This window comes from Oreochromis aureus, linkage group 12 (genome assembly GCF_013358895.1).
Source record: "Oreochromis aureus strain Israel breed Guangdong linkage group 12, ZZ_aureus, whole genome shotgun sequence".
NCBI lineage: Eukaryota > Metazoa > Chordata > Actinopteri > Cichliformes > Cichlidae > Oreochromis > Oreochromis aureus.
The window spans coordinates 22,447,063-22,711,107 of NC_052953.1; the positions used below are offsets into that span (position 1 = coordinate 22,447,063).

Here is a 264,045-nt window from a genome sequence, read left to right on the forward strand (position 1 = left end):
CTCCTGTCTTGGTGTATATGGAGGGTGCAGGGTGCTGCTACAGGGCATGGTATAATTGAAAGGCTGAACAAGAATACTGCTTGTTTAAACCAACCAGCAGGCAGCGAGGGCATGATGGGAAAACAAAGCCGGAGCCCCAGGAGTGGGTGACACGACATCAATAATGGCGAAGCAGAGAGGATCACTGCTTCTGTTGTGTTACCCTTAGTCCTCGTGACAACCAGCAGGTCTGAGATACGGCAATGAACAGTTCAAGAATTCAAACCTGAAGTTTGCATGGATGAACTGAGTCAGTCCACCAAGGGCTCACCAGGAAGCTGGCTTCAAAGTTCACTTATTGAACTTTTTATGGAAATGTATCATGACATATGTGCAATTTAAAGAAAAAACATAAATAAATTATTCATTCTTATTATGATGTTGTTTTTACTTTTAAAAGAGTTTTCAGGCAGCTGCAAGAAACCCAGAAGAAGTGCTCAGAAGAAGCACATGTAACCTAGAGCCTAGATTCCTACCTATACACTGTAAATACACATTTATAACCAGGAAGTTATAGGTGAATGCACAGAATGCAAATAAGTGAACTAGACCATATTGAAAATCTCTGATTATCCCATTCCCAATCTCTTTTATATATTTTTTTCTTTCAATATATGGGATCATGAGGTATATCTCTGCTATAGCAGTTGTGAATTCCCTCAAAGCAGCAGGCATGTGTGTCTCTTATTGACCCATATAAGGAATCCCTGCCTACCTCTCAGAAGACGGAGGACCATTTTAGGCAGCAATAAATATCAATGTTGGATATCAATAAATTCATCAGAGAGGAGGGTAAAAATAGCCAGGAGGAAAAGAGGTTAGATTGAGCAGGGAAAAGATGAGGAAGATGAGAGACGCGAATTGAGAGGAAAAAAAGGAGAGTGAGTGTGAGCTAGAAGAAAGACAGAAAGAGAAGAAACAGTTTCGGCCCTGTGGTTTCGTGCCTCCAGAGATGGCTGAACACTCTGTCAACATTCTACACTTCAAACCCAATCACTCTCAACTGGACAAAAAGAGAAAGACACACATGCAAGCTCATACACTCAAACATGCACATGTTCACACACCATATTACAGGCAATGATTTTTGCCCTTGTCCAGCTTCAACAGGGCAGACTTAGGATGTCGAGACAGCGTGTGACACCTGACAGTTATCATGTGATGTGATCACTGACACTCCCTAAACTTGTTAGTTGGCTTTATTATTTTTTCCATGACAGAGTGAAAGGCAGAGAAATTTTCCAACTTGCATCCCCTGTACTGGTGATAATCACAATTCTTTATCTCCAAGCAGTAGTGCTACAGTGCTGTGCAAAAATTTTGAGCCAGTCCTCATTTACAAGATTTACATTTTGCTTCCCTGTAATTTTTAAAGTGGGTGGTCTTCAGATAGTTCTTCAGACTTTTTTTCTCCAGCTGCCTTTTTTTTTACTCATTTACAGTCCAGTCTTTGTACCTGTCGATTTTCAGAGGTATGTATTTTTTTGTTAATGCTGAGTTAATGCTAACTCAAGCTATCATCCAGTGTTGTTTCTAGACATAACAGACAACTTATCAAAAATAATTTGTTCTCATTTCTTTAATTATGTCTACAGAAAACACAATGACAGACATAAAATAGTATATTTTGGATGGATGGTGACTTTCACCATGGATGGCATAAAATCAACTGAAGATCCAGAAGCATCTCTCAGATCTTTGATGGATTTTTTTTCCATTTCTTAAGAACCTGATTTTCAGATGCTGTCCATCTGCTGTAGATAGTTTTTTTCCCCAGTTGTCCAGTTTCTCCAATTTTTATTTATTTGTTTTTCTTTTACACAATCGGACTATAAGTCATGGATTGGCCTCCACAGAACCTGGACCTCAAGATAATTGAAGCAGTGTGCAATTGTCTTGGCAGACAATGGAACAAAAGGCAGCCAACATCCAAAGAAGAGCTTTAAGATATCATTCAAGAAGGCTGAAGAACCATTCCTGAAGACTACTTTAAGAAATTACTTTAAGAAATTAAAAGAAAGTTTACAAGAGAGTTCAGGCTCTGTTGAAGAGTGAAGGTGAGTAAACCAAATACTGACTTTGAAGCTTGTTAGAATTGTACAAACTCTGTTTTTGTCTTATATGCTGCATTTCCGTGTATGTTTGTACATATTTCAATTAATAGCTGAATCTACTTCCCATTTTCCTAGCAAATGATAAGGAAATGAGGGTTGACTTAAGACTTTTGCACAGTACTGTACATAAGCAAACATGACTAAACAGAACAATGATGAGAACTGATCACGTCTGTAAAATGATGATCAAATCAAGTCTATCACAACATTCTCATTTAAAAAAGCCTTTAAAAAGTAGGCTGTGTGACCTCCACAACCTTAAATAATGAGTCATCCTTTTTGCTCTTCCAGTCTACAGCTGTGATCTACCAAAAAAAAAAAAAAAAAGAAGGAATGAACACATAAGCAAAAACGGGTTTAAAATGCAAACAAACTATTTCATTGTATACTAAAACACCAGTAGATACTATGGTTTTGAGATCTTCAGCAGGAATTACCAGAGTTAAACACAAACCAAAGATAGTTTCAGTAAGACCTCATTTTTCTCTCTGTGAAGTTTCCAGACTTGGAGTTCTGTATCTTGTCGTCTGCTGGGATCATGCGGCGGATAGTACTTGTGAATCTTCCCCCAAACAAAATAAGATAACACAAAGTCCTGCTATTTGCAGATAAAAGTGAAATACTGTGCCGTCTAGTGGAAAAAAAAAAAACAGGAGGGAGACAAAGAACGGAGCCAAAAAGTTCTATCACATAATAGAGTTTAGAAGTTCTATTCTTTACTTTTCCTCACCAGTAGTTACCAAGGTCATGTTCATGGGCTAAAACACCCCCACCTAAATGTAGAAAGGCTTTTTTTCATTGCTTCATAGCTCTGCATCAATAGCAGAATTCTTCCTGAGTAAGTGCCAGTTAAAGTCATCTGAGGTCTTTGTGTTTCCCAAATTCTCCAGGTTCCATTCAACAATACTGAAAGATGTAGACAGGTGTCTTATGATTCTACAAAAACCGAGATTCACATCTTCACATGACTGAGTTTGTCTTCTTTGGAGTTCACATTCATTCATGAACTACTGCAGTACAGTATTATCTGTGTTCTCTTTCATGGATAGCACCAGGCTCTTGACAAAGTATTTGTTGTGATACAAACTCACCTTGTGTGTCTGTACACAATACACAGTACACATTGCATATAATTGAGGCACCAACCAAATGAGAAGGTTGCCTCAGTGATACAACCAAGCTACTGGACGTACTTTGTCATAACAGGAGAACAACGTAAAAATGGGCTTGTAACTCAGTTTCCATTAGTTTTAGTTTTTCAGAACATGACCTTCATATAATGTCTTCTACAAGAATAAGTAATGTACGTGTCGTTGTTTAAACTGACAAGAGCCATGGAATAAAGAGGTGTGTGTCCTTTTTGGGTCTCTGAGCAAACCCAGGTGCTTGTGTTTATCCACACACGTTGCACATGATTGCATCAATATCTACTGGAAGTTACCCATGTTAGTGAAATATGAGAGCCTATGACTTTGCAATGAGCTAGTGTGTGCAGTTTGTCTGTTTGTTTGGGGCTTTTTTACTTCTAAAGGTTAACCGACTCACCGTAAACCAAATTACTGCAAGTAAATTACATCCAATAGTTTAAATTTAATTTATTTTAATTCATTTTAAAATTCCATTAACAAATATTTTGAGTTTCCATGACATTTCCTTTCTATTTGATTCAATGAAACAGATCATTTTGGATTAATTTGAACCAGTTTTGCTTTTAATTAAGCTGTAAACAGAAGTATAAATACGCCATACCTTTTTTAACGAATAAAGCAACATTTTTCTTCTGAAGCGTTTATAGTGAAGCGTTCTGCCTTTGCAGGAGTCAGCTATGGAGTTCTTATATGTTTGTTTCATTATGTTTACAGTTGGAAATGTAAACGTAATGGAAATCAGTTGGAAATGTGAAGAGGAGGAAGAGTAAATGTGGTGCCACAAATAAGTATTTGCCCCCTTCCTAATTTCTTAGTTTTTAATGAAGTAAATGCAAAATGCAGTTTTTAAATAATGACCTCATTTATTAAAGGAAAAAGATACCAAACCTACATGCCCCTATGTGCAAAAGTATTTGCGCCCTACACCTAATAACTGGTTGTGCGATCCTTGGCAACAAGAACTGCAAACAAGTATTTTTGATAACTGGCGATGAGTCTTTTATTTCACTTTTCAGGAATTTTGGCCTGTTCCTTTTTTCAGAATTGTTTTAATTTAGCCACATTTAAAGGTTTTCCCACGTGAATGGTCTTTTTAAAGTCACGCCAAAACATCTCGCTCAGATTTAAGACCAGACTATGTCACTACAAAACCTTGTTTGTTTGTTTTTTAACCATTCAGAGGTGCACTTCCTGGTGTGTTTTGGATCACTCTCTTGCTCCTGAGCTTCAGGGCACAAACTGATGTCATTCTGCTTCAGAATTTCCTGGTAGAGAGCAGAATTCATAGTTCCATCAATTACTACAAGTCGTCCAGATCCTGAAGCAGCAAAGACACACACAACAACCACCATGTTTCACTGTGGGTATGTTTTTTTTTTTTTTTTTTAATGAAATGCTTTGTTAGTTTTATGGCAAATGTAACAAGACTCAAACCATCCAAAAAGTTCAACATGTTTGTTGACAAATGTGAGATGAGCCCTTGAGTCTTTTTTTGGTCAGCCATGGTTTTCGCCTTGAAACTCTTCCATGGATGCAGTTTTTGCCCAGTCCTTTTCTTATTGTTGAATCATGAACTCTGACCTTAACTGAGGCAAGTGAGGCCTGCTGTTCTTTAGATGTTATTCTGGGCTCTTTTGTGACCTCCTAGGTGAGTCGTCAATGTGCCCTTGCTACGACAGTCAGTCCCAGGAAGGTTCACCACTGTTTCAGGATTTTTTCCATTTGTGAATAATGGCTTTCAGCATCGTTCACTGGTTTCAAAGCCTTGGCCGTAGATTTATAATGCTTTGCAGACTGAAAGATGTCACTGACTTTGTTTCTAATCTGTTCTTTAAATTGTGTCATGCAGTGTCAGGTGTAATGCATTCCAAAGTAACACATAGCTTTAATTAAAATATATTTTCCATTAACACAGTAATGTAATTCGTTACATTCAGTAATCACATTGTCACTTGCATTGCAAATGCTCTTCAGTTATCTGCACACGATGCATAGCAAGAAAAAAAATCAAACAAATATACTTTCTTCCTGAACACTTGTGCTACAGTTAGCTGAATTCAGTTTGTGGGGGAGGAGGAAAATGATGGGGTGCTCTACAGTTTTTGAGTAGATCTTTTTTTCTTTTTTTTTTTTTAAATTGCACAACAAGACAAGAAGGTGCGATTGGTGAGATGCAGACCTCATACAACTTTGGCTCCCAACAAGCATGCTGACACAAAGTTAGCCAAGAATCCAGAGTGATGTTAAAGCTGAGGGGATCGTGACTGCAGCCCAGGAACCAGACCGTAAACTACAACAGGTAAAAAAGGCAGTGATGACCCCTCAGGCTTTCAACATTTTCAGCCTCCATTTTCACCTGTACATGTTTCTGCAGTAGAACCACTGTGGCCTTAAAGTCTCTTAAGGTTTGGTTTTCATCTTTCCTTTGTGTTGTTGGTTTTGTGTTCATACATTAAATCTAAACAATACTAAAAATAAACTTAAAAAAAATTTATATGTGTCAAAATTAGTATAGGGATTTGTGCTGATGTGTGGAACGCAGGTTTTTATTGTTAACTGGTATCAGTGGCTTCTGGTCAATTTACAGAGTAACGTGAAATTAATGTAACAAATGGTGTAAAAAGATTCCTCTGGTGAGGAATTAAGTAACGTATTGCACTTATTTTATGAAAAGTAATATGTAATACATTAATATTTTTGAGTAACACTTCCAACACTGGTGGCATGATTTGTTGCTTTTTGAGATAATTTAGCCTATTTTACTTGTCAGGTTCTATTTAAGTGATTTCTTATTTCAAATTGACCTGAGCTTGCCTTTTTGGAACGTGGAAAATTTGGAATGTAGTAAACAGCAGTAAACAGCTAATTAATGATTTAACTTAGGCTCAGGTACATTTTGGTATTTTTTTCTCCCCTTAATAAATTATGGTATAATTTATAACCCACATTTTTTATTTACTCTTTGTCTAATATTACCATTTGTTTGATGATCTGAAACATCGTCTGACAAATATACACCCAAACTAAGAAATCACGTGGAATGTAAGATAGGATCAAATGGAGGCAGATGTGGTGACCACTAAAAGTAGCAGTTGAAAAAAAAAGAAAAAGATAGTAGTTGATACTAAACATTTTTGGATTAGATATTCATTTGCAGTAGTATTGATGTCAACTTCACCTCCTCTAGCTAATACAGAACTTTACAGACAGACGCACAGCCCGTACACTCACTAGCTGCTCTAGCGCTAGCTGTGCTCACAATATTGAGGAACTCTTCCTGAGGACTTTGGAGAGGTCAGTACAGTTCCCATTTCAACATTTACATGTTAAAAAGTTATCATAAGTGTTAACATTGCTGGTGCAGATGTTTACATGAGACCTTTAACTGTTAGCAATTATCTCATAGTCACATTAGCTGTCTATTATCATTAAGGTAGCAGCTAGCGGCTATAGCTAACAACAACCCTGTTAATGTGGAACCTGAGCAACAAATGCTATGAGTGCTGCCTCTCTGTAATAATAATAGTATTACCTTTATGAACACCATGAGTTGGACTGTGTTATAACAGTGAATGCCCAATGCATGCAAAAGCTAACAAAGTTTGTCCAGTCTCAGTTCCCATTTTTTTCTTATTTATTACCATGGACCTAAATGGAGATATAATATGCTTATCAGTTAAGTCATAAACGTAATTATGGCTTAAATAAACTTAGTTCATGAATATGTTACCTTTGTTATCTGGAAGAACATAAAGTGAATGAGAAACTCATTATATAGTTAACGGCTACAGTGCTAAGTCGTTTTTACCAGCTGCAGGAATGACAGGGGAGCTTGCACAAGATTTCATGTTGCATCTTTCAAACTGACACCAAGACAAGTTTGAGCTATTTTAACACTCCTCTGACAGTTGTTGTTGATGCTTCCTTTATTTTGCCATAGTTACCTGCAGATGTGACACTGCTGGCTCCAGGGCATCCTTTGTCTCATCACAAAAGCCACTAGCAGTTGATACAAACATCATTGGACACTCGTGGAATACACACCATCTCACCTGTCACACTGTAACGATCACATCGACAATGTGCTGCAAACACGAGGAGCAAAAATTTACACAGACACAACCCTCAGCTTAGATTCATGTCCCATATGACCACTGACGTGCATCGGTTTGAGCGCGGCTGTGTGTAATGTGTATGTTTTTATGTGTGTCAGTCTGTCTGTGTGGGGATAGTTGGAGGCCATCTTTCATCTCTTGCTGTGATCAGGTATTCTACATGATATGATATGATGATACAGGCCCAATTAAGGGATGGGGCTGTGTAAAAAATGTGATGACAGGGCAAGCGGAAGACTAGACTGTGATCTGACATCTGAGAGGGAGAAAAATAGAAGAGAGAGAAAGGAAAGGAGAGAGAGAGGGAGGAAAAGAATGAGAGAGGCAGTAAAAGAATGGTTTAGTGTGGGAGAGGACAAGTGAGGACAGATGAGCCCAAAAGATGGGTGAAGGAAAGAAGGGAAGAATGATGCTGGTAAAGGAAATGAAAATGGGGTAAGTGTGAGAAAAATAGTGACAATGAATGTTAAGTAGGGAGAAGCAGAGAAAATTAATGTGATTAGAATAGGAGAGGGAAGAATGAAGAGTGTGGCACTTTGGATTTTCAGTGACACCAGATTCATATTAATGAATTGAACCAATTAAAATAAATGTATCAGTCTAATTCATAAGAAAAGCCTTAATTTTATTGACCTCCAATTCTGTGCAGAATCACAGAGACAATGATTTGGTCCGAATGGAATGTATTTATCTCACATATTACATAATAATCAGCAAATAATGAGTAGTCAGGGTGAAAAATAAATATTTAATTGTGGAGTAATTATTAAGTGATCCTCCCTTTTAGACATGAAGGACCAGAGTTACTATGCAGATCAAAGTAATGTGAGACTGGGCAGTGGGAAGTGTGCGAACAGTCTACTGAGCTCCTTAAAAAGATAGAGCTTTCACAGGCAGTTCCTTGTAATAGTGACCAACACAAGCAACCAGTAGTACTTTAAATTAGCGTCACTAATGAACTGACCTGATGAGGGAGCAGTTTCTTAAGATGTAAGGGCAAACTTTAAAGTTCTAAGAAATGAAATAGTGTGCTTTGGGGGAAACTATTTCACCGGTAAATCTTGTGTGACAGCTGTCCTGTAGGGTGTGTAGGGTAACACAGAAAATTACCTTAAGCATTTTGATTGAGTGATTATGCATAATTGTTTGTATTACTATTGTTTTTGCCATACAAGTATTTATTAAAGTTTATAGTGCATATTGTAAGAGTCAGGCACTAATCAAAAACACACTTTCGACCTGCCTAAATCACTGTAATCTCTGTAGTTTGACAAATCAAATATTGGGAGTGAGTAAAAAGCACTGCACTCATGACATTGAGCCATTCACCTGTGTCAGTATCTTGTGCTTAAAATATTCTCTTGGCATTCGACAAAAATTACCACTCCTAGCAGCAAATATCAGACCCAAATCAGGCCCAAAATATGATGTTTTTTTCAGTGTTGCAGTCAATGTACTTTGCAGTAGATTCCTGTGAAAACCTTTGTAAATCAAGTTTGTATGATTCATTTAAATAAGCTCCTCCCCAAATTTTGCACTCCTACAAATGCGTGTGCAGTGAATCCAGCTACAAACATAACTGTGTCCTCTCAGTCATTAAATAACATCAAATTTAACATTAAAAGAAGGTTTTGCACTGGCCTTTAGGCTTCTTTGATAAAATTATACAAAATTAGTTCCGAGGTTGCTTAGCTTCCGGCCCCTGCTGGGTGATGTCCCTTGTGAGTTAGCTGAATTTTATTCAATGGCTTTTCAAGGGAAAGTTTAGATACCAGAATTTTTATATGCTCCTTCTTCTGAAACAAAAACATTTCCAAAGAGGTGGAATTATGCTTGTGACTTCTATCTTTTGGTGTAACATCTTTTTGTACTGCAGTGCATTGCAGCTATATTGCTGATACTTGAAAGCGAGTGTGGCAGTTGTTGTACAGTTGATATCTTTGAGGGTTATAGAGGCGTGTATTCAGGCGGAGAACTTTTAAGCCTCAAATTTACTCAATTTCATTCTTTCTTTAAGAAAGAAAGACTACTGGGATATTTTGACGTTGAATTGTGGTTTATTTGGTGTTTATTCTGTGCTGTCTTTTAACTAGAGGCCCTTAAAACTATAAATGAAACCGAATATTAAACTAATTAAGATCTAGACTACGCTAAAATAGAATAATCGAGGAATATACGCAGGTTTCTATGTCATATTATTTTCTTTACGCAAATGCTACAAATGAACTCGAGCCATCACTTAATCACTTACAGTTTACAGCAGTTTCAATTGATGCTGCTAACTGGAAAGCCAGGAAAGCCCTTAAAATGATAACTTAATAGACTAGAGAGCTGCGCTGAAATGAAAAATAAAGTTGGTTTTTACACTTAGTGGTATTTTTAAATAGTACTTCACCATACGCTGGTATTTGGATACCGTGGAAAAACGCAGGACGTCAGTATGAGTTTGTCTGTATGTGTGTGTCCTTAACATGTCCAGTTTGCATTTTCCAGTTTCAAACATTAGCTTTCTAGTTACCTCATGTGTTATGATGTTATGGGTTCGTTGCCTGGTGTGCTGTATACTGGTAGTTGTGTAACAGGAAGGACATAAAAACTGAGTAATAAAAGATAAAAACAAATTGTTTTTATACCGCACAATATGTAAGACATCGTGATCCCAATTTGTCTTTGTAATTTAGTTTGTGGATATAATTATGTAGACACCTTGACAGCACAAACAGAAGTCAGACTGTACATTTTTCCCCCCAAAGGAGATATAGAAGTAAATAATAATTATTGTAATTCTTAATTATTGCACATGCACTTACACTTGATTTGACAGACAATGAGCAGCGCGCCAAAATGGTTCATACTGTCGAATGACACAGATTTTCAAGAGGAAAGCTTCTTGGCGCTGACTGAAATTTCTTTCCTCTACATTTCGTAAGTTTGTCTGGAAAAACTACAACTGTGTCAGGTGTGTGATTTGATCAGGACACATAGTGCTTTGATCACACTGCCAGCTTTTATCAGTGTGCGTGCTCTTTTCATAACCACATAGGACCCAATTATGTCAAGCACATTGTTCTTTACCTGGAGTGCCACAGCACTGAACAGAAAGGAAGAAATAACTCGCGCTTAAAACATCACTTATGGGGGAAAAAAGTCTTTATTTAGCTGTCAGAAAATATACTTGTTAAATTCAATCACTGACATGAAATAAATACATGTTTTAATGTGTAGAATATTTTCATCCTATTTTAAGAAGTGTTTTTCCATTAAAAAAAAGAAAAGAAAATATGATACCCATCAGAACAAAGGCACAGTAAGTACTATTTTCAGGCTGTTGTAAGGCTCTGGCTTGCTGAAAGTTTGGCTCCGTTCTTCTTAATCAGGATAACTTATTTACCTAAAAAAAGAGAAATACAAAGAAAAAGACGAGAAATATGAGTTTATCATTACAACAGTGTTAGATTTTATCACAGGAGTTTATTAATTACAGTTTTAAAGAAAAACATTGATGCTGCGTGGAAAAAAATGTACCGCACACAAGGTTTAGGAAATACTCTTTAGCTTTCAGTAAACACAATTTTTCCACCAAGATTGGGGAAAGAGTGAGTTACGCTTCATGCACAACAAACACATAACCTCCGTGTTTACAGTTTGCCATCAAGCGTGAGGGACAGCATTTGTTGTAGAGTTTCATCACATCCCAGAGCATGAGCCTTGAATGAAAGGAGCTCAGTGAGCTGCGAGTTCCCAGTGTACTTGAAGGCGACAAAGGCCTCAGCAATATCCGCTGACATTAGTCCCCCTCATATCACACTGCACTTTCCTCCTATTGTTCTCCCTGCACTTCTCACATGTATTGTCTTACATGATATCCTTAGAACCTGATAAGAAGCCCAGTGGAGGTTTTTGTAGCTGAGGACACAGGCCTGGGAGTGTCTCAGGGTTACAGCTGCTTATTATTCTCTAATAGAGAAGCCTAGAAGACTCTAAGGTCTGGGGAACGCCTTACCGGATCCCTGTACCCTCAGCCTAACCTGGGTTACCTGCATTTCCAGCCCTTCCTCCATTACTCCTGCCATACCCGACACTCCCTTCCTCCAAAAAGACATTATGGTATTAAATTTCCTCGAAACCATGGAGCTCGTTGACAAGCATGGAAGGTATTAAGGGGCCTAATACAAATGTATAGGCTGTACAGAACAGCTGGGGTCATTTGAGACAGTAAGGGTGGCTGAGTGTCTCGTCAGCTGCATCAGACTACAAAGACAACAAAGCATGTCATTTTACGAACCTGTGACTGCTGTTTGCTGATTTAACTGGCCACTTGAAATAGCTTGCACTACACCTTTACAGGCTGCAATAAATCAGTAACTCCCCAAAGTTTTTTTTCTTCAGAGAAAACAAGAATATATGGACGTAGTGTTTTGGCCAGACATGTTTCCTTGAACAAGTTTGTCTGATGTTTGGCTGACAGTACAAAATAGTTCAGGGCTGGCATGGGGTCCCTGGGCCATCAGCAGTCCAACTCAGCCTGACTCCAAAAGATGAAGGGAGGTGGATTCAGACAACTCAAACACACCACCCTGTCTGCTCACAGCTCCTCAAGGGCAAACACTGCCTGCCTGTCTATTTGTGGCAGCTGATCGTAGTCAAAACTACATGTGCCTTTCTATGCATCCTCCTGATGTCCTCTGCTGACACTGCAGTTTTATGCCTATAAGGATGATCCGCTGTATTTGCCTCTTTCAAAAACTTTCAGCCAAAGTGTAAAATATTTAAAGAAAAAAAGAAAGACACTGAGATGAAGCACACTGTGAAAACTCATGCTTCAAGATGAATACTTAAAGGGTAAAATGCTGTAATATGTTCTTATAACTTTATTATTTCAAATGTTCCAAAGAGAGTTTTGCATCTTTTACGAACTGGGGCATTTTTTAATAGTTTTAGCCTTCGTTTTCTTGGTTGTCATAACATTTCATTGACTGTAAAATTCAGAGAGAGACATTTTGAGAAAGCAGATCCAAGAGTTGTGAAATATGATCTTCCTATTCTTAGCTTTATGATACATGTGGCCTTATACTGGTTGATGGCCAAAGTCTCAAACAGTGTAAGTGCAAGTTTTGTTGCAGTCTTGGATCTATATAATGTCAAAGACAATGATATTATTCCTAACGCGGTCACCTCAATCAAACATCTCTGGCTGTTAGCACAGCAGCCTGGCCTGCTTTCTGCTTGTGAGGAGTAGCCAATCAGAAGACGGTTTATTTAAAAGGAGGTTGGCCTTAAAGGGTGAGGAGTTGAAAAAAATGTTTTTTATTATACAGAGGTTGAATTCAGGGACTGAACCAATATGTTTTAGCCATAAACACTAGTAGATTATAAAACTAAAATTAAAATATGAGCATAATAGTCCCCTTGTCACTATTTTCATCATTTATGTTATAAAATACACACACATGCACACATATATATTTTAGATTGCGGATATTGTTCAGTGACTTGGAATTTCCCTGAGCGGATCTGTAAACATGTATAGTCGTCGTGCTCTTCATCACAATGCGCATTTATGCAGAAAAACACTGGAATTTTGGGGAGTGCTCTCTCCTCATCCACAAGAAAATAAAAAGGATTTCATGTCAAAGTGTCCCCCAGGAAATTGACAAAGGCAGAAAGTAGTATCTGGTGTTGCCCCAAGTCTGGTAACAGGGTGGAAGGAGTTGTATGCCTTAGTCTCCTTCTGCTAACTACTCCCAGTAGACAACAGTCAGATGCTTCCAGTCTCCAGGAGGGAGAAAGTGATGCTGCTAATCTATAGAGAATAAGACCTGACTGAAGTCTATTAGAACTGGAAGAGACTAGTTATACAAAGTCAGCAGGAACATGATGTATGTATAGACAGGCACATGCACTAAATAAGACTATTTATTTTGCATTATGCAGTCTATGACTGGATAAGTTTTTCAACATATAAGTGCATGAGGAGATACCGAAAAACAAACTGGGGGGTAATAAACAGAGATACATATGCACAGATGCACAGACACAAAAACAAACATCCACAGAGATGTAACACACACACACAAACACATCTCTCCACCATCCCATTGCCTGCCTCTCCTCCGTTCTCTGTCTATCTCTGTCCAAGCTTCTGAACCTTTGGGAGACACATTCTTTTTCATCTGTCAGTATGGATGGAAACAGACATGTTCAAAACACACAACAATGGCCTCACCAGCACCAAGGAGGCTCTATGTTTTGTATGCTTGAAGCACTGCATTATCTCTTAAGTGTCTGGCAACCTCGGTATAGTAAATAATGGATGCTCCTCTTCCTTCTGAAAAACCCCCTCTTTCACTTCAGGGACCAGTCATGGTTTACCTGTATAAATGCCCTTTCTGTGTCTTTGGAGAAATGGATAGCACGAAAGGATGTGGGTCAGATGATTTCATTAGCACAGCATTTCTCTCTGTGTCTCCTTCAATCAGCCATTTGACAGAGGCAATGTCACTCAAAAGTGTCTTACAGACACCTCCATATCAAATGTTCTGAAAAAAAGGATGCACAGAGCAGGCCATGTAACAATGGAGAGAGTTCAGTTACCTCTGAGATCAGCAGAATGTATTCCACGTCCTTAGTCGTAGACTCCGGTCATTATTCCAGATGTTTGTGGATCATGATGGACTTCTGGTCTATCGAACCTGAAATAACAGGACAGGTATATTGTTTAGCACTGCATGTATACAGACATTTCACAGTTGTTCCATGTAACTAGACGTAATCAGAAGGTGAGGGGCCTTTCCACTTATTGACCTACTTGTTTCTTTTTACCGTTAAGTCAAAGCAGGATTTTGCAGGACTGTATTGTGCCACTACATAACTAAGTCTCTTTGGTATCCCTCCCCCGTTCATTCTGAGGTTACATCGAAAGAGTTTCAGCTATTGTGAATTATTTACTTGATTCTCCATTCGGCCCTTTAACCCCTCAGCAAAAGCACAGGCAGTTGGGGTTAAAAATACACTCCCGCAGGATCTGAGTTTGACTCTACATCTGTGAGTGTGTGCTTGTGTGCATTTGTGCTTGAGTATGGACAGAAAGGTGAATTTAAAATATAAAACAGTATATATTCCATGTCACAGAAAGCATCTTCCTCTGTCTCGCTCTTGTGCACTGTCTCCCTTGCGCTGTCTCTCTCTCTCTCTCACACACACACACACACTGAAACACATATATGTGCTACTTTATGAGGTACTTTCTGAGTGAGAATCCAGGCCATCCCAGATGGGATTATTATAACACAGCTTGAGCTATGCAAGACTCATGAGAGTGATTGTGTGACTTTGTGTCTGAGAATGTGCTAGTCTGTGTTTTAATGTTTGTTAGGCAGCGACCTGAGTGCACATGAGGGTGCACCTGTCTGTATCTGCGAAAGCATAAAACACACAGCACATAGGAGGAAATGCTGAACCATTAGCAAGAAGGCGCTTTCACTTACAACTGTGCCAAAGTAAAAAACTGGCTTACAAAAGAGCGCATCTATTTATGTTTAGCTTCTGAGTCAAAGGCTAAAGATATATGTCTATCAGCAAACTGAGGCTTCAGCAGGTTCCCGGTCTAACTGAGAGAATACTTTCTCTGAGATACAGTATGTGGACCTTAATGGATCTGCACCGACACATACACACATCTACTCTTAACTTTCCTTGGCTATGTTGCCGTGGTATATCCCTGCATGCAGTGAGGTTGTCATGGATACACCCAGACACATCCGCCATCCCATAAGCGGGGGGATGCTGAGCGCTTCAGAGGGGCTGGCGCCAAACCCTCAGTCCCCATTCTCTACCCCTTCCCCCAAAATGAATTCTGTCCCTATTCTCCCTGTAAACCGGCTCAACCTTAAGAAAGGCTCTCTGCTTGTCAAACGCGGAGGCCTGGAAGAAAGCAGGAGTTATTTTTTTGCTGTGGCCTCCTTTGCTCCTCACTGGAATGGATCATTATGGGCCTTTAAAGATGATAGAATGATGACGAGTAAGCTATAAACAGGGAAAAAAACACATTGGTACCGATTTGGCTCCAGTTGGAGAAAAGCTGAAATCGATGCTGCACCTGGAGAATCTGTGTATATGCATGTACTTGTGTGTGTGTGTGTGTGTGTGTTAGCCTCAGGGCTGTGGTTAAGCCTGTAGTTCATCCTGAACTGATCCTTTTCATTAGCCATTATCAATAATTCAACATTGCACTTGCTTTAATGGTTTAATGTGGGCAAACCCTCATTCTGCACACATCCACTCTGACACACACATACACACACGCTCATGTGTTCTGCCTAATAGCGCTCGCTCTCTTGGCCTGTACCCAGTGCCACCAAGGTGAATATAGATGTATTATCGTGCACATAACACAGTCAGTGCACCTAAGGCTTTCAAACGTAAAACACCTATCAATCAGATGCACCATTTTGCCCTACCAGAGTCTTACAGTATCCTCTGACTTAGAGGAGAAATCATTTTTTCCTCCTGCAAAAGTCTTTTTTCTTTTTTAAACTGCATATCAAGTTATATATGCAATAAAATGGCACACCAGCTCCTCCTGTCTGAGATGAGGAAGTGAAAGGGTTAATCTTTTATGACGTGCCCCCTCCCGTTCCTACACTCTTTGCCCTCCCTTTCATATTCTCCAGTATGGCAGTGCTCAGTAGCTGCACATATGCTGAAAAAATAATCCTCTTTGATTGGAAGGCTAATTTGAAGTGTCAATTATTCTTATGCAAATTAAGGTACAGTTTCTTACGTCTGAAACGGGTTTGGCGGCACAGATGCATGCGCCTGTGTGTGTGCATGTGTGTGTGTGCACAAATCTCCTTCCCAAAAAAAAAAACATACAGCACTATCAAACCCTTCCCCCCAACCAACTCTACATCTATACCTCTTAGGCAAGAAAGCTGACATACAAAGAGAGACAGTATAATGGGATGAGTATATTTGCATGCACATTGTCCACACTGAACGCTAAACAGATCATAAATTGAGAGTGCAATGTCAAAACAGTAACAAAGGCATAGAAGTGCAAGTCAGCTCCCAAAACAGTCGACAATACAGAGGCATGGTTCTATGCTGTAATGTAAATAATGAAATGATGTCGGGTAAACAGGAATACAACGAGAGCTTGGATGTATCACGGGAAGTATTGTGGTTTAACAAAACAATTTGCGAAAGCTTTTGTCATCTAAACACTTTCCAGTAACATTCTCCCTTCTGCCACTGCCACACCAGAGGTGCAAAGCGAGGAATATAATCCCAGTGTCTCCACAGTAGAGAGGGAGAGAGGCACAGGAAGATCCAGTTTAAAGAAAAGGGAATAAATGGAGACATTGAGAGCAGCACCATGCACCTAAAAGCACACATCTGTGTCTAAGTAGAGTATGTGAATGAGTGCATGCTCCTCTGCATTATAATTAAAACTTTGGACTCTAGCTTGAATCTGGATGAGGAAGTTGAGCTGACAAAGTGAGGATGAAAAAAGGACAAAAAACTCCCAAAAACCCAGAAGCGGACGGACTGAGGACTTTACAAATAGACTCTGTTGTCTGACCCTCTCAGCTGATCTGGCAGCTCAAGTAAGAAAAAAGCTTTTCAGGCCCAAAACAGGATCAAACAACCTGCTATAGAGTCCGGTTACACCACAACAATAGCTTACATTCACTCTCAGTTTCAACACACAAGCTTCTTCTTCTTCTTTTTTTTTTTTACCTCAAAGAGAGCAGAGGGAGAGAGTGCGTCTGGTTTAGAGGGTGGGTTCATGTGGGTATGGAAGGCAGTATACTGATATCTTAAACGATAATGGCGCTCAGCAGATTAGATGGTATCCGCCATACTGTGTTTGTTTTCAGTGGTCGACTCCTGCCTCTTCGACTGAGATGTATGGTCAACCCTGCAGGCACTCTCCCTCTCAAGGAAACCTTTAGATACTGTCAGGGAAAGTGAAGAACACTGACAGATAGCATTCAAAACTCTGAGATAGAGACAGCTGTGAAATGGTAGCAGGACGGATCATTAAATATATAATGTGAAATGCACTGACAGCTAAAAACCTGCGATTGTGAGAATAAGTAACCGTTAACTGGTCGCATTAAATATTTGAGGAATTCATTTTCAAGCCATTCGTACACTTTCCTTCATTAGCTCAGGATTTTATACTCAACACACACTGACAGAGTCCTAAAGATACAATATGCAGCTCATTAATCACACACCCAGAATAGACAGAATAATATCTGCTAACCTGCTAAGACCAAGCTGAATAGAAGCCCTGGCAGACTGTATTTGTTTTGCATTGGCTCAGTAGTTCGGAAGAAATTAGTATGCAGTTAGGGATGGGAGGGCTTGTCAAGATCAGGAAGAAATCTCTACCCACCCACCGGGTAGCTCTACATTCATGAACAAGGTTGACAAGAAAGCTGACTAGTGTAAAGACAAGGAGCAAATAAGATGGCGGCGAACGCGCTGAATATTCTTTTTCATACGAGTGCACTGAGAACACCTTCACAGACAAGCCTGTTCTCTGTCTGTCTTATATGTCTGCTCATCTGTCAAGACACTCACTCTCCCTTTTTCTTTCTCGCACCCTCTAGCCCCTCTTTTCTTTTCAAAAACTATGTGTCATGCACGTCAAAATGCGAAGGCCAGTCCTTTTGAGGGTGTTCTGCTGGACCATAGAGCGAATAAACATCCATGTCAGGAGAAAGCGATCTGGGGCCCTTCTCTAACTGAGCCCGAGCTCTCCTGGGAAACACACAGCTCATACAATGGATAGAGGAGGCCTTTTGTTGAGTCTCTGGGAGCTGCAGGGCTAGCTCTGGATCAAACAGGGGTGTATGTGTGTGTGTGTATCTGTGCATGCGTGTGTGTACATTTCTTCATTTTGTGCACACACACACACGCATTACACGAACAGCAGCAGCACACGCACACACCTTTGCCCACACACAGAATCACAGACTCTCCTCATCTCCCTAAACTCAGTGTGACTAAGTAAACTTCTTCACCCTTTTACAGCCGTTACCTGAAATCACCAGCAGGAGAGGAGAGGTGAGACAAAAGATGAGAGGTGTGACGCAAGCCAGTGTTGGACTGATTTAAACAGGTTTAGTGTCAGTCTAAAGGGGCTTTCTGATGTACTGTATTTAAATCACAGTTCAAAGCTTGCTGCTGTGCTGAACCCCCCGCGCGCGTGCGGATGCAAGGCAGGAAAAGTCTGCAAGGAAGTGTCTAATGCTAATGGATTACCTGTGTGTATATATGTGTGTGGCCCTGTTATGTATTATATATGCTTGAGAAATTTCTCAAATATGTGATCTAATATGAGTTAATGGGGAAGTGGATGTGCAGAATTTGACTACAAGAGAATAATAATGACCAGAATGTACCCTAAGTGCACATTTGTTAAACGTGCACCCCCATCAGCTGTTGTGCTGTTGTCTGAAAACTGTGTTTTTCGTGGCTGAACAGCATGATTATATGTGGTGACAAAACAAACACTGGAATACAAAAATAGTATAGTTCCTCCCCTTCTCCCAGAATACATTTTAATAAATTTCCATTCAAGCCTTGCTTCTGGCCGTCTGCCCCTCATGTAGGATCTATGAGAATTCTTCTCACTGAAATGAACTCACACCGTCTGACCTTATTCATCCCCAAGACTGCACTTTCTCTGGGACTCCCCCTTTTCCAGTCCCCCGTTTCCCACAGGCCCCCTCACTCTTCTCTCTCTCTCTCTCTCTTGCATGCTCTCTCTCTCTTTGCATCCTCCTCTTCTTTCTCACCACCTTCCCAAGCCTCCCCCTCCCATCCCTAGTCTTTGCCTTGCCTTCAACTCCAATTTTGGGCACAATGAAGTTGTTCTGGCTGACAGTTTGGCCAGTAGAATAAGTGTTGTTTGAGCCTGCTGTGTGGCCCTGTAGTGGGCCCATTCTCCCCCTCGCCGGCTCAGTTACCGAGAGCCTGGTTGGTGGGACACGGAAGACATCCGTCCCCACACTCCCACCCTGACCCAAACAATTAGGCTCAAACCACCACGCGGCTCACCTGCACCTCCTCCTTACATGTTCCTACACATGCATGGATAAACGCACATCTGTTATGGTGTAGCTGCTGCTACACAAAAGCCAGGTTGGCCTGATTTACTCAGTTACTCCATGGCTTGTAGGACGTGTCAGAAAGGATTCTGTATTGGGGTCAGCTGGAAAGACAAAGCCTGCAGCCCTCTCTCCTCTGTCGCTTTCAGTAAGCATCAACCAGCCTCTCTCTCCAGCACCCCCCTCTCTCTCTCTCACACACACACACACACACACACACACACACCCGTGCCCCTGAATCCCTCTGTTTCTTCTCTCCTGTTTCCCTTTTCTGATGAGTTACCAGTGAAATAACGCACACTATAAATGTTCTTCCTCACTCTGCATCCAACTCTGCGTGTACACACACAAAAGGACACAGTCATGCACAGAAGCCAGGACATGGGAAAGTGGCTGGGAGAGGCACTGATGGGGGGGTGGGGGGGACCATATGTCCAGACGTTGTATATCAGTCGGCTCACCCCACAGCGCTCTGCCAGACCACCATAACTTAGTTTGTCTTCAGCACAAAGTTTGGTCCAAGCTTGGCTGGGTTCATTAGGAACCTATTCTCTGGACCCAATGAAGCTCAACAGACCTCCAACAAAGGAGCTAATCACACCCACTGCTGCTCTCTCTCTCTTTTCCTTACCTTCAGTTTGATTCTATAAAAAATGCCTCTATCATTTCCAAGCAGTTCGACTCCTTTACTTAATAGAAAACCAAAAAATTTATAATCTGATGATGCCAAACAATGATTATTCCAAAGGCTAAATGATGCCAAAAACCAGCAATTGTCAGCCCAGCGATACCTTTTTATTCTTTTCTGCTACAGAAGCAAATGTGGATAATTGTGCCTTCACCAGAGAGTCACACATGCAGCTGCTTGTATATGTGAGTGGACTTACAAAGTGTCATGTTCACACCTGACAGACACTTTCCTCCCTCAGATGTTTGTGCATTTTTGAATAGCTGTGTGTAGAATGAATCCCTGCATACAATGTCTCGTATGTGAATCTGAGTGGATGCGTGAGCAAAAGGATGTGGTGCACTGACAATGGAGAGCCCTGGGGTGCAGAATACTTGAAATGACCTTGAACCTCGGTATTCTCCATTCCCATGGCTGCAGGGACGGTGAGTATGCCTATATGTGTGTGTGTGTGTGTGTTTGAGAAACAGAACAATGAGGCTTTGCACTTTCTTTTTTGAAACACATCAGCTCTTCCAAAATTCTTCATTCCAGAAAGTCAGGGATAAAAGAATTCCAAGTAATCTATGTATAGTTAAAAAAAAAAAGCAGAAGCATTTTTCCCTTTGATAATTGAATTTTTAGATATTTATTTTAATAAGAAAGACATATTTAGACATATTTTCAAGTTACTGTCACGGAAAAGACCTTGTGAGTTGAGCTTATCACATCATAGTGAGCTATCCACTGTAACATACTCCAGTACCCCCGCCAGCCCACAGCAACTGTATTTGCTCACCCTGTATCCAGCAGAGAAAGAGGCTTGCTCCATACCATGTTCCCTACTGTGCTCACAGGCTAAAGGCAAGCATGAACGTGGCTGATCTGGACATGGCTTAAACACACAGACACTGTACACAGAGGATGGTCCCAAAGCACACCAACACACACAAGAAAACACACACACTCATTGATGTGCACGCAGATGAAGAGGACTTGGTGGGTTAAGAATCACAGTAGGGGGTGCTGATGGTGAAGGGAGACCCAGCGAGGGGTGGTAAAGGCCATACCACTAGGCCCTGCTTGGACACAAATGTCAGCAGCATGATGACCTGTACACAGGAACCCACAATGAGAGAGTACAGGATATGATCAAGGAGGAGAAATAGATAAAAAGAGCTGGCAATGAAACCAAGGCAGAGGTATATATAAGGTAAAGAGAAGCTCTTAAAATGTATAAAGTAATTTGAGTTGGGGCTTTAGGAAAGAAGCTACAAGCCGTGTTATCTTTTTTATGTTTCATCTTTTGTGTGTTTTCAAATGACGGCAAAGGCAACCTCTTTCCATCTCTTTCTCTGCAAGTAGCAGAGCAAACCCCGAACGGCTCACTAGCAGTGGTGAACATTTCACCCTTTAAAGAAGTGCAGGAGGAACAAAATGCCCACTGAAGCCTTAAACACTGAATACAGTACACACATTTGAATATTCCAGGTGATTCAGTCATCTTCCATAGCACACAGAGTATGCTATGGAAGAGAGTATGAAAGGTCAAAACACTCAAAACTCAGAAGACAAGAAATATAAACACAAAGACACAAAAGCTGATCCAGTTACACACAAGCAAACAGATAAAAAACAAATATATCATAATTAATCAATAATTATTTGCATATACATAGTTCTATTGAGAAAGGATAAGATCTGGACTAATTGTGGTGTTGACTTAAGCTCCATTAGGTGTGGTGTCAAATTTCTCTCATAGCAAGCTCAATAAAACATACTGAATAGCCAGTAATAGCAGTTCACACACACACACAGGTATTCACTGATGCTTGAGTCCTGAAGATTAATTTAACAACCACCTGTATAAAACTAAGCAGTCAGGCACACAAAGCAGCCACCATGCATGCACGAGTTTCTTGGCAAGCGCATACACAACGTGGCAGGTGACTCTGCCTTCAAAGTGAAATTCTGCTGCTGCAAATCGACCTGCTTTTTGACCACTTTGGGGGCGGAACTGGCTCCTGTGATTGGCCTCTAATAGTGCAGTAACAAGCACACAGTTTCCTTGATTGGCTGATTCAGTTAACGTCCTTCCAGTAAGTTTGGCACAAACATGAGCAACATTTTAGTAACGCTTCAGAACTTATCTGATATGTAACTGTGTAGCTGTGCTGCCTTTCTGTTGACCTATGTAATCATGCACTTTCAGAAATCTACCAAATTAACTTCTCCTACTTGTATGGAAAGAACTATAATTTTTCATGTTACTCGTTCATTTTTCCACCATATGAGTCTGAAGTGGACTTAAGTGATAAGACATGAGTCTTGTATGTCTTTTTAAATAATTAATTAATTAAAAACAGTAAAGTGTTGCTTGTTCATAGGTAAGTAAGAAAAGAAAGTATCTGATATAGACTTATAAGTATGTATATGCATGTAAGTATGAAATAAGTATAGACTTTACTCACTAAGTATTGGTGTTACTTACTTTGTAAGTGAAGGTGAAAGCTTTGTAAGTGAAGCCCATACCGTTTATAGTTTACAGGCTTTGTATCTACTGTGTGTTGTGAAAAAATTGAAGTTGAAAATTGAAAATTGAAGGATTGTTACGTATTTTCGCTAATTTGACCTTTGAGACATTAATCCTTTTAAATGAGAAAATTAAAAATCATGTCAAGCATCAAAGTTCATTCTGAAGGACATTTGTACACAGTTTGTGTAAGAAATTGTATTCAGTATTAGAGAGTATTATGCCCCATGCCATAATGGGAAAGGTGACTGAAATACACACACACACGGGCACAATCTCTAGATGGCCATATTGAAAAGTGTGAATGCCCTGACAAAAACAGGAAAAGCTGATTCGCTGAACCCAAACCCGTGGCCATTTTTCTCTCTGTGAGCTCCGTCTTCAGGGGAAAAAAAAAAAAAAACAAGTCCTGAATCCTCACTCTTAATACAATTTTTCCTCTCTCTCATGTTCCTTCATTTCCTTTTGTTTCCTCTATTTCCAGCCTCTACCTCGAATCACAGCAAAGTTCCTCGGTGAAAGCAGTCTATTCTACTCATCACAGACACTTCTACAGATCCTCAGCCAGACAGTTGTGATTTGTGCCTGTGTTAAGGCAGAACTACTCCTTGCCTTTTTCACAATAAAGATTGCTGCCATTATCTGGAGCTATTCCTCTAGATGACACAAAAAAGAAGAAGAAAACATGGGGGTAAGAGGATGAAGGAATTTCATCCAACCACTGTATGAACTGCTGATGGAAACTTGACTGACAATTTCATATGCAATTGTCAGTGTCACTCAGGGATACGTTGTCATGTCTGATTCCCATCTTCTCAAGCTAAGCTTTAGTGGGTAGAGTGTGTCGTCAGTGGACAGCTTTCAAATGTCTAATAAACTTCGTATTGTTTTTATTAGTTTAGATAAATAGGACTAAATGGGGTTTGGGAACTTGTCTTCTAATTCTGATTTAATGAATGCTTTTGTTTCTGTTTATTCAATCACACACACGTGACCTTTGACTGCAGTAAAACCTGAGTAATAATTCAACCCATGTGGCGTGAATGTGGTGGACATGCAAATTCAAAACTGTCCCCTTTCACATTGATGTATCAAAGAAAATCTTTTGTGGCCACTGGGCATTGAGGGTGGGAAAAACAGAGATTCGAGGGGGTCCCTTCAGTCACTCTTTTTCGGCTTTGAATGAGCCAGTGCCCAGGCAGGAAAGATGGTGTGCCAGTGGTGTGTGCTCTCTGCTAATTGATTGCCTCTGCTAACAAGAGCATAATGTATTCTATTGTGATCATCCTTTGCCCATGTTCATTAAGCCAGGAAGCAGTGTGATCTTTTCTTTTTGTCTCGGTCCTGCCTCTTTTACTCTCTCCTGCTCCTCTCATCCACCTCCCCCCACTCCCGCTCCTCTTTTTCTTTTTCTCCCTCCTCTTCTCTCTGCCCCCCTCTCTCTCTTCCTCTTCGGCACAGGATGGGAAAGGTGATACAAAGGTGGTATGACAGGCAAAACATCCCTCACCATCCCAAATGCAAAAAAAAAAAAAAAAGGAACAAAGGGCAGGTGGAAGGAATAGAGTAGATGACTTTTAGAATGATGAAGGATGGAAGTATCGATGAAAAGCTGAGAGGGAAAGACGGGGAAGAGAGGTGTTGGAAGAGAGGAGGATATGGAAACAAGAGGAAGATGGTGAGAAAAAAGACACAATGATAGTGTCAAAAAAAAGACGAGGATCAGAGAAGGACCTCTCACTACCTTCCTCCATACCTCTCTTTTTCTTCACTTCCCCCGCCCGTCCCAGCTTCTGTTCCTGCCAGGTTCCCACCTGCTCCTGCTCTCTTCTCAACACCCCCACTCCCCCTTTCCCCCCCCTCTTGCCCCTTTTTTACCCACCTCTCATCCCCATTTCGCTCTCCCCCATCTTTGCTTCACTTCTTAATTAGAGCCGACTGGACAATAGTACCACTGTTGCCCATGTTTGGAATCCTGGACTGAAACAATCGCTGTTTACCCAAGCGGTGGCACAGCCTAGACTCTCTCCTTCATTATAGCTGGGCCAAGTCTGATTACTTCTGTTCTGCAAGTGCTAGAATACACCACTGAGCCCGCCACTACGACTCATCCACTTTCCCGTCTTTTCAGTCATAACTTCAGCTGCTCCCAGTTGCTAGCCTTAGTCTCCTTTTGATTTGCATATTCATTACCAATGACCAAGAGAACCGCATTTACTACAGGAGGAGGATAAAACGGATAAAGAAGCAAAGAAAGCAAAACAGAGACGAGATGGGTTATAAATGATAAAGTATTTCAAAAAATCATTTGTTGAATCTGATCTATTTTCAAAATGACCTTCATAAACTAGGACAAAGCTAATTTCTTTATTAAAAATTCCCACCGGGGTTGAACATGCTGCAGGCAGTGGCAGCATGACTGACTGCAAGAAATAAGAGAAAGCTCTCTTTCCATAATGGTCTGAGATAATAAAAAAATGGCATGGAGGTACTGTTATCAAGCTGATGCTTGTGGCGAAGACACGCTGAATCAGTGGATTGAAAGCCTTTTCACTCAGCCACATCCCTCAGCTCTGTGGCTTGTAACAGAAGTATGCTACCAGCACTATGCAAAACAGCATCATGAATATGCGTAATTAGGTGGGACTAGTGTAATTTTTCTGGGTTATGGGATGTGACATTTGTGGGGCAGGAGCATACATCAGTGTAAGCCCGACTGACAAATGCAAATCCCTTTCTCTGCAATAAGCCTTTTTACACTTTGCAATACAAAATATCCACTTTGCCTTTATACACCTAATAGCTGTATGCAAAAAACAAAAACAAAACATACACAGGTGCACGTTTACACTTTGCATACATAAACATAATAAAGACACTAAAAAAAATGCCTTGAGAACACAGCACAGTGTTCTCAAGGCAGAGCACTCTCAATCACACTCCATTTTAACAACACAGAGACAGCTAAGCACAGTACATTTGTGTTTAGACAAAAAAAAACCAGGAGCAATAAATGAAGGCCTAGTTGCTTTTAAAGGCAGTGGACATGAGGGCAGCACAATTACTTCATGATAATAAGGAAAAGCGCAAATCAATACAAAAAGTCAAATTAAATGTGTCTCAGAAGGACTTAAAGGATGCCAAGAGTCAAGCAGGAAGGTTAACAGAGGGCTGATACGTCAACGTGTTTAACAAAGCTACATATCCTTTGATAATGAGCTTTTAGCAGTATTGTTTAAACCACAAAAAAATCCTCTAATACAACCCCAGTCGAAACGATATTGTTAGGAAATGTATGCAAGCAAAGTAAGATTTTCTGCTTTTTTTCTAGATTTTTTTACAATGTCATTGAGTTATGCTGTTATGCCTGTTATTGTATACCTTGTGTTTTTTTCTCTCCTTTTTGCATTAGTATTCAATTCAGATGAAATTTCAAAAGACCGGAACATATGAATTCACAAAAAAAAAGAAAAAAGAAAATGACAGGTACATGGCCGGGGGTACATTGCCAAAAGTATCTATTAATAATTGGATCATATTCTTATACAACCAGGCACACTCGCATAGACACACAAGCATGCACACTTTCAACACACCTCTCTAGCTCTTCAGAGAGAACCAATTTATACATACTGTACTGAACCCCCCACCACCACCTCTCATCTCTCTCTTTGCCTTGCCATGCCCCTTTTCCTTTCCCCATTCACCCATATAGACACAAACACGCACACACACACAGAAACACGTACACATAAACACACCGGCACGCAAAGCACCCTGCCACAATCCACCACCCTGCCACACATACCGAAGGGGAGGACACATCCCTCATAGCGCCCAGGAAATTAACTTGACATTTGATGCAGACAGAAAAAAAATATATTTTGGTGGGGGAAGGAAAAAAAAAACAAAGTGTACCAAAGCAGGGATAGCATAAACCCAGCCCTTGTTCACCCTTCCCCACTCCACCCTCCTTAAGCCCAGGGACGCATTCGAGGGGGATTTTAGCGATCTGCAATGCAGACGCCACTGGGTGCCCATGGAAAAATGAGCTTCATCTTTTGCCTGTCCTTGCCAGTATATGCTGTCTGTCCCTCTTTGTTTCCATCTTTTATGATCTAGGCGCTCCATTTTCATATCCATATTCGTGCAGATTTTATTTGGAAGGAGCTTGAAAAATATGTGCCACACTTGATGTTGCTTGCATTTCAAATTAGCCACACCCTCTAAGATCTTCTTTGTGAATAAATACGTTTGTGATGAAGGATGATGATGTTTTAATTTGTTTCAACTTGGCTTTTTTTTTTTAAATTTAGCAGTTATCTGCTAAAACCCTGGACTGCTACACCCACTGCTATTCTTTTGTTTACATGCAATATTTAAATAACTGGTTAATCACTCCAAAATGAACAGGCATTTAAGAAAGCAGAAAGTAATAAACGGTCTATTGGTTGCAATTCTGTACAAAAACCAAAGTAAACACGGATGCTTCTTTAGCAGCGCACCTAAAATTTAATGCAGCAGACTAGAAAATAAAGCGCAGCGTGATCTTGCATAAGATTAACATAGTCTTGTAGTAACCTCAGCAAGGAGCCCAAACACTGAGAGCGAGAGCAAGCCACAGTTAATACATCATTATGCCCTGCTACCGTTTATACCCATGAACACACACAATGTGCAGCGAGACTGCAGACCAGCTAGTGTCTGTCTCAATATCCCCTGCATTAGACATGCAGGAATGTTAACATCATTATGCACAATTGTGAGTGTGTTTCTGTGTGTGCCCTCCCCCCTTTTTTTCCTCCCCTGCCATATTGTGTCTGCGGGTTGGTCCGTGTGTGTATGTGTGTATGTGTGCACGTGTGCGTCTGAAAGAGGGCGGTGTTATTTAAATATGATTGTTTGCAAGCGAGCAGAAGGCGTTACTGACTGTTGACTGTTGTCTTGATCAGCTTTGGTCATTGGGGTGAGATGCTACGGGAATTAATTTCACATAAATAAATATATTGTGCAAAATGCTCTGTTTTTGATAAGGATTTTATTGGGTAATTGCAGGATTTATATTCAAATAAGGTATGAAAATGAAATACATGCAGGAAAGCAGGAAATCTAAGCCCATAAACACATTTCAAGCAACAACAAAAAAACCAAAAAAAACCTTTCATCTGAAAAAAATGCTATGTAATTTAGGATGTAAGTAATGTGACTTTGAGTTTAGTAGACCACAAATTATTCTTTAAGGAATTCTATGCTGATGAAACCGTGATGATGCAGTAACCCTGTCATGGCTCTGAGTATCCACGTTAACTGCAAATTCTAATATCAAGAAATATAATGCAAGCATATTGCTTTTTAGAGGTAGAGGGAAAAGGGCCTAGCTGTCTTTACCTAATCCCCATAGTTTCTCTATCACGTAAGATAAAGTTTTCACTGTGATGGCAAGGAGGAGGGGTGTGACCGTTATTAGCATGGTGCCACTAATATCTGCTCTGCATTTCTCTGAGGTGGTGCTGCCAAAATATTGCATCATCCCAGCACGCACGCTCACACAGACACACGCATGCTTTTTGCAGCCAGTGAATCACATTTGCATTCACTGCATTTACAATAGCGTCCTCAATGAGCACTATACATTTTGTTGCATCATAAAAATGGAACGCGATTCTCCGCAAATAATACAAATCCATATATCGTTTATGCATTGTGGGTAAACAGAAATAAAGAGGAATTTATAAGGAGGAAGTCTTGAGAAGAGATTTACAATGAGATCCAAAAGCAGTATTCTTCAGTTATATGACACAACTTAAAGAAAGACTGTGTGCGTGAGTGTTGTATACAAAGTCCTTGGCATCCCTCTCTGCTTATACAAACTCCCCCCCCTCCTGCTACTACGCTTTCTCTTGCTGCCAGCAATTTGCATGTATTTGCATGATTTTTACGATGTGCATATCCTTTGTTCTGACTGTATGGTGATGCAGAAGAAAGCCTCCCTAAGCAGCGCTATTACACAGCCCACTGAAAGCTACTTAGATATTATATGAAAAGGGGGGAAAAAAGAACCGTAGCTTTATATGTTTTAATTATGAATTGATAAGATGAGATGTGCACAAATACCAAACTCATCCTCTGGTGCATCCGTGATTAGAATGAAGGGTGTTGGGGGTGGGAGTGGAAAAAAAAGAGATGAGGATGTTCTAGTTTTGTGGAATTTTTGAACAAGCATGGAAAAGACATATTATGCTATCGCTAAGAGGCATGAGCATCTGCAATATATAGCATGGGGAAAGGATTGCATCCAAGCATGAAATATGGAATTACTTGACAAATAGGAAATAGGAAAATTATAGATGGAAACTAAATCATTGAAGAGAAAGAGAGAGGGAGAAAAAAAACTTTCAGTATTTTACAGTGTGTTTTTTAAATAATTCACTTTTTCTCCCTTAATTTCCACTCTGATTTTACTCATCCTTTTATTTTTTTAAATTGTCTCTTCTTGTATAACCTGATCGTGAAGAATGAAGCCTTCATATTTACTGTGCTGTTATTACTGTGCAAAATTGTTATTTTGCTCTTTGGGATTGGACGAATGCGATACTTTCTTGTATGCTGGCATCTTTTGTTCTGTGCTGTTGTTTTATCTATGAAGACCAGACAACATGCACGCTCGCGCACGCACGCACTCGCACACACATACACACAATGACACTTTAGCGCTCCTTAATCATACAGACACATGCAGATGACTTCATTAATCGCTGTGGGATAGCACTGATGATACAGAAGCCGGCCTGCAAAGACTCGAGGGTTTCGCTGAATGCAGGCGGCACATTATAAATACTTACTCCCGCTGGCACCCTAATAGTAAGCAGCTGTACTTCAAATCTGCATGACTGATAGATGATTATGACTATAGCATAACAAATGAGGTGATGGAATATAAACAAACAATACTGTGTAGCAGACATCCTTTATTTTTTATTAGTGCTTGTTTTAATGGTCGACAGATATGACTAAAGGAAGATTTACACTGTAAATGTTTTTGTGTTGTCTAAGTTGTGAGAGAGAGGGAAAGAGAATGAGGGTGAAATTTAAGACTTCTACAGACTTTTGCAGTAACTGCTCCTACCAAGTGACTTGCCCTGACCTTCTAATTGGCTCTTCTGAGAAGTCCACCGAATGTGTACGAGTACTGGGAGTAATTAAGAACAGTAATGCCACAGTGCACTGTGACCTAAGGGTGATAATATGCCACCATCTCAGCCCTTCTTTTTTTTCAGCATCAGCAAGAATCAAACTAAGAACATATGAGAATATATTATGTATATATGGAATATTATCAGGAATATTTGCTCTTGCTGTCAGCTAATTTTGAAAGAATTTCATTCTTATGAGAACCATTCATTAAACTAATCATTAAAATATTTGTCTGCCTACGATTGCATAAAAATGTTGCATGTGATAACGGCGGGTAGTGCAGCAAGATGCCTTGCACGTAATTAGTGTTAATGTGCGGGTTCTGGTAGTTAGAGGAGATGTTTCTTTTGCAATCACTTCCTGGTTGTAGTTACTGTTTGTGTGTGCATTGTTGTGATGATGAATAGTGAGCAGTAACCTCTGTTTCCCCCGTGCTTGTTGTCTTTGGTATGGACCACAGGGCAAAGGATGGGTCATGGGATTTGATATTGCCCACGATCACGTTGCCTGAGCTCCCTTCAAACCCCTGTTATTCTGTTTACTGTGTCCTCTGGACCACTGCTAACATCTATGCCTTTATCCAACACACACGGGCTAACTTTGCTGCAGGCAAACACACACACACATACACACACACATCAGTGGAGATAGGCATAGAGGAAAAAAAAAATCAGTCAAAACAACTGGCAACAAAGAAATTTGGATGTTTAAACAAAATTCTTTATTATTTTGTATTCAAACCATCCAAATGAGTTTCAAATGCATAATAAGACCGCAACATATGTCTGGCAAATCAATAAATCAATTATGTTTTATAGAATAAAACAATTATTGATAAAAAGCGAAGCAAGAAATTGGTACCGAGTGTTTTACTGAAATGTTTTGTCCTTGAACTACCAGAGGTCACAGTAAACTCATGTTTCTGATAGATACACAAAATGCACAAAAACTAAATGTTCATGCACGTTCATCTCGAACAGTTTAGACCAACAACACACACACACACACACACACACACACACACACACACATACTTGGTTTATTAACCAAAGCTCACCTCGTGCGGGTCCATTAGAGAGCAAAACCCCCGAAATCTTGTGTTGACCTCTACTTCCTGCTGCAAGCAGTTCCTCTCTCAGCTCCCTTTCTCCAGCACTGTAGCAATGAAAGACATACACAACACAAGCAGGGAGTGTTTACCAAGCGGTAACCTTTACTTGTTGAACAACTCTTCCCGAGCAAATCACAATTAACGGGTTTTCACCAAAAAAACATCGGAATGACGGCAAACACACAGTTATATGGTTAAGGAGGGAAATAGCTACCATAGCTAAGTTTGCTTGGAGGAATTCAAATTGGCAATAACTTTGTGCAAATGTCTTCTCAACCTTTACTCTTTGCCACAAATAGTACGCCAAACCTGGGACCTTACAGAACATGAACGGCTGACTTGCGTATCACTTGAAGGTCATGGCAAGCAGTTTTGCATACTTCAAAATATCATTATAAATCTTTGCTCAAATGTTACAGTTTTTGCTGCGATGTTTAACGCTATCATATTAAAAGAGTCTGCTATTTCTTGTAAACTGCCTGATTATCTCTGATGTATGCCAACACAGTTTCTGCAGCCATGTTGTTTGAGTAGTGCATTTGAGGTCAGAGATGGTCATTAGAGACTGCAGCAGCCTATAAGGATAGTTTGAGACTTAATTTGTGACTTTATCCAGCGAGCCACCATGTGAACCTGAACACATCCTTAAACAATCAGGAGTATTTCATTTTAGCTTCTCATTTTCTGTCCTTTTGCCCCCTGTATATGAAATATGACTGGTGCACTCTCCTCACCTGGAGAGAGAAGTCAGTTAAAAAACTGGCCCGATGTCGGAAAGTTGAACATGGATGACAAAGCGTGCACTTTAGACATAACACTTCTTTACCTTTCGCCGCTCTCATGTGGTACTTATGACTCATTAGGAGGCTATGTACAGAAATATACTGTAGGCTACTATGCAGTCACTTTAGACTGGCTTTCTTTCCTCCTGTGTTCCCAAGTGATTGCGAGACTCTTTTAGCGAGTCAGTGTCAAACTGACAGGTGCCACATTTTATTAGAGCTCTGTATTAAAGCTCTCGCGCATGTGCAAAACAACACATTCACGCTTGCAGTGCGTGCTGTAAGAAGTAATTAATAATGCATCCATGACATCTTCTTATTTTTCCCATTTACTTGCCTTTTTATTTCATCAAATACAGGCTTCACAAGTGCATTGATATCAAGCACCCTAAAAGAAACGTGGATGTCCTGCATCTCTAAATTCAATCAAGACTTCAGGAATTAAAAAAAGAATAAAAAAAACAAAACAAAATAAATAAATAAATCACTGGGATATCGGTGCATATTCTCATACTCCCCACTGCAATGTTCCACATATTTCTGAGTGTGTCTTGCGGTTGTGTGGCAAACCAGTGTGTGTGTGTAAGTGTCTGCATTCGTGTGTTGCTGTGTCTATGTGTGTTTCTAGCCCTACGGCAGAGTTTAGGGTAACTATACAGCATTCCCCCTCCACCTTCACCCTGTTCCCTTTGCGGCTTGTGTGACTTGTCTCATCCCATCTCCCTCCTGCTCCTCTATCTCCCTGCCTCGCTCTGCTCCCCTTGCTCTCCCCACCACCACGCTTTGAGCCTACATGTGTGTTGGGTGGATGGGGGGGCTGGTAGAGGTGCTACACTGGTAACAACGCTGCCAAAAAAAAAAAAAAAAATCAAGCCGGCTTCCTTTTAAGTGGCACTGCGGTGATGCATAGGATGCTAAATATAATGCAAATTGCAGACGTATACATATCACAGGCAATCGCGCACCGAGGCAATAAAAGAGAACATAAAGGGAAATGTATACGAGCCATAAAATGATTATCTTGTGTGGAGAAACATTTTTTTAAAAAGCTGATTTAAGTGAGCTGCAGAGATTTGGAAGAGATTGTAAATTAAAATGGGGAAAAATTACATCTATTTTGACTGAAGTGACGCAGGATTGACGGTGTCTTTCCCACATTGTGCGACACCTTCCAATTGCCCCTGCCTATATGACAAAAGGGAGTAGTCGCAGAACAAAAGCATTTGCTTTATGAGAGGTGTGTCTTCTCTCCACCACCGTGGCTTACAGTGTTTCATTATCCAAAGTCAAGGTCTGCTTTGCCACCCAGCTCCCCCATGCTGCCTGTCTCATTTCCTCTCAGTAACAATCCATTAGCCAACGCAAGATTCAAACTCACAGCCTTTTAATTATTCTCACATCTTTGGCAAGGCGCCAGGGCAGACCACTCATCAGAGGAAACCGGGAGGTAGGGAAGGGGATCAGCTGATATTGTGTATATACTTTATGCATGGAAAAATGGGACAACAGGCAAGTGTGCAAGGACGCAGAATTCACACGGGAATAATTACACGTAATCTCTGAGGCAGTTTCAACGTATAAGGATGGCAACTCACAAATGAATAGACTAACAGCAATCCACATGCACGTACGGGAGTTAACGGCCATTTTAAACTGAATCTTGAAATTGTAGCACGAGCCGAATTTCCTTCGATAACATACTTTCCCCAGATTGGTGAGCCCCATATTTTCTGGTGTGTAAGCTGTGTGTGTGTGTGTATTTGTCATTGTATGTGTGTGTGTGTGTCTTTGCCTGAAACCTCGGGATGATGTGTGGCATAATTCATCTTGAATAATTTCCTGCACATTCTTTTTCATGCTCAGGAGCACTTCACGATGAAAGGGAATGCTAATGCTGCGTCTGTATCTGACTGAACAATGTGTGTTTGTGTGCTGGGGATATGGGTGCGTGTGTGTGCGTGCCCGTTTGTGCCCGTGTGTGCCAACTCACTAAGCACATTTATGATAATTAACAGATAGGAGAGGTCAGCTAAAGTGTGTGTATGTGACAGCGAGAGTGAGTAAGAGAGAAGGAGACAGAAAATGATAGGGAGAACAGTAAAGCGCTCATTTACATAAACTTACAATATTGTCAGTGCCTTTCTTACCCTGCTCTGTAGCGTTCGTATTGTCATTTTTGGCAAAGCTTCCTTAAAAAAGGTGTAATTGAAATTCTCAAAAAATTCTCTAAATTCTCACTTAAGGTAAAATGCTGCATTTTTTATCTATAATGTTTAAGTAAGCAAAGCCATGTATTTATATTATATACAAAAAGTACTTTTAAATTGGCAAGTGTTTGAAAATCAAAGCAATCAAACAACTTAAAGAACTGCTTGATGCTTTAAAAAGATGGCAAATGCACAAAACATATATAAAGAAATAGTTGCTTTCATCGGGGCCTTAACGAAGGCTCAACTGAAAATTGTTTCCAGGGATAAAAATACACTGACGTGCTAAATTGAAATTCCCAGAATATTAGCAAATGTGATAGCCGCAGTGCCGGTATTAGCGTTCGTACACAATAAGCGGCGAGCAACAGAAAGCTAAACACAGGTCGATCTGCTAAGTGACAGTAATCGAAGGAATTAATAGATGCAAATGAAATGCTCGGCATGCATAGCTGCCGACGACAGTATCTGAATAATTGACTCTCAGATCTCTGTGCTATCCACATGCTTCACGGAAATTTGTATGCATTAATGTGTATGCGTGCGTGTGTCTATGCCAGCGGACATTTTAGGTCTACCCTCCCCACAATCTCACTACCGCCAAACGCCTTAAGATGGTGGCACCTTGAGGCAGAGAGAGACACTCGTACAGAAAGCCAGTCTCCTCCTCCCTTTCCCCCTTTCTTTCTCCTCAGGTCCTCATGACAACACAGGACAGCCCCCCCCAACCCCCCCACCCCCCCTTCCTAACCCTTAGCCCCCCTAATAAATATTTAATTCATCCCTCTCTAATAAGGATATTAGGCGAGTACACCCCAGCCCTGGCGTATATGCATGAGTCCTTTCTCATCAAATTTACATAAAAGGGCCAGATGCTAATGCGAGCGTAGCAACTACTGCTCACTATTCTATATGCAGTGGTAGTGCTTCCTCATCCAAGTGCTCATATAATTTAATTGCCGAACAGCATATATTTTTCAAACGATTCTCCGTATTCAAATTTGTAGCCCGGCCTCAATACCACATGCCTTACAAAGCGCGCGAAGATGGGCATATTTTAATTGTACGGGATGCGCGTCTAAAATATTTGCGCTTATTTAATTTTTTTGCAAAGCCCCTCCTCTCATACATAATTACAGAGGCGCTTGATATGAAAAAGGGGAAAAAAAAAACAATGAAAAAGGGCGTTGTGTTTTACACAATCAGAGCCCGCTCAAAAATGAATTACTAATTCAACGATTAAGGCCAGTAGAGTTTTGGAAATTGCGTTAGGATGACAATGCAAAGATAGTTTTATAATAGGAAATGATTATGAAAACAATGAGAGGCAATTTGAATTAAAACTGCACTTTGGAAACAAGTGTCTAGATACTGACAGATTGCGGTTGTGTACACAGTGTATTCTATATTTAAGAAAACAATATCTGAGTGTGTGTTGCCCTAACACCACCTAAATGCAGAGTATAGCACGCAGTCTTGTGTATGTAATTAATAGAGAATGAATTATGCAGTGACACCAAATTTATTATTTACATGCTTTCATCTTCAAGAAAGCATGTTTCAGATGCAAGTGTACTAATTCATTTATAGTGCATAGTATTTGCATAATCAAAAGCCAGCAGAGCACAGATATAGACAGGCAGACAGCCAGATTCAGACTTTAGCAAAAATAGCACTTGTGCGTACAGCCTTAGTCTGCACTGCTGCTGCCACAATGCTGATATCTTATCGTACTGCCACGAAGCTGAAAGCATATTTTACTAGTAAGTTGTTGTAATGTTAGATTTTGGGAAATTACAAACATCTTATCAGCTTAAAAAACACTCCATTAAAAACTTCAACAGGGGGTGCAGAGAAATAGTAAGATAAGCTATATATCAACTTGGATTTCAATTATTTATTTATTTATTTTTAGACAATAAGGTGGGAAATTCTTTTTCTGTTTTTTTTTTGTTATGCATTAAAAAAGGCTGGTTTGTATTTCCTCAAAATTCCCTCCTATGTCTGTTTTTTTTTTAAAAATTGTCTCTAAATTGAGCTTTTTGTGGAATATTTTTACATTGTGATTAACTTTAAAGGTGATGCATAAAATATAGGGAAAGTGTAGGGTGCTTTGGAAGCATACTAGCATGCATACTGGCGATGTAGATTAATAAGATTTGGGTTTGGGTTAAGTGAGGGGGTTAGAAGTGTCAGTCTTGGAATTACCAAATTTTAGCTTCACTTTTGGCTTTCCTTAATGGTCAGTTTATGGAATAAAGTTCAGAGTTTTACGCATGCTCAGAACATTTTCAGGTTATCATAAGATAGTTTTAGATGATCTAAATGATGAATGTAAACTCATTTTGGTTCTAGTTTTTAAGTTTTGAAGATGAAATTTTTAAACATAGTCAAAAAAATGACAGTCTACTTACATTTTATTTCTAACATCATACTAAAAAAGAATAATGATAATATTAACAGAGCTCATAGTTGCTGACAAAGGCAGGATTACACCATACAAACAACAAAAATGTATTGCTTTCAAACTCAGTCCCATTATGTTGCATAACAGACATTTGATAGTTAAGTGAGGTGTCTGACTAACATGTCGGCCACGCATATCCACACAGTTAGTTGAAGGGGAAGGGGGGGTTGGGGGGGGGGGGGGCATACAGTGTGGCAGAGCACAGCATGCCCGCTGCTCCCCACAAGACATTCAAGTGGCCATGCATGATGTCATTAAAAAGGGCTGGGCCATGACATTCTTTAGTGGATTATTGGCAAGTTATGGTTGGCTGGTCTGTTATGGAGAGTGGCTGATTAGATCCCTGTTAATCAGCAGTGACACCCTTAGTGAAGTTTTAAGCGTGCATGTCTGTAAAACACGAATTTGCTATCTCAGACTCTGTTTTGTGTTATATATCGGGACGCTTACAAATTTTTCACGAGTTCGATTACCATAATGACTTCAGTTTATGCATTTAAAAAAAAGGAGAAAACAAGAAGAAACGTGAAGCTAATCAAATAACAAGTGTAAGGGATTTAAGCAAAAGATTTAACCTTACACAAAAAGCTGTGTATACGCTAAGCCACGGAGACAGGGGTGGGTGGCATTCTAGTTTCTTGCATAAAACACTCTGTATTCACCTGCGCACGCACACACACAGACACACACACAAGCACACACACTGAAACTAGGAACCTGTCCTGCATTGGCAGGGACTGATGCTGCCATGCGCAAGGTGATCTCACCTACCGTTGCCAAGGCGACACCAACCAGAGGGAAAAGCTTATTGTGTGTGCGCATGCGTCTGTGTGTATGTGTATGTGCTTGTGATTGTGACAGAAGCTTGAGCTGGAAGAAGAGAGGGAGGAGTAGGAGAAGGAGGGCCTGCAGGAATTCACATTGTGCCTGGCTTGTTTAAGGTTTATGCCTCATTCACTTACTACCCTTTATCAGGGGAAATACTGAACTGGCCCATTCAATTATCAAGGCAATAAATTCAGCACAGTCGTGTTGTTAAAATAGCAGGCCAGCGCTTTATTGGAGAAAAGACCAGCATATGGGGAGGAAAAGAAGTCCGTGTCAATTAATTTGCATATGCTATATGGAGAGACAAAGATAAACAGGAAAACATGGAGGCCTTCATGCATACATGCTCACACACTGACAGGCATGCAGACGCATACAAGGATGCACACTGCAGGCATACACGTAAGCTCCACCACACTTGCACAGCGCTACTCATTTAGGGAAACAGACAAAACAATCCCCCCTACTACCAGCTGGTAATGTTGAATTCTATTAGTGATGAAGAGCTAACTCAGACTATAGGAGTCATCTGCTCATCAATGGGTGGTGGTGGCCTAGGCTTGCTCCACAGCCATGAATGCACTGAATTCATTACCCCTGGTGCACAGATGGTGTCTGGCCGCCTGTCTCAAGTTCAAGTTCATGTCCAGGGGACACACACACACACACACACACACACACACACACACACACACACAGATACACACAAAAAGAGTGAGACATGGCCCAAGCCAGACAGACGTTGTTGACTGAGACACAGCTATTGTTCCCTTTCATCAACATGACTGTGGTATTCTCACTAGCTATCCACGATACATGGTATGGCATAAACATCACTATGTAGATGCACATGATGTCTTTTTTTTAACTAACTGGCTGTAACTAACTGAGTAATGTGTATAACTCTGTAGACCCACAATCTGCCAGCTTTTCTAACTGCACAGGAATATATGAGTATATATATATACATATATATATATATGTATATGTGTGTGTGTGTGTGTGTCACCTGTATGAGAACTATATACTATATTCACATCCTTTGTCTGGCGCACAAATTATCCAAGTCTGGTACATACTATAAACCTGCTATTGCACCTGCCTTACACAGCACAGAGGCACAGAGGAATCACATAAAGCGCCCAGACACACTCACATAAAATATGCTGATTGCACATCCAATGAATATGAAAACACCTTCTATGATGGTCGTCATGGTTATGTTACTCAACAAATCACGTGACAACATTGGTGTGGCAGCAGTGGACTGCATGTGTGAACATGGATGGAAGGCTAACCTAATATATATATATATATATATATATATATATATATATATATATATATATATATATATATATGTATATATATATAAATATATGAGAATGAGAGCCTTGTTTGTATACTAGGAACACCTCCGTGAATAATATAAAAGCATTCTTTTGGCTTCCTGACAGACTGGAGGATGCTTGATTAATTTAAGACATATTTTAGAGACCATGCACAACGGAAGATGCACATTTTCAGGATCAGCTAAGCGTAAGTTTCAGATAGGGCTAAGTAATCATCACATTTAAAGAATACTATTGATTATTTTTAGGACTTATGGCAGCAGTGGCTTCCACTTCATATAAAACCAGCATTTTGAACCATATTAGAATTTAAAAGCCCAAAAACTACACAAACACGGCTGCCAATCATACTGCATCTTCCCTGCATGCAGCAAAGGAGGTTATTAAGGAGGAGAGACATGCAAGTGTGATTTGCAACTGTTTGAGACCTGATGCTGCTCTCTCCTGGTAATAGCACAACCAAGCATTACATTTCAAATTCTATTCACAAGCCTTGAACTAAGGTCCATTAGTGACTACTAGGATAGATCAGCATACATAAATTCAGCATATATGCTTTTTCTTTCTTCTTCTTCTTCTTCTTTTTTTTTTTTTTAAAGAAAACCAAAACCAAAATATATATAGCGTAATTCGTAATAAGGACATGCTGAATATGCCACAGTAGAAAATCTGGCTAATGACAGGCTATGAGATGTTGCCTTAGTGACGGAGGCGGGGTTTTTTTTAGTTTTTTTTTTTTTTTTTATTCCTGACTCCGAGTTGACATTTGGTGTGCCCCCCAGACTTAAAAACAGTGTTCTCTTTCATAACGCTAGACAAGGATTTCAATCGACTTAACCGAGGACAATAAGACTTGTTTTATTCACCGCAGCTCGGCCCAAATTGTGTTCTCAAATTTCTTTCGGCCAAACGACCCGGTATTGTATGCCGTCTTTGACAGGGGTCGGGAACAAGAGACACTAGTTTTGTCTGACGGTGTGAGAAAGTCTGCAAGAGACCTTTTCAGCAAAGCCGGTGTTGAATTCAGCCACTGTGCCTCTGTTTAACACGGCACCTAAATAATCCTCTGTTGCAAAAGACTCTGAACATATGCTGAACTTGAAATAGGGCTTAATCAGATGTTTTTTTTAATCTGAATTTTTTTAAAAAGGAAGAAAAAAAGAAAGAAAAAACATACACTGTGAATGGGAGTACAAAGAATGAAAATGAAGTTAAATCTGTAAATATTCAAAATAAACAGGCAAGCTGGAAACACGTGGGTTGCAATGGAAACAACCTCTCATTTTTAAGATCAGGCAATCATCCGGACGGCTAGCAGGCATCTTCGCAAGCTTACAGGCGTTAAAAGCTCGAATCTACAGCACCATGAGTGATAAACTTCTTTTACTGGAGGAAATGTGTTTTATTCTTTTAAAGGTCCGTCTGAGGGAGGCAGTTAAATGTGCGTTACAACGCTTGGTCCCATGTGTCACCCCACAGTTTTATCTGTGCCAGCTAATTTTCTACCCCCGACATTGTTTTCTTAATCTCAATTAGGACGTTCACGGTCAAGTTCAAATACAAAGTGCTGAGCTGTGATCCATTCAGCTGTTCCAAGACTCATATGCAAAATTATTCTCTAGGAAAATGCCCGGATACGCGCGCACATGTAGGGCACATGCGGCCATAAACCCCATAGTTTTAAAATAATGACCCCCCTCCCCCAACAAGTCCTCATTATCACTTGCTACAATTGTGGAGACATTAACGCATTCAGGACCGTTACTACTCCAAGTTTAGGAGCGCCGCGTCGGCTGGGGCTGGGAAACGTCGCCTCTTTCTTTGGGGATGCAGATGAGTCTGGTGCACTTGACGTCTTTTCATGACCCCTGTCGTCCCCCATCCCCCCACCCAGCCCCTCCAGGTCCTCACGGCGCTGTCTGTCATACTGGGCCTGGGCATGGCATTGCCACTTGCCCCACCGAGCGTGGGAATGGGATCGTCCAGTCGTTCACATCTCCTGCACTGCGGTTAACGGAATCAATTAAGCGGGCCCGATCCCCCACCCCCGCCCACCCCAACATCTCCCCAATCCCCTCCCTCCCTCCTGTCCTCCCTCTTCTGCCACCTCCCTCCTGCTCCTACCCCTATTCCCCACCTCTCTCTCTCTCTCTCTCTCTCTCTCTCTCCATTTTTGTCACTCCAGTATATGTCCTAATTATTACTGTTTGGGATGCCAGCGCCGTTTCCTGGCCGGACTCGATCATGCTGGAATAAGAAGCATGGAGTCGCACACGTGGATCACTACAGAAGCTCTTAATGCCATTCTTTAATTCCCATTAAATGCTCCCCATAAGCTTAAAAACTACATTTAGATTAAAAACAATTTGTAGAAAGTATGAAACAATTTAACATAAAGTGTTTCAGTCTAAGGAAAAGTTCAGCGTGTGTGTGTGTGCGCGTGTGTGTGTGTGTGGTTAAATGTGGATAAGCTTGCACTTGTGTAAGGGGAGGGAGGGATACAAAAATAATAATAAATAAAAGAACAAAAATAACCCCATTTAGATGAATCACATCTACAGTCTCAGGTCCATGGGGAAACTGAGTAGGAATAGGTGGTCCAAAAGTCCTCGACGAGTCTGGAAGTAGTTTTTACTTTCGGTTATCTAGCTTTATGACGAGCAGAACACTCATACAGCTAGATAACCAAAGATAACAACCCACTTCCCAATCTTCAGCAATAATCCACATGTGTATTTCATCTTCTGGTCTCCAAGTTTCCATCTCTCAGAACTCAAATATACATAGCGGTGGGGAAAAAAGTCATCAGTGTCCTTTTTCAAGTCACATTGTGATTTATATCCCTTATATTCCCTTATTTTTGTCGTTGAGGGGACCATAGTACAGCCCGAACTGTTAGACACCTGGTGTAAAAGAAAAAAAAAAGATATATATTCCCAGTGTTAATGTCATATTCACTTGACATTAACCAGTATTACTGAGCTGAAGAGGGCCTTCAAAATCGCGGTAAGGTGTAGTCATCCTTGCACGGGGGCCATCATTTGCAATGCAAATAGCTTCAATCCCACAAAAGGCTCTTTCGCCTCTATTAAGTCGTTGTGGCAGTGGCAATAGATATCCTGCGAGGCCAGTGGAGAAGAAACGCGGCAGAGAAGGTGGGAAATCCTGTTTCCTGTGGAAAGTGCAATAACAGCAGAGGGAATTACGACGCAAATGTTTCGGATTATGAAGACAGGAGCTTGTTTTTTTTTTTCTTTCTTTTTTTGGCCAGAGTGTCAAGTTGTCCGCTCGCATCCAACGTGTACTTAAGGAAAGATAAAAAGCGATGACTCTGAGCCAAAGGGTCCGTTCTGCAGGCTGCATGGTCGATCAGTGTGAAAAGGGGTGGGGGGGGTGGGGGGATAAGGGCCATCCCCAAAGGACAGGGGGCTGGGGGTGGCCAAAATATGGACCAACCCCAGTGAGGTCAAAGGCCTCGGACCACGACAAAGTAACTCCGGTGATGTCATAAAAAAAATCGCAAATGCAGCCTCATATCAATGCTCAATCTTCATCCATTACACAGAGCGCGTTGGAGTAAGTCCGCCTTGCAGCGAGCAGTCTGCACACCCTCTCTCTCACACGGATGAAAATGGATGGCAGAGGAAACCATATGTTTTTTTTTACACAGAATGAGAGCGATTCTACTGCTTTTACTGGGAGACGCGAGCAAAAATTGCAGCTGTTAAACAATAAAAACGAAACAACTTTGTGAGGAGAGCATCGCTGCGCTGCTTGAGCGCCAGCGTCTTCCTGTCTAGGCTGTATTTTTCTATTCGCAATAACACGGTACCCGTTTGCTCACTGCTCTGCTCCTCACACGAGACACATCTGTACAACAGGAGTCAAATTGCTCTCACGTGCTCGATCTTTGCGTCGAAATCCTTAATAGCCGCTTGTGTGTTGTTGTTGTTGTTGTTTTTGTCTTTTTGCCATCGTCGCAATCAGATGGGCAGACTACAATGGCATTCAGGTAGGCTGCCGGTGTCGCCTCCCGCGGAATGAGACCTCAGCGCTTTTCCGCGAGGATGTTAACCCGCTCACTTTTTCCGTAGAAATGTAAGTAGTTAACTGATAGCTCGGCACAAATAGGTCAAAAATATAGGGGCTCTGTAAGTGTGTCAACAATAACACGCACATGGAACATGTGATGGATCATGCGCAGGAGCATGCAGCTGCAGGTTATCGAGTGCATTTCTTGTATCCTGTGCAGAACTTTGATTCTGTTCGGACTGCGAAAGGCTCTCAGCTCACAATAAAATAAAATTAAAAAGTCAACCTCACACCTTGGCTGACTCGGTTCATGCGTGCATATCTGTGATAAATTGACATCCAGTTATTTGTCAATGGCACATTAACTTTTTCCCCCCTCTTCTTCAGGTGTTCCATTCACTTGCTACAGTTTTAGACCTGGCCCTCAAGTGTACTCTCGTTTCGTGGATGGGAGGGGCAAAGCAGAGGTGTTTTAATGAGCAAATATGAGTCACAGGGCCTGTGGATTTCAATGGGGGATTACTCTACACACTTTGCTCCTTCAAACGTTCACATCTAGTGAATTCACATTTAGTGAATTCATATTTGCAAATCTCAGCTGTCCATTTCCAAACAACATATTCCACGTGATATATCCGAATTTGCCCAAATGCCATCTCCGCACAATTGAAAATGCCCCAAATTATATAACTTACGCACACATTGTTAATGTCTTTATTTCTTTTAATGCACCGTAAGCTTCACCACATCCAAAAATCATCCTGTCCTTCTGTTGATCTGTTGAGTGACCAACTTCACATATTTGCGGTTTTCATTATAAAGGACACCTGATTAAGGTAAAGAGGGGTTCAGAATGGGCCTCCACACAGAGACCACGCTCTAATTACAGCTCACCGTTTTTCAGAGGTAAGACCTGCTGATCCTTGTGCAATTACAAGAAGCTGCATTTCCGCGAAAGTTCAAGACACAATGCCGAGAAGCCAAAAATTTCAGAAGGGCGCAGTTCTCTTTGCAGTATTAGCTTTATTCGAGCATACGACGCATTCGTGCGTAATAGCACCTACATAAGTAAAACTGTACAACGAACGCTTTGTTTTTAAGACGGTGTGTGACGATTTTGGTGACGTTATTCATTCAAAGTAGTCAAACTTTTTTGTCTTTTTTTGTCTTTTGTACCAAGACATTTCAGGTCCTTCAACAAACATTAAAAAAAATATGCGATTGGATCTGTTTCTGTTCCTAAATGAGTCCGTCCTTGTTCTCCTTTCTTTTTCAAACACATCGCTCTCGAAATCACACTTCTCTCGCTGCATCCAGTCCACACAAACAAAACCCAAACACGGTGGATTCATTGCCGCTGAAGTATGCCTTATGTAGGTGTAATAATAATGTCAAATTTTGGACAGTACTTCTTTTTATGCTCGGCTGTTTTTCATAACCAAAGAGGACGAAAGAAGATTATCTCTGACGCATCTTTTACTCTAGTAACACTGCTGAAAATCTTTAAAGATGACTTAATTGCAGAAGGCTGAATTGAAAGAGTGAAGACGCTCTTAAAGTTAATAGCATTAAACTATTCTTTGTGAGAATAAAGCCTAACTTAGGATCTGAATGCATCTAAAGGGTGCCAATCAGTGTCTTATTTCCAAACTGTGCAAAAAAGGTTAAAAGCCACAAACTTCACATTTCTTTCCTGAAAGTGTAACGTAATTGCGAGACATCATTCGGCGACGAATTTTAAGAAAACAGCAGCTCACGTTTTTAAACGATATGCTAGATTCAACTTTTGCGCACAAGGAAATCTTTAAATCAGACACACAAGTTGCACTTACTTCCTAATGGCGAGTCACAATCAGACCAGAAGCCGTCCCAACCTGGTGAAGAACAACGGGGTCCGAGTGTACCGTGATATGGTGTATGTTCCCTTCAAATATCCCAGCCGTATTATTTGGTGGGTGGGGGGGCGGAAGGGAGGGGAGGGGGGGACTTTAAAATTGCCGCTAACACTCTAGCCTGTATTCGGCGTGCTACAGCTGCTCTGTGCAAAGCATGAGCATCCCACGCACATGACAGACGAAGAGAAGGGGAAAGAGGGAGGGATGGGGAGAGGGAGAGACACAACTTTCCCATAACGTCTACAAGCACCAAATAAAAAAAAAGTGCATGCACAGTTGAGCTTCTCAGAGTGTGCAAGTTTTTTTCCCCCCTGTTGATGGTGGGTTCGGATGAGGAGGGAGGGGGTGATGATGATGAGGAGGAGGGGTTCTGGGGTGGGGGGTGTAAAGTCCATCCTTCTGTGTGAGCAGAGGACGTGCTCTGAAATTCAAACAAGTTCCCTCGGTTCTTTTGTTGCACGCACGAACTAAGGCAGCATTGTTCGCGGTTTGGCGTGGACAACTCCCTCCTCTTGCCTGACCAGGTTGCGAAGTGAGCCTCGCAGTTGGGTGGTAATGAATTTGCTGCAGGCGCTTCGCTAACACGCTTTGACAAACGGAACGCATTTACCGGTTTCCAGACAGAGGGGAAATGATTTGCTACATGCAATTCCCAAACTAAGTCTAGAATGGGGTCAATAATGAAAAGAAAGGGGAGAAACACACTTTTAAACTTCACTCAGAATCTTTTGATTCAATCTCGGTGTACAGCACAGGCCCATACTAAGACTTATAAATCCACCTTGGTCCCAGTAGCCTAATAAGAGGTAGGCTAATCTCATAACACACACACCACCCCTCCCAAATTGGACACACACGCACGCACGCACGTATACACAGCTTGGAGAGAGAGTGAAAGGCAAAGAAAGATGAGAGATTTTTTTTTTTTACACCACAAAAAAAAAAAAAGTTAGAATGAAGTGACCCACTTGTCAGTAGCCTACAAGTAGCCTGTGTCTTTATATAATTCTCTTGGTGAAGACGTACTTTTTTCTTCTTTTGGGGGGGGGGGGTGAATATATTATACTGTTCGATATTTCCCAGTAAAACTAGTTAAAAGGCTTTTCTCCTGCCAGAACACCATTTCTTCCAGGCAAGCGCCTCGGGCTTCCCGCTCTGTTATTTCCACCGGCCACAGTTTCCACGTAGCCTATTTTTCATTTCTTTTAGCAAATCATCATGTGACCGAAACACGGAAAATGCAAAAAAAAAAAAAAAAAAAAAAAAAAAAAGAAAAAAGAAAAAAAAAGAAAAAAAGGTTTGGGGGCGCCAAGCATCCTCTCTCATTTACCCCCCTTACCCCAGCCCCATCCCTTGCCTAATTGCAGGCGTATCCATTAGATTCAACCGGATTCACGTTTTAGTTTAACAGCGAGGGCACGTTCAATGACGTAGACAAGCATATCAGCTACGTGCAGCCATATTTAAATACATCAAGGCAATTAGCGCATCAAAATATGCAAATCCCTCTTACTACATAGTCCGCCCGGCCGCAGTCGGAGTATTTCCCCTCAGCCTGTTCTTGGTGCTTTGCCGTATTGAAAGCCAACATAGCTTTGTTTTGTCTTCCAAAGAAGCTTCCCTAATGTGAGCAGGACAGAATTAAAGGGAAACATGAAGAGAAGGAGATCCGTGGCTCCTGCGTGGAAAACCGCCCATGCGTAATGAGACGACCCGCTCCGCCATTCTCAATTCTCCGACGCCGTTGGCTCTGGTGTGCGTATTATTTTTAATATTGATGCATATTCAGAGGGTATATTTGCATTACACACTTCTTGCTTGCTGTTTATTGCGACGCATTTCCTCATGTTTTGACCGCTTAGATCTGTGCAGAGCTCCTGTGCACCCTCGTAGCGATGATTTCCTTTTATTTTTCAAATGCAGTAATCAAATTATTTGACTAATGCTGGCTTATATTAAACCAACAGCGAAGATAGTGATGACACTGTGTGCTTAAGAATTAAATAAAACACTGGATCTTAATGTAAATCGGCGATGTCTTTTGAATACGTAAATGCAGCATGCATGAACAAAGAGCTCTCTGGTGGGCAAACAATGGGCACTCAGCATAGGTAATAGCTTAGAGGTGATACTGATACGACTGTCTCAGAGCAAGAAAATGACAGTGTCGAAAAGTAATAACTAAAAAGTCTGCTGTCCCATTTGTGAAAAAAAAAAAAAAAAAACAGTGACGCAGCGCTGACATTTAGGTTGCAATTGCTCAGCCTGTCTCCTTAGTGTCCGTGCACGCGCACAGAGATGATGCCAGGGACGAGAGCGCGAATGCAAGTGCTCTTGGAGAAAAATATCCACAAACGTGATCACATGTTTATATGAAACCAAGTAGAAATGCGTTAAAACATCGCAGTTTTCACCTTTTTTCTCCTCTCTCTCCCTCTTTTTCTGATTCCTTGTGTTTCCGCACGGGTCTTAAATGAAAAATCTGACCACTTACCTCCAAGTTATCATAATCCAGCGCTGCTGTTGCTGCTGCTGCTGTTAATTTGTGTTTGGTTATAGGTCACTTTTCGATCAAGTTGCTAGGACGTTTTCCGGGAGGTCAAACTTTCTTCTAGCAGCCACAGCAGATGCAGCCCCTATGGCTACTCCCCTTGTCATTGAACCTTATTCTTAAATTGCTCGTGACTCAACACCAGTGGTCAGGCTGGCTCACGTAAAGATATTCAAAGCCACAAGAGTCCGTTACCCCACCTATGTGTGGCTTCTAACTAGAAAGCAGCCTAACATTACTTGCTATAAAAAATATTAGAATATTTGGGGGTCCATTCATCATCCTTTGTTGCATCACACACGTATTCATCACCATAACCAAAAACCAAAATGTAACGCGTAGGCCTTTATCTTTGGAAATGATAAATAACTGAGCATATTGATTAGTGGTCAATTTTAAGAATGTTTAGTGTTCATTCTGGTGCTATAGCCTGAACAAAATGAACGATTCTTGCGGTAATAGTTATGTTGTGATTTAATGATGACGATGTGAAGAAAGGTTTTTATAGTAAAGGGTCTGAAAGGAGGCTTTCTCTTTTTATAAACAAATGTAACCTTTTATTATTTTACTTGTTATCCTTTTAATGTAACCAAAAAGGAAAAAGAAAAAAAAAAAGAAATGGATCTGCGCAATTCGACAAAGCAAAAGAAAGAGCTTATGATGTTATACGTTTTAATTGGGAGACCACTACGTTTCTGGGCACGAACTTACATTTTCACTTTCCAGTTCTGTAATCGGAGTTGGGGAGGAGATCAATTCGCTGTTCCGTCATCCTCATTTGAATTGTATATAGAAGAGACACCTTCATGGTGGATTCCCACTGTTCCTCATGGTAAAATCACTTGTTTGCGTGGATAATACAGCCTTTATCTCGGGTCTTATCAGGACAACAGATTCCCAGCAAATGAGACAATGTGATTTCAAATAGGGGCACAGAAAATCGAAAGGCATGTCGTTTTTAGGAATTAAAAAAATATATATATTATTGAGAGATGAAGCAGTGATTCGGTTCTCAACATACTGAATTTAATCATCGTTTAAAGGGGAGCAAAACAATAAGCGAAACCAGTTTGGATCAGATGGCATTAACTGATCTTCGATAAGACAAAAATAAATAAATAAATATAAAATAAAATAAAATAAAAATATTGCCTATTTTCCAATTTGAGGCCAGGGTAGACATCAGCCTACGATGCAGTTTGTAAGAGGACCCGGGGCGCTTTGTCTGGCACATGAAAACGGTATTCAGAAGCTGGCGTAATGAAACACCTCCAAGGTAAAGAACCAGCCAAGCTATTTTTACACTGAATACCTGAAACTGTAAAAGTGTGAGGTCTCTCTTGCAGCTGTGTGTAAAAATAAAAACTTTTGTCTCTTATAGTAACAAGAAAAAATGTATTATTATTATTATTGTTATTATTATTATTATCATTATCATTATTATGTCACAGTTGTTGGGTTTTTCTTTTCTTTGCAACACATTCCACATTATCATTGTTTTCACAATCGGATATTAAGCAGTAATTGTTAGAATTAAATGATAATAAATAGTGTATTATGTATTTACACTTACCTCAAAGAAAAATGGATGAAGCAGCTGGTGGAGTACACGGGACCATTCAGGGTCTGGTCTACAGCTTCTTTTGGAGAAAGACGGTGAGGAAGATCCAGGTTGTGGGGGCATCGACTAAACAGCTAAACGGTGACATCTAGTGGTGATTTCTAGTTTGAGTACTCACGGTGAACGAGTGGGCAGCCTACACGGGTGTACGAGTACCTGTTCCTACCAACGCCACACTGAACTTGCGCAATCCAACGTCATGCGTGCAATTTAATGTACATTTACGATCTTAAAATAAGCCTGATGCTGGAAACTCACATGCCCTCAGAACTCTTTCACTTTTAATGTTACAAAAGCAGCATCTGAAGCCCTAACTGAGCTTTAAGCTAAGAATGTATTTTAGATATTGTTTTTCCCCACCATGTAAATGTACACGTGCTGTCTTGATTTTGATTGATTTATTTTAATTTATTCACCCTGAAAGCGCTGATTTTTTTACAAATCGTTTTTTCCCTTTTCTATAGTTTTTATCAAAAAAGTGGCAGCCCGTTTGCAGATTCAGGTTTGTTGCATAAGGCTGGCCTTTGAAAAACTGTGAAAACTGTTGTCGCAGTATATTATTTTTGATAGATAATTCATTATGTTTGGTCTGCAGTGACCTTACAAACCTTCATTCACACGTTACTGGTAGAAAACTCTTCAAAATCACTTCAGTGTGTCTGGTATTAATGTAATTGCGAAAGAAAATGTGAAAATTTAGACAGTTCAGGAAACAGTGTCAATAAAGATGCTGTAAACATTAAATCTGTTACTTGCCAGCATCTGCAGACTCCTGCTCCAGTCTGCACAAGTGAAGCAGTCAGTACAACATATCGGAGCAGCCTGATTGTTATATAGAATTTTAAAAGAGTAAGTTGCTCACTTTTAGATTGTGAATAATTTGTTTAAAGCGTATTTAAAGCGATGCATGTAGACATGTTGCTGATGTAGCAATTACTTGTGAAATAAAACAATATCCAAAACGTGTTGAATCTGTTTCTTCGATTTGCCACCTTTAAAGACGTGCAATTAATAGATGACGTGTGACAAGTTTTTGTATCATTTCTTGTTACCTATTAAAGGAAAAAATGCACATTTCTCAGCGAAAAAAAAAACGACGGTCAAATCGTAGACTACAAACCGAATAGGGAGGAAAAACGGTAGAAAAGCAAACGAAATCTAAATGCAATTAGTTCCTCGATAATTCTGAAACCATCCTACAGGTAGGCCTATGGTCACAGCAACCCACTGCAACGTTTCTCTTCCTGGAAAATATATTTATTCATATCGATTCACAATTTTTCTGCATGTGCTAAGTAAATAAATAAATAACGCTAACGTTAAGAAGCGATAACTTCCTGTTAATATTCACTTCAAGGAACAATGACTTAAGACTAACAAGAAAAGATAGAAATGGGGCCTTTAGAAAATATAGACGGTAAACATATATTATATATAAAAATAGAGAGAGATTAATATAGAAGAAACACTGAAAAGAAAAACGCTATAAAAAGGATTTCTTTGGGATTACAAAATGTTCGAAATCTCGCGATGGATTTATTTTTTATTTTTGTAAAACTGTAATTCGTGTGTTTTTTCTGTATATGTGTGCCTGTTTATATGTGTATTCACTAATGTTATTACATTTCCATTCGAAAAAAGTGATTCTTTCAGGTAAGCTATACGGACCTGTGCTGCCTGCAGAAATACGCAGTCATCAAACCAATAATTGTTACAACAAAGTTAAGCTATATTTTGGGGGGTCAGTCACTGCGAAATAACTGTTATAAGAAAAGCTGAAAAAAATAAAGACTGTCATGGATTCTATAGAATAAGCTGTCCACTCTTTCTTTGATTCACACTTCTGAGTTGTTGTTTTTTTTTTCACTTTTTTTTTAATTGAAGAAAAAGCGAGTAGGACAGGAGTAGGCCTAAACCTTTACCTTGTTTCTTGTCGTGTGGGAACATACGACTGTGATTGTTTAGGATCTATGTGCTCTCATCTTCAAATGTAGTTTAATTTACTACTCAGAAAGACGATGCCACTGTAATTGTGAGGCCAACTGTTAAAAAACTGTTTAAAATATTAAATAAATGTTGTTGTTGCTGCTTTTTTTACAATTATTATTTATTTTTCATTATAAATATAAAGATGTATCTATTGAAAAAAATGTGGATGTCAAATTATCTGCAAGTGAAGTTGCTATGGCACCATGTCCCTTCTTCATTTCCTCATGGAATCCCTTTGTGTTGATATGTTTTTTGAGTCTGCATGGTATGAAAGCAATCGCTGTATGGGATGCATGTAGAAACAAGTCAAACACAATGAAATCACACCAAGTCACATCAGGATAACTAAGAAAGCCAGTAACTTTACTGAAATCTCTGCAAAATACAAATAGCCTTTCCCTCCTGCAGAGGAGACTTTTATTTCATCCCCATACGTTTTCACTACATACAGCTGAATCAAGTCCCTTGAGTTACAGAGATGTGATTTTAATTTAATACCATCTTAGTCTCAAGTGGCGACAAAGGCCAGCTTATGCCGCTGAAAGCCGCTCCTGCATTCCAAAAAACCTTAGTTACAAACGTCCCCCCCATCATCAGGTTTATACAAGCTACATTGATACTACAGACTGACTTTTTAAGTATTTTAACATATTACTCTTTTTTTTTTTTTAATTTCAGCTTTTGAGTACAACTTAAATAAACCACAAACACAGAGGAGCAACAAAGAATCCCGTAGCATGTGAATGTTGGGACCTTAAGCAATTGTTATTACACATGGCTGTACAGGTGAATGGTCTCCCCTTTGCACGTTAAGTGACTTATCAAAAAATCAGCTGAGGTACTGCTTGGGTCAATTTTGAGGTACCAACATTTAGTCTGATATAGTAATGACAAAGAACAACTGATCAACAGATGAAGAAAAAAATTGGCTTCAAATTGAACAAACGTAGAAAGAAGAAGAAGAAAAAACAACATCAAAGATATAAAGACAAGCTTTCTCCATGTCTTTGGTTAAAAATACTGTCAAAACTATAGCACTCTAATTAACTGTCAGGACATGTTGGCATTATTTTCTTCAGCGAGCAAGCAGTGTGTAATGTTGATTGATGAAGTGAAAAACAAGTAGTGCTTTCACACGGGCCTGAATGATTCCGAGTTAAGTAACAAATTGTAAATAGAAAATGCGTTTTTCCTTTTCTTTTTGTTTTTTTTTCCCATGTAACCTTTTTCGATACGCTGCACAGGGAGACAAATGAACAAGAAAACAGGTAAATTAATACGATTCCTATGGACAATGCAGTTTGATGGCTAAAGCTACAATAACTAACTGAAAGTGAAATGTGAAAACAGTTGTGAATTTAAGCAGAATCTTTTATTATCTTGTTTCAATGCTTGCAAAAGAAAAAAAAAACCCATAAATGAATGTGAAAATAAAAGCTGACTTTACAACACAGAAATGCCACTGGCTTTGGTTTCTCCACACTTACGCTGCCTGAAACATCATGTTTATTTTTTTCCCAACCTTTTTTTTTCTATTGAAGTTTAAAAAAAAGAAGAAGAAGAAAAACACTGTTATAGAGGCTCTGCCCCATTTGACTACACAGACTGTATACAGTAACAACCTAGTGAACCTGCATGAAATATGCACATAGAAATATCATAACACTTAAGTGACAGCAGATACGGGTGTGGGAGGCGGAGAGATATGTGGCTAGTTTCATTGTTTAAAAAAGAGAAAATCAAAGCTATTCATCAAGAATAAACAATTGTGCTTCTCCCATACCAGCATGATCAGTTTGTTCTGTTTTGTGTCTTACGCTGAACTGTCTGCGACAGTGTGGTAAAGGATGTGGAACCCTGTTTTCGAGACTGGAGCGACACAGAATTAAATTAGGTTTGAAAACAAGAGTACTTAATCACGATGCATAAATCGCATTACGTTAATGCGATTCAAAGGAAGATTTTACAGTTTGCGTCTGAGCGGCATCTCGAACACAAGGTAGACTGGGTTGAAAATTGAAGGTGGTATTCAAAATCGATGAGGTCAAATCTATGTTTTATGACTGTGACTATTAAATTATAATAATTTGGACTCCTAACGAAATATCGGGATGCATAAAAATGCATCCGGAGACTGCGGCTCTGTCATATTTCCTCATCAGTGTGACAATCGTGTACGTTACGTGTCAACATTTATTTCTGTGTCGTCTCCAGATTCAGCCTCGTGACATTTTCCACTAGAAATTAGGTTTTTCAGCATTCAGGCTTCAACCCTGGCAATGCTTTCCAGCTGGTTTTTAAGGTTAGTCTAAACACCCCGCCCAAACAGCCCTGTTCAGAGTTAAAATGAAACAAACCAGACAACATGTGCAACAGCACATAGAAACTTCACTAAGAAACCAACAAAAAATCATTATTATATATATTTATATATTAGAAAGCTATACACAAGCATGTTAATTTCACAGATTTTTTTTAAAAGATTCTTAATATTACCATTATTATATATAATAAGAAATACACGTTTAAAAACAAACCTCTACAAAGATTAAACAGTTCAGCAAAGCATTGGATCTCAGTCTGTTTTTCATGGCTTGGGGGCTTGAAGCCCTGTCATTTCCCCTCTGGGTGAACTATCCATCTCTTATTGGCAAAGCTATCAAAAAACACATTCTGGCTTATAGAAACTACAAAAAGCCACAAAAATGCTTTGCATTTTATTCCTTTCATATGAAAATATAAGCAAGTGTATTGTACAATTGTTTTTTTCTCTTTTTTTTGTTTATCAATACTGAATAGTTAATACTAGATCCAGAGATTTTCTTGATTACGCCGACATAGCTCTTAGATCAAAGAGTGGTCCTCACTCCGTTCTTTAAGGGGAGCACGAAAACGATCAAGGGTTCCACACATCTAGCATCGGGTTTTCTCGTTTACCTGTACAATCCTTCAAATGTTGCATAATAGCTTTTTCATTTAGTGAGTAAATAAATCTTGTAATGTCTGGCGACTTTTGACCCCAGGCCCTTTTACCCCCTTGACCCGCTATTTACATAAATACGTTGAACCTGCAACATGACATCATCTAATGTTAACACACATTTTTGCAAGGTAAAACTGCAGAGAAGGTCTATAGCAATGAAACTGATACTGTACACATGTATTGTTTGTCCAACTCAAGTGCTAAGGTGTTTTTCACTGGACACAATCACGCTCATCTTGTTTTTTTTGTTGTTTTTTTTGTTTTGTTTTTTTGTCTCTATTCACTGATATAGCACTGGGGCAAATTGTAAGTACGTTTTATGAAACAGAGTACCTGACCTTTTTTTTTTGTATTTGTTGATATGCACATCTGTACACACGTGTTGCACGTGTAAAGATATATGCATACATGATTCTTTTTTTTTTCCACAATACAATTTATGCATAGTTCCCCAACAAATATACCCCCAGATCCCATCCCAAACAACAACTACCCTCCCAAGCCCCCATTACAACACCCAACTGCTTTATATAATGTCAATATGTATAACACGCACACACACGCACACTCAGCAAAATCAAAACAAGGAACAAAAAATAAGGAAAAGAAATTACAAACAGATTTTTGGAAAGGGTTGTCCCTTTGCTTTCCTTCTGCAATAAAGAGAAAAAAGGAGAGAGGCCATGGGGTTGGGCGGTGAGTGACTCATGAGATCGAGTGCGAGGAGGAAGAGGAGGGAGCTGACTGTGGGGCATCGTAATGCTGCATTGTCGGGAGCTCGGGGCAACTTGGGGCACTGCAGAGGTGTGGACAGTGCAATCATGTCGCCCATCCTTCTGACAGGCGTACCCGTTTGATGGAGGGGCTCTCACGCTCATCCAGGGCGGGCCGGGCCAGTCCCAGAGGTGAGTGGAACTCATTCCTGTGCTCATCGCGGTCGCTGCCCTCATGGGAGCTGCTACAACTGCTCAGGCTATCAACAGGGGAGCGTCCCGAGTCCTGGCGGGACGAGGGGTTCTGGGGAGGTGGCACCCCGCCACCGTAGCCCCCCGGTGTGCTGCTGGTGCGATCTCTAGGAGGAGAAACAGGTTCGGACTTGATGTGGAGGCTTTGAGCAGAGGGCAGGGACAGATTTGAACCCTGACATAAGTGAGAGCTAGAACAATTTCTGTTGGAAGGAAAGGAAACGCAAAGGGGTTACAGAGTTACAGAGCAAGAAACAAAGTGATTTTAAAAGTCAGCTTGTCACACGCAAACATACACACATGCCGGCATGCATACATACACACTCGTGAAAAAAAAAAGTGAGGTGTCACTTGTGTTCGATCTTGCAAGTGAAGATTGAGAACAGTAAAGTAGATTTATGAGTGTGGCATTTCAAAAAATAAAAAATCTCTGGGAGTAATTCATGTGTTACTTCATGCACTTCCCAACAACACCTCAGAGTAAGCTCTGTGCACTCACCCTAGCTGGCCCAGCGCTGAATGCTGCATGTTCTGAAGGTGTTGCTGTTGCCACCCACTCATTGAACCAAGGTGTAGAGAGCTGCCACTGTTGAAGCCAGACAGGGAGGACAGGTCTGTGCTATTCAGGGAGTACTCTGTGTGCAAACACATACGAAAAAGAAGAGGAAGATTCACATTATAGTTGTTCAGTGAAGTGAAAAAAAAGACAAAGTTGGAGCTCTGGTAAATGCTGCTGTGACATGAACGTGTTCAAGTCACTGGGTGGGACAATATCACCCTCTGCTGTTGGATTGCTGTATAACACCCATTTGCACACAGAAAAGAAAAGCTTGGTATACACAATATAGAGTTTTAAAATAAATTTGGATTTGATGGGTCATTTTGCGTGTCATGCAAAATTATACAAACTGCACAAAATAACTCAATGTTTACAGACACACTGGGCAACGTACCGGTACCATAAGAAGTAGAAATGGCAGATGGATAACCGCCCATGCCTTGTCCTGGTAGAGTAGGAGTTGCTACTGATACCACTGGGGTGGCCAGTGACTGAGCAGACTGAGAGTTGTTTATTCTCTGGTTCTGTGGCAGAGGAAGAGAAGACAGAGAGAAAAAAGGGAAAGATGGGAGAGGCTTGAGAACATAAAATCTACTTCCAGACAAAACAAACAAAAAAAGTAATAAACCGACAAAGTTTTTTTTTCTTTCTTTCATTTCTTTCTTTCACTCAACAGATGCTGAAAGAATGAATGTGATGCCAACTTCTGGAGAAATTAATCACTTGACACGCGGCAAGGCTGAACCCTGCCAACCCTATCATTTACCACCCTTTTTCCAAGGGCCTACTGTCGCTATAGTAACACCGCCGGTTTCCACGGCAACGCAGGGTAGCAAAGGCAAAGGAAAGGCACTTTAGTGAGGCAGAGGGGAGGGTTTGTCAGAAAATCATGGAGGTTTGATGTAACATGAAAGTGTACTCTTTTGTTGCCTTTCATTTCTACACTGAGCGGTCCTGTGAGTTGCACATGTGCAACACACAATTCTCCATGCAGGTGAAAAAATATGAGGAAGAAAGGGAGGAAAGGATACACACACACACACACACACACGCACACACACAAAAATAAAAAGGCCAGGTTGCTTTTACTCTGGCACACCACTGGATGGCACCATGTGCCCTCAAAAAACATCGCACGAGGCGACACTGAGGCCTTCAGCAGAGTCAGCAACAAAAAAGGTGAAAGTTTCTCTGCAGTCAGGATGGGTTTTCTTAGAAAAAAAACAGTCTTGCAGTAATAAGCCCTTTAGTCAAAGCAAAACTGGATTCAAATTAAGAGGTTAGTATCAGGGGACTGCATCGCTCTAGGATCTAAAAGGCCCATTATGCTTCTTAGAGGTATTTTTTATTTTACTGGAAAACTCGACAGCTTCAGAATGTTTCGACTGTTTCAGGGTTTGTTTTTTTTTTCTTTTGTTTTTAATCTCTGATTTTGAGTTGCAGTCTGACTTACCAATAGCAGATCGACATCCTCAGACTGATGGCATTGAAAGGGGAGGGTAATACATTCAAATTAGTGAGTGTAGGTGAGCACACACAAGTGGTGGTGGTTAGGTGTGGATCTAGGAATGGAGCTGCATTGGAATTGAGCCAACGGAAGCAGAGCTAATGTGAAAAGAGGATGCTAACAGCTGTTGTAACTCTACTAACGTAACACACTCATTTATAGGAGGGGAAAAAAAGAAATAAGGGGGACCTTTGGAAGAAGCTTCAACATACGCAAACAGACACAGCAGAAGTGATACACTGTAACTGCCAGAATATCAGCCTTGGGCCAAAAGTACATTTTAAAGAAAGGCTTCGGTTTAACAAGCTGCCAAGACTAATCAGAGAAACGTGTACCTTAAGTCACACTTATCACAAGCATAACCTCATCAACCCAAGTCTGATATGATAGGATGAAAGCAGCAGAGAGGACATGAAAGGAAATAAACAATAACAGCCAAACCTGACAGGATACCCCCCCAACCCCTAGAAAGGTAGCAGGATATGCAGGAGGGAAAGTGGATGAGGAAAGGAAGCAGGTTGAGAGAGGGATGCAACCGCTACTCACAATGGACGGCATGTTGTTCTTGGCACCAGGGGGGATGAGCACACGTAGGTCAGGCTTGCGGTTGTTCATGCCCAGGTTCATGGGTGGGGGAGACTTAGTCTGCATGTTCTTGTTCATGCCACCTGGAGAAACCAGCAGACCAGGAGAGTTGCGGTGGTTCCCATATCCATTTCCTAAGAGAGAGCACGGGGAAAAAGGCAGAGAAACATTTAATACACCAGTGTTCTCCTTTGGTATTTCTAGGAAGGCGCACTTACATGTTATTAAACCTGTGTCAAAAGTTTAATGAATCTCAAAACTCCTGCTGTCCGTGACGGTGTGACCTAATTATGAACTACAGGAATCCATTTTCACCTTGTACTCCCTTTCAGTGTTTCTGCCTCATCTTCACTTCCTGTGGTAGGAAATTTATTAGCGCACCGTCCTGAAGAGAAGACTTGTAAATGGCGCTTCATGGAAGCGGTGCGCACTGCTGGCGGAGCAGATGTGCAGTTTTCGTCTTCATTACCAGTTTTTGAGTGCCCACACGGCAGCACCTCACCCTAAAACTCTGCTACCATCACTGAAGGCTACATTGTTCCCGTTTCAGCCAGCGAATCTTGCCGAAACATCTAATTTTGGGTAGCGAGACCACAGAGGGATTGGGTAAATCGTACTTAAACACAGTTCTGAGGTTCTTCTAGACAAAAGTCGTGCCTTTCTCTTGTCACTAGACCTGGATTCCTCTAAGCATGGAAGGTCAAGCATACAGCACCAGATTCTCCCTCAAAAAAAAAAAGAAGAAAAAAGGTAGTCCTAGCAACATCATTAAAAAATTGAAAGTGGAGACTTATTGCAAGCAACATGGTCTTTGTTTCTAACCCAATCCCACAGACTGCTTTTTTCCCCCTTCCTTCTCCTTCCCTCTTCCTAGGGGTAGAACACAGGGCACTGTGTGGACGTTCCCACTTGAAAGACGGGCAGGAATTATACGTTAGACATAAATGAATTTCCTAATCATATACTCCAGGGGAAAATGAGTCACAGATGTCTTCCTGGGCAATTTCCCCCGCTGATCTTTGTTTAATTTGAGAGCGAGGTTTTTGTTGTTTTGAAATGAAAAGTCTCAAAAGCTCAATTTGAACAATCTGAAGAGTAAACGACCGCTAGCAGTGAGAGAAAATGAGGCCGCCTGACAGAAAACGAGAAAAACAGTGTTGTGTTACTGTTGCCGCTGATGTGTGTGCCGACGCGTGATGCCTGATATTAGCGCAGACTTTGTGTGTCACTGTACGTTTTGCTCTATGCGATGTTTCACGCTATAGGCGCCGTATGACTTGGCTCTGTGAGAAATGCTGCTTCTGCACGAGCCATGCGTATATGGATGCACATGTGTGTTTTGTATTGGACCCTCTTAGTTCCAATGTCAGTCTCACATTAGCAAAGAGGCAGCTGCCTCTTCAGTTTTCCCGCTCTCTCATTCTCATGGCTGGCCCTTTGTGAGATCGAGTGGGTGCATGTGGAGACAGATGAATGAGATCTCACACACACATAACACACACCCTCCCAGCACACATACACATACTTTAGTAAATAACCCAGCAGGAAGTACATCACTGTTTCTGTACAGATGAATCAAAAAGACAGTGAGCAATGGAGAGACATTAATACACACTTTGGTCAAGATGACACGGACTTCATCTTGGTGACAGTCACTCTGACATCTGTGTATTGCTACCCTGTGGAGATGGCTGCAGTCCAGTCAATTATATGCTGGATGACTTTAATCATGAGTGGCACAGGCCAGTCCTTTAGCACTTCAAAAGTAGAATCACAAGCCAATTAAGCTAATGAAGCGAGAACTGTGACTCAAATCGGTCTATTCTGCAGCGTGATCAACCTGATTTTAGGGCGCACGCATTCAAAAGAGACAGATGATAACCAGAGTTCATTTCCACTCTCCTCCTCTATTACTATTTCGCGCAGTCGAAGTGCGGCGCAGGCTGGCGTCAACTGTTTAGAGGAAGTACCAAAATTAAACACGGCCCAGCAGGGAGTCTTTTTGGCTGTTGCGTTAAACTCGATATAGGGAGAACAATATCTGATCTCAGATTCAGATAAATAGGGTTTTTTTGCTATTGCTGAGTTGTGTGTGTGTGTGTGTGTGTGTGTGTGTGTGTGTGTGTGTGTGGTTGGGGGGGATAGCTAAGGTCAGAGCTGAATGATTACAATCTGGCTCCATGGTTAGCTAGGGCACTTCGAGATACATGTGTTAGACAAGACTCCCCCCCATCCACCCCCCCATCAGAGTGTTCTCTCTGTGTTTTTCCATCTTACACACACACAAAGCGCACACACAAAGGAGAGGTGTGGTTAAACTCATGTAGATTTTACTGTTACTGAACAAATTTCTGATGTCCTGTTGTGGTCTAACAGGCGCGCTCCATTCTATTCCCCATACACACACTCTTCCGTTGCGGTTTGGCCAAACGTGCATTCAACCCTGAATTCTCCAACTGAACAAAGGTGTCACACTTGTTCAGTTGGTGTAGGATGCTGCCAAAACTGAAGCAGACACTCATCAGCTTGACCTTTTGTCAGTTACTATATGTGAGCGTGTGTGTGTGTGTTCCCTTTTTTTAAAAACTTGAATGAATGCGATCAGAGATGTCCTCAAGATGTACCTTCTATGCAACTCATTTAAAGGAAGAATCTAGGCACGGGCAGAGTGAGAGGTGAGAGGAGATTCTTGTTAATTCCTCGCTGTGCTTTGGTGAGAAGCGTGTGGACAGATGACACTTGCTTAATTGCGCGCATTCAGGTGGAAAGGTTTTCACAAGCCGAGGCCTCCATCCGGACTTCTTTCCTGAGTGCTCTTTTTCTCTTTCAACTCACGTTCTGTCTCTCATCATGCAAATTGACGGAACAAAACATATACTTAGATGTAGGCATAAAAACTTTCCATAGGAAAGCTATGATGACTCAGCCCTTCAGTAACATGTCCTATTTACACTGGACTAGAATCACCAGGGGAACTTTTGTGATTTGAATATAACCCCCACATCTGGGTTTCATGTGGCTGATTTGCAGATCTGTTTCAGTTGAATATACAGGCATAATCCACTGGATTATGTACAGATATGACTCAACGCAGCATATCTTTGTGCAATGAGAGAAACAGTCGAGGTATTTATTTTATTTCTTTCACAGAAGCACAAAAGAAGTTGTGTGTTTCTGTGTGTCTTAAGGCTCTTCTTATGTTACTTAGGGCACATGACTGATGACACATACACGGGGCACACGGCCACTTTTACAATCATCTTATCAAAACTTACACTGGGGAGAAGAGGAGTGTTAAAACAGTCCTCGAGGTGCCACAGTGGCTGTGCCACTTCATACTGATGATTTTAGAGGAACATCATTAAAATGGCTGACCGAGTTCGCAGAACACTTCCATCTGTGTTCCCCCCTCTGTTTCTCCTTTGCACACATGCTTCCACCATTGGTGGATATTCATCACTGTGCCCCCCCCCCCCACCCCGCTCCACCCCAGATGAGATTTAAGAGAGCACTGAATGGAATCTTTCAGCTCCCACATGACTCTCTCTCCACGTTGTGTTTTTCGCCGCTGCTGAGCGACGCGCAGCGCTCACAGAGTGCCTCTGTTCCTTCAGCGCAGTGACACAAAGGCTACTTTTGAAGGATGCACTGCGAAACGCAGTCAATGGAACACACGCCACAACAAATGGGCCTGTTGTGCGCGCGTATGTGTTTGTGTGTGCGATGACTGTCCAGACAGAGAAACCAGGCACTGACCCCTTGTGATAGAGCCTCAGGGGCCAGACAAGGCTGCCCAGCTGTGCCCCACTGACGCCCCCAATTCTCTCTTTTTTACACTCAGCACCGTACGCTGAAGTCGTAAAAATTCAACCCTTTAAAAGGGAGTCTCTTTGTTATAAACGCGGGCCTCACATGTCCTCAGGGACAAACTCATGTACAAACAGAAGTTAACACATAAGATGCTTTACACGTGTTTCCCAAATGTGGGTTGCTGAGCTCCCGACAGGATCATTATCCCACCGTGAGACTCTCTAAACACTGAATTAATTTGGTTCTAGACAGAAATCCGAGAGGTGACAGAAACAACAAGACAAATTTGTATGCGTACATTAAAGAGTCTAGCAATATCTCTGCTCTATCTGCTGCCTCAGGATATAATGCCATTTTACTTCTCTTCCCCCCACTTGCTCTACCATTTTATAGATGAACACAGGCAGGATGTGTCACAGCCCAGGCACTGAGCAAACATTCCCAGATGAACTCCACGACCACTAACTTCAACACATCATGGACAAAATCTCCACTTGGGTTTGGGTTAGTGTTAGTCATGCATTTTATGGCCCCAAGTGGGTGAGTGGGTGCCATGTATGTGTGTGAGTGGGTGTATGTGTGTGTGCATGTTAGCAGACATCTGTGTGTGAGAAGAGGAGGGTCTTCTTACCAGCACTGGTGCCTGCGCCAGTGGTAAGGTCGGCACCCATGAGGCCACCTGTAAGATGAAATAGAGAGCGCAGCAAAACGAGAGAAACCCATTAGAGGATAGACACCCACACTGGCTCCACTGCACCTTCTGTCTCTCGCTCGGTTTAATCACAATGTGCTGCGCGTGTGTGTGCGCGTGTCAGGCCGTCATATGTGCACTGACACCAGAAGCAGCACAGCTTCCCACTCCAACTCGAACACGCTTAGCAACTGGACACTACGAGCGGATGCATTAAGCTGCCGTCCAAGAAAAATGACACATTATTATTTTTAAGGCATAAGAGGTGGATGAGTGGGAGGGTCCAGAGCGTGTGCGGTTTGGCATGGATGCTGCAAGCGCCAAAACTCATATTTAGTTTGCGCTGGCATTTCTAGCATCCAGTTGTAATGACAGGGTGAGGGTGTGGGCAGCAGCCTTCAGACCAAAGGGACAAAAAAAGGACTTTGGACAACAATAACAAACCAACAGGCCCAATTTGCTTATGTCACCAGCAACTCGGTGCCTATATATAAGGCCAGACGTCCTGTGTGTACAACAGAACACTAAATCAGCAGGCCTGTGGCTTGGGATTTTATATTGCATTAAATCATCAGCTCACTTTGAACAGAATACTGAGCAGGCAATATGTGAATATATGTGGGAGGGGAAGACTTAGGATTCATTAACTGCCTTTAGGTGGAAAATTGTGGGTAGCTGTCATAAAATAAATTGCACATTTCTATGCACACCTCTATTAACATGACAGACAGGTACACACAGTTGAGAAGATAGACAGATGGGATAACAGCATGTACATGGGTGCATGAGTGCGTGTGAGACCCTACCTGTATTACCTGCACTGGGGGGTCTGTGTGTAACTCCAGGAGACATGCTGTTTCTCTGTAGGCCGTGGTGTGCCAGTGGCAACAGATTGTGGTTGCCTAGGGATCCACCGGGATGGCTGTAAATGAGATTGTTCTGGTTGCTAACAGGAATGGACACGGGCATGTCGTAGTTCGATGGGGGCACGGCCTGCTGAGAAGATAGAGAGACATAAACATGGGTGTGATTAGACTAAAGGTTAAAATGATTCTGATGCTTGAATTGGTATAAAACAAGGTTTTCCAAGTATGAGACAAACAGAAAGAAAGAGAGAGGAAAAAAGCATGACAGGTCAGAAATAGTCCAGGAACACAAAGGAACTTAAAGAGTGAAGTTCAATAGGACAAATGGACAGATGAACTGTACAGAACTCCTTACAGCAAAGAATAAAAACACAAGATAGCAGAGTTGGGCAAAAGCAGCATTGCATGAAAGACAAAAGGAAAACTCCTTTCAGAGTTACTCAAATTGCCTCAGTGATTATATAAATGGACTGGCGGTGCTTTTTCATTTCACTGTGATCGAGTTACTTTGGAGGCTACTAATGTCTTTACGCAGGAGTCAAGTGCTGGCCCTGACATCTTGTAACATTTGCCATTGTAAAGTCAAAAGGCTGACCAAAGGAAATATCATGCTGAAGTCATTACAGTCATACATAAAAAAAATGGAAGGCTGTGGTTCACAGGGAACAAAGCCAATCGTTTTCCACTGTCCCAGTGCTTAAGATAATTCAGTCTATCTTCACCTCACTAACAAGCCTGCAGAACATCTTGCAAAAGTAACTTCAATACGGCACAAGAGAACACAACGGGGGATCACTTATTTTCAGATCATATGGAGCTTATGTAAAGTGTTTTAAGTGACGCACTCAGATCAGTCAATAGTCTCACCAGGAACATGAGAAGCGGTAGCCTGTCAGCCTCCAGCATCTAGTTTGTCATTTTTATTGTGTCACTTGGCATAAGGGTTTAACCTTGGGAGTGCCCTGGAAGTGGTTGATCCTGCATTGTTAGTTTTAGGAAGTAGAAAATAGCGCCCTAAATTACTGCCATGTGTCTCAGAGCCATGGAGGGAGTGCATCAGGGAGATCATCAGCCTGGCTCATGTGGAAGTGGGCGATGTGCCTCAGCTTCTTTAATTTTCTCCCCTCTGCTAATGTTCTGTTAGCAGGCCAAATATTATTTCAGTGTACAAAGATGATTACTCTAACCATATTTCATTATGGGCCTCTGCACGTTTCGCTTTAACTGCGACTTTGCACGGGAGTGGCTAGCCAAAACCTATATATGCTATTTTTTTTTTTTTTTGAGGGTCTGTCTCTGGTTTTGTTTTATTTATTCCCACCCACCCTATTATTTCTTCCATCTCTGACTCTTAGCTGGACTTTTTCGACCTAATTGGTCCCGGTGAACTATTATTTAAAAATGTGTGAGCTGTCGTCGTACATGCACATTTCTGCATGTGTACACACACACACACACACATACACACACACTCTGCTGCTGGGTATAAGGGCCCCGTTTCTGAGCTGTCCTTTAACTGGTGCCATCCTTCCTGTTTTCACTCATCTTCCTCCTTTGCCTCTCCCCGCAGTCCCCTCAACAGTCCCCTGCAATCCAGAGGCCCAGTGCTTGGCAGCCACTCTGACCACACACTGAACTGCCACTTGTTGTTTGCAGAACCCCACCCCACCCCCTCCATCTCCCCCACCACCACTCAACCCCACCCATTCTCCGATCCCAAACACACCCCACCTCACCCCGATGCACCACCCCAGCTCACCAACCACTGCCTTGCTTCTAACCACATCTCCTCCTACTCCACGCGGCTCAGACACTACTCTTCTTCTCTGAACGATCTACCGTGGAATTATCTCTTTGCTCCGTATGGCCAAAGCGCTAACCATTCTATAATGTGCTCTCTGAATGAGTGGCAAGCTCAGTTTACATAGAAAGAAGGCCTCAATTTTGTGGTTTCTGGCAACTAGCTATAGGTTAAAGCCTTCTGTAAAGTTGACACTACGTAATATAAATCCAGTAGATATCACATCTAGGCATATACAAAGCTACTAAGGCGTTTGCCTGAGGAGAGATAAGCAAGTTTTTTGAGTTAGGTAGACGTGCTTATTAAGAGTGTTCGAATGCCTGCAGCTGTTTCACTGCCAACACTGTCTGTCCCTGTTGTTGCAGGTCACAGACCACTGGGTTTTGGTGCAGGAAAAGGAAAAGCGCATGCAGACCACACCTCTCCTGAGAGCCAGGCAAGGCATTATGGGTAGAGCGGGTTCAAGGTGGGAACCGGGTGAGGTTAAAATTTGTCATAAAAGAAACTATGCTGTTAAATCAGCAAACGTGCCTACTAGTTATGGTTGCAGACATGTCAAATTAAAGGACCATTCCTCTACTGTAAACAGGAAAATTCAAAGATCTGTAATTTTGCAGAGTGCAATTTTACCCCGACCTTACTCTCACTCTCACTTTGTGTAATTAGTCTGCTTCCAAACAATGGTGGTTAGCTGGGTTAGCGCAACAGTTACTTGCCAGTCAGCATTTTGTCAGCCTGCTGAGTATAACCCAGTACTTACAGGTATCTTATGAGTTTTAATCATGTGATCAAACTCTTCGTTAATCTGTTTGTATTTCTCCTCAGTGCGCGGGGTGAGGATGAGAGCGGACTCGAGCTCCGGGCTCTCGCCACCTTTGTTCTCCTTCTTGCTCAATGCCTGCCAGGTCCCACAACCACAGAGAAGGATGGAGGGGAGACACACACATGAAGGAACGGAGAGATGGGCGGTAGGAACAGATGACGATGACAGGGATGAAGCAACAGAAAGCATGTGGGGGGGGAGAGAGGAAAGAAAAGGTGAGAAGAAGGCTCTGGGTTTAACAAGAAGTACTTACACACAGTCTCTGTCTGCTGATCATCAGATCAATGTCCTCGTTTATTTTCCTGTACTTGTCCTCAGACTCGGGGCTGTGGCCAACCGAGTCATCTGCGTCGGGATCTGGGCTGTCACAGCCGTTTAGGCCCTTCTTTCTCAATGTCTGCAAACAGAGCAGTTGCACAACATAGTTGAAGGGCTTTGGGGTAGGGAAGAGAAACCCAGGTGAACAGCTTCAGAGGGACATAATGGTAATGAAGTTTGAGGAGGTTCATTTTCGAATGCAAGTCCGATTAAAGGACATCTTGAAAAAAAAGAAACACTTTGGAAAAGTTCTTAAACTGATGTGGCTTTATATCAAATTAAAAAACAAAGAACCAATCCGGCTTACTGTGTAGGGTAATGAGATCTTTTGCTACAAATTATCTTAATTTTAAAAAAAGCTTTTAACAAAAATAAAAAACGCTCACAGTATGAACTCTAACAACACGGTATGGCGTGAGGACACACGGTCTATTTTTATGAACAAGTAAACATGCCGCTAAACACAGAAAAAAAAAAGGCACAAATGATTCAATCACATTCAATAACAAGACATAACTGAATGACAAATCGAGGGGGGACCTTAAAACCTCATAATTGCACAGAAAAGGGAACAGTCATAAAAGTAAAACATATTTTACAACCATAATTATCAGCGGGCCGTGAAATAGAATTAAAATACAGCCGAGGTGCACAAGTTTACGAGTGTGGTGTGTGTGCTATTAAATGTGGCAGTTTCTGTTCTGGCCACCTGATGGCCACCTGCCCCCATTAGAGTGGACAGAAAATAGCACGCTGAAAGAAGAAGAAGGGGAAAAAAAGCGCACACACACTCTCCACTCGATCACCACTCCCTCTCACTGGAGGAGAGAGACAGACAAAGAGAGCATTGGAATAAATAAGAAAACGAGAGGTGGTGGTTGGCGCGGGGGGGGGGGGCTGTATCTGTAGCTGTCTCTGTCCTTTTTTAGATATTGTTGACAACCTTAACAACAGGGATAAGTTTCAGAGCGCATTACTGTGTGTGATAGCACGAGGGTATGTTTGCTTGAGCAAGTGGGCATGTAACGATAGGTGCTGTGTTCATTTGCCTCGCAAAAGTGAGAGAGACAAAGACCGAGCGGCAGAGAAGAAAAGTACAGTAGCTGACAGTTAGAGAGATCTCATCAAAGACACCACCTCCTCCTCCTCCTCCTCCTCTCCACCACACGCCCCCCTCACTCCCCCTTGCCTCTCTCCTCCTGGCTTTAATAAAGGGAGATTAGTCTACAGGAGGAATATCACGGGCCTGCTCCTGTCTGTGCAGTCATCGCTTCACACTGCGCTCTCCTACTTTCATCTGAAGCTCCATATCAGACAGACGTAATTAAATTTACTTTAGCACACCCTGTATTTGATGCTGATCAAGTGTGTGAGAGTGTGCGCTTCTCCGTATATGTTGTATAGTGTGTGTGTGTGTATGTGTGGGTGGGGAAAGAGGGGAATGAGTCTGTGTTTGTGTGTGTGTGTGTGCATGTGTGGGTGTGTGAGAGTGGGTGTTAGAGTCAAGAAAAAAGAAAGAGCGACTGAGCAGGAGAAAGGAGGAAGATAGATGCTAAGATAAGTTAATCTCGGTGAACTTCTTCCTCTCATTTGTTTGTCTCTGTCAGTACTCACTCACAGAAGAGATACGAGTGCTAGCTACTCCATCACAACCAGCAGCAGAAGTGACAAGGAGCGATCTGCCTGCTTAGAAAACAAATAAAAATCCAGTCATCTCTCATGTCAGCACAACAAAGGCCTGTTTTGAGCGTGGTTTTAGTGAACTTAGAGGGCTTCTTTTGTGTGTTGTGTGATAACTGTTTGATTCCTGAGGCGTCTCGTGGCGAGGCAGCTACTGTAAGTGTGTCAACATTTGCTGGCTCTCCTTTTTCTCTCTCTGAATCCTCACTTGGCCCCTGGAGTGGAAATCTGGAATTCTGAATTTGAAAGCATCTCTCACATCTTTGACAGTCTTCAGGAAATCACACCAAACAAATCACGCTAGGCGATGCAGGAGATCTGACTTCCAATAGACCTACAGTGAATCAGGCACTCTTGCTCTATCTGAGGAGGATGAGTCAAGAGAACAAAAGGGGCGCAGAGGTTTAGCATGCTGTCTTTTTTGGCAAAGGCGTGAGATGTAAAACTTTGCTATTTCTTTTGCGTAGTTTCAATCTGGCCTTGGCGATGTATCATATCGAACTGACAAGAGCTGAACCACTGGCCTTTTTCTGCTCACATGAGAATGCATGCATAGGAAAAAAAAAACAACAAACAAAAAAAAAAAGAAGAAAAAACAAAACAACTTTTCTTCCTACTTGCATAGATTTTCACCTACTGCCACCAGCACATGAGTCCATGAGAGAGTTACTTCCATTCTTGGAAGAATAGCTGTGGAGCATTGCTGGGAGAGGAGAACGGGGGCTGAGTTAAAGGTGACACCCATATGGGGTAATTGAGCTGGCGGTGTAGCAGTAGTTGGGCAATAGTTGCTCTGTGTGTTTATGGAGGTGCATTTAGCCAGGGTGTGAGTATTGCATGACTGACCCAGGCTCAGCTTTCCAGCAGGCCTCGGTTTATTTAGGGTGCAGTACAAAGATGTTATGCCATTCATCTGAGTTATGCCCACCTGTTTAAAGGCATCACACCTGTTGCCAAAGGCCTAGCATACAACCCAGCAACCAATCAGAACTGCTGAAGAGCTCATGTAGCCTTAGAAGGACTTCTCCCTCTTGAGCCTTCCACCTCACCATCCCGCTGCCCTACTTTCAAGCCATCCTATGTGTTTTACCCTCCTCTAATAGCCCATTGCTTTATCTGCTGCTTGAATATGCCACTGAGTGCTGCTCCAAACTTTCATTCTGTTATACAGTAACATTACCATTATATAAGGCACATCCAAGACTTATATTTCAAAATAATGGGGAGAATAATGATCAGTGAAAAAAAGGGTTGCTGTTGTAATATTGAGAGAAACAGGAGTACAGGAATGAAGACTTGGCATGAAATAGAGTCTTTGGGGAATACGGTAATAGGATGAGGATTAAACAAAAACACTTTGGTGCAGTTCACTTGTGGCAATAATTTTATGCACAAAGAATTCCCCCACATTCTCATGCTTAAATTAAAATTATTCAATATTCTAAGTAACTTCATTTTCTTTCTGTATTGTTAAAAAAGAAGCTAATCTTTTGACTGCTGGCATAAACGAGCATTATTTAAGTTTATAGCGTTTTTATTACCCCCGTTTGCAATGACTGACATTTTTTTTTCACATTAAATATTACCCTCTGCTGCCGTGTTGTGAATCACAAGAAAAAAATGGCCGGACGGGGACACCAGATTATGAGGAGAAAGTGTGAGAGGAAGGAGGTTAGAAGACAGCAAAATGCTACGATAATGTAAAGAGTCACGCAGAATGCTATAGAGAGTTTGTGCTGTAAATGTGAGAAAGAGGAAGGTGGGAAAAAAAAGTATGGCGAGGAGCAAAGACAGCAAAAAAGCTGTGTCTTCTTGCTTGGCTCTGTGTTTCTCTCTCTGGCCCCTTTGGAGGCTTGCTCCTAATTAAACTCCTTCTTCATGATGCTCCCTCATGACTTGACTCACAGGGCCTGTGTGAGGCAGGCACAGCATAGACAAGGTGTCCTACATACTTGAGACGCCCGTCTCATTGGTACCCTTCAGTTTTTACACCCTCAGCTAAGCTGGCCTAGACTGGGGCTGGTGTAAGAGGAACGGCAGGACGGCGCTGTAAAAACCTAACGGAGGTAACCCGAGCTGAGACCGAGGCCGGCTTGAGCTACAAAGAAACCGATTCACATTCTAACACGCTTGCCGTTCCCTAATGTTTTAATTCTATATTCACTTCATAGGTTGGGGGTGTGAGCGATAACTTCATTTAGCTCTTGAGAAAAACAGTGGAGAGTATTTGGGTGTGAATCCCGGGTGGCCCCAGGGAGTCTGCTAGGGACAGCTGACGCCTGCCCAGAGCTCCTGCCATACCAGGATCCGTCTGCTCGGCATTCTGCCACCCTGCTCACCCTCTCTATCCCTCAATCCGTCTTTCTGCCCCCATATTTCTGTCTCAGTCTGTTGCTCAGTCTGTCTCTGTCTCACCACCTCTGCGCTAGTCCCCCAATTTTCTGCAAAACCACCACATCTCGACAGAAGCTCAGTCAAACACTGTTGACTTGACGGGTACATCTTTATTTCTGATAGACTCTGGGCAGTTGAGGATTTGTGTTTGGAAAGAGCTCCATTGTTGACCGTTTTCCCTCTGTAGTTATGCTGGCAGTGGCTGAAGGCTACGACACATTCAATATTGTGTTTATAGCTATTGGCGACGGTCAGGCTAGCGAATGTTCCTCAGTGTCTTCAACCCAATAACAGGCAGCATCAGCGCAAAGACGCTCCACCAAACAGCCAGTGTATTACAGGCCATTTATATCTCTGTCAACACTGTGTGATCTTCAGCGCACATGCACTACGGTAAGCTAAACCCAGATAGAAAATAATATATAATAGCGGGAATGTTTCCCACCGTAAATGGACCAGTTTATGGGGTTTGCGGCATATTTCAGCAGTGGGTGGGAAACAAGTCTGTGATAGACAAGCGCAATATAAAAACATCAGTAACAGCGCCACTTATGGTTAATCACGATTGCTGTGCTGTTAAACTAAAATAAAACGGCACTCAAATGAAATCTTTTGTCTAGAAGGCTCCAAGCTTGCCACTGTTGCACTATTAAAAATGACTTTACTTTATTCCAGCTATCAAACATTCTCAGTAAGCCGACTGTATATATCGTACTTTGCAAAGTGTGAGGAGTCAATGTAGGCTGGGGTGTGTATCTAGTTTAGAAAACCATCTCTTGTCACATTGGTGAGAAGCAAAGGGGTTTTGTGTCCATAGGGGTGCACCGAGAAATAGAAACATTGTCTTTCTTATCAAAAATAAGATGGAGGTAGTCATGAAGTGGACCTACTGTGGATTAAGACCTCCCAGCGCCACTTCACAATAAGCACCAGCAGGGTGGTCTTCCTGGCGGCAGGGAAGAGGTAATAGCATGTTTGAGATGTGATTTTATTCTCCTTATTTTGTTTCTTCTTCTAAGTTTTTTCCTCTTTCTTCCTTTTTTTTTCTTTTTTTGGGTTCGTTTGGCTCAATCTAACTTGCTCCCATTTTTGTCTTTCTTCCTCGCTCGCTGTCTCTCTCGCTCGCCCGTCCTTTCTGTCTGCCTTTCAGAGTGGAGGGAACATCAGAGGGATCAGGCTGGCTTAGTTTATTGGAAGCAGATGGCAGACCAAAGGCAAGAGGGCCACAGTTTCATGAAGCGTGGTTTGAACATGCCAGGACCATGTCGAGGGGCATGCCCATGGATGATGGCTACATGGAGTGTGTATGTGTGCGAGCGATTTGGGGGAGATGGTTTATTTTGTAGGTTACCAATCTGAGGAATAGGACCTCTAATCCCTAATGTCCCATCTAATGTCCCTGCCTGCTTCTTTTTTTAAGTCATTATCTCTGCATCCTTATTCACTGTTTAAGAAACTACCGCATCATTGGCTTTTCAGTGCTTTAGCAGCTTTGATGCCCCTTACTCCTGCTGCCCTGCTGCACTGTAATAAGTAACCAGACGTTGGCACCTGGGATCCATCATCCCTGGTGGTACATTCAGTAATAACACCGCCTAAACATGTGATTATTAGCTTTCTAGAGACTACAGAGTTTACTCGACATTACAAAAGGGAGTGAGATATATAGCAACAAACAGAGAGAAAGTGTTAAGGCAAGTGAGAGAGGCAGAAAACAAGACAGAGGGAAAGGGCACTGTGTGCAACAAGGTTCCTCCACATTTCTCCAAACTGTGCCACTTTGATGGTGCATGTGCTAAAATCACTATTAAGAAGAGCCCACTGCAGACGAGAGCCCACTCACAGACACACAATCTTAGCTAGCCAGTACACATCAGAATACCAGATGGTGCAGTGTTTCCCATATGGAAGAGACACACACTAAGCACATGTCAGAATCCAACACTGTTTGTTACAGCAGCATCCCGGCCCTGGGAACAAAGTGGTCATTCAGACTTGTCACCACACTGTATAATTAGCCAGATAGACATAATGAGACACAATGCCAGCTCAGTGAAACTGGATAAAGAGGGCACTTATGTCTGCGCCCTTAACCTAGCCATCTTTCATCCCCATCTACACTGCAGTTGAATAACGCTTCTCTATTCAAATGAGAGAAATGAGTGCGGGTCTATATGTATTTCTGGTGCGACATAAAAATCGATTCGCCAAGGTTAAATTGTGTGTTTTCCACACGTAATTTAGCTTTGCATACTTTGTACAGTGAAACTGCGCGTGGCCTGTTTATGCCACAGTCATCATGTGACTGTACTACACCATGAATCATATCAAAAATGTACATACTTTTAAATCACCATCAGTTAACAAACCTCAAGCCTCCTTCGACCAACCTCTTTTTCATTTCTTGAAACTCCACCTAACCCCCGACCCTTTAGCAACAACAACAACAACAAAAAAACCCCACTACAAATCGTCACTTATCGTCTTTTGTCTCTCTGTCTCTTATCGCGTGGTGCCAAAGCAGGAAAAGGGAGCCGGAGGGAGGCCTTCAGTAACAATGACCAGCCGGCTGACCTCTATACAGTGACCTTGAGTTTCCACACCCTGCCCAAAGCAGTAACCATGGTGGGGGTGGAGGAGGTAGGGCCAAGAGGAAGCTCTAGGCAGGGAAGGGAATGCCATATGTAAAAATAGATCTTTATTCTGAATTTTCCACAAATAGTTTCAAAGAACAAGGCATCATTTCATCCTAATGGCTGGCGTGAATTGTTTTGGGCTGTGTGTAGTGGAAAAGTCTTGCCTTTTGGCAGCGTGGCCTCAGAAGTGGCCTGCCTTTTTCACTGCTCCTCACCACGGGGACCACATATTGGCACATTTCAAACAGTCTATTTTTAAAAACCTTTTGTTGTTGTGTGAGTACTTCAGACTTCCGTTTCAGTATTGACCTTAAAAAACACCTCTGACAGCGATCTAAGAGGTATAGTTTCTTGCCTTAGCTTTTGCTTTTCTGGTCAGCGGGCATGTGATGTGGAACAAAGTGCCGCGCTGTGGATCACATATACTGTATTATCTGAAATCTTGTTCTTAACCACTCTTTCAAAAAAGGGCTGGGTGGGCATGAATTTGCTCTCTTTGTGCCTTGATGCAGGGTGGAAGCCACAGACATATGGGTCCTCCGGGCTGATCAATTGTATGTAAGGCAGACCTGCTGATCAAAACATACTCAGATCGGCCCAAACATATGATAGCAATTCAGAGAAATTAATTTCCTTCCTCGGTAATGAAAAAGTTTTTGAAAAGCAGACAGGAAGGCTCTGTTTAGTGGAATGAGGCGGGGGATCAACAAGAGAATTGCAACAAAAAAACAAAAAACAGACTATTTCATTCAAAGGACCAAATGTTTGTAGGCAGCTCAGGGTCTCACACCAGTGGTCTTATGAATGTGGTCGCTGAGGGCAAGTCTTCATAACTGATCAACAAGAACAGAGAGAGAGAGAGAGAGCAACTGGATGAACATCCTGACACTTTGCTTACTCACTCCTCTGTTTCAGAAACAACCCCCACCCAGCCTTGTTTAAAACACAAGGGGGGCGGGGGGGTGAAAGAGAGAGAGACAGAGACAGTCTTATTCTTCTATTCTTTCACAGCAAGAACCGCCAGCTAGACGTCTATATTTAGTTTCACCGTAGACTATTTTTAGAAAGCGACTACTTTTTGAGGAATTTATTAAGAAATGGGTATTTTAAAGAAAATGGTGGGTTGTTTTTAGGCTGTTGCTTTAAGTGGTGAGCTCGATACATTTTAGAAGAGTGAAGTAGCTGAAAGTACGTACATTTAATGATCAATATTTTTTTGTATCTCAAGCTTTGGGTTGAAAAAAACATCTTGCGTAACTGAATGAATAAAGAGGCAACGTGTTTTGTTGATTTCAAAGGAGGCCAGAGACATCTGGCAACAGACTATTGCACTAGTCCGGTATTCTTGTAAATTAATAGATGAATTGTTGCTAACACTGTAAATATGAATTATGCACTGATGATAGAGATGTGTGAGGCAGTATTGAAAGTGGTACAATTTCTCTTTCCTGTTTTTCACCGTTAATTAACATGCACTCAACCCCATATACTAGGAATTTTTGACAACCTGCTACAGCATGTAAACAGTCTGTCATCGGGAGCCTTTGTTTTAACAAACCGCTTTACTACGAGCTCGTCAGTGTCACGAGGTTAATTTACTTAGTCCCTCAAAGCAGTTTCAGAACCTAATCCTTAGCTCATCAGGACAAACAAGCCTTGTTGTCAATCGCTTCATCCCCGGTAAACACCGAGGCCTCGTGAATGTGCCGACAACCCCTTCCCATGTCATACCACATGCAACCTCTTCTAAAAAACAGAAAATGACTGCACACTCAATTACCGTGGACAACCAAAGCACAAGATATGATACGACTCCCTTATTTCTCTTGGAGGCGACCAACGCAAAAGCAATAGGGTATAAATTGCATTCTTGTTGGAGCAATTAATACAGTTTTAAGAGCTATGAGAAGAAGCCATTCAGTGAGCCGATCAGCACCGAAAAACCGCTCAAGGCTAATGTTCTCGTTGCTGTTTAGAAACCAAATAAGCACACAGAATAGCACAGATGCTGGAAAATATTTTTATAAGAGCGAGGCAGAACTCGAGCATACTAGCACTTCAGAGAGGGAGCTCAGGTCTGGTTGGCTTGGAGAACTTGAGAAAGTAAGGAAGAGGCGCGTAAATCGGAGATGGCGAAATCAGCTAAGCAGTGCTTAGAATGTATGGTAATGTGATGTTCTTTCCAAATGGCTGAGCGTTGAGCTGGTATGCATATACCTGCTTGATGTACTTTCTCTTTATGTTTCTTCATTTACACCCCTCCACCAGCACACACCACCCCCTCTCTCACACTCTCCCTCCCTCAAGTGTACTGTCACTGGGCTGAAATCACACCTGTGCTTCTCGCACATCTCAGCACACGGGTGAAACATACGCAGGGTGAAACATGGTGAGGGAGCTTTGCTGAATCTCATTAGCCAAGCAGGTAGTCATTAACAGAATGACCTTTGGAAATAATTACCAGCCTTCCTCCTGCCATCCCTCTTTCCCTCCCTCCTTCTCTTCTCACACTCATCCATCCCTCTGTCCCTCCCGTCCCCCTCTCATTCAATAGCTTTTTTTTTCTGGGTAAGGACAGAGGGAGAGAAAGTGAAAAAAAAGGAGTTGAGGATAGGCAGGGAGTCAGATCCCTGCTGCTGCTGTTTAAGATTACAGGGTGAGCTGAACTTTCAGATTAGGTTAATCTGCTGGAAATGGGATTGGCCAGTGGCCATCCTCTGGCAGGTAGGCAAGCAGGCAGGTCACTTCAGTACCAAGAGCCATGTGCTATTCCATGTGATACTTGAGCCAATGGCATCGGAGCGTGTGACCCTGGCTGAGGTCATCACAATGCCATTAGCGCTGCAGGGTTTGAGCCAATTGTCACTATGTATGTACACACACATACACCCATGCAGTGAGGCCACTGTGAGAGCACACCTACACAGCAAACACATTAGTGTATTTGTGTGTTTAAGCACATGTATGCTATAAGTGTGCATACAGGCACACAAACACTTTTTCATTTGCGGGTTTTTTTTGGGTTCTTTTTTTAGGTATTGAGGTGATATATCTTCAGATCACCACACACTCACTAACCCTTCGGTTGTTTCAAAAACCTGTGTTCTTTGTTTCAACAGCGGGGGAAAACAAGCACATTGTAGAAGAGGGATTTGGCAAAGCCGAAGTGCGTTGTTGGATTTGGGGCTGTTCGATCACAGCAAGACCCAGCCAATGCTTCTTAGGTTTGGGATAGATCTGCAATCATCAGGAGGGGAAGAAAGGACTCTTTCACGTGCTATTGCAATTAACAACCCCCATACCGGAATATAAATCACCAGTAACGGCTCAAAGTGATTGTTCTTAAGCATGAATAAAACCAGAGAAAAAGCGAGTGATGAATCTGTTCTATTGTCATTTCCCAACACAGCTTACCATTTCTCCTCTAATGCTGTTCACATGTACTGGAAACTGGCCTGGCAGACAGAGAGTATAGGAAATCTATCTGCATGTTTGACTGTTTTATCCGGAGCCAGACTCAGAGTGTGCTGTAGACCTGCCAGGACGGCACACTTGGAACCTGCACGGACATCAAATGATGGAGGGTCTGCCTCTGTGTTTGCTTTCATCAAGCTACTAGAGAGATCAGCTTGGATGTGTCTTTGAACACTTAGCATTAATTAAGTGGACTTCTCCGTATGTTTATGGAAGAGCTACATATTATGTTTTTATTTAATCCAGTCACTGGAGTCTGAGTGGGCTAACAGGTCCTACATGAAATAGGATTAAATTGAAGAGTGTATAAGACTAACAAAAAAAATCCTCAGTTTGATTCTAATTGCTGCTCCGTTGATTAGTATATGTCTTTCAGTTCATTTAATTTTATTTATATATTGCCAGTTGCCTCAAGTCGCCTTTATATTATAAGATAAAGACCCTACAATAATAGAAAGAAAGGCCCAAACAATCTAATGAACACTTTGAGCAAGCACTTGGTGACAGTGGGAAGGAAAAACTCCCTTTTAACAGGAAGAAACCTCTGTCAGAGACAGGGAGGGAGGAGCAGTCATGTGCTGTGACTGGTTGGGGGTGATGGGAGAAAGACAGAATAAAAGACAGTGCACTGTGAACATAATTTCCATTAGTGATGTCTCTTTTGTTTCACCACTTCTCTCACAGGAGGGTTAGCTTTGCTTTATTGTTCTTTTGCTTTCACATATATTTGAACAAGTGTCGTTCCTAGATGAAACGGTTTTGCAGTGAGTCATCAGACCTTTTTTACTACTCCTCTCTCTTTTTTTCTATTTCCTATTTCTGTCTTTCAAATAAATAAACCCATTGACCCATACATAAATTCTATATAATAATAATAATAATGAAAAAAAAAGCTTAGAGAATCCAATGAGAAAATAGATACAGAAGAGAAAGGCAGACTAGAGTGAGAGAGGTAGAGAGAAAAGCCCTCCAGCCTCTTGTAAACATGCTGTTGCTAGAGAGGCTGTGCAACGTACTCAGTGCCACTCTCTCAACAACGCTAATTATCAACCAAAGACATGCTAATTACATAGAGCTTTATTGCTAATGTAGCGGGCCTCTATGCCAGCCGCCCACACTCAGAGCTCCGCTCCCCTACCTCTGCCTCTCCTCCCACTACACCTTCAGGCACAGCAGCAACAGAGGAAGAGAGATGCATGCATTTGAGCATAGTGGCAAAGACAAGAGCTTTCTACAAATTTGAAATTAAATCTGACATATATAAGACTTCATATTTAAGATTTTTTCTTTTTTGCTTTGTTTTGTTACATTTTAAAATCAGCGCCTCATCTTGTTAAGAACCTCCTCCTTTTCCTTTTCATCATCCTGCCATCTCAAGAGGAAGTCTGCTCTGCTCCTTACTTAGCCAAAACTGAACACGCCACCCATGTTACTGCAGCTTTGACGTCGGCACACATGGCTTGTAGGAAAAGATCTGACCACGCTGTTCCCCTTTGCTCCCCCTCCCTCTCTGTACCCCCTCACCACCCAACCCCCCCCTCCCTCCCACCCACGCTAAACGTGCTAGTGTCAACCCTGTGGCCAATCCCTTTAGCACACCGCAGCTCAGGCTAAAGGCCTCTTCAGGTCGATTTCTCCCGCTGTGAGTCTCTCAGAGATGGCAGAGCTTCCGTTCTCCAGGGATCACATTATATGTAGTGCTTTATAGCACTCTCCCCCCACCAGGCTCTTTAGCATCTCCCCCTGACATGGCTGTTTACACGTTAGCTATCCTCTGCTCTCTAATGGAGACAGTTAGAGAAAGAGCTTCAAAGCAGCAAGCTCTTGTCACAAGCACTAGTTATACATCACTCTCTTCATGGGTTCAGCTGGGGAAGGATAATAAACTGACTACAGAGTGAGTGAAAGACTTGGTGAGCAAAGGACACCTGTGCTGAGAGGCAAAATGGTGATAAAAGTATGCAAAAATTACTAAAGGCATACAATTAAGGAGTATGAAACTCCGGCAATTGATAAGTATTTCTAGTAACATTAAAAAATAAGCTGTGGTTACACATAAATCTACACAGATCATCATTAGCTAATGCCTAATGCACTTAATGTACAACAGTAGTACAGCATTTCTTACCACATAATTTATTAAGGCTAACTCCAAACATGACATGTAGAAAACGTGGGCAATATGTACATGTAAGTGTGAACACCAGTTGATGTTAGATGGGCATGAAGCCCAGCAACAGCCATATGGAAAAAAAAGTCTCATACTGTTCTGTCCTGTGTTAGAGTGGCCAACCGCTTGATAATATTAATGTCTTTATTTATTTATTTTGTGTATCTTCCATGAACATAACCAGCTGACCTATCATTTGCAAGCAATATATGTTGCGAATCAGTTGTATTCTATGATAACAATTGATTTAAAAATAGGGGATTATATATGGACGCAGACTCGTTTCTTAACCTCAAAGTCCCAAACAGTATTTATGTAGTATTTACTGTCACAATAGATTGCTCTAAAATTAAAATGGGATACATATTGTTCTACTTGTGCTATTGTGTTGGTCGGTGGGTAGAATTGGAAACATCAAACATAAAGAGGATTTTAATTCTGGTTAACAGGCAAATGTGTGGAATTAGCAAATGTAGTAAATTGAGTCTAATTAAATCTGGATTTATATATTTAAGGATTCCGTGTAACAATAAAGACAAAGAGCAGGGATGCTAATGTTTATATATATACATATTTGTAATATCCATTCAGGATTACTTTGTGGGGCAGGCACATTTACATTTGCAAAGCACAGTGTGAGCGTAATTAAGAGAGAGAGCAGGGGAAAGGGATAAACTTCACATGACTGCATTCATGTTTGTGTGTGGTCCACGAGGTCAGAGCTCCAGAGTGAATGTTGCATAACAGGTTCATGTTGAAAGCTTAAGGATCCAGGAGGGTGCTAGCGTCATTTCCTGCTTTATCTACCTGCCTACTGGCTTGGCTGACAGCGCTGTTTAACATTGCCTTGAGCCACTCTAGCGACATGTGTCCAAAGCAAGTCCGATCAACATCCTCCTCTCACAGGTACATCAATGGTGACAAGACACCAAGGGCACAGCATGGTGATTACACACCGCAGGGGACAGTCTAAAAGGCCCAGATCAATGATAGGCTACTTCTTTTATGCTGCAAAGTGCAGGCGACACAAGAAGGCAATTTGAATAAACACGCTGTGTTGAAATTAATGACTTATTGTGAGTCTTAAAATAAGTTTTTCTAACAGTGATTGATAGTGGTACTGAACCCTTGGGGAAAAGTGACAAACTATGGGAGCAATTATTTCGTACACTATGTTAGGTGTGAAGACTAAAAGAGAGAAGTAAGGGTTGCTGAATGAGTCACAAATGCTGTAACCATCTGTCTACTTGTGCGTTTGCATGAGCGTCCATGTCTGCGCCCGAGCGTGTGCTCCTGTGTGGCTGTGCGCGTGCACGCGTGTGTGTGCCGTCTGTGTTTTCTCGTAGCTTACCTCCACGATATCAGAGTTGGTCCTGCTCTCATGGGGCTCATTGTACTCGGTGTATTTAAGCAGGACCTTGTCCATGTCTGTGCTGGCATACTGGAACAGCTTGTTGGTGCTGTTGAAGATGATCAGGGCAATCTCACAGTCACACAGCACGCTCAGCTCATACGCCTTCTTCATCAGGCCAAACTTTCTCTTTGTAAATGTCACCTAAGTGAAAGGAGAGAAGAAGGGAGAAGAGGGATTTATGTTTAGTTTACTTTTGCGGCACACTTACAATCAAACCAAGCTGTTTTATCTGACTTGTTATAAGAATTTGATGATGACAAAAAAAAAAATCCCCCACCCTCAACCACTTCGCTTGCAATGAGAGAATAAATAGGAATTTGACACCGCAACTTTCCTCTTTAAAAATTTTGAGTTTTCAGGGAAATGGCATTAAAGGAAAGTGAAGTCTGCTAATGGTTTAACACCCACTGACTGTAACAGTCTATCCACTATACCAGGAAAAAGGAAAAAAAGAAGCTGGGCTTGCATTTAAGGAACTGAAAATACTCTGTCTCAGTCAGATAACGGTAAAGAAGGTCAGTTATTGCTTGTACATCAAAGCACACAGAGGCTCATCCTGGAACATATGTCAAGTTAAATTGTCTTTTTTTCAGATGGTCCGAAAGTGTGCTTCTGCACAAAAGAAACACACACTATTTTCATCTAAAAATGAGCTGAGATTAACTGTTTTCTATTCAGCGACATTAACGCGAGCTCGGTTATTGTCTTGCCCAATTAACCGAGTCTCATAGCGAATAACAAGCAGTGATATAAATAACAGATAGCTTCCATACTTAAAGCTGTTAGTCAGCGCACAGATCGTGATAATGCGCTAAACTTAACCCACAAAAATTGTCCCTTTTCCCTCTCTCTTACTGTTCCTTCATATATATATATATGTATATATATCTGTGTGTGTATGTGTGTGAAGCCCAAGACAAGTACCTTTAATAATACAGGCACACAAGGACCAACACTGTCAAAATAGAACAGCCTTATTCCTCTATTGTTTGAATCAAAACTAGAACAGTGAAAGTGAGTTAATGCCAGTGAGCTGCACCTGGTTTCTTTTCCAAGCCATGTGTGCGCACTCTTTAGCTGAATGGGAAAAAAAGAGAAAATGCTCCACTGCCAGCTTGCCTCTCTTAACACAGCAGCATGTTTTTTCCCCCCCGTTTTTTTAATAGAACTGTCTCTTGTGTTCCTCTGTGACTGTGTGTATTATTTACATTGGAGACTTGTATTGACAAAGTTTTGTTTTTTTTGTTTTTTTTGTTTTAATAAAGAGGAAATTCTGCCAGAACTGTGCCCAGCTGGTAACTAACAATCTCAGTTTGTTGATTAACTGCATGTTTGCCCATTCTCCTCTAGCACTTAAGTGGGCCAAAGATACCAGATGAATGCAGAACAAATACAAGCTCCGAATACAGTTATAAAGATTGTGAGTTTAAGCATAAAGGCCCTTATAAAGAAAGCCTTGCTTGCGATAGATCTGGGTAATGCCTGAATAGATTTTTTGGCATTTACTTATCATGCCTTGCCCTTCACGTTTTCTTTTTACAACTGAAAGAGGAGATAGGCTTGAATAGATATTGATAGATAGTTTTGAATTTCTTGAAACAATATCTCCCAGGATGCACCAGGGGAACAGGACATCAAACCATCCCTAACCTCCACCCTGACTTTCTCTCGCTCTCCCTTTCTACCAGGAGTGGACCGTCTTATCCTGGGCCCTCTCGCTGCCACCCCATTACCTCACCCCACCCCATCTTAAAGTTTTCCACTGATGTCACCGCCTCATGCCAAACTATCTTGTCAGACAACAGATGCTGAAACCAAAGACACTTGATAATGGACATGTGGCGTGGACATGCAGTGTGCTACCTCCTGACAAAGCACTGTGTCAGGTTCTATACCTCGGTACATACACGTGTGACTCACTGATGACATGTGTAGAAAAACGCTCCCCTGGGCTCTAAATACCATGCTGACATTTATACAGGCATGCTGAAAAGTGACAAAAAAAAAAACAAGCCTCACTTTTATAGTCTAAGATCAAAAGGCATCTTGTGACAATAGGATTAATTGTCATATTCAAATCACTCTGAGCTCCTTATTCACAACTGAAAAGTGAGCACCCCAAAAGAGCGTCTGCAAGCCTTACAAGAGCGAGGCTGAAGTACAAGTTGTGCAGGTAAATAAGATGACAGGACTGCAGAACATAAGGTCAAGGCGTGCTTTTCAGGGACAGGACAAGCAGAGTGTTGTCTTCCCTTGGTGTTTTGATGCATGGGGCACCGGGGGCAGACGCAGGACACAGCTAGCTGGCGGCCAAGCTCCGTTATCAGCCACTCACTCAGTCACTCGCTCTGCTGGGGCCATTAATGTTTCAAAAAAAAAAAAAAAAAGTGTGCACATGGGACACACAGTTGGAAGGGGCGTGGGTCTCAGAGGTCCAGACTAGTCGGTCTCAAAGGTGAGGACTGCCGCAAGCTTCACCGCACGCATGCAAATGCTTCAATGTACTTTTGAGGGACACGCATTCTCGGCTTCTCAGCTCAGAATGCAGAAAACAAAGAGCGGAATTCAATCAAAGTTGTCTTTAGCCTCATGCTTTAAATGAGGAACTACGTGCAGAAGCATTTCGCACATATTATAATTTACACATAGTCTGGCTTCAACAGCACCACAGGGAAGAGAATGGGTGTGATTATGAAAAGTTTTAACTGACCAAACTATAACACCTACATAAATATCACATCACACCTCCCCGCGCCTTATCTCAACCTGACACGTACAACATGCTACCTCTAAAACACATACTACTACGCTGTGTGCATACATCCACGAATATAAGATGAATGCACGCAAGTAAACAGAGTGAATGCTTAAAGAGAATGCGCAAAGATCTTACGAGACATGGAGGACATGTTGATTTGCACCGCATCAATGCAGGTTTTGAAGCTCAATAGTTGACTTTTCAAGATAACTGTTGTGACTTCCTGGCATATGATGTCATCTTGCAATACTTTTAGCCCATCAACATCCAAGTTGCTGATGTCACCTCCAGCCTTTCCTGTGCAAGCTTCAAACATCTCACTCGGCCCAAACAGAAGCGGTTAACAGGTACTATGGACCTGTTTTCCAAGTACTTAAAACTAATTCCATGTGAGGTGTCATTGGTCTACAGTCTTTTGAAGAAACTTGATAAAAATGATGAAGTTTTGCAATATTAAAACACTTGCTATATTCATAACCAAAAATCAGGACAATAAGCTTAATTTGTAACCCAAGCACTAATGTACCTTACCTTGTGTTACTATTTCTAAGTTTGTATGGACTGAACAAATCATCACTTTAAAAAAAATCATAAACATTTACATTTGCTATACATGCAAATGGATGAATTTGAAATCTGATACATTTCTTTTACTGAATGAGTCCTCTGTCTTTGTTGTTAAAACACAAAACATTTTGTAAACCACCCATATGTCGGTGTGGGTGTAATCTTTGTTTCCTTGGTCAGTGGGTGCTGTTAGACACATCACTATGTTAATAACAGAGAGAATGACATTACAGTGCCGCGCATGCTGGTAAAAGGGAAAAATGCGAGTGTGTGAGTGTGAACCCAACTGTGTCTTTTCACAGTATATTGGTAACGAGGGTGTGAAACCTATCTTCACACACATAAAAGCACACATACAAGTACGCAGGAAAAATTCGTTGGCTATTTTTGGTCATCGTTAAAGGTAAAGACCTAAACTAATTGGAATGGGACACATGACTTTACAGATGTCTTGGCATGCTGGTCTGACCATATTTAAATTCTAACCCTGACGCATAAATTCTACCCATAAAATATGCAAAAATGGGTTTATCAGAATAACTCAAATCTCAGTGATGTCTCAACGTTATGCTTTCTGGCTTTAGATCTTCAATAAAGAAAAAGAAGAAGACAGAATTAGGAAGTTTGGCCTGAATGTTGCAAAGGTTGACTGAATGCATGTGCAGGGGAACCTCGCAAGTATGAGAATGTCCAAATGTTACTTCAACAAGCTTAAGCTCCTAAGAGATTACTCAATTATAGAAGAGATCTTGACAACGCCTACCTTCAAAAGACCCTGTGAAGGACACTAAATCATCCCCACACTTCCATAGCATCTACAAACAATTATCAAGTACTACTTTGGGCATTTATTTACATGAACTAAACTATTCGTAAACTGTACACTCACTGCAACACACATCTTATTCACTCACCCCTATCCTCCTCCACAAACCCCATCCCAGGAGAGCTTTAGACTAATGCACACACACAAACAGACAACTCTGCAACCACTCAGCTGCGTTACCATTAGCTGCCCTGTTAAAGTCTCTCTATTGTAAATTTTTATTGAACAAATTTGAGTCAATTTGCTTTTGTTTTTCTTTCTTTATTTCTGTCAGCTTGTGAGTTGGTGTGCTATCACCAGAAAATGACTGGTGAAAAAAACACAAAAAACTTAAAGTCAAATTAATAAATAAAAATTTAATAATTTCTTCTCCGCTTGCTGCATTTGATCTGGCGCACATGGAGAGAAACACCCAGGAAAAGCAGAGGGACACAGAGAAAGGAGGGGAGAGAGGCTGAATCTCTGCCACATGGGTGAGAGAAAGACGAGGGGAAAGACGGAGGAGAAAAGAGGGGGCGGACGCACAGGAAGCACATTTGTATGCATTTCCTCTCATAACAGGAAGAGGCCAGTGGCTTCCCCTTCACAATGGCTTCGCTTCTGCTTCCCACCTCCTGCCTGCTTCCCTGGGGGAGGAGGAGGTGAAGGAAGAGGAGGAGTGGGGAGACAGGCACCAAAAAACTGCTGGTTAGCAAACCAAACATGGCCATGTGAAGACACACACACACACACACACACATAGATGTCAGTCACCTATGGAGCAGCGAGATTTGACTTGAAACAAACACTTATCCCATTGTCAGGGGCTGAGCAGGAAGACACGAGCTTACGCAAAAGGAATAAGAGGAGCCGAAGACCTTGGCTTGAACTTTGCCTCACAGCCAAGACGCTGTTAAGAGAGGCATTACGAGAAAAGAGGCTTTGTCCCACCTCTAATATATGCCGTGCTCTTCTCTCTCCTCAAAAACCCCACTCATCATCCTATCACAGGGTGCACTGTACACCAAAGAGCGGGAGAGAGTATGGTCCAAACGTTTTGTATTGAATCCCACGTTAGTTAAAAACTTGCGTGTGAAAGTTAATCGTGATAGCTTAATTATGGCAGGTACAACCATAGATGTCTTCAAGTCCACGCCAGTTTAGATTGTTTTTCTTAGCCGAGCAAGTAATTACATCTCAGCATGTTCCTGTTTATGCTGAAAAACCGCAACTGGAAAAGGATATACCCGCTGACTAAAAAAAGGGGATGTCACATTTGCAAGGCCCAAGTTAGTGGTCAGAAAGACAAAAATAACTTTGCTGTCATCCATTTGAAGGGTATAAACTGTCAGTGTGGCACTGAGGCCGAGGCTGTATACTTTATGCAAGGGATGCTATTTTTACTTTTAGCCGATTTTCGCAATAGAAAAATAAGTAAAAACAGGGAACTAATTGGTTTAAACTCATTTCACTTTATCTACATGTGTGTCTGATTGTTCCGGTAATCAGTGCAGAAGAAAACCACATTACCCCATTTTTTATTTTTTTTATTAAGACATGAGAACATTTTGGTGATTGTGCAAATGATCCGCAGTTTACGAGCTCATCTGAAAGTTATAGATAAAAATAAATAAATAAAACCAAGGCCAAATAAAAAGGCTGGTGTCATTAGCAACAAACTTTTTATGGTATGCCTTCTATTTTTAATTTTTTTTTTACTTATCCAGCAAAATATGCTTTCATTAATACACAGATTTCTTTTTTATAGATCAAAAAAGGGATGAATTCCACAGCATACAAAGGAAAGGAACTATCGAAAGCTATAACATTGATGCTTTGTAGTGGGGAGTGTGGTTAGAGTGAAGTGACGAACTGGCGGATGAGACAAAAAAAAATGAGCGGAAAAAATGGGGGAAACAAAGTGAAGGTGAGAGCTTAGCGAGCCCACAGGTTAGCTGAGCATACGATAGAAAGGAGTGCCACTCGGTGTGGTAAATGAACGAGATGGTAGAAGGTGGGAAACAGGGAATTAGAGGAGGGGTGCAGGGGTGAGGAGCTACCCTGTGGGCCTCATTATTTTCCTGCTGTTAATTTCACTCGCACATTTTCTCACCCCGGTACTGTTGATTGGAGGGAAGAACGCTTTGTCGTAGAAACAAAAAGACCCTCTTACTACAGCGACAGCGCTGCAGTTAACGTGGCTCTCTTCACCAGAGAGAAATTTTTTTTAAAAAACACACACAAAAAACAAAGCCACAGCATTTGTAAAGCTTCTTTTGGCCGAGTGTGTGCTGGTGTGACTGTTGTTTGGGGGAGTTGGGAGATCCTCGTGTTTTACTTCCTGTCACTGATGACCTGATACATGTTTAACCTTTGGCCTCGGGTCCCTTCCCCCATGAAACCCATATGTCCGACACAAAGACGCACACACACAAACACAATGATTCACACAAACAAGTCATCCTAAATTAAGCCCACTGAGCAGACTGGCTGGAGAGGTAACACTAATTAGAGCCAATTGCAGCAAATTAGTCGATGCACAACACGGGCTCCAGAGAGATAGATGTGTTTTTAGATGTGTACATGTGCATACACATATGCGTTTGTCACTGCTGCGTTAACAAAGGCTCCAAATGAACCGTCTAAGGTGTGTGCTACGATCGGTCTACGCCCACGGTGTCGACGCGTGCAGGCGCGTGCGCACACCTGTACGTTTAACTTGTGTGCGCCTGCCCATCTGTGCACGTTTGCAAGCTGGCTCAAGAGTCTGCTCTTTGTGAACGGCCATGAGTTTATGGCACAGGGGGCTCTTTCATGTGCCCGAGGCTAGGAGAGGGTCTGAGTGGCCGGGCGGCTTGGAGCCAGGGCTCACACACTGCTGCCCACTGTCCAGCACTCCGGGCAGCCAGTCAACGCCAGGGAGGCCTGGCCCCTCTGCCACTGCTCTTGGGAAGTGTTTCGGGGCCTGGAGGTGGCAGCCCAAAGTGGCCGCCCAGAGAGAGCCAGGCCCTGTGCCCAATATGATGCTGCAGCTGCATGGAGGGCAGGGGTGAGGAGGCACTAAAGCCCTGTAGGTGGAAAGGTAGCGTTGACAGCTACACGGAGTGGTGCCACTCCAAAGAGGGCTGCGTTAGAAAGAGTGTCATAACCAAGGAAACGTTACAGTCGCCCGATATATTGTATTGATGGACAATGCAGGAATTGTGCCATATCCTATTTTGTTTTTTTATGCAACTCCTAAAACTTTTGGAAATGAATATTATGGAAAATAACAATATATTTTATAACAACATTCAAACAAGATCGTAACCTGCTAAAGCTGTAGAGAAGGGCTTTCAGAAACACGTAAAACACTGAAAGTATGTGAAGAATGTGAGGTCAAAAGCAACACTGCAAAAAGTCCTCTGGTGTTTATTTGGCTCAGGCTCTGGGACATTTCCTCAAAAAGGAAGTGAAAATATGTAAAGCTTGAGCTTCTGTTTTTTTTTTCTTTAAAAAAGAAAATTTAAGTTTCTGTGTCTGTCTCTGTCCCTGTCTTGTGATATCCGCCTCTTCAAAACACGGTGATGTCATTTTTTTTTTTTTAGGCTGTAGGTTTTATGACACTATGCTCCACAGAACATGTGGTGCTTTCCACATGACTCGATGATATAATATCAGGAGGAATAGCAATTGCTTAAAAGCAACAACGAGTACACAATATCAACGACCACTCTATGGTTTTAAGGATCAAAACAACAAAATCCTGCGATATATTGATTTTCTTTTCCCAATGAACCCTTTCTCTCTCCTCAGTCTCTTCTCCTGCCTCCTTCTCCTCTCCCTGTAAGCGAAGCCCGGATATCTCAGGCATCGATTTCCCTCAGGTGTCCTTCCTGTCTCCCTCTTTCTCTCCTTTTCCTCAGGAGTCGAAGAGCCCGGGCCCATTCTTAGGTGGGATAAGAGAGGAGGGCTGAGATAACAGCAAGGAGGAAGTGTGGGTGCTGCTGAAACACGATAGTTTTAGTCCTCATCTAAAACTCGGTGACCTCTTCCTTGCTCTTTCTTTGTTTCTCTGCCTCTCTGTCCGTCTGGCTCTCTCAATAACAAACAAAGATATACAGTCTCACATCCTCCATACTTTTCAAAAACTGTCTCTATACATGACTCTCGGTTACACTCTTTCTTTTTATGCTGCATCGGTGATTCTGAGAAACAACATTTCTGATGTGACCTTCTTCAAGTCCAGCACGCAAACTTTCTTACACACTTCCTATTATCTTCTTGTTTCTTGCAAACACACTTGAGCTTAGTCACGACAAGGGCCAACATCTACTTCAATTACTCCCCCGGCACACTCCAATCAATTCACCGAGCCTTTGCTCCGGCCACATATGACTGTGTTTGATAAAAGCACATTGTGAAATGGCTCAGAAATACTATTGAGAATGTCACGCGGTGTAGAAGTCTCAAGCAGCATTGAAACGGATTGTGTTCAGAACTGTGTGTGTGTGAGTGTGTGTGTGTGTGTTTGACCTGTGATCCAGGGGCCACATTAGCAGCGTATGGATCCAATTGGGCTGCCAGGAAGCTGACAAAGTGTCAGTGGTCAGCTATGCCACAGGAAGTGATCGATTGTGGGCCTCAAGGGCAGTGAGAGAGCTCTGTCTCCTGCCTGAGACAATAGTGTCCACAATTTATTATCTCAAGTCTCAAGTGATGCCAGCTGTCGTTAAGAGTGTCTTGCAAGGATTCTCTGACTCTTAAAATTGGTTGTTGACATTTTGTTTTAAATTAATGTGTATTATTCAAAGCAGAGGAAAGCTACAGCACTTCCACTGTTACTGATTTAGCTCGAGAAAAATAGCATTTCAGTGTTTGCATCCCAGTGTGTCATTTCAGACCATCCCGAACCCTCTGTTTGGTTGTTTGTTTATATTTTCCTCCACCCTGCCTCACTGGTGGTACCACCCTCTGCCCGGTAATATTCCACTGGCAGGGAGCTAAACAGGGTGGCATGGTGTGAGGGCTTGGGTGTGTGAAGGGTGCTTCAGTTGAGCGTAGGCTGCACCCCTCAGACTTCTCTGTGATATGCAGAATGTGCTTTAAAAATCACAACACTTTTAAAGCAAAGTCCATTTTAGGAAACACTGTACACTCCTCGTGTCCTCACACTGGATTGTTAGATTGAAGGGAAACAAACATTGCTATTCTAAGCCGATGGAACTCCTCCACCAAAAGCAATATCTGTACTTTCCCTGCAAGGACTGCTCTGTCTCCCAGCTCGCATATTGCCCAGACTCCCAGAAACCTTCATTGTTAAGAGCTATATGGGGTGTAGGGTGTTTCTCCTTCCTCCCTCCTCCACCCTTTTCTCCCCCATCCTCATACTCATCCATCCTCCCATCCCCCCGGGACTTACCTGTCTGTTGCGTTCATCCATAATCCGCGTGATCTGAATCTTTTTCCTCCCCATCGTCCCCGTCTCTTTCTTTCTCTCCTCTTTCTAAAGAACTTCAAGCTTTCTTCTCTCTTCTCTTTCTTCTTCTCTTCTCTCTCTCCCGTTTCTCTTCACGTTTCCGCTCTTCCTTTGCTTTGTCTTTTCTTCTTTTTTTTTCCTGCTTTCTATTTGTTTCAATCAACTCAAAGATTCCAGCATCTGTACCTGCAAGACAGAAGGGAGGGGTCGGGGAGAATAAGCATTAAATGAAATGAAATATGGCAAAATACTGAGAGGGGAAAAAAAAAATAATAAAAGTGGCATCGTGGCAGCCACAAGGGAGGGTGAAGAAAGACAAAGAATCTGTCAACAATGTTGTGAGAACCGCTGTGTTTTTCACTGTCGATATCATGCAAATCAGTTTTTGCATTTTTTTTTCTTCCTAGGCACCGACTATGAGAGGAGACAGCACTGTCAGGATCTCGCCTCGTTCACAGAGAGTTTGACAGTGTTTTGGAAGTGCCGCTAACTTAAACGCTCTAATCACCAACACTGTAACATTACCTCCAGACTGAGAAATACATTTTGTTTCTTCCCATGAAACTGCACTGTATTGACAGTGGAGCTGCCAGCCGCAACTTTTTTCTACTCTATCTGCAGCTCATCTCCAAAATGGCAGATGTGATCTGCTAAGATAGAATACAGATGTAAAAAAACGAGGAGCTAAGAGCGTTGCCGTGTTCTGGTAAAACAAAGCCTTTGTAAAAACAAGTAAAATGTGGCAACATAATAGTTTGATGCACGATGGTTTCTTGGAGAAAAAAACCTTGCATGTACAGAAGATATCTGAGTAGCCAATAAACGCGTGCGCAGTGTGTGTACCTGTGTTTCAGAGGTGCAGGCCAGCAGCTGAAGCGCTGGACTGAACGGGCGAAGAACAGAGTTGCGCTCCGAAAAGTTTGCATGACTGAGTGACTGTGTGTGTGTGTACACGTGTGGACGTACATCTGTGTGTGTGCGTGCGCATAACTGTGTGCTCTTGTGTGAGCTTGGCTAAGCCAGAGCTCCAGTGCATCTCTCCAGAGTGCTAAAGTAGGCCAACCCAATCTATCTCAGGGAGGAGCAGAAGAACTGTTGTTGTGTTTTCTTTTGACAGTAGAGGTGATAACGTCCCTCGTTATGCAAATGAGCATCCCATTATTTAAGCTCAGTGCAATGCAGGGGAGCTGTCAACGCCGTCACATGAAAAAAAAAAAAATCCTCCATCTACCCTGCCTTTTTTTCTCTACTTTCCCCTTCTTCTCTCTTCTCTCCTTTCTGAACCAGATTTCCGGCACCTGGCAGCACAAGCATCAGACATTGATGTGGAAGACGACACCGCTTCACCAAAAGACATGTCAGTCTCAGTCTCTCTCTCTATCATTCTCTCTCTCTCTCTCTCTCTCCTTTTTCTCAAACACCCTTGCTCTTTTCCTCACTCTCTCATATTCTCTCCTTTGCGCACTCCTGCACACATACCTGCACATTGTAATGCACTTCCTTTCCTTTCCTTTTTTTTACCTCCTGCTAACCTCAATCCATGTATTTATTGAGTAACATGCATGAGGAAGCACAAGAAAGATCTAAACCCCTCAGGTGAATGCAGCACATTGCTATGCACTTGACCTTTTTGTGCTAGAGAGTAGGACATTGATAATGAAAACTCATAATAGAGACATCCAGGGATGCTGTGGCTCTTAATGACAGACCAAGGCCTGTAGCGCAAGCAAGGCTGTAGCTATCTTTTCCATTTGCAGCATGAAATGCAGGCTCTGTGCTTTATTCACGACTCCTTCAAAATTTAGAATACTGCATTATAATTAAGGCTTTCTCAGTGTATGTATGCGAAACACGGATTTAGTAAGTATATTACATTGTATTAAAGAAACAGCATTGCATTGATTTTTATGGATTTTATAAGATTGCCTGCCAAAAATGTCCATCACACAAAAACTGAAAAAAGTGAGACAATACAGTCTCAACAATAATGAAATGCATGACAAAAAACTTCCTGAGATGATGGTTTGGAATACACCCACTCATGGAAGAACTGAGATACGAACATAAATGCGTCATTTGGCAGTTAGGACAACAGCCGGACTGCACCATCATAATAATAACAAGATCTAAAATAACTCTGTGGCAGCTCTGAAGAGGCTATCCAAAACATTTTAGCATTGCTCTGTGCAAACACACCCATCCGTAGACAGACACACAAAGAGCTGCCCTGTGGAAGAAAACAAAAAAGGATGTTGTCAGACAAACTAGGATTACAAGCCAACACTAAGGCGCTTGGCACAAGACAGCCAGACAAGGATATCAATCAAGCCAGCGTACCTCAATCACAGGCTGACAGCATCATCCCCTCCCAGTCTTTGTACTCAACACTACCCAGCCCGGGCATCGCTCCAAACAAGGAGGCGTTACCTTCATGATCCCTGCCTCCTGGCCTGCACCTCCTCCGCGTTCCTCCCACAGCACGTTCACAGAGTTGAACCTCTCAATGTCAACACCCGCTGGGGCAACACCTTAGGCCTTACGTAACATTAACACTAAGATTAAGCCCGTGTCCTGAACATTTAATCCCCGCTTTTGGCTCCGAGCACCAGCCAACGCTCCCTGAGGTGAAGCTCTGCTGCTGCTTACCCCCATGTTGGTGCCTCTTCACTTCACCCAGCCTCCTTCCCCATCCCATCTTTTTCCTGCTTCCTTTACCTCCTCCTACACAACAACAACAACTCAAGTTGCCCCCCCCACTTCCCCTCCCCACTCCTGCCACCACCCCTCACTTTTCCTCACACCCACCCCCGTCCCTTATGGGTGCCAGGCAGCTCCTGGGTAAAAAACCCAAAAACAACAAAAAAAAAGAGAACGAGTGCCCACTTCCCCATTGCGTTCCCTTCCCCAGCGCTGGAGAGATCATCGGTTAACTTAACAGATTAGCAGTGAATCACTAAATCCAATTTAGCCTCGTGACGCCAAGACAGTGAAGTGGAGGGAAAAGCAGGAAATAAGCAGTGCTTAGTGAACGTGGTCAAGTGGCACAGCACAGCTGTCCTTGGCAGGAATGTCTTGCAAGGCAGCGACACTGACATCTGACCTTGACAGGGCAAAGAGGATGAGAAAGTAGCAAAACAAAAAAATGAAGACACGTGGTACAAAAGAGCAGACAAAAAAACCCAGAGCAAACTTGCTCACATTAAGCCAATTTACTAATCCCGAAGCAGGCAAGGAGGGAATGAATCTGTGGGAAATGAAGAATAAACAAAAGAGCTCCGTTATACTCTGTAGACTTGTTGACTAGCGGTATGCCTGTATTCACACTAATGTGTGGTAACTGGAAGGAGGCCGGGGTGGGCAAATGCTAAGGTCAGAGGGCACGCCGGCACAGAGCGTGCTGAAGGACGACGGTTGTTCCTCCGCCGGTTTTATCGTATCTTCGAGCTTTAAAGGTGACAATAAAAAGAGAAGAAGAGCGCTGGGAGAAAAACAGAGAAATGGAGAGAAGACAGGGAAATGGAGAGAAGCATAAAGAGGGATCTTTTGAACAGGCACCAGGCCTCTCCAGGGGGAGGGGAAGAGCTGTGCCCACGACCCTCCCATCTGTTAAGCAGACGGATGGAGAGAGAGAGAAAGAGGGAGAGAGGGAGAGAGCCAGAGAGGGAGATATGAAGGTTGGGGGAGGATGGGAGAGATGGAGAGAGAGGAGCAATTCAGCACATAGATCTAATGAGCATTTTCTCTCTGTGTCTCAGAAGTGTAGCTGAGAGGACAATGAGAACATATACACTCAGTGCACCACAAGGCTTGATTCTAGGTCGCCTCTCCCAAGTGTTTAGTCACTAAAAACTAATATACAGCACATGGCACTTTTTCACATTCTAATAGACGTCTGTAGGGTGCTTGTTAATGTGGCTTTGTTATTGAGGACATACACTGAAGATGACTTCTTTGAATCAGGGGGCAACAAAAAACAGGAACTTTACTTTAACTCATGCTCAGGGCTAATTCATCATTTTGAAAGACAGTTTCAGTTTGTGTTTTTTTTTCCCCTTTTTCTGTGAATGAGGTGGATGGACGTGGCAATAAATAAGGAGAAATGAACACACGATGCACTTCCAAGAACTAAAGTTGTGCACAATAATCTGTTGAGATTGTTTCTGCATTCAGAGAATTTCTGTGGGGAAACGTAAAAACAAAACCGGGGCAACTGTAAATGAACTGTGTGCACAAGTGCAATGCCAGTGTCCTCCGTCCCTCATGGGAAATGTGGTTGTGAGAATTTGAAATAACATCTTACACTGCAGTAAGTAAACCTTTTAGGAGGTGTATGGTACATTTAAATAAACGCTCTCATTTTTAAATAAACTCCCATTTCCTGGAAGACGAGGATGGAAAAAAAATGTTTTAATACCATTTTACACAAAACAATCCCAACGTCAGTACACACTCGCGGTGCTCGATTTGTACGTGAGTTTTTCTGTTATGTAGGAAACTCTTTTTTTGGGCTCAGAAACAGTTTTTTATTCTTTCAGTGTAGATTTTTCGGAGGTTTCTTTCTTGTGTTTTTGCTGCAGCTATGTGCATGTTTGCATGTTAAATGTGCACTTTGTGCATTTGTACTTTTGATTTGGAAATAGCAGCAGACAACACTTTATCTTCTGTAAGGGGAGAAGAAGGCATAACAGCAGCAGAAATGAGAGGCGGGGAAGAATCAAGCAAAGGAGCAAGTTGATGGCTAGGCAGGACGGAAAAAAAATGTGTATCAGGTCTCATTGTGCCTCTAATGTCATTACAGGCAGTGACTCCTCTATGTGGCACGCCACACTCCCCATCTGTCAGAGCAAGATAGGCAGGGTGACGAATGGCTATCACTGCCACCCCCCCTCCCTCCCTCCAGAGTCTGTATCTTTTTTGAGTGAAGGGGGAGACGAGTGACCTAAACCTGGGCGGTAGCCCACACGTAGGTGGGCCTCTATGGTTTTGAATCTCAGCAGATATTAGGGCTAATTTAACATGTTAGCAGCTAAAGAGATTAGCAACATGTACATCTGGGGATTAGAGTGATAGCAGTGGATCATCTTATAATGTGTTCATTCCTTTTTTTTTCATTTTTTTCCCAGTGAGCATTCGAGCTAAACTTGAAACTGAGAGGCTGCTGTGTAAGTGTGCACGTATATGTGTGTTGGAGGATATGTCTTCACCTGTCTCTCTCTATTAGATCATGGTTTAGTTGTATCATTACCGAGACAGGGAAGGTTTCTCATGTATTCTATTTTCAATCTCTAGGTGCCTTAGAACTGAGACACCTGTCTATTGATGAGGAGCATTGGAGCATTGGATGAGGAGTTTTAGACACTCTCCCAGCAACTTATAGTGTGAGAGACATTATAGAACAAAGTAAATAAATATTTATAAATATATTTTAGGTGACGTCTCAATTCCTTACCGACCCTACTTTAATTTAAAACTTCATACCAGAATTTCAAACTTCAAACTGATTTTCACAACAGCAGCACTGCCTGATCTCGAACGACGGAAAGAGGGGAAGTAAACACAGATACGCGGGGAGGGGGAAGGATGTGACATCAGCAGACATAGACAATCAAAGGTGCTGAAGGTCTTTCCTTCCCCAAATCGCAGGGTAAGAATTAGGGTTCAAAACTCAACTGCTACGCTCCCCTCTCATTTCCAGAGGCCGACAATGAGGACAAATGAACAGAAACCATGTTTTTCTCAATACGAAATACTTCAGGCCTCAGTTACTTCTAGTTCCTCAAAATGTGTCTCTTGGTTTTGTAAGGCTATGACATATTTTGAAGGAGTGTGGGGGTGGGGTAGGGTGGGGGGTTATGCAGGAACTCATGAATCAAAGCAAAAGACAAAAAAACAAATGTTGAAATCACAACCTTTCTGTGACGCATCAGACGGAAACACTCACTGGTTTCAACATTTTTGAACAAAAATGTCAGGTTTGTTATGAGTGCATTTTTAGTTGTTCTTGGTTCCACACCCCCCTAAACTTTTATTTTTTAACTTTTGAACACATCTGAGCATCTTTTGTGGTAAATGCATACCTGTGAGGGGAGTGTCAAAATATCCCCATGAAGAAAAGTACCTTGATGCTGTTAACTTCATTCTTCTTCTTTATTCATTCTCTGTTTACTTTGCTGTGGCTTTCCTCACAGCAGCAAACTTTATCAAACATTTTCAAATTAAATTAAGGCATTAGGATTATAAAAGAAATTAGAGAGTAAATGCATAAATTATGATGTGTCTATTTTTCATGTAAACTACAATGTAAAGTTTTACAAAAAACAAGAAAGCTTACAGACATGTTAAATTGTGAAAGCGTTTATGGACGCTCCCACAAGTAATGTGTCTATATAATCACTTTTGCATTTTTCTAAAATTATAAAGTATCACATTGATATGATGAGGGAATAGAAATGGAGGCAACAGTGTACAGAGGTCTGCCCTTCGTTTGGGCAGCTGTACGTCTCACTCAGCACCAGGAAATGCAGGCCTTGGGCCATCAGAGCTGCAATGCAGATAGGTAGCCATCCGTCAGAGCCAGTACGGAGACAGGTGAGAGCCATCTTTCCATAACCTAATGCTGACTGCCCCAAGGACAAAATGATTTGACACGATGCGTCAACCCCTCTGTCTGAAAGGAGGCCAAGGGCTGTAAGCAGCAGCTGCTAGGCCAAAGGTAGATGAGCAAACATCCCCACGCTAAAGCTAGGTAAAGCTAGCTCGACAACAACAGGGAGAAGGACTGGCTGTTGTGGCTAAAAAGGAATTCCTTGTCAATTCTCAGCAGCTTTTTGTTTTTTGGGACTGTGACTTACGAACATGAGAGATATATAAATACATTTTGAGGACCGCAGCTCGCCACAAACATACTCTTGAACCATGCTGGAAAAAATGGTATCAGTGAAAAAAGGAGAAGAGAAGAAAAAGCAGAAGCATAGGCAAGCCACATTTTGGAGAGGCCCCGGAAAGACTGGAGTGAATCACCATTTCGTACATTCAGTCTTTCCATGGCCCGAGCATAAGAAGTGACAATGGCTGAATTAAAGCATAATCCATAGATAGAAGTTACATATTTTAAAAAAAGAAAGATTAGCTTAACAGAGGTGACAAAGTACCCGGCAGATCAGTGTACAGTGTGAGAGGCTGAAATTAGAGGTATCAAAATGGTTTTGAATATGGAAGTGGTGCTGATTGTGGCGATATACACATCTGATGTTTAAACACAAATAACTTCACTGGGTTTCACTTTATCATCACCACCACAGTTTCTTTCACTTCTTCTTCATCTCTCTCTCCCCTTCTCTCGCCCTTCAGTCAGCATTAACCACTGTCTCAACTTGCATGTTTCCACGTTCACCAAAGGACCCAGGTGCGACCAACTGCTGACACCAAAGGTACAGGAACAGAAAATTAATGCACACACGAGCTTAAATGACCACACTGTCACAAGACAAGGTCTGTGTGCACGGATCAGGAGTTACATGCTTATCTGGATTTAGAAGAATACAAGCAAAAACCATAATGAACAATAAGCCAAATGTAACAAAATTGCAGTAGAAACCCTTTGCTGAGCGCACCCAGCCCCCCACAGGAACAGCCGGGAGTCATGTCACTAAGAACACAAAGCACTGACATATTCACCCAATTATGTACTCTGCCGAGTATGACAATGTCTCGGGATGTTAGCAATGTTCTCCAGTCGGAGGGGAGGGGAGAAGGGCAGAAAGTGTGTGTATGTGTGTTTTGAGTCAAGAGGTTTCAAACTGAAGCTAAGGCCTCATTACTGTAGGGGCCATGCTTACTCCAACCCTGTCTCCTAGAGATGATGTTTATATATACAAGTAATTTCTAATAGTGAATACATTTTGAAGAAAATTTAGCCCCAATCATAAGAAAGAAATAGTGTCTGTTTGGCTGGACATGTCAGTAAAGATTTGAAAGTTAACCCGGTTGCTTTATTTACCTGAGCCGCAGAATGTAACAGGTCTTTGTCTGAAGCAGGCTTGTTATAGAGACAAACCTTCGTTTCCCTTGACTACGTTAAAGTTAATTCATCAGTCTGTTAGAGGACAGTGACTCATTCTGGATAAAACTCAGCAAAACAGTTGAGTACTTGGCACTCGCTTATCTCTACCAACACGGAGACGGTCATCAACCAAGGGACCTAAAACACTCATACAACAGCTGTAGCTGAACTGTATACGACACAGAGCAACCAGCTTAATTTTAAACACATCATGCAGCCATTTCAAATTAAAGTTGTATTAATAGAAACAACCTATTATTGATTTACTTTGTTTAATCAAGGCTTTTATTGTGAAAAACACGCAACAACATTAAGGTGAGAGACGGCTGGCCAGCATCCTGGGTTCGGCCTTTATTTCTGTCTACGACGGTGCCTGCTCAGCAGACACAGAGGCACGGCTTTAAATAGAGCATCCTCTTTTAATTGAGGAAATATTACATTAATCATTTTTTATGGGTATTTTTAGATACTAGCAAAACGTATCAATCTGGTTGAACAGAAAAAATGTCAGCGCAGGTTAGGAGCTCTTGCACCACTCATAAAAAAACCCAGCTCTTGAACAGCTAGATTTAATTCGCTCTACACTGAAAGCGGTAAAAGAATTTGCTCCAATAGGATGTCATTTCTAGGGCGACACGAGTTGCTGACTTATAAGATACAGACAACTTCCCATAGCAGTTGCGTGCCCCAACTCTTCACCCCGCACTGTATCAAAGCCACACATCACGGTGAAGACAATCCACTGATGATTTCATCACACCCCCCACCCTTTAGTCTTCCTCTATGCCACAGTATTCTAATCACCCTAATTAAAAGCTTTGTTCATTTAGAAATCTCTGATGACAATTTGTTTCACTCTACCCTACAGCAGTGGTGGCTGTGAAGAGAGGAGAATTAAATTTGATCTTGTGACAGCAATTATTAAATGCTCCCTCCTGGCCTCAATTAAGGCCTGCAGGCTAATGCTAACATGGCTAACCCTCACGCAACCGCAAGGTGCCTAGTGCAGTTTTTGTTCACCAACTTCATACTGTCACCCAGTTTGTTTGTGTATATATATATATATATATATATATATATGTGTGTGTGTGTGTGTGTGTGTGTGTGTGTGTGTGTGTGTGTGTGTGTGTGCTTCAGTTTGGTAGCTATGGAAATGAGCAGTCGCTTATGGGCTGTTATCTCTTTTGCATTTTGTTGATGGGAAGAGGTAAATAGAACAATTTCCCTTTTTGAGGTTGTTGGAACTAAGTCAGCATGTACAGACAGGCAGACCTATGAGGAAGTTGTGGAATTTACTATTTTTCCTTTTCTCGCTTTATCAGCAAATTTAGAGTCCACAACGATACCATTATATAAAACGATTATACTTTTGTCCTCCGCGACGAACGAGCGCCGGAGCTGACGGTACATCGGCACCTCTCCCGTAGCTGCGATGCTCCCAGCAGCGTTACATGCCATGGTCACAGCCTTGCGGAGCTGAAATGGGAGCCACAGCCCCGCTTTGACTCTATGCACAGTGTGTGGGTAATTTGCAGAGAAGTAGAAGGTTGCACACTTCAACAAGCATGTCCTTCATAGATTCGACCTTCTGTTTTTCTTTTTTCTTTTTCTCTTCCTCCGGTCCCTGTGCTCTGCTAGGAAACCAAGTAACCTAGATCATAAAGTAGGGAGAAAAAGAGTGAGACAGTAAGAATGAGAGACAGAGGTAGAAAAAGAGACGGAGAACACGAAACAGCATGACAGACTGGCAGGAGACAGCCACATTATTACACCCTACCACTAACAACACTTAAGAACACACACAAAAAAAGAATACAGAACACACTACTTGGATGATGTCATTTTTTTTTCTTTCTTTCTTTTTGTTACCGCAAGCTGATTGTGCTGATTATTGGTGAGCATTGTTTCCCTGTTGATGCTGAGCATCATTAAACAGAGATTGTTCCACTGTAAGTGTTTGTTTAAGCATGGCTGGTTTAATGTTTCCAGGCACTGCCTCTTCACCACAGACACACACACACACACACGCGCCGCTCAATGTAAACCTGAGACACAAGCTGTATGTGCCGCATCTATAATTTATGCTACTACTGGGCTTTTGTTTTAAGCCTCGAATGTAAAGAAAGCCGTAAACACGAAAGCGAAACAAAGCACTGAAAATGTGTCCAGTCTCACAAAGAAAAGAAAAACAATATATACATATATATAACGTGTAACGTGCACAACATGCATAACGTGAGTCTTTTCCACCACATAGCCTGAACTCTTCAGCTCTCACAGACCGTTACAGTTCCCAGGGGAAGGGTGGTGGCGGTGGGGTGCATGAGGCAAAAGGTTGTATGGAGTGTGGAGGGCGTGTGGCGGCATACGGTACCTACAGATCAGCCTCTGTTTAGGGGAGTGGCCCCACCAAGGCTCGAGCCAGGCCAGACCCAGTCCAAGCCTCTCATTAGTCATCGGCTGGGTGCCGCGCTCCTTTTTGGAGTGGTTAAGGGGGAACTGGTGAGGGTCTGGCTGTTCCACTGTACTCCACTCCCAGCACCATCACAAACCGACCTCATCAAAGTGAGCGCTCGTAATTTGTCACAGAAAGCAGCCAATTAACATATGTTAAGGGAGGAGGGAGGACTAGGAGAAGGGAGGAGAGGGTGAGTGAAAAAAGATAGCGTGTGATTAAAGAGTCTGCACAGCTGCACAACATCAAGATGGCAAAGTGAGGTTTGAAAGAGACCTCAGACCCAGTAATCTGATAAAGCATACTGTTACTTAACCCTCATAAGCAAGAGCGAGAGAGAGGGACAAGGAGAAAGGGGAAGAATGAAATAATAGAGACAAACAAATATTAAATTACTGCTGTGAATCTACAAGCTTTGGCAGAGTGCCTCTGCTCTCAATATGTGGCCGACAGCGAAGGCCGCTCTATCACACAAAGCTGACCACTCCCGCCAAAGCGCCACTGCCGTTTGACCACACTCTATTTTTAGCTCAGCGCTCACATTGTCTTTGACGTAGCTCACACTTACGCTAAATTCTGCCAGGAATTTTTTTTTTTTTTTGTCCTTTTTAACTCTTTGTCTTCCCATGAAACGAAAGCTGTTATTTCATTTTTCATTTATATTTTTTTCTTCTTTTTCTGTCACAAAGTCTCAGACAAGTTGCTTACATTCTGACTTGTTTGTTTGCTTTCAAATTCTTGTTCCTCATGGTTGGTTTTTAAACGTGCAGCGCGCCGTTATTTATGCATGTGTGAATGCCTGCGTGCGGCTGCATGACTGCGCCTCGGCGAGCGCGCGCGTTTATGCGTCTGTTGTTGTTGTTGTTGTGGGGACGTCTTGTGAAGTGAGCTGTGTGATATTCTGCCTTGTTGTTGGATACGGTGGCACGCTGAATGCATTAGCAGCGCGCGCTGATGCCATTCTGTGTTCTGTCGTCTTTCAGCCACCTCTGCCTTGTCTCGCTCTCTGCGGCGACTGATCACACGTCTTGACAAGCGAGTTTGGGTCGTCGGCTGCGTCGCCATCTTTTTCGCTACGTGGGCTTCAAGTTTTTTTTGTGTTTTTTGTCTTTTCGTTTTCCACCGGGGAAAGGAAGAGAAGTGTGGAGTTAGCTTTAAACAAATTTGAATGTTAAGTTGTTGGGGAAATCCCCTGAATAAAAAAAAGACAGAAAACAATTCTTTATTCCTTGTATAGTTACTTGAGAACATTTAATTATAAATGACTTTTTATCATCATCATCTTCATCATTATTAGCTCGTTTTTCAATTGAAAATCGGAAATGAAAACGCATAAACGGATGGCAGAAAAGCAGAAAAGGCATTCTATATAAATCGTGACTTGCTCCCCCCTCTCTTCTTTCTCTCTTTTGCACTCTTATCCTTGCCATCGACCATCAGTCGTTATTTATTTATTTTTCCTATTTGGGGAAATAATGGGCTAAAGCGGCGGAGCGGAGGAGCGGAGGAGTGTGGGATGGAGGGACAGTGAACAGAGGGGGCAGAGGCGGGTTTGTGTTTTGCTTCGCTGGGCTTGTTTCTTGGTTGAATTTTTCTCCTCTCCTCTCATCGGCTTCGCGAGCTGGTGGATCAGTGAAGGACCTGGCCGCCTGGAGAAACCACCACCCCCACCCCTCCACCCACTCCCCGCACTCAAATCCCTCTGCTGTGAGCACAGCTGCACCGTTCACATAACCTCGCATGTCCCCCTCCCACCCTACCCCTGCCCCTCACCCCCTCCGCTAATGATAGCAGAGCACGTCCCCTCCGCAAGGCAACAGCTTTTTCCACTTCACGTACATACACACATATTCTGCTGTGCACGCCCTCAAGAGCGCTGGACACATGCATGCACAGACCAGTGGGCACGACATGCCCCCTTTTTCCTTCTTAAGGTTTTTCCCTAGATTTTTTTTTTTCTCATATCATTCAATTCCCCCCACCCTCCACCCCTCCACTCCTTCTCTGCCCTGAGAAAAATCCCCCAGCCTTATGACCCAATGAAGGCCTGAGAACATGCACAAGAAAGCACACACAGATACACACACACACTTAGATGAACCCTTTAACTGCAACTGCCAATTTTTCTCCCTCTGTACAACTTGCCACAGCGAGTGACCTGCATCACAGCTGTGTGTGGGAATCTGAGTAGGAGGGTGTGTTTGTAGGAGGATTGAGTGTGTGAATGTATGTATGAGCACATACCTGGACACGTCAGTGTTCACACCACATATGCTGCGTCTATATTTCTGCATAACTGGCTGGGCTATATGTTCAATATATGTATGTATTATCTGCTGTGGGCGCGCGTGCGTGCACGTAAGCGGCGGAGGAGGGAGGCGAGGGCAGTTCTGGCCTTCTGCAGCACCTACTGTGCATTATCCCAAATAAACAACTCATTACACGTGTATTTAACCAAGTGGAACTGGCGAGTAGTGGAGGCTAATCCCCGTTATCGTTCCCAGCGTTCCTCTTCTGATTAGGCTACAGGGAAGTGGAGCCCAAGAAGGTAGGTTGCTTGCTCGGTGCAGAAGGAGGAAGAGCGAGAGGGGAAGAGAAGAAAGAAAATCATTTGAGTTAACTTCCCACAAGTGCCTTTCTTAGTTATAGTATCCTTCCTCTCTCTCTCTCTCTGTCTCCTGCTACCCTCTCGCCTTCTCTCCGTTCTTCTCCCTGTGGATTTTGCATTGCTCTTCCTTGTTTTCGACCATCTCTCAGAACTGGGTCATCGACAGATTGTGCGGCACCATTTTGAAGAACATGGGAGGGGAAAAAAAAAAAAAAACACGTTCTTGCTGTGAGAACAATCCAAGGTTTCTTTAACAAGTACCCCGCTTATCAAATTAAGCTGTCAAAAGCACATTAATAACAGGCAGCACAATTCTCTTCACAGAGAAAGGGGTGGGGGTGGGGGTGGGGGGGTGAAAGCGCATTCGGGAAAAAAAAAAGATTTCTCATTCGCTGTGTAAAGAGACAGTCAACCAAGGGCAGTGGAGCTTTTCAAAGATTTCTCCCTCTCTCTTTTTTTGTCCCACTTATAATATGATTATGGGGTCCCTATTATGAGGGGCCAAGATGCAGAGTGTCACTCATTTAAAGGGTGAACAATATCTTGGGTTAGAGTGTAGCAGTGATGACACTCGTGTTTAAAAGAATTACAGATGAAAGAGCATCTCGGGATAATAATGCCGTTTCAAAAGCAAACAATTAGATATGGGCTGGAGGAGTACGATGCCCTGTAAAGAATACCCGAATTAATCAAAAATAAATGTAGTCATCCACCCACAGAAGTGAGACATTCAAAATGAGTTTGACCCTGGAAAATGTGAATCTTTGAAAAAAAATAAATGAATGTCAAATGGTAAAATCTAAACCGGGTATAACATCCAGTTCTGCTCCTATAGCTAACCCTATTTATTAAATGCTCTCGTTGCCTTCGCAAATCTGCAGTTGAATCATTCCATAAGAAATGGAGAGTACAATGAGAGGGGAGTGAGGACTCAAAGTTAGGCCCCATAGGCAAGACATAGAAATGAAATCAACAAGACAACTCGGCATTCAGATGACAGATAAGAGAGCAAGCCAGCCCGTGCCCTTCCACACATGAACTAACTGTGGAAAAACCCTGTTCTCACACACTCCCCTTAAAATCTTTTACTCTGGACTACATTTGAAAAGAAAAAAAAGGGAATTAGCTTGTAGGGTTTCTAATCTGTACGTTACAAAATCTGACAGTGTCGGCTAAGACTTCTCGCACTGAACTGCGAGCCCTTTCTGCGCTTTACTCCAGAGGCTGATTTTCTCACACCCTCAATCTGAGTCCAATCCTGTTTGCACGGGCCCCAGAGGGGCTGCTCTGTCATAGCCTGGAGTGGGCCGGCGGTGGATGGATGTGACGTGGAGGAACTGGGACTCTGCTGTAGGGAGGCTGGAGCCACGGCAGGTATCCCCCGCACTTCCTCAGCTATTTTTAAAACCACGAGTCCGGAGCTGGGCCAAAAATAAGACAGAGGCCATTTTGGCCCATGACAATAAAAGCAAATAAAGATCCCTCACTCGCACAGTTTAACGCACACGCGCATACACCAGCGCCGAATATGAGGAACAGAAAAGTATCCACGCACACCGGCAACAAACAACAACAGATAAGAAGTGAAAAAGGTCTTCGCCCGACAATGAAACTGTATGTCCTGCTACTGAGCATACACAGATGTGCACATCCGCACATACACAACAGACAAAAGTCAATATCAAGGCTGAGCTATTTCTGTAGAGAGCACTATTTAGGAAGTGCGGGCAAAGTGCCAGTATTCTCCTCAGTATCGTCTGGCTGTCATTGCAGTTATACAAACTCACCTCTTTCCTCTCTCGCCCGCTCCTCATCCTTTCCACCCAACCCCTTGTTCCATTGTCACTGCTCTCTCGCTCTCTCTCTGTTGTTCTTATATACACACACACACACACACACACACACACACACACACCAAGGTTATTTGTTTTTCCACTGGGTCGAACCACAGTGCCAGGTGAAAGCATCTATTGGCAAGATAAAGAGAGTGGCTGGTGTGAGATCACAAGGCCTCACTCTGCCCAGCAAACCTTGAAGTGAAGCGGCGGGCTGGAGTTTCAAACAAAGTGCCCCCTCATTCATTATACATGCAACTGCACTGAAAATCTCCTTCCGCAATGCCATCTTCTTCTCATCTCTCTCTCTTCCTCTCTCTCTCACTTTGCCTCTCCAGGCCTCTCTCTCTCTCTCTTTCCCTCTATCTTCTTCCCTCTCTTCTCACATCGGCCCTCTTCGTTTTCTCTCATTTTTTCCAGACAGAGCATCCATAAAGTATGAATAAAATTAATGACATCACGAGCTGCACTTTGGAAGAGCCACTGTAGGAAAAAGCCATACATCACAGTGCAGAAGGAACTGGGCTGAAAAAAGAAGAAGACAGAGAAAGAGAGAGAGAGAAAAGGAGTGCGTGAGCTCTACGCTGTTTCACTCTTCACCGCCTTCAGGGCCCTTCCTACTGTGTGTTATAGTGTCTTACTAAGTTTGACTTCAGATGCACATTAGCTGAAAAAGTTTAAACACTTTTATTATTGTTCAGCTTTTTCTGCATTTCTTTGTCCCGCTTTCTCCTTAATTCTTTGGTCAGCTGAGTAAACTACGTTTTCGAAACAGTCCCGTGTTGCACATTATTTCATAGGCTGGCCTTTGGTGTGGGAATGGCACAGATGACAGTGGAAAGAAACACTGGTGTGGGCTTTGGCAGGACACCGGCTGGTTAAGCAGTGTGCTCTGCAGAAAAGGAGAGCACTGAGAGCATGGATTCTTTTTTTTTTTATTCCCCGACTTAGAAAGTGTTAACAGCATTTTCAACGACACAGAGGATCTCCTGATTTTACACACCTTGTCCAGATTTCTAAAGCTGTGGTGAAAAACAAACACAAAATTTGAAAAAAGTCTGCGATATTCTTCCTTGGAGCACAAAAAGAGAGACAGACGTATCAATCGTGCCATCTATTATTGGATATTTACTGTTGCGTTGCTGTATTAAAAAAAAAAAGCAACATCACATAAAAAGCCTGACGGGGTAGAATTCAAGTCCTAATTCCTCTGAATTTGGTGTGAACACAAGATCTGCTATAAATATCCGATCGCGACGTGACGCTCAGCGGCAGCGCGGATGGGGAGCGGTGGCGGCAGCGGCGCGGATTGTGGCAGCCGAGCGAGCAGGGGGTTTCAGATGGATGCGAGCTTGTGTGAGGCCAAGGCACAGAGCTACCTCTGTGCGTCTCACAGGGCTCTGTTGCACAATGACTCGGCTATGTTGCAGTTGTGACAAAGATAAATTACAGCGACTGGAAAACATTTCTACATTTTTTTCCCTCACTCTCCCCATCCCTACACCTTCTTTTTTTTTTCTTTTTTCTTTTTTTTCCTGGCATTGGGTGGATTCCAAATGCGTCCCACACCAAAGGAATATGGTGAAGGCGGGTGGGGGCATCTCTCTCTGAAATAATATTAGGGTGTAAGAAGTTGCTCCTAACTATTTACGGGTCAGGAGCAGGGTTTAATCAAAGAAAATGCCTTTGGCTGCTACATTTCCATAAACAGACAGGAAACACTTCTCTGACAAACTGGCTTCTAAAAAATCTGTCAGATAAATTCTGGTTTCGCCACGTAACGGTTCAAGTCAGCATTACAGATGTCATGTTTGCGTTACCTCTAAATCTGACTGCACTGTGCAGGAAAAGAAGAAGAAAAAATCTCTCAGGATTGAAAGTTGGGTAAGTTTTGGGAAGTTAATGTGCCAGTTTATAAGCCTGAAAACTCTCATTTAACTCTCATTTGAACATTTAAGTCTTGATGTTGGAGGCTTTCAACCTAATTGGAATGATCTCATGTTTGGACAAAGAAACCCAAACTCTGCTCTACTCTAAATGTTTCTCTTTGTCTTATCATTCAGACTCCTCTGCTCCTGCACTCCTCCAGCCTTCTCACCTCCCGGGCCTCTCTCTCTCTCTCCCTGTCCAAATATTTCAGACAGCAGGCCTCAAGTATGGTGAGGTGTTTTGGGTGTCTCTTTAGGTGGGCTGCAGCTGATGATATGATTGTGCGGTCAGCACTGCCGAGCACAGACCACCCAGCAGGCTGCTGCCGTAATAATGGCCAGCAGGCCAGGCAGGAAACAGGAAACAGGATGAAGAAGGGCAGGACATCCTGTTCATCTAGATCAGTGTGTTAAACATGACATCACGAACGCATCGAGATCTTAACGGAGGGTTACCTGAGCGGAGGCCGAACACTTTGTCGCCGTGCTCTTAACTAACCTCCGCTCAAATAAATTTCCATCTGCGTTCTCTCTGCGCGCGTCTCTCTCTCTGTTTTCATGTGCATCTGTCTTCTCAGTTTGCCTTTTCAGCCCTCACACTGACACTGTTTTCCAGACTGCTCCATCATCGCAGACATCAAATCCTACCCTCTTCAGTGTGAGAATAAAGGAGAAAAAGAAAAACAAGCATTTTCATTTGAATATACACCAGCAACAACCTCACAAAACTCAGACGAAGGAAAAAAAAAAAAAAAAAAAAACACATACGCACACAAAATCACAAACATTCCAGCGCACGAATACACAGAGACAAGACGCAAAGTTGAAAACGCACACACACCTCCCAGACACACAGCACACACTGACAGACAAACACACAAAAGAAACAGCAAACACAAAGCACAGCACAGCCAGAAGTCTACTTTATGCAGAAATATTCTAAAGTGTGTTTTACAATACAATTAAACATCAAAGGCTGATATATTCCTCTGTGATCTTTAACACCCCAGTGAACAAACCCCACACACCCCCATCCACTTACAGCATACAGAGAAAGTTGCTGAACGTCACTGCTAATTACTAGATAGAGACAGAAGAATACTTTGCATCATTATGCAAAAACCAGGACATATTCAAATATATGCATTCAATCCACCAAAAAACCATTCAAGGACTGCATTATTTACTTTTTGATTTTGTGTGTGTGTGTGTGTGTGCGCGCGTGTGTGGTAAGTTTTATGAGTAATTGCAGCTCTTATGAGAAGATACACAGACAGTGCTCCTAAGGCAAAGATGCATTTGGATAAACATTTCTAACACGCACAACAGTTAGGACAATGAAAGCGAGATCTGCTGAAGATGAGTAAATAAACACATGGTGAGGTTGAGCCCTGCGTATTTCACTGGTACTATAAAACGTATGAAAAGAGAAAAAAAAAGAAAGAACGAAAAGAGAAAAAAAGGAGACTATTCCTCCCATGCAGCAACTAGAGAACACCTGCCATGTGCAATAAACAGGAATGCAAGAAGCCTTTAAGTTATTATAAAACATAAGCATTTTCATCTGCTTATAAATTGGCAAGAAGAATTGTTTTCTCAACAAATGGCTTAATATTTCTGTTATTTATGCGAGGCAAATTTTACTACACACACAGCCTGCACTTTATTGCGTTACATATGCTGCTAAACCAATTAAACGTTTTCACATGCGGGATACACAAGGTCGTCTCTCAGCATTTTAAGACGTTTTCTTACGGTATGAAGCATTGCATATAAGGTAAATACAAATGTCTACATCTGAGTCTTATATCAGTCTCTCATTTGAGCCAAAGGGCATGAAGTCCACTTTAGAGTTCTTCGATATCTACCTCACGATCTTGCCAACCGGCAATCTGCAAATGAACGTTTTACTGATGTTTAACTGAGTAAACTCTGCAAACTTCTTCCAAAATATTTGAAGCCATTAGTGAAAAAAACAAAAACTTTAAAGCACAGCTAAAGGGGCTTTTAAACTGTTTGCTTAAACATAAATACATTGGTTGTCTCCATTAAGCAAAAATGTTTTTATAGATCTGGTTTTCCATAAGGTGGGGATCTTTGAAATGTGCCTCTTGTACAGTATTAAATGTCTATGTGAGCAAAGATCAGGGAGCACAGTGGTATAGTTTACACCTTTTTTCCCCCCCTGAAGATGGAAACTTGGTAGCAGGAATAGAAGTTACCTCCAGTAAAACTAATTTATGGGTGTTAAATTACACATTCATAAGCAATATATTAGGCATTTCAAATGACAAATATTTGCTAATTATGCTGATTTTGTTGCAGTGCCTTGAAAACACATGGCATTACCCTGACCGTGGCATACAATGTGTTCCCTTCCTTCACTTAACTAAAGCTTTACTGAGCCCCTGGCGTACAGCAAAGTGCCCTGACAATCGGCTCAATGCCCTGGCCAATCACAGAGACACGTGACCTTCTAATCCCTCTCTGTGAGAAGGGTAAGAGTGTGTTGTCACTGTTGGTTTTGTGAATCAGCGCCTAAAATCCCAAATGATTTGTCAAGATGGAGAGGTCTTAAGAGAATAAGAGAAACAAAAGCAGCGCAGGCCAAATAGTGTGGGTGTTGATGCATGCATGTGTGTAAAAGTGTGTGTGTGAGGAGGGAGAGAGAGAGCGAGAGAGAGAAAGGAGACAGAACATGCTTTTGTGCACCTGTGTGTGTTTGCGCACGACTGCATACAAGTGTCCGTGTGTGTGTGTGTGTGTGTGTGTGTGTGCGTGTGTCCGTGTGTGTAGAGGGTCTCTTAGATTACAGAGCTTGGCTGACAGACTTCTCAGTGTGTAATCGTGGGTCCACATGCAAGTGCTCACCTTCCTCTGAGCGGATTAACCTATCGCTAAATCCCAAGAGAGCAACAGGCCAGACAGGCCACACAGAACAACTTCATTGACGATAGTCAGAAAAGGAAAGCCACGCTTATGATGTTGTTTTCTAAAAAAAAATATAAATTAATGCACTCTGACTTTTTTAAGACTAAAAAGTTCACATAAAAGTTTAATAAAGGGTTACTGGACAACTGGACACCACGTTCCCTTCAGAAGTTCTTACAAATCTTAAAAATTACATATGCCTTAAAACACGGAGCATCTCTCTTTTCTTCTGAAAGTGAACTGAGAAATGCAGTCAAGCAGGACGCAGTGTGTTTTAAACGCACACATAAAATAAGCTGGTATACAGCTACACACAGAAACACTTTTACCATTCTGTAAGTGCCTTAAAATACCTCATTTACACAGCTGTTATTTTAAAATTAATTTAATAGTTTAAATGAATCTCAAAATATTCTCTAAAAGTTACATGAATTATATTTAATTTCAAGCAGTTATCACTATATTAAAGCCCTGTTCATTTCTTACTTTTTTATATAATTTATTTCACAGACAAAACTGTGTTTCAGCTTAAGAACTAATTCAACCCAATAAAAGTAAAGAGATAAATGTTTATCCTCACATTAAGCAAACGTTTTTTTTGTCCACAGCCAACTCAATCCCAAAATCTATCTAAATGAAAATGAAATGTATTATAGTAATTTTAAATGTCACTGCAAGCCCGAGTTTCTCTGCACATTACATGGTGGGCCTCGTGTCCGCACACTTTAAGTGTAAAACAAAGAATCCATTTTTAGCTCCAAAGCTGAAGCCTGAGAAAAGTTGCCACAAGTTAATTGTAGCCTCATGATTTTTCCTCTCATCGCAACAGGTTCAGTTGAGCAACGTGAGGCTTAACCAAACTCACAATATGAATTTAATCATACTTGCTCTCTTGTAATAAGTCAGTCTCAGTCACAAAGGCACAGGGAAGAAATTATAGTTGAGCCTGAACAGCCAAACCTCCTCTAAAACACTGATTTACAGCACAGTCCGCCGTGTCGCTCATCTACATAAATTTACATCCAAATAAGTCTAAAAAAATGTTTTCCCCTGTATTGCAGCGTGGATATGATTAGCTATTTATTTAATAATTATCAAAGCTTCCTACATAATATACCGGTTTAAAGTTTAGCACGGCATAATTGCCATCAGTTCACCTCAGTTTAGAACGTTTATTTCGTGCGCAAAGAATATCCACAAACTAGGATCACTGTTTCCCTAATCTGTTGCTTTGATGAAAATCTGAAATGTAAAAACTTGTGCATCTTCTTTTGCCTTTATAATTTTGTTTGAGGTAGACTGGACGCTACATTTTACAACCCAAATGTAACTTTTCATATGCCACCCTGCCCAAAGGCGCAAAAAGAGGGCATAAAGTATAGTGTTAAGGTGACCAGCCTGTTCATTGGCTTCGGGACTGTGCGCCTGCATGTGGACGCGAGAAAGCTGCACAAGGTCGACACAGCAGTGACACCTAAAATCACCACACGGATCTCCTAATACACCATAACCAGTGATTTGATGTCACTCGGTAACTATATTACATTGCTGTTAACGGCACGAGTCGAAAGGGGGTCACAACAAATCAATACACGCAGTTGCTGTACTTTGTCAGGGGAGACAGCGCGCATCAAACTAGACCCTCAAGTTTCCCCTTACGGAACATTTCAAATAAAATAAATAATATTTTTTTAAGAACCATACGATGGAGTGAGGTGTTTGCCAGTGAGTGCCAAGTGGTGCAAGTGCGGTACTTACTTTATCTGAAATCTTGTCCCGAGTGAAGCGAGAGAAGGCTACAACAAGCGGTCCGCCGGGTGTTTGGTCCGGCCGTTTGACAGGAAGGTTGGAGCCGCAGCTTGATGGGGGACGGAGTTCGCCGAGACGCACTTAAAATCCAGGAGCGCAACTAAGCAGGAGGACGGCGCCGAGAGGAAAAAAAAGTAACCTACAATACGTGGTATGAGTCCCTATAATGTCAGAGAAAACTACCCTCTCTCTCTCTCTCTCTCTCCTCTCTCTCTCTCCCTCTCTCTCTCTGATCCGACAGAGCTCGCTCAGGAGGCACTGAGGACGCACCGTCTGGTCTGCTAGTGCGTAGTGCCGGTGAGCGGCGAGGGACTCGGTGGAGCGGCTGTGTTGGAGGTGGTGCCGGTATTAGTACTGGACGTCTGAAGCTTGATATTGATGTTGCGAAGCTGTTTCTGTTCCTCACCACAATCCCGACCAAGTCTTTCCCTAAACCTTCTGCTCTCCTGCGTGGAGAAATAATCGATTTTTTTCTCTCTACCCCCTTTTCTTTTTTTTTAAACTCCTGAAAGGGGGCGGTCTCACATTTCCCAACTCCACTTTAATGAACGAGGCATGGCTCTTAATGCTTTATTATCGCGCCAGCCCCGACAGAGTGGACACAATTAAGTGCTGAGAGAGGACCGCTAGAGGAGGAGGAGGATGATGAAGATGGGGCATGTGTTCTTTAACTAATGATGTCACGGAGAGCACCCCGAGGTCTGCAGCCGACAGCATGTGGTGAAACCCGAAAGTTGTGTTTCGCTCAGGCAGGTTAAGTTTTCAGCCTCTTGTTTTATGCGAGTCACATCAGATGCCAAGTACACCAAAACTTAAGTCTGTCGTGGCAAGAAGCAAAACACTTCAGCGTGTTTGAGCATCTTTAGTTTTTTATTTTTTAGAAAATACTTAAAAAAAAGACTCATCAGTTTCTGCAAACACACACTCTCAGATGATCCAACATCACTCATTATTTTAACAATAAGAGTTTAAGATTAATTATCACATTAAATGACATGATTCTTCCCTCAATGCAATTTTGCTGGAAAAGTAGGAGCAACTTTAGCAACTCCCGAATAATGCCATTTTCTAATTCTCAACAATTCCTTGGATGTCTGCTCTGCCTCCTTTCTCAGACACTGCAACACTTTTGTACATCCTGCACCCTGCCAATCATTCTTAGGGACCCAGCTATCTCCTACAGATAAGCCCTGACAGAGACAGTAAGCATTGGGGAATTGCCAAGCCTTTATCCGTCCAACCAAATGATTTCAAAACATCCACTCTATTAGTGTGAAGATAACAATTAGAACAGCAAGTTTGCCACTTCAGATAAGACGCAGACAGGCAGTGCATTGGCTCTCTGTACAGAGATGTATCCCAGATAGGCCTCATAATACCAGAGTTCTATTATACTCACATTATATGGGTGCCGTATCGCGGTTTTAGGATTTTTAATGGCTGCCCTGAATGGAGCTTGTTACGCTACAATACACCGTTAGACCCTACTGTTGACTTTATATCAATTTAACATTGAAAAAAGGGAAAACATTATCACAGGCTTCCAAAAGTTTCTTCCATCCTGATATTTTAACAAAACAAAAAAAACAAAACAAAGAAAAACCCTTCTATATACAGTTAAACAGCAAACCCCTTTCTCTTTATTAGCTTTGCACTGTAAAAGCAATACAGACTGCGTGTTGTGTAAATAGACACCGAGTGACTCCATAATCTTCCCCTTCCCTTTTGAAGTTCACCTACGGCGCATAAGCTATGCAAGCAGTCAGCCACCCAGTCAATCAGTTATTCAGTCAGTGAGGGTAGGAAATGGTAAGACATCAGGTAATAAATAAATCAAGCTGGCTAATCTGCTTGACGGGTGAACATTACAGCCTGTAACCGAAGCCGCTGGTGTCTGATGACTCTGAATGCCACCTTCACATCACCTGACCCTTTAATCTTTAATAGCATTTCCTCTGGTCCCTTTACCTCCATAATAATCAATAAGGTGCTGTTGGACACAGCAGGTTCATAAACGCGACACGGCAGATATCAACGGCGTTACATGTCAGCATGTATGAGTTCACAGAGTAACAGTTTCAACAGACATGATTTCCTCCTTTCAGACTTGTTCTAGTGCTCGCACCTGACAGTTGCAGTAAGTCTCCAAAATATATGGATAGCTGTGGGTGCTTATGTGATTTTACATACCACATGCAATGTTCCTTCTTCTTCTTCTTCTGTTCGTGCCCTCCCTCTTGTAGCTTTCTATGCTGTTTGCGAGAAGTTCATTGAAGAGGTCCTTTCAGTGTTCCCAGTGCTTGAGGTCGTCATTTGGTTAGCACCTGAGAGGAGAAGCAAAGTAGGCAGGCACGGTGAGAAGAAGAGTGAACCTGCCAGTGAAGTGCTTACTGCTTCTGTGTAAGAGTAGGTACTTACACATAGTGTGCAAAGATCTATGTTAACATCTGTGTAATGTATGTGTGTGTGTGTATGATAGCCATGTGAAACATAGAGAAAAATGGGGGGATGTGGAATACATTTGAATGGTGAAAAATCATTAAATGAGGCAAACACTGGCTCATGCTTATTCATAAATGACTGACTTGTCTACGGGGATAAACCTATGGTGAAACCATACTAACAGCCTCCCTCAGTTCTCATACATTTAATGCTAAATAGGGAAGACCTGCTGTATATTTTGCTCTTGAGACTACTGAGCACAGGTCTAAGGCTAAATATCTATATCTATATGTATTATATACAGCATTATAACCAGGCTGATATTAATCCACATTGCAGAGCTGAAGGTGTGCCACATTATGCTATTAAAACTGATAAATTTAGAGTTAGTTACACAATGACTGTGTGCAAATAAGCAGAGCGCGTTGTAAGTTAAATATTATATGTTTTGGCATTTGTGTTATCTTAAGACAAACTATTTTCTCATTAATCAAAATGAGCGAAATTATTAGTTTCTTGCCATCTGAAACTTTCCCAGACCTACTCATTAGCCATTGTCCCTCCCTCCTACATGCAATCCTGAACTTGTGTTCTGAGGAGTGTGTTTGCGAGTGTGTTCGAGTGTGGGTTGACAGTCTCATCAAAGCCTGGTGGAGAAAAAAAATCAGTTTAAGAGTTTGCCAAACAATTATGTAATTTCAAAATATGTCACAGTGTGCATAAACACACACTTTAGGCTTTCGGGTAAATGCAGTTTCGTGAGGTTTGGCTTCGGCTGTGCATAAAAAGTGAAACAGGAGAAACTGCGACTGGATCTTAAGTCAAACATATAAGTGCGGTTTGCTGATATTGATCTTGGTTGGATTGTTTCTTAAGCCTCTCCTGGCAGCCACTTCACAGCATGTGTCACACGCACGCACCGAACGCACACGTGCAGAACAGCTTGCCTAAAAATGTATGTGTGCGCGCACGCGCGTTTGTTTTTGGTAACAGAGGGAGAAAGAAAGAAATGCCTCTCTCAAGCAAAAGATAAACACAAACACATTTCCAGGGCAAACAAGAACAGCCCGGGCTCACTGCAATCTGTTGTCGATCATGCTCACGTGAAAACACAATCTGCCTGTCACAGTAGATGATGTTGTCAAGCGCTCTGCCTCACTGCTCCTGAGAATTAGCCAGCGATTACAGAAGCACTACGAAACACGCAGAGTATTTGTTGTATGTCGGATATGTCTGAAGATGCTTGCAGCTTTATTTGGTATTTACCGCTTTCTCTTCCTGCACTTGTTCCCTAATGAATTTTAGACACGTTTGGTTTTTTGACAATAGATTGATGCTACATGATGTGACGACCAAAGGCTTCACAGAAAGCACAGAAAGACCTGCAGGCCAATTTAACTCGCATGCTCAGCTGGGAATCTATAGATCTCACTTTTGCAAGTGGAGATGTCTTATGGGTGTTTCAAGGGCAATCACAGCAATATTTTTTGACTCTGTATAGAATGCTAAAAATTCAATGCATATTTATTAAAAAAGATTTTTTTTTTTAATTATTCTTATTCAGCCTTATTGAAATGTATCACATATTATGTATCATTATAGTTAGGGTTAGGTCAAACCTAGATTGACTAAAGAAATTTTGAAAAAAAACTGTGTATAATAATTAAAACGTTATTCATAATTATGAATCATTTTCAAGTGCTATGTGTATGTAATGTGACAGTATACATTCAAGAGCACAAATATTTAGGAATCCACAACATGGTCTGTTATTTTATACAATTATTAAACTATAAGATCATTCATTCTTTGTTCATTTGAACTCATAGTGTCTAAGCCATACAGTTCTCACTCAGCCTCAACATCTGGGCTGTGTTCTCAGGAAAAACACACCTGCTTTAGAAAATGAGAGACATTCCCCCGCTGATCTGTGTTTGGTCTTTGGGTAAGTCATCTAAAGCGTGGTATTATACATAATTTGAAGCTCCTTATTAATAAGGATTATAATGAAACTCACAGGGCAATATCATCAGTAATTATAGTCGAAGGAATTGTACTACTGTACTTTATAATTAAGGGAGCAAAGGTTAGAAAATCAGGTTTAATTAAATGAAATCATATTTCTCCTTGTTATAATATATATAAAACAAAGAAAGTCATATAACCATGAGGAAGTATTTATTTGCACGTATGAATGGGTTTTTTTTTTATATGTGAACATGCAATTCAGCTTTTAGGCAGTATCTCCTTGTTAATTTTATTTCTGAAAGAAAGCAGCGACGCAGTTCTGCCTTTACTCGTGCCTCGAGGTATTTTGCCTCTGCAAGAATCAGTTGTATGCAAATGTAAAAAAACTTGATCATGATACATATATCATATATTCATTTAATCTACATCATAACTTTAGGTCATTATTGTATCACTTTACAAGAAAACTGATTTTTAAAAACTGTTGTGTCAAATATTCCTACATCCTGTAGTTTTACTTGTTATATCTTGAAATGTAATAAATAACAAGAGAAGTGACCTGCTATATTTCAGTGAAACTGTATACGGTTTTAATTTTAATAACACATTTTTTTTCTACCGTGTGGCTACATCTTTAATAATATCTATCATCCAAAACTGCAGTGGCTTTAAAACAAGCCCTTAACAAGCAGTGTCACTCAGAGACAGCTCGGGTGATTTGCATGTGTTGCGTTTAACCAACACTATTCTGTCTGTACACCTTTCCTGCATTATGGATGAGGCACAAGCTGAACAACAAATTCTCCCTTTGTTCTTCTTGATTCTCTGGTTACATCACAGGAAAAGCTCCATGGTCCTGTCTGTGACTGCACTGGCACGCTGAGACGCAGCGATGCTGGGTGAGCTGTTAATCAGACCTGTTGCTTCTTCGCTTTGTTATATCACGTCTACGTGGGCTTTTCGACACGCAGAGACACAGACCACGAAGCAAGCACGTCTTCCTCATATTTAATTCGAAGAACTAACCGTGCCACCTGTCGAATGGATGATAATAAACAATTTCAATAAGATGATCACATTGGGAAGAAAACAAAAATAGCTCACGTCGACTACAGAGGTGATTATTCAGCCTTGATACCTGCAAATTGACTGCCAGCTTATTTTATTTACAATCAAAATGCTTTAATGTCACATATGTCATTAATGTGACAGGTGCCATCAGTGTGTGCCATCTGCTATATATGAACAACACAGTGTACAGGCACTGCAATTAAGTGTGCTGCCTGCAGGGGAGGTCTGCACCCTTCTTAGGAGAATGGAGAGGTTTAGCACAGGGGTTAACTGGAGGTGTTCTCTGTGCCCCAAAGTTTAACCAACTTTTTACCCTAAACTACTTCAGCACGGTCGTATTTTTATAAAGTGACTGTTTAGGCATTTTAGCCAAGTAATTTTTTAAAAAACAAATATTAAATAACTCTAACCGCTATCCCACAAATATTTTAATTGTTTTTAATTTACTTCCTTCATTATTCTAATCCCTGATGGTTTTTTCTCTCCCACCTCCTCCTCTTCCCGTGTCTTCTTTGTGCTTAACTGCCACACTTACTGTCTGTATATCAAGGGCTCAAAGTTCTCTTTGTCTCCAGCAGATTGCTTCGCGAGAGGGAGGGAAAAGAAACTCACTTTCTGCTAATGATTTTTCCTCATTTTGAATGGTTGGAAAGTAATTCCCTATGAACTGCTCCAACAAAGGCACAGTTATTCCATTGTTCTTGCTGCCCTTTCTCTAATTGTGCCTATAAAAGAGAGATGCCAGTGATACTTTTTTTTTATGTCTCAGTTCAAGGGGTGCCCACCGGTGTTTCCTGAAGTGGTGCAAAAGCTGTTTCTGAAACAACATTATTAGTGTTAAATGTGCGGCAGTGGAACAGAGCCCACGTCTGAGCAAAGTGCCATGATCAACATGTCAAAGAAGAAATGCGGGCTTAAATTACAGCTGAAGTTTGGCTCTGTTATGTATTTGTAAATAATATTGAGCGTAACATGTGATGGGAGACAGCTGTTTCTTTCTTATTTAACCATCAACTATGGTTTCTTTAAACCACGTCCATGATCGCTCCCTCAACTTAAGCGCATTTTAGAGAGGAACTGGCAAAACTTGTTCTGCTGACAAAGGAGGCAAATCAGAAAGCATTAATATGGGTCACTGGCATTGGTGGTTTAATTAGAGGCAGCAGAAGCAATATAGTTCCATGCTGAGTAATAAAAGTAGTTTTTAATACTGAAGAAGATGTAAAGTTACATTATTTTTAACAGAATATTGTTATATAAAGAGTAATATAAAGATGATCCTTTGTAAAAAGTTGCACTTGCACTTCTTGAATAACCAAAACCAGCTGTAATGCATCCAACTATAGCACGAAAGTCTGCAGTTAGCTTTGTTTTGATTTCCCATAATAACTATTACACAGCAAAAGTCCCTCCTGCAGCTGTTGACCTCAGCCAATTCTCTTGACAATTAACAATCATTCAGCATGGCTCTGCAACTTCTCCCACACTCTCACCAAGCAGCTGATAGTGTTTCACTGCGAAGAGAAGCAACTAGAGTGGAATACGTTGTGTATCTAAATGAGGATTTCCCAGCTCAGATGTATGATAGCAAGGCCGACCATCGGCGCAGACCTGTGTTACACAGTAGAGCTTGGCAGACGAGCGGCGATGTCTAAAGCTCTTTGTGCCTCCAGGATCACCCCCAACTCATTCTTATTCAGACATGATCAGAGGGGAGGCAGGCAACTGAGATTAGCTGCAGATCAAAAGAGCTGCCTAGCGCCAGCGCTCGTGTTTTGTAGATTTAGGCGGCCCCGGCACACAAGCATTGTATCGTGGCGGCGGAGCGTCATACTGTTTTCTGGCCTCGACAGTGCTCAGGGGGTTAGAAGGAAACAGAGTTTTTAAACAGAAGGATGGACCGCTGCTGGAAGTCTTCCAAAATTAAATAATAAAGATAATAAAAAGGGGAATGAAAAGGAAAAAAAATAATAGCAGAATTACTACGCTGTTACTGTAAGCCATTACAGAACCAAGGTACTTCATGCCTCACAATTGAAATCACTCCCATATGTGTAATTGGTCTTGGTTCAGTTCTAATTTGTTTTAAAAATGAAATGCACTTTCTACAGTAACATAGGTTCAGTAACTCGGGAGCATCTGGATCAGTGGTGCCACAAAATAACCATGGAAACTAAATACTACCAATGCTTTCTGTCAGCAGCAGCTACACAGTAACAACAAATCAGCAAATTACTTCTACAGTGTATCTTAACGTTCCCTCTAATTTACACAAAGACACTGTGACACAGTGGAAACCACAAAATGCATATCTGCATTGAATTACCTTCCACTTAACGCCAGACAAAGTGAAACACTGAAACTCTTTAGAAAGCTACATTTTTAGGGAAATTTGTGCTCGTTTGTGACCAAACTTTGACATTCACCTTTGAGACATTACCACTCAAGTTAAAAACGTATTGTTATTATAATTTACTTACTATTAATACAGCATAAAAAAGAAACAAAACAAAACAAAAAACTGGAAGCAACAATGAAACCAATAGCTGACTTGGAAGGTGGAAAGACAGGATGAGGTGAGTTTCAAAGGCAGAGAGGCAACTGCACAAGAGCGCTCACCACCCTACGGAGAAAGAAAACAGTGCGTTTCCTCAACTCCGCTGACCATCAAAGCCATGGAATTCAGGGGCAGAGAAGCAGTAAAGTAAGGACTGCACTGTTCCTGTAAACTGGGTCAAAGTTTCTACTGTTCTGCTTTTTGGGTGAATAGTATGAGGACAGCAAGTTTACTTGGGTATCAAAAAAAGACATGAGTGCATGTGTACTTCTCAAGTTTAGATGTATATTAAAAATGAAAAATAAAACTGTTTTACTTTGAAAGTAGGAGTATAATAAAGTTTTATATCCACTGTCTGTGTCAACAGTTGACTTGGTAACGGTTTTAATAAATAGTCTAAAATACCCTGAACTTCAAATTTAAAGATATGAAATTCAGAAGCATCAACAAATTTAAATCTAATGTGGAAACAAACTTAAAAAATAAAACCCTTTTATGCGGTTTGGGACAAATGACCTACAGGAAGGACATATTCTTACGTCCCCTGGTGAAGAATAATCCCCTTTCTGTCAATCAAAAGTTTGTCCAGTATGTCTTCATTAGACACCAACATGTGAAACACACGTTTCATCTGAAGTATGTATTTGCATCTAGTGCAGCCACCTTGAGGGAATGAGTCATTTCTAAAGCAAACAGCACTTTAAGGCCACGCTCTTTCTTTCACTGATAATTCCAGATCGTGCAATGAGATGTTCTGAGCAATTACCCATAACGGTACAAGTAACCTAAACTGACTGTGAAGAATTAGAAACAGAGAAACAGCACAATATAAAGTTCCACTTTACTGACTTTAACCATTTGTCTTGCCTTGGAGACATAAAAATGTACACTCTTAAAACTAAACACACACACACGCACTTCCAGGAGCCTCAATCAGCTATTCCCCAAGTGCTCAACAGAGGTGATTGGCACCAGCTGGGACCTCGCTCCTCCTACGACACTGTTTGAGATTTTTTCTTTTCTTTTTTTTGGTGTCTTTCTACTTTTTCAGGAGCAGGAAAATCTAAATGTAAACAGCAGTTAAGTAGATATTCTATCCTTGTTCATACTGGTATAGGCACTTCTGTGTTGGGTTACATGACAAAGACATCATTCACTAAATCCTGCGAAGCTATAATGAAACAATTAGGAAATGCGGCTGCAAAATAAATTTCAGAATGGTTTAAATTGTGCAGCTCAGATATCCAAATTATGGCTTAATCTGTTAAACATGTCATGACCTGCTGTGCAAAGTGTTTGAAGTTCTGACAGAGACAGGTTTTCCACTAACCGAATGAGATTCAGACTAGAGGGTGGAAAAAAAGAGTGGAATAGGTGTATTTTATAAACTCACCCGTGCCTTTTCTCTGCTTCTCCAGGAAGCTACACCCTGCAGCACCAGCTGAGGCCCGACTCAATCAAACAAGTAAAAAAAAAGTTGAAAAAGAGAAAAAAACTAACGTGATAATGGATAAAAAGAAAACAAAAGGCCACAAATGACCTTAAATAGATGTCCTGCATGTAATAAAGCCAGACCAGCTGGCTTTGAATAGAACCCCCAATTTGGGTTGTCTGTTTGCCCCCGATCTCTGACTGAACTGAAACCAGGTCCGGTTCTTCCCAACCATCTCTACCACCCCTACCCTTCTATCCCAGCTGAATCCACCTGCCCCTATCACTCTTGGGTAAATATAGCCTTCTGAGGGATCAGTGTCACCCCCCACCCCCCATTTCCCTGATGCATACACATGCCCCAGACCTTTGTCAGCACTGGCATATAAGCCCTACCAAGAATGCTGCCACCTCCACAGTGGCAAAAAAAGACTCCCCTTTTTGCCCCTTCACATATCCACAGTTCTGCTGCACACAAACTTTCAATATCCTCTTTTAATCTGTCTTAAAAGTATACATATATATACATATACAGTATAACTTTATATAACAAATACTCCTACTCCTTGCATAACCAATCTGTGTAATTTGTGCAAATAAATGAGCCACTGGAAGAGATTTGTCAGCACTGATAGCATCTTGTCCAATGTCAAAATACCAGGTGCAGTGGTATACACCTATAATTTCGTAATTATAAGCTCATTTAGCTGAGTTTATCTATGACTAAAATCCACCTACAGTCCTGTTTTTTTTTAAAGAAACATATTACTCAGGAAATGTTTCTCCTTTTCATTGCTACCTGATAAAAATCATACATCTTCATCCAAAAGAAAACTTCTGAATTTCCCAAAGCTGCTGGCATCCAGACTGTAACCCATTTTCCCTTCTAAATGATACATTCAGTAGGGTGTAGGAATCAACAAGCTTAAATCATAACATCCTCTGTGACTGTTTGTACATTAGCAGAGTTTTGTGGGGGTGGCACAGGGGTAATTGTAATTTTATCACAAATTTTCCAGTCACGCTCTCATACCTGATGCCAAAATCTAATGTAGATAACGACAGAACAATACACCTAAATTAGTGTTTTATATATCCCTCTTAAGTCAACCAATTTGCTAATGTGGAGATTGATGGCACAAAGGAAAGATGAGTAGACTATAGATTGGTATTTTCCCAGAATACATCCAAAAGAGTGGATCCACTGAGACACGAGATAAAACAGTGGTGTTCCCTGGATGATAGGTGTTCACACTCCTGCCAGTCAAATATGGTTTGTATTGATCTAGTTGTATTGTTTTCATGTTTCTGGGCACAGATAATCAACTAATCTGTTTATCTGGGGAAGTTTTTCTGTCACCATGACTACCTGTACACCTATCCAATCCAGGGTACCTATACATCGGTACATTTGCAGTGACATCATGAGCAGGAATTCACTAATCTTTTTTGAAGGGAACTGGGTGGGGAGCGGGTTGTTGGGGGGAGCTCATTTAATTGTGACCTACCTCTATGAGGGATTCAGTGTCTTGATCAAAGATGATATGACCGTGCTGTATTGTGTTATTGTGTATTTTGGTTAAAGACTTCCCCTTAGTACACTTCTTTGCCAGTTGGAAAATAGTGGGTCTGCCCCCCACCCCACAATATCAATAGAGTGCACTACAGATGACCAAATCCTGGTTGTCTGATTATGAGTGTGGAGAAAAATGGTAAGAAAAGAGCACAAGTACCAGTAAAGCTGTAGCACAATCACAAAAACCTTACATGTGTATCTTGTCCTAATGAGACAGTTTTAATTTTAGAAATTGTTTTAATAATTCTTTAAAAAAATAAACATTTTGTACTTTCCTCTGAGCTTTGTGCTTTACCTTATTTAAAGTCATATCTGTGGGAGAGTAAAAACAAAAGTCACTTTATAAGCTATAATAAACTGTATGAGGACATGTCAGCTGCTCGGGCAGAGAGGAAGCTGTGTGTGATTGAATGAGGGTACCTCTCGGCACTGGTGGATATTTTGGAAAGATACTCTGCTAAATGTTTATTCTTGCTGAGTGAGTGTCAGGAGATATGTAAAGATTAAGCAGCTGATTAAAGTACCAAAAAAATCCCCCACAACAATTCAGTGAAGTCAAGGACAGTCGTCTTAGATTTGAACGGGTAAAATTAGCAATATCTCAGTCGTAGCAGTTATGCTAAGTGAACAAGATCATAATTCGTGAAGTCCAGCTGTTGCATGTCTGCTTTAGGTATCACAGTACTCTCTCCAGTAACTTCTACTTTCATTGGATGTTGCACCAACTCTACTGATTTTGACAAGCCCTCATCAATACCTTTGGAACAATCTAAGAAGCAAACTCCATGCTAGCTTTATCGGGAAACCTGAAAACCCCCACAGCATTGCACACTGCAGCTATATGACAATGTTCTGTCTTTGTTTTTTTTGCATGTGGATGCTTAAGTTTGAGTTTTATTATATTTTTCTGATTAATTCTCGTAAGGCTATAGGAAGGCGGTTTCATAATGTTATTTATAATTGCTAATCAGTTGTATGCACAGGCTGCAGATGTCTGTGCTGAGCTGGTATTCTTTGTTGGTCTGACTTAAGTATTCTCACCCAGGAACAAGTTGCTTTACTGATGTTTTTTTTTTTGTATTGATTTTATTTTTCTTTAAATTAACAGTAAAGTATGTTAATCCTAATTTGCATCACCGCTGGGTTGATGATGATGTTTTCATAGCTTTTTCATGCATGTGGACTGTTAAGCATATATTCTGTGTATATATTGTATATGCTTCTAACTGCGTGCCAGTGAGGGTGAAGGTGTTTCTTTGCTATTGCTCACAACACTGTGGGCTATGCCAGCAGTGAAACACAAAGTGTTCTGTCAGCTGAAAGGCGACAAGTGTTCAACAGGAAACATGGCATGGCCTCTCTTCTGAAAACTGCTTTCACTGTTTTTTTATTTTCTCAATTTTTTCTGTTGCTTTATCATTAAATCATCAACAGAAAATTAAAATAATTATTGTAATGAACTCACTGACAGGTTTATGTAACTCTGGGTGGATTTATGAGTGCTTGTATAACAAGTCCACAGTAGTCTGGGGCAACCCTGCAGTCTCACTTGGAGCTGATGATTATGAGAATCATGTAGGAATTCGTGCAAGTGTATTTAGTGTTAGTTAAAAAAAAGATAATAATGCAGAGTCGGGTAGAACTAATGCTTTTTAGTGAGTAATTGTGGGTGCGTGTGTAATCCTGAAGGATCTTTTTTTTTTCTTTTGCCAACAGCACTGCGTGGCGTGAGCTGGTTTTAGTGTGTCTGCCCACCCCTCTGCTCCACACAAGGTCACTCTGTGTGTGTTCGACTTTGGAGAATGAGGGGAGGCCATGGCACACAATCACCACTAAGCACATACCTTTCTGCCCCACAGCCCCACCAGGCCAGACACAAACCTATGGGCCGTATGTTTATCAAGCGTCTAAGGGTAAAACTGCTGATTTAAGACCGCTGCTTGGGTGCCTTTCACCATACATTTCATCGTGAATCACTCTGTGAAAAAAAAACAGAAGATTTGAAGTGCTGACTTTTTATTCGGCACTCTGAATCTGATATTTTTGATAAATATTAGCTGAACGTAACCTAACCAGGACTTACCGAGCCAGGTCTCCAGAGGTCTGCCCTGATGAGCTTTCGTTGGTTTTATAGGGGAGACCTTTGACAAGATCAGATAAAACACAACAGGAGGAGGATTTGAAGGAGTGCTGGAAAGCACAAGAGAGAAAGATTGAGAGAGACAAGGACATAGGGAGAATGAAAGAGTGCAAGAGTGAGAGAACGCTTACACACCTCAATCCAAAAACAATATTTTGACTGAAACCTTACCCTTTCCATCTGGCTCTTTTGAAAGGTGGGTTATGCCCAGTGCCATGGCTAACTCTTTAGCCCACACTGTTCCTTCTGTAATTCCAGTCTGACATTTTTCCAAAAGGGTAGTTGTACATGAAATAAATGTGAGTCTTGTTACTACTGTAAGGAATTCAAAATATACATCACATATAGTCATGATCTTCAGTTTAATGAGTGAAATAAATCAGGCACAGAAGTTAAAAATGTCAAATACACTTAAATCTGAATGAAAGAAATAAATGAAAATATCTTAACGCATAATACAGTTAATCTCGTATGTAATCAACTAACATTCAGATCTGTCATGAACACATATTTTTCCGCATGCTCCCCTCTCTGTTCATCATCTCTTGTGCTGGAGAAAAACACAAAGCATTTTCAGGTGGCCATGGTAACAAAGCAAAGCAATTTCCCTTGCACTTACTGCTCTGTATTTGCCTTAACTTCCACATAAATCTCCCCCACGTTTTTCGCCCTGTTTCCATGGGGCTGAGTGTAAATTGGGAAGGAAGGCTATTTTCTTGTTACTGTAGCCAATGTACAGTATATTCACCCTAAATACATTTTGTAAAATAAACATATATAGCGTGGTGCTTTTTGAACTTGTAAGACGATTGCGAGTGGCAGAAGATTCAAATTAGCCTAATGTGACATGTGGTCCATTAAAGGACATCAGCCCTATATTTAAAATGTAGAGGTAACGTCAAAGATATTAGCGCAAGCGTAAGAAAGGTGGGAAAATGGGATGTTTTATTTCTTGATTAGGGAGATCTCATAAGCTTTCACAAGTCAATCAGACCAAACTCACAGTATCAAAAATGTAAACTTGATTAATATTCAGACATTTAAGTCACTGGAAGAGTGCATCCCCCAGTGGCAGAAAGCAAACCAGAGCAAACCCTGATGAACTTCTGATCCCATTCATTTAAACCCAAACTAACTGCACCATATTCAATACTGACATATTAACTCAGTACAGGATCCAGTCTTTCTTTGAAAACATGCCAAGAAAAAAATAGTCGAATAGTGTATCTTTCTAAGTAAGACTATATTTAGCATTAACATAAACAGCAGGTCTTTTGCTTGTAGATTCAGAGCAGTGCATACCATACTTCTGCTGTTTCAGTTAATGTAAAATAGGTTTTCTAAATTTTTTAGACAGTAAGACAGTCTCTTTAATTGTTTTTTTTTTTTTTTACTGACTGCATTTTAAGCAGGAAACCTCATTATTTGAAGTGACACTGCTTCTATGAGCGAATGTCATGTATTTACATATGCTCACTTTTTCTGGATGTCAATACACAAAATAGCATCATTTTTTATAACATTTTGTTAAACCCTGAAGTTTACGTTTTAATCAGTGTGAAAGCATCAATAAATAAATAAATGAACTAATAATTTCTTAAGTCAAGTTGACATTCTTTATGTACCTAGGGTCAGGGTAAACTAAAGAATTAGTGATCTTTGTGTGCGAAAAAAGTCTTGTTTTTTGGATATAAAGACCTCAAAGAATTCATTCTGTTTCTCAAGTTTCCCAAGCTGTTATTTCTCCTATTTGGGGGGATATTTCACTTTCAAAAGTTAAGGTTTACTTAGCAAACCACCAACACAAGCCAAAATCAACCTATTTATCTTCTTATGCAGATTCTTTCATTACCAAACCTTCATGACCTAATTATTGAGCTCAGTCTTGGGTCATTTGAACTGTGGTATACCCAAACTGAGTCATATAATTTTTTTAGTCATAATGTTAAACACAAACTGTTCACAGCTGTCTTTGCTGTTTTTATGCCATTAAATTCAAATCAGAATCACTAATATTTCTCTTTTCATGTTCAACACTCTTAAAGTCCCGTGTACTACTTCAGTTTTTCTAGCAAGTCCAGTAATCTGGCTAAGGTGTTTCCTACGAGCTTTCAGAATATGGCAAATGTGACATGAGAGATACAGTTAAACAGCCACAGTCTGCAGTTCACAGACCAAAGTCTGATTAAGTATTGTGCTTTGGTGCCTAGGGAAAACAAAGTCTCAGGCCAGAGGTTTAGGGTGTTGCCTGCCCCTTCTGTCAACTGCATTTAACATGACAGAGCACAACTCTGACTCAAACCGCAGAGATAGAAAACGTCTGACTATGTCAGGGGAAAAAATGATATGTCAGTTGTTTCATTGTGGCATTGTGTGATCGCCACGCATGCAGCAGAGTGAAGGTCCTAACCTGCTCTAATTTTAAAAATAATTTTTCCTATGTAAGAACCTTGTTCTTCTACAATGATTCGGACGATGCAGTGCATAGGGTATTTTCTTTACATACATACAAGTCCTTTTTTGTTGCACAAAACTATCATGATTGACTAACAATGGCAATTTTATAATGCACAGTTGGTGATTTTAGTGTAAGTTGGTTTCAGCCATTTGGTAAACATGGGTGTGTGTAGCATCAAGACACAGGAGACAGGAAAAAACCTTTCTGCATGCAGAGGTCTACAGAATCAAAAGCATACAGATTTATGATATATACTGGAATCAGAATATCTATGAGAATCTACATAATCTACAATCAGCTCTGAATGTGATACTATGCAAAACAACCAGCTGATGACAATAAAGCTTTCCTGTAAGTACAATCAATACCCTTTGAACAACTTTATTAAAAGATTTGTAAAAATAACATTTAAACATTTAAATTTAAATTTATCACTACTAACATTTGTCACAGCAAACAGGATAATCAACCTTCAGCCACATTATGAGTGTTGATGTTGCATAGTTTGTCTATCAGAGGACGACTTCTCTGTCAGACCACAAACACAACAACCAGCTGATTCTGAATATCTGATTTTTAAATCTCCAAACATCAGTATTAGTCTGAGAAACCCCTCATTAGTCGAGCTCTGTAATTTCATCACAATTTCATTTTTTTTTAAAAAAAACGGATTTTCCTTTTTTTGGCGTTATATGTTAAGGTTTCATTGAAAAATATTTATTTCATATCTAATATTAAATGTACCTAATTAAGGTGGAACATCCCTTTTCTCAGGCTAAGTCGTCCTTCCACTGTTGCATCTGCGTCTGGTTTATATTTGTCCTTCTGATTTATATTTCAGAGAACAGTGTGATATTTCTTAAATTAGCATCTTCATTACAAGGTGTCTTATTTCTTCCATTAGATGCTGTCATTGTAGCGATACTGTAACCCGTCTGATGTAAAGCTTTTCTGCTTTGTGGTGCCTCTGAGTAAGAAGCTCCACAGGGCTTATACTCTTGCCTGCCAGCAATATCACATGCAAGTTCACACATCCTGATGAGTGAATGCGGGCAAAGACACACAAAGACATTTATACAACACGCTTACAGGCGCATACGGAGGACACAAACTCAGGCACTGTGAGCACAAGCTTATATAAATGTACATACTGACGCTCTGCATAGGTTCACAGAAGGAGAAAGAGATAGAGCGAGACTTGTCATCCACCTGTCAGGAACGGTAATCATTTCAAAGTGTTTCTCACTGCGGCCTCTGCCACACACCCTCCGTGTTGAACACTAAAGAATAATCATTTAAATGTCTCCCAATCAGCCCTTTTGCCATCTTCAATTACACCTTTCCAACCTTACATTTATATAATTTTCTAATCTAGCTGATGCGTGGGGCTGTCAAATGTGCCAGAGAAAGCAGCAAAGCACCAGCAAAGACTGACAGATGGATCCACCAGGATGGAGAGGCATGCCTCTAGATCTTCCATATGCCCTGGCACCACTGGTGGATTATGGTCACATCCGGCTGGATTTTAGTTATTATTATGGGAAGTACCAGTGATTGTTTTCTGTTTGTTAACAACGATGCATTCCATTTTGAAATAACAGCAAAGCCGAACTACTTGGTTTCTGGAAGAACATTTGTAAGGAAGGAAAAAAAATAGAGCACTATCAGTTCGCACAACAAAATGACTACTACATCTAAATTGTTAGTAGGTTAAACAGAGGTTTAGCATCACCCAGGTTGACTACTTTTTCTGGTCTAACACATTATTTGGGCTTGCTGTAGCTCAGATTCTCCTCGGTATTGATTTTCTGTCATTTTACGAGTCTAGAACTTAGTACCTTTGTGTAGAGCCATTAAAGGGTAAAAGCATTTTGAAAGGGCAGCTCTTGGTTGTGCTTAGTTTCTGGTAGTGCTGTTCTGAGTAGATGGACATGGAGTGCGAGTATAACTCTGAGGTGTCACCCATTACAGTGTTTTAGGTTAAAATGCCCAACTGCCCACTCTCCTAACATAAAAAAACACATCTAAAAGGACAGTGAATGGTGCTTTTTATTTATTTATTTTTTTCTTGGAACCTGAATCATGGAATTATGGAACTGGAAAACATAACATCCATGTTTCCTGTCTCTCACAATAGTATCTGCATTTCCATAACATATTTCACTTGCAAGTTGCACATTTAAAACAAAGGAAAAAAATAAATGTTTTAGGACTATGCCACTAGTTAACTACACTTTGCAAAATGATAGAAAATCTAATCAGTGATATTGTCACTGCCAGACAATGACAATGTAAAAAAAAACATTTTTAAATGCTTCTCTTATGACTAAAATAGGAGTGCCACAGTAATTTTCAAAAGATGTGTGCAAGAAACACAAACTTCCTCTTATACTTTTCCATTCCTGTCCACTTCTGACTTTTATCTGAGAGTCCTTTGATGGTGAGTATATCCGGTGGTGATGGTAGTTGTTGTGTTCCACGTGATCTCCATTGCTGTCACCTGGCTATCTCTTGCTCCTTTCCTATGTGGGTCCCAGGTGTCAGTGTAAGCACTGATATCGTCCTTGTCTTCAGGTCTGACTTTATGCTTCCTTAAACCTGCCTATAGTTGGTCCTTTAAGTGCTTATGTGTTCATACTGATTTGCAGTCCTCGTTACCACGTGATGCATGGCCTCAGTGATTCTGAAGTTGGTCTTTCTGAGTATTTACTGAGTCAAATATGCAAAAATATAAATGCATATCATTTGGCACCTGTAAGACATCTTCTACATTTTCATTTTTGACTAGCACTGTTGAAAAAATGACACAGAAACCAATTTCCAATGCTTGAATGGATCTTGTCAGACACTACATCTCCATTCCCAGTTTACCCTGACCTTATCATGCCACTACAAGTGAGCAGTCAACCTCCTGCTTTCTGTTTACCCCAGCCCATAATGTGTAATACAGTTTATGGATATACTTTGCATGCGCATTGATTTTTTTCAGAACAGGTGCTCAAATACTTGCCTCATGCAAAGTCACACTTTCAATTTTAATGGCTCCAGTATCATTTATAAACATTAGAAACAAATGTATCTGACCTGTTGGAAAAAAAAAACAAAACTTTAAGGAATTAATAAACAAATTTATTTTGTCTTCAGTAAGCTTAAACAGAGGTTGGCACTTCCAGGTTACTCATCATTGGCTGAACTGAATCTGTACCAAACCACTGTGCGGGCAGCAGCAGACAAATTAAATCAAGTTTTTTTCTTTTTTTCTTTTTTAAACAAACAGATATTGCAAATATTCCTAAATCGTATTTTTTTCTGAATTGTGTTTCCTTGTGACTTTGATAGAATCTGTGTTGGCTTCAGCTTTATAACACAGATGTGGCAATTTAAAAGACAGAGACCATCTTTTGTCACCATCTGTTTAGAGTAGTTTAATCCAGTGCTTCATATTATATTTGATGTCTTCAATTTTCCTCATTTCTGTGATATTGTTGAGTGACACATTTCATTTTGCAAAGGTCTGAGTTTTTACTGAAACAACTGATAACACTTTTATTAAAAAAACTTTTTACTGTTAGCTAAAAAAATAAAAATAAAAGGAAAATTAACAGGAAAGATATTACATTTTACCAGCTGCACAAACTTCACCAGTAGGTTCTGAGAAACTGAAGACAGAAACAAAAAGAAAAACTAACAAACCGATCATTTTGAGCAAGTCATGCAAATGTAACGCTCTCATATGCATCACACCATTGTGTTCTTCTTGCACTGATGCATGCAACGTAAGCTGTCCTTGCTGAACAGCTTTCTTTATACGTGTAGCTGTTCATATTTTCCTCACCGGACTTTTGACGGCCACGTACACAAACAGAAATGCAACACCTCTGCAACAGATTCCTCACCATGACGGAGGAAAGGAGTGTGGGAGAAAGTGAGTATGAGAGGAAAACCCGACATTGTGTGTGTGTGTGTATGGGCGTGTGTTTGTGTGCGAACAATATGTTCTTAATGTTCTTACCTGTCACTGATGAATATTTTATTCTCAGCCTGTTTAAAACAAGACACTCTCAACTTGCTATGAATAAGAGTCATCTGTCAGCACTATTTTCAGACGCGCTCTCAAAACTAAACACTAAACTGGGCATTCCTCTTAGAAGCCAGGAGTGAAAGTTGACACAAATCACACATTATAATCTTTATGTTTGAAGACAGCTGAACTAATTCCTTAATTGAAAGTAGGAATCAAATGTACCATGAATGATCTTGTTTACAAGTTTAAGGAAGCACACAGAAATTGAGGTAATCCACTGGAGGTGCTTCTTTTTTTTCTCTTTTTTTCCGGTAAGGCAACATCACCACTTTTATGCATTTCCAATAATATAAAATGACACTAAAACAGCAAAACCAATGTTTAACACTGACATGTGGAGGCTGAATATTGTTCTTTACATGAATTTTACATTGCAGGGTTGTCATAGTGACTCATCAACCAACTCGGTCTCCCGCTGTTTTGCACAAAACCTGTCAAATGGAGATTTTTTTTCTTTAAATCCACAGATTCTTATGCTTAACTTGAATTTCCACTAGGTAGCCAAATTATTCCATTTCTTATTCAATCAAAACACAACTTTTGAATTTTCATCTGTGTTTGGATTGCAGATTTTCATTTCAGGGTTGTATGTGACACGCTAGTTAACTTTTGTTTCCAGTTAACATCCTCATCTTTCTTTGAGCTAAAACTAACTACCGTTTATTCATGGGCTGTTAATGAACCAGGCAGCTGTAAAACTACAAATTCTATCTTGCAATGGGACACGTTCAGCGGTAATTAGTTCTCAGACCAGGCCTGTAAAGTACTGTACCTTTGTGGTAGTCCTTAATATGGTAGGTATAACAGGATCAATATTTACCAGGATATCTCTCTCTCTCTCTCACACACACACACACACACACACACACACACACACACACACACACACACACACACACACACACACACACAGCTGAACGTTCCAGCCACGCTGCAGAGCTGGTAATAGGATACAGAAAGGGGAGAAGGTAGTTGAAGCTTATACCGTGCACTTCTAACTAACACTTCTAAATGTGCGTATTACAAATAAATAAATAAAACTACAAGACTTGAGACAAATTTCTCTTCCAGATGCATCTTGCTTATATTCGTCACTCATGAGTGTTCAAATCTCAAATGATAATTTCTTTGAATTATATTATGATTTCCAAGAAAAACAAAAGCTTGAAATGCCTGGGTTTAAAGAAAAAGGTGATAAAATATTTAAATACCAACTGAAAAAAAAATATATACAGACATGTTATTATTAATATTCAAAAGGAAAAATGTGCTGCAAACACAAGCTCACGCTAGAAACAGATTAACACATTTCAAAAAGTTTAAAAAACACAAAAGCTTAAGGAGCAAAATAAAGTGCAGGAATCTGCCAGTAATTGTCTCAGCAAAACTTCATTCTGTAGCCGAAAAGGGAGGGTTTGGACCTCCACTGCGACTGATAAGGCTTTGTGTGGAGTTAGTTATTTTTTGTGGGAGTGGTGCAAACCGACTAAGGGGACTTTATTGATTCAAATTAATTAATCCACTTACAGAGGAAGGGGATTCTGTAGCTCTGGAGCGTCTTAAATAGTCCACACAAATTAAACTGTAAATTTGTTGCCTTTAATGATATTCCCAAGTAATTGAATTGCAGGAATGTTTCAAAATATATGGCATTAGCATGCAAAAACCATGTGTTTTAGCAATGGATAACCCAAATAAATTTGATATAAATTAATTTTTGATACGGTTGAAGCCTATTTAGTGTGATTGTAATTACCATCTCTGCAGTGAAGTAAATGCATGTGGATTTTAGAGAGAAAGACAAGATAAAGCTAATACATATTTATGTTTTTGATGTAAGCAAATATTTTACAGGAAAACATATGTGAAAAGAGGGTTACTTGTGCATTTATCTTAGTAGCACATAATGTCTTTAGCTATTGGTATAATAATTAATATAATAAGAATTAACAACATGACATTCAAAGAGTTATTGAATGTTATGTATGTTCTTTCTTCTTCTTCTTTTTCTTTTTAAAAAAAATATATATACCAAATTTGGTCTGGCAGGAAAGTTGTAGGTGTCCCATATTGCTCCTGTTCCTCTTTTTTTCTCCCTAATACTTTGTGACAGCCATAGCACGGCATCCTTGGCTAATCCCAACAGGAAAAATATAGATTAGACATTTTATACCTGCACAGATGATTTTACATGCACTCTATGACAACTGCCACTTCTCATGCCAAAACCAAAAAAGTGAAAAAGATAGACACGGTAGGAAAATAAGTACGACATAATTATCCCTTTCTAATTTACTGAGTGAAGTTGGTGAGATAATTGATGCAGTGTTGTTCCTAGCGCATCTGTTTTTGGTTTTTTTTCGGTGACACATGGCACAGTGTGTGTATGCATCTGTGTATGTGTGTGTGCGAGTGTGTGTCTGTGTAGGTTTCAGATGCTTCCGGCTTTAGACAGGTGAGAGTGCCTTCACACCTTTGCTGTGGCTGTTTTTGTCACACAGAAAAGCATACTTACACAATCGCTACACGCACAGAACAGTAACACATATGGCTTAGTTAAAACAAAACAAAACAAAATAATCATCTCATTTCCTTTGTGCATATGAATCAACTTTTATTTGTGCATATGTAGCTTGAGTTTGATTGGAATACAATTAGACTATGTGACATAGTTGACCAATCAGAGAACACACTCAAAGTCACACTAATTGTTATTTATTTTCCCCATGACACCGATATTCCATCAAAACACATATTCAAAAGATTTACTAATTGGATGGATGGTAATTTTCAGGCAGCCATGTAACTTTTCAACAAACTTCACTCTAATATGACTTTTTAAGATTTTAGCATGTATCTAAAAAAGCAGGTTTCCTATATACAAACATTGTGAGTATTTCTGTGACATTGCAGCAGTCTCTTGAGATGCTGTGTCTAATATATTTTCACTAACAGTGCTGAATCACATTCACGTTACAGCAGACGCAACAGGATGACCTCCGCAGTCAAAGCTTAACCCCACGCACCCTCTTTTAAAGGATCCTATGGCGAAGGCTAATGAAATACAACTCCTTTCCCGCTCCCCAGTGAGTGCAAGAGGGGTTTTTTTCTGATTGAAAACTTCCTGGATGTGTCTTGCTTGGTTTGTGAAACGTTGTAATTACTGCTGGGGGTCTCCTCCTGCTCTATTTGCAGGGGGGCTGAGCAGCGTTTGCTTGCACTCCAGGGCTCTCCCTCAGTTCAGAACACTTAGGCCCATCTAATTAGAGTCTCTGCCACATCTCTTTACTGCTGTCTCCACGCACAGCTGGGGACAACCCCCAAATCAAGCTGTGGTGCGCAAACGCTCACAGACCTACGTTCTTCAAGCAACAACAGGCAACACTCTCAATAGGTTCTGAACATTAATGCTTTCCCTTGCTTTCTCATCCATCCCCTCCCTTCTTCTCTTCTGCAACACCACCACGACTCTCTTTTCTCCATCCTTCTTTTTTCCCTTGCTTTGTTCTCCCTGTTCTCCTCACCAAGCTCAGGCACAGCAGCTACAAAGAGCCCCACATAGGAAGATGAGAGAGAGCAGAGAGTGAAGAGGGTTCAGATGTTGCACAGGGCTTGTGTGTTCGTATGTGTGTTTGTATTTCGGTGTTTGTGAAACTCTGAAAGTGTGAGGCGGCAGGAGATCGCCAGGGTAGTGAGAGTTGGTAGTACACCCAGAGGCACTGAGAAAGAACAGAGAGAACACTTGCCCCCCCATCAAGAGCAGTTGTTCAACCCCCCGAGGCAAGGTGATGCAGGGATGGGGGGAGCAACAAAGGGCGGAGAGGTGGCAGGCGAAGCTACACTCTTCTGCTTTTCTCTTTCACCTGTTCACCTTTACATTCTCTTCAAACTCTCCCCCCACCCCTTCTTTATACCCAGTGGGTTCATGGAGAATGGTTGTGTAGATTTTTATCGCACTCCTCCTTGTCTCAGATGAAGTTGAGAAAACACCAGCTGTCTGTATACTTGCAAATCTATAAGATATGAGCAGATGTAACAATGTCTTGGACAGGTGAAATTCCTGTGAATGCATGGATGTATCTGTGTGCATTACTGTAAAACAATCCTCTAAAACTGTCCAAGCTGTTTATTCCTTTGAGTATTTCATTATATGTGGCCTTTGATAGAGGCTGGAGTTTTGTAGCTACTTTAGTCAAACCTCACCTTCGACTCTGCGTGTATTTCGTCTGGTGCTCACATGTGCTTACATGTATTTGTGTGTGTGTGTGTCTCTCTAATGAGGGTGGTATTTTAAAAAAATATATATATATAGAAGGAACAATAGTCTTTGAGTCACATATGATGAGGGATGAAATAGTGTGTAACATAGAGCACGATGCACCCCTGGGACACATACTGTACACATGTCCCCGCAAACACACATTCACGCACTGTCTCTCTCTCTCTCTGCGCATCTTAATCAAGTGAGAAAAAAGAACACAAGAGCAGCTGTATTTTGAAGCGGCCCTTGTTCCAATTAGTTCAAGCAATGCATATGTATGGATACGTGCATTTTTTTTTCATCTCTTATATACACAATAAGGAAAAAGTGAGGGAGGCGGTGGTAGAACAGTGATGCCATCCTGCACCTGGAAAGTTGAAGAAGTGACCATAGACCACATGTGCTCTCAGTTCTGTTCTGGCTTTCCCTGCACTTCTCTCTCGTCTCTCGTGTTGAGAACACACACCTGCAGTCAGCCTGTAACCACGCGCCACGCTTCAGTAATCTGCTGACTCCCTCTGATTTACAGCTTTATGCCTGGTAAGTAGCCAAAGAACTCTGACTGCCTGGTAACTTTACAATGAACACTATTTTTCAGACCCACTCGCCTACACTGTGTAGTATACCAAAAGGAAGGCAGCATGTGTCACGGCTAGGTTTTCTCACTGAAATGCTATCTTTCAGAATGTGTTATTTCGTGACAGGAACACTGCAACACTGAAAATTGCCTCACTTTCATGCATATGGAATAATGTGTGTGTACATATATATATATATATATATATATATATATATATATATATATATATATATATATATATACACAACAAAAGCAATTGGTACTTTTAATCTACACGTATACTTGTGTTACTGTATTTGCTTTACTAATCTAATATGATGACACAACACAACATACAAAGAATTTCTTATTTATTTTTTTGCCCAGTAGCAACTCACTTTCAAAGAACATAGCATAGGTGATAACGTAACTGTCAAAAGAAAAGCTCTTAAAACGAAGCCTGTCATGCCATTTCCCGCCACAGTGTAGGCTGTGCGGATGAACTTGTCATCAGTTTAGTCCTCACCCTTGTTTTAACACATCTCCAGGGATCACTCCCTCTTGAGCAGACATTTACATTTACTCTTTTTACACTGATTTTTTTCTTCTTCTCTTTAAACTTGTTTCTTGGCAGGTTGACCTGTCGAGAGGAAGCCCAGGGTGCTTCACAGCCAGTTGAGCTGTGTTCAAAAGCTGTTAGAACTGCATTCAAAAATGGTTTCTCTGGTTTCAACCTCTGGGGAGCTCAAAATACTCCAGAGAGAAGCTTTTCCACGTATGCCAAACATGAGAATATGATAATATATTTATAACATACAATAATAAAAAACTGTAAAGAAAAAAATACACAGCACGTATCACCTTAAGATTTAATTTGTTGATGAAATCACTTGACTTCTGTTTTATTAAGACTGCGCAGTAGCACTTTAGTGAATAATTCTTTTCAATTATTACAGCAAAGAATGAAGACGGGCACATGTAAACCATATGAAAGAAAGTCTGTGATAAACGATATAAGTGAAAAACCGTCTGGGAAGTCTCTGCCAGTAAGTCTGAAATATTAACACTGGCCTTAAGCAGAATTTGAGCAGTTTCTCAAGGTCAAAAACATGAAAACCACTCAAGGCTTAGAAAAGCAAGATTATGGCTTGTCCTCAACAACAAATATAATCTGATGAAGGCAATCCTGTGAGTATATTCTTTAAAAAATGAAAAAAATATGCATGTACAGAATATATATGTAGAATATATATGTAGATCACAAGTATACATAGCAAGACTGAGTGTGTGTTGTGTGCTATAGTGTCAAGAGTGATATAACTGCGAAAGCAAGAGGACGTAGGAGGCAGCCGGGTGGGTGAGGGGTGAAAGGGAGCCCATCTAAACTAATTTTGAAAATCACAACTTCTTTTCTAAAGTCAGCATTTCAAATCAGAGCGTGTCCCCTCTCATTTAATGCATCATTTTGCAAAGTGATAAATTTGTGAATTAGACATACATCCTTTTTGCTTTTAAGATACTGGGTCTCATAAGGGAGGGAGCACTGAGGAGGATTTAAGAGCGTTTCGCCGTGTCAAACATTAAAACCCACGGGGAGAGCATCAGCACAATTAGACTAGGGTGAAGGAAAGAGAGAAAAAAATTCACAGACAAAATCAGGATCTTAAGAGCAGCGACGTTATTCGTCTGTACAGTAACGTGGTTATCTGTCGCGGGTGATCCTTTTAAACGCTTCGTTTGCAGGGATAAAAGCAGAGCTGAGGAAATAAACTTAGTTCTGCCTCCAATCTGCAAATCCTTGGTGGTCATGGAAGATGATCCCAATTTGCTTCTGAGCAGCACTGTCAGATCTCACAATAATAAATAATTTAAGACTTTAAGCAGCAATTATGCTTGATAAATGTGGAAAGCCTTTAGACCACTGCTTGCCATAGCAAGATGATGCTTAGGTTCCTGCAAAAATATACCGGTCTCTACTTATGTCACAGCCAATAAATCATGTAGAAGGGTTAATGAGGGAAAAAAAATATTTATTCAAGTACAATTCGTGACCTACTGCAGGTCTTTAAGTTCATATCAAAATTCTAGGAATTACTTTGCTCTCGTTGTTTGTTCTTCAAAGATGTTGTGTGTCCTGGCAATGGCATTCAGTTAATTAATGATGAATACCACCACCTAGAGTTCTGTTTAAACTCTCTTCAACAGTTCAAAAATATGGATTTTACTAGCTTATAATGTTAAACCCTCCCAGCATATAAATAAGGCTTTTTTCAAATTTTAGCAGACAATTTGATCAAAAATAGGCCTATAATGTAGTATTATGATATATGTATGACAATATCCTGATATAACAGATTTTACTTCTTGCACATAATAAAATTACAATGCATATAAGCTCAAAAAAAAATGTTACAGTCATTTTCTATAATGTCACTTTTGGTCACAACGTGGCTCAAAAATTTAAAAAAAGGAGACCGCACAGTCTTAACATGACGTTAGGTATTTTAATTAAATCAAGAAGAAATTTCATCAAATTAGCATGTGTTCAATATGCATGTGCATGCTAAGTGTATGAGTAAGTGAGTGCATGAAAAAATAAAAAGAGAAAACCAAATGTTCTGTCAGCCCGCCAGCCTGGGGAAGAAGAGAAACACAAAGAGAAGACAAAAAGGTCTGGCAACACTGCCTCACAGTGCCCAACCTGCTTAGGTGTACTGCACCTTTAAGTTGCTCAGCCACACCCACCAAAGAAGACATACACAGAGCAACAGGGAAGGCACTGCCCTAAAAGAGAAGGTACAAGAAGCCAACCCAGTGGTTGTCATATTTTCCACAAATGCAAACCCAAGAAGAGGTTCTAACTCTACTCACATTTGTTATTTTTTGCTTTTTACATATTTAGTAAAAACAGAAACAAAGGACAAAAAAATGATGATCCGTTGCATTTATCACATAAAGTTTAAAGAAACATCAATAACAGCTAAACGCAGTAAACTCGGTGCAGGAAACTTGATCTGTCATCGCTGGTGAGCGTTGTCTTTTGTTTCATTTTATCCTTGTAGCTGATAGATAGTGCTTTTCAACTACTACCTACTCAGCTTGACTCGACTTTGTTTTGGTCGTTTTCCATTATAATCGAGTACCACCTAAATTGTGTAGGGTCATCATGGCAACGCAGCCGAATGTCCAGTGATGTCATTCATATGCTACATGAACACCACAAAAATGAAGGACATTAAGTGATGATATACCTGGCGGTTGGTGAATGGCAGTTTATCAGACTTGGGGACCACAGTCTTGTTTTTTTATGTAGCCATTTCCCTCATTGTCAGGTTTTAAAAATGGTGGTTTTGATTTTTGTGTAGGAAATGCTTCCATTACTCATCGAGTGATGCCCCTGATTAGCCAATTGGTGGCATGCAGTCTGTTGACGTCACATTTTCAGATCGCTTCAGATCGCGTGGTATCAGGTACGACGACCTAATGGAAAACCCTAAAAATGAGTTGAGCTGAGCTAACCCGAGTAGGTACTAGTGGAAAAGGGCTATGACCACCCTGAAGACACTAACCACAACAAAAAGCGGGAACAAGACAGAAAAACCCTGCAGTATCGTATGTAAAACACCAGAGTATGACCACACGATAATTAACACATAATGCACCACACACAAGCACAAATGCCGCCAACATGGGCTACTTAAATCGTAGACTCTACAAATATTCCCTGGAGAAGTCTAAATCAGCTCAGTCATTAATCGGGATCTCTTCTTTGTGCGTGGAGCATTTTTTATTTTATTATTATGGGCTGCTGTGTAGTACAGACTATTCAAGGAATTTGTGCTTGAGTTTTGGTGTTTGAAATCGTATTTTTTAACAGTCTGTTGCTTGCACTGATAAAGTTTATGAATGTAGCTTGCTAACCAAGTGTCCTAGCTTTAGCTGATAAATTAGCACTGCACTCTTTCATTCACATGAGGTAATAAAACAAACAAACAAAAACAGAAACCCCCGTGGCATGGCAGCAGCCAAAACCCGAATACTGAAGCTACAAAATGCAGAACTCAAAACCAACATTTAGGTTGACAGGGACTCCTTGAAACTATTGCATGTAATTTCAGCTCGCGTCACCGAGAGTCTGACTGACTGGAATCCAAGAAACAAATCAGTCAAACAGCAAGTAAACAACAAAAGGAAACTATCTACCGCAATGTGTGCACCGAGATACGGCCTTCTGATTTCATAAAGCTGTGCTTTTGGTTTGATTTTTCCTCAGTGGTGTGGTTTGTTCTCCAGTGAGCTCTTCTGCAGGCCCATGTTTGCATTTTGTGTCTACCAATAGTATGCCAGATCCTCAAGTCTTTTACAGCTTTCACGGCCGCTTAGGTGAGATATTAAGTGCAGAACAATAATTACATAAATTACAATAAAGAATAGAAAATGACTCTCAATTGCTTAACATGTTTGTTCTTTTTACAACTTAATGTCATTTTAATCTTTTTTATAAATATAGTTTTGAAGTAAACCTCCCCCCAAACCATCATTAGCTCCTTTTCTAGAGAGAAAATAGAGCCAACACAGCATTTACATTTATTACTGACTGGGAGCATTTAATTCCAGGACGTGAATTGTGAGGTCTGTTAAACAGCATGTTCATTTTCATTTTTAATCTCGTGATGGGTTCAGAGAGAAGCGAATCCACAGTGCACAAAAAAATGAGACAGAGATACTTAGAGAGGAAAGGAGACTATATGGTTTATACTTTGGCACAAGCCACTATTTACCGAGAAGAGTCACTGTGTCCACTTGGGTTAGATGGTTTGGTGGCCACTGGAATCCAGTTTGTGAATACCTGCATTGAACCACTGGGGTAGAGGCAAGGCTGTGAGGCAGACAGGAGCCACTGGTCACCACAGTTTGAAAATGGTGCCCTCATGCTGTTTACTCCTCTGCTGCCTCCTCTCCTGTATGGCCATCATTGTGTTTTCTCAGGTGTGGATATGAAATAGCAGCAAATACGAAGTGATGTGTGGACTGAATGCCATCTCGCAGGAACCACGATGCGTGTTTACTTTATTCCTACAATTTTTTTTTCTCATGTGTGCATGTTTGTCCAGCTCATGAAAAATTCAGTTTAAGAGATTTGTGTGTTTAAATGCTTTATTATTAAACTCTGAAGGGTAATAAGCACTTGTAGAGGAATTTTATTTGGCGTAAATTTTAAATCGAAACATTTTAAAATGTTTAAAAATGATCATCATGAGCAGCTAGTGGATTTATATCTTGTCTCTACACTGTTGTTCTGATTACTGAATTTCGAGTGGACAAAAAAATACCACAATTAAATTAAACTAAAGGGTGGAAAAAACAATCAAATGGAAATAAATAGTAACTATTTCACAAACCAAGAAAGATGGTATTTCCTTACATGATTAAATAAATTTGGGCTAAATTTTTATCATTATCATTATAAATAAAGATTTATTTACAATGATAAAATGGCTGCATTAAATACAAAAGGATTGAAGGAGTATTGACTGGAGGAGGAGATGACTAACGTAAGACACATAAAACAAAGAGAGTTCTGTGTCTGTTCCCTATCAGAAGCCTACAGTGAAATGCTGAGAATTCAAATGGCATTACATGAAATAGCATACTGACATTGCACAACAGACATTGTATTGACAGAAAGTTAACAGCCCACACAATTTATCAACTAAAATATTAGCCCCTAGTAGGACTGTTTACTGTGGTGTCTTTTGGTGGCGTCGCAAATAAGCTTATTATCTTATTTGACTCTGAAAATGCTTCTTTTTTTAATGAAAAGCCTCATCTCTTCTGTGAGGCTGACAAGTAATGCTGAGTGGCAGCTACTCCAGAACAGTGCCAGGGTCCAGTCTGTTGCTGAGGTTATGACGTTATGGGTGTCAAACGTGTGGATAACTAATATTGCGGACAAAAAAAATAAATAAAAAGTATCTCACCAGAATCGCATGCTGTTAGCATTTCCACCCATTAAGAGTCAGGAGTTGTGTGGCTGTCAGAGGAGGCTGACAGAGAATTGGCGAACCAACACCATCACTGCATCACGCCAAACGGCAATTTGCAAAATTTATGGAAAAACTGGCACAAATTTGAACTGGGTGACATAAATAGAGGGAAATCTAACTTACATGCAACATTAGCTTGATGCTGTGTCGCAAAAGCCCATCAATGGCCTTTGTCCCGAAGCCCATCAGAAACAAGAAGCTGATTTATGAGACGGGCAAAGGGGCCAACACACGGAGAAAAATCATAGGACTTCCTGTTAGATAGACAGACAGACAGATAGATAGATAGATAGATAGATAGATAGATAGATAGATAGATAGATAGATAGATAGATAGATAGATAGATAGATAGATAGATTACACCAGTGTCATTGTTTTGTTGGAGAACATTAAAGTAATAACAGGGAACAACAGGAAGAAACTTACAGTCTGGCTTTTGCACAGTATTGTTAGAGAAGCATAAATGTCCCCCTGAACATGAAGAGCTCTGTTGTCTAGTCAAGTACATTCTGAATGGAGCGTAATTTCATGTCCTTGTGTAAAAGTATACCCTATTGTTTGAGAATTAAGCACAGCGTATAGGCCTGTAATTATACCTCCACAATAGCGGGTTTTCAGAAACAGGCTGGAAATAGCATTGGAGGGTTCCGGTCTGAGCTTCAAACTACAGAGCTACTAACAGGCTGACAGACTGTAAAATGGTAGAGAGCAGAGAATAGAATCAGAGACTGCTATCGTTTTACTGCCTGTGGATTGGAGGGGGGCACCGCCATTGTCCACTAACTTCCTTATTTGCACTGTGGTGCCTTGTTTATAAATGTGGGTACAATGCTATGAAAGCTATTGTTAAAGGCAAAACTAGTGCAAAGAATGCTCGGAGGCGAGAAGAGACGGAGAGAAAAGTAACCAAGATATGTGAAGGCTGAAAAGGAGGCAATTAAAATAGAAACATGATGTGGAGATTTTAAATAAGACTCTCTATATCTACAGACCCACTCCATAGCCATTTCATATCCTGAAATAATATCATAATGGTACCCCAATTTCATAAGAGAGCCGCCTGGCATAGTGCCTAACTACCCAGCAAATAGAGGGAATAATATCATTATATCATATACAACACAGGGAAATCCCAGTGGTGAGCAGGCTGCATGAGCAGCTGTCTGATTGAGACAGTAGGTGTGCACTCATGTGTGTGCCTGTATGTGTGTATGCATACTCTATTACAAAAAAAAATCATAGAGAGAGGTTTACTGTAGCTGCGCGTGTGCGTGTGCTTGTGCACGTCATCATTGACTTTGGCTTTATAACAGGCTCCAGGGCAGTGCTTTACCTGGGACCTAATCAGTCAGTGAGCCTTACTATCTCCTGGGACCTCCCAGCTGGAGGGGGAGACAGAAAGGAAAGAGAGAGAGTTTAAGGGGGGGGGGGGGGCTGCAGACTGTTGTGCTGAACAGAACGGCCTTTTGGGAGCCAGTACAACCCCACCTTCTCAGTTTTGCCGCCCATGGCTCTCTCTGACTGACCACAGTCAAGGTGATCTTCTATTTGGCAACAGACACCACCACAGGTACATGCACACGTAGAGACAATGTAAGTGTGCAGACATACTACAGCATCATACAGAGAGACTGGAATGTCATGTTGTTACATTGATGTATAGACACAGATGTCACAAAACTGCGAATGATGGCAAGGTCATGCATTTTCTTCCATATCCAAGTTTGGGTTTTGGCTCCACTATTGGAGGGAAATAATCTGCACAATTTAATCAGGCTTCATTGTAAATCCTAACTGCTTCTGACAGCATTCACAGGACATAGCAGTCTTTGTCTGGAGCTGGGAGCGCTAAGTATGCCAAGGCAGCAGTCCTTCTGGATGAGGAGAAGCTGGACGTCAGCCGCACAGAGCTTCAAGAGCCCCTCGGGCTTCAGTCCCTGGGGTGAGAATGGGTTCAGTGAGAAACCACGCACCAGTCAATTGCCAGTCCACAAGCCTAAACGGCCAACCTCCACCTGGAGAATCACTTTACATGGTGAAAAAGAGGTGATGAGGTGGAGAAAAGGAGACCAAAGAGAAGAATCATGGTTAGGGGGGGAGAAAACATAGAAGGTTGCCATGACAAGGAAGGAGTGGAATAAAACATAAACAAAGGCGGGTGGCACCAGGGTTGTCGGGCTTCAGAGCAGTGACAGGTTTCCTGGCATGGCTGGCACAGTCTTTTGCACAAAACCTGGTGGACACAGAAACTCAGTCTCTTCTCTTCTCTTCTCTTCTCTTCTCTTCTCTTCTCTTCTCTTCTCTTCTCTTCTCTTCTCTTCTCTTCTCTTCTCTTCTCTTCTGCTGTCCTCCTTGTAAAGTCAAACATCAGACAATTGTCCTTTATTGTTTTCATTGAAACTTGAGCTTCTCAGTCTCTTGTTTAATATAAACTGTCTTGTTCTATGAGTATGATTACCTATCTGCACTAATCCTGCATAGTCATGGTCCACTGGTTGTGACAGGAAGACCACCTGTGGTCAGGAAAACTGTGACCTAAATGGAGCTGCTGGCAGGTCGGCCATTGTACAGTATGTGTGTGTGTGTTTGTGTTTGTATTATCTATGACGTTAATAATTCCATTTACACAGACTCTTATGGGCTGTTTGGGTTGCATACTTGTGCACCTCTTCTAGCCTAGCTGCTATTTTTTAATTGCTCCCTGTAAATCGTGTTCCGTCATACACAGAGGACTCTGACATGATACTGTGAAATGGCAAAACCACATGTACAGTTAATCTCCCAATAATATTTCAATACATTAAAAGAAAACGTGCCAGATATTTCCCTGACTGGCAAGCTATCTAACATCATCGGTCACTGAGGTCATGGTGTATCTGCACAACTCTAGCAGAGTGTAAATCACATTTACAGATGGATGAAAATGTTAAAGCAGTAAACACAGTGCCTTAGCCCTCCGGAAAACCAAGGGAAACCAGTTTGTAATTTTATTAAACACCAACGTTTTAGCTCTCACTACACACTGAGTCTGAGTTTTAGTTAGCTTTGCTGAACAGCCAGAGCCTGCAAACGAACAAAATAGGGGCTTGGTCTGAAATGCCAATTTTGCTTACTACAATCCTAATATGTGAATATTATGTGTGATTTCAGTGTGTGTAAATTTGATTTTCTTTGTAGATGACATGCTTCCACCAAATCTGTTCTCCCAGCTCACAGATGGGCCTGCCTTATAATGCTGGTAAGACAATAACGCGCAGACATACTGTGGAGGACCTGGCAGAGGAGAGCTGGCTATTTGTAATAGGGGAAAACAAAAATGATATAAGATTTATTGAACCAACACAGCAGAGCAAATGAACAACAAATGAACAGAGCTCAGTGAAGGATCAAATAACACAATGGTGAAGAGGCATCCACAAACAGCAGTAAAAGCAGTCCCGTATTGATTTGGAGCAGTGAGCCTGCCAGCTACTGCTACCTTCCTCTTTCCAGGAAGACTCTGCACGTACAGGATATACCTTAAGGCGTCTCACTGTACCCTGCTTGTGTGTGTGTCCATGGACAAGTTAACAAAGTTGTGTAAACTGTATATTATACTACCTATACAATATATGTCTGCATAAAGTACTTTGTAAATCACCTTCACTCTGGGGTCTCAAACTCATTTGAATTTGATGCCAGCAACACATTGTTTTTTTTAAAAAAAGCAGGGTTTTTAAAAGAAGAGGGGAACATGCCCTCTTCCTTTCAAAACCTTCTCTCAACTAAGTTCCCGAGTGTATGGTTCTAAGTGTCTAAATGTAACCAAGCACCTTTTAGTGCCTAAACCTAACCAGGGGGTGAAAGTCAAAGTAAAAAGCGTGTGAGACTCAGAATTGAGTGACAAAAAAGTGAACTAAGTGCGAAACGCAACGGTCAAATGTGAGGCAAATCACACACTCCTGGCTGATAACTTATGACCAGTGCCACCTCTCTGTGGACTAAAATGGTGCTGTTATCTCTAGCTAATATAATATTGCCGCAGCTGGTGCACTTCAAGTGCATAATAGCGGAACATAAACGCATCTGATAAAAAGGTATTGTGTGATGGGTCTTGTTTCTTGTTTATCTGTTTGTATGGGGGTTTTTGGTTTTGGGTTTTTGGGGTTTTTTTTTGCATGGTGGAGTCAAAGGAGTTTGCAAAGAAAAGCGTCTGGACTTCTTTAAGTTGCTTGAAGACGTTTCACCTCTCATCCGAGAAGCTTCTTCAGTTCTAAGGTCAAATGGCCGAGAGTCCCAGATTTAAACCCAGTGGGAGTATCCCCCCAAAGAGGGACAAAGGACCCCTGGTGATCCTCTAATCACATGCGCCAAGGTGTGAAAGCGGGTGTGGGACCTAATCAGCCAGGGTTTCGGGTGAGCCCATTGTGAAACCTGGCCCCACCTTGTCATGTGAATTCCTGAGGTCAGATGGCCCAGGATGTGAGTGGGCGTTAAGGCGTCTGGGAGGGAACTCAAAACTGGATTATAGATGGCAGACAGTTGGTGTCGTAAACCACCGCCTCTGTTCAAAAAGATGGTCGCTCACAGTGGACATAGATGGCCTCTTTCACTCCTCTTTCAAACCATCTGTCCTCTCTGTCCAATATGTGAACATTGGCATCCTCAAAAGAGTGACCTTTATCCTTAAGATGCAGATGGACTGCTGAGTCTTGTCCTGTGGAGGTGGCTCTTCTATGTTGTGCCATGCGCTTGTGAAGTGGCTGTTTGGTCTCTCCAATGTAGAGGTCTGGGCATTCCTCGCTGCACTGTACAGCATACACCACGTTGTTCAGTCTGTGTTTTGGAGTTTTGTCTTTCGGGTGAACCAGTTTGTGTCTGAGTGTGTTGCTGGGTCTGAAGTACACTGGGATGTCGTGCTTGGAGAAAACTCTCCTGAGTTTCTCTGATACACCGCTACATAGGGGATGACAATGTTGTTGCGTCTGTCTTTCTTATCCTCCTCGCTGGTGTCTGATCTTCTTTTCTGTGCCTCTTTGCTGACTTTATAAACGCCCAGTTAGGATAACCGCATGTTTTCAGTGCTTCCTTTACATGTGTGTGTTCCTTCTTTTTCCCTTCAGGCTTGGAGGAACATGTTCTGCCCGGTGGTGTAGGGTCCTAATTACTCCAAGTTTGTGTTCCAGAGGGTGATGGGAGTCAAAGAGGAGGTACTGGTCTGTGTGTGTGGGCTTCGGTAAACTTCAATGTTGAGGTTGCCATTCTCTTCAATGTGCACCGCAAGCAGTCCAGGAAAGGCAAACAGTTGTCCTTTGTGTCTTCCCTGGTGAACTTGATGTTTTTATCCACAGCATTAATGTGCGCAGTGAAGGATTCCACTTCTTGTGTCTTGATTTTGACCCAGGTGTCGCTCTACATATCTGTACCAGTGGCTGGGTACTCCTCCTTTGAAAGAGCCAAGAGCCTTTCTTTCCACTTCCTCCATGTAAAGGTTGGCTACAATAGGTGACACAGGGGAGCCCATGGCACAGCCATGTTTTTGTCTGTAGAAGCCTTCGTTGTATTTGAAGTATGTTGTGGTAAGGCAGAGGTCTAACAGTGTGCAAATCTGATCGGGTGTGAAGTTGGTCCTGTCTTCCAAGGAGCTGTCTTCTTGTAGTCGTTTTCTGACAGTCTCCACTGCCTCCGTGGTGGGTATGCAAGTGAAGAGAGAGACTACATCAAAGGACACCATGGTTTCATCTGGGTCCAGGGTAAGTTTCTGGACCTTGTCGGTGAAGTCGGTGGAGTTCTTGATGTGGTGTGGGGTGTTCCCCACGAGAGGTGCAAGGATGGTAGCAAGGTGTTTCGCAATGTTATAAGTGGCTGAGTTTATGCTACTGACTATGGGTCTGAGTGGGACCCCTTCCTTGTGGATCTTAGGAAGTCCATAAATGCAGGGTATGGCATCCCCTGGATAAAGGCGGTGATATTTGAGGCGGTCAATGATTTTGTCCTTTTCAAGGTCTTGAAGGCAAGCTATAACTTTCTTTTTGTAGCTGCTTGTGGGGTCTCGTTTTAAAGCTTCGTAGGTGTTGTTGTCACTGAGGAGAGTAGTGATCTTTGTGTGGTAATTTAAACTGGGTTTAAATCTGGGACTCTCGGCCATTTGACCTTAGAACTGAAGAAGCTTCTCGGATGAGAGGTGAAACGTCTTCAAGCAACTTAAAGAAGTCCAGACGCTTTTCTTTGCAAACTCCTTTGACTACGATGACCTGGATGACTGAGAACCTTCACAGACATTTTGCATGGTGGAGTTAACTTGCATTCGTGGCACAGTGACGAACTGTGTTTATGATTTTTGGAAGTGTTCCTGAGCCCATGCAGTGATTTCCAGTCCTCTGCTGTTTTAATGGAACAGTCTCGTCCCTTTTTACTGGCATTTCTCTGGATTTTCTGAGTCTTTTAATTACGTTATGTACCATAGATGATGAAATACCAGAATGTCTTTTAATCTGAAGCTGGGGAAAGATTTTTTTGGTTAAATTTCGAACCCATGCGCACTCTCTCTTGCGCCTTTAGTTCTATAAGTTTTGTCTCTCTTGGATGCTCTTTTTATACCTAATTGTTATATTAATTAACCTCATCAGTCTTGATTTCCTACAACTTCCCAACTTTTCCAGTGTTCTGTTATCCCTTAGCCTAAAATTTCAGATTAAATCAGATTTACAAACATACAACCAAATTTCCCCTTTTCAGCATTTGATTTGTTACAAAATGATTTGAAAATAATTGTCTTTCGTTGACTTTTTAAACACTCTTTCAACTTTCTAGAAATGAGGTTGTACAATAATGTAATGGAAGTCATTTGCACGTGTATTGGTCAACACACAATATAATAGTGATTGCAAATGAATTAGGTGACAGTGGGTTGAAATGTCACAGCGCACACAGTGACTCAGTTAACCACCTGGAATATATGACACCACGTCTCCTCTGGTGAAGACAACACATCCCAGTGCTTTGGGGAACTGGGTCAAGGCTGAAATATTCATGGGGTAGACTATCACACACACATAGACACAGACACAAAATCACACATAATCACACTGGGACCGAACTGGGAGGTGCCAGCCTGATGCTTGGGTTGAGCGTTGCAACAGCAGCTAAGCTTCCTGGTTTGTATATGTGTATGTGCCTGTTTGTGTGTGTGCGTAATATAATCTGTTTTCAGGACGTAAGGTGACAGCAACTGGCTCCACACACGTGGCCATTTTGGGTCTGCTTGCAAATGCATGGTTACAAACCATCGGCCCTAACCCACAGACCCCAAGGTTATTTATGAGTCTGTGCAAGTTCAGGTCCATTTTCATGTACATAGTCAGGTACTGGGTGAGTTAAATAAATATATATTTTTTTTTACAAAACATCAGATGTTCCTATTAAAATCGCTGCTGTGGTTTTACTATTTTTATATATATTAAAGTGGAGGAATTGCGTCTATCTCATACTTAAATGACATATTACCTACATTAGTGTCTTCACTCAATAACATTCTATACCATTCGAATGTAGTAATTCACTTTCCTGTTCAGTGAATTTCACACGCTCGTGAGTAGCACACTTGTTAGCTAACACTGTTCCAATGTATCCGCTCGTGAGAATGACACCATGCCACAGAAATACTTTCAGTCGTCATCATGTGGTATTTTCTCAAAGGCGGGTGGTTTAGCACGAAATTTAAAAGCAATGCTAAGAGTGTGGGACACGGGCAAACTGTCGAATGTGTATACTCCCCCAAAACCCACCATCCAAACTTCAATTTCAATGCATAGAAACCAATGTATAGTTTATTAAAAAAGATAAAAAGGAAAGCATTTTAGTAGAGAGAGAGTGGTAACTTTCACATGAAATACTCACACACGATGCTGCATATGCTCTGTAGCACATTTTAATAAGGCTACAGCTGTGTCTCCCACACATTTTACGGCTTCTCTCTGAACCCCTTACAGGATGTCAATCGGTAGTAATTAAAATGTATTTATGTGGAGGATGCCTGTTTAAAGTGTTTTTTAAAATTAAAATATAGATAAAATGTAGCAATTTAGAGTCAACAATTTCAAAAATATTATTTATACTATCGAAAGTTTATGCAATGTTTTTTTTTTACTCAACCTAAGCTTAGGTGGACTTTTTGTTTGTGCATTTTGTTTTATAGCTTTTCATGGCCCTAAATGTAGCTGTTTGTAAGAAAAATTGTAAATATTCAAACTTCCATGAATGAAACTTTTTCTGACATTTTCTTATTACTTTATTATAATTAGGAATTCCATCTGATTATTTTATTTTTAATTTTAATTAAGCTGTCTCTCATTGTTCGCTGTCAAAAACAACATATCGCCAGCACGTTTCTTTTTTTTTATTCCGGCACTATCACCGTTGCCTACATCTATATTAGGAAATTGGGTTTACAACAAAGTTTGATCCAACACCATCTACTGTACCATCGCGTCCTTACATTATGCAGTAAGATTTTTAAACATCTTGTTGTTTCACCTCGCCTGGTGCTCGGTATGTTCAACACTGTAAACAGATGTTATTGTTGTACAGGAATAAAGTTTCTGTTTCCCAAACGCCACAGTGGAACAGAAAGAATCAGACTCAGCACTGTTCCTACCTCTGCTTTACACCACGCACATGCACACACAGGCACACACACGGTGAACTGAGAACACAGCCCCGGCACAGCGGCACAAACAAACACACTAAAAATACAAACTACGCATATCCAAACACTCTCACTCCTTAATGAGCTAGCACTTTTAAGAAAAGACTCCGCCACAACTCTATACCACACACTGATACCTTGAGGAGAACTTGCGATCGGAAGAGACGAACAGAAGAAAAGAAGCACTGTGGGATATGAAAGGGAGAGAAAAAGAGGAGGTGAGAGGAGAAATCAAAAAGCGCCTGGAGAGAGGGAGGAGAGCAGGAAGAGGAAAGTGTTGCACCTCGCTCCTCATATCTCTAAGGAAGATGATAGAGGGGATAGGAAGAAGGGGGGAAAGGAGCAGGAGCAGAGGGTGTCTGGGTTGGCGGTGTTGGTGGAGGAGGGGTAGCATGCTGTCGCTCTCGGCAAACAAACGGGTGAGTAAATAGACTCATGGGCTTAAAGAGTGGTGAAGGTAGGTGAGGCAAGGGATGGGGTAAAGGGGTGAGGAGGGTGGGGGTGCACAGATGCTGTTGTGCTGGGGGAAACTCAGCTGTTAGGGCTCCATCTAGAGACTCAGGGCCTATATGTTGATGAGAATGCTGTATCTGTCTCGTTTACACACACACACACCAACTCATATCCACCGAACTCCCCCCCAACGCGCACCCTCCTTGCATCGCTCTCCCATCAGCACTTCCCCCCGCTGTCTTCAAACATCCATAACAACCATCTTCTCCATCCTCCTACCCTCTCTCACCCACTCCCTTTCTCCCCAGCCCTGCAGGCCGTTAACCTAGCTCGCGTCTCCCCATTCCTTTAGCCCTCCCCTTCTTCAGCAGCACCCCCACCACCAGCCTCTGTCTATCAGTCTGTCTCTCTCTCTCTCTCTCTCTCCCTCACTCCTTCTTTTCACTCCCATCCACCGATCATATCCCTTGGGTATATGCACTGCTGCTCGGCTGATGAGGGGGAGGATATCGCTGCCAGTGCTTTGATCCTATGAAAGCTGATATCCAGAACAGAGCTACAGATCCCGCCACTGGGCACCTTGGCATTTGAACGACATTGCTCTGTGTAAAGCCTCAGCGAGAAGGCCATTCCCCTATAGCCTGCCAGCTGGAAACTTTAAGTCTAGACAGGTGGAGCTGGCTGGTATGAAACTGATCATGCTTAAAAGGTTGTATGTAGAACATAAGATAGTAATCAGGGCAGTTGGTTGGTTGGCATCAGTTAAAGTGCTTTTATTAGGCAGACTGCAAAAATAGTGTCATGTGATGCTGGTTACATTGTTTCCAATTATGCAGAAATAATGAAAACTTCCTTTACTCTCACAGAAAATAACACCTTATATTTACTACTACTACACACTGGAATGGCTCTGTTCCCCTTACTATCCAAAAACAACTGCAGGGCACTATGTGGATATTTATTGATTGGCAGGGTGCTCATACACAACCCTGCTTTCTTTTATGTTTTATGCTTCCCTAATATAATTATTAGAGGTCATAATCTTTGTATTAGTAATAATCTGATTTTATGAATGTCTAAATTTCTCTAGAGTGAAGAATGCTGATCAGGCAACTTGGTGTGTAGTGTTAACCAAAAAAAAATGTTCATTATAAAACCCCAACAAAAAAACATAGCACGGTCTGTCTAGCGCACTCAAAAAAACAGTGTCATGTTTTTCCACAAGCACAACCGAAGAAAATAAATGGGTGTAATACTGCCAAGCAGGACCAGTGAAAGAAAACAAGAAATATTTTTCAGGATGGAATAAAAAAAATGAACATCTTTAGGAAGAGACCATTGTGGCACATTTTAGAGCACAAGATATTCAATATCTACTTAATCCTTTCAAATTCACATGTGGGAGACACTAAGCTAAAATAAACTTTAGTGCAATGACACACAATAATTATATATTAAGAGAGCGTAATGGAAAATATTCAGCTTTCGACAGACTTCTATAAGTGTCTAGCTGGTTACATCAAAGCAATTGTGAAGAAAATAAACAATTAGCCATGGACTGGGAATATGTTCATAAATAATGGATTTCTTTTTTCTCTTAGAAAATAAGTTCTGCAGTGAGTAACCTTATATAGATCTAAAAGTTTCATGCTGTGAATTGACACACAAGATATTAGCCTTTCCCCCACAGGCCACCAGAAGGGGAGAATCAAAGAATGCCAATGACATTTGCGTAAAACCAAACAGCCACTGAAAACTTATGTTTCAAGTTATGTAGAAGCATGTGAAGTTATAGTATAATTAAGCAACAGAGAGAACTACTAATACAAAGGAAAAAAGAGGGGAATAAAAGGAAGTTCTTATTCTCATTTCTTATTAAAAGTTCTTTTATGTGTGGTATTTTTTTTCTTTTTTCTGCGACTTTCTGAAAGAGTGTTTTGTTCACTGCACTCATAAAAGCAAATGCATGCGTGTACAGACACCTCTGAGCTACATCTACAGCAGGTTGTCATAGTGTCAGTGGAGGATGGGAAAGGAGAGCAACAGGAAAATAAAGTTTCCCGCTTGTCCATCACTGAGCTATCAGAGTGTTATCTGTGCCAGACGCCCACCATCCTCAGCAGTGATACTGAGACAGCATCCAGGACCTCAGGACGCCGCGGGAAACACAGCAGGACACCAAGAGAGGTGTGACAACGTCACTGGATGCAGCAGGCGTAGAATGCTGAACACACATGTAAGTGCACAAACGCACAAACCCTTACAGTACACACATGTCCACACAATGGATACACATGCGCACAGGCAGACTCTGAAGACAGAGACAAAGACGAGCACTAAGACTATCTGATATTGCTAAACTGTCACGCCTACACAAAACAGACGCTAGAAATGCTGTAAGACAGATATGTGTGATCGTCAATCCTATCATATAGGGGAATTAATTAAATTGGAAAAAGCACAGCTGAAATACTGTGGATATAATGTATTTTCACTATATTCTGACAGCAAGTAAGCCCCTTTTGGCATAGCTTCTATCGATACAGAAGAAATATCGTAAATGATAAAGCTCAAAAGCTAAAAAGGAGGGCAGACAAAAAGTAATAAATAACAAGGAGATAGCTGTTCATAGCTACCCATGGCCACAAGGAGAAGGAGAACACAACCAAGAAAGCGAGTCCAAAAAGCACTTGGAAAAAAAACAGATACTGCATGTTGTTCAATATTTGGAAGACTTGCTGACTGTCTGCTCAAATATTGCCCCATGGCTGTTGGGCTTGAGAGAGGAACAGAGTGGCAGTGAGACTGACAGTGAGATCTCTGTCCATAGCCAACACTCTGTTTATCCGTCTGTCTGTCTGTCTGTTTATCTAACTGTCAAATTATCCCTCTCAGCAAACAGCTCACCATGAGCTGAATGTAAATATCATGGCCAATGTTTGTCACGTGAGCGTGCTGGTCCGCTCTGGTCAGCTGAGGGTGGCCAGTTTCAAAGGAAACAAAACAGATTTTGGCCTCTGTGCAAGTAAAGCTGTTGCATTTTGGCGTTATAACTATATCAAGTACACAGAGTACATTTGTAGCCATGGACACACGTGCTAGCATTTACAACTGGAGCTTTTCCATTTGATTTGGAGCATTTTAATGCACTTTCCTTACAAATAATTAAACTTGCTATGTATTTAATTGCATTAATAGACTAACCAAGAACTCAGTGTTACCTAATACTAATTAGTGTGTCTGTTCATACAGTATATGGCTGTATTGCACCTTGCTAACTAATCTTGTTAGCATTAGCTGATAGCTTAGCTATATAAGTCACTTCTAAATCAGGTCACTTCTGAATCTAAAAAAAAAGCAGAATGGTACCGTCCATAAAACTAAAACTGGGACTTAAAAATGTTGAATCCACAAACCAGTGGGTGGTTTCACAGTGAATATGTGGACTGGCATTTATATGATGCCTTACTGACCTTTCAAAACACTTTACACTTTACACTAATAGCTATATGGCCATCTTATATAATTTTGTATGATTTCGGTTTTAGAGTCATGACTAGATTTAGATTTAGCTTAGCAGTTTAGGATTCTTTCAGTAAGGCTTGGTATGAGGCATTTAACTGTAACATGTAAAGCCATGAGAATCCAGTCAGCTCTGGTCTTTACAAACACAGAATCTGTGTGTGCACATGTTTGCTTCTTCTGAGTGCTAGGTCTCACCTGAACATTATGGCCTTGTTTGTCTGCCATTTTCCCTCAAGTCACAGTGTATGCAACAAATTACACAGGTTGGCCTTGTGAGTGACAGAAGCTTTCATTAAAATCAGATCATCCCGGATGAAAATATCCTCTGTTGAAAATCTGATTCCATGCGGATTACACAGCAAATATACAGCAGGCAGACATAAACAGACACATGTGAGAGCACTGATTCATAAACACACTTATCATTGTCAAAATGATCTCTTTTCCCATCAAAAAATCTAAATAAATGTCTCATCAGCTTTTGACATACATGCTTTCAATACACGGCACGCCAGAATCCATTATGAATAAGAGCCTGACATGGATTTAATGCATAGGTCATATTCAAAGACCTTAATGTCTTTCAAAGGGTTTTAGAAAAATGTGTTAACTAGAGATTATTCCTTTTACATCATGGCTAGTTGTTAAGAAACCTTCCTTTTTGCCCAAATTTCTTGTTAACTCATTTGCTCCTTCCATTATATGTCTTAGTCAGTCTTGGTTTTGACACGTGTAAACACATAGATTCACGCCTTTCCCCTAAAAAGTGTACCAATCACCTTGAAAACCAAGAGGACTTTCCATTAGTGGTTGTTCTAAACCCTTTGGTTTAATAAGGTGTATCAGCCAAACCTCTTGGGGCAAGACTTACACGAACTGATATAAAGCACTCACTGTGCAAATGTCTGTCTGTGACAATGATTTCATTAATAAAGTTGCTCTTTAAAATTTAAACAGATGGAAATGTGTTTTACAAATTTAGACTGAGGATGATTTGAATGAGTCAAGACAATACGGTTTTCAACAGTCAGTTGAGTGCCAATATCCAACAGAGATGATAACTAACATATAACTAGTGAAAAACTCTTGGTAATATCGCTGAACAATAACATTAAGAACTGTGATTTGAGCAGTACAAAGCACGCCTTTGTGTATGTAAAAATATGGCTATAACTCACTTGTCACAATGACAAAAGACAAAGTCAGCACTCTAACAGAAGGGAAAACTCGATTTCACATTTCTCTGTAGATTGCCATGCAAAGTACAGAAGATAAAAGATTTGCTTCCTTTTGGCATTACCGAGTCTCACAGGATCTTCTGACGGAGGACACAATTATACAGTCTGTGTGACTCCACTGAGATGCAGACAGAGAGATGGTCAGAGAAGGCAAAGGGAAAGAAAGACTAGCATGAGCCAAGGAGACAGCCCTTTCACTGAGGCCTGAGACCTGATGCCACCCAGAATGTATGCCAGGGTGCTGAAAAAGGGCAGAGAGAGAGGGGCCGGCATCCGACCACTTCACAGGAATGAGCAGGATGTTTGGACACAGCTCTGTACTTAACAAACACCACTGGAGCCTAAATCCTGTCCTGCAACCATGTCAAGGCTGACCTACAATATTGGCTCAGACAAAATATATGGATGTCTGTGTGTCAGACTCCCTATATGTACACCGACAGACTATTTACCAAAAGACTAGCAGCAGGACTTGTCTGTCAGTGTCTGTACATGATGTTTGATTATGCGTCTCCATGTGTATATATATATCAGTGAAAGATAGATTTTGACTTGGATATGCTGGCATGCCCAAGTGTGTGTTTCTGCATACGTTTATTTATGCATATGTGTGTATATGATTGAGGAGGAGAACGATTGCGTGTAGAAAGCCAGTCCTGCTCCTAGCTGCTGCAGTCTAAACCTGTGAGGCTGCCAAAGAAAACTGTGGTCGGAAGAGTCTGCTAATAGAGCATGAGGCATGTCACCTGAAACTAGAATCATCTGAAACCCAGAAACCACAGCAGGCAGGCATCTCTGCGGTCCTCTATTAAAGGGCCGCCAGAAGCCCTGGGTGTGTGCCACCCTCCCACTGAGGTCCTCCCATTAGGTAGGCCCCTTCCGTTCGCGTGCCCAACTGCACCATGGGACATCCAGTAGTGTTAGATGCACTAGTAATGACTCTTCCAGTGTCTGAGCTCACCTTTGCACAGTTTTACTGGGAACAGCTATCATGTGCAGAGGGACCCCTGGGGAAATCCTGCTGAGATATATATCCTCAAAGTCATGCAATCTATCACAAAATTATGTGTACATCTGAACCAATATCTCTAACTTGCTTTCTTAACAAATGCTCAACCAAGTAACTTGTATGTGCAAGTGTCTGCTTTTACAGGAACTCAGCCTGTCATAATTCATATGTCAGGCCTCAGTCACACAGGCCTGAAGACTGGTCAGCAACTTCCTGTTGAAAAATGTGCAGTCCCCAATTGATTGCTGAGTAGTTGTGGAGTAGGTTGCTGGCTGTAATGTAAGTGATTGCAAAGAAGGTGTTGCAACAGAAACCTGCTTGCAATTGCGTTGGTCACTAGCATATTTTTGCGATTACTGGCCATTTGCATGGAAGACTTTCCTGTAAACACTCACCATTTATTCTCCAAGCTGTAGTGAAACTTAAAAAAACAGTGACACCTTAAACCCGAAGTAGTTAAGGTTTGTGATGCTGGACTATATACCTCTTTGTGACCAGTTTCACTGCCAACAACCTCCAGACGTACACACTTTTCCAGTGTGTCCTTTCTAGACTTGCTTTCGCAATTAAGTTTCATAAAAACAGTCAGGGAGTACATATTTTTCCCTCATGACAGGTACTTATCAGACCACTCCTTAGGCCTGTGTCACTTAGGCCTCTGTCTGAAAGAAATGAAGCTGAATTTATGTGAAGCCTGGATATCTGATATATTTGCTCTCAAGGGTTACAAACATTTCTCCTGAGCTTGTTTTTGCACATCAAAGTGGCATTTATTTTGCTGTAAAAGAGCAACTTTAGTTTTTACTTGAAGAGTTCATTATAGAAGTAATGACTTAGATAAAAAGAACAAACTCGTTCATTTTCAGCAGACTGTAAAATCAAAAGCTGTCACATCAAAATGCCATTTTTCTGTCTCTTTTTGTTGAATGAAGAATTGCTACAGGCTTTATCCTGCAGAGTCAAGAAAACCTCAAATACTTTTCTTATGTCACACATTGAATTTGTCAGTTAAGGAATGCCCAAGTTGCCTCAGGTTTGACAACAGAAGTGCTGTTTCTTTACCCTCACAGAAACTGCACCTTTCTAGACAAAACGTCCTATTTATTTCTCACTTTAGAGCATTAGTAAATGTAAAGAAAGTTAACAACATTCAGTAACTGGGCCACACAGTTTGGGAATCAAATCAAGAACTCGTTGCTCAGGACATTTGCACCCCAACCACTGGCTATCTGGTCACCCCTACACAAAACTTCTTAGAGACAAGAATGCACACATCTCATCTTAGCACAGGTGCAATAAAATGTATCCCCGCTGCAACAGTAGCAATTTGGTGACAGGCTGTGGGTGGTGGGAAGACGAATTGTGTCAATGGCAACCATTAAAAAGGACCACACATTCTCCAGTCACTGGCGAGACATGATGGATGATTATCTCAAGGTGTGACAGGTGCTGCAATGGTGGGGGAGCGCTTGGTATCCTTCCCATTCTGCCCCCCTCTCCTGTCTTTCTCAGCCTCTCTTAGCGTATCTTGGTCAATGCTTTAACACCCCACTAACATGACTCTATTGACACACTCCAGATAGCGTCTGGTGGCTAATGAGTGTCTGAGTACCTCTCTCTTTCTCTCTCCCTCTCTATGTTTCTTTCTCTCTCTGCTCTGCATCTCCTTGTTATCCTCTCTTTGCTTTCAGAGCAGTACAGTCAAGCCTATCTCGCACACAAACCCATTAGAGCATGGCTGGGCAGACACACACAAACACACACACAAGGCATGAAAAAGTGCACACAAAATGCGTCAAAGCACAGCTCATATATACACTGTAGATTGTCATGATACAGTTTAAGGTATGAAATCTATATGTTTACATAATGAACATTTTACTAATGAACACTGTGTTTTTCCAGATTTGCACCAAAGCCTTTTGAGGCAACAAGTATGTGAGAGTTATGTTTTTTCTGGTTCACTCACAAACCAGGAAGTTTGTGCAGTCTTTAACATATGACCCCAGACAAGAATAAATCATTGTGCGCTATATTTTCCCCAGTCAGAGAGTCAGGGGAGTTTCTCAAACGGAAAATTAAAATATTGAGGAAGTACAAGGTTACAAAAACTCCCCTTTTTTTTCTTTACAAATATGACTCGCTCATTTCTTGCTATGCCGTTTCTGATTACACAATAGTATCTGAACAATCTCCTTTGAAAAGCAGAATAATTTGTAATAGACAGTTGTGGTTTATTGTGTGACGTATAGGGTGGAAGTGATCCAGTCCACCGCTTTTATTCTTTGTGGTCTGAAAAGCAGAGGAAAGGGGGTTTGCCAGGTTTGGAGTCTGGAGGCTGGGGGTTGGGATGAAATGTAGTTGAATGCAATAGAGCTGGCATTTAAAATCATGACACCTTAATTTTATCCAAACTTTATGTTTTGGTAATGTTCACGTTTATGATCACATCCATTCAATATAGCTTCAGCATCCACGCGAATGCTTTGAGACTAATATATAATGGCAGATGAGTTTGTGGTATTTTAGCTGACTTCCATAAGTCTAAAAGTAATTAGTCCCAATTTATGTAGTTTTTGAATTACTTAAATATAATTTTGAAATCCATCTCAAGCACTGAACACAGTAGCATTTGGAAAAGATCTGCTATATTATTTCAGACACTGAATTTTTTTAACAGATCAAAACAAAAAAAAATAAAATAGAAATGACATGTCTTTAAACCTGATGCAATTATTAAAAAATATTGTTGTTTTTTTTTTCATTTCAAATTCACATTTTCTAATTCATATTGCTTTAAGATTTATGAGCCACGGAGCCCATAGTGTTGATTGGAAGGTAGCCATCTCCTCTGAGGCTGCCAACATTGGGCTCACAGTCTTTGGCCATGTGGCACGATGCCTTGCTCATTTTTTTCTGCCAACGATCAAGACACATTCTCCTTACTTAGTGAAAGAATTGCAAATCTTGTCATTTGTGTACAACTACCAAACATCTAAGCTCACACTTTCCTCTTGAACAGCAGAGGTCTGGAGATATTTAAATTAGTTTGATTTTGCCAGGGCAGTGCTTGTGCCTTGCCTTAGTTTCCTGTTACTGCTAAGACAGAATAAGTGTAAGTTATTTTAAATTCAAAGTCAGAACTTTTGAGTTGGTTAATTACTAATTAGTAGATAGTAATTAGTAAAAAGAAAGAACGTTTCTTTGCCGGAATTTGTTTTGTCACAATGACACCTGGTTTTGTATTTGTGTTGTTTTAATTTTTTTTTAAAATCTGTGTTCCTGATACCTAGGTTGGTTTCAAAATGGAGTTTAAAGGTAACTTATTTGTATGATTGTAAAATAGTTAGAAATACAGTTGAGCTGATGAACATGAGTATTAACAAACTAATGCATGACTAACCATTAATCAATAGCAGGGAAAGAGGTAATGTCGGAGTAACACAGGCTAACTGATTGTGTACAGTGTTTTATAACTGATTTTAGCATGAAAGCAGATTGTTTTACTGTCTGAAATTATTTATAGAAAATTCCGGTTCAGGTGACTTACCTGATATATGTTTATGGAGAGTGTGCTGTTTGTAATTGTTCATTTTACTGGGGGTCTAAAGTGTCAATATCAATAACTACACCGCCGATATATATTTCTTTCAGCTGTTGTCAATCTCAAGTTTCAAGCAGCAGTGAAATAAACAAATATTTCTAACCTCTAATTATACAGCAAAAAATGAAGTAATTGCAATGCCCTATTTTGAAAAAAAGGAAAAAAAAAAACAAAAAGCAGAAATATGAAAACAGCCAATTAACATGAAGAAAAGACCAAAAATAACACAAATAAATACAATACGTTCATTAGTCAATGTTGAATAATGGCTTTTAAGAAAAAGAAAGTGTTAATCCCCAGACAATAAGATCCTTCTGATACCTTCATTAAAGACTTCTTCCCTGCACTGTATGCTAATGAGATGTCTTAGTCATATTAATATTCGGAAAGAGAATATTTTAATTTCCATCTCCTGAGTCTCATGAAGAAGAACCGGAGGTGTTTCAGATCAGGGCCTGTCAAACATAGACCACCATTTAGGCTAGATGTAGGACTCCAGGACATATGATCCATACGGCACTGAGATGGTCCTGCTTGTAAGTTTATTTATGAATTTGTAACAGAAAGTACAACGAGTGTGTGGTGATACAAATATTATTCATCCAACCTTGATTCAATAACGCAAAAATGCTATGCATGTTGAAATGGTGTAGTATAAGAGTGACTCCACCACAACTACTGGATTGCTGCAGTTAAGCTGTAAGGACAGACTGTGAAATAAGCAGGGCCCCCCACTCCCCATCAGACCCTTCCCTCTGGGCGGATGGTATCTTCCGCACTATATCAATTTCACTGTTACTGCCCAAATTTCGAGGCTCTGTGAAATGGTGCAAATAGCGTTACAAATGGCGAGAGATAAAAGGGTTAAACTAATTGCAGTTAGATAGTAATAAAAGTGATTCGTTTTATTCTACTATGCAAGACTGTCTGCACTATATCCTCAATAATACCCGGCTGATTAAACTTTTTCCCTTGTCTGCTTCATTATTAAATGAAACAGTGTTATAGGACTCAGTGATGTTGCCTATCTCAGAAGACAGAGAATTCGACATGCTAATTTTGAATTATCACACTTACAGTAGTGCCATATACTCAAAAGATCTATGCCTATAACTATCGCTCTCATTCTCTAGTTAAGAAATCCTATTGTGTTCTTGGGTTTATAAATCAGTTCCACTAACAAGACGTGACCAACCTAGAGCCACATATGTACATATATTCACAATATGCTGACATAGCTTTGATTTTCTTGGATGAAGTTGCTTTATCGTGTTTTATCTTAGGTCCTGTTGCAGCTTGGAGTCACTTAAATATCTCAGACAATATGGAGAGAGAAAGTTGTCATTGATTTATACTGAAACTATAAAGAAAAGGAGGAAAAAATAAAAAACTGTATGGTTTTCAGTGAATATTTGCGTAAAGCATTATACACCCAGATTTCTAATCTCCCCCACTTAACCCCCACCCCAAAAAAACCATTACATCTAGCTCTCTCAAAAACAATACATTTAAAAAAATAAATAAATGGAACACACACCTACCTACACACACGCACACATGTTAGATTATTTACAACCATTCAAGGGTGACAAGAAGGCCGCTAGGTCTTTGGGCAAACAAAGCCTTAGCAACATGTGCTGTGTCTGTGCCAGTGCATTGAGCGTTTATATAATGCAGGGCAAAAACCCATTATGTCAAAACTAATTTCCTGCACAAGAAAACTAAACAGGACCTCTGTAAAGAGGGAAGAGAAAATGGTAAATATTGTATTTTGAAAAATTGATTCAGCTTCCCCGACCATTGCTGAGTAATGAGCTTGAGAGACATGACTGGGTGTTGTTTAGATAACATCCAGGTAGCACACTATGTCTGCACAGCACTCATTAGCGTTGGTGAGAACAAAATGCGGAGAAAATAACATATTGCATATGACCACTGAGTCATGGAAAGCAGTGCAAAAAAGCTTCATCTTCAACATTCTGGTATATATAAAACAGTATTACGCTGTGGCTGGCTGCGGTGAAGTCGAAGTTTGTTTCTAATCTTTAGTCCTACAACAAAAGGAGCTGTCACATTGCAAGCATTTCAAGAACTTACCCACCTCAAATAAACTTTTTCGATAGTTCCCCAAACAGAACTAATGACCTTGAAAGGAGAGCAAATTAGCAAACATACAGAGCCATCTGTGTGCCCTGCAGGCAGGCGAATTATTTCGTCTTTGCCAAGGTAGTGTAATGAAGCTCGTACATTTTACATGCAAATCTCTGCCTAATCTTACTCTTACTCCCTGCCAATGTCGCCGCCAAATAAATATATAAAACCCAATTATGATTTAATTAATAGAAATCTACCGTTCCGTGGAATTGCTACTTTGGCTGGGTCGACTCCGGGAATTGAGCATATTAGTTGCACCGTTAAACCACTATGTGGTATCAAAGTGAAGCCTCATCAGCTCTTGCTCTTTAAAGAGGCCCCCCGGGCAGAATAGAAGGCATCCTGAGGTCTAAGCACCACAAACCCACCGACCCTTACAGTCAAAGCAAGAACACCACTAGGATTAGGCTCTCCTCCTTGCTTTCTATTGTTGATGTGCAAAAGACGCTTGAAGTTACACTCGCTGTCGTGACCTCAGGAGAGCTCTTAATCTGCATCACTCCATGTGCTTTGGTGAATGTATGTGTCCGCCCTCTCATTCTCTGTCAGTGGAAAGAAAGCGGACATGCTTCATTAGCCTCCCAATGGCAAGGTGTTATTAGAACAGCCAAAATCCAAGAGACTGTCTTTTTGCCTCTTATCCTGCCACACAGAGGACAGCAGATTCATAGTCACTATATGTGCACACACAGCACTTTAAAACTTTGTTTTTATGTCCAGAGTCACTCAGCTCAAGTGAAGTCAGCGCCAGCTCAGACTGCCTATTTCAATCTGCATGACTCATTCACTCAATCAGATGCACGATAGGCAGTTCCTCCAGACCTCTTTGGTTTCCACCTTATATGAGTCAATCAGTCATTCGTTCCCAGTCCAATTTCTTGACGACAGAAATGTGACTCAGATGAACCTCAGTCTGCCTGCTTTGCCACTAATGCACGCACACACAGGTGAAGCATACAAACAGAAAGGCAAAACACACTTTAGCTGTATCTGGGCAGTTTTACACTCACAGACGCACACATGAATGTACATAGCTTTGATACCTAACACCATCACACAAATGAACAAAGTTTTTCCTGTTCTCTGGAAGTCATTCACTAAGTGCCTTGTATCTGGCTGCTCCTGAGTCCCAGCTGATAGGAGGCCATACACAAGCTTAGCCTCTGCCATGCCAGTCAAGTGTCTGCCCATTAAAGGACATGCCTTTGTACCCTATTCCCCTGTCCTGTCTTCCACTCTGCTCTGGCCTGACCCTCTGCCCTGCAGCCTAAATGACTGGTTTTTCCCTATGGGAAGCTAGTAGGAGATAATGGCCAGCGCACTACAAGTCTGACTTACTGCACTAGAGGAGAGCACACCATTGTCTACATCTGAAATCTTTAGTGTCACTGTGAGATGCATAAAATCCTGACACAGTGTGTTGGGCACTTTGTGTTGGAGGATGGGATTCATCTCTGTCAGACAATATAAGCATTGACTTTAGAAAGACTACTGATATCTGCTGCTGTCTCCTCTGGTAAACATTATGTCGACAGTAAGACAAAGACCCGCACATTTCTTCTTCCTTTTGTCTTTCTCTGAATTTTCCTTCCTCTTTGACAGCTTCTGTCATTCCCCCTCTGCTTTCTCTCCTTCGAATTTTCCCTCTTTAACTCTCAGTAGGTGTCTAACCTGCCTTTCATTTTCCCTTTCTGCGTGGTAGCTTCTTCCCTCTCTTCCTTCTGTCTCAAGTTAGGGATCCAATGACTGATACAGAATGATTTTCCTGGGACTGAGGATTGCAGAGCAGCTATCTGGGCCTTTCAATCTCTCCACTGCGGAGGGCGATAGCAGGATCCTAATGGGCCTGTTCTATCAGCAAGCGGCTGGTCCCTGGTCTGGAAGTAGACAGGGTGTGTGTGTGTGTGTGCATGTGTGTGTGAGACTGATCGTTCTGACGCCTCCATCTGATAGCACTGGAGAGGTCCCTTGTCAAATGATACAGCACAGGCTCCTGTCTTTCTTTCTCTCTGTTTCTGTTTTCTATTCAGTTCTTTTTTCCTTCCTCTTTCTTCAGCCCGTCTATTTGCCATCTTGAAATATGCATATTCATTCTCCTGTGCTGAGCAATACCCCTTTTTTCTGTCCTTTTCTTTTTATTGCTGTTAGCCACAGATCATATTCACAATAACATATTACTGAAGAGTAAAAACATTGAACAATGATAACAAAAAGGTATCTGTCTTCTAACATTAATCATTATACACCTTTCCCACTTTAAGTCCATTGCTGTAAATTTTAAACAAGTTATCTGTATCCCCACTTCCACATAGAGACAGATACTTATCCCCCCATAAACACCTTCCACCCACTCTTTCTGTTCTCACTTTGCAGCAATTATTGGGAGCTAATAGATTTGCAGTGTTGCCATTCGGTGATCCAATTACTAGGATCTCCATTAGCAATTAACTTCTAGCTAAAAATAACAATAATGCCAATTACATGCACACTTAATCACATAATCAGCATATTCTGTCACTACACAGTTATTGTGATTACCTCTGTGTTTCATGAATTGCCTTGCCAGAGGGACGAGAGCACACATCAATGACAATTTTGATTACATGAGAATTACAAATGCAACATCGTATGCTAGGATAATGAGTGGGCCAAAGAGGCCATTCTCTGGTTCCTAAATTGATTTCTGTGGATGACAAAAGAAGACGGGGTTTGGTTTTTGTAAGTGGATGGACTGTAAATTAATTGTGAGCACTAAGCTGACAAATGTTCATAGACAATCAAGCAATATTTTAATATTTCTCTGATTTCAGTAAGCTACTCACATTCCCAGCATGTTCACAAAATGTGCTTTTATTCTCGTCAGAATTTGTGCTACAAGATTTTTGGAAGAATTGGAGCTAAAACAAAGCTAAAAGCGCCAGCTGTTAGAGGCAGGCATCTATTATTTTACTGTTTATTACATAGTATAAAGATGGTTGCCATCTTTATACTATACACATGCTTTTATGTGTTTTAAACTGCAGTTAACATTTATTTTTCCAAAGTTACATTTCAAGCCATAACATAAAGTAGGTAAAAGTCTACAACATTTGGTCTTAATACACCCTGATGTTTTAGTATTAACACATTGCAGGTTTTACAAAAGCATCCTATAAAATCCCTCATATCCATAGGATTGCATGCCCTGTTCAAAAAATATTTTGTATGCCAAAACAATAACCAGTTCACTGCTGTCTATCATTTGATGCCCAGTTGTCCAAAAGTTTGACTCAAAATAGATGCATTGGGGCAACTTGGGGTTTGTACCTTGCCCAACGAAACTATGACACAGGAGGAGTCAGGGACTGACCTTCTGATTGGTAGATGACCTGCTGTACCACCCAAGCCACATGCATCTCAAATCTACTTGGCTTTTTCTAATCCTGTAAGCTCTTAGAAAACATTAGGAACAACAAGACCCAAGAGGATGGACAACCATAATACAAGCACAACAATGTTAAAATGATACTCTGGTTATATTCAATTATCACACTTTGCCCTCTAGCACTTCAGGTAGTCAGACTGTAAGGGTAAGTTCCAACAAGAGAAAATTATCATTCTTCTATGAACGTCTGGAAAGTCAGTGAAAGGTGCTCTGTCTACTAAACTCCAACACAAAGCCTGACCTAAGAGTAGGCCCAGTATTACTTTACATTTATGGTAACATTTTACCATAAATGTTACAGTGTTAGTTCTACACTTCATTTCCAAATTCACGATGATCTACAATATTAGTTTTGGTGCATTTCAGCCCGTTTTTAGTTGGTGGCTCACCTGCTGGTTGATTGATGGAATTCAGAACACCAGCGATGACACCTCAAATTCCTGAAAAATTTAAGAATTAAGAATCAGCAGCAGCAGCCGGCACAGTAGAAACAATCACAGCAAAAGACAGCTTGAAGGAACTTTTTTGACAGCCAGGTTAATGTAACCTACAGTACCTACAGTACAATTGCTGATGGCACTTTAGAAGTCAAAAGATACCTCACTGGTGCATTTGTTGTAAGGGCACATGATCCAATAGTTTTTTGGCATGAATGATGTGTTTATCAATACTTTCATATGTTGTCAAAAAAACCCCAAAACAACATAAAACAAAAACTGTATATTCAAATACATAACAATGCAAATTGATTTTTTTCATGGCTGGCCAGGTGCTTTGTAAAAAGAGAAACCAGCTTAACCCAAAGATCAATAAGCTGAATATTTTTGGAATAGAACTCTTTATAAATGACAAATGCATACATTATTACTTGATTTTTCACTTATTCATCTTCATTTTCTACAACCATTATAAGATAAATTAATTTTCAATGCGTTCCACCATAGACAAAATATACCCACAAACTAGGCAAGAATCAAATCAGTAAAACCTGTGGTTATCACAATCAACCTAAAATCTTTTTAAAAAAAATATATTTTGTTTTAAAACTGTGAAATGCTTGACTGTGTGGTTGTTTAACAGAACAGCATTATCAAGACCAGTACAAATCTGCCCTATGAGCAGTTTTTGCTGGGCCCCCAGCATTTTTTAAACTTCTTCATTTCACATTAGCAGTGAGTAAAACTCAATTCCATTGCGGATGTTGTCCGCTAAGTTATGTACTGGTGACGTATGCTGAACGTCCAAACATACAACGTAACACACAAAAATCAAATGAATTGGGATTTTAAACAGATGTTAAAAAACAAAAAAACATATAGATATTAATAATTGGAGCATGTGTGATGATTTTTCTTGCAAAGTTTAGGCCAAAAACCCGTAAAGGGTACATACAGACGTACAGTATATACATACATATGCTACGATGTGGCAATACCAAAAGCGGCCGGTAGGTGTCATTGCAGAGATGAACGTCAGATTGTTTCGAGACTTTGATACAATTCTGGCACAATTTCTTCAAATTTTTCCATGTTCCAGAAAACCTTACTTTCTTCATCACTAATCTTACAAAAAGTGAGCAATGCTACATTTTAGCAAGTTGGCTAGGGGCCGTAATTTTTAAGTTAGTCACCAGCGCTGTGTATTCGTGGAGAAAAAGCTTCAGGCATCTCGACTAAACAGGCTGAAATAATAGACATTAAAATTTCACCTGCTCCACTACTCTTAAAGCAGCAATGCTTCTCTTACTACAGCTATGGCTAGTGCAGGGCTACAGGGAGTGCAGAATTATTAGGCAAGTTGTATTTTTGAGGAATAATTTTATTATTGAACAACAACCATGTTCTCACTGAACCCAAAAAACTCATTAATATCAAAGCTGAATGTCTTGATGCATGCTCAATCATCCAGGAAAGTAAATCTCCAAAAGTTGAATCTGTTCATCTGGACGTAGCGTTTTGTGGGAGAAACGTTTCGTCACTCATCCAAGTGACTTCTTCAGTCTCAGCTGACTGCAGGTTTCCCCAAACCTTATAAACAGCACATTTGCATAATGACTGAAACCAGCCCACTGAAGGAACAATGGGCTGTGAGGTCAGTTCCTTAATCATAATTATGCAAATTCCCATGACCACTGATTAACAATCACTGACCAAAACCCACTGATCAAAGAACACTGATCAATGGCCATGAGTACCATTCACAGAGAGTTGGGGAATGGCTGCAATCACAGCATTGTAAGATGGCGAAAGATGTACCCTTAGGCCCCTCCTCGATTCAGAGATGGTCTTTCCTTTTCACGTAAATGGCCTCCCTTGACTCGGCGCTCAAACCAGCGTTCTTCCCTGTCCAGGATGTGTACATCCTCATCGTTGAAAGAGTGTCCACTGGCCTGTAGGTGTAGATAAACTGCAGAGTCCTGGCCTGATGAGGTTGCTCTTCTGTGTTGTGCCATCCGCTTCGCTAGAGGTTGTTTGGTTTCCCCGATGTATAAATGATGGGAATCCTCCTGGCACTTAACAGCGTACACTATGTTACTCTGTTTGTGTCGGGGGACCCGATCCTTGGGGTGGACCAGTTTTTGGCGCAGCGTGTTTTGGGGTTTAAAAGCCACAGAGACCCGGTGTTTAGAAAAATGCGTCTCAACTGTTCCGATACTCCTGACACATATGGGATCACTACAGGTTTTCGCCTGGGTAGCGGTTGTCCTTCTCTCCTGGATCGGCTGGAGCTTTCTTTAGGTGCCTTCCCAGCTTTGACAAAAGTCCAGCTGGGATAACCACATTTACTCAGGGCCTTCTTGATGTGCTGTTCTTCTGCCTCCCTGGCCGCTGTGTCAGTGGGGATGGTGTTCGCTCTGTGTTGTAGCGTCCTGATGACACCCAGTTTGTGCTCCAGTGGATGATGAGAGTCAAACCTTAGATACTGATCCGTGTCGCGAGGTTTACGGTACACGTCAGCTTTTAGATGTCCCCATTACTGATGGAAATCTCACAGTCTAAGAAGGCTAACCTGCCACTTTTCATATCCTCCCTGGTGAATTTGATGTGTTGGTCCACCGAGTTAATGTGATGAGCGCGGAGTCAAGGAGGCCATTTACGTGAAAAGGGAAAGCCCATCTCTGAATCGAGGAGGGGGCCTAAGGGTACATCTTTCGCCATCTTACAATGCTGTGATTGCAGCCATTCCCCAACTCTCTGTGAATGGTACTCATGGCCATTGATCAGTGTTCTTTGATCAGTGGGTTTTGGTCAGTGATTGTTGATCAATGGTCATGGGAATTTGCATAATTATGATTAAGGAACTGACCTCACAGCCCATTGTTCCTTCAGTGGGCTGGTTTCAGTCATTATGCAAATGTGCTGTTTATAAGGTTTGGGGAAACCTGCAGTCAGCTGAGACTGAAGAAGTCACTTGGATGAGTGACGAAACGTTTCTCCCACAAAACGCTACGTCCAGATGAACAGATTCAACTTTTGGAAATCAAAGCTGAATGTTTTTGGAAGTAGTTTTTAAGTTTGTTTTTAGTTTTAGCTATTTTAGGGGGATATCTGTGTGTGCAGGTGACTATTACTGTGCATAATTATTAGGCAACTTAACAAAAAACAAATATATACCCATTTCAATTATTTATTTTTACCAGTGAAACCAATATAACATCTCCGACATTCAAAAACAAAACAAAAACAAATCAGCGACCAATATAGCCACCTTTCTTTGCAAGGACACTCAAAAGCCTGCCATCCATGGATTCTGTCAGTGTTTTGATCTGTTCACCATCAACATTGCGTGCAGCAGCAACCACAGCCTCCCAGACACTGTTCAGAGAGGTGTACTGTTTTCCCTCCTTGTAAATCTCACATTTGATGATGGACCACAGGTTCTCAATGGGGTTCAGATCAGGTGAACAAGGAGGCCATGTCATTAGTTTTTCTTCTTCTATACCCTTTCTTGCCAGCCACGCTGTGGAGTACTTGGACGCGTGTGATGGAGCATTGTCCTGCATGAAAATCATGTTTTTCTTGAAGGATGCAGACTTCTTCCTGTACCACTGCTTGAAGAAGGTGTCTTCCAGAAACTGGCAGTAGGACTGGGAGTTGAGCTTGACTCCATCCTCGACCCGAAAAAGGCCCCACAAGCTCATCTTTGATGATACCAGCCCAAACCAGTACTCCACCTCCACCTTGCTGGCGTCTGAGTCGGACTGGAGCTCTCTGCCCTTTACCAATCCAGCCACGGGCCCATCCATCTGGCCCATCAAGACTCACTCTCATTTCATCAGTCCATAAAACCTTAGAAAAATCAGTCTTGAGATATTTCTTGGCCCAGTCTTGACGTTTCAGCTTGTGTGTCTTGTTCAGTGGTGGTCGTCTTTCAGCCTTTCTTACCTTGGCCATGTCTCTGAGTATTGCACACCTTGTGCTTTTGGGCACTCCAGTGATGTTGCAGCTCTGAAATATGGCCAAACTGGTGGCAAGTGGCATCTTGGCAGCTGCACGCTTGACTTTTCTCAGTTCATGGGCAGTTATTTTGCGCCTTGGTTTTCCACACGCTTCTTGCGACCCTGTTGACTATTCTGAATGAACGCTTGATTGTTCGATGATCATGCTTCAGAAGCTTTGCAATTTTAAGACTGCTGCATCCCTCTGCAAGATATCTCACTATTTTTGACTTTTCTGAGCCTGTCAAGTCCTTCTTTTGACCCATTTTGCCAAAGGAAAGGAAGTTGCCTAATAATTATGCACACCTGATATAGGGTGTTGATGTCATTAGACCACACCCCTTCTCATTACAGAGATGCACATCACCTAATATGCTTAATTGGTAGTAGGCTTTCGAGCCTATACAGCTTGGAGTAAGACAACATGCATGAAGAGGATGATGTGGACAAAATACTCATTTGCCTAATAATTCTGCACTCCCTGTAAGTAACCTTACACAAAAGTGTAACCATACAGGGAATAGCAGTAAATCATATTGGTAACCCCCCCACAAAAAAAACAAAAACAAAACAAATACATTTAAAAAATGTACTGAAGCTTTCGTTCCAACCATAACTTAAGTTTTACACTCTTATCCGTTAAAGATTTTCTTCTACTTTGAATTTTTTACTTTTTTTACTTGTATACTTCTATCCAGTTTTCATTCTGGTACTTGCTGGTACTGTGGCCCTGAGAGGCCAAATGGACTGCAACTTAAGAATACACCAGCAATGAGAAAAACGCTGCAAAAGTACACAAAACACAACGGAAATAGGAAAAAACAAAGTAGAAATAGGAAAAATGACAACGGAAATAGGAAAAAACAAAACAGAAATAGGAAAAACGACACGGAAATAGGAAAAATGAGATTTCCAAAAACACAAGGGAAGTGTTTCTGGGGAGACAATAACCCGACGGACCAGTTGCAGGAACCAAAATATGCTAAGAATTGCGCTTAGAAGAAGTGGAAGATCTCTCGGTTTTGTGAGGAAAGAAAAGATGAGAGGTAAGTGTCATCAGTATTATATGAATCATGATAAAACTTGCCTACCATGTTTTGGGTTCCTGCAACTGGTCCGTTGGGTTATTGTCTCCCCAGAAACACTTCCCTTGTGTTTTTTCAAATTTCTGTTTTGTTTTTTCCTATTTCCGTTTTGTTTTGTGTGCTTTTGCAGCGTTTTTCTTACTGCTGGTATTTTCTTAAGTTGCAGTCCTTTTGGCCTCTCAGGGCCACCGTATGCTGGGAACCTGCTATTTAAGAAAAAGAAAAACATGATGAGCTGTGGAATGTAGTTGGTTCTTCAGTAAGGACCATAGAAAGTCCAGACTATAAACCTCTGAATTTCCTAGCACTCACTGAGGTCTCATACTGGAAAGTTCTTATGAGTGGGGCAACATTATGGGGGCATTCATTTCCTTTTTTCTTTAAACTTCCTCTCCACCTAATGACATTTTATTTTGTGTAACTTGTTTAAAATACAGTAGTAGTTTGCCACACATATATTGTATATTCATCATTTCAACCTGGTCATCTTCTAGTATCACCGTAGCAGGCCTAGCCACGAACACTCACACGAATAGACTCACATACACAGGGGACTTTTTATCAGACTGTACAGAGACAAAAACTTGAATGGCTCTCATGCATCTGTCTCGCTTTCTATTGTTCTAATGTTCAGTGTCGGCCGTGATTGTTCAAGTGTGGGTCCTTTTATATCTATATAAATGTGTCCTCAAAGAGTCTCTCCCCACAAGCTACATTATATGTCAGCAGCAGCCATGTGGGAGAGAGCCTGGCGTCTCTACATGGTGTCTGGTGTCTCTGCAGTAATGGCCAACAGGTGTGTTCTATTGTTAGCACTTGGACTGAATGGGAGAAGGTTCAGAACCATATACGGCTAGGATTTGTCCAAATAGATCGGTGCATCCTCCATGACAATTCTTGCTTTCTTTTTGATCTTGCATCAAAAACTAGATTGTTGCATGCAAAGCACATGCCATTTGTGCCACTGTTTTGACCTCTTACCCATCATTACCATGGGTCCAAAAGATACTTAACCAAGTCCAAATACCTTTTCCTCCTGATGTATGGCCTTTTGTTCAAGGTTTAGCTTTGAGGGATGAAAACAAGCTAGATACAAGTCTTCAAAAGGCCACAAAAAATTCTGTATCATCTGTTTTTGAAACATGGAGACAAAACCATTTATTGTTCTAGGAAAGGCGTTTCTATTGCCAGGCTGGTCTGGTGGTTGCATTTGTCCTAGAGGTCAAATTGTTTGTAGGGTATGCTGGAATGTAAACTTTGGCTCACATTTAAAGTAACCGTATATGCAAAAGAAGAAATAATTCTCTCTAAATATTATATATCGTCATCTACATATTTGATCCTATTTGATTTGTTTAAAGATTGTCCTCAGATGAGCATGTTCTTTTGCAAACAAGCAACGCTTGTTTATTTTCATATCACTACATTCAAACTATCCTTTTTCCCCAACGATACCCTGAAATTACACAAATATGGCTGCTTGCTTTTGAACAAGTTTTTCATTTTCTTACATCAAACGTATGATTCTCTCATACACCAGTGGGTGTAGTGTGGTTAGAGCCCGTGTAGTCAAAGGGAAGTGGGTTGTGAGAGTAACGAGGAAGCCAACACTGCCAGAGCAAATGAGGTGGTAGTGGGCTAGAAGTCGGTGTAAAAGAAACAACAGAGGTGGTGACTGCAGCAGGGCAGAGGGGCTGAAAGATGGTAAGGTGATTTGGCACCATCCAGCCAGAACAAGCAAGAGATCCTGTCTCTGAACAAGCAGTCTGCACTCTGTAAATAGTAATAGGACTGTGGTAGGCTAGCTCTCTGGTCGAGTTGACTTTCCTCTCTCTGTGTCACTCTCTCATCACTGACATGTGTTGTCTGCACGGGACACACTCTGCCATTCGAACTGGAGTTTATTAATAGGCTCTGAGCAAACACAGGCAAGTCTAAAAGTTTCCAATGGGCCGTACCACAGACTACAATTTCATAATAGGATAACGACATATATGGATTGTTATATGTTATCTTTATTTATCCGTATTAACATTAGCCTTATTTGAAAGATGTCACTCATTATGAGTGGCAAGTCTCTTGTATGTCTGTTTAAATAGTTTTACTTGTTCCAGTATGAGAAGTAGAGAGCTTAAAACTGTGATTGCAGGGATTCAGCTTTTATGCCCTGCTAAACATAGAAGAATGGAGGTATTTAGTGAGCAGTCTAATGAGGTAGGGCATTTGTTGTGGTCATTAGATCTCATTCACCTTATCCATCTACTCTAAAATCACCACTTTCTCTAAGTTGTTACAGTTTAAATAAGGAAGGGGAAACCTTCAAACACATCCACAGGAATTCAAAGAATTTCCCTTTTGTACGAAAGCACTAGATTTGCTTCATCTCATATAATTTTTGGTTTTGGCCTGAAAATTATTTTTCATGCTCCTTTTTCAAAGCCTTTCTCTTGCACGCATGTCATGCTGTGTGATGGTTCCGTGAAGTAATAGCAGTTATTTGGTCTGCATCATTTGAGTCCAGCTATTCAATGTTATGCATTATTACAAGATACGAAACAACTTAATAAAATGACTGCTACCAAAATTTCTGCCACACCTGTTAAAAAACGATCACGAGCAAAGATATTGTCGGGGTTGAAAAAAACAATGATGTCTGAATTGTGTCTGAGAAAGAGAAGGCAGCAAAAAGCCAAGAGAAAAGAAAGGTTTGACACAGTAGGTTAGACGTCATAGACAATATAGCACTCCTCCATCATGTCAAACCCGCATTCAAAAACAAACCAAACATCAAAGGCTCTCTATTTACATTGGAAGAAAGCTGTGACCATCTTAGTTACATCTCTTCCTTTGAGATTCATCACTGATGATTCTCAAAGCCAGACCACTGTGTCTCTCGCCACCACAGGTCTGGCCGCCTCCAACACACCCCAAGTCAAACTTGAAAATCCCATAGGAGCTGGCTAGGTGACTGAGTGAAAGATGAGCCAAACAACATTGGTTTGGGATTCTAAACTAATCCCCAGGGCCTGAGTTGATCGTAGATCTTGTGAAAGTTGTCTTGTGAAGTCCAAGATCCGATCTTGTACATAGCAGTGCTGTTACTATGGTAAGACTGGCCACTATGACTGATGCCTTAAAGTCAGATTTATTACCAGTCAGCAGTGATTCTTCAGTATTCTTTTAGGTTTATTACATTCTTCAATAGACAACTTCAGTGTATGGAAAGAAAAGCTGCATTGTCTGCTTGGCTTTAAATTTCCTGAAGAGTTACATATGATAACCTACTATTATTGCTGTCACATGAGTTCAAAAGGCATCAGCACCATGATACAATCCCAACAACCTTAAAGGTTAGTCTTGGCATGGTTGTGCTGCAGTCTGTGGTTTACAGTAAGGTTGTAGACAAGGTGGGTTATTAACTACATAGGTATTTTTCATTCAGCTCAACATGAGTCCAGTTCATAATCCTGTCTTTTATGGCTGGCTATCCTTTGATATATATGTATATATATACATATGCCATTCTGTTTAAGAGTTAGGCAATTTAGCTAGCTAAAAGTTGGAGTGCATAGTCAACAGCAGGCCAAACATGAGTGAGGTTTTGCTTTTCTTTTTCTGAAACGGGGGCAAAAGCTCTGTCGTTGTCTGACCACAGGAATCTGACCATCCAGGCCGGTTGCTCTCATGTGGCCCGCCACCACAACCTCATGCATTCCAAAGCACACAAACATGTTGACTCCCCAATCCAGATTGTTCCAGCAGCCAGCTCTTAAACATCCGCACTGTTTTTCACTTGTTTCAGCAAACCACCTGTCCATCAGGCCAATACAGTTCTCATTAGGATGAACTCACTCTCAACATCCTGCTTTCTTTAAGCCTTGTTTCGCTGTTTTCAATTTCACAGCAATAGTTCTGGTCTTACACAAAAATGGATAACAAACTCCTTTGATTAAGTCAAGTCTTCATGTAGGTCCACTTTTTCTTTTTCTTTTTTTTGGCTACTATGCACTGATTTAATTCTTGTTGGAAATAATACGGCGGAATGCACTACACTGCCATTGCAAGCACTGTCAGAACAATTATATTCTGAGTGCAGATGATAGTTTGTACTAATATAAATATGTCAGCAATGATGCTGATTAAGGTTGCTGGATAGGGTCAGCCTTCTTCTATCAGTGAGCATCAGGATCCTGTGATGACTCTCACATCAGGGTGTCTGAGTTTCACCGTTCCCATTCTTCTTTCAGTTTGATAGCTAATCAATGAGAGGCCTGGAGGAGGACCAGCTGAGTTCAGACGAAAGGATCCTAATTGAATCTGACAATAATTTTCACATATTTCTCCTGCCCTGTCTCAGATGCCATTAGCGACATCACTGTGATAATAGTTGCCATGACAGCATGAGCAATGCTCATTAATGACCCGGCTGGTGGTAATGTTCTGGGCCATATTTTCCTTTTCTCCCCTTTTTGCTTTCTTTCTTTTAAATCTTCTTTCAGACCTTTCACCATAAAAACAGATGGGGAGTAATACATATATCAGGAAGTCATAAGTATGAAAGAATCTACATCTAAAACCTCATTTACTTTTCATAAGAGAGTGACGTTCAATTTTCTTTTATTTGGAAGTTGTGCTAATTTCTGGAGTGAATATGAGAGGATTTTAATTGGGAAATCTTTACATATAATAAACAATTCAATCAATAAAATGACTTTGAACATGAAGTCTAGGGCTAATTCTTGCTGTTGATATAATCCACCAACCACAGTCTCCACAGTAAAGTGGCACATGTGGACAACAGCTTCCATAAGGATTCTATTCTTATGCTCCAAGCGTAACAGAGCAAAGTCAACACAAAACAAACATCTGTTGTGGACAGGCCTGTGTTTTCAGTGTGGTCTGGAGCCGCTTAACGAGAGCGGTGGACAATTTCCCAAGAGGCTTGGAAGGACAAACACCTCCTCTTTTACTGAGGACAAATGCTTCTGGAGGGGGCTGTGTGCGTCTGTGCTCGCTGTAAACACGAGGGTGTCAGGAACCAATGTCACATGCGACTGGTGGGGGACTTCCGGCATTGAGGGCCAAGTAAGCAACCACAGAGGCACTCTGTGGAAAGAAGCAAACAGCTGAACTCAAGAACCACAATCATGCACAGTTGCACGTACAGAACATGGTTACACACACAGACACACATACATTTCGCTGTTAGCCAAATCACTCAAATTGTACTAAATTGAACTACAAGAAATTGGACTTTCTTGGATTGGAAGCCATCTTTTGCTAAGTAGCTACATTATTACTGAGAGTACAAGTGTCCGCTACTAAAAGGCAATTTTGTGTCCTGAACTGAAAAAATGACAATGCCCGTCTGTCTATACTTAATAACTAAATTGGGACAGTAGCATCTTGAATGGTAAATACAGTGAATATTACATTAAACATAGTAAATTGTATGTATTCACATATATCGAAAGATCATATGAAAAAGGTACCACATTAAGCTATTTGGCAAGAGGACAATACTACCAGTATGGAGGATAACAGTGATGAATTAAATAGATATTTTCTTCCTAAATTATCATACTTATTTATTTCATGAAGTTTAAATGATTAGAACTGCTTTAAGCAAAGATACAGGGAGTGCAGAATTATTAGGCAAATGAGTATTTTGTCCACATCATCCTCTTCATGCATGTTGTCTTACTCCAAGCTGTATAGGCTCGAAAGCCTACTACCAATTAAGCATATTAGGTGATGTGCATCTCTGTAATGAGAAGGGGTGTGGTCTAATGACATCAACACCCTATATCAGGTGTGCATAATTATTAGGCAACTTCCTTTCCTTTGGCAAAATGGGTCAAAAGAAGGACTTGACAGGCTCAGAAAAGTCAAAAATAGTGAGATATCTTGCAGAGGGATGCAGCAGTCTTAAAATTGCAAAGCTTCTGAAGCGTGATCATCGAACAATCAAGCGTTTCATTCAAAATAGTCAACAGGGTCGCAAGAAGCGTGTGGAAAAACCAAGGCGCAAAATAACTGCCCATGAACTGAGAAAAGTCAAGCGTGCAGCTGCCAAGATGCCACTTGCCACCAGTTTGGCCATATTTCAGAGCTGCAACATCACTGAGTGCCCAAAAGCACAAGGTGTGCAATACTCAGAGACATGGCCAAGGTAAGAAAGGCTGAAAGACGACCACCACTGAACAAGACACACAAGCTGAAACATCAAGACTGGGCCAAGAAATATCTCAAGACTGATTTTTCTAAGGTTTTATGGACTGATGAAATGAGAGTGAGTCTTGATGGGCCAGATGGATGGGCCCGTGGCTGGATTGGTAAAGGGCAGAGAGCTCCAGTCCGACTCAGACGCCAGCAAGGTGGAGGTGGAGTACTGGTTTGGGCTGGTATCATCAAAGATGAGCTTGTGGGGCCTTTTCGGGTTGAGGATGGAGTCAAGCTCAACTCCCAGTCCTACTGCCAGTTTCTGGAAGACACCTTCTTCAAGCAGTGGTACAGGAAGAAGTCTGCATCCTTCAAGAAAAACATGATTTTCATGCAGGACAATGCTCCATCACACGCGTCCAAGTACTCCACAGCGTGGCTGGCAAGAAAGGGTATAGAAGAAGAAAAACTAATGACATGGCCTCCTTGTTCACCTGATCTGAACCCCATTGAGAACCTGTGGTCCATCATCAAATGTGAGATTTACAAGGAGGAAAACAGTAGACCTCTCTGAACAGTGTCTGGGAGGCTGTGGTTGCTGCTGCACGCAATGTTGATGGTGAACAGATCAAAACACTGACAGAATCCATGGATGGCAGGCTTTTGAGTGTCCTTGCAAAGAAAAGGTGGCTATATTGGTCGCTGATTTGTTTTTGTTTTGTTTTTGAATGTCAGAAATGTATATTTGTGAATGTGGAGATGTTATATTGGTTTCACTGGTAAAATAAATAATTAAAATGGGTATATATTTGTTTTTGTTACGTTGCCTAATAATTATGCACAGTAATAGTCACCTGCACACACAGATATCCCCTAAAATAGCTAAAACTAAAACAAACTAAAACTACTTCCAAAAACATTCAGCTTTGATATTAATGAGTTTTTGGGTTCATTGAGAACATGGTTGTTGTTCAATAATAAAATTATTCCTCAAAAATACAACTTGCCTAATAATTCTGCACTCCCTGTATGACACATTTCCGGGGTATGCATATAATTTCCAGCTGGCTAACAGGTTAGTTTGTAAATGCCTTGAACTACTTTTGAAATTCAAGTGTAAATGCTGGCTTCTCAACAAAAGCCTCATATTTTCCTGCTTGAGTGGATGCACGTTTGAACCCCTTTGTTACAGGAGAAAAAGAAATGGAGAAACATTTTGAAGTTGGCTGACAGATTCCATTGGTCCTGAGGCTGTTTGACGTGCCGCATCCCTGCAAATTAAGGTTAAGGCAAGGTAGATGAAATCTATCAGAGCTTGACTCTGTCTCATCAGATGGAACAAGCAGCTTCAGGGCATCCCTTGTCTCCGTCTTGTCATTACACACGTACATGTGCTCAGCCACACACTCATCCACATATGCACACAGACACATGCGCACATATACAGATACACATTGTGCACGTGGATTTTGTATGCATATGCTTTTGTTCTCACTCTGTTGACAGATTTCTTCAAAGCAATGTACATTATTCAAAGTAGTATTCATATACAGTATTTAGTTTTAAAAAAGCAAAGGGATATGCTTCAATGCTGTTTGCAAAAGACACAATATTAACCACAAAAAAGCAACCAGACAAACATATTTACATGCATTTTTAAATGAAATATCAGATCACTATTCCAGGGAAAGGGCATTTATAGAAGTTTACTATATCACCATTTGTTACTGCTGCACATGCTACAGTAGTGCAAACTGTGGAAATTTAATGCTAAAAGACCCCAAGACCCTGTCTCCATTAAAAAGTAAATCAGGAAGCGCAGAGGAAAGCAATAGCACAAATGATGTGCCCATCGTGCTATCTTTCCTGTTTAGTAAGTATGCATGACAAAATACTGCACAACTGATAGAAATAATATGGAAAATATGAAGAAAGAAATGCAAAAAAAAAAATATACATGTATTGACAGTGACTTGTTATTTCACCTTCCTTAATTCAGAAGGGAACGTGCGATAATGCAGTGTAAACACACTTCTGCCTTAATGCAGAGCAGCTGGACGAGCCTGAGAGGTGGCGTCCAACCGTTCAAACATGATATAAAAACATTTACACACTGTGGTGGAACTCCGTTCAACCTTTTTTTTAATACAAATAATACAAATCTACCAGTAATATCTGGTGCAACACCATATATCCTCACAGATAAGCCACAAATACAAATTTATTTTACATTGCATTGTCTACTAATACACTGTACATTATCAAAAACAGCTTGCCAAAACTGACTATTTTTGGTGCACACTGGAAAATTGCATACTAGTCTGATGCAAACTATTTGTTTAAGCTTAGCTCAGGGGCCTTTATTTTGACTGGTTAGGTACAGTGTACAGACCACTCCTACAACTGTGCATGATGACAGAATGAGGACGGGAGTGGAATAAAGGTTTACACTGCTGCAATTACATAATTTTGTTTGTGAATGAGGATCTGCCCATTTAAACATTGTGAGTGTAGACTGATAAAAGCTGAAATCTGTTGGTGTTTGGGTAAACAAACATTTGTAGGAGGCGTAACAGTTCTTCAGAGAGAGAAACTGTACAAGTGTTGTTAAAAAAAAGATTGTACTGTTTGTAAATGCAAAACATATAAATTTCATAAATTGAAATTTCGTAAATTATTCAATCGGCTTATCATCTGTGTTCTAATAAACCTTAGTCTGTCAGACTTTGGCACAAACAAAACTAATCCTTAAATAAACATTGTTAAATATGTTAAAGCCTATTTCAAGGAAAAGGATTAAGTATACTGCTGTCTATGTATTTTTTTAAATATTTTCTTTAAACACACATTTAGACATTCTCCACATAGCTCCATCAGAAAAACTTAACCTGATGTAATCTACCTATACATGTATGGATGCTATGAAGACTATATCTGTGCTTTGATCCTACTTTATACATGTACAAAATGCATTATAAACATCTGGTTCACAGTGTAAGTCATGAACTTACCTGCAGTAATATGGCATCATCATCTGGAAAGCAAAAACGAAACAAAACATATTGTTGTTGTTAAAATTACTTTTTTTCTAATCTAATCTATGTGACAAAATCTATTTATTATTGTGTTGCTAAAACAATCAGAGTTATTCTCAGGCAGTCAATCTCTGGCATGTGTGCATTTGTGTGCATTGCCACATGTGTCTTCATTAAGTTTCAGGATAGCAGCGTAGTAAGTCTAACAAAAGGCATTTGTCGAGAATGCATGCATCCCATTTGACTGTCTTTTGTTTAAGTGAGCAAATTAAATATCAGGGCTAAGACAGGAGCAGCACAGTCAGTTAATTATGTCTAATAAATCTTGGTCCAAATTGCCCTCCAGGGGTGGAAACGGCTGCCGGGGGATGGAGGAACCGAAGTGGCACTTTGGTATTTGTTATTCTACCTTCAACAGATTACGCACGCTGACTTGTCATCCTTCATCCAGTTGGGCAAGTGAAGTGAAGGGAGAACGTCAACACGCCGTTGGTCACTGCTTCTGTTTACCTCACTATAGCCTGCGGGGAACACGCGCTAATCAGCATCCAGCAAAATGCTCTGTAATTGGCTGTGTTTACTCTGTTTTAGCATGATTTCATGCCTGATTGGATTGTCGTATCCCATTTGAGGAAAAGGGTCTCCCACTTCTTGTGTATGAGATTGTGTGTACATGGGTTGGTATGCATATTTCGAGCTGTGTGTGTATGTGTGGGACTAGAGTGAGGTGCCATAAAGGGTGTCAGATGAGGAAGTATAAAAGTTTTGTTTGTAATCATGGTATTTTTTTTCCCCACAATCAAATCTGAAAACAGGACACAGACTTTAGGATTTCATTTTCTTTCACCCTACTTGTCACTATTTACACTTAACATCACCTCACCTCAACTCAGTGCAAAATATATCACTCTGACCACAATGTACCTCAGATGTAAAGAAGGAATATCCTGACATAAGTATGTTGGGGTTTTAAGCACATATATGCAGATCATGTGGGCTCTGAGGTTTGTCTCCTACAGTAAGCGCCCATAACACTCAGCTCTTTGTGCCTCTGTATGTAAAATGAAACTTGATAGATGTTCACCACAGTGTTCTGGGTTGGAGTTAAAGTTCTTTTGTGAAATAGGTATGTACTGTATCCTGCTACTGCGTGTTTGTGTTGGAAAAAGTCAGTTCAATGGATCCATAAGTAAGCTAAAGAAAACTTTAAGTTAAACTTTCAGTCAGGCTCTCTCAGCCTTTCTGTATTTGTAAAAAAACCAAAACAAAAAAACCCCCTAAACATTATTCGGACAATAAAAACAATGCTGACAACAAACTTTATTCTGTAATAAAGTTCAGAATATGCTAATGAAAAGAATAAAAAGCATTTCTGACACATCTCTGGAGAATTTCAAAGACATTAGTTCACAAAGGGTTCTTAATGTTTTACTCCCTTACACCCTGTTTTTAGCCCAAACTAAAACCTGATATGTCTTTGAGGTATTTTTTAGCCTGTTAATACTACATTTGAGAGACATCTGAGTGAAAACAACTTGAACTGCACCTTTCCAGAGGCTGTCCATGTTTGAATTGGGAACTATAAAGAGGGGTTGGTTGGGGTATAACTCAGATGGGATTTTGCCATGAGGTAAACTGGCAACAAACCAATGATGGGGAGATGTCATAGATATGATTTAGAGGTTGGTTTTAGGGGTGCAGTGAGTAACCTAGACAAATTCGTACAGATCTTGAGAGGGACATAACTGCGGTGATTCTGAACGAGAGAACTCAAAATCAGATCAATGAGTAACTTGAGGCCTACAGGATGGACAAAAATAGCCTCTGTTGTGAAAACTGCTACTAGCCTTGGTGGTGGTTTTACTAGACAGTTTGTGATCATTTTTTATATAAAGATAGCTTATCTGTAAATTAAAAGTACTTAATTAACTGATGATCAACTTATGTAATCTAAAATATACAAAAATTAATAAAGCATTGAACTCACAATGAAAGCATAATATCTAAGGGCAATGAAAAAAAGTTTAACAATGAGGCCATAAATGTACACTTATGCAACTGAGAATCTTAAGTAATTAAATAAAATGTGAAGCGGGCAGTAAAGAGGATTGTTAGTGAGTAGGCCATGGAGGGTATTTACACTCATTATTGAAATTAACCTCATCCAAATATCTCTCTGGGTCTGCTCCATGGCTGTGGTGCAGTTAGATTGTTGCTTTAAAAGGGAGTTATTTGCTTAGCGTTCCTTCTGTTGTTATTATTATTACTCATATCAGTGAAACTGGCAAAGGTGTTGCAGGGTTTGCAAACTTACCAGATTTTCCCAGCCATTAACTCTAGATGAGTAGACGTCTCACTTACACCTTTGAGTCATAAGTAAAAATGTACACTACTGCACAAAAGTCTTGAGTCATCCGTAATTTCTATCTTGCTTCCAAAGAGCCAGACGTTCTTGTATTTAAAAAAAAATGGTCTTGTGCAATAGTTTATTATTTTTTTTATTTTTTAAACCACTACATACTGACACATATGATTCTAAAAAAGTTATTAGCTGAAAACTAGACATGTCTTGGTCCTTACAAAATCTGAGAAAATTGGATGAGTTGATGACAAAAGAAGTAGCAGGCCTAAAAATATCAACAGGAGATTAACAATACCTGAAAGTCATGTCCATAAGAAACAGAAAAAAATATCCTGACACAGACCTGAGAGATGCATCCAGATCTTTATTTTAACCATGCACTGTTCACCACTGTTCTTAAATAATCAGGCCCCATCTTATCTTAATGACCTTGTAGTACCATATCACCCTATTAGAGCACTTCGCTCTTGCACTGCAGGCTTACTTGTTGTTCCTAGAGTATTTAAAAGTAGAATGGGAGGCAGAGCCTTCAGTTTTCAGGCCCCTCTTCTGTGGAACCAGCTTCCAGTTTGGATTCGGGAGACAGACACTATCTCTACTTTCAAGATTAGGCTTAAAACTTTCCTTTTTGCTAAAGCATATAGTTAGGGCTGGACCAGGTGACCCTGAATCCTCCCTTAGTTATGCTGCAATAGACGTGAGGCTGCCGGGGATTCCCATGATGCATTGAGTTTTCCTTCCAGTCACCTTTCTCACTCACTATGTGCTAATAGACCTCTCTGCATCGAATCATATCTGTTATTAATCTCTGTCTCTCTTCCACAGCATGTCTTTCATCCTGTTTTCCTTCTTTCACCCCAACCGGTCGCAGCAGATGGCCGCCTCCCTGAGCCTGGTTCTGCCGGAGGTTTCTTCCTGTTAAAGGAGTTTTTCCTTCCCACTGTCGCCAAAGTGCTTGCTCATAGGGGGTCATATGATTGTTGGGTTTTTCTCTATATTTATTATTGTGCTATCTACTGTACAATATAAAGCGCCTTGAGGCGACTTTTGTTGTGATTTGGCGCTATATAAATAAAACTGAATTGAATTGAATTGAATTGAATTGAACTGTTAAGGAAGGGAAACAATGAGAATTATCATTAAAATGAGATGTAGAGGGACGGTAATTGATAAAAATTTAGTGATTTCGATTCCATTATCGATATCACTTATTGATTATCAGTGTTGGGAAAGTTACTTTTAAAATGTATTCCACTACAGATTACAGCATACATGGCCCAAAATGTAGTTTGTTACATATTCCGTTAACTTGCTCAATATAAGTAACGTATTCTGAATACTTTGGATTACTTTATATTTTGTCATGCTTTTTACAACTACATGAATGTACTATTGCTGTAGGATTTTTTACTATTACTGAAGGCTACTCGCAACTGAGCTAACATTGTTAGTTGGCATTAGCTGAGGTTAGTTTAGAGACCGTTGGCTGTTAGACTTGATGGATAGCATTAACAACCTGCTCGCTGCAAATAATCATGTGCAGTTCTGAAAGCAATACCGATGAGATTTTTAAATCTTAATATAAAATGAGTAACAGTAGGGTGGACATTAGGTAAGGCTGCACTTTTTGCAGTGATCTCATATAGAAAGCTATTTCTGTATCAGAAATATGTTTTCTTTCCATCTGCTTTCAGGACTGCATATGATTATTTGCAGCTAGCAGGTTGTAATTCAGCCTTCATTAGAAGTAATAAATCACACAGCAATAGTACATCGAAGATACTGAAGTGGTGGTGGCCAGGGAGAGGGAGGTCTGGGCTTCTCTGCTTAGGCTGCTGCCCCCGCGACCCGGCCCCGGATAAGCGGAAGAAGATGGAAACTTGAACAGGTAGAAATGGAGGCTAAAGCCTGAATGCTCATCAATGCTTTTGTTACCTGCTGAAGTTCAGGGTCTGGCTGCTGGTCTAGGGTCGGCATTCACTCAGCTTCATCATCATTCTGGATTTTTGGCTAGCTTAGCGTTAGCAAGCACACATGAACCACACATGAACTGATAATTGTAGTGCAAGTGCAAGTGGAACTGATAAGCGGAATCGATAGACAGGTAGGCTAACAATTCCATGGAATTTAGCTTCTGGAAACCAATTCTTCTCGATTTCCATCCCTTGTTAGAGGTCAGGACAGACGACTACAATGGTTCTCTTATAGTTTGTGGCTGAATTTCAGTGATTGGTGCTGGGGATCTTGTCAAAATTGATGCAATTATGCACATAGAAAAGTGCCATCAGATTTCAAACCACCATGCAATACCATCTCGAAAGCTTCTGATTGGCAACAGCTTTCTTCTTCAAAATGACGATGATCCCAAACACCAATGCAGTAAAAGCAAATCGCTGGGTAGAAACACAATAAAATCAATAAGATATTCACTGACGTTCCCAGAGCCTGGACCTTAACATTATTGACCCAGTGTGAAATCATCTTGACAGAAAACAACAGGCAGCCAACATCCAAATTAGAACTTTGAATGTCTTTCAAGAAGCCTGGGGAACTATACCTGAAGACTTTAATACTTAAATACTTCAACAAATTACAAGAAACTTTGCCTAAGAGCTTCAAGGGTATGTTCAAGACTAAAGGTGGAGATATGAAATATTGACTTTCAGGTTCACTGGAATAGCACAGACGGTTTTATTGGCTTATATACTGTATTTCCATGTATGTTTCAAAATACCAATTTCCAAAATGAAAATGAAATTTGTGTTGACTCAAGACTTTTGCACAGTATTGTATTCCTGTTCCAGGGAGCAGTTGGTTGTTTTTTCCACTTATTTCTCAACTTCATACACTTACTGTGTAGATAATTTGGATTTATCGAAAAAAAACTTAAATTAGCTGATGGTTAACCCTTATTCCCTCAACACATGGCTTGTCCTCTAAAAAAAGAAAATGGTCCTAACTGACTGACAAAACATGCAAAATTGCTATTACATGGATTTGTTTCAGTGCTGATGTGCGTGCAGTTTTTGTGTTTGCATGGGGCAAAAAGAACGACTGAAACGCTTAAAGGCTGTAGAAACAATCTGTAACATTTGTTTAAGCCATCTTTCTCACTCACACATAGATGTCAAAGTAAATAGAACATTTAAAGGAGCTGAATAACAGAATTAGCTAATGTATGCTTATAACATTATGATATCATGACAGCATGAGAGCAGAAGTTACTGGTTACATGTGGGCGATGCAGCAACATTTGGCAAATCCATTTTACGTGAGCATTACTAAGAGAATATCTCCTATGTGTTGATATTTATACACTTACTTTGGTGGGAACAAAATGCAAATGGGGAGGGGGGAATACTGTCCAAATGTTCAAACTTCAGATGTTCATGTGTGAAGGTTTTTTTTTAGCCATAGGGAATCTGGGGGAATTTCTGAGGAATTCCATGCTTTGACCAGTAGCAACCATTTTTGTGACATCCTATTAGCATATTTAGTGATGTCATTACTTTGGTGAATGGCCTGAAATCTATAGTTGTTAGTTTTTGTTTGTTTGTTTGTTTTGTGTGACCAAAATAACACAAATCAACATTTCATTTCCTTAGATGTCCAGCAATGCACTAGTGTGTAGATCATCGAATGAACAGACACATGCACACAGTTCCTTCATTTATCAGTTCACTTTTAACTTTTGTGTCATGGGATTAGTGTCCTGGATCTGGTAGTGAACCCAACACTGTCCCAGCTTTGTTGGCATGGGTGGGAAAAACGCTAAGCCACAATGACCAGGCTTGTCAAACATGTCCTCCAAACATGTCATTCTGAATCCCCTTCAAGAGCTGTGCTGGGCCGTGCTACCCAGGGCCCTGTTAACACTCCAAACATTCAGAGTCACAGACCCGTGTCCCCAGCCGTGCTCTTTAAACAGTTGTTAAAACTTACAGTTTTGCAATGTCAACAGCCTGAGAACGACCCTTCTGGGGCTGCTACTGCACTATATGCACAGTGGAACCCCAATGCAGAAAGGGAAAAGGGGAAAAAGAGAGGGATAGGGTGAAGGACAGCGTGTGTGAGAGGAAAGCAATGGATGGATGAAAAACTTCATGCAGTGGCTGTGGTGGCCCCTGCTCTCCTCCTCCTGTCTACTTCATGAAGGATCTGATTGAGAGACAGACCAACCCAACTCAGACCCATTCAACCAAAATGCTCCTACGCCCCTGACCTGCTGTCTAAACCCCCTAAATTAGACTGCTGAGACCCTAGGAGCAAGGCTTAAATTACCAGAACCTGTGAAACCTTGGCAAGCCTCATCACCCTGAATGGAAATGCTGTGCAAATAAAAGCAGACTGGCCTGTCTTCGCTCTCTCTCTGCCCACAGATGGATGGTGAAAGGCAACATGAGCCTCCATGGCAGAGACTGGAGGAATAGTTAGCGGGTTTCCCTTCTGGACCCTATAGATCCCAGAGTATACCCCATGGAAAGTCTAGCCTGTCTGAGGAGTCTCTGTAGTTTGCCAATGCAAGCTCATTCTGAAAGAACAAAAGGAACCAAAAGACTCACGAGGTGACAAAACAGTGTGAATGATGATATACGTCGAATCAAGATGAAAATTTGTCAACCTACCACTTAAGGGAGGCATTTTGATGACAATTTAAGGGACATTTTAAAGGCTGCTCTGGGTAAGCCCCACCACCCCGCTGATATCCTACTCATGTCATCCAGAGGAAAGGGATAGCACAGAAGATTTCCCCTTTTTAAGAGAATGTTGGTGGCAACAAGACATGTGGTAGGCCACCCAACCAAATCATTTTACACTTACGCTGTGATGCTATTCCTGCATCATGGAAGCTAAAAACACATAAATGCAGACTTCCAGAGACACACAAGCATTTCTCCACACCTCTACACATGCTCAGCTGGCTATTGTCTGTCATACATAACAAGGTTAGAAGAGCCTGCAGACAAACAGATACAGAGCAGGTGAGCTCACTAGACAGCCTATGTGCCTGTGAATGTTTTTAGGCACTGGCCATGTATATGGAAACTGAGGCAAAGGGTGATGGCAGGGGGTAGATTAGCACATACCCCACAGTGTGATCAAAAAGGAAAATAAAAATGTATTGTGGACGTAATAGAGCAGAATCAAAATTGGCCCCACTGGGCAACAAGAAATGGCCACCACTTAGATGCATGAAACCCAGGACTTTATGCAACTCTTTTCATTCTTATTAATGTTTTTTTCTCTTCATGCTGGATGTGATGAAGGAGAAATGTAATTCATCTGTGAATGTGTGAAGACAAGCTTCCTCCCCTTCCCCAACGTAAGGTGTCGGAAATAAGAGAAATGATTATGGAAGGAGAAGGGAAAGGAAACTTAATGGGAGGAAATCGTTTAGACTTTTCAGTCATTTTAATGTCCTCATGTCTGTTTCAAATCATCCTTGAAGGTACGGACACACTAGTCTATCATAAGACAGGGCTTTATTGCAAACCTGTTCAACGCACAAGTTTTGTTGTTGTGCATAACAAAATATGTTCTTAGAAATTGCAGATTCACACGAGATGCTGGAGACTGAGTGCAGTTTGGAATGTGGAGTTATGGTTTGATGTCCTCCAAGCCACTTGAAAAGAAACTGGTGTTATACTGTCCTCATGTTAAAAATAAATAAATAAATGAATAAATTCTGGCTTACTAAACAATGTACTGTAAATGCATATAATGTGGAATCCTTACAATAGTCTCCAGAAAAACCCCTCCAACCTTTCTTTTGCACATTAAGACACCCTGGAGTCAAAACTTCAGCTGCTGCCTCTGCTTGTTCACCCTGCCTGAGGCCCTGTGTCTTCTAAAGACCTGTTTGTTCACAAGTGGAGCACAGCAGGTGTTTGAGGAAAGTGCAATGTGGAATTGTGCATCCCACTGCTGCTGCAAGACTCATTTATTGAAATGTTCTCAATTTCTCAACAAAATACACTACGCTTTCAGGCTAGTGTGTACTACTTCCCCATCACGAATCTGTAAAAGATGCCAGTGGTGGAAAGGCACATGTTAAGGGGAATGCAATTCCCCATAGAAAATATTACTATAGTCTGTTCTAAAGCAAATTATTCGGCTGCAGACCTTCATTTTACCTGTCAATAATGTGCTCATAATTGGGAGGGATTGTGCATTTACAGTAGGTCTGCTCCTTAGTCCCTGCTCCTGGTTCAGGACAACCTTTGCCAATAATAAAGTGGAACCCAATCAAATCAAATAGACCAGTGGATCTTTACCGAGTAATTGGGGATCTGTGTAATCGTTAACCTTGGCTCAGTGTAGGAAGTTAATGAATCAAATCAATACCTCTCTCTACTGATCCATAATTATTTGAAAAGAGATGAAAAATTAAACAGGCCGAGCCTATGAGGTTATCATGCCATGCAATTAGTCCGCCGTAGGGAGATTATGTTACCTAGATACCATTGGGGAAGTATAATTTCTCTTACAGATGGAGTTTTTTTTTTTTTTTTAATGAAGAGTGCAATTACCTAAATAGGTCAGCCAAAGACACACTGCTGCTGTTGCTGCTGCTGCAATAGCAGCAGCATGCTGCCTCTTAACATACCTGAGAGAAAGCTCATGGAGAAAAAAAAAGAGAGAGAGAGAGAGAGCACTGTCTGCAACTGTTGCTGCTTCCTTCACTATCGTCCTCTTCATCTTCTTTTTTATTGTTTCTCACTCTCCTACTGAAGCTCCCTGGATGGCACATTTTCTGGTTTTCTGTAATTAAATAGTGCATACATTTAAATCTTTGCTAAGCAGAGAATTAAACTTTCCTCCAAATGTTTTCTCCAAATCAATTCGGTGATTTGTCATGAAAACGACATGTGCAGTAAGCCAAAAAAGTGCCGTCTGCTTGAAATCAGCAAGAGAGACATTTTTTTTCAACACGTCTTTGTGCTATCCCGCCATCCACTGTAATACATTATGTTGTTGATATTGTCATCATTTATGTATTTGATTTTTCTTGCCATAATTGTAGCAGATTATAGAGCTTATACAGCAGTTCTGCAACCACACACCAGTAATGCTTGATTTTTTTTTTAATGAGTGCAATGGATAGAGTTTATTTTTGTATACAATATACATTTTTCCACTGAAGTTTGAAAATTACCTGGCGAACCAGACAAATAATACTTATGGGAAGGAGTAGAATATTAACCCCTGTACTTTCTTGGAAGCCACTCCACTGTATGATATCTCGAGATTCACTTAGAAGCTCGTTAAGAATAAATGAAAGCATTACACCGCCAGCACTATTGTTATGCTGTGAAACTGCCATAACCACTTCCATTTTGTGTTTATATTTTGCTATGCAGTTGCAATTAGGGAAAACATATAGCATACACTGAGCTCAGCAGGGCACTAATACTGACAAGCAGGTAACCGAGAGTGGGTACTCCTGTAGTCCTAGCCTTGTAGTCTGCGCTGAAACACAGACTGCAAGGTGATATAGCTGTAATGAAAATTGCGTGGCGCATGAAGAAAGTGAATTAAAGAACAGCCGTGAAAGGGGGCCACCTATAAATACGTTTTTTGTTACATCTGATCCAAAACCAACCCTGCAAAAGTAGGTGTTAATCTCTGCATGCACGATATGATTGAAAGGAAAAAATTGGCACGCGCATCCTCTCCTCAACACGGAGCGAGTGACCTTGTGAACCGCCAAATGGTGCCTGTTTCAGGTTCTTAATGTGGCAGGTGCCTTGATCACGATTCAACCAATTTGTCAACAAGCGCTGCTTTCCTGAAACTTGGCAGAGACTGCATCGCGGATTCCAAGTTGAAACTTGGACGATCACATTCCGAAGCTGGAGGAGTTTTATTTGTCTGTGATATACACCTCTTTGTTGTTGTGCTTGAACTGCACTTAAGAAAAATAGCACACTTTACCATCGCACGGGGGAAAACATCAGATAATACTTCAGGTATCCCGACAGAGAGTAATTTGATCCAGAGTGATAAGATCTGCAAATGACAGGGACGCCGTATTCATCCTGTCTTTTTTGATGGACAAGCTCTGCCCAACCCTCCTACACACTGACACATAGGAAATATGTTTCAGGGAATGACACTAGCATACCCTCTTACACTTAATCATTGTCAATCACTCGGCGCACTTGGCTCATTGGGTAATAGGAACAGATCCAACATCACATCCCCTCCAATCTGTTTGGCTCTCGCACGGGAGGTGCATGCTGTTTTCATGCCTGTGTGGGATGGCTTCAAGCTGTTTTCTTATCAAAAGGCCCATTCAGACATTCTCTTTGAGAGGCATCGCAAACCTCAGATCTCACAGCCTCCGTTCAACCACATGTCTTCATTTAAGAGGCCAGAATCAGATTTGCTGCCACGAAGAGCTGTCACTGTTAAAGAATGGGATGTGATTTATCATTCTAAACCACACACAGAAAAGATAACCAGAGCGCTAGCATTTGTACGCATATGCGCACGCAAGCACACACACGCATCCGCGCACCGACTCCCCACCCCTTCACCCTTACACCTCACATAAATACCTAAAAAAACAGATCAACACATGCTCTCAAGCTCACTCATCCCCTGGCTCAATCACTCCTATATGTTTTCACACAAAACCACAATTTCACACAGAGGCTTTTTTGCCCCACACTCTTTTGCAGTGAAGAGTTGGATCACATGCTTTTTACAAACTGCAACTACATCACCTTCCACCCAGGGATCCTGTCTAAACGTTCTCTTTTAAACCTCCACTAACAGTCTCATCATTGATTTTATGTCTGTGTTTTTTTTTTTCCTTCTTCTTCCTCGGGTTGTAAGCAAGCAAACACAGCTGAACCCTAACACCCTGTGTCCCACTGTGTCTCCCTCAGGGTGTTCTCATCACAAAACAGCTCCACAACAACTCCAGAGTGAAACACCCTCAGCAACACAGGCCACAGAAAGGCAAAGGTGACAGGAGCAGGTTTTTTCACCATTTCAAACGTACAGAGCCATCAAATAAACTTCTTGCTCTCTCAACATTGGGAGGTTGAGCATAGTTACTTCTCCAAAGAAGTAGTTTCTCTTAACTCTATCCATTTCTCACTTTTTACCCTCCCATTTCTCTTTCTCTCACAATTTCTCTCTCGCGCTCTCCAGTTGCTGCTTATTATTTCTTTGTGGAAGAGTATGTGATTGCCAAGATTGCTTGGTGGCTGTCTCGTCTGAAGTTGCCTGTTTCAACGCGAAGGCAGAAAAGACTCAGATTCTCCACTTTAGATCTCGCAGCCTCTTTCTTCTCCTTGCCCTTTTGTGCTCTCTCTCTCTCTCCCTGGTGCTTTTTTGTCAACCGTCTCGGCGTATAGTGGTTTCAGTGGGGTAAATAATCATCATAAGGTGTGTTTGGTGGGGAGTGAGGGGTGTAGCGAGGAGACTAAACTTGCCAAAGACTGCAAGTGTAAGGCTCGTCTCCACTCCCGTCCCTGTTAGCTCAGCCATTTTTGAGCGGTCAGGCTGTCTTGCCACAATCACACGCTGGCGCCACAATTGCCTAGCCCCAACTGCAACCCTTTCACTGTGTAATGAATACATCCAGAAATAAACTAACCACTCGTGCCCCGCTGCTTGCCCCCTGTGCGCATATGTACAGAAGAAAGACTGGAGTAATATTTGCGTTGTGCCGTGGATAGTGGTAAGCTCACCTGGCCCCGGGACGTCGCGTGGCGATGGCGTGGTTGTGGTTCCAACACAGAACCGGTCAGTGAGAGAGAAATGACCACCGGCTGGTGTCACCTTCTGGTGTGATCGCGCAGACCCCTGGTCGAGGAAATGTTTGGGAGGAATGAAGATGACCAGAGAAGAAGAGCGGTGTTTATGACCCCCTCAGAGATGTTGATGTCGAATTGTACTCATTTTAAATGGCACGTGCACACCAACGGGTGCATGCAAAAGATACGTACGTGAAGACATGTTGGACATTTTGCTGTTCAAGCAGCAGAGTGTAAAAAAAATGATTTTTGTGTTATTCAATTCTGGCTGCATGTCTGTTTAAATGCCACAAGAGATAAATATACCTGCACCAAACTCACCGGCTTGAGTCTTGATTGTGCATGAGGAGGTCGGATCAGAGCAGTAATTTTCCACCTCTACACTCAGCCTGCTTGAGTGTACCTTAAAGGGTGTTTCTATGAAGCGCTGCATGGTTTTATATGTGTTTGTGTGTGTCCACCGTATGTTTTCTATGCTTGCATGTATTTTGTCTACATTTGGGTTGTTTTTTTGTGTGTGTTTTTTTTCCCGTTTGTTCTTTTGCGTTGCTGTTTCTTTATGTCTTCTGCTGTGCTTGTTCGGCAGTAGCTGCGCTCCTTCATTTAAGCTGTCGTTTGATTTGTTTATTTTCATCTCATCTCTCTAAGCAAATAAAAAAAGAACACCTATGAAATCAGATACCACAACATTTATTTTGCATTTCCATCTGTAATAAATGAAACCAATTAAGCCGTACTTTTAAATTAGGGAGGAGGCAATCCTAATTTTCTCCTTAAGTGCAGTTTCCACGGCAATCAGAGGCCTCTGCAGGGGGTCGGGAATGGAGGCGTTGGGTGGGAGCGTGCACAGCAGGGACAAACTGACTGAGTGCAAGAGCCTACTGCACTCGCAGCTGAATCTTCTGCTGGCATGCGCTTTCTCTTTCACATACACACGCATATGTCGGTGCGCACACACATGCACACTCAGAAACTCCGAAGCAGTCAACATCACACAAACACTTGCACATTTTCTCTCTGTTTATTCAGCCTTATCTACAGGCTTTATGTGAAACTGAAGGTTATAAAAGTGTTCGTATTTATCTTATTGTTGTCACTTAAAGAGATGATGGTTGAGTGATTCACACAGTGATTCTCATAGTCTTTCTAATATGTATGTCTGACGCTGAGACATCCTCTTATGTGTCGGCCTGTTCTTCTTATTTTCCTATGAATTAATTTGTCCCCGGGCAAATGTGGATATGACAGCTTCCTCAATCTGTTAGCAGAAGTGTTTACGGTTCCAGTCAGAATATTAGGAAACTTGGCCCTGTGTCATTGTTTCTTGTCACGTCTGGCTGGATTCTCTCTTTTCCTCTTACGAGTACGAACTGTGATTTTTAAACAGACAAATTTTATTTAACCGCACATGAAAATAAGTTGCTCTTTGTTTTTCAGTGTATCACATTTCAGGAGAAAATCCGCTTCGCCTGAGACGATAGAAGACCGGAGCTGTAATCGAGAGGGAAAAAAAACACCTTTAAATGTCCGTATATTGAAATAAGTGCTAAGCGACATCAGACAGTTTCATTTTGCACAACGACTTCAAAATTAATAAACAAACTCACTGAATAAATAGAAGCTGTGCTGAAATGTTGACCATGTAAACAGACATACAAGCAGGCTGGCCAGTTGTGAGTATTTATAGCGTCAGTTTGGCAGCTGTTACAGGAAGCTCAGCTTTTCAAAGTATTCTGTAGTTTGAAACAACACGGATACGTGTTTATGCATTTTTCTATTTAGTGTTATGTGAAAACTGAAGCTGAAATTTTGGGTCTTTTTTTAAGTTTATGTTTATTGTTTCAACATAATTCATCAGCTGGATTTTTTCGTGTAGACTAAAGTAAACATACAGCGTTTTGTTGAAATGAAAGGGCAATTAAGGACAAATTAGCATTTTTTTCTCCCTTTTTTACATTTTCTGATCATGCAGAAGGTTAAAATGAAAATGCAACTTTTCCCTTCACATAGTTGCCAGAGATGAAACAGTAAATCGATTATTAAGATTTAAATTTGGCTTTTTGTATTTTTGTATATTTTGTATTTTGTTCTTGACTTGTCAGTGTGTCTTAAAACACACACCGCACTGCTAATGACTAATCAATGACCAACATGTAAAACTAGAGAACATAGTAAATGTTGCATATACTCAGTCAGTATCACATGTTGTGGTCTGTCATACGAAACTTCAAGAATTGCTGGTGAAGACAGCCAAGCTTTTTAAATAGAAGACTTCTTATTCCAACTTTACTTTGGCACCTCAACAGAACTTTCCCTGTAAACAATTAAAACTTTCCTCTTGAACATGACTCTGATACCTACAATTTCTCTAGTCTGGCAAGCATTTAGCTTTTTGGTGACAAAAAGATGGAAAGGAAGGGGGGAAAAAAAGCTGGCATTCAATCTATCACACCGGATCTGACATAGCTGTCTTATAGTTTGAGAAAGCAGCTCAGACACAACAGTTGCTAGTCAAACAGAAGTATTCCACAGGCGGAGGAAAGGAAAGACAGAGGCATGGAGAAAGAGAGGGATGAAAAGAAAAAGAAAAAGCACAGGCCTTCCCTCGGAAGGGTATTCATAGAGTCTGGCTGTTTCAGGTTCATCTCTCATTACTCCTGGGTGCTCTCTCAAGCTTAGCAGAAATGGATTACGCGACACAAAGAAAGGAATAATCATCCCACTCTCCTCCTCCTCCTCTGATAAACACACACCACACACGGGCACACGCGGACACTTCCACACTTCCATACATGCACTCACAAACATACGCACACTCCCCTTCCAGTTTGTTGTTTCGCCATACACACTGACATACACGCACTGAGGGAGCTTTGTGTGGCTGTGAGTCGCTGAGTGTGGTGCTCGTTCACTGACTGCATGCCAAGGGACTCGTCAATTATCTCCCCAAACGCACCCAGTCCTCAGGGGGAAAAGGCAGTGAGGGAAACGTCCCTGTTTTTGAGGGAACCTGGAGTTTGCAACATTCAGTTGAGTGACAATACATTCACGCTCTAATTCTAGGCTAGCAAATGTAATGTTTTTCTCTATCTCGCCCTCTCTCCCGCTATCTCCTTTTCTTTTTTTCCTTTGTCTCACTCTTTTCTGCTCTCCTTGTTCTTCTTATCATTCCAACTTTGAGAAGTTGGAGCTCCTAAAGGCTTTAGTCAGTGTGTGTTCTGGGTGGTTTGAGTGGATTTTGAGTGTCTGTTTATGATTGCTTGCTTGTGTGTGTGTGTGTGTGTGTTTGCATTAAAGAGTGTATGCTTGCAGTTTGATCTTTTTTATCTAATGTAGGCAAGGTAGGTACTCCCTAAAGATTTTTTTTCCCAAAGCAAATTTAAGAAATGTCTGGAAAAAAACAAACAAACAAACAAAAGAAAAAAATAACAATGTTATTATATGTTATCATATTCATAATTAATTGTGCAATGATTAGCATTTTCTCCTTTCAAGCATGAAACATAGAAAAACCTTAGCCCTTTGTAATAATATAAACAATCACATCTAGCCTTTCATGATTTCAAAGTTTTCATAGAGTGTACTGTCAGACAGAAATATTTTGATTACTTTTTGACTGACTATATTCAACATTTTTGTAACAGATGGCACTCATATCTTTACAGTTTTTTAAGCCTCGAGTCTAACATATAATTGCTATGTGTTCTGGCAGTCAGTAAGCAGATTGTCTCAGAGGGAATGGCTTAAAAAAAAAAAAGATGTCCATGTCCATGTTTGTCTTGCTAGTGTGACTCACTATATCTGTGAATGCTGGGCTGTGAGGCTACTTCTACCTGGTTAAATTAAAGAGAATATGAATAATAGATGGAGAGAATGACACTTCCGTCGCCAGGGGTAATGAAAGACCGACTCCTAGCTCTCTCTTGTCATTCCTCTGACTCACCGAGAGCGCTAATAAAGATGACACTTGACAGCTAACGAGACCCATCATGGGTGAGGACATGCCCACATACATATAGAAAGACAGAGAGTGAGACACTGAAAGAAACCGTAAGAAAACAAATGGACGGCAAGAGTCGACAGGGCATCTAACCTTGAACTGGCCAAAACACCTTGGTGTACTGTCAGGGACCAACTTAAGGTTTAGCCTTTTCTTTGTACTGTTTTAGAGAGTCAGCATCTGACCATCACTCAGGGACCTGCACAAAACAGAGACAGGTAGGGAGAGAGGCACACACACAGAAAGAAAGAGACTGAGAGAGATAGAAGAATTTTTTTTACATTATGTGTGTTATGTATATATATATATATATATATATATTGGAGAATTTAATGGAAAATATGGCAGAGGAAAAGACAGCAAATGAGATTTTATGTCTGTCCATAAAGGCCCAGTGGTGTGTTGGAATAGGAAAGGTTGGGAGCTTCACCTCCAGCATCCACCGCAGATTGCCCAAGGCGTGGGTGTGCCATTGTTTACTGTCCGCGGTGTGGGTAAACAATAAACAATGAAAAGACTGAGGGGTTGCCAGCTCCTCACCCTAATGTTGCCAAGTTGGGACCTCAAACACGCCCCCGTGGTCCTCACAGGCTCTACCCACCACCCACTCCCTCGATCCCCTTTTCTACCTCTGTTACCTCCCCCGTTCAGATTCATCCACAGCCCCAGAAACCCCAGAGGGGCGGTCGCGCAGCCTGCCCATGCTGCCCTCCAAGAAACCACGAGAGGGTGTGGTTCCGCCTGGAACAGGGAAGCCATTTATTTTGGGCGCATCTCTGCTGACTGACTCATCTGTTGACTGGAAAGTTGGCTGCATGCTCCACGGGCTGAGTCTCCACCAACCCTGTGGGCTATCAGTCCTTGACCTGCCCTCCCTCTTTTTGGGCCCCCTGCACCTTGGCTCACCACAAGTTCAAATGCACCAATAGTGACCCACTCCTATCCTCCCACCCACTCTAACCAGCCCTCATCACCACTCTATTTTTGTCTTTATGCTGGCTCTGCTACCTAGTCTCCTTCTATTGGTCTCAAATTGAAGAACTGTCATTGTTTTACATCTTCAGCTGATCTTCAGCTGGCGTTTTTGTTTTTTCAGAACTCACAATCTGAGTTAGTCATACAAAAATACATAATCATACAAAAATATCACACATCTTGTTTTGAGACCTTCTTTTTCTGAGATACAACAAGAGAGAACCAGAGACAATGAGGTGATACAGAAGCATAATCTGTCTGATGCAGTGTTATAGAGGATGAAAAAAAAAGGCTATCTGGAGTAGAAAACAGCTTAACACCTGCCGATGTTATACTCTTCAATATTTTTCATTATTTTATATTTCACTTTAGGTATATAGGCTGTGGAACGGTAAGACTAACAGATAAATTCTGCAGATTTTCATATCACCCAAGATTTTTTTCATTTTCTACCTGGCAATAAAAGCAAAGTCTTGTTTTTTAATGATCTGGATCATATTTACTTATTCTAATGTTACCACAGAATGAGAACTTAGCTGTGGATCTGTCGTTTATTTCATTTTAAATATTAGTAATAATATGTGAAGCAATTGTAATGATTGTCATAATGTATCGCTACTATTCCTACAGACGTGGCTGCAACTTGAGTATCAAGTATGCGGAATTAATGCATCACACCTTTTTTTTACCTGCTTCTTATTATGTAGTGGTCAAAGGAAGCTGTGATGTAAGGTGCTTTTTATCTTCTCTGTTTCTCCCCAGGGTTCCTATATTGCTTTTGAGATATCTGTGGGTTCCATGCTATGGCGTGGCGTGCTGACATTCCCTCCACACCCACACTGGCAGCCAATGTGCCAATTAGTGGCCTTCTCCGCAGGGGTGTATGGGAGGTGGAGAACATAGAACAACGAGAGACAGAGGAGAAAGAGCAAGAGAGAGAGTGTGTATTTGAGTGTCTGTAGATGTGTGTGTGTCTGTGTGAGTGTGTAACAAGGCCTCAGACCTCAGACATTCCTTTCGCTATGACCTAGGGTACAATTAAAGGGATGTCCCTCCCCTGCCTCCCCTCCTCGGTGGACCACATCAACGGAAGTCCTGGCCCAGCTGGAGGCTCTAATGATGGGAGGGAGGCCAGGTCGCGACCCTGGTGTGCCACCTCAGCACCACACCCTTCCTGTTTAGGTCCAGACAGGGTCCACACCAGGAAAAGAGGAGAGGACAGAGGAAAGGGGAGACAGGGAATGGGAAGGAGTTTTGCATGTCTAAAGATTTGAAGAGTTAGTTCAGAGAGGCTGGAACAAACTAACACTAGTAGTTTTCCTCATGGTGACAGACTCTGATTTGTACTTCAGCGAGGTTGCTGTACAAGCTGAGATGACTATATGTTTCTTAAATAACTTACTGCTTCCACTCTTTCCGCTGTTTCTTCCATTAAAAAATCCTAACTTTGGACTGAGGTGAAAGGCACATACTGTATGGGCTTTACAGAACGCGGGAGTATCTGGGTATTTGTTAGTATGCACAGAGTTGCATTAAGAGTATCATGGGACTGTGGTCCTCATCCCTGCTATCATCAGACACCCAAACTGATGGAAAGGCTTGGATAATGATATGTCTGTCTGTCTGTCTGTCATGCCTCTGGATTTGCTTGCTCCACTTGTGAGTGAGGAACAGCATGGGACATGAGGGGGTGGTAAAATGTGTGTGTGTGTGTGTGTGTGTGTGTGTGTGTGTGTGTGTGTGTGTGTGTGTGTGTGTGTGTGTGTGTGTGTGTGCGTGCGTGTGTAAGCGTGTGTGCTGTATCAGGCTTTGAATGCGGATGCTATACAAGCAGGTTGGTCATGCGTGTGTGTGTGTGTGTGAAAAAAAGTGTGTGACAGGGGTCCCCACAGATTATAGCTGTTGATGAGTGTCTCCTCTCAGCTTGGAAACCCTGTAATTGTCACCTTGCTCAAGTAGGGGAGATGGGAGAAATACACATTGAATAACAACACTGAAAACCAGCAATCAGAAAAGGGAAAGTTAGAGAGGTATATAACACGATGAAGAACAAGCAGACAAAAAAAGAGCAGGTCTGATCAATTACATGACATGTCAGTGAGCAAATAAAACAAATGCTGTGCTGGTGTGATTTTGCAATGTTTGCAACACTACATGCAATTTGTATGGCGTGCATTCAACCAAGTCTCATATCTGTTTGTGTGTGTGTGTGAGAGTGTGTATGTGTGATCTTTTAAACTACCCGGGTTGTGTCCTTTCATATTATTATGCAAAGTAGCAAAGATTAAAGTCTGACGTCTCCATATTGTCTTGAAACTTTAAAAAAGAAGTCTGGTTTCGTCTTGTGTGATAAAAATATATGTGCTTATGATTATACCTCAGTAAATAGTTATATATCTCAATACTCAGATTTTAGTCCACTGTTAATGTTAATGCACGTGTTACATATCTCATGTCCTTAATAAACTTAAATAATACACATTAAAAAGAAAATACTTTCATCCATCTATTTTCTGCATCTTTTTAGGGCTGTACTGGGGTCATAGTGGGGAATATCTTGGACATGTTAATAATCCATAATGAAACATTCTAGTGTACATAGAAAGGCCCAGTTAAACATATTGGCAATTTAAAGTTACTGTTCACTCTGCCTCCATGCCTTTGGACTATGACAGTATAATTTTTAATGATACATTTTACACATAGAAATATTAGAATAATTATGGTATACTAACAATGCCAGTCTGTGTTCTTTAATGTCTTACTCTGTTGAAACTCTAAAGACACTGTAAAAACCCAAATTTTCATTGTGCTGCTACTCTTTCTCTCATTAACTTCTATTAATTTATTTATCCTTCACAATGACCTGACACCACCCCCAGAACCCCAGTCTTTGCCAAAACCAAAGTGACACTGGCTCCGCTGGCGAGGTTGGGAGGCCATGAGGTCATACCAACGATGGCACTAGCTGTCGACCGGTGAGATGTTGGGCCCGTAGGCGGTGGGGTGCTAGGTGCCTGCAAGGGGTGAGTGAAGGAAGTGTGCCGCAGGAAGTGAGACATTCATTAGGAAAGCCAAGCTGACGCTGTCACCCTCACCCTTGCCTGCTTCTAAGGAGTCTGCTCAGACACACGGCAGCCTCAGCTGCTACCAGACTGTGGTTGTGCTCTGCAGTGACATGCCTTTGACATTCAAGTCACAGTTTGTGTGTGCATAAATACAGTCCATGTGTGCAATTGAATGTTAAACTGGTGTTTTATGCTGTGAAACACTGTCATGCAAATGACGCTTCATTCACCGAGTCTGATGATAGAGAAAAAATAAAGATACGGATAAAGAGAGATGCACACCCAATGAGTCTATTATAAAAGGGAAGATCAAGTTCATGGTTCATATGCTGAGGCCTTATTTGAGGCAGTTCTGATGACAAATGAGACAACCATGTTCCCTCAGTCATCTTGCACGCCTGTGAAAGCAGAGCCATTTTATTGGGTCGCTAATGCGATGAGAGAGGCCAGGAGTCAATTACTGTGTACTTATTCCCCCTCTGCCTGAACACAGACTTGTTAACGCTTCCTAATAATGAGCTACAGCCAACAAGAGTGTAACACTAGATCCTTTTGACTCGGAAAAAGGAAAACATTTTCCATTCTAGTTGTGCCTTTGTACCCAACCCTATCACAGATGACTGATAAAAAAAACATGAACAAAGAAGCCAGGGACACGAGGAATGCGTACCTTGAAACGGTACAGATTTTCCGGCTTTTTGCTGATGATACAGTGTCAGATATAACAAATCCTAACAAATTGGAAATATGAGTTCTTTTTAATAGTATTGCATTTACTTTAGTGGTACACTGAGTCCAATAGAAGTAGACTATGAACCAAACAAAGACCTGACTCACACGTGAGTTGTCTTCATTGTCTTTATCTAGGACTGCATCTTTAGCCAGCTCATGCTAGAAAAACCCCTAATGAGCCTCTTATCTGCATCATTATACTCACTTAGAGCTAACAACTGGCAACAGTTGATTCATGGATTTTACTTACTTTATATGTGAGAAACGGGGAGTGTTGGGGTGCTTGAAGAAGTAATAGCCTTGTTGATGGAGTAGGATTTAGAATTTACATAAAGATAAGAACCCGGTAACAGCTGAGCTGAACTAATAAATACTGGAAATGATGCACTCATTTTTAAATACCTTTCTTTCTTAATGAGTATGTTTTATCTTTTACTAAAATGATCTCTTCATCATGGTTTCATGATGAACTAAAGCTAAACAATGCTCTTTTGATATGTCCAGTTTCTGTTAGCCTGACCTTTAAAATTAGCAGGTTTCAACCAGACTTGCTTTTACCCAGCATTAGGCTATCCGCTTCCAGTTTCGCAAGGCTATTTATCATAAAACTCAAAATTACTAATATCTTAAGAACTTATATTTACACAAGATGTGTTCTTTTAGGAAAAGCAAGGCAGACAGTGCTTGCCCAGTGAAATCTAAAAACAGATTAAAACCCGACAGCGTGAAAGAAATCTGTCTCTTAACACCTCAAACAGCGAAGCAAACATCTTGTAAAGAATATTCCACTGCCTGTTTGCAGAGATTTATCCAATTGCCATCTTTGGGCTGTGATTGGCTATTCCCTTTGAAAGCTAGCTTGAATCTGTTTTACCGGAGCCGCTAGATTAAATAATTTTCTTTTCATGAAAGTCCTTATAATAGAGGCTTGAACTTAAAATGCTCAAAATCAAAACACCTTTATCTGAATGTTTGAGAATATTCAGGATAAATAGGAGCCCATTCTGCTAGAGTTTTCCTTGGCTCTGGTTTTACTGCTCTGAGATAAATTACAATCTCATTTTGTCTACGTGCAGAAATGTATAAAAACACTGGTAGCAGTAGTAAGTAAATGAGAAAATTACTTTGTGATTTATCATGTTAATAGATATGTTTTTTCTTAATAATCGCTTTGGCCAACATGTGTGATGTTGAGGAGTTTGACTGAAGTGTGAAGAAACTTGTAGTGACAGCAGACACATTCACCAGCAACACAAGAACAATATTTTCTTCTGTTGCAACAAAATTTATGCAAGTTTTCTCCACATTTCCCAACACAATCTCTAGTCTTTCTCTTGAAAGCAATTTAAAGGTAGTAAACCTTTAAGTCTCTCAACTTGTGGCTAATTAAAGAGCTGATAAATTAAAGTGGCAACTCCTGCCTCAAACCAGGTACTTTGCTATCACTTTCAAAAGCTTTGGGGGATGCTCTCTTCACACTTTTTGAACTGTTAAGTATGTTTAATTATTCTGGATATTCTGTCAATTGCTGCTTTTCACCCTTTATAAATGCTGTGACTTTCTTTTTAGCAGTGATAACATTTGTTTTTTACTTAACGTTCATCGATACTGTACCTTGCCTCGCAGAATACACAGCGGAAATTAGATAATGAATTCCACTGCATTACATTTTAATTCCCTCCAAATGAGGTTGATCTTTTCTAAATCAGGTTATGAGAACCCCTGGCTTTGTTCATTTGTTTTAATTAACCAGAAGAGGAAAGGTGAGAGGAAAAAACATTGGTACATTGTTAGTGCAATGAAGGATTAATTCCAAAGTAGTGCATACAATAGTGTGTAATGTGGGGGGGAAATATCAATATTTAAAAAAAAGTGTGGTTATTTTACTTTCTTCAAAATAAAAAAAAAACATTACAAGCGCTTTAATTGCTATTCATTTAACATTAGCAGTTATGTGGATGCAGATAATTATTGGAGATGCAGTTTAATTTAGAAGCTCAGTTTTAAAGAATAGAAAAGATTACTCCACCATGGGCCTCAAAAACTAAAAAATATTTATTCAGTGATATAATCTTCCCCTTAGGGTACTGGTTAAATCTCAGACCATGGTGCCTCAGTGTCAAGGCACAAGCTTTGTCAGCAACATCAGCTGTGTTCTATTTTATACAGAACGGCCTCAGAGCCATGTGTAACTGCACTGGTCCTGTATATAGATTTAACATACCTGTAGCATATCCAGTTTAAGTCTGTGTGTCCTGACTTTGTGTAAAAAGGCTAGCTTGTTCCCTACAAATATACATATAGATCTCATATAAAGATGTGCTATAGATCAAAAAGTAATATGCTCTAATTGCATTTTTAAATGTAAAAATGTAATAATAAAGCATTTAATGACACAATAATGTGGTATATTATAATCTAATGTATGTGCCTCTTCCTGTGCTGAAAGAAGACTTGCCAGCCAACATAATAGAAATATTTACATTTGCAGGCATGAATAAAACCTTGGACAGCTTTATTTCTTACACAATAAGTTAGCTTTCTGTAGCTCATGTCTCCTTCAGATTTGTTCATAACAAGAAAAACCTGTTACGCACACAGACATTTTTACCTAAACTTCTGTATTTCCGATTTACAAAGCTTTGTTTTATCTCCATCTATTTTCTTCCGCGTACCCAATATAGGGACAGGTCAGCGTCTGTCATGTTTGTTTCATTTAATTAACCAGTAAAACAAGTAGAAATAATTCTATATGTAGGAAATTAGGCTATTAGACATTTTAAGTATATTGAGAATTTTGCCTTGATAACACGAACAAACCCTTAGGCATCTTCACTGAGCTTTTTTTGTCATTCCAGTTGAATGCTTAATTACCTAAATAAACTCATTATGTATTTCACTGAACTATTTTGACCAAAGCTTGTAGGCCTCGGAGACGTGGATCGATGTTGAGTGCCAGAGAAAAGAAAGAAGTATGTGGAAACTGAAAAGAATAAAGATGGTGGTGTAAAGACTTTGTTACAGGCTATATCTGCCATTGCTGATCATGGCTGCAGTATGTGGTGTGTTTTGATATGAGTACAGGTAATTAGGCCTAAACTACACAGTGTGAAACAAAGAGCAACAGTATGAAATGACAGCAGTCTTCCTACAGTGTAGCCCATCGCCTGTAGGACGACTACATCAACTCAATCATTATGCCACAATATGCTGAAAGTGATGATTTTAGCCATAGTTTGAAACAGCTGATGTTGCCAAAAACTTTTTTGTAGGTTATTCTTCTCACCAATGCATCATCCAGCATTATGTCAGCAGATCACAAAAACACAGAAAAGCCTGCTGAACACTGATGGGAAAAAAGCGGGAAAAAAACCTCTCAGTTTGACTCTAAAACGTATCAAAATGTAACACTAAAATGCAGCCCAAGTAAACTGTTTGGTTGGACATAAGTGAATAAAGGGTGTATTAGTTATGAACTCTAAAATTCAGAAATAAATATAGTACAGTAAGGTTGATCAATGTTGTGTGGATATTTCATGATCTAAAAACATACCAAATGTTTGGCATGAGCAGGAACTAAACCTCTGAACTAATTTCATGAATCACTAAAAAATGTCAGTTAACATGCCAAGATGTCAGTTTCTATTTTAAAACCTTAGCTTTGCACACTACTCATTACTTTAGTGGGGGAAGGCGACCTATAGCAAAGCTACTTAGGGAGGAAAATCTACTGTGGTTACCTAAAGTAATCTACTTGGTAAATTGTTATTAAGCTGACAACATATTTTTCATGTTAATTGTCCATCAATTCATACCTGCTTTCACGAATCAAAGAGTCCATGTTATCCTAAATAACATGGAAAAAAACCTCTAAGACATTTCCAAATACTTGGATTTTAATTAAAAAAAAACAAAAAATGACAACACGGCCTTTGTTAATTTGTTTTTGGTTTGCATTCTGCATAATAGACAACAACACTGGTGGGTTTTGTTTGTGGCTGCATTACAAAAGAGTTGTAAATCATGAATGAGAGTTATTTTGCATTTTGTCATGTGGCTTTGGGCGGGATGAGTGTGATGGATAAGTCTACAGTGTAGCGGACAAATGAGTGAAAAAAAAAGATGAGCAGAGTCAAAGGTCCTCCTATTGTCCCACAACAAAAATAATACATTTTAAGATAGTACTAGTAAGCAGACTACTGCTTAAAAGCTTCACAATTAATATATGTGGTTTTGTTTGCTTTTTTATTATATGCCTATGCTCATATTCATGTTTTTCAAGCATCTCCTCCCATCTCTTATCTGGCTCTGCTTAAGTCCTGTTCTTAGGGACCATGGGGAAGGACAAGTCCTGGCTGTCCTGGCTCTTGACAGAGGAGATAAATCACTCAGCACACCGGAGGATAGCCTTCTAGTCGGCAAGCTGGGAACTTCATTATCCCGCCCCTGCCACACATTACCATGCAGATCGTCACTGATTGGACTGGCGCTGTGGCGTATGCAGCCTACTTCTGTCACTGCCAGAGGAGTCTCAGATGTGTCTGTGAGAGGAGAAGAGAGGAGAGCAGAGGAAAGGAGAATAAAAAAAATCATAAAATGAGAAATGTGGAAGTGAGGAGTAATATATTAAAATAGGGAGATTTTAAAATGAAGAGAAAATTTTCACTCTTAGCATCTCAGTACAAGGATATTTAGCATAAAACCACAGTAAAGCAAGTTTCTGTTGATATCTGCAAGACTATGTAAATTCAGTCAAATATTTTTTGGTTTAAATTCCATGTTGGTGTTTTTCTCATATCAAGGGAATCCCAACTTTTTTGTTCAGTTGATGCATTTTAATTATATTCATCTGACTTGACGTCTGGTATGCTTCAAACAGAGAAATCTTCTTCACACACAGTGCATGAGGAGTTATTTCAATTAATTAATATAGATCAAAGTTGCGCTTAAAATATAAGAGAGCTAAATATCAAATTAAAAATTGCTTTTCTTGTAGTTCTATGTAATGAAGTGACATTAAATATCGATATATAAGTTGTTTTATTAATAAGTGCTAATAGTGTGTGTGTATGTGTGTGCCGGGGGGGTCCTGAGGCATAGAATAATATGATGTATGTGTGGGATCAGTACTCTGCCATCTCAGTGTGAACACACACACAACACACACCACACTGTACTAGAGATTCCTGGCATAAAATCAGCCGTAGAGCAACACAATTTTTGAGTGTCAACTTTAATCCATTCAAATGAATTCCTGTGTATGCGTGTGTGGGGGCATGAGAGTGTGTGTGTGTGTTTGCAGAAGTGAAGACACTCGTAGTCCAGTATGCTGTTGTGCATGTGTGTGTGTGCATGTTTGCCTTGTGTGTTGCTGTGCAGGCAACAGTGTGAAGAGTGGCAAAGTGAGTGTGACAGTGAGAAAAAGGAGGTATATGAAAGTGTAGACTTCTTCATGATGCTTTTTTTTTTAAAGTAGAGACAATATGAGAATTTTACTCTCATGTAACCTGCAGCAATCAAAGCAGCAAAAGTGGTCATTTCTGGCATTACACATAGAATGAATAAAGCAATACGTTCACTCACAAAAACACACCGTTAAATCAGATGACTTTTCTTTGCCTATTTACATACAGGTGTTTATTTCTATTTTCAGAAGCAACAATAGACATAACTTGTGCACATTGTTAGTTCCCTTTCTTTCCCCCCTCTGGATCCTCCTCAACCTCTGGGCATCAAGTTGGATCCATGCATTTGCAAGCGGTAACTTTATCACATTGATTGCCTTCAGTGAGAAAACAATGGAAAGGAGGATAAGAGGAAAAACAATGTCACAGGCCAGTTGAACATTTTGTATAAGAAAACGAACTTATAGGGTGAAAAAATGTAGAGCTAGAATAGCTAAAATGAAGAGCAGTTTAAGACATTCAAAGTCATTAATTGTGTGACAGCATTAAGTTACCACCGAAACACCTCCACCTCAGCAAGATGGACTGTCAGGATGCAACACTAAGGAATTGTGTTATCAGTGAAAGTGGGAGGAGGAAGTAATACAGGGGGCAGGGGTTCCAGGTGTTTCTAAGAAGAATAAAAGCGACATCTGAATTAACAAACATTTCTTTCCACACATCTGAACCGTGGCGGGAGTGCAAATGAAACTGGGAGGTGAGTGTGACTTTTCCACCTCTCAGCCTCTAGTTCTCACCACTGTCAGCAGATGTCAGTTAACTTCTGCCAGCCCTGCTGTCATGCTCTCTTTCTGTCTCTCTCTACTTTCTCTCTGACACTGATTCATGAAAACATTTTAATCGGATATCAGCAGAAGAGGACTTTGAAAAAAAATGACAAGGACCCATCCTTTCTATCCCCCCCCCCCCCCCCTTTTTTTTTTTCTTTTCCTCAACTTTTATATGCCCTCCTCATTTTCCCCCTTTCTAACCCTCCCCTTCCCACCCCAGCCCAGGTCTTATGTGTCAGAGGATCCCCAGGGTGTGTGTGGGCTAATTAGGGTGAAGCAGATCGGAGGGAAACACAGGTGTTAGCCAGACCGTACTCGCTGTACAGAGTAATGACTGTACAGAAGCCCCTCATCCCACCACCACCCCCTAGGGTAATTTGTCCCTACTCTGTATAACCATGCATCTCTCTGCTCCACTTCTGTTTGCTTTTCATTAATTCTTTTTATGTGGTTATTTGTTAGCATTATTTATGGCCCACACAAATATTAGCACCATTAGCTGGTGATACAACAATGACTTTGCCACCATGGTCCTTACCGAAGCCGCTAGGGCTAGAAGTATTGATGTGTCTTTATCAGGTCAAGGTGGTCCGTTAATGTGTGTGTGCATGCTTACTTCAGTGCATGCGCCCATGTTAGTATAAGCTTTGCAGACTTACACCGCTCATGCAGTCTTGCAGTACTTATTTTCTCAGTTTGCCCAGGGTTTATTGATTCTCACAGATGCGTATGTATCACATTTCGAACTTGATATAGTCTTTTTCAGATTCATTAATGAGATTGGACATGACATACATGACTGTGCAAATCTAAAAAAAAAAAAAATAAGAATGACTTTAGTCCGCTTCTTTCTTCTGATTATTAAATTATGACTAGGGAGATGGGTAAAGAATTTATGAGCACAAATTGACAAAGAGTTGGCGTAACAGACAGTAAAAGGAGAACGCAGAACGGATGAGTGAAGGAAAGAGTGTGAGATGCAAAAAGAAATTGTTGAGACAACTAAAAGAAAGACGGGAAAGGATGAAGAGTGGAAAAGAAAGAGCACACTACTGTTAAGTGCATAAGCGGCAATATGCGCCCAGTGAGGTGGAACTGGACCTGGTGAATATTGTCCTAGGTCAAGCCGAGTCAGAATCACTCGGATGACTGTTGCTCACTAGAGCAGAATGCAGACGAGGTGGAGAAAGCGGCTACAAACCTGAGTCAGTACCAAAGCCTATATTACAGAATATATGCTCTTTGCTACCATCAGTAGATCTTCACCAAAAATAATTATGTTGGGATAATTACATTTTTTTCACCTTGAGACTCCAACAGTAAGTACTATGAAACATCTGACGTGCAAAAAGGTTTAAAAAAAATGTTCTGCTTTGCAGCCGAGACCCTTACTATTTGCACTGATCTGCTCAAACTTATTTTGTTAAGTAGATTTACATCAGTTTCATCTAATTTTAAAGAAAAAAAATGTTAAAAGATTACAGTTTTGATGATTGAAAAGTAACTGGCCAGAATGACATATGTTGTGTCAGAAAGTTAAATAAGTCATTAAATAAGCACATAGTCAAGTTGGATCGAAGCTCTAAAGACTACAAAAAAGAGGTAGCTGCCATCACTATACGTGAATCTTATTTTATTAGGTGATAGGCTAGACTGATAATTTTGTGCATATTTCCATAGCAGAGCTATTCCTCTTCCAGTAGTCCATTGTAAATATAGGTAATGTAGTATTTTACAAATTTAAGCCATCAAGTTATTATATATCAAGGTGAGAGAGATGAGATCTGAGGACTGAATTTATATGAGATCATGTGCTCATCATCAGCTGAAGCATTTTAAATGGTTGCCACTGGTTGACGTGTCTTATGTGAGAAAATATTCAGATACCACTTGCTTAGATCCTCTGAGACATGACAATTTGTACATTTTCATAGGATGTATCGTTATCAGGGGTATTTCTATTCCATTTATAAACCTAGTGTGCTAGACCTCTGTCACTCTAGTTATGTTACTAACCCAACACAGCAGTAAAATATAAAAACTAAAGTGCATTAAAGGAATTAAACGTACATTTTTAAGCTTAACTGAGACGGACCTGACATTTTTTGACCTGGTGAAGGTGAGTGATTGGGCACAGCAGAGGGTGTTGTTTCTTCCCTGCCTCATATTTGGCATAACTGCATGCACTGAATGTAATGTTTAACTACGGCTAAGTTGAGCTGAGTGATTATGTGCAACGTACCTCTGAAAACTTTACCTTTTACTCAACCCCAAAAAACTGCATAGTGCTCAAAGCTGATCAAGTCAAGAAGTATAACTGTAAGCAGTGCTGAAAACTAAACATGAAAATGTTCAAGACCTTAAATGTGATTTATTTTTAAATGAGTGAATAACAATTAAAATTTGTTAAAGGCAGCTGAATTGTAGACCTGGATTAATCACTTTATTAAGTAGAGTATATGTGATATTTTGAAACTCAACAAAGAGTGACCTGCACTTTGCATAACTTTCTCAAAAGTTTATTTTATACTTTGGTTTTTTTCCCAACTTACACCTGTTTAATTTGTGCTCAGCTTACAGTCTACTGTTGTTGTAGTAGCCCATACGATCCACCAGCAGCTAGCATAGGAACCTTATAATTTTAACATAATTCTCTCCCAGGAAGTAAAAAGCTTACAACGCCTCTCTCCCAGCCTACTTTATTTACTGCACTTCATATTTTCATTGATTCGATTCAATTCAATTCAATTCAATTTTATTTATATAGCGCCAAATCACAACAAAAGTCGCCTCAAGGCGCTTTATATTGTACAATAGATCGCACAATAATAAATACAGAGAAAAACCCAACAATCATATGACCCCCTATGAGCAAGCACTTTGGCGACAGTGGGAAGGAAAAACTCCCTTTTAACAGGAAGAAACCTCCGGCAGAACCAGGCTCAGGGAGGGGCGGCCATCTGCTGCGACCGGTTGGGGTGAAGAAGGAAAACAGGATGAAAGACATGCTGTGGAAGAGAGACAGAAATTAATAACAGATATGATTCGATGCAGAGAGGTCTATTAACACATAGTGAGTGGCTGGAAAGGAAAAACTCAATGCATCATGGGAATCCCCGGCAGCCTACGTCTATTGCAGCATAACTAAGGGAGGATTCAGGGTCACCTGGTCCAGCCCTAACTATATGCTTTAGCAAAAAGGAAAGTTTTAAGCCTAATCTTGAAAGTAGAGATAGTGTCTGTCTCCGAATCCAAACTGGAAGCTGGTTCCACAGAAGAGGGGCCTGAAAACTGAAGGCTCTCCTCCCATTCTACTTTTAAATACTCTAGGGACAGCAAGTAGGCCTGCAGAGCGAGAGCGAAGTGCTCTAATAGGGTGATATGGTACCACAAGGTCATTAAGATAAGATGGGGCCTGATTATTTAAGACCTTGTATGTGAGGAGCAGGATTTTGAATTCAATTCTGGATTTAACAGGGCCAATGAAGGAAGCCAAAACAGGAGAAATATGCTCTCTCTTCCTAGTTCCTGTCAGTACTCTTGCTGCAGCATTTTGGATTAGCTGAAGACTTTTCAGGAGTTTTAGGACATCCTGATAATAAAGAATCACAGTAGTCCAGCCCGAAGTAATAAATGCATGAACTAGTTTTTCAGCATCACTCTGAGACAGGATATTTCTAATTTTAGAGATGTTGCGCAAATGGAAGAAAGCAGTCTTACATATTTGTTTAATATGTGCGTTAAAGGACATGTCCTGGTCAAAAATGACCAAGGTTCCTCACAGTGTTACTGGAGGCCAAGGTAATGCCATCCAGAGTAAGAATCTGGTTAGATACCATATTTCTAAGATTTTCAGGGCCGAGTACAATAACCTCAGTTTTATCTGAATTAAGAAGCAGAAAGTTAGCGGCCATCCAGGTCTTTATGTCTTTAAGACATTCCTGCAATTTAACTAATTGGTGTGTGTTACCTGGCTTCATGGATAGATAGAGCTGCGTGTCATCTGCATAGCAGTGAAAATTTATGCTATGTCTTCTAATGATGCTGCCTAGGGGAAGCATGTATAATGTAAATAGAATTGGTCCTAGCACTGAACCCTGTGGAACACCATAATTGACCTTAGTGTGTGAAGAGGACTCTCCATTTACTTGAACAAATTGGAGTCTATTAGATAGATATGATACAAACCACTGCAGCGCAGTACCTGTAATACCTACAGCATGTTCTAATCGCTCTAATAGGATATTATGATCAACAGTATCAAACGCAGCACTAAGGTCTAGCAGGACAAGCACAGAGTTGATTAAATAGAGCTGGTAATGTATACTGCAACTTTTTCTGTCTAGTTGCTGGTAGACTTTTCTCAACTCCAATCCATTTGGGAGAAATAAAATACTTTTTAAAACACAAATAATCATTTTATCCTGTTAAATTAACACTATCTATTATAATAGTACAGATAAGTGGGGCTGATAACATTTGCTGCAACATTAATTTAATCATTTTATGATTAGCCATATTTGTTAGCTGCTATCTAATGTTGGAAACTGCTAATAATTAAATGGTGCTAATGTTAGCGTGTAGCAACCTGGTTAACATTTATGATGGCCGTTTAGTACTTATATATTGTTGAAACAGGAGCTTTACTGACTTCACAAAATTCTTCATGAAGACCAGAGTGTCAGTCTTAAACATGGTTCACCAGGTCTATTGTGCTGCTGCTGCTGCTATGGCTAAGCAAAAGAACTGTGTGCCTGCCTTTCTGCAGCCCTGTTGTGTGAAGTTGCTTGTCAGCATTAGAAGGCACTACTGGTATCAGTATTGGTATAAATGAGGACCTAATCTGACAGTTTTTAACCTATGGTACTGAAAAAAAAGAAAAAACAAAAACAAAGGAAAAACATAGATATCGATTTGTACAGTAAGTATCAGTTTTGCTGACTTGCCTATCTAACAGTTTCATGTAGTGGGTTCAAGATAGCTTGGAGGTGGGTATGTGAACTATAGTACTGCAAAGTTGGCTTGGTGACATTGGAGGCTTAAAAGGGTGTTTATTGGTTTTTGCAAAAATAAAAAAGAGAATAATACAAAAATAAGACTAAACTGACACAGATTAAAAGTAGAATAACACGCCTTTACTAGTTACTGACATCTTACTAAAGCTAATATGCATCATTAGCAAAGTAAAACTCAGCACCAGATGCCAAACTTTGCAGTCCTTGTGACAAATTTTTCCTTAGAGGTGGGAGAGTTTAGCTCTGGCCAGAGTAGAGGCGCGCTTGTAATGGCTGGTCAAATTTTTTAAGGTAGTGGGGTTTTTGGTGGCTGGTCTTCCCAGTTTGTCATAGCATAGGATTATGGATGATGGGAGAATTATTTAGTTAGTAATTTCTTTGTTTTTTCACTCTCAACTTTAGCATTGCCTATAACTGGAAGAAAAGAATTCTAACTTTGAAATATATTGAAATAACAACAATAAAGAAACTGTACGGCTCCTTCACCTTGGCCACTGTAATTGGCTTAACTGATGTGTTTTATTAACTGTCAAAAGCACCAGCAGGGCTTACACTATACACCTGTCACATAGGGAGCCTAGGCAGAAAATGGATAATAGAGCACTCACTGTCTGACATTTTGAAAAGGCTTTTGCTGCTGACACAGGTGAGTGTATAACAGGGAAGCTATATTACAGAGACGATTGGATAGTGAACTAACTGATCACTCGTTCATTTGCACTCTTTCACCCTGGGGTCGGAAGTGTGACACGAGGCGTTTGTTCATTTTTCCACTGCTGATGTCAGTTGTTTTTTAATCAGCACCACCAGTCTGTAAGTAGTGCAGGTGTGGCACAAAGAAGCAGTAATGCTGAGGATGTGTGAAATTACACTCATTACGGGGTAAGATGAGCAGCACCAAAGAACATTGTAAAAGTTTGCATTAACAAGTAACTGTCAGATTTTTCAGAAACTTAAATTGTTTGCAGGTTTTGAATTCAGCTCTTTCATCTGAGTTCACCTTCGAAGTTAGAGTCAGTACACAGTTCAGTCAGACTGAAAGGTTGTTTATTTGGCATTAGTAATCACTGTTGATTACCAAAGAATATTGATTCCCGGATTTGTTCACAATAACAAAATGGCTATATGTCGAAAAAAGAAACTACAAGGGGCAAGGTGTTCACGATCCATTAAGCATCCATAGCCATTCATTCAACAGACCCACAGTCATTTGGATGACCTCGTCATGAGATGAAATAGGTCATCCAAACACTGTGTTAAGTTTCACTATATTCAAACAGCAACAATGATGATGAATTACACTGACGAGTAATATGAACAGATTCTAGTACTTAGCGGTTTGTTATTCAGGCTCCAGAAACATCTGCTTCTAGTATATGTTAATATGAGTTTTTAATCTTTAAAACTGAAGGAATGGAAATAAAGTTTGGTGCCTAATATTAGTAATCATTTCTAAGAAATACTGTTTTAGGTACTCCTTAATTTTATCTGAAACTTAGCAGATGTTAATAACTTAAAACACCTTAAAATAAATAAGAGTCATACTATTTTTTATGGTAAATAAGTAGCATTCAAATTACAATTTTGAAAATAAGTTTCAGATAAACTACAAAAAGGCTTAACACAAATTTACACCTGACTCAGTGTTAAGTTAAAGTTCACGATGCTCCATTTATGCACCTTTACACTATCCAGGTTACTCTTAAAATTAATATCTCCAAATTCTACCTTGGAAAAACAAAAGTATACTCACACACTGCACAATGCAACCAACATTAGAGTCCTTTAAGATAAATAAAAGTTTATGCTGCAACAGGTCAGTTTTGAATCAGTTATGTGATCTAAAACGTTGTGAGCCTTTGAGAAAGCAATCAAGAAAACAGCCAGGATCGCTGAAACTAGGCTCTTCTGTGGACTAAGCAAAAGTCCTGGACCTGATCTTTGTATCCAGGTCTGTCGTGGTCCATATTGTCGTATAAAAGACTTTTAACAAGCTTCACAAAATTAGTTTCAGCTTTGAAGTAAATAGAACATTAGCAAACGTGAACACAGTAACTTACACAGCCATACTATTGAACACGTGCTAACACTGCTAATATGCTGAACGTGATTAGCCGCTACATTTTTAACACACTAAATCTCATTGAAACAGTTCAGCACAAATTGGTATTTAAAGTATTTACCTCCTGTAAGCCTTCAAATGTCCGTTAAGAATTGGCAAACTCTGCATTCACCATGGTAATAAGCAATTATTCTCCAGTAACTTTGACAATGTTTACCCTGCATGTCTGTGGTGTCTCTCTCTCACTACATCTGGCGGCTGTGCTCTAGAGGTCAACTTCACATCCCACCCCCAGAAATCTCTCTCTCTTTGTCTGAAAGCTTTCTGATGAACAATACAAAGAAAAACTGATAACTGATAACTAAACATTTATTTAAAATCTACTTGTGTCACAATTCACTTATTTATGATGGTCTGCTAATGAAATTATAAATAGAATTAAAAAAAAAATACATGCACTGTGTCATGAGGCCTTGCACCGGTGTTACAATTTTGATATGGATCTGACACACATTGCTTACGTTTGTCACTTATATGCCCATGCTCAATCAAAAAGGCTAAAGAGCAGAAATACATAGTTAAGACTATATTTAAAGTTTTGTGGAAAGTCTACACAACGTTTAAGTCATAGATTCTACATTATATACATTTATCTTCTATTGATTGGATCCATTTCCGTACAATTACCAATGCCAAAGGAGCCCTAGTTTGAGTTTATGATAGTTTGCTCTCTTCCAGTTGTCTGACTAAAGGCGATAATTGAAGCTATAACAAGAACATGTAATTACATTCACCTATGACAAAACATATCAGTGCTGTTCTTGAACAACAGTGTAATAAAAAGCAAAAGTTTGGACCAAATTGTCAGTTACTAATTTCACTAATTTTACTATTTTCTAAATCATGGGACATGACATGAATAACATGACATTGAAAATAACTAAAATATAAGTATGCCCTATGACAGCTGCGACTGCTTCATGTTCATTTGCAGTTGCTTGCTTTATCTAAGGTCATTATTTTTTCCCTGTTCAACTTAACTAAAAAAGAGAAACAGTGGTCCTGCAGTTAGTGTTGACTATTTATTTTATTTATTTTCAAATCTCAAGTCACACTTACCACAGGTTTCTGCAGAGATATATCGTCATATCTGGTTTGGATCTTACTGGAGTTGTCATTTGTTTGTTAACAGGGCAATTACCACAAACACCCGCCGAGGCTACGTGAGGAGAGTGGAGCGCAGCGTCAGATAACCTGGCCTGTGCACTTACCACAGCTAAACCCAAAGCAGATGGCTTGGTCAAACAGTTACAGAGACGGAATAACTAAGGGAATTTGATGAACTCTTTCAAGACTGTTACAGGTGACTACATCATTAATGTGTTTGAAAGAATGCAAAGAGTATGCAAAGGTGTGATCAAGGTAAAGATGCAATAAAGAAAAGGTTTTTTTTATTATACTTTGTGTTTACTTAATAATTCTATATGCAGAACTTCACTTAATTACTGTTAAACAATGAAAAAAAGGTCTAATAAAAATCCCTTGAACAAGTGTGTGCCGCCAAACTTTTGGCTGGTATGTATCTCTATTCCAAACACAGACCGGTGCCTATGTCCAAATATGGCCATTTCAGTAAGTGACACTTGTATCCTAATGACAGATAATGATAATGATATCTGCTCTGCTAGGCCATTACAATGGTGGTCAGTGTGAAGTAGCCTTTCTACACAGGCCCTTAGGCCACTCGACCACCCGGTGACCTTGCTTTATACCCCACAGAGAGCCCCAGTTATCCCCTTATCAGAAAGTAGTGACCTACACTCTTCCTTTTAGGAATTTGATGAGAGTAAAAGCTTTAGAAATTTCTATGACCTACTATCTTAACAGTGAGTTTTACTCTTTGACAAAGATGATGGTTTAACCTTTAGGTGTAATTTTAGAAAAGTAATGATGTTCCTGCAGGCTTTCTTCTGTGAAATAGAGAAGAATTCACTTTAAGTTTTTCCATTTCATAATCCACAGTTCAATGTAAAGAGGCCCCAGTTCAAAGCCTTTTAGGGCCTCATTCATTTTTATGAGTGTTTTTTTCTTGTCAGGTCCAATTCTTGTCTCTTCAGCTCCTCGAAAACTATCAAAAACTCTTTTATTTTCCTTTTTAAATAAGAATCAAAGACCCTCTAGGTGAGGCCTCAAAGACACCTTACAAAATATTCCTTTGGCGGGTTATGCCTAATGTTTACTTGGCATGGGCCTGTGCCCAGAGGCGGCTGCTCTTGTTCCTTCTCTGACACCAGTGTTGTCTTGTGCTACCAGTGGAACCCTTTACGCCCACAATTAATTTCCGCCAGAGCCAGAATATTTCTCTGGCGTCTGCGTGAGACTGGCAGTGACAGGTAGGTCCATGGTCTTGAGCTTGCTCTTCAAAAGACATCTATTCTAGACTCTCTTCTTGCACACCTAAGAGTTTTTTTCTTTTCTTTTATGGCCATTTCCCCACATATGCTGAGAGAAATTCTCTTTCAGTGAAATGTAAAAGAACTCCAGTGTTTGCTTAACATTAAACCAGATTTCAATTTCAGTCTGATGTTTGATCGTGTCAAATGATTCAAATCTTTACAACCATCACTGATAGGGTGAACATCTTTGTGGTGATCATACCAAAACTTTAACGTCACTAAATAAATCCAATAAAACTATTGTTCTAGAAAAATAAATACAAGTAAATAAATGAGACGTTATTTGAGTCACTCTGATACGGATAGCGACCTTGGGTGTGGCACACATAACAGTATAACATTTACACAATAAAGTTTAAAAAGTACTAGACCAGTTTTATATCTCATATTAGTCCTGCATTTCTAATAATATCCAAACCCAGAGACAGCTACTGTTTTTAAATTGCAGTGGTTCCATTTCATCTTAGTTTCCAGGTAAACAGGTGAGTGTAATACAACATTGTAATACCACAGCTATAACAATAGCTGATCACCTATTGGTAAGGTGGTTGATATTAAGATAGCGTGCTATCATTTCACTAGAATGAGATTACACAAACTATACATCTCTAAATGGAAGATCAATAAAACTAATACAGTACCTTATTAGTGAATGTTGTCTCTGCGTCAGTTACTCCATTATTATTTTCATCAGCAGTGCCGGTGAAGATGAGAACAACCATGATGGGATGCCATTTGCAGCAGTATTGACCAGGAAAGCAGTGCTTTCTTACATGGAAGTGTGTCACATCATCACATCTACCAATCCCCTTTCCTAATAAGGACTGTGCCGAGGTGTATAGCATTGTGCGATCCTTTTATCTTTGATTTGCTAATGACCTTTAGATGCTAGCAATGTAAGGAATGTGAGAATGTTAACCGTTGCTCATTTGAATCTTGTGTGTGCTCTGGACAGCAGGCAATGTGTCATAGATTTCAAGCACTCTCTGAAGTGAGGAAGTTAGGTGTGAATTCAAAAATACCAAGAAATAACAAATGAGAGGCTAACATCACCTTATCTAATGTGCTGGGATCAATCTAAATACAGAGCTAACAACAGCAAGGATCACACTCATTTTAACAGCACAGATTCCTTTGTTATGGACAATGCATCAGTTGTTCCAGAATGAGGAAATGCATTCAAAGATTAGTGCGAACATGTGAAGCCCTGCTGATCATCTATAATCACAGTATTTTAGGAGAAATTAGACTAGATCAAAATTAGACTCCAGATTAAACATTTTAATAGTTAAAAGAGTAGTAGGAAAACTCTGTGTACATGATGTTTTTCCAAGCCCATAGATTCGTTGACAGTGCAGGGTAAGGTAAAGCACACTGCTTGTTTAGGCCTACAGACAACTTGTCTGTAGCTACATACAAATCCAACAGACCAATATGTGAGACAGTCTGGCTGCCCCTAACTCAACAAACATTGTCACAGCAAACAAATCTGCTCCCAATTTTAATGTGATCAAATAAATTACAGAACCACTTTTTTTTTCCTTCACGGGCTATACACTTTAACTGAGACATCCAGCTGGCTGGTGCCAGAAAGGGAAGCATACAGCCAAGATATTTCTCCTTCAGGAAAAGCTCTGTGAAGTCATCCTTTCTATCTCTGTGACAGCAAGGGACTGAGAAGTTTTGCTGTCTCTAGAAGCTCCCCAGACAGCATTTTGATACAGTTAGAGCAAAGGCAACGTGATTATTTGTGCTGTTTCCTTCACAGTAAATGTGCTCTGCTGCAGGGAATGGGAGTAAAACCATGACATGCTTGTAAAATCCATGATGTGCTTGGGATTCTTTGCCCTTATCACCATGTGGGTCTTTTTTCCAGCTGGTTTTTTGAGGCATAATGCCCACCCCTCTCGTCCTAATCATGCCCTCTGCATGAGACAGCCTGGCAGACCTCACATTCAGCAAAACCTGTTGATAAGTGGCTAGTATTGTGGCAGGGATGAAGCCAAGAGTTGAGTCTTGGGCAGATGCCAGGAATCAGCCATAGTTGGAGAAGAAAGCAAATAAAAACAAGTATGAGATTTAATTGTGTGTGTGTGTGTGTGTGTGTGTGTGTGTGTGTGTGTGTGTGTGTGTGTGTGTGTGTGTGTGTGTGTGTGTGTGTGTGTGTGTGAATTGATTTAGAATGTTTTGATCTTTGTTTGAATAAAAATTTATGTCACAATAATGGCAGTGTGAAATTCATACATCCAAAACACTTCTCAACACTACTCGTGCTTAAATATTTTTTTTTTCTCAAGGTTGGGTTGGTGGTTATCCAGTGTATGGTCCAGTCAGTGGTGATACACTCCCCTGTCCTCAGTATTGCCTCCCACCGTGCCCCTTAAAGAGCAAGGGTTCATGGGAATGACCAATGGGAAGCATTGCTCAGCTACTTCCCACAGCCAAGAGACAGCTGTAATCCTTTAACCCCTTCCCCCATATGAGTTTTCAAAAACACACTCAAATACTTTCTTCATCACAATGGAATTTGTAGGTACTCACATTTGTGCACGTATACAGAGAACACATTCCACACTACACTTCCTCCCAGTTGTGCTGTGATACTGAATTGATGGTGTTTCTGCTGCAGTGTCCTAGATTGCCTCTGAACATTCATCACTGGACCCTCCATTGCAAGCTGTGGCCACTGGCCTTCACTCAAACCCCTTCCCATAGTGCCAGTTGGGCACTAATAAAACAAACACATTGCTGCATACACCGCGACCCTCTGAGTATGCATATTATAACTTGCTCTCTACCTCTACCTCTTTGAATTATTTTCTTCCTCATTCACTCTCCCTCTATCCTTACTTCAGCCTGTATAGACCTCAATCCTATTTCTTCTAAGACTTCACCTCCCTCGCTGAGATGACCGGCCTCCTCCTCCTCTCTACACTTTTGTTTATTTGTTTCTTTGTGCTGCGTGATAAAAAGGATTTGTGCAACAAGAGTAGCTGAAAAGGGTTGAGGAGGCTGGAGAGGGGAAGAGAAAGAAAAAGGATGGCAGGAAAGTGACTATGAAAGGGTTGGAGGATAAGAGCTGGAGCATTGAAGGGTAAAGAGAAGAAATGCTATTTCCCCCACATTTCAGAAATTCTTTATTTAAACATATTGTGAAATAATTTGCCAAATATACATCATGTTTCTCAAGGACATGCTGTGCTTTATTACTGCACTTATCACTTATACTGCATATTAGGATATCCTATTTTCTTCCACTTCTCCAATTCAGGGCTGCAGGGAGTCAGGCAAGCACACCCTGGACAGGTTGCCAGTCTATTGCAGGGCTAACACAGAAAGGCAGACAACTGTTCACACTTGCATTCACACCTATGGCCAATTTAGAATTACCACTTAACCTAAACCCATGCATGTCTTTGGACAGTGGGCAGACTTTAAGTCTTCTATAATATACAGAGAAGTTTAAGGTTAGACTCAGGTTAAGGATGTTAGTGCTACTCTGCATAAGTTAACTCATATTCCATGCAGAGTTAAGAGATTTATGTTTTATGTTGTGCTCTCCCTCTCATATCTACAGCTATGTGCAAATACGTACCTAACAAGTATTGGAAGAACTTTTGATACTAACACCAAATTTTAGTTCCTAAATGATTAAACTACCTTTTGTTTTTTTTTTTTTTTTTTTTTTTTTTGAGGGGGGGTGTTAGCTAAACTAAATAAATGTGGATATAGAGGGTCAACAGGAGTATCAGCAGTTAGGATAATTAGCAGCAAATTAGTTTCACACAGGTAATAATATAACCTGGTTAGATACACACTGATCGGAATGAAGATGAAATTACCAACTAACATTTGTCAACTAGAGATGTTCCAACATTTAATGAGCACATCATTTTAAAGAATGTAGTCTTCAGAGAAGCAAACTGAAAGCAGCTTTCTTCTGACAAAGTGGGTTTAAGATGGATTTCTTTTGTTCCAGTACCATCATCACTCAGGCTTCCCGTCTCTCTTTTACGCCAGCCACGTGCAACATTAAAACCACTGACAGATAAAGTAAATAGCTTTTTAATGCAATGTTCAACTGGGAAAAGCTTGGGTTTAAACATTTATGGATGTAATATTGACAAGCCAAACTACATAAATATTGTTACATTCATCAGTCAGGCATCTCCAGCTGCATCGTTCTGGTGAATTTTTATGTGTTAAACTTTTAGTTGTTTGTTGCCATTGCTTGTACTGGAATGGAGATAAAGGCTTTGAGAAGTGTCACATTACCTGTACTGCACAGTACATGTGTGGCAGTAGTGTCTGTAGTGTATTAAGTGCATATTAGCAGAGGAATAAGGCATGATTATTCAACTGTACATTTGAAATGTAATTATTGTAGACCACTAAAATTAAAAAAAAAGTGATGAAGGATGCTATATCAATCAATCAATCAATACTTTATTTATATAGCACATTTAAAGACCAGAGGTACACCAAAGTGCTTCTCAATAGTAAAATATGAAATATGAAATAACATTAATTACATATGGGTACAATAGTAGAGTACAAATACATTTCCAGACAAAACAAAACATAGCCCCTCAAAACATTGAATACAAAGTAGGGAGATGTGAGTCTTAGCAAAAATGACTATGAACTAACCACACATACTAATGTTAGCAAAACTAAACTACTAGAGCCAAAACTGAAAACAAGACAGCCAGTAACTTCTAACTTAACTCAGAATAACAAATCTGCAAAAGCAACTGAGGAATAACAGTGGATGTGGAAGTAGAGGTGAGTGAGAGAGAGCGACATGAGGCCAGCCGCCATGCTCTATCTTCTCTGACTTTAAATGTGTGACCGTGAGTCTCCTGCAGCCAATCAGAGAAGTGGTAGCAAGTTAATGAGAGTGATAAACATCAGGATGATAGATGTCCTGGCACACTGAGGCAAATGTGAAAGGGTGCTGAAATTGTAGTGTGAACTGGTGTTTTCATTTCTTTCATCTACATTTGCTGCTAAAAATATTTGTAACTCTGCCATATAAATACCTTTACCTCTGTTTTTATTCTGTCTGGGGTGTAGAGTGGAGTCATGTTAACAATCCATTAAAATTTGGCTTACATCCACCGAGGTCTTCGTGGTCAACTTAATGATTTATTGGTCAAAAATTGACAGAAAGTCTCTGACAAACTACGACTCTTACAATTGCTGTGTGTACTCGCAACATGAAGAAAATACTGTATAACGATTTAAAATATGTCACATTTGACCTCCGACCACTCTTTCAAGATTAATATATTGAACTTAAGGCCAAAATTGTAGTAATTCTATATAGAGCAATTAAACTATGTTTATCACTGCCATTGTTTGTACTGACAGCATATAGATAAAAAAAGAAATAATAAGTGGAGATTCTAAATACCGCATTGGTTTGGACGTCTGACATCTTCTTCAAGGTCAAGTATTCAATATATAAGTTTTATAAAATGTCTTCTATCTTTGAAACTATGCTTAAAATTTTTAACATTTAGGAAATGATCCTGATATATGATGTCTTTGGATTTTAAATATCACATTATAGTTTGCATCCAAATATCATGTCACATTTGACCTTTGAGCTCACTGTAGAAAGTATTGTCAAGAGAAAGAGAATTAAGAGCTACCTAGAAACATACTGTAGCTATAATATTATCTAACAAGCTTAACAAGCTTACAAATAACTAACTAACTAATAAACATTTAAACTAAATGTACTAAATAGTAAAATGGATGCTACACATGTACTATATCCACATAAATAACAAAAAAAAATATACTCAAAATGATGTCGAGTATATTAAAAAGCCTGCACTGTGCACTCTCGGACACCTTCTTGTTGTTTATATACAATAAAACAAAAGATAACAACTATTTTCTCCTCACAGAAATGTCCAGGTTATGAATATGCCGAATTCTCTCCATGTGTCTGTTGTTTAGAGAGAAACAGAAAAATCCACAGCGATTCATATGTTTTAATCTGCTCGATCAGTTTACCCACTGTGTGCAAACAGTCAAAGTTTCCAAACATGTCTGATTGTGAGCCTGAATCAGGCAGCAGCCATATCTGCATGGCTTTAACAGTTAAAAGCTAATATTAATTATGGCATCAGTATGAATTACACTTTACCTGCTACTCTTTTTGACACGGTAGAAAAGTACAAAAGAAGGAGTTAAAGTGGATTTCAGGGAGAAAACTCACTTATTTCCACTTAAACTATGGGGTTGGTAGCGGCCTCCAGTTAGAATGAGAGAGAAAGAGTTTCTATACTAAGTGCATTTTTGCGTCTGCCTGGTTGAGCATGGAGGCGTTAATGTCTCACTAATCACATTAACACACCGCACTCACCCAGTCATGGGGATGGAACAACATGTATTCTCTTTGTGGCTTAGGAATCCATCCGCTTTTTGCTCAGACAGAAGCATTATAGCGCTAGCAGTTAAAAACAAAGGTTTCTTGATGGGATCAGGGGAGCTATTGAGAAGTACTGGTCTCACAGTTAGCTGAAAAGATTTACCATCTGTTTAGTGCTGGAGGAAATTGGACATACAATACAAGGAGATAGAATATGAAAAGATCAAGAGACTGCGTTTGCTGACAGTCAAGGCCCGACTTAAAGTAAGATAGAATCAATTTTGAGAACTGAGAGGCTCAGTGTGTAGAGGAGCTTAGTGGTGGATGGCTCTTCAGAGCTGTGGCTGTTATAGCCAAAGGAGAAAGGAGTTGGTGCATTCAGAAGCAGTGGATTTTTTTTTTCCTGCGTTAAATAAGCAGGCAGAAAAGGGATGGAGAGGGAATGTACTGGTGTATCCATTCAGCATTCTGTCATAAGCTCCTGAAATATACAGCAGCAAAGCATGGAGGTACTTTATCCCCACAAAAAAAAATCTGAAAACATCCTGTTTTGGTTTAAATCACCTCTTCCTAGTGTTATCCGCAATGAGAAGGTGGATTAATCATCATTTAAATAATAAACATTCCCAAATCGCCCTCCCAGAGGCTCTGGAATTACTGTACAGTAAAATCGCTCAAATATGCAAAGAGACCGAGTCTCAATAGCATTAGTGTTCACCGCCACCATCATTACCGCTTAACTGTCACTTCTGTCATTTCCACACAGTCCTGTTCCTCATGTTTAACTGCCCTTGCATTTTTTGCCGTCTTCTTTGCCATCTAAGAAGCGGGACCTGACGCTTCATCCTGCCCACCTCCTAATGTTATTTGGCAGAACAAAAGCTTCAGAGCTCATGGCAACGATCCCGCCGAAGGAAGTTCTGGAGCATATGAGTTGAGTTGTGCTGAAGGTAATATTGCGGCTCTCAACAGTGGCTGCCTGTGTGTCAGGCTATGGACGCAGAGAAGAGGATGTTTGTCATGTTTCCTTTGTTTGCGGTGCATTCTCTTCTCTATATGCACGCTCCTCTAGTGTCTGGCCTGTCTGTCCTGCTCCTTCTTGGCTTTTTTATTTCACTTTCTGTCTATGGATCCTCACCTCCCCCTCATATTCTCATTCTTTGTTTGACATCTCGTTTTGAGTTGTTTCTCTCTCTCTCCCTTTCCCTCCCTATCTCTCTCTCTCTCTCTCTCTCTCTCTCGTTCTGTCTCTCTATTTCTTCTTGCATGTCTTTGATGCCCTCATAGTTGGTTGAATGACTGAAGCCATAAGGCTGTTCCACCCACACATGTACACTGAGCAGAGCTGTCCTGTGCTGCGCTGTTGATTCTCCTGCTCAGCCCATGTTAAAGAGAAAGCAGAGTGTGACTCAGATGCTAAGGTGGGTGGTATGGGCCCAGGTGGGTGGTTAAATAGGCTAACTGTAGCTTCAGCTCACTCACTCTTACACGGGAGATATTCTGATAAGTAGCTAAAACAGGGAAAATTGGAGAGGCGAACAGCTTTGAAATGTGATTTACAGTTCAAAGATTGTCGCTGTTATATCTCTAGGTTGTTCTGGAGACAAACCAAAGCTCTTGATTTGATTTGCAGGGATGACTGTTACTTGCTATGATAGCTTTTCTCAGCCTCAGAGTCAAAATGACATTAGCAGATCAGCATTATCATAATCATCCAAACCATGCAGCTTTTGGAGTTATTTTCATATTTGCCGCATCACAAGAAAGTGTTTTGGAATGCATACGTATAAATGAAATGTTTGATTTTATTAGAGGTTTTGAATCAGTGTGAAGGCTATAAAGTGATTGAATAAAACATGTTGAGAGTATCAAAAATGAAATCTGTGAGACACAATGGAGCGACACCAACAGATACCTTTTTCTGCATGTGTTCGGCTCGTGTCGAGATTAACATCTAGATTTTTGGGGGGTTTGTTTTTTTGTTTTTTAAAGACAAAGGTGATTTATGAGCTAAGGAAATTCAAGTTTATTAAACTAAATTCATGAATATGATAACCGTTTGCTGGAGGCCCACGAGTCAAATGCTGATAGACAGCACAGCTCTTCCCCTTTAGTGGAGAGGGTTTAAATTTTGCCCGTAAGTTATAGATTTGGATTTTTACTTCTACCATGGGTAATTCTCCCTGACAGCCTAAAGTGACTAAGTAACATTGCATGCACTGAGGGAAACGGCAACTGGCTTATCTTTGAACGTGATTATCTTTATATAATTTTGGCTGTCTGTAAAGCAGTGTGTGAGTCACTGTCTAAGGGCTATGTTTCATCGCTTTTCTAAACTACACAAAACACAAAGAAAGCGGTTAGACTCTTTCACCGTGCACTGAAGATTTGCTGTACACTTTTCATACACACTCACAGGGCACTCCATTAGTTACACAACACTAGTACCCGGATGGATCCCGTTTTCCCTCCAGAACTACCTTAATTCTTCGTGGCATAGATTTAACAAGGTGTTGGAAACATTCCTCAGAGATTGCGGTCCTTGTTGACATGATAGCATCACACAGTTGCTGCAGATTTGTGAATATCTCATTCCACCACATCCCAAATGTGTTCTATTGGATTGAGATCTGGTGACTGTGGAGGCCATTTGAGCGCGGTAAACTTACTGTCAAGAAAACAGTTTGAGATTATTTAAATACTTAGCTCAAGGCAGCCATTCTCCTCTAGCATTTTCACCCAGAGAACTGTCACTCACTCTTTTTGACCATTCTTTGCAAACCCTCGAGATAGTTGTGTAGAAAATACTAATAGATCAGTGGTTTCTTAAAAACTCAGACCGGCTCATCTTTCTCATCTTTCTTCCCCGTTCTGATGCTCAGTTTGAACTACAGCAGGTTGTTTTGAACATGTCTACATGCCTAAATGCTGATATTTGACCAGATATTTGTGTTTTTCAGGAGGCAAAGCAAGATATCTACTAGCTAGACAGTTGGTGGTTCAGTCACTGGTTGCTTCAATCCACATGCCAGATACTGAATACTGGGATATTGGGGAAAATACTGAATCCCAGGTTGCTCTCCAATGGATTCATCTGAGTGCAAATGTTTGATAGAAAATATTTAGACATAGGGAAAAAAAAGTATTTGGTGAATGAGACATGCTGTTTAAGGTCCCATATAAGGTTTTTGCATTAATGAGCAGTTGAATGGGGTACCTAATAAATGTGAAAGTGAGTGTAGTTTGAAATGGGAAGCAACTATTTTACACTGCAAGCAGTAAAAATGAAGGTATGTCAAAAATTGTTGCTTTACCACAGCTCACAGGTTAAATAAAAGATGGTCGGGTATTTTGTATCCAAGTGAAAAATGACAATTCATTATTTGTCATAATAAAATATCTCATTTTCAAGAACCCTTGTCATCATCTCTTTTCTGTCTCCTTGTTCACAAACCCACTACTGTGAAAGCATTATTTTATCAAGTTCAAGCCATCATTAACTGTGAGGATGTGATATATCACACTGTTCATGATTTCATGCTTTAGATTTGTCATTGTTAGTCCTTCGCTCCTCGCGAATACAAAGGAGACTCATAAAGAGGATAACGATCAGCAAAGAGAACTTTGTGAATGTAAATATTTTAATACTCACCCTCGGAAAGACTTTTTTCTCTCAGCCAATTTCCTTACTTGTTATGTTATCGAGCATGCATACATAAGAAACACATAAACAATGTAAAAATAACAAAATAACATTCTAAAAGAATAGATCTAGAGGGAGAGACTTAATGTGGAAATAAAATGAGACCGCATCGGGTAAACTCCACATCTGATGAAATGTGGAGGCGGCGGATTCTCACACAGGTCAAGCACATGATACGCTAGATAGGCTGCACAGATAATTGTTTTGAAGACCACTTTCTTACAACTGCTTTTGAATGATGAGATAATAAAATAAAGGATAAAAGTGAAAGATTCCCGCTGTTCGACTAAGTGACAGCATTTTTATCAGCTTGTTTCGGCGACAATATGTTCCTCTTTTACAAAACAGCACCTAGTCTGACGAAGATATCACCAGCCCTGTCTATCTGACACCCGCAACCATCTGTTGGGAGCCTGTGGTGGAGCCTTGATGGCTGTGCATTTGAGTGGTAATTGAGCTTGAAATGTGCTTAATAACGATTGTCCTGCCTAATATGCCACATCAGGAGCTCAGAGCACCGTGACAACCCAGAGCAGCGGAGACAGGCAGGCAGGCAGATAGGAGAGATGGGCAGAAACCACAGTTCTTCTCCTCATTAGCCTCCAATAACTGGGAACAGCCCACATAAATGCATCATTGGAAATGAGCTAAAAGAAAGTTACTAGATTAATAGTTCCCCTGAAAGCCCATGATACATGCCAGTCCCGATATGTTGCAGTGATTGTGAAATTTATTCAGATGCTTCTGTTTGACTTGACCGAATGGCTACAAAAAATTACACGCATATATTGATTTTCTGTCATATGCCTTACTAGTCACTCGAGCTAAAAATTAACATATAACTGCACATATAAATAAAAATGCCTGGGCTCAAATCTTCTTTTTTCCCCATATCTTTTCATTTCAGCCAAAAAACCAAGCTTTTAATTCAGCAAAACCAGCTGAAATATGCCCCGGCCGGATAATGATCTTCCTTTTGAATTTATTTGTCATTTTCAAATTGAGCTTGGCTGCCCCGACAAGGAACGCGTCCTCTGGGAACAGATTTCTTGAGTTATTAATGGGTGTAAAACGAGTTGTATGTAATAATACAGTGCATTCTGGGATGGGGACTCTGCTCACCATGACAGCTGCCCCCAGGAGACCATATGGCAGTAAGGTACTTGTCAACAGCAGGTTATAGACAAAAGGCAGGCATCTTCCCAGTCCGCAGGGGACAGTGTTCAGGATCAGAGGGCGTGATATCCTGTCCAGTGCCCCTGCTGAGTATCCAGAAAGCCCTAACTTCCTGCACCTGTCAGGCACCGCGGGGAGGTTGGTTTGACGGTCTCACACTTGTAACACAAGTAAACGCCTCTCTCCTGAGGTGTTCCTGTACAGTAATCATCGTGGTTTCGGTTTCAGATCTATAATCAGTCGTTCAAACTGACAGAAGCACTGTGTTTATGCCTGTATGTTGTGCTGTGTTGAAGCTGAAGAGATTGGTGTGCTTTGGGTTTGGAAGTGTAATTGCCTCACAAAGTGAACTGAGTCATGAGGAAATGAGCATCCTCAGAGAAAAATCTGTCTTACAAAGTAACTCATATACACAACAACTAGATTCTGCTGGTGAGGCATTACTTATTCCCTCTCAACTTCCCCTGCTATTCATTTTCCAGTCTGTTCAACTTATAGTGTGTGGGTGCCGCTAACTCACCCAGCCCGCGTGTGTAACCTGCTCAGCAGTAGCTAAATGTTACTCTGGGGATATAGCTTCATAAGAGCAATGCCATGCATCACAGAGACCACATTTAAATACCAAATATTGCCCATTCATTTTTCCCTCTCCAATCGTGGAGAAGTGCATGGCACTGTGTTTAGCACAGGCCAGGGGGATTTGAGCAGGCAAACAGATGGGAGCTGTGAAAAGGTATGGATAAGGTACAAATGCAGGAATGGGAATCCCCTTGAGAGCATCCTCCTCATTCTGGCACCCACTTTCATGGTGTGTTTAGTGCCCTACTCCACATGAATAATGAACAGACCCACAGACTGACTGTGTAAAGCTTTGAATACAAAGTGTGTCATGTGCTATTTGTTAGCATAGCGATAGAGTAGTTAAGATTTCTCTGTGGGTGTGTTTTACTAAAGAAAGCCGGCCTGTAATGCTGTTGTTTTAAATTAAATATTACTTAAACTGATTATATTTTTCTCACTCAAACTTGATGTTCCTTGATGCAAAAAAATGAACCTAATTCAAAAACAAAAGAAAATATCCCCTCGTATCTCCTGAGAAATATACACTATGTGTATGTCTGCGCAGCAATCATGGCAATCAGCACTCTTATTTCAGGATTTGTCCAGACTGTACAGCACTGACAAAACACATGTAGGAGCAGAGCCGACAAATCTGGATACAAGATGGGCACTCTGACCTTCCCTTGGCACGCCGCCCACAGCCTGCAAACCCACTCAACATGACGGTTATCTGTGCGTCTCTGCTGAAATCATGGCAGGCATAATTGCGCCTCCTGTCCAAGTGCGAGAAAGATATTCTTAAGGACCTTTTCTCTGTTCATCTCTGTAAGACACGACAGAACAAGAGTACTCATCCTCATCTGTGGATCAGACCCCAAAGGTCCCTTGCTTTAGTCGGAAATGTAATGAGACATTGTTAACTCAATTTTCACAATTTTCAGAGGAAATGAAAAAAGGCTTTTCTGTGGGACTGCGGAACATCACTACCCTTTAATTCCCTTGTGTGGAGCCTGATGTGGGTGAACAAATGTGGCTTTGACACTTAAAATGTCACATTCATAACTAGATGTGGTAATGGCCTTGTAGCAAAGTAGCATTCTTCCTCTAATATTATAATGCGCACTATTATGCATAACTGTGTTTATGTTTATACTTGAACCCTTGACTCCTACAGTGAGGGGATCCGGTGGCTCGTTTATGCTCAATACAATGTTGCGCTCAGTGATTACATTTATGTTGTGGCATACATTTCTGTGCTGATGAGATTGATCGCTTTTGCAATGACATTATCTTGGCCATAGGATGAATTACGTGAAACATTTATGTGACTCATACTATGGTCTTCCCTGTCACCAGCTCTCAACTCGATAGTGCACCTTTGGAAGATTTTGACAAATCATTTCTCGCTGCCACTCTCATCAAAGCACCACAGAGGGAATATCTTTCAGGTGAAAGATGTTTCAAGAGTTCTAGTGTAACCGGTGCACGTGTGTGTTTCTCTGTGTCGTGTGTTAGAGATGAAATGATGGAACAAGAAGCGATCTTGGCTCAACACTCTTTACTGGCACCTGTTTGGTATGCACAAGCCATAATAATTGTGAGCTTCGCAGGTGTGGTCTACGGACCCTGCTGCATACCTGGAAAAGGCTCTGCCCTGTGAACACGTACGTGCTGCACACATCCACATGCATGTCTTAATCAACATACACGGAGAAATGTGAAAATAAAATAATTAAAACTCGTTACAACAGCAGCTTGGAAAATAAGTGTCAAGGTGCACTGAAGCTCTTCTGGCAGCACACGACGGCTCAATACAAATGTGTGTGTAGTGTGTACTTGTTATTCAAATACTTTCCATTTCTTATATCTTGTTCTGTGTTTGTGTTTGTGCGTGTATTTCTTTGTGTGTGTGTGTGTGTGTGTGTGTGTGTGTGTGTGTGTGTGTGTGTGTGTGTGTGTGTGTGTGTGTGTGTGTGTGTGTGTGTGTGTGTGTGTGTAGGTCAGTAAGACAGATAATTAACCCTACATCCTGGTTATCGCTGTCTTCTGGGAGGTAAAGGCATGCTTACTGCAAACACTGGTCATTCTACACATGCCCTGAAATCTAAACAGCTTTCCGTGAATGCAGACAAATTCATTACCAATTAAAGAGAAATACAGTGTTAATGTGTGTCACGCTGTCCTCTGAAAAGATTGGGCACCCTTCAAAAGCACCCCCACTAAAAAGGACAGTTCTTTGTACCGACACGTGTTGTCAAGGCTGAGGGCATGGTGAACTGTGTCACTGTAAGCCCAGGAAACAAATGAGGTAGGCCTATTATGCCAAATCCTGGTTACATGGATACGTTTAGGGAGACACTGGGGCTGTCTGCTTGAAATGAATTGTACACCCTGGATGGCTGGCAGAAAACGAGAGCAATGGTCTGAGTTTTACCCCTCTGTCATCCTTTTATCCCACTTCCAACTGAACGCACGTCCATCGGCTAACACAACTTCTCCATTTGGCGCTAATGAGTGTCTCACTCACTAGTGCACACAAGGGGTAAGTGTGACCCTTTGCAGCGGACATCAACACCCACTAGCTATAATGTGGCCCTCTATTCCACTACAGTCTGCTTCTTTAAAACACACACACGGAGTAAAATATCTACCAAAGGAAGAAAGCATGGAGAAGAGAGAAGGGAGGATTTGCTGCATGTACACAATGTAAACCTTTCATCTTCCTCTACAAGTGTGCTGTAGATTATAGGAGGGGCACATCACATGCTGTATGCATGTGAATTGCTCGAGGAGGCAACTGCTGGTTTGAAGATGCTCGCCTGTCAATCTCTTTCACACATGAATCCTTCTAGTGTGATGTTAAGCTGCCGGCCTGGGGGCCACAAGAGAAACACACCATTGTTTTTCCTGTTATTACTTTCACTACTGCTTCTATGTTTAAAATCTCAAGATTTATACATGTGCATGTTGCTCCTTTATTTACAGAATGCATCAGCCCACGCAGACAAAGTGTGTGTATGCCCAATGGGACAACTGTAAGAGCGTGGCATGGGGTGCAAGGGAATGTGTTTTCTTCTTCCAAAACAGACTTGCTGCCACTGCTGAGAAGAGGGATTTAAAAATCACCGTGTCCTTGGTAACAACATACTTTCCGAAAAGGCCAATATCAGCTATTTGATCACTCCAATCAGTGAAATTACCAACACAATTACATCATCAGTGCAAAAACATCAATATGCAGTTCAGCATTTATTCCTGCTGAAATTGGAGATGTTGTGTTGGTAGATAATTAGCACTGATGAACATTACAAAGCCACATTTGGGTATGACACATGAACCAAGTGTTTGGTAGTTTTCAGCTATTAGCAGGCTTCAGTTAATAACAATAGCTTGATTTTCTCACTAATAATACTGTGGCCATTTAAGTGAAATGCATAAAAATAGGAGACCTGTGTCACTACTAACAGAAATCCCTTTTTTTCATTGCATTCTTACATTATCTCATTACTATGGCTGGTGCTCCCAAGAAAATGTTACAGTATGAATTTTTTTTAATGTGTATTATCTAAGCCATCTCTTTGTCAAAACATTGTTTAATTATAATCAAATTTAAAAGGTAACAATTGAAATGGAAAGAAACACTTGGCAGGTGGACAGACAACTCAGTCCATAAAGTGTATTTCCAAGCCGAAGCTATAACACATCATTACAATCATCTACCCACCCCCCTGTCCTTCCTCATGACTAAATAACTAAATTGATACCACCAGAAAGCATGCACTTCACTGCTGACACTGTGAGGGGGATTTGGTCCTGCGGGGATATAAATACCTTTCCGAATCATGAAATGCCTACCACTGAGAGATGGAGGAGAGGCCAATCAGGTGAATAATGGCCATAGTTTTTACACTGTAGTTGCAAATACTGGTTGCCATCAGTAGTAATGTCCACCTTGAAAAACCCTAAGTGTGGTGTTTGATCAATGCTGCCTGATGGGAAGGGAAAATCAAGCCCATAAATGGGCCCTTGGATGCTAAAAGTGGAGTAAGACCTGAGGGACCGAGCATTGAAACGTATGGTGAGAGGTATATTGATGGCTGAGTTCTGAGAAATCGAAGTGTTTGACCCTATAAGGCCTTCCCATATTGTAAAATCCACACCTTGTAAAGCTTTGGATGTATGTTTTTTGTGCTGCAGAAATATAATCACAGGCAATGTGCGTATATGCAGTAAAGATAATCTGTCCGGTAGCAGTACGGTACTGTGAGACAGTTATGACCTTCCGACGTGTCCCTGAGATCATGTTTCCGTGGTTGAAAAGTTCAACTCCTCAGATGGAAGAAAGACTCGAGCATTCTCTTAAAGCAAGCAACAAGAGCAGAAGAAAGGAAAAGAGAAGAATAAAACAAAAACGAAATAAGTAGCAGCAAACTTTCTCTTCTAAGCAAAGAAGAAGGCATGTTTCTGTGTCACTGTTTTCCCTTTTCATGGCAAAGGGAGGAGAGCCAAGGTCGAGCGTGTCAGTGTGAGTCAAGCCTGAAAGTGTGAAGACTCCAATTAGACATAGCCTCGGGTCTGACTCCAAAAGACAAGGATAACACACACCCCTCCGTGAAAATGTGCCAAACAACGCATAGTGCAAACACAAACACACGCGCGCATACACACACACACACACTTGCACACACCACATGTCTTCATGTCCCTGTTTTACATGAAATGCATGTTGATACCACAGCTGTTTGCACCCCATCCATCATCTCTAGCAGGCAACAGGCAGAATTATTAACAAGCAAAATCTGTCATGCCCTATTAGCGCAATAAGGAACCTGCTAAGGCAAGTAAACAATTTATTAATGTATGGCTGAAGTATCTAATTATCGTGTGTTTGAAAAAGACCAAATACTTATGATTTCACAGTCTATTTTCACTTAATTGAACATGCTGTTTGTGGGAATATCAGAGCATTGATTATTTAATGAGTACAAGGAAGATTTACAAAGTTTACAGCAAATCTGCTTGTAAAGCTTTTTGTGGTGACATGACATCATCATTGATTTTTTTTTGTATTTTTGAGCAGCACTTCTTCTTGGTGGTAAGCTTTAAAAGAAATAAACAAGAGAGAATTAAAGAAACTGTACGGCTTGTATATTGTACAAAATTAAGGTATTGAGACAGCAATGTAAGGTAATGCATCATGGTCATGTGCTCTGTATACCTAACAAAAATGTATAGACCCATGCTAAATAAAATAATAAATAAATAAAGTTAGCTAGATTTCAGCTGAAAGGGTATATACATATATATATCCTAATTCTCTTTTGGCTTAGATTTTTTTTTTATTTTGGTAAGTTAGTTTAATGGCAATTCAAATGTGTTTTTTCATTTGAGTGTAGGATTGTTTTTGTTACTGGAATAAACTGTAAAAGTAGATTTTAACTGGGCTGTAATGAATTCTTTTTTCTCAGTTTTGCCTATGTCATTGAGCAAGATTATTGCACATGTAGCTTTCTTTCCTCCTATTTTTATCCATACAACCTGGATGTGTGAATGGTAGAAAGTGCTGTGACCATATCATAGACAGTAGCTTGTGCTAATAAAAGAATCCTTTTACAAATACCTGCTATGATACATGGTTTGGAGACAGTAGTCTTGACAAAAATAGAGGATGTTGAGGAGCTGGAGATGGTAGAGTTGAAGATGCTCAGATTTTCATTGGGAGTGACCAGGAAGGACAGAATTAGAAATGAGTATATCAGAAGCACAGCTCAGCTTGAGCGGTTCGGAAACAAAGTCAGAGAGGCAAGGCTTGGACATGTGCAGTGAATATGCAGGATGAGATAAAGGCTGATGATCTGTTGTGGTAACCCGTAAAGGGAGCAACTGAAAAGAGAAGATTCTTGTTACAAACTAAATAAGTGTTTCAGTGGCTCTTGGTTTGGTGTAACGATGACAACAACAGCTTCTCAGTAATGTGAATGGTTATAAAATCACTAAGAAAATCACTAGACCCGGTCTTGTTCTGAGTTTTCAAATCAGCTACGAATGATCTGTCTGTCTGTCTGTCTCATCATATTATTTGAAAAAGCTGATTAACTTAATCATCAGGATGATATAAAAATAGGATAGAATAGGAAAAAATAGACAAGCTGCTATAACTTTCTCATAAAATGACTACTTCTTAATTTAATTGAACAATGCAGTTTATACTCCATGGAGCAAACTGACAATCACTTTTATGGGTAAGTTATTGCATGACACATGTCTTACATATGTTGCATATTGCAAAAACGCAAAATGAACATATCTACAAAGTCTGCACTGTGACTATTGGCAAAAGCATTATAGAACTTGTTAGGCTTATGTGGAGGTCAGGTTAGGTTGAGGCTGTCGGATTTGAACCATGATGTATCTTTTGTGGAGTGAAAAACATATTGCAACATAACATAATTTACACATGACATGATTCACACAGCTGAATCTCCGCCTAACTGTTATTAGAAGAACCATTTTCTTGGATCATTACATTTCATTTGTCTATACATTTAATCACCCCAACTAGTTATTTAGTCAATTCCGTATCATTTGCTTATGTTCATTGATGCCTTGCAGAAGCAATGCATGAAATACTCGGCAAATAAGTGCAACATGAGAGAGCTAATTACAAAACATGCTCACACGCAAATCAAAGCAGATGTCCGGTGTACAGTGGGAGTTAATGAGCCATGAATGAGAGGCAAGTGGAGGTGTCTGTCCCTATCTGTGCAGCCATGGGCTGTGGTTGGGACACATCTGGTACCTGCCCTCCCCCCTCCTAACTGCACCTGTGTTTTAGATACTCAGGGACAGTTGTGACAGAACTACAATTATAATGTCAACCTTTCTACTAGTACCCATCTACCATTTGCCTGTTGCAATACAGAACAAAATTGAGTTGGTTGTATTAATATGCTGTCTTTTTTATTTCAAGATAAAAAAAATGTTAAAGATTGCTGAAGCCTTTTGTTTGAGTTGGATGAAACAACTGTATTAGGCTAGAGTAAAGAGGTGATTATTTCTCTTTAGTGAAATAAGTAGCGGGACTTTGTTCAAAATTAACACACTGTAGTTTCTTTAAACATGAATAAAAATAAGTTTATAGTTTATTTCTTTATTCTTATGCTTTAATCACCTATACATTCCTAGCTCAGGCTTAGAGTGGTGCTGGTCTTTATATCAAACACAGGAAATAATCTGCTCCTTTATTCTAACTTGTAACCATGCAAACCCTCCAGATGATATTACACTTTTTACTTTCAATGTCAAAATACTAAATACTAAAAAAGTATAAGACATTGTTTAATAAAGATTTTAACAATACAAACAATAAAATCATACTGTAAATAAATGAATACATGAAAAAAGAAAAAAGTACTGAAACTATAAGATATATGTGACAAATCTTTTCTCTCAGGTAGTGAAAAAAGAAAAAGAAAAACCAAACAAAACATGCTTTTGTTGCTGATCAAATAGAGTTAGTAAGGTATGCAGCTTGGCAACTTGATTGAAGACTTTTCTCAATATGGAGCTTTAAGAGGAACATACGACATTTCAGTCAAAAATAATTGTGTTATCAGTTGGCTATTGTTGCTAAAAGCTTACTTGTTTCGTGCTCAAATGGAATTGTAGCTGTCTCCATTTTATGGGCCGTCCGTCTGCTGTTAACAATGGCCAGTTCACCAGTCTATCGCAGGGATAACACAGACAACCATATGCACTTGTATTCACCTGGGCAATTTAGAACCATCAATTAATCTAACTGCATGACTTTGGACTGTTGGAGGAAGCATGAGTACCTGGAGAGAACCCACAAATACAACCATGAAAACTCCACACAGAAAGGCCCTGGCCAGTTGGTGGATTCAAACTCAAGACCTTCTTGCTGCGAGGACAACAGCGCTAACCACTGTACCACCGAGCTGTCACGCAACACTTTGAAAAAATAGGAAAGCTATGACTACAATGCTTGATACAGTATTTTTTTCACGTTTTTGTCCTTGACAGGTTAAACCATAATAACGCGTGATCATGTGAGCACTTGTTGGCAAAGTTGGGACCACATCTGAGGAGGTAGAGAAATTATTTTGAGAAGAATGACCTGGAGCAGTTTTGGGTCTGAGGTAAAATATCATTTTGCTATTTCTATATCATTATATTTTCACTGTTTATTTGCATGAGAAAAATCTGAAAGATTTCGCATGATCTGAAAAAATACACACAAATTTGTTTTCTAGGCCAGTTTGAACTGCTGCTTTAAGAATTAGTGAGTACAAATTTTTTTTTTTTTTTTTAATGTGCTAAATATTTTACCGCCTGGTGTGGAGAGGCCTTAAAACCCAGGAAACCTATACAGGTAAGCACAGTGAGCTACCCAAGCAACCTTTGCACTCCTTTTCTATAGTAACTCAACGTTTGTTTTCTCTATATATTTGTATTTAGGGCAGGGCAATATGACCAAAAGTATTTATCACAATATATATTTGAAAATTTGCGATAACGATATAATTGATGATATAATTGATGCGAGACAAAATACTTTACAACTCCACAACTTTATTAGTGCAAAAAAACCCCATCAATTTATTTTCACTTAAACAAGCAGCTGTTTTTTATGTGCATTAAAGCTATATAAAAAATTAACAGTGCAAATGCAAATTCCTTGCTGACAGTTCAACCAAAGGGCCTTTCCAGTGGAAACTGGCCGACATATCCTGAGCATAACCATGTATAATATCCACAAAACTTAAAGAGGTTATACACACACAATACGGTAATATTATGTTGAAGCACAGTACGTATCACTCCGCGAGGCTCCTGACTACGGAAGCCATAATGCTCCGACAATCCATTAAGCCGTGTGGCTTCCTAGCTTACCAAAGTTGTACTAAAACATTTTTGACAGATTTTTTAACCGTGTATCACATAAAATCAATTCGAGGTCAGTAAACACAACCAGAATTCATCCATAAGGCACACGGGATTATATGGGTCACTGTCGATTTTTCAGAAAAGCAAAGGATTGATTTTACGTGTGCCTTATTTTCCAAAAAACACGGTAATAACGACGGCCCACTAGCATGCTCTACCAAAAATTGTGCTTTGGTGGGTATCTGACGGACAAAAACCAAACCAGTTCCACACCACTGAAACACCATCTTTACAAACCAATTCTGGTTCATCTGTTTCATTCAACGATCCGCTTTCGCCCTTCTCATTCTCCGTCGCCGCCATGCTTTTTCTGCCATGTGCGTATGAAAACAAAGGCACTGCGCATGCGCGTTTTACCATATTCTATCGCGATATTTCATTTTCTTATCATTGCCTAACATTATACTGGTATTACCGTGAACAGTATGATATGGCCCAACCCTATTTGTATTTCTTTCTTTTTTGTCACTATCCAAACTCCATTAGCATTCGGAGGAACTCAGACTGCTAATACCACAGTCATCTGCCTGATGACCTTTACCCTGACTCAGAGACAAAATGCTAAAATTTCTTTGGGACCCAGTGAAAGTCCTCCGCCATGGCCTCCTTGTTTTCTTTTTGACAACCACCTTGTGTGCCAATACCTGTCTCCTCCTTCGCTGGCATCTGTGAGTAGGCTCTTGAGTGGTACCCACAACAGGTGCCACTAAATTTTTAACCATGGCTAAGATGAGATGCTTTATTTCAGGAAGGTTTTGGATGGATTATCATAGATTTCGTGTTTCTAACAGTGATATGTGAGACCTGAGTGCTTGGCCTTAACTAACACTTTGTTTCCTCTGGTTTTCTGTCTTTTTGCAAAACCCACTTTCACCATTTCATGTGAAGTGTTAGCAGTGGTAAAGGTAAATAATAAGTAAAGTGCATGAAGTAAACAACACACCTGCAGCAAGAAATCTGTCACAATCACTTTTGAATTATCACTGATCAAAGTTTATAAGAGCAGCACTGGTAGCAAACTTTGCACACACCTGTTTTCATAAATATGGCACAACACTAAGTGGAGAAATTGCTAATGAGTCTTAAGGTGATAATATAACATCCAAAACGATAGCTTAGAGTGTGAATTCATGAAAAATTAGCAAGTAGGGCTAACTTGCCCCCCCCAACGTTGCCATGCTTACTCAAAGAGAGAATATCCCAAGGTTTTTTACCTTACTGTGTAACATGCCCTGAGACTACTACTGTTGTGAATTGGTGTTTGAATTGAATTGAACTCATTTTAATTGAACTGAACTGCTTTTCTCGTCACCAGTATAAGCAATTTGCTCTATATCTGACAAAACATAGGGCGTATAGTGGGTTTTCTCAATTGTTGAATAATGTCATGAGACACACAGTCATATGTGGGCTTGCTAAGACACAGGAAAGGTTTTGCATCAGTGTTTGCAGGCTACAGTGATATAGAAAAATACACTTTTTTGCCCCCTTCTTGATTTATTATTTTCTGCATATTTGCCACACAAGTGTTTGCTGTAACTGGTAATGAGTCTTTCACATTGCTCTGGAGAAATTTTGGCCCACTCTTTTTTGCCACATTGCAGGGTTTTTGAGCATGAATGGCCTGTTTAAGTTCATGCCAAAGCATCTCAATCAGATTTAAGTCCAGATTTTGACTAGGCCACCCCAAAGCCTTCTCTTTTTGAGCAATTCAGAGGTGTACTTTGAGGGTACACCTGAGGGTACACGGTGTGTTTTAAAACATTGTCCATGTGTGTGCTTGAGCTTCGGGGCACAAACTGATGGCTGGACACTGTCCCTATAGATTTTCTCATAGAGAGCAGAATTCATGGTTCCGGCAAGTCATCCAGGTCCTGATGCAGCAAAGCAGAATATGATACAGCCCTAAAAGTCTTGAGGGTCATCAAGATGTTTTTTGGATTACTTACAGGTATGTTTTGATACCCCTGTTTCCTTAATAAATGAAATCATCATTTAAAAATGTATACATTGTGTTTTGTATCTGCTTGGGTTATATCTGTTCCAATTAAAATTGGTTGATGAGCTGAAACATGTAATTATGCCAAATATCCCCCAAAAAAAGGGATCAAGAAAAGGGGCAAATACTTCATAGCACTGCAGCTCAGAAAAACATGTGCTACTTCTACATCCAACATAACTCTTGAAAATAGGTTTAAAGGCTTTAGCTAACAACAGTTACACTATAGCAGCTGAGGTGATGATGGTGGTGGGGGTGAGGGGGAGCACTGGAGCAAACCAAGGCAGGAAAATCTCAGGATAGAAGGGTGGACATCGATGACGGTCAGTTGTTTCCCCACTGGTCCACCGCTAGCTGACCCAAAACCAGAAACTCCCTGCTGTCTGCCTCCCAAGTCCTCCATTGCACTGACCTGATTTACACTGATTCATCATCTTCCAAGTGATCAAATGTGACCCCTTAGCCACGTTTCTCTACTATAGAGTTATATATTTGGAAACTCTTTTTTTTTAAGTAGATGTTTTTAATTGGTGACTTTATCTGTTTACACATCTATCAGACTGTTGCAATATTGCTTTTCCACCGAGAACTTTTATGACAGTGAGAAAGTAGTTTAATATTGAAAGACGAGGACAAAAAGGAGAACAGCTGTGTTTAGAAAACTCTGTAAGACTGGGCAGCGTTACTGTTTAACAAAGTTAATATCCTCAAAAGAGGGACTTTGTGTCTGGAATTGCTGTTATAGCTTGAATTCGTGCCATAACATGGACAGAATTTGCCTGGTAGTTTCACTTCAAGGTTTGATGAAATAACTCAAAGTCATAAATTAACTTATTATATTTTCTCTCTTAAATAATGATATCTGAGTACAGTATTACATTATCCTTGCACAAGTATTTGCAAGTTCCCTCTTCCTCAGGTGAATATACGGTTCATCAGGTGCAAATGCCTGTCAAAAAAGATTTGTTGCTAATTGTACACTGATAAATGAGTATTGCAGGTGCAGAAGAAGCAACACTTAGCAGTAAAATGAAAATGTTTTACTGCTTATATATAAATGGTATAGCTTTTTTTCACTACTTAACATCACTGTCATTAGTATTATCATCATCACTGCCATCATTGTTCTCATTTTAAGCAGGAGCTGCCACAGCTGCATCGTCATTATCATCAGAGTCACTAATGGCATCATAGTTCTCGTGATCAGGTGAGTAAACAGCTCTGATTGCTTGGCAGCGCCCAGTGTAAATTCTGTGTCTAGATCAGAAACATAGAAGGCAACTCCATCCATCCAACCAGCCACTGGTCCATGTAGAAAAGAAAAGGCAAAGAAAAGGAGAGCAGAGGGAAGGACTCACTGGAGGCCTCAGAGCAGCCTATGTGCTCCCACATTATCCTCTCCTGTCCAAGCAGCAGCAGCTCACTGAGTTAGACTGAGTGGCCCTGCTCCAGCATGTTGAATAATGAATTAGAGGCTGATATCCTGTGACGGAGACTGGGAGAGAGCACTTCCTCTCTGGGCCAGAGTGGGGCTTGAATACCCGTGAATAATACATGGCCAAAAAGTGGGTCTGTTGAAATGACTCAATACTGGGAGTCAAGTGCAAGATTATCTTTCCACGGTTATGAAAATATTGCAGCCTTCGTAAAACAATACGAGAGGTGGGAAGATGATCGTATGAAGCAGGACAACTGTTACTTTCTATGTGAAAATTCTGATAACACGTTGTACTGAATAACCGAGTCGTATCAGAATTGAAAGGTTTGCACAAAAGCATCTGTGTTCGGATACTGTTTCAAAATACGAGATAAAGAGAGAATAATAAAAAGGCTGGATGTGTTGTATACCAACAAAAAAAGAAGATATGTGTCAATATTTCTACTATTTTACTCATTAATCTGCTTTTTATTGGCTATTTCTTTTTTTTTCCAAGTTTCCCCTCTTCGTTTTTTAATTAAACCTGAAGAAAGAAATTGTGGCACATTCTCATCCTCATACAGTTGTTAATTTAGACATTTAGAAAAGGATTTTGGCTTCCCATAAGACTAACCAGGGCTCCCGTTTTTTCACTAGGCCAAGGCAGACCCTCCAAAAAAGCTGGAAACCTCAGGCTCTCTCAGCCCCAGTTCCCCCAGCTAACCACTAATCCATGTGTTTGATATATTAGACTCTCGGCTTGGCTTTGTTCTGCAGGGATGGGTTGTCCCTCCTCCTGCCAAGTCTCCCTCTTTCCCTCAACTATCTCTTTTGCTCGTGCTCCCTCTTGCTCCCACTACAGACCAGAGGATTAGACCAGAGTCCATGGGATTTATCTAATTGTGTTTAATTAGGGCTAGGTCAGGCCAGAGTCACAAAGCTCAGTCCTGTGGATTCATGGAAGAATGTATTGTGAAGTGACCCCTCCAGATCTGAGACGTGCAGGTGGGTGAGACAAAAAAGAAAGTGTGTATAAATAAATAGATTGAGAGTGAGGACAAAGAGAGAGTGATAGAGGGCAGAGAGAGGTGGAAGAGAGGAATCATAAGGTGGCGACAGTGTCTGTGTTGGATTCCCCCAAGGAGAAATCAATTGCCACGTGCCTCGCTGTTCCCCAGACCTCTCCTACCCCATGCTTTTCTCTGTGACACCATGCTGTAGGGAGCCGTAACTCACTGTGCCCTTGGTCTGGGCTAAAGCGGATTGTGGGTCAGGAAGTCTTCCCTTTGGCATGATGTACTGTATCCTAGCTAAAATAAATTCTCCATTGAAGAGCATTAACAGTCAGTGGTGTCTTGCTCTTGTCTGATGAGGACTACCAAGGGCTTGGAGGAAGAGAAAGGCACAGGGGGGTGCAAAAGGAAAGAGCAGTTTTCTTTGATTTCACATCTACTAAGTACATCCAAGTCTGTTGAGACCATTTAACACTGACTATATCCGGCCTACTTGCATTCAGTTTTTCACATTAGTTGTATCATTTTATGCATACTGTGTACAGTATATACTGTGTCTGCTATGGAAATAGCTGTCACCTTTTAATGGAGCCACTACATTACAAGATGTCAGACTAGTCCAAATTTTATCCATAGTAAATGAACTGAAGTGCTTACAGACTATCATTTCTCATCATAGGTGAGGCACATAATGTAAGTGTATTTTTCCATTCAGTAGTTAAATGAAACAGAACTAGCAGAAGTTACAAACAAAAAAAATCAGCAATGTGCCAGAGTACAATGTTTATTCTTGTAAAGGAGCTGTCATGTTAAATCTCCCAAGAATTTTCTCCTGTTACAGTCAAAATGAATCTGGTCGCCTGGTAATGAGCACTTATTATGGCATTGTGTTTATGTTTGGTGAAACAAATTGTTATTCCTGTGGGGAGGGCTGGAAAAAAATACATATGTAATGTGTGCACCCCAGTATTGTCATCAGGAGTTACTGTAAAAGCGGACAGCCTCTGAAATGTGAGCTGTTGGCACACACACATGAACAAAAGTATGCAATAGTAAAGCCACAAAAAAGGAGTTATGGGGCCCATAAAGGCACGTTGATGGAACAGCAGTTGCAAATGAAATGTAATGAAATGCTACTGCTTGGTGTTGTCTTAAAGCACTTCATCACTTCGTGATATAAGGCACACTCCTCGACTGAAAGAGATATATATAGTGGGGGCGGAAAGGGGGTCTCCTTTCACTGAGTATGTGTACAGGACTGAGAGGGACTGAGTTTTCCAGTGTTTCAGTTCAGTTTCTTCCTTTAGTATTCTTTAGTGTACTACACTTTAAGTATTTACTTGTACAGTGAGAGAAGTTCAATAGGATAAGTCCATTTGGAATACAGTAGCAACAGTTGAATTAAAATGTTTCACTGGCTGCCACGTTCGGTAACCATTTTCAGCTTCACCTCTTAGTGAATCCCACAGTGAGGGGAAGACAGATTAACATGGGTAAATGCCAAAACACACAACAGCATACTTAAACCCTCATAAAATAAATCTCCTGTAGTTATCTAGCTAGCACTGTCATCATCATCTGCATCAATGTATATGTCTCCTCCTGGCTATAAATATGGTTCCTCCCTTTCCCAAGATAGCAACCATTCAGGATGCACAATGTTCAGCGGTTCACTCTCAAGTTTTTGACCCATTATGAGCGGAGTGGATTTAGGCTGTGATTTCCCTTCCTCTGATCTACATGTCCCTGCTTGTTCATTTTAGTGCTGCATTTTCAACACCAGTCAATACATAAGTATTCAAATCAGGAGTGGACTTTCAGCTCTCATGATCCAACAACAGTAAAGATGACACTACTCAAGGAGGAAGATCCAATCCCCTTCCTTTCCAACTTTTCTTTAAGCTATCAATCACCCAAGTTTCAGTGTGAAAACTACTGCTATCTAAATAAAAGAGAAATGAAAAGTATTAAGAGGGTCAGATTTTACTCGAGACTCAAAAAAAATCCTAGAAATATTCCTAATGAGTTCCAAACACACTCAACACGCCTGATGATCTATATCAGAATTTCCTACAAAACCCTAAAGTTGTGGAGCTTCTTATTTCAACTTGTTGAAATACTTCTATTCACTGGGGATGCTGTCTTACATCCCACCATTAGAAACCCTCGCTATGAAGGCTCTCTCAAGAAATATTAAGCACACATTTTGTTAGCTTTGCAGCTGATGGTGAAGCAGTTGTGATGACTCAGAGAGGAGCAACCGCACTCCTGTTTGAAATGCTCGGCCATAGTCAAGCTAGAACAAGATAGAACTTGCAGTCCAGGATGCTGTAAAACACATTACAGAGTAGAGTCTTTTTCACATTTATTGACTCTCAAACTCCAAAACTCTGTTGTTGTAGATGAAACAGGATCATCTTTCTTTCTGTCTGGAGATTTGCAGATGAGGGTAAAATAAGAGTGACGATAAAGCTGGTCATCATAGCACAAACAGTTTTTTTCTGACAGATCTACTGTAGAGGAATATTTATTTGTTCTTTATTAATTGACAGCTTTTTTTACTTTTATATCATGAGATTATTTTATATTAAAGAATATTGAATACTGAAGTTAAATGGCACAGCTGGACAAATAGCAACAAGTGGAAGGGGTATTTGTATTTTTTTGATAGGTTAACTGGAAAACCTGAAACTGAAAGGGAAAATATAAAACTCACAATACTGCACATATTAATTTAATTGAAAAATATACGTCTATACAGCTATGGCTATATTTTAAGTTTTGAAGCTGTTTAGATTATTATTGTCATTCTATAAATGTATACATATTAATAATATAGCATATGCTTTGCGTTTGCTTTGCACTGAATAATAATTAATAATCCATTTTCAGGTTTTAAAGGCTGTTTGTGGATTTGTTAGAAAAGTATACAAGTGTAAGACTAGCCATGAAATATAAACCAGTAATTTCATCATACATTTCATAACCAATGTGTTGATTCAGCAATAGAGACAGATATCCAATGACGGCCATTGCTATCCCCAATTGACTCCAAAAGCTCCCACAATTACTCACTACCTCGTAATCACAATGACCCCTAACAATATCCAAAGCACTCCAGTGAGTCCAGAAATGGTTCGTTGTACAATTATTCAAATCACAGCTGAACAAGAGCAATGGTTGGAAGTGCTGGAATTGAGTAATTATAGAGGTAGCCAGCAGTGGCTCCAAATGCCACAAGCTGAGCAATTAAGTAATGGCCTTGTATCCACAGTAACCTTTTAAAGGAAATAATATCCGTATTATGACCCCATCTGATCAGAAGCATACAGAGAAGAGAAGATTCCACCATTGTTGTGACCAGTAACACATCGCAAGGTTATTTAGGTCAATATTTATTTTTAATACAGTCAAGTTGTTAATTTGTGTTTAGAATAATGATGCATTGCACTGTTTACAGGGAGCCTGTATGTCTGTTCAGTCAGTTTTAATATGGTTTTTGACTTGAGCCTCTAACCTTGCTTTATGGAAGCCCTTCATATAGAAAAGATGATTTCAATGCAGGCTGCCCTTAAAGCAATGTTGTTGATATCCAGGAAATAGCTACCACCACTGCTTTGAACAACCCCCATATTCTGGACTTCTCTGACACCTGCATGTATACTATCATAAAGAAGAAATGAAGGGAAGTCAGTCTGAGGTTTCATTGCATGGAACGAGAGATGGAGAAAATGAATAAAACTTTATTATTCATCACATGGTGGGCACGGCAAACTACTGAACACAATATATCCATTTGCATCATCCTAACAACTCAGTCCCCTGTCATCTGCAGCATTAAGAATTGAGCTCTATATATGAGCCTTGGTCAACACCTTTCAAGCCTTTGCTTCCACAGGACAATGACCTTCATTTGATCTGCTGTGTAATGTTTAACTGTTTAATGTTCTATTTGCATATTTGTCTTTGTACACATTTTGGGATTTCTTTGAACCTGAGTATATAGTTGGACACAAAATTGAAAGATGATTTAATTACCTCCTGATATTTAAATTTAAATAGATTTTACTCATTTATCTAGTTTGATGATGTTCAAATGCAGTAAGGTGTGACAGCGAAAATAGCGTTCGAACTTTATATAAATCCCAATAACACAAATAGCAGGACTAATAGAAAAAAAGAATACTGGGTAGCCTTACAGCAGTGCAGCAAGTGAAGAAGGGAGGAGGATGTTTTGTTTTCTTAGTGCAAGTTACTCAATGAAGTATAGTTGCAATGTCCTGACTGCATGAGGTAAAAGTGGGACACAGCCGGACTTAAATTAGAGAGAAGCACAGCAGTTGCATGTGTGCACATAACATTGAGGCTGGTTGCCTAGTCACAGCGGAACACTGTGCTGCATCCTGGTCCCAGAGAGTAAACTACAGATGCTGACTCAGCCAAATCCCTCAGCTGCAGGCTGGAATTGGCCCCCAGGAGCACAATGTCTGACCCATATAACTCAACACTAGGTACCACACAGTTTCACAGAACTTTACTTTACTAGCACTTCTGGTAACATCATGTCCTAACATGATAGCTTTGATACACTTGTATTCTGCTGTAGTTAAATATTGCACAAACACATGCTTCTGAAGCAGCTAGTGAATAAATAGCCTGTCCTTACATGACCCGTGAACTCACGAGGACAATAAAAGGAAGGAATAATCTCTTTGTTTATGCAGCTACTTTGTAATTTGTGAAATATACTGCAGGTTTCCTCATTTTAGTGAGCTCTTTTGTCCCTAAAGGAGATTTAAATTCCACATTGGCAATATACTGGTCAATTACACATACCCAGAAACACACACCCACACACACACACACACACAAAGGGTAGTCAAAAGTGCGATGGCCCGAGGCTTACTTGCCTGCAGCAACAGACCGCATGACCATCACTTCCCATTAACCTTCTCCAAAGAGAAGGGAGAGCACTGCAAAAAGACAAGACCTCAAGACTTTATATTTAGAGGTGTGCTGCTGAGACTGCTACATATCTGTTCTGTCTTTGTTCCACCTTGAGAGGAAGAGATTGCAGGCTAGCAGTAACCTGGCAACAGGTTAGGTAGTCCTCACTTATTGTTTGCTTTTTTAAACATATATATATTTTTTTTTCTTTTATTTGACTGTATAACACAGTTGAGAAAGTAAGGTGAGCTCACTCACTCTGGCAAAATTGCTGCCCAGATTTGCTTTGGTCACTGGAGGTTAAAGACCTTGTCAAAGGTTTAACCTTTACTACATCTGTGCCTAAAGTGCACTCATCTCCAGCACTCCCAAAACCTGTCCAACACCAATTTTTGGAAATCCTTTGGACCCAGTTTGTGTTTTTAAAAAATCTGTGATTGTGCTTTAGTATGAAACATGAAATGTTGTCAAGTGGAGTCAAAAATTAAGCCAAAACAGTATACTTACAGATCTTTTAGTAATTTTATTCAGTGCCACTTTACCACAAAGATCTGGCAACGTGTTTGCTTTTTAACAGCTCCCAGTTTATTATTTCCACCACCATGAACATCTTATACCTATGTTACTTTCATTCAGAATTCCTGTTGATCATCAGACCAGGCAAAGAAATATTTGTTAAAAATCCTAGTCTTTTTGTTAGTGCTTTTCTTTTTTCATTGTTTTCTACAACCAACTAATGCACACTAAAGATCAGAAAAATGGGTTTTCACACATTAAATGTTTCATGTTGTTTTAAAAATTTGGCCTAGATGAGCACGTCACATGTTTTGCTTAGTTTTTTGTTTTGTTTTTTCAAATATGTTGGATGCTCACATTCCCTTTATCTGGTTGATGGAAATAAATATTATTTCAACGTCATTCAAGCTTGTAAAAGAGCATGTTTTTGTCTTTTTTTAAGCAGCACAATGATTCAATCAAATCTTTATTGCAAACTAATGTTAATACAAATAAAAAACACATAAACACAAAATCATTGAAAGCCATATTCACATAGAAACATATTAAGAAAATGCTGACCATTTCCCTTTCGAAAAGGAGTATGAAGAAGCAAGTACTTGTTAATTCATACCCCTGTATAGCTCAGTTTTTATATCTGTTTTGATGATAGAATCTAAAATATATGTATGTGCTATAAGTATAGAGCCTAAGCATGGGTTCCTTTTTCCAAATCTCACACACGAAACTGGATATTTTGTTTATTTTTCTGTTATTTATTAATTAACAGTTTTACAAAAAGGTGTATTTTTTCAGATTTGATTTTCCTGTAATTACGTACGGCGATCAATATTCCACAGATGACTAATTAGATCTGAAGCTGTGTGAATTGATGGCACAAGCTTTTAAGATCTGCTTTCACAGCGAAGGCACTTAAGTGTTGCAGTTCGAGTTTTGCCTGCGCCCGTAACGTTCTGTTAGGCACTGCTTGGGTAATATTGTTCTGAAGGGCTTCTTCCATGCTTCCAATCAATAATTCAAGGTGTTGCTTGAGCAGTGAGCAAACAGTAGATGGATCCTGAGCTATTTAGATAACATGACCTCCATTACATGATCGCGAAGACATAAAGGTCATTGATTGGTGGGGAATCGTTAGTTACTGCCACAAGCTGGTTCTTCTGCAACCCCACATTAGGCAATGAAGAGATACTGAATAGAGATTAGCGTCTACAGTTTCAGTTAATCAATGCAGGCCACTGCAACCAAAGATCAGTTACCACAAATGAAAAAGACAAATAAAATTAGTTAATACAAAAAAAACTGACTGGACATCCTAAGTGCACGTGACACTTAGCAGACATCACAGAACAGATTTATGGTGGTTTAATGTAAAAGCCTGCGTGTGTGTGTCTTTCCATGCCAACTTTGATCAGAGCCCTGAAGGAAACAGTCATCTGGACACTGTAAGGGAAAGTTTGTGTTAATTGTTAAAACTAACACTGCGCAACCTGTACTGTGTTCTCCTGAGGTCTCTGTGGGCACAGCGGCAGCTGGCTCTATTTTGTTGTCAAATACAGGAAGGCAGGGAGGAGAAAAACACCATGAACTTGTATCAGTAGAGAGAGAGGACACTTGGTATTATTAATAGTAACAGACCCATGACAGTGAACAGAGAGGAGTCTGTGCGAGCTGCCTTTTATTTCAGCCACCCTCCCAAATACCCCACAACCTCCAACTTCTCTCCAACCCAGCATCTTATGAAATATGTACAAGGCAAACAGAGGTGGGGCTGATGCGCGGACCTTCCTCCTCTATGACTAACCACTACACGTCCAGTACCATTACTTATTTATAAGGCATGCCGTGTAAGTGCCACAGTGGCCTCGCTCGCTTCCCCCACGCCATAAGGGCACTTTCATAACACCCTGTTTACATTTCAACTACCAAGAGAGGAGTGATAACAAAAAAGGATCTCTAATTAGTTACAGTGTCCAGAGCATGGCGAGACGCAGGCAGCGGTGAATGCTCTGATAAATATTTGTAGTATGTCACAGAGTCCTTTGGTTTGTACTGGGAATCATCCAAAGTTATTGAAGGAGATGAGTTGGAATGCTTCTGTGTAAAAACTCCGATTAACTTTAAATTATGGTAAGGAGAAGTGCAAAAACAGCAGGGATTAGATCTAAAAGCATTAATGTATATTGCAGCTACAATAAGGGAACAAACTATGTAAGCGCAATTATGTTATTTCTTTTTTTCTTTTTTTTTTGCCCTTTTTTCAGGCTACTTCTTCTTCAAAATAGAAACAGATTGAAATTTTTATGTTACAGGCCAATACTATTACCAGGATTCAGTGCCATTACTACTATTCATGGCTTAAAATCATTTGGCAATGGCATTCATTTCAGTCTGTATAATGGTTTCAAAGAGATGCACTACACACTGAAAGGAATTACAGATATTGAATAGCGGGATTCTCCTGATACACATGGATTGAATCGTAATTAAAAATCAATTCTGACAACATTATTATAGAAAATTCAATCAACACAGCATTCTTTTTAGCACAGAAACCACAAATGTGGGAGAGACTTGGTTTCTGAAGTAAAAACAACAACAAAAAAACATTCACACTCAGTTGCATAGAAGCAGGTGGGAGGATTCATTGTCAGCAAGTAAACAAAGCGGTATGACATGCCAGTACCCCTCCCCTCTGTTTCTGAAACACAATAAAGAATCAGATCAAATGCAGATTAAGAATGAGATACTTGTGGCACTTCATACACGCCCTAAAACTGTATGGATTACAAGTTTTGCCAGCCTACGTGCTAGAGGGCACCATTTGGTATACCTATATTCTTTTAGACTGTATTATGGGTAATATGTAATGTCTATTGCTTGGTGGCTCTTCCTCAGGATATCAGGTCATTATCATGCATTTACCAATCCTACAAGTTGAAAGTACTTATCAAACAGGTTAAAGCAACAACTGTGCAGAAACAAAAATATTTTCTATAGGGCTCAACTGTATATGTTAAAATAAATAAGTGAGGTATTTATGAGATAATATCTGAGCAAAAACTGAACATGTTGTGTATTTGTATACTGTACACATCAGTATGCAGGGTGCTTCTGTGTGCATTGTGAAAGCTAAGAATTCTCTTCTCCCTTATGGCAATGTAGGTCATATTTTCCTCCAACTCGGCCTCTTGTGTGCCTCAGCATGAGGCTAGCCCTGCTCCATCTCTGGATGCCACCAAACACAGGGTTGGCATAAACTCACAGGACACACACACACACATATGCAAGCCCACACAAACACCCTCCCACACACACACGCACATTCTGACAGATGTGATGCCAGGCAGAGCTCAGACATGTTACCATACTGCACCGCTGTCTGGGACTTCCATTGCCACTGTATCCCCAAACCACTATCCAGCGCCATGCCTCATACATTCAGCCTCAGGCCAGGCCGGCCCTGCCCAGCTGTGTGTGATTCAGCGCGGACCTGGCTGACACAAGTCCATCCTCTATCCACACCAAGCACTTTATCCTTCTCCACATCTACCACACCCTGATCTCATCACTTGTCTCTGGATGAATGGGGGCTTGGGATTGACGGCAGACTAGCCGCCTCCGTCCTTGCCACCGCCATCTGCTTGGTGAGCCCAAGGAAAGTGAGAGGAACGCTTGCGTGTGTTTGCCAGCCAGCCAGCTAGCCTTGCCGAGGGCCGTTGTGTCCAAAAACGCTGCGCCGTGCCATAGAACCTTAACTCACTGTCACAAGGCCGTCCAATGTGATTGATCTGGTCCATTTAGTCAGAGCAGCCAAGTCTGGGGGAGGCCTGGTGCTCCTGTAGCCTCTTCAGCCCCCTTCATCCCACAATAGCCCTGACATCCCAACTAGCACAACACAAACACTAGAGCCCTGCCAGCTGGCCCACAGGCTGGACATGCTCTGCCTGCTTATCAGTTAACACACCACAGGCCTAAAACCAGGCTTACATGGGCGTCTACAGCTCAATTCTTCTGGCTGTCCTATTGAGGGGTAATTGAACTGAAATGAATCATAGTAAATGTTCATACCGCGATATGTTTTCAATCCATGATAATGACATTTTGTTGGAAATAGTATTTCATTTGATGTCGGAAGATCGGTGGCTCAGGAGGTTAAATGCAGTTTCATTTATTAGAAGCAGTGCAGCGCACTAACAGATTAATGCTCAAAGAGAAGCTTTTATCAGCTCTATAAAAAAAGACGGAAAAAAAACACTGATTCACAAGGCACATTGTCGTTTATATTTCGACAAATGTATCTCCCAGAACATCCTTGATACATTTATTAAAGGCGGATGAAATTGAGTTCAGAGTGAATTAAAGAGGTCAGGAGTACAGGTCTCTGTGTGTATGTGTGTGTGGAGGGGGGGTTGGGGTTTTTTTTTCATTTGTTTTTTTTATTTTTTCATTTTACAAACCTAATATTATTTCCTGTCCTGCATATTTGCCTATCCTTATCCCTTTTATTAGATGGCTGGTACTCTGGATTTATTCACTCCAGGGAAGACATTACATTGGTGTTTAGTTACTATGAAAATGAGCTCCCTAGACACATAGGTCATGGCCACAGCCCTTCATCTAGTTGCTATTTGTGCTGTGTGTGTGTATTACATCACTTTGAAATGGGGCTAGCACAGAGCTCTCAGTGCTCCTTTTTTAACAGGCTGTGAGCATTATTTTTTTGGGATCTACCCGCAGTTACAGTTGTCCTCAAAGTTCCAGCCACATAATGTGGTGTTATTTCTTTTTAGATGTCTGACTGCTTCGGAGGAATCTCTTCTCAAACTGCTGAACAGTACTCACTAAACAGAAAACGACTGTAGACTTACTGTGAACATCATGTGCGGTTTACTTGATTTGTGACATTAAGCTGAAACAAACAAAGCTTTAAGCTTTAATTGTGAGCGCTGAAGTGAGGCAAAGACACAGAGCTTTTAGATTCCAGAGGACTCGGAGGAGAAATGGATTCTATGTACTGCAAGCGCACTAAGTGAGTTTAAGAAACTCTGGGAAGTTGTTAGGAATATTGCATGTCCTCTCACTTTAATATTTAACAAGAGGAGAGCTTTTTCTCTGAAACTTTTCAGGATCCTTTGGTTCGCTGTGTATTTTTCTCCTCTCACCAGGATAACTGTCTCTGCCTCTCCCTCACTCTCTTACGTTCTTTCTTCGCTATTTCTGTGTTGCATTTACAGCAGCAGAAGGTATTCTTTGCATCAGACCCGGGGTAAAAAGGGCAAAAGAGAAAGGTTTGTCCATGTGACCCACTGCCTGGTCATCAAGATGTGATATATATATATACATATATATTTTTTAACAGACTGACTTAATTTGATTCTGGACAGTATTTTACGGTAATTGTCATTGTCTGTGATACTTTCACTGAATTTGAATTCACACTGTGGTGAGACAACCTAAGCAAACTCCTTATCTGACTGAGGCATTTGGCACAGAAGTCTGTGAGCTGTCCAAGGACCACCATGGGAACTTTACTGATGGGGGGTGGGGTTGGCTGGAAAGATTGTGGGAGTGTAGTGACAGTTGGGGGACTTTTCTCGTGTGAAATGAGCCCAGCCATTTCATAGAAAAACACACCACTACAAACAAAGAGCATCCATGGCCTGATAATAAGGCAATCTGAAGTAGATCGTTTAAAAGTAGTCTATATACACCCTCCCGCCCCCAACCCACCCCCCTTTTTTGTGCATGCCTCCTTTCCTAATTGTAGCCAGGATAATTAAAGAATTCTTTCCTTAATTCCCCAGAATATAATCATGACAGTTTTACAAGCAGCAAGGTAATATGATCTCATATTTTTGTTTAGTGGTGCTAACCGTGTTGCAAAGTAGTTAACCGTGTCTCCAATGGTGACATCTCATCATGGCACAGTATGAAATGGTCCTGAAGTTGAATGAGACTCAAACAAAAGCGTGAGGGAATTAGTATTTGCGAGGCACATTTCCAGAAAGTGTTTATGTTCTTCTTACAGCCTTTCTCTGGCAGAAGCGATTACATGAACGTCTCCTACTTATTTGTTTTCATCTGAACATTTGGCTGAGGGGTTTATCCATCTTGACAAGCACATAATATGGCTTTTGGTGCTGTGAGGAAGAAGACAGCAGAGAACGGAGGAGAGAGAGGGGAGAAAATGTGGAAGTTAAAACAGAGGCTCTGTGATGAGGTTTTATCACTTTCCTTGCTTTTCCCTTCCTCTCTTTAACAACATGCTTAACTCCCCAAAGATGTGTTGAAAGATCACAATAATCCCCTCGAAATGACATTAGTCCTCACTCTCCTCTTTGAGTAGGTGGAATGTATCTGAGCCAAATTACTGAAGACACTCTAGGGTGTTGGGAACGATGTGATAAACATATAAAGTTCCCACTGTAATTTGATTAAGTCTAAAAAGTATAAATATGGTATCTGCTCAACATTTCCATGCTAAGCCTATTAGAAGCTCTACAGTAAATAAAATTTAGTCCACATGATAGCTGACTTGACTTTCTTGAAGTAAAAACGTATCCTATCAAATAGTTAAGATTTCTTAAACTTTTCATTATCCGCTGTTGGTCGCTCTATTTTTATAGGAAAATCTCCAGCAGAAAAAAAAGATGTCATTATTACACAGAGAAAAAAACTGCCATAGGTAAATTCTTTGATCACACTAAATGAAGAATTTATCAAAGTGCTGTTCCTGTGCTTTGTTGTATTCTATAGGCTCCCCCCACACCCACCTCCCCACTGCCAACCACAGCAGATCACAAATCAAAATATTACCTGCTACGTAGAGGGCTGAAAAAAGGAAAACATGTGATTGTCTGGCTGGATTGTCCTCGCACAGTATCTTAAGCCCTTTGACACGACTTGAAGCAAACTTCAAAATGGAACATTACAGAATATGGACCTCTCCCTGCACCAATGCTGCATTTTGAACATTGCAGAAAGAGCACCAAAGTGCTTATTTCTGCTCCATCAACTTGGGAGCCTGGAAGGCTGGATTGGAGTGCTCAGCTCCAAAAATTGCTGCCAAGATACGCCACTGACTTTTCAACCAGCTTTCACTTATAACAGCATAATACAGGACTGGAAAGGAGGGGCTATTTTATGACCAAAATATTGTGGTTCAAACTCTACCTTCCCCTTATATTATTTATTTACTTATTTCTCTCTCTCTCTCTTTCTCTCTCTCTCTCTCTATCTATCTATCTATCTATCTATAACTTTTTTTATGTCCTACTGGTGATTGCATACAGCGTTTGCAGCCTGTGTGTAGCTGTCTGTTTGCTGATTCCCTGTGTGAAGTGTTGGATAATTAGCTGGCTTATCAGCCTGGGACATGGGCAGTCTCTTCACCAATGACAGGTCATGGAGCCCAGCACCTGAAGGAGGCTGGAGAAAAGAAGAAGGTGGGATGATAAGGCCGCAGGAGGAGAGACAAGGAGGGGAGAGAGACAGAGAAAGAGAGAGAGAGCGCAAGAGAGGGAAGGAGCAAAAGGGAGAGAGAGAACAGGGCAGAGGAAGGTGTGGGGGGTAGAGAAGCAGACAAAACCTGAAAGAGAGAAATGAGATGAGGAGCCAGACAGAGGAGTAGACAGAGAGATGGAGCAGTTAAAAAGGGGGAGACAGTTAGGCCCCGCAAGGACAGAGCAGCTGCTCCGGCCTATCAGCTCTTCCACGAGACCTCGGCGCTCATTAGCATAAATTCAAATGACAAATGTGGCCCGCTTTGGCAAAGACTAATTAATTCACGGAGGGAGGAAACTCACCAGAGTAAGAATTCAAATCATTCAATGCCACGGGCCTGTACAAGTGTTAAGAGGGAGTGTGTTGAGCTCCATTGTGTTTTGAAATTACTACAGTTCCTCGCATGTCCTGAAAAGGTTACAGATTTAATTTCAGTGTTTGGCCTGCGCCTGACGATTTTTATTTATTTATTTATTTATTTTTTTATTTAGGTTGGGCACTAACATTTCAGAAAAGTTTAAGTTTGTTAAGGAGCAATGCTGCTTTTTGTAAATATTCCATATTTATATGGCATGTGTGGGTGGGTGTGATTTGGTTGATTAGACTGACTGGTCTTTTCACACACACACACACACAGACACACAAACACTCAGTAGTTCCTGATTTATAGCAGGGAACAATGGACTGGAAAAGATTGCTTGTGCTGAAGTGAGGGCAGGCTGTGTGGCCTGGAAAAGATGGGGAAAGAATAAGTGCTCCCCCTTGTGTTCAGCACATATATTTCTACTTTTACTCCTCCCTCACTCTGTGGGACAGTGCAACACTCCCAGTCACATTAGTAAAAAATATAGAGAGTTTGCACTCCGTCATTATAGATACCGGCACAAAGTTTTGTTAACAAGCTTATCATTCTCATGGCATGTGTGCAAATTGAATCAATCCAATATGCCGGCATGTGTTCTAAATGATGTGTTTCAATGACCGTGCAGATACAGGCCCCAGCTTCTGTTATCTTTCAATCTGCTTTGTTTTCCATTTTACAGAAGGCTTAACTGTCCTGAACATCTGGCTCTCATCAAGTCCAGGTGTTCCTGCAACAGTGTGAATGTGTGTAAGTGTGTGCGCGTGTGTTTGTGTGTTTACCTCTTCATATTTTACGTCTCACTTTCTCTACCTGCTTACACCTCTGTCTTTTCCTTTCTTTTCCTTCATACTCTGAAAACACACCAACCTCAGCCAGGTGCAACCGTTTTTCTCACCAAATGCCTTGTTAAAGACCCCACAACGGTTGCCCAAGAGCGCTCTCTGCTAAACCAGACTCTTCCTGCACCATAATTACATCAAAACAGAACATGTTGTGCAGTGTGGGGACTATTTATACATCTACATTTAGAGCCAGTTTTCGCTCTTTCTGCTTCCAAGGAACATCCTTTCTGTGACTACAGTGACTACACACCGTGTGTGTGTGTGTGTGTGTGTGTGTGTGTGTGTGTGTGAGAGAGAGAGAGAGAGAGAGGGGGAGAGAGAGAGAGACTGTGTGTGTGCTAGGGGGTGTAAATGGGTGGTGGTTGGCAGGGTTGATGTTATTCTCCAGGTGGCACACAGAGGCCCCAGTTGCTGCTGCCCATTAACAATTACTCCAAGATTCATACACCTGTAAAAAACATTACATCTTGACCAAAACACTGAAAGTATGCAGTACTCTTTTTGCTTGACAGTGGCAGACAGCTAGAACTATTTGAAGCCAATGCTATAACCAACTGTTCATTCAAAAGCAATCATTCAGGCAAAACCACAACTATTATGGGCCTACTATTCATATCTTTGTATGAGGCCATCACAATTTCCATGCTAGCTTCATATTTACTATGATTGCTCTCTGGTTTAAACTACAGAGTGGTCTTTGTTGGAGAGATCTCCTAACCGTGCAATATTCCAGCCTCTAATGGGCAATTACACTGTAGGCCTGGTCATTTATTTATTTAATACTATCGTTGCCATGGTGATAATGTTTGCCCCATTCATGCGAGCGCGCTTTCATTGAGAATTTCCGTTCACTTCCAAAATCCCCAGAATTGCAGAGAAAAATTACTTTAGTTTTTGTCATAGGAAGACATCACCTACAAAATGAATTCAAATATCGTTTTTCGAACATGTTTTCGTTCACCCGAAGAAGAAAAAGAAACTTTTGATGAAAATGCGTTGTAATGGATTATACTGCAAAGTAATTGCTGTATTCCTTATAAAATCACATATAATAAGTTCTGGCCCAGAACTTTTCCAGACATTGCCCAGCAGGGCTCTACATGAGAGCTTAAATGTCCTACTTTGTTGTGTCAATGTCAGTTTCAATTCTATAGCAACACAGTTGACCAAAATGGTTTACATGTTACTTAACAAACATTAACTAACAGTTTCGATGCAATACACAAGTAAGGTCAACTGTGGATGAGGTCCACAGGTCATTTCCTGACGTTATCCGGAGTTAAGTCAAACTAAAAATTAAAGTGTCAAAGCACATGTAAGGTAACTCGAAATAGCCTCAAAATAGCCACAGTAAAACTGTCATCTTACAGAACTAACCAAAGAAAATAAAAATATTATAAGAAAGCAGTATCTGTATGACAGAGTTGCAGTAAGGTGTATCAGCAGGTTGTGGCGCTTTACAAAGGAACTTAAGTAGGAAGTTAGTGGTTGCTTGAAAGAATAGAAAATATGTACATATTTAATAGCCACATATGTACATTTCACCATCTGTGTGTTGCAGGAAGTTGTTAAATACATGATTTCGTAAGATAAATTTTTTGGGTTATATCGCATCCAAGAAGACCAAGGCTTACACATTCAACCTGTCAGCTTTGAAAAGTCATAGCCGTTAACTTTGATAGGTTATCCACTGACCCGCTGAGCGGTCTCTCACATCGCTGATAATTCTTCAATTCCCTTCAGCTACGGAGTGTGTGTGAGAGAGAGCTAATAAGCCCCAGCAAAACTCACATCTATTAATATTAATCACACTTAAAAGTCTGAAATTCACCCATGATGACTAATTTTATGAGAGCAAATGTGTCACAGTCGTTTTTGACTGGCAAGATATTGTTATTTGGTTATGCAACATATTAATTGGCATGGGTCACCAAACGCTATGCAGACATTAATGTAAGCTTCATGTACTGTCACGATTCATTAAATCGATTTTTGATGACTGTTGTTTGATATTAACTGTCCGTCGCATTCTGATTCCACAGTGTGTGTGGTTGTGTGTCTAAGCTCGAGACTAACATATGACTAATGCACCTTGCCATACCTTGCTGACGCACATAGAGCAGAGAGGAAGGGAGTAGAGGAGTCACGGGAGGAAATGGTTTCATGGCTGAGCTGACTGTTTGTATTAGTGTATCTGAAACGGGGATCGTCTACTAGCAGTCTGACATGGTGTTGCTCTCGCCTATGGCATGCATCCATCCCTTCAGACTGACACACATGCACACACAACCCCGAGTCACGCATAAAATCACACACAGACACATACGCGCACAGTGACATGCGGAAACGCACGTCGTGCATTTAGCTTGCCTTCCTCCGACCTCCCCGCTGTGCCTGACACAGCACCCATGATCCTTTGCCTCGCGGGTTGTGAGCTGTCAGAGTGACAGGGCATGAGGAGTCTGACATGTGACGCCGTGAGACAGGATCAAATGTGTCATCATCTCCTCAAACAGAAAAAAAAAACCAACAAAAAAAAAACAACAAAGAGATGAGAAACTCTTTTCTGCAACATAAGCTTATTTTTGTCAGTAATATCACAGCCAGGTCTGTTTTTTTAATCTAGTTTAATTCTCTCATCTTTGGCGAAGATTTAAGTTCTTTTTCTTCTCTGGGGTCAGGCAGAGGGAGGGCACACTTTCCAGTAACAAAGAAATGTCAAACAAGCAGTGTTTTGGACAAGGTACAGAGTTATGTAACAATAATTTAAGTTGCAATATTAAAAAGAAATGAAATCAGTGAAAACACTACATATTTGATGAGAAAATTAGCTCAATAAATATGCGGAGTGAGCAGACTGAGTTGTTAATATTTGACAAGCACACACACACACACACATGGTTTCACTAGCTCAGTCCAGTCTGTCCTAGGCTGTCCAGGTCTCTGCTGTGTCGGTAGACCACACATCCACATCAGCCCTTTATTGTTCCTTCCACTGTGGTAATGGAAACCAAGTCAATGTGGCACGAAGCAGTAGGAAGTGGTGGCCAGAGGACGTGGGCCCCGGGCCTTGCATGGCCCCTTCATGGTTGGCATCTCTCTATATATACACACACACACACACACACACACACACACACACACACACACACACACACACACACACTCACCCACACATTTTCACATACACATTACTGCACACATTTTTCACACCACATTTCCAGCCTTCCCGGGATTTGACACACTCATATATGAGGGAGATAGTCAAGCCACACCATAGTGAAAACACACGCCGTACCCGCCTCTGCATCCTTTCAAATGGTAGGAAATCCTGGACATGCCTAGCACATTTAGAAAAATGCTTGTGGTTTGGGAGAAATTGGAATCACTTCATTCCCAAAGTAACGTGATGCTGGTTATATTAAAAAATGAAGGGGGTTCCATATGGAAGCCATCACGGACCTCGTGCATGCACATACAAATGAAAAGAACCCCATCCCAGCTGCTAATGAGGGTGACTGTGACGTTTTTATGTTGTTATCCTACTGTGTGGCTAAAGTAATGGCTATATGGATGGGATGTTTCATCCACACTTGCATGGGGGGTCTAGGCATTTTTGCTACAGCCTAAACACATTTTTTTAGTCATTTTAGCCTTGGAATAATAGTATCACCTCACATTTGACAGGTAGGCTTTTTGTGGTTGGTTAGCAAGTTGGATTTATTTACTTTAAAAGTCTCGCAGGAGCCGAATTAATATAAAGTGGCTGGTGCTCTATTTACAGTGAAAGGAGCAAACAGCAGTGGTTCATCTGAGGAGTGCGTAATAGAATAGAATAGGACACGGGCTTTCATTTCCATGTTGCAGAGGTCTAGTAAAATCAAAACAGCGGGATGAGAATACTGTTTTTTTTAAATCTTGCGATCCTTTGGTGTGGCCTTAATTGATCTGTCTGTGAACAAAGAGATGTTAGATGTTATGGCAATGATTGAGTGAGTTCTGGTTGGAGTTAGTATGCACGTGACAGACGCAGTGCATGTCTATTTGTGCATCTGTGCATGTACTTGCATGCTCCGGCGCTATCAGTCTTCGTCAGGACCCTGCCCGGGTGTGTGAAGGTTTGTCTCCCAGTGTTGTTGCAGCCTGTGTAATCATGGTATTAATTATTAGCTGTTTGCTCTCCATCATCTACCTCCCTTGGGGCGGGCACCGTGCCTGGGCTGCCAAGGGCTGGCACTGGATGTCTCTTCCACTATAAATCTGCACGGTTAACATCACAGTCAGTGGAACAGCAAAGTGTTCTATATACGTTGTATAGACATTATGCAGAGAGAAATAATTGGAACTGGATGGATTAATATTGCTTAAAAGTTAATCAAACATTATGTTTTTGTAGTCCTTTGTCACTGGTGCTTTTCTTGGTTGAATCATGCAGTTGAGCCAAGAAATAAACACTGCGTCCCTTTGGGACTAGCCTAAATGGTGTGAGAAAAGATGTCTCACATTATCCTGCCTGGTGTCCTTAGGCCAGGTTGTGAATTAGTCTCTATCTGATCTCATATGTGTCCTTTTCTCTCACTGCCACCGGCATAACTCCATCACTCGTTAAAACACACACGCACACACGCGCGTATGTACATTTGTCTCTTTCAAAAGCTACCATCGGCATTGCTCTTTCAGAGATACTTGTGAAATGAATTGTCTGAAAGAAAGTCACAGCATCTGGCAGCGATTGTGGTGCCAAAGGCAATGTGTCTGAAACCCAGAGTGGATGTGTGTGTGCGCGTGTCAGCCACCAAAGGGACAGGGATTTTCACCCCTGTTAGTCTTTAGGGTAAGAGACAGCTCACCCCGTAATTGACCTCCAGGATCTTACCCGCATTTTTATGTCTACCGATGACAATTTAGTCCCCAGTTTAAGGTCATAATTCTTATTGACAAGAATTCTTTATTCTTCAACCAATTTCCAACACTACTCTGGATATGACTGTGTGCACAATCACAAACTATCCTTTAACCACTCATTCCATGGATTTAAAGCGATTTAGAAAATCTGAAGTTATCACTTATCTTTGCCAGTTTCACTTTAGTTGCCTTTCATGTGTAGTGTTTCCCCTTTCCCTTTAAAAACAGTGATAGCCATAAAGACCACAAAAGATCATTTTAGCAAAACACATTTTATGTCAGTTTATTGAATGGAAACATAAATGATCAGGAAGAATAAAAACCCAATAAATCTAGACCAGAGAAAGAAAGATTTCTTCTGGAACCAAAGCACAGTTATTAAAAAAAAATACTTATGGTTTTCAGAGAAACAACAGCTTCTCATTGTCCAGGGTAACAGCTTGAAGATGAGGTAAGAGATTTAGACGTGCCTGTTGCTAGATTCAAAGCATGTTTTTCCTCTTTTGAATCAGTAAAATAAAGCATTTGTAGATTCTGTTGCATTAATTAACAACTACCAATGTTCCCCTGTGGTTTCCATCCACTTTGAAGATTCCTTCACAATAGACTGAGAGATTTAACCATTTATAAACTGAAGAGGGGGAAAAAATCTCTGTGATTGGATCACAATGCCACATGTTGGCTGATTGCAAGCGCAGGAATTGTATCGTAAAAGCAAAAACCGCCTCTTGGGAATCACGTCAGGAAAAATCCTGAGGTGGAAATGCTGCCAACTAGTTTTCACCAATGATTGTTAAAAAGAGATTTTTTTTTCTTTAAATCCATTTCTGCATTTTTTTTGCTTCAAGACTGAGAGATGTTCTAATCCTCTGTTCATTGTTAGGGTTGTGTGGGACTGGCCGAGGAAAATAGCTTTTTGATGGCAATGGAAGGGATACGGAGCTTTGCCAAAGAGGGCTTCAGAAGTTAATGGGCCGGTTTCTATGCTGACAGTAAAATCTTGGCTGGAGCCATCATTAGCTTCCGAGGCGTTATCTACTTCAGCGGTTTTGAAGATTATCTTTAAAGGGAAAACAGAAAATGACAATGTCAAGAACAAGAGACGTGTTTAAAAGCAAAGGTTTAATCAAGACTTAAGCCAGATGGAATTATCACCAAGCTAAAGCTGATTTATGTTGGATAACAGTTTAGAGAAATTCTTCCTAGATAACTGTTGTAGCCTTGAAATTGTCTCAAAAGCAAACTGCATCAGTTGGATTCACGTCTTCTTTTTTTTGATACACCACCATGCTAGCTATCTATTGCCAGTGTGTAATGTTTGATCCACTCGTATAAAATGTTGCTTACACTGACTGTTTGCCCTAAAGAACAAAGAACCACAGAGAAAGTGAAACCCATTTTCTCAGTGAGGGCTCATGCATGCTTGCACCTACAAATACTGATCTTTATTTCAGCAAGGGACGAAGAAAACCAGGAGCTTCTTAAGTATTTTAAGAATAAAACTGCATGCTTGAGCTCCGCTAAAACCTTTACTAAAGCAGAGGACAATAGGGACTGTTTGCTTTACAGCACTTTGGAGCAGGGAAGATCTGAACATGCAGTTTTCTTACCCAAAGACTGTTAAGGTAACTTGAAGCCTCGAGGAGAGAGGGGGTGACCCCATCCTTTACGCTTCCTACCGCAGAAAACTCAGCCAAAAAGAAAAAGAAAGACACCCAGGTGTTTACAGTTAGGATGAAGAAGGAAGGATGGAGAGTTTTTGGTTTTTTTTGGCTCATGTTAACTGACACCACTTTCAAACATAATTAATTACAAAAAGTTGAAGATAACAGTGGTGAGGGCTACAGGCTCGCCTCTGAAATCTGGACTAAGAGCAGTGAACGTGCGCATTTATTTTGTACACGTATGCGTATTGCACGTGCGTACCCATGCGCATACATCGGTGTGCGCGTGTGCTCGCTATCCTCCCCTTACAAGTATCTCAGGGGTCGCCAGAATCAGCTTCGGAACAGAAACACAACCAACAGGCCACGAGCCATCAGCAGCCAGGTCAGATTAGGTTTCTGTCGTTGGCAATGTGCTGATAACGCTACAGTGAGTGGCACTTCCCTACCGCCATTTCACCTCAGCCGTCCCGCACTCGTCAGTTCTCGACCGGTCAGATAGGGTCTGTCAGTTAAATAACAGATAAAGGAAAAGGGAATGTAGGGGTGGTGGGGATTGGAGGGGGGGTGCTTTAGCACCTTACTCAAAGGGGTTTTGTTAGTGATGAGGGTCGCAGAAAGAAGGAACAGCCTAAAGACAAAGGGGAAGGGAAAGTTTGACTGGCACATTAGCCGGTGTCTCCCTATCAATCTCCTTAATCTTAAGAGACAAGGGATATCTTGAGTTGTGGGGATGACCATGAGAACAGGGATCTGGCAACACGAGAGAATTGGGGGCGCAACTGTCTCAATTGATTTGCTCTTACATTCTCTGCGCACAGATGCCCTCTCGCTCTTAGTTTATCTCTCACTCTGTGCCTGTTTATCTCTCTCATGCATATGACTGTAAAATTATATACATTGGCATTACACTATGTATCCATTTTTACTCATTTTACTGCCGCTTTAAAACTTTTACTTTTTTTTTCTGTCTCACGGTTTTGCTCATTTCAGGTTTTCATGGTTTTGTCCTTGTAAACCAATTAGTGTTTCATAAGAGGCTCATCACCCTTTCACACATATCACTGATGATTAGCCTTCTGGGATAACTTCAGCAGAATAGTCTCCTGGATAGATTTAGTCAGTCTGTCAACAGGCATCAGTTCAAGCAGGATGAGACCCATGTCAAACATTACCTCTCTATTTCAGAACAGAGGCACATCTGCCAAACGCTGTTATTGAACTGGCACTACAAGACCGTAACCTAGCCCCCCATAAATATTAAAGGTGTATGGTTAAAAAATATTAATGTCAAATTCAATCAATCATTATTACCCTAGGGGAAAATCCTGTTTAAGG

General features: G+C 40.7%; 1 protein-coding gene and 1 long non-coding RNA gene across 13 annotated transcripts; both read right to left on the reverse strand.

The window, feature by feature from the left end:
- Positions 1-10,557: 10,557 nt before the first annotated feature.
- On the reverse strand, positions 10,558-44,851 carry LOC116317431. The gene is made up of 4 exons (XR_004199247.2): positions 44,547-44,851; positions 30,993-31,090; positions 14,011-14,108; positions 10,558-10,807 (listed from the first exon to the last, which is right to left on the reverse strand). It is a non-coding gene; the product is annotated as an uncharacterized LOC116317431 (long non-coding RNA).
- Positions 44,852-52,123: 7,272 nt separating this feature from the next.
- On the reverse strand, positions 52,124-120,338 carry mef2cb (myocyte enhancer factor 2cb). Of its 12 annotated transcripts, none has more exons than XM_039620916.1 (11): positions 120,094-120,338; positions 112,853-112,986; positions 88,978-89,220; positions 79,384-79,587; positions 65,614-65,757; positions 62,677-62,866; positions 61,811-61,858; positions 57,331-57,503; positions 55,672-55,801; positions 55,218-55,353; positions 52,124-54,921 (listed from the first exon to the last, which is right to left on the reverse strand). In XM_039620916.1, the coding sequence occupies exons 3-11, from the start codon at positions 89,029-89,031 to the stop codon at positions 54,573-54,575; spliced, it is 1,428 nt and encodes a 475-aa protein (XP_039476850.1). In that variant the 5' UTR covers positions 89,032-89,220; positions 112,853-112,986; positions 120,094-120,338; the 3' UTR covers positions 52,124-54,572. The 12 variants fall into 12 exon arrangements, with proteins under 12 accessions (XP_039476850.1, XP_039476857.1, XP_039476856.1 ...); XM_039620923.1 differs by lacking the exons at positions 112,853-112,986; positions 120,094-120,338 and adding exons at positions 65,298-65,435; positions 110,612-111,235 and having other exon boundaries at positions 62,677-62,863; positions 65,698-65,757; XM_039620922.1 differs by lacking the exons at positions 112,853-112,986; positions 120,094-120,338 and adding an exon at positions 110,612-111,233 and having other exon boundaries at positions 52,124-54,825; positions 62,686-62,863.
- Positions 120,339-264,045: the final 143,707 nt, after the last annotated feature.

Excerpts from the sequence above, each read along its gene's own strand:
- mef2cb (XM_039620923.1), bottom strand. The coding sequence starts at position 89,031 with ATGGGGAGGAAAAAGATTCAGATCACGCGGATTATGGATGAACGCAAC. Across the intron at positions 65,758-79,383 it reads CCAACTCTGATATCGTGGAG|ACATTGAGAAAGAAGGGCCT; the intron begins GTAAGCTACGAG and ends CTCTGTTTGCAG. Across the intron at positions 61,859-62,676 it reads CCCCAGTGCAGGTAATACAG|GTGGCCTCATGGGTGCCGAC; the intron begins GTAGGGTCTCAC and ends TTCATCTTACAG.